Source organism: Oryzias latipes, chromosome 23 (assembly GCF_053564925.1).
Source record: "Oryzias latipes strain Hd-rR chromosome 23, Olatipes_Hd-rR_3.1".
Classification (NCBI taxonomy): domain Eukaryota; kingdom Metazoa; phylum Chordata; class Actinopteri; order Beloniformes; family Adrianichthyidae; genus Oryzias; species Oryzias latipes.
In genome coordinates this window covers 15,840,653-16,046,602 of record NC_136259.1, presented here as the reverse complement: position 1 = coordinate 16,046,602, position 205,950 = coordinate 15,840,653, and the positions used below count along the sequence as shown (strand labels likewise).

Genomic DNA, 205,950 nt, shown 5'->3' with positions numbered 1-205,950 from the left:
ATAATAACCATTTTAAAATCAATGTTTCAAAGGAGCTAGTGGCAGCACAAATCCACACATGCCAGATGAACCTAAGGTAAAGAGGAAGTTGATAACATCTGTGTGCACATGCTGAAAATGTTTGTCCTTTGATAGGCTTTCACTGAAAGATCTGTCATGTGTTCGTAATATGATCTCAGAAAGAGGAGCAAGAGTTTGTAGTTGAGTTGATCAGGACTTGTATGAGAACTGAAAGATGGTGGTGAGATCTACAGTAGGAGTTTGAGGTGGGGGTGGGACTGCAACAAGGATCAGCTTTAATCCCCTTCTTGTCTGATGTGGTGATGGACAGGCTGACAGATGAGGTAAGACAAAAATCTCTGTGGATCATCATGTTTGCAGATGACATTGTGATCTGTAGTGAGAGTAGGGAGCAGGAGAAGAAACATCTAGAGAGGTGACGTTTTGCTCTAGAAAGAAGAGGAACGAAGGTTACCAATTCAGAGTATCTGTGTGTAAATGAGAGAAACAGTGAGGTTACCAAAATGGGCAAACCTGTATACGGGACTTGCAGGTGGCCCTTTAACGCTGTTTCAAGTGATAAGTGCGGGCTCCTTGCATGGCCCTTGTGCAAAGCTTGACTGTTCAAAATGAGGAAATTAGACAATCAGTGTAGTTTGTGTTGACATTCCACAGAAGCTTGCATATCATGTGCACACTGGTCCCTGCACGGTCAGTAAGGGTCAAGAACGCGCACCTTACTAACGAAATATAGCATTAGGGTACTGTAGGACAGCATCACCCGTGCATCATTTTTGTGTGTAACTTACATTATCCTTACAAATACGTCAACATAATCTTACTTCACAACAATCTTGCATTCCATTTTTCATGACGTCCCTCAATGGGGCCGCATAATCCACAAGGAAAATGCAGGACTTGTGCTTCCCTTTAAGATGAGGCCAGACCTGCCTCGTCAAAGCACCCAGAGACCCACAGCTGGTCAACCATCCATACAGGGGCATGTGACTAAGGCATTAGAGTCTGTGAGAAAGAGACGGGAGATACATTTTATAGATCCAGTGGAGGAGACGATGAGGATGGATGTTGTGAATATGGAAGATTCAGATGATGATGTTTGATGGAAACGGACGACTCGCTGTGGTGACTCATAGAGAGCTCTGCCAAAAGTGAGAGACTCTAACAATCTGCTGAGTAAAACAATGTCCTGTGAAAACATTGTGGCTCAGTTAGTGCAAACAGAAGCCGCAGACAGGAAGCTGCAGTTATAACATTACATTTTGTATTTTTTTTAACAGAAGTTGGTGCCTTGTAGATCAAACTCATTTTAGCTTCAGGAAACAGTAATTCTTAACTATGTGCTAAAACTACAGCCATGTTTGGTGCAACTATTCCAAGTGAATGACCATAGATGGGAGCAGTTGTGTTAGTGGCTAAATTTAAAGGACCACATTTCCTTCTCAGCTGTTTGTTTTAGCTGAAGCTCTGAATTTGAGGATGTGAGTCTGTGAGCTGAGTTTGCAAAATCTACCAAATGAAAGAATCTTTGGACTAGTGAGACTGCTGCAAGTTCAAATATGTGTCTGCAGTTTCTTTGTGTCTGCATGTGCATGTTGTGTGTGTGTGTGTGTGTGTTTGCCCGGGCCTGGCCAGTGTCGTATGCTTTTGTAGGTGCACTTCAAAATAATCTGAGGTGATCTTGATTTTTTTTTGGGTCCAAGGAAAGTCCCAGCTTGTTTCTAGAGTCTCAAAATCCCTTTTTGAATCTCTAGGTACACTGGACAGTGAACTCTGATAGACCTTGAATGGTATGCTAACATGATTGTTCTTTCTTGTTATTTTCTCACTCTCCTGCACTTACATTTGGTTTACAATTTGCTTGAGAGGCCTGACGTTAACCCCTTCATGCCATATGTCGCAGCTAACAACATGCCTTTTAATCCAAGACTTATTGTAGCATCAGCTTGAACAGGGAAAACACTGAAGGATTTCTTTTTATAAAATTGGAAATAAATTTCCCCTAGGTGTGCATGTAAGTGTGCGTGTGAGTGTGTGGTCCTGCATCAGACTGGCGACCTGTGTATGGTGTACTCTGCCTTGAAACAGCAGTAGCTGGGATAGGCTCCAGCAACCCCGTGACCCCAAAAGGGATTCAGCGCGGTCTGACAATGGATGGAAATGCATTCTGAGGATGACAGGGGTGCAAATTAGCCACATATGGCATAGAGGGGTTAAATGTTTGCACAGAAAAACAAGTTTTTAATCTTTTGACGAGGTCATTGTGATTTTGAGTTCTTTTTTTTTGTGACTCATGCCACAAAAGTCGTGGAGTCATTGTAAGGAAGCTTACACAAGACATGTGGTTCCTAGAAGGTTCCCCATCAGAAACAGACCAACGAAACTTCTGACTGTGAGCTTACCTTTAGTTTTTTTTTAGTTTTTTTTGTATTACCAACAGCTTGTCAAATTGTTTGTTGTCTTTTTTTTTAAATCTTCGTGCATTTTTGTACAATATGCCAAATGGGGAGAATTTGACAGACATAATGACATTGTTGTTTTGACTTCAAAACTCAAATGAATTATTTTTCTTCAAATATGAGAAAATTAGGAAAGTGGGTGATTTAAAAAAAAGCTTTTGTAACAAATAAAAAGATATTTTCACCCATAAACTGCAGCATATTTTATTTACATTCATCTGATTCTTTCAGCTCTATCCAAATACATGCATTCCTCTGGTGCGGCATGCTGGTAGATGAAACTGAACAGTCACTCGGCTCCACATAATTTGAGACAACATGATAGACTTAGGGATGAAACAGCACCGGTATTTCTCTTTGTATGTGCAGTGCTATAAATTATTTAGTTTATTTTAAGTGTAAGAATGCTGGCTTTCTATGCATGACATGCTTGATTTGAAGTTCTCCCGCTTTGAAGTGCCAGTTTGAGAAAGTGAAAAAAAGAAAACAAAAACCTAAGAGAATAAGAGGAAAAAGGATGTTTTGTTCTGGTTTAGACATTTTACTGGGCCTTTCATCATCCTATATACAAAGCACTGCATTCATGAAATATGCAGTATAAAAAAAACAGAAGAGATTTATTCTGTTTTTTTATGGCAGCATGTGGAAAGAGGAAAAGTTTAGCAAAACTTTGTTTGCGTTGTGCTGCAGTTGATTTGATTATTATGAAGAAATATGTGGAATGAAAATGAATGTGACCATGAAGGAGCCAAAATGCAGGGACGGGAGGCACACGGTTCCAGGGCAAGGGTTTTGTTATAATAACAAACAGCGCTGCAGAGCAGGGAAACAAAACTAAACATACTGTGGACTAAACATGAAAACAGGGCAGAAGACAGTCAGGGAAGGAGGAGCGGTTATGGACCAGCACAAGAGGAAGGCAGAGGCAAGACTTAAATACAAAACAGGACTGACAAGACACAGGTGAACATGATCAGGAGAGATTGGGACCAGGGAAGTAAAAACTCAAAAGCATGATAAAACAGGAAACCATCCAAAATAAGACAGGAAACAGAACTCAATAATGACAGAAACAAAAGGAAGCAAAAATAAGGCAAAGACACCCAAACCATGACACACAGTCCATCACCATGACATGTTTTTAAAAAAAAGAAGTACATTGAAACAAAAGAAAGTAACATTGATGTAATTATAGGAATGATCGCTTCAGCTTTTGTCACTTTTTAAATGGAAATTAGTCATCTTTAATAACCCCAAATTATAAAAAAGAAAAAAAGAAAAACAAAATCCAACAGAGCAAAAAAAAAAAACTACTTTGCAGGATTTTGAGGGTCCTGATGCTGAACAGATGTCAAAGAGCATAAAAAAAGGTTGAATACAGTTCCCCCTTAGCTGTTGTCACATTCATGTTGATCGGATCTTTGCCATGATCCATTTGGACTTATCTGGGCCAAAGCTACTGAAACAAACCCCTGGGATGTAGTGAGCAGACTGATTTTGATCTGTTGGTTTCATAAAACTAAAATGATTCTCATGAATGTGTTGGAATTGAATAGTCTCAGACATCTCTGTGATTATGTTTGCCATTTTTAAAATCTTTTTAATTGAAGCTGGTAAGTTTTGAGATAAAAAGGTTTATAAAAAGTCTACTAGAAAAAATTACATTTTGTTTTTAAATTCCCCCCCCCAAAACAAAAATTCTCTATGATGCATTTGTCTTTTCAAACTAAATTAAAATTGTTCCCTTTTTTTGATCACATCCTGCTATATATATTTACTGTTTAATATTTATAGTTAACTTTTTAGAAAAACAACACAATAAAATCACCTTTTTATGCATATTATTAGGACAAATGTCAATGTCGAGACCAAAAGTGTAAAAATAAATGACACAATGTCCGCTAGATGGCAGCAGTGTGATACCGCCTTGGCATGGGTGGGCCTCTCCACCAGAATTGTGTTTATTTCCACAAAAACAAGTCAAACATGATTTTTATTTAACGAGTTGACAGAACTGAAAAGATATTGGGTTATGCAGTAGTAAAGATGGCTAATATTTCCAACAATGCACTGATCAAACATCAATAATTGACACAGCTTGCTCTCAAATAGGAGTTCTGTCAAACCCTGGGATGCGTTAAGTTGCACAGGGACTCAGCCTTGTACAAAATAGACACGTCAAGTGCTTCACTGCATCACTAAAATTGCATTCAGAAACCTTGTCTCATCAGATATGTGCCGCTCCGCTCATTACACGCAGAGCGGCGCCGGATCTGATTGATGTGCTGCCTGACCGGGTCACACAGGAAATGACTGGGAGTCAATCTGCAGCCATGTACTTCAAAACAAGAACCTCCCAAAATGTAATTTTAGAAGCCATTTCCTTCAGTTTAGCCGTTATTGAATGAAGTGTTGTCCCGTCTCCCCCCACCACACTCGCAGGATCAACTTAAGAAGGTCAGTGTGTACGTCTGCTTATGTGGGCTTGTCTTTTTAATTTTTTATCAGCTTGTAGACTGTTTGTTTTCATTTAATACACTTTTGATGTTCAGATATTCCCGACAGAGGAGGGCTCCTGGTGCGCATCAAAAAGTCTGAATCTGTGCCCCCCTGTAGAGGTAGGAGGGTAAAAAAAGGGCGAGGCTGAGGAGAAGATGAAGAGGCAAATCTACAAAGGCTTTGCACCGTTTCTGGAGGCAGTTCAGTTTTTTGTTAAAAGAGATCTGTTCATTAGGAATTCAGTACTTCCTCAGACCTGACTTCCCATCCTGGCTTACCTTCATCCCACCTCTCCTCTCCCCATCTCTGCTGTCCACCGCTCCTCTCTTTTGTAACACATTTGTTTGTGATTTTACCATGCTGTGCTCACATACTGGCCCTCCTCTTCTGATGTATTGAATAAACTATTTAATTTAACTCAAGTTTTCCTTTCAGAGGAAAGCTGCCTTTTCTTTAACTAAGCATACATTAAATCACTTTAAATCCTCTTTATTTGTTTTCTTGCTCTTAGATCTCATTATTTGCAATTCTTGACTTCTGGATTGAAGCTCATTTAAAAAGGGAATTCATCCGAAGCCAAGTGCAGTTCACAATAACCTCGTGGGGCTAACAAATAATCCAACACAATTAATACTCGTAATCTGAATTAACATTTGTTCTCTGATACTAATTGGGTTGAGCCCTGTTAATTGATGATTTGATTTCAAATGTCAGCTCTAAAAGGATCTTATGAGTAATGCTCCAACAATTGTCAAGCTTGTTTGGACTCCCAACTCAACTTAATCTTAAATTTAAAATAAAGCTAATCAAAATTTGTCATTGATCAAGTCTAGAAACAAAAAAGAAAGTTTTCGAAAAAATGGAGGGACCTGACAGTGTAAAAAGCCACCTGGTGGTTGTTTTGGTGAAGTGACTTTTTAAAATGTGCTTTCATACGGAAGTCAAAACATTTCATTAAGAAACGTGTGAAGATACCACATAGTGCCATGTCAGAAAATGTATTTGAAAACTTAATTAATTTAACAATTTTTTTTTCTTTTTGAACAGAAAAGTTGTTTTTTTAGCACTGGTTAGCAATGTTTTCAGAACAGTGATCAATGAATACCATTTTTTAATTTCTAGAAGCTGATAGCATATAACTTAATGTATTAGATGTGAGTTAAAAGCCACTCCCAGGTTCCTAACAGAAGCACTGCATCAGAAATATGCTTCTGATAAGCGACATGGCTATTAAACGTGTGCCGCAATTTAAAATAGGTAGAACTTCGACCAATCAGGGACTCTGATTTAGTTGTGACATGTGGATGGCGTCCCTTGTAATTCATGAAAGTGCTTGAAAAGTGTTTGTAAATTGATCATGTTTGAGACAATAATGATTGTGGTTTTTGGCCCAAATTAATTTTTTGGAAACAAAGTTTTTCATATAAGAATAGAGCTGTGAAAGGAAAAGCCTGAAGCAAGATTGGCGAGATTTGCACCGCTTAGACATTTTGCACCAAGCCTCTTCCAACTGCAGGTGATGGATATGCGCTAATAAACAATAAAAACAGAAGCCCCTCCCTGTTTGTCCAGTGTGAACACCATGGCCTAAATATGTGTTCAATAATCTGCGTTTTTTTTCTATTACTGTCTTATCTCCAACATGTCATCTCCTAATGATTATATAAACCACATTTCACCTTTCGACCTCTCCTATTTTATCATATGGCTATGCAATCTCAGTCCTTCACCCCATATGACCCTCTGTTCTATCCTTCATTACTTGGTTGTCATTTCAGTGACAGTTCGTGAGACATCTGTTTACCCCTTTGACCTTTGCTGTGCTAAACCTCCTCCTGCTGTTTTGTCCTTGAAACTCCTTTCTTCCTCCTCTTCTTCTTTCCCCTACACGACTTAACTCAGTCCAGCACTCGGTGTACCTGTTGCAGCAAAGTCCTTTGCCTGCCTTTGGCTTTATATATTGACCTGTCTGCCTCCCTCCATTCCTTTTTCTGCCTCGGTCTAGACAATCAGGTCAGGAGCACCAGCGGATGTCTTGATTAGATTTTGCTCGCCTGGGGATTAAACTGCGGCCGGGCAGGGTGTCTGTTTTTTTGGCCGGGCAATCGCCGGATGCAATATTTGTTGAAAAAACAAAGAAAGGAGGATAATTAGACAGGGAGATTGATCGTGAAACAAACAGACCATGCCATTTTGTTTTTTATCTGCCTCTGTGAGTTCTGCTTATTTTGTTTACCACCTTCATTTGTGCCTTGAGGGAGACCTGGAATGTTGTAGCCATGGAGGCTGGAAGTCGCTGGGCTCTGATTGGCCGAGCCACCGCCAGCTGGGACATGTTATAGACCTGTAGTGATATGGATATGGATGACTGATGATGCTGCCTTTGTCTCACTCTGTGGTGTCTTTCGTGTCTTTTATCTTCTCTGTGATTTTATAAGGAGTAGAGTTCTTGTTTTAGAGAAACAAGTCTTAGATGAATAGAAAAAGAAATGAATAGATAGAAAATAAATAAATGAGGAGAATACAGAGTAGGATTTTAATGTGGGATAAGGCATGCTTCATTAGCGACCTGAGCTAAACTCTGGTTAATGAACCGTTAACTGCAGATTTTTGGAACTGGAACTTAGATATATTTTGAAAATCTCCCTGTGTCTTAATCCATAAAAGTATTTATTCCTCCATCTTCTATACCTTCTTATTCCGGTGGGGATACTGGGGCCTAATGAAGGGCGGCAAATGGCAATTTAGTCACCAATCAACCTATGAAGCATATTGTTGGACTGTGGGAGGACGCCGGAGTGCCCAACATAGGCATTTCATAAATGACTCAGTTTCCAGTCATTGCACCATAAACACAGCTCGACTTTACAACAACTGTAAGAGAATAACAGCCTATTTTAATATTTTTGTCTAAATGTATTATTCACAATTTTATTCAAATGGATTTATAGGTCATTTTTAATAGTCAGAGTCAATATCTCATCTGTAGAAAGGTCTTCAATACAATAAAAATGGTCTTTTTGGTGTTTTAAAATGGTCTTGTGGCATTTTTCTGATACTGAAGGATATTTAATAAGAAAATGATGCTTAAAATTGCATGTCTAACTATTTTTTTCAAACTAAATTGTGGTGAATAAGGAGCAAACGGAAAAAAAGGTTTGAAGAAGAGCTTATTTGTGGTGTAGAAAATACTAAAAGGGAGGGGAAGGGGGGGCGGGACACAAACGAACGTGCCTACAACACAGAGGCAACACAAGTTTTCTTTAGACTGGCTAAAAACAGCATAATCATAATTAAAAAAACCACTGACAACACTTTTACAATAGATCAAAAGATGATTGGGACTTTAACTGTTTTAGCTGAACTTAACCCAGTGAGTCACATGACCTTGTCTTTCATTCTCCTCCTTCACAATTACTGCGTAGACAGCTGCAATCAATCCATCATTACTTACCTAAAAAAAAAAAAAGATCCCCTCACTGGGATTCATATAATTGCCGTCTGATTGATTTTGCACTTAAGTAATTACAATGCCAAGTCCTTTGTTAAATAATCTTTGTACTTTTACCCACACTGGGTTTTGTATTCCAGCCTTTTATGCCTGAATATTGACTACAGATAGTGGCAAAAATATGTAGATTTTAAGACAGTTATTTTTTCCCAACATTAATTTTACACGTTTCAGATGCAGCCCACCCCACCTGTTTAAAAAACACTTGACAAATTCCTGTTCACCGCTTCACTCTGCTCTGTTTATTTGGAATTAAATCTATTTTTAATGCCAAGTTTTCATGCTGCACAGTTTCACAAATTACAAATCCTGTTTTTTAATGTCAGTAGTAGAAAATATTCCTAAAAAAGTCTCAAATGTAATTTGTTACTTAACATAATGGTGGGGTTGATCTTTTTTTTCTGCAAATGGTTTAAAAGGTCTCAATGCTTGCAAAACCATGTATGTAAAATAGGAAAATCAGTTCCCATTCCCACCTTTTGACGAAAAGATTACTCATATTTTTGCTTTCTAATCTCATTAGTCTATATAAAAACACTTGTGCAATATAAAAATGTTTTTGTTTACTAAAAATAAAGTTGCATTGAAAGTAGGTTGGAAAAACACCTTCACTTAATGAGGTCCCGTGATGCCTGTACAGATTAATAAAAAATATCATCTATCACATTACAAAAAGGGAATAATAATGTGTGCATACTGTACATTATTCCTGCTTTAAAGGTGCTTTATATAGAATCTTAGTTGAATATTGATCACATTTGCATCCCTTGTGACATTTTGAAGCATGATTTCGAGTAGATATTTAATGTGCTCTTTTCATTCGTCATAATGGACTTCTTGTCTGATTTAAAGGGACAAGGGACCACAGGCAAGACTGCAGCAGCAGCTGACTGTAAAGTCATCAATCACAATTGACATGGCAACTTATTTAACCTTTTTGCAGCTGAATTTTTAGGGCCCAGACACTTGGAAAGCAGAATTGTTGAACGAATCGCCTTAGAATAGATGCAAACCCTGCTCTGATGTTCCTCCTTACATGAGACTTGCTTCTGAAGTCTATCACTCCACAAATAATCAGTGTGACATCTCTCATGTTACCTTCCCTGAGGAATTGTAAGTTTACACCCAGCGATTCTGTTTCCCTTCTTCTCTAGTCAGCCATCAGCTTTTCCTTCTCCCGTCTTTGCCTGCCTCTTTTATGCGTCTTTTCTTTGTGTCTAGGTAAGGTAATCGCATGATGCTAGTAGAGCATTTTCAATACATGACTATAACGATGACTATCATTTATATATATATATATATATATATATATATATATATATATATATATATATATATATATATATATATATATAGTTTATTTGCCAAAAGGTAATTTCTGAGAAAAGATTGATACACGATGCCTGTTTCTGAATTATTGCAATGAGATAAAATGAAAATACTTTTTCTGTCACTCAAAATTGTCATTTTAGACATTATTCTGAACACAGATTATAGGTATTTTGCCAATCTGACTATATCAAAAAGGTTTGAAAATTTGAACTGCTACCCAAGTGCTTGTTTAATCGAAACTTCGATGTGCGACTGCATGCAAAATTACTTCAATATGATTTTTAGACCAGAAGAAAACGTGCTAACATCTGAAAACCTTCTTTTTAGGAGGTTAAATTCACAAACAAATTTTTTTTTGTTTGTTTTGTCACTGCTTCTTTGATCAATTCACCATTTTTTATGTTTATCACTTTTACCCTGACAATATTCATTGACTTTTACTTTATTGCTAATAAGCACCTTCAAACTTATTTTGCTGGCCTTTGTGCTTTTAAACTAACATTTCTGCCTCATGATTTGCAGAGGTTGGATGGAATGACGTGCATGAACAGACACAGCCACATGCATGAATGCAGGATAGTCACTATATGGCTTCACTGAGTGACTTGAGTATAAAAGACATTTTTTTCATGTTATTACTGACCCGTATAGGTCTAGGTTACAACCGCTTCCCTTGAGAGAAGATCCAATATTCTGTATCACCAGAAAAAGAATGATGGGAAGAGGAGGGGGGATGGAGGAGGAGGAAAGATGGAGAAGGAGAAATGTCACAAAAAAGGGGAAAGGGAGTAAACTGTAATAGAAGGAAAGAAAAATGTTTGGGGTTTGACAGGAAAAAGAGGTGAAGAAAGTACAAAGTGACAGCTGAGACAGGAAATGTCAGCAAATTGTACAAGAGAGCGATGGGAAACTTGAAAGTTTGTTTCTGAAGGTTTCCTGTCAGATGTTTTTATTGAATATCTGACAATAGGGTAAATTTGGGGAAAAAAATTAAAATGTCAAAATAAAAGCTTGTTTAAACAAAGCTATAAGTGGAATTGAAATATTTTAGACATGGATCACATTTCAGTGTTGGTTGCTAAAGCCTTTTATTCATAGATTGAATAAAAGATTGATCTTTCTTCTTTTAGTCAACTGTGGGTGAATTTGCAACCCAGTCTCATCCTAAAATGTGTAGTAGCTACATTTGTCCACATGGAAATGCGTGAGAGTTTTACAAAAACGCCCCCTAAACTGTGAGGGGGATACGTTTCATTTTTCTATTCATTTTCTACGAGCCTTCTCAGGATCACGTGACTTTGGAGGTTTGGCCTGCCTTGAGCAAAAAACATGGCGGATGCACGTTCATTTTTTCGGTGGAATATCCCATAAAACAAGATATTTTGAGGACTAATTTTTATTTTGACAACATTTCTAGTGAGAAATATACCATTTTCTTTTAAAATATGCTTTCATTTAGGACATACAGTTTGTAGTTTGCTTGTTTCGTTCAACTTTTTCTCCCAAAAGCTCTCTGTTACGTTGGAGAAACACGTTAACTTTCATTCATATCTGCAGACGTGCGCGTGGGTCACGTGACTAATATGTTTCTCTTTTTTTCCGCAGAAAATGCCATAAAATAGGAGTGATTGTGGACTAATTTATTTTTGAAAACATTTCTAGCAGTATATATCCCCTTTATTTTCATAATATCCATTCATTGCAGACATGCAGTTCGTAGTTTGTTTGTTTCGTTCAACTTTTCCTCAAAGGATCTGAATGCGTTTGATCTTGTCCATAAATATATGCAGCCTGACGTGGGTCACGTGACGTGACGTGAGTTTCTCTTTTTTCATATAGAAGATCTCGTGAAAAGGTACGTTGCTATTTATTAATTATTTTTATTTACATTTCTACGGACCCGTGTATAGGTTTCATGCTGTGTTGTTGCGACTTTGAAGGACATTTAAACAAACCGGAAGAATGTTGTTCAGGAACGGACTGGAGAGTTCTCTAAATTTACTTAGCGATTTTTTTATTCAATATTCTTTTACATGTTAAAGTATTCACACTACAAGTCTAAATGCTGTGTACAATGTCTGATCTTTTCCATCATATCTGTGGGCTGACGCGGGGTCATGTGACGCGAGTTTCTTTTTTTTCCTGTGGAAAAATCTCGTAAAATAAGATCGTCTGAGGTTTAATATTTAGGTTTAATAACATTTCTAGGGACCGATGTACTCTGTCGTAAAGTCCATGCAAGCGTATTTTTTCAACATCAACTAGTTGAGTTTAGAAATACATTATATTTATGAATAATTACAATATTACATTGATTTTTAACGCATAGCACAAAAGCATCAAATAATCAATATCTAACAACTTGTAGAACATGAATAATAAAACTTGGACATGCATCCATCATCTACCCCTTTTGTCCTTTTATTGACAAAGAAAATTAGAAAATATTAATATAATTTTAAATAAACAAAAAAACAAATTAGGCTGATTATTATTTGGACTTATTTATTTGCGACCAAGCAAAAAAACTGATGGAAATTCATGTTGAAGAGGCACGTTGCTGGATTGTCCGTACGTATTTTAACCATAACCCCGCCTTCTTTACTTGCAAATAGGCACTTCAAAATAAATAAATAAATTCATTAATAATATATACAGCATAAAACATGACGAGCACTCCATTAACTCCATCTGGGTTTCATAAATAAAATAAAAACGTTTACCACTCAAAACAATCATCAGAACTCTAACACAGTAAATATGCCAAACAAATTAATAAAAAAGCATTTATATACATTAGAGTTCTACTTTAAAATAGTAATAATGTAAAATAAAAACTGCTCCTTTTTTCTTTAAATGTCCTCATTGCATATTAATCTTTTCCTCCAATCACACGGCTGCATTCTGAAAGATGAAAAGTGTAAACTTGTTTAAGAGATGTTTAAGAGGACTACTGTAAACTAAGATAAATGTGTTAGTTAAAATAAAGTAATAATGCATAGTTATTTTATAATAAAAGACTAAAAAAGGCAAATTAATAATACAAAATCCAAATCTTTACAAATTCTGCAAGTATTTTGTCGTATTACTTTTTACTGGTGGAAATGCAAAGAAAAGCGACAAATTAGAAGAACTGGTTTGAACATGAATTATTGCACAAAGACGGAAAGGTGGGCGTGTCTCCAGGAAAGAGATCCTCATGACAACCAAGATGATTTTTGATACGGAGGCTGATGCTTCAAGGAGAAAAGAAACGTCAACAGCCAGTGCTGATCAGAACACAATCCAATATTCTCATCATTTGAATAAATCCTGAAATGTTCATCTGCTGGTGTTTGTCTGCATTTCTTGATGAAATTTTGCTGCAAAATAAACCCATTAACCATCACTGTTCTGTCTGTGATGGAATAAACGCCAGGGCTACTATTGTAAGATATACGGTAGTCAACATTTTCTTGGAAAGGAATCCTTTTTTATTTAAATAATATTTTATAGAATCTTTTAATAGTGTGTAAAATGTTTTTAACTACAAAACATTTTAATTGCATGTTATATGTTTTATATCAACTGTAATGCCCATTAAAAAGAGAAGCACAAGTAAACTTGAACTGAATTATTTTTTTCTTATTAAAGATTTGAGGAAAAGAGTAAAAATAACCACCAGATGAATTATTCTGTATTTTCATATTTCTTTGGAGAAACATTTGTTGAGGATAAAAAACACAGGAATATCTAAAAAACATATCATTTTTGCTAACTGTGCAGAAAAATAAGATTGTACCAGGATAGTAAAATGTCCGAAGTTGGCACACTGGTGGACGGCTGTGGGGCTGAAGTGGTGGGAGGATGGATGTCTGAAACGGTTGATGGTTGGACGGCTGAAGCACTGGAAGGCTGCTGGTTTTTCCAACCTTAATGGATGAAAATGATAAAATGATTAGTGTGGTTGTTTTGGTGAGACATGACCAGATCTGCTGACGGTTCACAAATGAAAGTTTCTAATCAAACTAGAGTTCATGCAGATTGAAGATGTGGTGTCATCAAGCTTCCATGAATAATGAGGAACAACAACAGACTGAGGTGAATGTAAAATTATTATTACCAGTATACCTGATACAAGGCCTTCATCCAGTCAAAGCACGTTTCTGCTTGATCAGGGAACTTAGGGCACCTTAGGGGGCACAACATGTGTGTGGTAAGAGGCGGGACTTTTTGGCAGGTTTGGCAGCAATTTTTGTATCGTCATCGTCAAAATTTAAATTATCATACAACACTGTGAACAGATCGACAATTGGTTAATGACTCTGAGTCACAGATGGTAAATACATACCAATACAGACACTTCATCACATGTGAGGCGTTCTCTTTTGGCCTGAAATCTTTGTAGCCCGCCTGACATTTGGATGTTTTGGCGGCCACAGCAATCACCGCTTTGCAGTTGATGGAAGACGTTGTCGAGCCTCGTGGCAGATTCAGCTGAAAATAGGAAAAGCAGAATTTTTATGTCTCCAGTTCCACATTCTGATAAGATTTGGGGAAAATATTGCCATATCAATGACAATGGTTGTTAGTTTTACAATTAAATTAAGGTAGCAATTGAAGTCTAACAGTTTTGTAAGAATGTGCAGGTTATTAGTTCTGAATTTTAAAAAGAAAAGTTATAAAAAAAAAAGGTCATGAAGACTTGGTTTTGAGCTGAAGATGTCTTTCCTCTTATCCAAAATGATTTCTGGAATAAAACTGGTAAAAAAGCAGTTTGACTGGATCAGAGAAAAGGTCTGAGCGAGTGTGACGTCACCCATTTACTTCCAGATCCATCATAACAAATTCAATTCTGTCGTCGTTTCTCTGTGATAAAGACGTCACCACGTTGGAGCCAGTTGACAGTGATTGATCTGAGTCAACATTTCTATGGCAACTACTGTCGCCAATCAGGAGTAAGCTTGTTGAAAGTCCACACTGCTTCCACTGAAAGTGAGCTTGGTGGAATTTGTCAAACAAACATTCAAGGTGGCACATGCTATTACTGAGGCATCTGTTGGTCAGTCTATAATTTGAATAACTTGTGATAAAGAAACAGTTTTGTAAAACAAATAACTGGAATTAGCAAAAACATGTTTAAAAGGGTATCACAACAAGAATGGTTAATCTGACCCATAGAATGACTGACTAACAGCTGTTTGTTTCTCTTTAGAAGTCTATAGGATTTTGGCTCCTTGGAGCCAGCGGGTACTTCCTGTTTGGAACGTGAGGGGGAGGAGTCAGTCAGTCCAGGGGCCTGTTTCAGAAAGGAGGTTAAGTGTAAACTCTGAGTGCATTAACCCTGAAATCAGGGAAACCCTGGGTTTTCCGTTTCAGAATGGGAGGTTTGTTAAACCAGAGAAAGCAGAGTAAGTCAAACCCGTTTCTGAAAGAGAGGTAACTTATACTCGGAGTCAGTATCCATGGTTACTTATGCTGTGAACCTAACCTGGTCGGGAGCAGGTTCTATTCTCCAAACTCAAGGTTTCTGCCGGTCCCCTCCCCTTTTTAAAGATGAAGCGGTATGTTTCGCTTTAACCTTCATTGCCCAAATGTCCGTCACACAGAGACGGTATAAGTGACAAGAATGGCTTGTCCTTTTTTGGAGGACCCAATAGACGAGGAGGCTGCATTAATTCATAGAGAATTATATTTACCTCGTACGAGGATTTTGAGAAGACTCGATATTTTGTCATTGCTCCATACGTTTTTGTTTGAGCGTTACCGTTTTTCGTTGCAGTCAATTACATATACAATGAAAACAACATTAGATATGTATTACTATGTAGATGTTTCATATGTCAAATATTGTCAACAAAGCCTACATCCATGACATGCTCACATTTGACCTGATTGAATTATGTTTTTATACTTCATTTTTAGCTGCTGCCATGTTCTTTTAATTCCTGCAGGATTGCATCTACATGAAAATGACATCAGGGACATTGAATTAGATTAATGTAACAATTACTTTTTGGAAACACAATTTGCTAGCACTGCTTACTTTCTTAATCCCATATAAACCTATACCACTTGATCAATACAAGGGTAGTGTTGCAGAGTGTGTGTGCTGAGCGGGGTGCGAGTGCAGGTGCAGATGGGGGGGGGGGGGGGGGTGAGCACGGAGCGGAGGTGTGTGCGTGGTATGTATTGTGTGTTCGGAGGACGGAGCACTTAGTTAAATAAAGAGAAGGTGTCATTCCCAGAATAACTGTTTTGGAGTCATTCTTTATCCGCTCTGGAGGTTGAGGGTTTCCAATGGGAAGTGAACCCCGAAGGAGAATTCCCTTCGGCCCTGAAGGAAATCTCCCCTGCGCCTCTGACCACGGTCGGAAAGACGAGAGAAAAGAAAGGAGAAGTCTTCGCGCAGCGAAAGGTTCAACAGTAGACAAAAGTTCACTTTTAAAAACACAATTGCATGTATTAATATTAAACTGACCAACGTTTGCAAGAGGGGAAGGTTAACAAAAAAGTCCTCTAAACATTACCGACGTTAAAGGCATTCCCCCCCCCACCCAGATTGGTTCTGTACACTATGCAGCATTTCATGCAATTACACCAGGAATAACACTTCAAAAGTACACCGAAATATCGCCATTTTTTTATTTCACACCTTACGCTATTTAAAAAGTTATTACAGTCAATATTTTATAACAATGATTTAAATGCAAACTTACGCATTAACTTGAGCAGCTATGTTTTCCCACGCTAACTGTCTCTGTTTTGCAGATGCAGCGGTGTTGCTTTTCTTCTGGAATATGTGCTCATATTCACTGTAACTCTGCAGCAGCACGTCAAGTTCAGCTGGAGAAAAATACGCAGACCTCTTTTTTTCACGGTTGCCATGGTGACTCGTGATATCTGCGCTCCATTGATAATGGCTTCTTATAGTCGCGGTGCGCACGCTCACCTCCGAATCAGTCCACTCAGAGTTGATTGACCCAACTCGGATCAGCTTCTCTGAAACAGAAAACTCAGAGTTGTTAATCTCCCGATTGACCAACTCAGAGTTCAAGTTTAACCTCAGAGTTGGTTGAACCTCCTTTCTGAAACAGGCCCCTGGTCTCTGAGACAGAGACTGTTTTAAAATATTTACAAAACCAAGTCCAGATGATCGTTGTTACAACGTTTTTTGTGTAAATTTGGAGAAAAACCCTAAATAGGTCAATCATAACACTTTAATATATCAGTAAATTACTGTTCCTTTTTTTTGCCGGGAAACCGGCGGTGGCGCGAGCGCTGCCATAATCATTAGCTAATGTAACCCCGATTCTCACAAACCTCCCTTCCTCTGCTCCACCACAATAACTATACAGTCGAAACAAATAATTAATACATTTTTCTATGATGATCATAGTAACCTGCAGTCGTGTTACGTTCAGTCTCTCGATGGAGGCCGTATTTTTCAGCCCCGCTCTACAGTGATAACAACAGCGGCATTCATCTGTCAGATGAAAATACTTTTAGATGATCATAAAGTATTTTCATTAATGCCTCGTGTGTTCACATTTCTTACCTTTGAGACTTCTTTAGCTCGTGCAGAGATGCAGAACGCGCGACAACCAGATTACCTTTATTGACGCCCAGCACCCACCGACCGGCGCGCGGATACGTGGGGGTGGGGTGGCTTTATGTGCACGGCGCGCACGCATGCGTATTTGCACTAAAATTTTCACATGGCATATCTTTGGCATATAAACCTAACATTTCTATCATTTGTGTCTAAATTACGAGCATTAAATAACACAACTTGATGTGTGTGTGTCAAAAAATATTTCATGTTGGGTCTAAATCAGATAAGCATTGTTCATCACATCAAATATTTACATATTTGCTGTATTATACTGTTTTCATTTATTTGTTACTTTTATCATCTAAATTGTCCTAAGATTTATGAAAAAATGAAAATCACACACTGAAAAATAGGGTTTGCTTTATCAGTTTATTCTGCATAATGGAATGTTTGGCTCAGAACTGAGCTCTTTGGCATCAACTCAACCATTGGGTTTGGAGGAAGAGAATTGCTACCTATGACCCCAAGAACAGCTTCCCCACTGTCAAACATGGAGGTGGAAGCATTATGCTTTGTGGCTATTTTTCTGCACAGAGCTACGTCACCACGTTGATGGAGCCATTAATGGAAAATCCTGAGTGAGAACTTCCTACCCTCCTTAAGCCAGGACCCTTCAAATCAGTCATGAATGGGTCTTCCAACAGGTTAGTGACCTAGAACCTACAGCCAAGGCAACCAAGGAATGGCTGAAGAACAATCATATCAAGGTCATGGAGAGGCCCAGCCCATGTCAATCCTATGGAGAGATCTCACAGTCGCCAAGCAACAGCCACCAAATATTCATGATGTAGAAGGGTCAAAAGAAGGGCAAATACATTTATATAAATTCTTTCAACTTGATTTCTTTCTAGGTTTGCAATTCTGCACAACAAACAAAGGACAAAAACTTTTTTTCCTCCAAATAAAGGCAAAAACCTTGAAACTTCATGTGAGTTCTTGGCAACTGCCATTTCCCAAATCCTGCTCATACTGGACCCACATCTCCATGTCTTGGATATAAGTAATTAACTTGCCAATAACAAAGACTTATTAAAGGTCACTGAGGTGAACTTTGTAGACAAGTGCGGAAACTGTATAGTGTAAGGCTGATCGGCAAATAAAAGACCATGAAAGTCATCTTGGACTTTAGTAGGCATAGAGGAGGGTTCACAGCTTCCCTTTCCTGGGCATCCCCATCTCAGCTGATCTAACTTGGTTTCCTAACATCCAGGACGTTATCAACAAGGCACATCAGCACGTCTGAAGCTGCTGGCAACCTACCGCTCAGCCAGTCCAACTGTATCATGGTCTGGCTCTCAGATCAAACTGAAGAAGAGCAGTAGAAGCTTCTGTGCTGAAGATACTGGAGCAGATCATCGGCTACCCCCTTCCCTACCTGTCATCCTGTCTGAGTAAAGGAACGTGTCAAGGACAGCACCCTTCCTGCAGCTAACATACTGATAAATACACGTATCACTCCACACTTCTAATATTCTTAATTTCTCATGTCATTTACCCCTAATTTAAGATAACTCATTGTCATTTTGCTACATTTTACTTCAGTCTTGCTACAATTAAAATGTAGTCTGTACCCTGACAAAGGATTTGGAGATGCATAGCACATTTATTATATGAGTTTAATAGGTCAGTGTTTCATTCTAAGGTGTTGGACATACAAATCAAAGGCCAAACGTTTGAGTTAAAATGAGAAGTGTCTTCAGCACAGGTGTGAGCACTGAAATGTTTAGCTAGTGTTGTAGAAACTTGAACGGAGGTAAAAAACAATGTAATTGTTGAAATTTAGGTTGAAAAACCCTTCATTGGTGCGGTGCAGAAAAAAATCTCTCATTTCAATTAAAAGTCATTTATTGGTACAAAAATGAAATGAGGTTTTCCTTCATATAAGCCTTTTTTTAGGGGTGGAGCTGGGGCTTGAACTGCAGAAAGTCTCCTCCTCAGCAGACAATTAGTCCTTCACGTCCTCTCTCCATCAATGCCTCTGTGCTGCCTGAGAATGAAATGAAGAGGAAAACACATAAATGCCACAAGCCCTGGACATCCATGCAGATCACAAAGAGAAACCTCCTGGCTTTGCGGGGCAGAACCTTCCAAAAGCTGGAGGAGAGCTCTTCAACCACACTTCAAGGACCCGCAGTGCTGCTGGACTTCACCAACCACAGTCTGGTCAGCAGCATGACATCATAGAGCCTTTAGTTCTTTACCATGGCACCATAACCTGCAATCCATCACATCATGCTTGATCAGTTATGCAACAACTTTAGAAAGTGTAACAAATGATTTTTACCATATGCTGATTCTTGTTTTCCTGATGCTCAGACAAAGCCCTTCAGTGTTTTTCTCTGGGTCATTTTGATTGGTCCTTGTGGGAAGAGATTAATGTATTAATAATACTGAAAAAATCATGAGATATTCCACATCAACAGCATGAGAGTAACATGAAAGAAACAAGCCAACATTTATCTACAACATTACCACAGTCTTTACCTGGAGGTATCATTCTGGTAACGTCTGCTCCAGCTTTTCTGACTTCTGCTTGTTCCAGCCACCGGCCTGAACGGCGAGGATGTCTGTGCAGAATGAAAGGATCAAAATGTATTAAACTGAGAAAACAAACTACACAAAAAGGATGCATCTTCAATGAGTATTTACCAATATTTGACACATATGTACACATGTGTCTGCTGAAGAGAGGAAGCTGTTCAGTCGGTTCAGTCCCTTTCCCTGATGTTGTCCCTTCTTGATTTCATCCTCGGATCCTCATCATTTCAACCAAAATGTATGTTTGCAAACTTTTGAAACATAAGGGATTAGAAAAAAAACTCCAACAGGAATAATGAGAAATAAGCCGTTGATAATTATTACCTCACACATCCAAGAGTGAACTTGAAAAGGACACATGTTCAACAGGTCCTGCATCTCAGGACACAGAACCACAACCTTCTCCAAATGCGATCAGAACTCGTAGACTACATCAGAGCAGAAGAACTGCACGGTCTGTGGAGAAAGCCGTTTCTGCAAATAGAAGGGGTTCATGAAAATATCTCAACGGAACAGGTTCAGGAAGCTCGCTCACCTGGAGAGAGCTCTGAGTGGAGCCACTTCCTCTCTACATCCAGAGGAGGACGCCTCCCGGGGGGGGGGTTTCCATGCATGTCTCACTGGGCAGAGGCCCTAAGGGAGACCCAGGACACGCTGGGGAGACTACGTCTCTCAGCTGGCCCCGGGGTCCCCCAAGAGGAGCTGGAGGAGAGGGAAGTGTGGGCATCTTTGCTAAGACTGCTGCCCTCACAACCTGGTTCTGAATGAATGGAAGAAGATGGATGGATGGATGGAACATGTTCAGTCCTTTCAGCAAAACTCCACGACGGTAGACTGCGATCCTTCCTCATTTACTTTGCCAGAAGACTTTTTGGAGGACTCTGGTGCTGCCACAAACTTTCCTGCTCCACATCTCCCATCTCCAGGATTCTATCAAAACAAATGAATGTCGTATATTAACATGATGATATGACACAAAATACAATAAAACATATATGCAGGCGTGTTCCTTTTCTTGAGGAAGAAGACATGAAAATAGCTTTACATTTTCTATTTCCCCATGAATGCAGTTCACAAAGGAGGTCTCCACAGTGTTTTTGGTCAGAAACGCATCTTCAAAATAACCACTGAGCCTAAAAGAACAGAAAAGTTTACATAAGAAAAACATTTATACCATCAAAAATGTAGGTGGAAAAAAAATTTACACACCCCAGTTGGCTCTCAAAACAGTACATTTTGCAAGTTCCATCCACTGCTACGGCAAACATGGAGGGAGAGCATGCAGGACCCTGAAACAGATGAACCTGACAGCCTCTCCACCTCAAAGTTAGCAGAAGATCAGTCCAGGAACTATTTGTACATGTTGTCTCCAAATAACTGACCAGTCTGAGAGAGGAAAGGGAAAAAAACATGAGGTTCTTTTATGTATATACATACACACACAAAAGAATCAGGAATCAGACATTCTAACAGAATTTTTAACTATTATAAAATCGTTCCCAGTGTTTTTTTTAATTACGATCATTTTGTTTTTAAAGACATTTTTCTGCAGCACAGCAGCTCATAAGAATTTCACCTCAGAGCTGTGGTGCAGATGTTTGCCTCTGCTAATTTCCCATAAACCGTTTGTTGATTCTCTCTCCCGCTAGCTTATAGCACCTCACAAGCCCTAGCCGACATTAGCATAGCAAAAAAAAAAATCAATGAGCAACATTGGAGCTATCCATGTGTACACTTTTGAGCCAGATACCAGCTCAGACAAGGGAACTCAGGACATTAATGGATCTACTGGTTTTTGTCTGCAAGTGGATGCATCAGAATTGGAGTGGAGCAGAGACTTTGGCCCATTCATGGCAGTTAGAGCGTCACAAATAAGAGCTTTTTGAGACAATGAGTTTCATCTTCTCCTGATCCATCGAGATTTGAATAAATACTCAGAAACAGTTTTAATCTTATATCATTGTGTATCTGTTTATATTTTTGTTAATGTTCTCAATAATGAGAAAAATGTTTGATCTTAAAAACATGACTTCCATTGGAGCGGCTCTTTAACTTTGTTGACAACGCTAGGATAAATAAATGTGGTCAGCCAAATCAGCCATAATTGTTTAGACCAGGGGTCTACAGCCTGAGGCTCCACAGCCACAAGTGGCTCCTTGACCCCTCCTTTGCGGTTCTCTGACAAAAAATAAAAATGTTTTTAATTCAAACAAATATCCTATTTTTCAGACGACACAGCGCATCACGCAAAACAAAACAGTCAGATAAGTCAAACTTTACTCAACTTGGTGATCTACTCAACAGTTGAAGCAAAGTATTACTATGCCAGGCTCCTGACTACAGTACCCATAATGCTTCAATAATCTATCAAGCGGTGATGCACAATATTTTAAGAAATTCCAGCATTTATGACAAATTTTTTTAAACCTGACAACGTACCACAAAAAATAAATTTGAGGTCAATACGCACAATTTAGAGGGCCTATACCATGCTAGCCATTTAGAATAAACTATTTCCTTGATCTCTGAGGCTCCGCCTTTCGTTTCTTGTGGGTGTCGCCTATTTCATGACATCAACCTAGAGTCGGCGTCGGCAGCGTTTCTGCGTTTCTTCCATCCAAACTTTTGCAAAGATGGATGTGAATATTGTGCAATGAAAGCATTTTGCTGATCACCGCTAGCTCCATTGAGAAAGTGGGCGTGTCTGTTAGCCTGGAGGCGGTTTAGCTGCACAGGCTCTTCCTAGAAGAGGCTGCTCCTCACTTATGATGACGTCACAATGTGAGGACCCTCTTATTGTGATTTGGGAGGGGCTGGTGCTCAGAGGGTTTCAGAGGAATGCTGAGAGATTCGTGAATGGATCAAAATACTACTGTGGATTTGTTTTTGTGAGGAATTAACATTACAATACACTTAAAATTTTAAAACGTTGATATTGCATGATATAGGCCCTTAAAGAAATACTGGCTGAGATGTACTAACAACATAAAATCTACAATGTGTAAAAAAGAAAAAGCCTTTGTAAACCCCAGTAGTTATCAAGTTTCCAAAATAACATAAATGCAAATGAGTGTTTGATTTTCTAAAAGCTGAAGAGACACCTTGTGTGTCCTACTGAGTTCTGGACAGTGAGACATTACAAAGGCTCTTAGCTGTTTAAAGGGCTGCAGACCCCCGTTTCTGGCTAAATGACCCAAAAGGAAACTTACCTCTGCGGAGACCACGTGACGTTTCCGCCCCCGTCCTCTATACAGAAGAGGCCTTCACCGTGATCCTGCGGCCTTTTCAATTTAAGATGGAAAAACGCCTCGTCATTCAACGTTAATCCTAAACAGCCAACACGTTTTTACTAAAAACCATCTCTGGTTTCCCAAATCTAAACATTACATTTCTACAGAGAAAAGTTCAAATCATCGCCCACCTTCCAGCTGTCCAAGAGTTCTTCAGCCGCGCGCCTTCCTGCGGGTTCATCCGGGGGGGTTTCCGGTGGATTGGGGTGGGGGTGCCCGTATGACGCTGCGTTCACTGGCTTTTCGAAATGCGCACTTCATGTCAATTGGGGCAAATTGAAGGCTTAAAAGCCTGTTTACTTTAGATAATATATCCTATTTAATATATCCTATTTAAAATTTTATTGAGAATTACTACAGGAAACAGTGATGAAACCTTTTTTAACAGATAAATTAGAGCACTTCATTGTAATACTATAATATATGAGATACGTCAAAAAAATTGACAGTTAAAGAAAAAAGAATATAATAGATCCTAATATTTTATAAACTCCATCAAAATAATTGTTTCATCTCATTTATCATAATATTTATAGTTTTTTTTAATCACACACCATTAGACTCGTAGTGTAAATAAATTAAAATGCAGAAAAATCAATTTAAAGAACTCTTTGGTCCGTCCCTGAACTCAACATTTTTCCGGTTTGTTGTCACATGTCAATCAAAGCCTGATCGCCGCAACAGCAACACGGAAAGAGAAAACCTATACACGGGTCCCTAGATATGTAAATAAATGAAATTAATAAATCGCAACGTACCTTTTTACGAGATTTTCCACAGGAAAAAAAAGAGAAAGGCACGTCACGTGACCCACGTCAGCCCGCATATATGAATGGAAAAGATCAGACGCTTTCAGATCCTTTGAGGAAAAGTTGAACGTAACAAACTAACAACTTTATGTCTGCAATATTACGAAAATAAAGGGGATATATACTGCTAGAAATGTTTTCAAAAAAAAATCAGTCCATATTCACTCATATTTTACAATTTTCTGCGGAAAAAAAGAGAAACATATTAGTCACGTGACCCACGCGCACGTCTGCAGATATGAATGAAAGTTAACGTGTTTCTCCAACGTAACAGAGAGCTTTTGGGAGAAAAAGTTGAACGAAACAAGCAAACTACAAACTGTATGTCCTAAATGAAAGCATATTTTAAAAGAAAATGGTATATTTCTCACTAGAAATGTTGTCAAAATAAAAATTAGTCCTCAAAATATCTTGTTTTATGGGATATTCCACCGAAAAAATGAACGTGCATCCGCCATGTTTTTTGCTCACGGCAGGCCAAACCTCCAAAGTCACGTGATCCTGAGAAGGCTCGTAGAAAATGAATAGAAAAATGAAACGTATCCCCCTCACAGTTTAGGGGGCGTTTTTGTAAAACTCTCACGCATTTCCATGTGGACAAATGTAGCTACTACACATTTTAGGATGAGACTGGGTTGGAATTTGGGTTAACAAGCTTAGTAGCATTTCAATTTGAAAGCATCTAAACATTCTCTGAACAGGAAGTGTCATGCGTTGACCTAATGTTGAAGAACCACACCAGAATAAGATTATGTGGTTGGAGCTGATCTCACATAATCCAGGTTGAGATTATCAATCAGTGGTGACCCTAAAGTGCAAATCAAATTGAAAAATCGCTTAATGGAAAAACAAGTTGAAGATCATAACAACAATAAAAAAGCAAAGCAAATAAAAATGAAAACAACATTCGATTTTAGAAGACAAGGTTCCCGAATTCCCCCAAAAATAAAATGAAATAAAAATGACAGATTTCAGGAATATTTTGATTTTGATTCATGGAAATAAATCTAAATGAAATGTTAAAAAATGAAATAAAAGAAGAAACTGGAAAAAGTAGGTATTTATGGGACATGGCTGCTCGGATAATGATGTTTGTCCATCATTTAGACCGAAGGTTATTTAGAATGAAGTGATACTGGATAGGGTTAGGGCTGCATGGTTAGTGGTTGGGGCTCTTGCCTCCCTGATTCAAATCCTGGCTGGAATCTTTCTGTGTGGAGTTTGTACTCTCTCCCTGAGTATGTGTTTGTTCATTGGTTCATTGATACCTCTAAAGTGTCCCTTAGTGTGACTGTGAGTGTGTGCGTGGGAGTGATTGTGTGCCCTGCGACAGACTGGCGACCTGTCCAGCGTGTAGCCCACCTTCGCCCAACCGTAACTGGGATGGGCTCCGGAAGCCCTGTGACCCCAAAAAGAAATATAGCAGGTTAAGACAATGGATGAATGATTGATACTGGATATTCTCCCTAAATATAAAACTTGTATGCAGTCAGTGAAGACTCATTTGATAAAACTCAAACTAGCAAAATTCAAAAACCATCATAATCAGCGATATCCCATAGGACTTCCTTTTTCCAGTTTTTTTTTAAATGTTTTGTTTTTAAGCTTTAAGTGAAGCTGCTTCAGTGGTCAGAAGATCTCTTGGAGGACGCATCTTAATCTAAACTTTTCCTCTCGATCGGAAATGTCTTGTGGAATTTCAGTTAACTGTTTTCTCTCTCCTCCTTTCGTTTCCCCCACAGTCACTTTCCCTCAATGCTCTTTCCTCCCCCACTTGCCACCCTAAGCCATCAGTCCTTGCAGATCTGTGAGGGCCCTAAATGCACTCCCACTCTCATGCACACTTTGACATGCTTCACATTTAGCAGCTGAAGCTCTTTGCCAGTGAAATGTCAGGGGAATACCTAGCTAAAGATAACCATTAGATTTAAAACCCGGCGGAGTGAACGGGTACACATGAACTCTAATATGAGGCTGAAATGACTGTATGTCCACAAAAAACAAAAAAAAAACTAATTTTCTTTACATCTTAATTCAGACAAAAGTGTTTTTTTAGTAGAAATTACCTAGTTATTTTCAGAATAAAATAAAACTACTGTGAAATAATCAAAATAAGATCTGAAGCTGTAAGTGAGATAATCACTCCACCCCACTTACTGGGATTCCACTCCTGTAGTTTGGGCATCATTTTCACAGTTGTAGAATAAATCGAGTTGAAAGTTAACACTAAATATAGGTTTAACGTTATTTGAAAAAACATATTTCCATCACATTTACATCAAGTACAATAAAATAAGTTACATTTTTTAGAGAGTGTATAAAATTTCACTGAGTGAAGAAGTAAAATAACACTTTACAAAACAGCAGTTTGGAGTTCTTTTGTAGTGTCTCTTTGTGAGAAGAAAAAATACAAGTCACAATTCTAGGAGTAATATAGAAGAAAAGAAGGAAAAATAAAAAAGATTTTGTTTTTTCATGGAAAAATAACATCAGTCACAGAAATGAATGAATGAAAATTCAGTCCAATGAGCTTTTAAACAAAATACACTTAAAAACGTCTGTCAGTTTAATCCACACATAACTTGCAATTAAACAACTACATGATTTACAAAAATAAATAAATAAACCCCTGAGTGTTAAAGAAGAAGTGATCGTAAACTCCTACTCAGATCATCTATTTTTAAATTGTTTTGATTATGACTATGGAATGTTTTGCCAAAATAAAAAAAATTGGCTCTTTTTTAAGGACATAGTTACTGCAGACTGGCAGTAGTAGTACATAAGAAATACATCTCTGAGTTGTGGACAGGACTGTTAGCAAATTTCTTTTTTTTTCCTTGTCTTGAGATTAAATTATGATCATACTTTTTGTGCCTTTTCGAAACAATGCACCTGCACATACCGCATCTAGATAGTCCTTCGTATTAGTTAGGCCTGTGGTAAACGTTTTCACAAAGAACTGCAGCACATATTTGTCTAAGAACAGCAGGTTTTTAGCATTTTGCAGACGGAGCAGCACTCATGCGGTAAAAGGCGAACTCGACAGCCACTGTAAAGAAACCAAATGGCCTCTGCGTGCATCTGTGCTTGTGTGTGGTAATTTGTGACCCAGTTCTAATGACCAAATTATAATTCAGATCATGCACGCAGCCTGGAGAGCCACATGGACTTACAAGTGAACACAACACACACATGCTTGTATTCTCTCACAGAGAGAAAGGAAAAGCGGCGATTTGCAGCTCTGTTGCTGAGTGATCTCATTTTTTTGTGTTTTTGAACAGCCACTGAGCATGTGCGTGCTTGATGCCAATCCGGCTTCCGCACGAGGCGACGGGGTCACTGGGCCGAGCCTCTTAACTTCACAGTTCAATTTGGCTTTGCATAATCTGCAGGCGTTAATTTTCCGTGGGGGGCAATCATCCGGCATTTCCTGACAGGTGACGGTTTCGACAGCCATCCCATGTTCAACTGAAGCCAAGCAAAGCAAGCAAACGTGCAAAGGAAACAATGAAAGGAACAAGGGATGAAGTTCAGCTGCACACTTACATTTAGAAAATTCCACAATGGGAAAATGAGAATGCAGAGCTGATTCTGCATTTTTTTTTAATCGCAAGCAGCCTGCAAACTAAAATGCTAAACGCAAAAACATCCTTTGAGATCCATGTTAACCTTTTTACTACCCCAACTCTTCAACCGTTTATACAATTTGGAAAGCGTTCCCAGTTGTCTTTGAACTATATATATGCAATTTTTAGCCAAAATCAAAATAACTATGTTGTTTTCTATGACATAGTTTCTGCAGAGCGGAAGTAGTTCATTAGAAATTTGTCTCTAAGATGTGGAGGGGACTGTTGGTATGAAGCAACACCGCCCCCTTTCCCCTTCCTGTTGGATTGTGGAGTGGAGAAGGGAGTTTGTGGCCCGCCCTGCATATTTCATATTTCATATTTCATGAGTAAGCTTTTTCTTTCACACACCTTTTTTTGTCTCCTCCTAATTCACAATGAATTTGAATAAGGAAATACTCAGAAATTGAATTTTAAGCTTAATTTTCCTAACATATGTCCTCCATGATTAACAAAAAGGCCACTAGAACATGTTAAAAAACTCTTTTCATTGGAGACGTAATTCCAGCGGCTTCAGGAGTGGAGAAAAGCAGCATTGTGCAGATATGCAACACTATGGAGAAGCGCTTATGCGGTCAATGTAAATGAGCTGAATCTGTTGTTTTTTGGAAAAGGGCTTCAGAACCTTTTAGAGATTGGGAATGACTCCAGATGAGTTTTTGATCACATATAAGAGGATCTTCAAGAATATTTTGCCTTTAGATTTCTGCTTGCTAGCAGATGAAGAAGGGCTGATCAGGAGCTTTTGGATTTTTCATTGTATTTTTTGGGGGGGTTGATGTGTTGCCAAAAAGAAAGACAGACAGGTAGTGAGACATGTGGATGCACCTGGTGTGCGCACTGCAGTGCTGAAACGCTGCTGTCCCTGTTTTTAGCCTCCGCCAAGCAATGCTGTCTGAGCAAAAACAGACGGGCCAAAGCCACCCAGGGGAATCAGCTACCCTTCTGATTAGCAGAGAAAAATGCTCACGCATAACAGGCAGGTGAAATTCAATTATTATTTGATGAAAATGAAAATGAGCTGGTTTAACATGACCATCTAGTGACAGACAGCAAAGTAGATCAGCTTCTATTTTCATTTCAGTATAAACAAGATCCAGATAGCGTATCCATTGATGAAAGGAAATCTGGAGCAACAAATAATGGACCAGAATAAGATGAAGCCACTTAAAAATATCAAATCTGACAGACTTTTCAAGTAATCCTGGTTTTGTTTATCATTTTTGTTGCTCAGTTTGGATGCTAGTTAAAAAAAAAACTCGTTTTAATGTAAAACCCTCTCTGACAGAACATCCTTGTGTTTCTCACAACAGTTAGGAACACATTTTGGATGAAGAATGAGTAAGCTTGAGTCTTCATTCATCTTCTTTACCGTTTATTCCCTTTTGGGGTCACGGGGTTGCCGGAGCCAATCCCGGCCACTTGGGCGTAGGCAAGGGATGCCCTGGACTGGTCGCCAGTCTGTCGCAGGGTAGAATATCCTCAATCACACATCCATTCACTCTCACACTCACACCAATGGACAATTTAGAGTTGCCAATCAACCTGTGAAGCATGTTTTTGGAGATTGAGTCTTCAACACTGTAAAACTGCCGCCACACCGAGCATGTGACATGTGTTTTCAAATGGTTGCTACTTCCGTGAATTAAAGAGACCCCATCCATATGCTACTACATTCTGAGTCCCTGATTGGTATAAAGTTTGACCTCATTTAACTTTTAACGCACACGTTTAAATACTTTTTGCACGAAGAGCCTGAAAATAAGTCCTAAAAACTTGAGTAGAAACACATGAACGCGACAGTTTTGAACACAGTAGCCTTAAATACCCCAATATGCACGTTTACATAGGCCTTTTTCATTTGAACGTGCAATGCCGAGGGCTGATCAATCCTGGTCTTCTGCATCTACCCCCTTCCCTGTTTTCTAGCACTCCCTCCTTGGTGCTGATTAGCTGTCAAAGATGTTTCCAATCACTGATTGACTGAGCCCACCTGATCCAGGTAATGAGAAGCAAGAAGGACAGGAAGATGCAGGATGGTAGATGTGGAAGACCAGGAGCATCCCTGATATAGAAAAACAAGTAAGAAAAAATACAATTATTTTTGTCTGGATTTTATTTATTCTCTATGCAAAAATCCCCAAACTCACACTTTCACTATTTTTCCAGTAGTTACTGGAAATTGTTTGGATCAGATGTGACTTAGAATGTTTGGATTAAGATTTTTTTTTCCAGAATACAAGAGTCATTCTAAATATTTTAAGCACAGACCTAATACCACAGCACAGGTGGCTTTGCTTTTAAGACATTTTATAAAAGTGAAAAGCCTTCAAATACGAAGGCTTCATATGTTAAGAACTTTATCGCAAGCTTTTTAATAAAGGTTTTTCATGTTTTAGCTCATCCATAAACTAAATAAATGACACACCCGGTGAGGATATTTTTAGCTGGCCAAAAGTAAGAAAAAAACATTCTGATTTGTTTGCTTGTCATTTCTTTAGATAGGACAGAAAGAGGATTAAAATGTTCTCAAAATAAATGCAACTTTGACTTTTTTTGTCATTGATCAAATAATTGGCAACAAAGAGAGACAACATGGGGTGAAACTAACCCCCCCCACCATAAGAAATCTGACTTTTGAATAAGGCCAGTGTTATTTGATCATATTTGCCAAGCACAGCAACTAGCTTACTGCACATATTATAACCCTAACTGAAACCCTAACCCCACCGTAATTATGTACAAATGGTCACTTCCTTTGATTAAATCACATCTTTTCGAAAAACTTACTGTTTTTACTTTACTATTTTACGTTTTGCAGATTGTCAAGTTTTTGCAGAAAACTTTTTATTTATTTTTTTTGAGTTTGACCTTGTGACACATTTTTAGTCCCATCTGTGTGTGGGCCCCAGAGGAGGTGAGTGTTTCCCCAAACACCACCACATAGGAGGGTGTGTGTGTCGGCACGTCTATGTTGACTTGGTGTTTACTCAACGAGCCGCAGCTTGTTGCTGAATATTTCAGCCATTTTTGTGAGCATGCACACATGGGTGCTGTCAGCCCCTGCTGTTAATTTGTACCAGATGAATCCTAATCTCTTTGCTGCCCTTTTCTTCCCCCCGTGTTATGATCTCTCATCTTCACTCCCTGCTGCCTCTTTGACCCCATTTTCTTCCTCTCTTCGTATCTCCATACTTTATCTTCCCCGGCCTGGGCTCCATCAGATTCTATTTTTCTCTCATGCATAGAGAAATGAGAAAAGGGGGAACTCTTCACTGTCTTAGTTCTGCCAATGAACACATAATGAAGTGGTCTTGAAATGATGCAAAGAATAAAAATGTGGAGAGTCCTGCAATTCTGTGAGGCTTAGAATAGTTTCACACTTCCTACATAACCAAACAGTTTCTCTGCTTGCAATTTATACAACTCTTATCAAGCCGTCTGAAAGCAAACAAACAAAAAAAGTTGGGAGATGCTTCTGCCCTATTTTATAACATTTTGATTAAAACGGATAGTTTTTTTTGAGCTACATCTGCTAGGTCCTGTCTCCTCACAGGCTGTAAACGTGGGTTTATGGGCATTTACATAGACTTTTCATTGAAATTGGTCATTGAATGTGCGTTGCTGAGGGCAAAGTGAATTTAGTTTTGGAGGGGAAGTCCATAAACTGGTCCTGGGTCTCAATCCAGAAAGGTTCAGAGTTGATGCTGAAGTACAGATGAGAAATAATCCAAGATGCAGTCAGAGATGAAATAAAGTCCAAAAACCATAAAAACAAGACAGTTACAAAGACGAGAAGTATGGAACTCAAGCAATTTGCTGGCAGAATAAGTGAGTGGAGCAGCAGAGCATAAAGGGATGTAGTGGAAAAGGTGAGAGCTTCACGGCAGGCAGAGATTGAGGTAGAGGAGGAGGAAAGGAGAGAACCTGACACTTTGATTCATCAGAGGGTTTCAATCTTCAAATCAATCCAGATGTTCTAATTTTTAAACCTCTGATGTTAGATTTTAAAGTGTCAGCGTTTGAGAATGTTTGAAGGAGGCTAACCAGGTTATGCCGTTACAGCTAGTAAAATAATATTTTGGTAACTATCATTTATTTTTCATTTGTAGCCATAAAGGTTGATTTTTTTGCAGTCTATGAAATGTTTTTAAAGTTAGTTTTGTGGGTAAAATTACCCTCATGGAGCCGATTAGGCCTTTTTGTCAAGTGGCTAAACATCTACATTAAACAATATCTTGAAATAAAACAATCATCATGCATTGTTTGATCTTTTGATCACTGACTTAAAAAAAAAAAGGAAATTCGAGCACATAAATAATTAATTCATCTTCAAATCATACTTTATTGAACTCGAATTTGCTTCCACGGTGCCAGAGCTTCAAAGCCTTTTTATTCTGCCTTGAACAGATGATGGAGAGGAGAAGGAAGACAGAGGAAAAGAAGAAACATACAAGGATGGGATGTGGAACTGATGAGGGGAAAAAAGCTGGCACACAAAGTGAGAAGACCAACACTCTCTTTGACAGCAGTACGATCTGTTATCTCGAGCTGGTCAAGAAGAAAAATCCTTTTGGACAAATGAAACATGGAGGCTTTAGTCCAAGTGCACATGTGTGCACTCTCCATCCACTCCCTTCTCCTTCCTTGTGTGGCATTATAGGACCAAATGCTTCATCTGCACCCTCTTTTCTCCATTCACTCGGCTTTATTTCTGCCCTGCAACAGAGAAACTTAGCATTTGAGCAGCCCTCCTGAATTTTTACTGCATCACCCCTGGGATCTATTTTTAGCATCGCTTACTGTACAGTAAAACTGGGTGCAAACAAGCACACATGCACCCTACTTTATCATGCCAGAAAAGACATCACATATAATGACTCATTTATTCGTCTTGGTTTAAATACGAATAATTGATTTAATGGTCATTATACGATGTTCTGTGGGTTTACATGTGAGGAGATCAGCCGCTTAGCTCTGTGTGGCTCGCGTGTTCTTGTCTAACGGAGAACATGATCTTTTTAAATGCGAGTCTGAGGGTGTGGCAGCTTTGTGATCAATGTGCGCTTGTGTGTGCAGACACTCAAACTGATGTATTTCTGCCCAATTAGCCGTTGACCCACTTCCCTGTGGCTGTCTCACAGTCATTGTGTGCTTGTTATGGCTCCCCTCTTTCATCATCATATCCAGACTCTGCGTCTGCATCCCTGGGAAACACCTAGCAGTTTTTCCACGCACGTTTTTTTATGTTCCTCTTATCAAGGACACTTGGATCAATACCCGTGAACCATTACACGCAAAAACAATCTGTGCAAATACAGAACTATATTTGTCCGAGATTCAGTGAAATGGATAGGTTTGTGGCTTTAAGGTTCTTGAAAAATCCATATGCAGATATATCAAATTTATTTCTGACAGGTGATCAATAACCTCTTGAAAAGATTGTGTTGCATTCCCCTTTTGCGTGTGTGCAAGCCTTTTTCCTTGTACGCTCCGTTCAGACCGTTTTTGTTCTGGGTTTATGCCTTTTGGATCTTTGGCTTGCTCCCCTGTAACCAGCCATTAAGGTGACAAATGTCCTCAGGTGCCCCTTATCCAATCTTCAGACTGCCATTTTGCCACCTATTTTTTTTTCTTTTCCTTTTTTTTGGTTCCGTATCTGCTCCTTCTCAATCCTTCACCCTCCACTGTGAATCTACACGTTTTCTTCCTCACCCTGGCAGAACCTTGTTACTTTGTTTGAGTATTTAAAACTAGATTTGGTGAGGTTTTGTGTCCTATCTCTTTATAAAAACAGCATGTCTGGGTTTGTCTTTCTGCTAAGGAATGTACGGTGGCCCTGAAGTGCAAATCATTCAACAAATCACTCGACATGAAAATATTGTTGTTTGGATGATATAATCCAGCATTGCTTCATTTAAAACACTTTTCAGTTCAAATGATTGACAAACATCATCATCCAATCAGCGTTGTCTCATACTACCTACCTCTTCTGGTTTGGAAATGTTTTTCATTTTTGAACAATTCATTTTGTTTTTTGGAAATTGATTCTGTCTTCTGAATTTTTGTTTTTGATTTTTTTTTTAATATTTCATTTTTGTTTTCTGGAAATTAATTTTGTTTTCTGAGATGTTTTTTCATTTTTTGTTTTTTTAAGTTTTGGTTTCTGAAATTTTTCTTTTCTAAAATGCATTTCTACTTTCCAACAACGTTTTTTAATTATTTTTTTTTATTGTCGTTGTGATCTTAAAAATGTGTTTGAATCGAGTGATTTGTTGAATGATTTGCACTTCAGGGCCACCGTAGAGGAACGTCTAGAGCAGCACCAAAACCCCCACGTCAGACTGCTTTGAAGTGTTCTATAGTATTGATTCTCCTTTCTTAGTTTTATTTACCTACATTTCTAGCTATATTTCATCTTATCTGTTCAATGATCTTCATTTCCCTTCTGCAATAAATATGACTCAGTTATAGAAGGCGCTGAGCATGAGGAAAGCCCTTTTAAACAAAGTTGTACTGAAGTAAAGTTGCCTAAATACTTGCTAAATACAAGAGTTCATCAGAACTTCTATAATATAATTTAGCCTTTTTGGAATAATCTAAACTAAACTGGACAAAGAACATCTGGACTCATACTGCATTAGTGCAAAAATGTAGCTGTTGACGCTATGTTCACACTGGGCATGTGATTCGTGTGAACACGCGTTCTTGAACATGCTTTTAGTATATGGTGTTCACACTGGGCTGTTGCTACCCCATAGTCCATGTACCCACAGCTGGAGGCGAGATGTTGGGAAAAGTCAAAGCGGTGAAAATCTCACAAATTCAGCTTTTTCTTTCTCAGCTCTTTTTTGATAAATAAAAATCACAGTTCCCGATATGTCAAAGCTCAACTGGTTTACCTTTCGAAGCGCCTACCGTCTGTATTTCTGCCACTCCCTTTTATCTGGACTTCCTTACAAAGCTATTCGCAAACATCAGCTACTCCAAAATTCTGCTGCACGGGTGAAAACACAAACTCCCTCCACTCTTCACATCAGACCCGTCCTCCAACAGTGCCTTATTGGTTGACCTACAAAAAGCCCTCCACAACCTTGCCCCTCCATATCTCTCTGACCTTATCCATGTTGCCACTCCGGCCCACTCCCTCAGGTCTTCCTCCTCCCTCCAGCTGGCTGTACCCACCGTTCGTCTCATCTATGGAACGTTTTAAGATTTCAGTTCTCTAAAAATCTTAAAACCTCCCTCTGTTGTTCCTAATTTATAATTTAACTGTCTTTTAAAAAAAAAAATAATTTCATAAATTTAAAACTGTTTTATTCTTGTGATTCTGTGCTGTGATTTGTTCCTTACCTGTAAGGCGACCTTGGGTTACCAGAAAGGTGTCATATAAACATTTATTATTATTATTGTTTGGAACTCTGAGCTCGAAAATGCGCATATACGCACGTTTAGACTTTTCATTGGAAGTGACCACTTCAGCGCATGTTGCCGAGCCTGGTGTAAACATGAAAGACGACCTTTAATGCACTTTAACATGAAACTGTTTTGACTTCAAAGTGAGGTCTTTCTGTTCATCCCAGATACATAAAATGTGTATTTCCTGTTCAATAAACTTAAAAAATTGATTCAGGCTAAATGTCATTATTTGCTCTTTATTTAGCTTTAAGATGTAAATCATAAAAAAAGAGGATTTTGTGCATTCATAAATTGAGATTCATAAATGGAAGGTTTTGAGTGCGTAATGGGGGGAAAAGCATGTAATGCTTGTCTAAGAAGTATTCCTGGGATAAAAAGCTGGGCTTCAAACCCTGTTTTGCTGCTCTTTTATCAGGTGACAGCTAAGAATTTTAGTGAACAAAGAGGAAAGGCTGCAGGGCAGACAATTCTCTCTGCATGTCCGAGACACCGAGACACCTTAACATCCACGTCGACCATTAAAGCGATTTCTCAGAGTTCCTGTTTTTTTTTTTTTTTTCATGTTTTGTCTTTAGGGTAAGAAGTCTGAGTGTTTTGGTTCTACACCCCTACGCACACACAGAAAGAGAGGCCTACTTTCACCATCCCTCTGTGAGCTGATGCTGCAGTCAGTTTACTCGTCTGCATGTGTCTATGCACGTGCAAGGATGATCTGTTTGCACACCTGTGGCAGATGGACACTGCATAGTGCTTGCTGGTGCCCCTGTTGCCATGGTGAACTACCTTTGGTCCACAGAAAGTGCATAGGTGTGTGTTTAACTTCCTGTTGTGGTTTATTTTTAAACGTGTGTGCGTCCAAAGGTCTCCATGAACATGAGATAGGAAGTCTCATCCCGTCACGTGCATGTTTTGCATGCATCTGTGTACGCCGCAAAGGTTTTTCTTGGATGAACACGTCCTCTGAGATCAAGCGCTGAGATGAATGTGGGAGGAGTGGTGTGATGACTCAGACGGTGGGAGGAAGTTATTGTTCCTCTTCCTTCAACCTCTCCATCTTCCATGGCTTCTCTTTGACGCTCTTCACTCAGAAGTTCCTGAAACTCACAAATTTCATGCTGGTGGTTTTGTGCAACGATTCACTGATTTGTCTTTGTAGTTTTATTCTGTTCTTTCTCCTGAAATAGTAACAAAGGAAATGAATGATCTAGTTTTGCTTAGACATTTTGTAAATCAGTAAGGTAAATTAGGTTTTTAAACAGTTTAGAAACACGAGTTTTAATTTTCTGTATGTATGAACTCCTTTAGGAAAATCCCAAAGTTAGTTTGGAAACTTTTATGTGATGAAAAGAAACAAAAATAACTGTAAGGTCAGTGGTTTTTCAACATTTTACAAAAAAAAAATGAGACTACAGTGCTTAAAAAAATGTACCTGGATAGAATTAAGTCACATAAAACATTAGAGTCTCGAATAATAAAGGTTACAGCTGCTGGGGCATGATGTAAACCTATATAACCATTTGAATTTTATTTCTTAGACTCCTATCTCATTAGCATGATCCAAACTTTGCTAAAAACAAATAAACATATTACTTGGTCCATGTTTTTTGCATGTAGTTCATCCTCATGCCACACTGACCCTGACAGTAGATCCTTCCCTGATTTAGGATAGCCATTAACCTGCACTCTTAAACACTTTTCTCTTTAACCCAATTCTTGGGTTATTCATGTTAGGATATATTTTTGGGTAACTTTTTGAAACAATGACAATTTTGGGGTTATGATGTTTTATTTTGAACCAGTTTACAGTATTTTTTTTATTTTTTGTTTTTGCTCAGTAACTGGCTTTTAAAAACAGGAAAAAAAACAAGCTAAATTGAATCAAACCAAGCACACTTGCTTCACAGCAAGAAGGCTCTGGTTCGAATCCCAGGTGGGAACTTTCTATGGGGAGTTTGCACGTTGCATGTCGGTTGTGTTTTCTCTTGGCACTTCCACCCACAGCCCAAAAGCATGCTTCACAGGTTAATTAAGTGAGTATGTGTGATTCTCTGTTTCTGTGTGGGCCTGTGATTGTCAAACTCTTTAGGATTTACCCTTCCTTCGCCCAAAAGTAGCTGGGATAAGCTCCAGCAACCCCATAACAGTGAAAAGGATTCAGCGGGTTCAGAAGATAGATGGATAGAGTTTCCTAACATGTCTAACTGGAAGACAGAATTGGGGGAAACAAACTTTGGTCTTAACCAAAAGCTCTGGTATGGATTCAGTGAAAACTCGCTCATTTTCTTCCATTCTCTTGATTGGACAACATTTGCAATGCTTTAAATAAAGACCAACTCCAATGAAAATGTTTTTGGGGCTTTTAACATGCTCTTGTGGGATTTTTCTCATGACAAAAGACGTGTATATAGAAAATGAAAATTAAATTGCATCGAGTATTTCTTAATTCACATTGTTGTGAATCAGGAGCAGATGAAAAAGTGCAGTTTTGAAAAAGCGTGAATCAGTGACGTAGATGCTACAATTTTCTTCGTCTGAGCTGGCATCTGGCTCCAAACTGTACGGCTGGATAGCTCCAATATTACTTGCCATTTTTTTTGCACTGGTAATGTTAGGTTAGGGGTGTGAGGGGCTGTTAGCTAGAAGGAAATAATGTAAAAGAAAGGGACGATGAGAAATGGGAGCAGGCTTACTCCACGCTAACCGTTCCGCCAACAACTCAGAGGTGAATTTCCTGACTCTCTGCAGAAAGTATGTCCCAGAAAAAGACAGGTATTTTGATTAATGCCTAAAAATTGCATAATCATAATTAATAGATCACTGGGAATGCTTTTACAATAGACCAAAAGGTGATTGGAGTGGGACTTTAAGTAAATAAATAAACCTAATTGAATTGTTGTTTGAATTTTTTTTTTACTTTCTCTTAACACTTTGCATACTTTTACTCTGAGAGCACCTAATGTTCCAACAATGTTTTTTTTTTTTTTAGCTTATATCAAGAGCTGCTTAACTGAGCATGGGCATTGCTCTCATTCTCTTCCCTCTTTACCAAGTGCATGTTATGTCTACACAATACAGTAATTTTGCAGCGAGTCTTGTTTACAAATCTCTTGCATCCCTACTCCACCCGGCAACAGCCTGCACTCTGGCACATTGATCCCCTTCATTCCTCGCTTTCACTCCCTTTCAACTCCACCTCCATGCTGAGGCTGGGAATACTGGAGATTAATTTATCCTCCTCTGTGCAGGTAGACCGGCATGCACTCTGTCACACACAAGCCTCTGTTCTCTGATGGCTTCTTAAGCATATCTGATGACGTCGGTTCTTGGCTGCTTGCAAGCTTCAAAAGGACCCTTTTTTTTCCCAAAAAAAAGACCTTTTGGTTACCATGGCAATAACAAAGATAAATGTGACAGATTCCTCATGAATTGCAGGCAGATTGAGCCCATCCCTGAGTAAATATTCAGTACCTGAGCTGAGAGCTCACTTCAGGGTCCGTGCACAAACGTGCACCTGCTCTGTTTTTGTGTGTTTGCATGATGCTTTGCACACACATCCACACAGTGCATGTGTGACTAAAGGAAATTGCAGGCAGCTCCAGAAAATGGGGTTAAAGACCTTCAATATTAATGTTAGAAATAAAACCTTTACTTCCTCACATCAGATGTGCAGAATCTGAAAGGATCAGGATGTTCAAAATACATTTTAACATAAATATTGACACTTTTTTGGGATACATTTTTTAAAATTTGTTTCTGCATTTAATTAAGTACATTTACTTAATTAACCTGAACAATCGGGTGACAATTATAACAATTAAGAACACTGTGTTGGGGAAAAAGAGGGTAAATTCTTAAATAAAAAAGGAAATTAAATTTATTTTTTCTAACAAAAACCTGACAATTTATAATTTGGCTGATTTTATTCATGATAGAAGCTCACTGCTTTTTCAGACAATTTTAATCTCATAGGGTTCACACCATTTCCATGTATTAGAATTCATTTAAAATCAACTGATTATAAACTCTTCCTGTTTTAGTGAAATATCAATCCCATTGACAGAAGCAGTTAATGTGAAAATGCCCATCAGCAATTTAGTTGAGCAAGTAAATTACATTTTGATGCATCTCCTCACACAAGTTAAATAATTTGGGGTTACGATAGAAATGGAACCAACTAACATTCAAATGTAAAGAACTCTGAGCAGCAGGTCCTGGAAGCATCACTAATAGATGAACTGATTTAAATTAATGCAGACTTTTAATCAGACTTTTAATCCCATTAGTGGAATCTGTAGTTTGATTAACTGCAGAGTTACCAAGGTTATTAATATATTTATTTTTATATTTCTGTTTTTGCTTTCACTGAAAATCACCAAAAAGGTAATGTACAAAAAAATAAAGTCTGGATTTATTAAGTAAAAGATTTCTGATATAAATTTTAGCTTTTTTTTAATTATCATTTTCTTTTGTATTGTAGGGTTTTGTAATCATCTACTTTGGGAAGTTATTCCAAATTGTAAGAATTCCAAATTTTCAGATACAATGGAAAATAATTAATTTTGCTATCTGGGCTTCCAGAACAGTCTCATGCATCCTTTTCCAATGTGAAAGCTGCATAGAAATTCCTCCATCAAGGTGACATTTGTCATCCTGTGAGAGCATGCTGTGCTCTGACATTCTGAAGATGAGTCAGGTTTGGTGTCCGAATGGGATACAACACAAGCAGGTCATGGGCCGGTGAGCAGAGCTTTTACACACAGGCTTCTGTGACATGGGAGGCTGACACTAGGTGATGCAGGGCTGAGAAAATATCTCCATCGATGATGGACTCCATCCCATTTTGTCAATTTGTAAGTCAATAATTATTTTCTGACTATTACTTGACTGTGTCAAAATGTGTGTGTGTGATGAGGGACTTAAATACAGACAGGCTTATGAATACTTAAGAGATAATCATGTTGACCATAAGCTCATCAGTTCAACAAGTACCAATCCTATAGTGCGGATGAGCCACTAACCAGTGTCACAACCCTTGCTTCAACAACAGCGAATTCACATGACCGCTGTCAGCGAGATGTAGACACGTCACATGATAAGATGGGGCATTTGTGCAGATCTATCTATTTCAAACAAATTCCTTTTATTGAAAAAATTATGCATTTAAATATAGTAAAGACCCAGTTATTTAGTCTGCCATTGATAGTTCAATATTTATTAAAGAGAGGAAAGATCGACTCACTCAAAATGCAGTGGTGCCACTGTCATTCTCAAAGACCACCAGCAGATGGCACTATTTCCAATGAGTCAAGGGCTTATTTCAAAACCAATAAATGTTGCAGTTACACAAATAACCACTAGAGGTAGGTTGCAAAAGAGAGCAGATTCCCATTGACTCCCACACCGAACAAAAATCTGAATGCAACACTTTTGTTTTAGCCCCCATTTTTAATGAGATGGACTCGAAGATTTGAAGCATTTTCCCCCCACACACAAAATAATCATTTCTGATGGTCACACGAGATACTGATCAGATGTCTGAGTGCCCAGACCCACCCGATAAAACAAACCGTGGCCTTTTATTGTGGCCACGTTTATCGTGGAACACCTTGTCCATTCAGCACCTTGATGAGGCACACCTGTGAGGTGGCATGGATTTTCTCAGCAAAGGAGAGGTGCTCACTGTCACAGATTTAGAGATTTCTGAACAATAATTGAGAGAAGCTGTTATTTTGTGTTTGCAGAATTTTTTTTAAATCTTTGAGTTCATCTTATGACAAATGGGAGCAAAAACAAAAATGTTGCATTTATATTTTGCTCAGTGTATGATAAAAAGATTTTAAAATCGTATGAAATGTTTTGCTTAATGTCCTATTAGTGAAAATCATAGAGGTGAATTATTTTTTTCCAGTCATCTTGAAAAAATTGTAGGTCATTCTTGCAAAAAATTAAGTGGCGTGTGTGTTTTTTTTTTTCTCTCTATTGTGGACCCATATATGGACTGAACACCGCTTCTTTTTAACTCTCCCACTAATAGCTGAGCTGGTAAATAACATTTTCGTATATTTTGTGGTATAAGTACCAAATTTGGCATGAAAGTACCTTAGGGATCCCCTCTTTCAGAAAAAAACATGTTAGCCATGAGAGAGATTTTAATATGTAAACAATATACATATGATAGTAATCTGTAGGTACCCCTCAAGCTTAAAGATTGTATTTTGTGGATAAACAGCCCATATTTTTGAGACTTAATAGACATTAAATGTTTTTTTAACAATTGAGTGAATGGCCGCCATCTTCACAAATGGCTGCCATTTTGGATTTTTCTCCTGGCTAACATGCTTTTCTCAGAGAGGGGATCCTAAATTCATGCCAGATTTGGTGCTTTCACCACAAAATGAACAATTTGCATAAGATATCAACCTAACCGGCTCTGCCACGAGTTATGAATGTTGTCAGGTTGGAAACTCCGGTCAACGTTCACGCTGTACTTCAAGCTTCATGTGTAGAATTCAAAAATTGATGTCAGAGACCATGCAACAAGTACCGGTACTACTGAATGTCCTGGGCTTTAATGCACTTTATCAGCTTCCAACCAATTGTGTCAGATTGCTTTGTGTGTTGTGATATTTAGTTTTCAACATTGCGGCTATGAGGTCAAAGGATCCACAAGCATATGTAAAGCAAAACAACCCACCAACAAAAAAAAAGGAAATTAAAATTGAAATTACTCCCCAAAATAGGAGAGATTTTTTAAAGCAAAACAAAACCTGTCATATTTTTATACAGACGAAATGATTAATTAGGAACAGCTTTGCTAATTAACTAACTTAAACCAGGTGCGACCGAAAAATCAACAACAAAACAAAACAAGGAAAGATATCAAACCCAATCAATTAAAAGTACTTTTCAGCTAACATAATCTGTAAAACTTCACACGCAAAAGTAAGTGACTCATCTGCAAAAATCCACATTACTGCACGCTAAATTAAACTCATAATTTACATGAAAAAAGATCCCAAACAAAGACAGCACGCCATGCTGGAGTTCACCTTCCTGTGCTCCCGTTCCAAAAAAACCTTCACTCCGGCATTTGCTGCAGATATATTTAGATAATTATTCATCTCTGTGTGAAACTAGAAGCTAAAACAAACCTCACACAGTCCCCTGCAATGGGCTTTTGTGTCTGTCTGCTGCTGGCGCTTGTTTGCTTCAGGCACCTCTTTGGATGACTGGTGCTCTGGAACAGACTTCGGCCATTTGTCGTCCCGGTGGGAGTGAAAATCCTTTCTGAAGCAGTATTTTTACTGGGCTTTCAGCGAAAATACAAAGGACAGAAATTAAAAATAGAAAAGAGAACAAGATTAAGAGGGGAAATAGAGACACAAAAGATGAGGAGGCAGATACAATAATGGAAAAGTGAGAGGCGGAGAGGGAGAAACACATTTTTGTGTGTCTAAGGCCGCCTGCTTGGACCCTTTGACACCTCCTCCATTTATCCATTCACACAGACCTACAAGAAGGAAATAAAACCTCACATACCAACATCCACACACACACCCAAACACACACAAAGCAATGCATGCTGCAGCTGAAAGCTAATAAAAAGAAACTGTTGTCGAGCATCCAAGCTTTAACTAAAACAGTCCTGATTTCCTTCCGGAATAAGACAGACTCTGATTCACAGATTTGTGCTTTTCCTCTTGTTGTGCGAGTCTTTTTGTGAGTAGGTGGGTGAGTTCGCGTTCTGACGCAGAGCCGACTTGTCCACTCTCCCCCATCACGCCAGTGAGGCCACACGCACACTCACGCACACTCACGCACACACAGCGACTTTTGTTTTTCCAACTTGTCTGTGTGACTGCAGAAATAACGCGCTGCCCCCCCCTTCCCTGTCCACCTTAAGGAGCTGCTCCTGCTGAGTGTGAATTCACACCGACAGCCTCATAAAGCAGTCTTCAGCAGGGTTTTTGGTAAACGTGCGAAACGAGTTTATTTTTGTGTTTTTGTGCAGCAATAACACCTGATTCTGCTGGGAAATATAGCGTGGCACAGTCTCAACCAATGTGCAAGTAAAAATGTCTTCTTTTTTTTATCTGACAGTGCTTTTTAAAGGAATGGACAGCCCCAAAGAATAAGGCATGATGTGCATCTACTTGTTAACAATCCTCAAAAAATAAAGAAAACATGGATTCTTTTGAGGCTTTGGTAAACTTGAGGTTGTCAGGATGTGTGTAAAGTTCAACAACACATGCACTTGTGAGTAAAAGCATCTTATTAAAGTCACAGATGTGAATATCCTTCAGTCAGTGGGATCTCATGTTGTCTTGAATGGGAGTCAAGGAATCAGTGCCAACCTCCAGCCTTACGCCTGCATTTACGCAATGAAAAGAACAGTGTGATAGGCTTCCATGTCATATAGCAGCACATCACACATGACTGTACAGGGCTGGGGGCAGAATTATTACTGATGCGCTGACAAATGCCAGGCAGACAAGGAATCGTTGATAGTTATACAAGCCATCATTGAAATTCAGGGCAGAAGTTGGAGGATGTCCTTCATGTATGAGGTTCAGTGAACTCAATGTGACTACCTGACAGGAAGCAGAACAAGTAGAGCATGAGGAACATTGGTGTGTTTATCAAACTTTCTTTTAAATAAGTTGTATCATGCATTTCATTTTTTAAAGCAATTGATTCACAACCCAACACATTTAAACCAGTATTACCTTAATTAAAAATGATTTGTACCATAAATCATTTTTGTGCTTCCATTCCATCTACTTTTTTCAGTTATGGATGGACTCAACCAAACTAGCAGAACCAAACTATCTGTCCATGTTAGCTGTCTTTTGATTGGTTGATGGTTCAGACTTTGGACCCACCGTCTTTGTCATGCACAGAAACACATCAATTAAATTGCAAGCTAATTAAAGTCCTGGTGATAAAAAAGGCAAAAATGTCTTATTTGTCTTGGTACAGTTTCAGTTATGATATCAGGGGCGGAGCTAAAAGGGGCCAAGGGGTGGCAGCTGATGCCCCAGCATAAAGCTTTGCCCTACCACTTCCCTCTCCATTTTTGAGTCAATATTAGTATCCTTATCCTTGTGTTTTTTTTACATTAGTTATATCGCCTCAGCCGGAAAAAAACAGCCTTTTTAATATTAAAAGCAATATTAAAAACGGTTTGACATATGTATTTTTAAACCCTTGTACATGTCAGAACCGCCCAATGTTTCAAAGCTTTATCTCTGTTCAGGTAACATTTGAATAAGGCGATTTTATATGTTTTTATAAAACTCCAAAGGACATTAACCGTGTGTTAAACCACATTGTAATGTGATTTGATTGAAAATGGATGCCATCCATAACAATTCCTAGTCTTCGAAAGTTTGACCTGGTTCAAATGCGCTCAATGGATGCACGTTTCGTACGTACACCCTAAACGGTCTTAAAAAGATGCTTGGTTAGGCGTGAACCAGAGAGTTTTGAGCACGAAGTCTGCAACGCACATTTACGTGAGTTTACCTAGACTTTTCATTGGAAGTGGCTACTTGAATGCACTTTGCCAAGGGGGGGTGTGAGCTTCAGATTTTACATTGAGAATTTACAGTCAACTCCTTTGGCTGTACTCAGTGTGAACAAAAGACAAAACAAACTAAGCTCTTTAAATGTAATTTTTGAAAATGTAAACTTATTATAAAAACTGTAAGGTGGCCCCAGTCTGCTGGACTGTCATTTTTCCCCCTTATGCCCATTCACAAATGGCTGTGCACTCTGCTTAGTGGAAACAGCAGGGATGTGATGGTGAGTAGAGACACTCTTTTTTTTTTTTTTCACACAAATACCCCACTCAGAGCTGTACAATGAGCAGGCTGTAAAGAGGGAAGCCTGTGCTAGCATTGTCCAACAAAGAGCTTTGTTTCTGACCATCCTTGCATATCTTTCTCCCACTCCATTCTGCTACTGCATCTCCTGCTCCTATGGGGCCTGCATCCACAAACTCAAGATGCTAGAATTCGATAAAAACTGCACAAAATACAAAAATATCGTATAGGCAAATGTTTAAGAAAAATCTCTGCAAAGAAAAAAACATGGAACAAGGTTGTGTTCTTTTTTGCCCTTGTTCTCTCTGCCTCCTCATTTCATTCCTTTGTCATCCCCTGCTTACAATGAACTCTTTCTGCTCCGGAGTTGTCGTTCTTCTTCTCCCACTCTCGATTCAGATCAAATCAAATGGCTGCTCTCCATGGCCTCCCTTTCACTGGCCGTCTGTGTTTTTCCAAGTGATGTGAATAAGAAAATAACAGCTTTTTTCCCCCACCGTTTTGTAAGGTGCCAAACGTTTTACAACAGCCATGCCCAATTTGATTAATTTTATTGCAGTTGTAAGATAATTACATCTTCCTTTTTTCAAAATGGATTATTACAGACCTTTTACTCCTTGTCAAAAATTAGAAAGCTCTAATAAAGAAGATTAAGTGCAGATTTTGTCTAAAGTGCAGACTGAGGAACCTAGTACATTAGAGGGTTAACATGTCTTTTTTACATATTTAATTGCAGTCAGCTCTGCAGGGTTCATATGCATGTTTATAAAAACTGAAAAGCACAAAATAGAAGGGGAAAAAAAGCAGCTATTTCTGTGCGTATTATCCTCTCGCTGACAGTCAAGCTCAGAGTGTGCACGCTTGAGCGACTGAATATTCCTTCCTGTAAAATCCCTTTTTATTTATTTCCATTTGTGCACCTAACTGGAGCTGCAAAAATATACATACAGGTGCAGCAATTTCTTCACCACACCTGATTGGAGATGCATGTGCACGTCTGGCTTTGTTTTGCATGCGTCAGTAAATCCCTCCAGCCTCACTCTCCTGATCTCCCCATGACAACAGTGAGTCATTTTTTTTTGGTCCACAGATTCAAACACACAAAAACCCCTTGCATAAAGATGATTTTTGTGTGGCATGCTACACAAATAAGCTTATGTTACGACACACAAAATCAATGCATCATTTTTTGATTTTTAAGTTGAGATCATAAATAAATATGTGAATGTTTGTTGAGAGCATTCGGGGTTTTGTGCCCTTTTTTGTGTCACATTTAAACATGTTCTCCCTGAAGAACTAGTCATTTGGTAAAACTCATGAATTAAGTCCTAAATGAACTGTTTTCTTTCAGCGAATGTTTGCTATCTTGAAAATAATGGTGAAAAACAAAATTCTATTCCAAAATTCAATCTTAGACCAGAGTACAGGTCACAGAAAAGGAAACTCAGCATGCAATAAAGGATTTTCAAAAAAAAAAGCTTTAAGCTAAAATGCAAAATGAATTGACGGAAAAAGAAAAAGAAACTTCTGTCATTTTCTTGCAACTTTAACTTTTACAAAAAGCTTAAAATGACAGATATTTTCTCTTCTTTTTTTTAATGAACTCCAATGGAAATTTTGTTATTGGGGTTTTTAGGATGCTTTTGGGTCATTTCTTTTAAATAATGAAAGACATGTATAAATTGCATTTCAATATTTTTATTGTGAATCAGGAGCAGATGAAAAAATGCAGTTTGTGGCAATTGTTTCGCCTACAATTCAGAGGCAAAATTTTACTACCACTCTGCAGAAACCATGTCCTGAAAAAAAACACAGGCTTTTTTTGATTCTGCCTAAAAAAATGGCATAATCATAATTAAAAGACCAATGGGAACATTTTTACAGCAGATCATAAAATGATTGGAGTGAGACCTAAAACTGGTGGTCCTCAGTTTCTGGCTTCCTCATTTTTTATATTTTGTCAGTTTTGCACCATGACACATAAAACAAACAACATTTTCTAAAATTAGTTTTCCTGTTATTTCAAAACACCATCAAGGCATAATCCTTAACTTAAATAATTACACAAGTCATGGACTTTTTTTGGGAGCAGCTCTATGTTTAGAGTTTGCTTTGAACTGGAGAAGCTGGCATGGATTTGGACTTTGGAGAATCCCTAATGCAATTGAGGACAGGTACGAGTGAAGGGTGCATGCATGAATAAATAATGCCTGAATGACCTGCATTTGGGAATGTTAAAAACAGGTTCCTGTCTTGCTAACATACCAGATAAAGGAAGATGTAATACAAAATAAAATAAAGTCAGACGTCCTTCAGGTTTTTATAACATAATAACAATTGATTTCATAACTGGAGTTATTTGGAGTGAAATTTCTAGATGTTGGAACAATCAACACTTTACAGGATCACATTCTTGCACGGCTGCCTCTCTTTGCTATAAGAGAGCCTAGCATTACTAGGTCAAGCTGACCATGTTATTAAAAATAGATAGCTATTTGACTCTCGTGTGAATGGCTAGGAAATGTTCTTCAAATGTCTGTCACTAAAGAAATAACACTCTCTCAGTCCCTCATCCATATTTTTGAGCTGACAGCAGGTATAACATGAGATTTTTTGTGTGTGTGCGCAAAGTGGCTAAGAGTGTGTGGTCGCGCTCCGACATTGGCTCTTAAAGCGAGACCAGTTAAAGAAACGAAGCAGAGATAAACCGAGATGGAGGACGATCAGGTTTATGGAGTTCTTACAAAGGGGAGCCTAAAGTTGAAAAGTAGAACGCAGAGAGAATAAAGGTGGGCAGCGGAGATGAGTTATCTGATCAAAAGCGTGGATTTGAAAAGCTTAACTATGGCTGACTTATGAAAGTGTCCCCTCCGTACTCCCCCCTCAGCCTTTTGTTATCTTTACCATCAAGGATTTAAGACTGAAGAGAGGCAACTCTCATAATGAGCTTGGTTACAAAAGCAGCTCCTGGTGGATGGGGTAACAGCTGCTCACAGAAATACCTTGTCTCCTAAAGTTGAAATTCACGTTGCATAAATACAGAGAGTGTTAGACAGGAGTCATCTTTTTGTATATATATTTTCAGACTTTCACTTTGCTGCTTTAGTTTGTTCTTAACTTGAATAAGTGCTGGATTTCAGTTAAATGGGTCTCTGAAGTCTACCCAAAGGTTTTTAGGTCTTGTTTGACTCATCTACGGTGGCCCTGAGGCCACAAAAAAAAAATCACTTAACTCAAAAACATTCTAGAGATGACAATTAAAAAAGGCAAAACAAAAAATAAGAAAAAACATGACTTTTTAGAAATCAAAGCAAAATTCCAGAAAACAAAACACAATAATATGACATAAAAATGAAATGTTTCAGAAAACAGAAGTAATCTTCAAAATGAAATGTTAAAGAATGAAGATAGGAAACCGGAACAGTAGGTATCAGGGGACAACGCTGATTGGATAATGTTTGAATTCAGGAATTTGAGTTTTTTCAATATTGTAGACAATTGTTGTTTTTTCAGTATTCTTATATAAAAGTTTTATGATTAGTACATTACATCTCAAGTATAACTTCATGCCAAATTTGAGTTGAAATGACGGACAAACATCATCATTCAATCAGCAATCTCCCACCATTTCTGCTTCCTTATAGTGTTTTTTTTAATATATTTCACTTTGATTTATGAACATTTCTTTTGTTTTCTGAAATGTTTCTATTTTATTTTTATTTCATCTTATTTTTTTTATTTTGTTGCGACTTCTAGGATGTACTGTTGTTACTATTTGTTTCCCTTTTCAAATTGTAATCTTAAATATGTATTTTTGAGACATTTGTTGGTGTGATGTACACTTCAGGGCCATGGGACTCGTCTACTCATTTACATGACAGCATCTTTGGCAGCCGCATTCATTGTGAGTGCGCTGAATCCTCCAATTCATGAAAGTATCACTGCAACTTGGCACTGCACACCTCTCTAAGGTTTTAAAGTGGGTCGACTTGCAGAATCGGTGACAAATGCTTTTTTTTTTCTTCACAACACTTGAGGTTTTGCAAATTACAAATGTTAGTCATTGCAATTATAATGCAGCAGTCCAACGCACCTGTCCTCATTTATCACACTGAAGCTGCTCTTTGACCCCCAGCGTGTGAAATGTCAGGCCATGACAGCGGAGTTATAAAGGAGCAGACAGCATGAAAGCCAGACAAGCTCTGTCCAAGGTGCTGACATTTTGGGGAGAAAATGTGAAAAATTGGCTGGCATTTGTGGTTAGTGGGTGTGTGTTTGTGTGTAGAAAAGCCTGGGAGCAATCATAAGAATATAGCAGAAAAGAGTTGAGTTCAAGCTGTCCGATTTTATTACACAATCAATGTACCATCACACCACACAGCTTAGAATGATACTGCAGATGTAAAGTCAATATAAAAAGATGTAATAAGTCTCTACTGTATTTCTGGATGAAACCATGAGTTTATTGATGGATCACAGCTCTAAGTCTGTATTTGGTTAAAGCTGAAATGTTTAATCATGTTGGGCTCTGACCAAGTTTAAGACTAAATCAATTTTAGGCCTCCAATGTATTTTGTCAGTAAAGTGTTTTTTTTTGTTGTTTTTTTTTACTGTTGTCAAGATTCAATACCATACCGACTACATAAAATATTTGATATTAATTACTGATACCAATTCCTGGTTATTTCTTATTGTTGTATTTTTTTAATATCTTAAAAAAATATATATATATATATATATATTTATATATATAAATATTTTTTAATATCTTTAAAAATATATATATTTATATTGTTAGCAACTGATCAGGTAACAACTTTAATCTGCAAAACAGTTCTTTCAGAAATCACCTACTCATGCTGTGCCGTGTTGCAAAAAGTAACACGCACAACTCATGGCTCCTCTGGTCACGTGACTGATGGGGGGGGGGGGTGTTTTGGCACAAAACATGGGAATAGCTCACCTACTAACCAAATATAAGCGACCTTGGGAGCCTTTCAGGCAGAAAACTCTAGCAGTGTTTTACTCGGTTACTCCCCTAGGGCGGTTCAGTTAATCAACTCACCTATTCAGTGTCCTATTTAAGTCCAGGTGGGCAGTTGTTCATTCTTTTCCTTTACCGTAAGCGCTGCGTCGTCCCCCCACCCTCCAACCTGGCTTCCACCTGTGAGCTCCGTTAGGGGTAGTTATTACCCAAAGGTTTTATGGAAATCTTGTCTCATGGAATTATACGGAGCCTTATGCCAAGCGAAAAGAATGTGAAAACAAATATTTTACTGCGTGAGTTGTCTGACTGAAATATTTAAAAATTACATATGCACTTGTATTTTTCCATTTATAAATGAGTAATCAATACTTTAATAAAGTAGTCTACACCAAAATTGGTGATGTACGGGTCTATTGTTCTATATTGTACGGTATCTATAGCTCTTGAAAGTGCGTCACATGCTCGGAAGGTCCGTGGCTTCAGATGTCCAAGTTTCTGAAGCATCAAGAAAGTTAACCCTAAACATTTTCCATTACATTTTGTATTTCAATGCCATAGACATTAATCATCTCACAAAATATCTTTTTTCCTTTTAATTATTAAAACCATGTTTCTGACTTCTGTGGATTCTGCTCATATATTCCAAACTAATATGAAATGTATTTACTACTTTGCCAGAAAAAACGTCAATGAAATTGAGCTAGACTGAAAGAAAATATTGATGTCCATGTTTTGCTTTTCCATCATTGTTTGATGTTTTAAGACAGTTTATTAGTTTTTCTTTGTGAATGAAAAATTGAATTAGACTCATATTTGAGCTGTTCCAGACAAAACAAAACTCATCACGCTATTACTTTGGTCATGCTGACAGCAAATCTCCAGAAACCCGGACAATAGAAGGCAGAGAACAGCAATTTTAGTCTGTGTGAATTATTTTATAAAAATGACAAATAGATTAAAAATGAATAAAAGAAGATAACGCACTTTGCTAATAAAAAGAAAACATTCAGCTCTGGTAATGGAAAAACATGCAAACAAAAGATGACTAAAGTCACATGGACAGTTATAAAAAAAAAAAAAATCAAGTTATATGAGACTGTCTTACGTTTTAGTGGATTGAAGAGCACTTTCCCAAATTAAGGTCACATTAAGGTGAGTGCTCTGTGATGCATGACTCTGCGTGCGTTGTTCTGCAGAGGAGCTGCAAGGCATTGTGGGATCTGAGCAAGAGAGGTTTGTTCTCAAACACCTACAGTCTGCGAACCCTTCAGGAAACAATGACGAGTAACCCTGACCAATTCTATTACAACACAGCAGGAGAAAAGTGGATTGAATCGGACAACGATCAGACCAGATGAGTTCAAATTAAAAACCAAAGCGGCTAAATCAGCTGATTTCAATTTGTTGAAAGGCCTGTGGGAGGCTGAAACAGGGCAAGTCAAGAGCAGTCCAGTGTTACCCTCCCATCACACACGATACACAAACTGACACCAAAAAAAAAGCAGTGAAAAGCAGCAACCGTGACATTTGTATCACCGCCGCTTTGGGATTTTATTTTTCTTATGCATTTTGCCGTTGTAGCTTTTCTTGTAGAGATGCTTTCTTTTAAAATAAAATAAAAAATCAACAGAAGAATGGAAGTTGGAGGGGAACGCAGGAAAATGGAGCAAGAAAATACCAGAGAAGGAATCCCAGGGGGAAGAGGATGAGAGAGCGGATTGGAGTGGAGAGGAGAGGATACAGAGGTGCCTTGCAGCTCAATGATATTTCCTACTTTTTGGGTTTACTTTTGGCACCAACATTTACACACAGGGATGCACACAGTCAAAGCCTTGAACAGTGGTTTTCCCTCAGAGCTGCAGCAGAAACATCAATTATTGACTTAAACTAGTACAATGTTGCACGCTATATCGAATTAAAGATTGGCCAGAGCCATTGATTGGATATAAGAACTGGACTGAATGGCCCCTCCAACCTCGCGTTCCAAACAGGAAGTACCTGCTGGCTCCCAGAAGCCAAAATCCCTTAGACTTCTATCTGGAAATTAACAGCTATTTCTCCGTCAGTTCATTTGTCAGAATGGCCATTCTTGTTCAGATACCTTTTTTAAAACAGGTTTTTGCAAATTTTTTCTGTAGTGGAATTTATTCAAGTTATAAACTCACCAATCAGATGCCTCAATAAAAGTATGTGGCCTCACATCACATTGACTGATTGTCTCCTGTCGCTCTGCAGAAACTATGTCCTAGAAAACGACGACAGATTTTAAAAAAAATATTTGGCAAAAAATGGCAAAATGATAATTAAAAAGGCCACTGGGAACACTTTTATAAAATATCAAAAAAGATCTGAGTGAGTCTTTAAGCAGAGGTGGGCTTTCAGTGTACTCTTTTAGGAAAAACCATATAAAGTCAATGAGAAGTCTTTAGTCCTTTGGAAAATCTTTAGAGCAGGGGTGTTCATTACGTTGATCGCGATCGACCGGTCTATCTTTAAGGACATGAGGGTAGATCGCAGGCCAGCAAAGATAAATAACCAAAAAAATAAAAACATATTTCTAAAAAATCCGTTAGCAAATCAAAATCTTCAGAGAAGTACTTGATTGGCATGCAGAAGTGGCCATTTGGACATCCTCTGATACGTACGTCACTGCACGTGTGTTTAAATACACTGAGCACAAATTCTGTCCGTCATCAGAAATTCGCTACTTGCCCCGCGGCACGTCAATTCCCTGGCAGAAGACCATTCTGACCCACTGGAGAGTTTATTGAGGCCCGGATCGCCCCGCGTGCCTCCGCAGTTTCGGCCCAATGGATCCGAGCCCACTAAGCCAGCAGTGTTTTCCTGTGGCACGTGCTTCTGGAGCGCCGCCCACGGAGCCAGCAGCTCTGCAGGAAGGACATGCTCACCCCAGCGGAGAATGAAATACGATAGTCACTGCATTCTGATTTTGTAATAAAACGCATCATCTGTTAATACAACAGTAACTCCTCACACAGATTTGTGTACTCTTAGTGCCTGGTTTTTGAATTATTAGTACATAAACAATGCTATGTAGTAGTTCATAATACTATGTTTATTAAACAGTATTTTAGTCTCAAAATACTATATAGATAGATAGATAGATAGAGGTAGATCTTTAAGACATTGTCGTCTCAAAAGTAGCATACATGTCAAAAAAGTGAGAGCATTTGTCGGTTTTAATAAAGGTCTAGCCTAGTTTGTGTTAAACATCTGGATCTTATTAAAAAAAGAGTTTTTTGTTGAATTAGTACTTTAATTTATCTATTGTTACTGCACTAAACGGTTCTTTTATGTGCAATTTGGTTTCATAATGCATTCTTGTGGTGCTCGTGTTTTTCTCACCCTTTGGAGGCAGAAAAAGGCTATTAAGACGCAGCTTAAGGGATGCACATCCCAAATTCATTAAAGCAATAAAAACATAGTTTTTCCAACTTGGCATGATTTTCAGCCCATTGCAACAGCTCTCTCCATCCCTGCATCAGCTGCAGCCTCCCCAGGAGGAATCTGTACGGCCCAGCTTGCAGCCGACTGGAACAATCATGCAGTCACACCTCCTTAACAGAAGGGGCCCCCTCACTCTGTTACAAACTCATCCTTTCAGGGAGAGGCGTCCTTGTGGCGCAGCGGGTTGCAGCACTGAATGGATTTTCACAAGCCGAGGATTAGAATTTGGCCTTGTCTTGTTTGATTCCTCATCTCTTTTATACCATCAAAACTCCATTAAAGTGGGCCTTGTACTTTAATACAAACAGATGGCTAAGACTCTATGTTTATCCAGACAGCTAAATATTACATCTTAATTCTTTAAGACTTGTTTTTTATAGATTTTTTAAGACAAAATTTCTATATCTACTCTTCTGACTCCTTCCTGTTTATCAATTGTTTTTTTTTATTTTGCCCCCTTTCGTTCTTTTCAATCAGCCATTCCAATCCGAACCACCATCCCTTATATAATTCAGAGGTCACCCTTTGGTCACAGCTAATTTGGTTTTTTATCCATCATTTCCTCTTCCCCCCTGTAATTATTTGTGTTAATGCATTTTTGCAAGTCTGGAGAGATTCAGTGACGAGTCCAATCTTCCAGCTCGTCTAAAGCTAATCGTTGCAGGCTTATCTGAGAGGACTGCTGCTGTCGGCAGCTCCAGCCAGAGGCGGGTCGGACTGAGCCGGGTTTATCCGACTGGATTCAGCCGCAGATGAATGAGAGAGGCTCAACAGGCGAGTGTGTATGTGTGTGTGTGTGTGTGTGCGTGTGTGTGTGTCCTTTGCAGAAGCCTCCACCACACCACCTGACTTCACCTCCTGCAGGAGATGATTGCGCCCTCCTTCCCTCCTCCAATCACCAGGCTGGGCGGGAAGCATAAAAGCCTCAAGCAACCCCTGTTCCAGTGGCAGCTGAATTCCTGGGAGGACTCTGTTTCATTAGCTTGCCCCTGCTTTTGGACTTGGCATTAGAAGCCTGTGGAAATGGCCTGGTTTTCCCTCTGTGTGTGATCTTTGTTTTCGGTTATTAAGTGTCTTGGTTTAGTGTCTTGGTGACATCCCTCTGGTTTAAGTCCCACTTTGGTTTTGTTATTTTTTGCCTAAGTGCCTGAGCATTTAAGTTTGTTACCTTCTTTCACCTTTGCAGCTGTCAATCAAATAAACGGCTGCACTGACAGTCTTTAAACCTTACCCCTCATCCCACCCCTCCCTTGGGGTGGGATGTAACAGCATGAAAACTAAACCTACAGTCACATGTTGGTACACAGCACCCTTATTCCCCTCAGTTCACCCTCACAGCATCTAATACTTTCTTATCCTTTTGTGGTATTAATGCATTAGCACACTGTAAACCCGAACGTTCAAAGTTATTAAATATGACGAGTAGCTAATACCAAAAATAAAAAAGCTCTACTAACTCAAACATATAAAGTTTGCGTAACACATTCCCTGTTTTAAATATATGTAACTAATCATTTTTAGTTTAAAATAAAATATGTTTAAGTTAAGTAAATTAAACAAAAGACATAATTTAGGTGTAATTTCTAGAATTAAGTATTGCATTCTGGATTTCTTATTTCTGTTTTTTCAAACAGGTGGATTAAAAAGTTCGCTGCCCCGCTTACTCGCAGATTTTGCTCGAAAATGTTAATTTTTTTTAAATATAATGTATTTGAATATGTGGTAGCCCTGGAATTTTCCAAAGCATACTTTAGCATTTTGCAACCCAGTTTAAAAAACCTTTGAAAAGAAACATTTAAAAATTTAAATAATAAATATATAAAATAGAAAAAGACAACAGAAAAAATAGATACATTGTTAGAAATTGTTAAAAATGTCATTTCATATTATTGTTGTTTTTGTTTTTGGAGAAAAATGCTTAAGAAAAAACAAACTAGTAAACATTTTGTTTGGTTTCCTTATTTTTTCTTTTATTTTGAAAAGGTATGCAGTCTCTAGCTGACATGATCCATGTGACCCGCAACAGCCAATCGGGTTGTTGCAGATTTGAGAGCTCTCATGTACGTTAGCGGAGCGACGTTTCCCAAACAAGGCAGAAGACAAGACGAGAAATTATCAGAGTTCGGGTTGTGTTTTTATTTGCCACCTGTTTTGCTAGGAAGAAGAAAAAACAAGACAATTTTCCTTTACCGAACAGGACTCAGTGAGTGTTAAAAAAAGCAGACTCAGGCAGTGAATTTGTGTTGTATCATATTTGTCAAGTTTGTAAACGTTTTGGCGCGTTATGGTAGGCTTCGCCCGGACATTCCACCCGACACTACTAGTACAGTAGTTGCTGCGTAGCTTCAAATAGTTCTGTTGGGGGGAAAAACGTATTTTTTAAATTATTTTACGGATTGTCAGGTATTTTGTTTCGCGCATTAAAGTGTACTTTATCATATTGGAATAATAGAATAGTAAGGTTAGGCCGAAGAAAGAGAGAGAACGGATTCATTTCCTAGATCCATGTGCGGAATGAAACAAGATGGCGAGGCATCGCTCAACTCTGAACTTGTTAAGTTACCCTAAGGAGCAAGCGCCCCCTGCTGGACATTGGACAAGCCCTTTCTAATTAATATTAGCGTTTTACGACGACTGTTTATGAATCCACTTTGTTCTGAAGATTTTTAAAAAATGGTGGTTTATTTAAAAAATACATTTAAATACATCTTTTGGCAAAAATTGTTCAGACGCAATGCATTGTGGTCTATATTTGTAAATCTAGTGAGCCATGATGCGCACTGTTTTTTTTTGCAGAGACTTCTGGGAAATTTCTAAGGCACTCGGATTTTGGAATTGTAGATTTGGAAGGCACTGCAAAATGACGAACGCACTATATAGTGATAAGGGTGGTAATATGGACGCAACCTGGGTTTCAAAAGCATTTATTTTTTTCAGTTTCCAGCAACGTTCTCTCTGCTTTTCCTCCTGCCTGCAGTGTCCTGTCCAACGGTTATTGAGCTTCTGGACCTGTGGCCTGCCCTGAAAATGGAGTCGGGGGGTAATACTATGGATCAGCTCTCCACTTAAAATGAAAATTATGATTCTTACTCATTTGGCATCCATGTGCTGCTTTATAAATTTGTGAGATATTTTTATTTTTAATTGAAGTCTGTTGTTGCGTTTTTCTTCTCCTGCTGTTATTTTTATTCAGGTGTATGCAGAGTTTCAGCGGATTACAAGTCGGAACCTGCCCAACGCTTTTTATGCTAAACTTGACCATCATCTTCCTCGACTTATGACTATATTCAGACAAAAGGCATCAAAAACTGGAGGGACTGCAGGTGCTCTGGCAGAAATATTAAAAAATTATGATCAGCAGGTAAATCAATTATTTGATATCTCAAGTTTATCCAGTAGTGATGAGTGTTTTACTGTTTATTTTTAGGGTTTTTTTTCTTCTTCTTTTGACAAATTAGCTTGAGTTTTTACCCCTAATATTGCATTTGGTCCTTTTTGTATTTTCCATTTTTCTGATTGCATTGACGATGTGAACAAATTGACAAAAGCTTTAAGTAAATAGACTTCTGCATCTGTACCTTTTTGTTTTTTTATGTAAGCTGGAAATCCAGGACATTCACACCAAGCGCACTACTGTTCTTCACGCCCTGCTGGTTTATCTGCATGAGGATGTCTCTGAAGTTTTTAAAACTTGCACAGTGAGTTTCTTTAAGTAACCAAAAGATACTACTGTTTATTTTGTAAATGGTTTATAAAAATGCCAATGTAATTTTGTTTAGTCTATACAGTTTTCATAAATGGTCTGTTTTCTTTGGTGTCGCTACATAGGAACTGAATTGGCATATTGTTTCCTGTGATAAGATCTTCAGTAAGACAAACTTGAACAGGATTAGTTCATCAGCTTAATATGTATTTGTCACTGCATTTAGATTCTCTGGTAAGTTGATTGATTTGTGTGTAGAACAGGTGGTTTCTGTTTATCACTATAGAGGTATTGGGTTTTAACAGGACTCTCTTAAATAAAGATACACCATATTTTCTGTTGATTTGATTATGATTGGCATCTCTCTTTTTCTTTTTTTAGAAAATTAATTCAGAATGAGTCTGATGAGCCAGAGCTTGATGGTGTTGCAGTGGAGCTTCTTATTGTCATCAATGACCATCAGTGCACTATGAGCCTGTAAAAATCTCTGTTGTGATGAAGTGTCAGCTTCCCCAGATTCGGTGATGCCTTCATGGTAATGTTTGGACTCATCTATGCAATGCATCTCAAATATCCCAAAGCACTGACCAACACGGTTGAATTTACTCAAAAGATTTGACTTGGTGTAGAACGGAAGTTCTACACCAGAGGCGCGTGCCGCGTGGAGGCAAGAGTGTGTCAACAGTGACACACTCTTGCACCAACAGTGCTGGTTCAGAAAACAAGAACGTAAAGTCACTGAAAGCTTTCTTTGTCTTCCTCCTGTGTACTAAAGCCATGAAAGTCTTCCTCCTTAGTGTCGGATTGGAATAGCATTAGCTATTGTTCGCTGCACCCTCTCAGTCTCTCCGTTGTCGCTGTCAGTGTCACTTGGCAAATTCACAGCGCCGCTTGTGCTGTCCTCTCCGTCACACAGTAGACCGGCTTTTCTAAATCCATTGGTGATTGTTGATTTTTTTTCCACACTGCTCCATGCTGTCAGGATCCACTGGCAGACTTGTGCAAAAGTTGCTCTTTGCATGCGGCCGGTTTTGGTAAACGATTTCTCGCCGCTGGTCATCCAAGCCTCCCATTCAACTCGGAGGGCCACTTTAAATGCACGATTCACACTTATGTCAAGTGGCTGCAAAAACTTAGTTGTGCCCCCAGGAATCACAGCTGGAATGGAGTTTGTCCTCTTGATGGCTGCTTTCACAGAATCTGTAATATGGGCCCTCATGCTGTCCAAAACGAGTAACCCTTTTTTTCTATGAAAAAATCCTCCTGGTCGCTTGCCACAACACTCGGTCAACCACTCTTTCATTAGGCTCTCTACCATCCAGCCTTTCGTGTTAACTTTCACGACAATGTCTTTCGGGAGTTTTTCTTTTGGCATAGTAATCTGTTAAAAAATAACCATTGGCGGGAGCTTCAGTCCGGATGCAGTGCAGCCCAAAACACAGGTGAAATGCATCTTCTCATGGCCGGTTGTTTTCAGTGTTATAGATGCTTCACCTTTCTTGTTGACGGTCCTGTTGAGGGGCAGGTCAAACGTCAGCGGCACCTCATCCATATTTATGATGTCTGGTCCGATGGAATTCTGTTATATTTTTTTTTTGAATAAATCTGTGAAAATGTGCGTCTTTTTCCTCGTAGTCAGGAGGGAGTTGCTGACACAGAGTTGTCCGTGTCCTGATGGACAGACCTTTTCGTCTCATAGATCTAAGACACAATGACGGTCCTCCTTTGAAATCCTGAATTCTCTTTTCGGTGGCGATTGTTTTTGCTTTCAGTCTGATCTGCACAGTGGAAACACCTCGACCATCTGCTCTCTGTGTGTTCACCCAGTCTTCAAGAATGTTCTCCAGTTCGGGCCACCTGCTTTTATTACCTCTGAAAGCTTTTTTCGTCCTTTTACATTGCTCCAGTTCTTCCCGCTGCCGTTTCCAGCGTCTCACCATTGATTCATTTATGCCATGTTTTGCGTGCAGCAGCTCTATTTCCTTCTTTATCCGCCAGCTCGATTGCACTTGACTTGAAAGCTGCGTCATATGAATTTCTTCTTGAATTTTCCATGTTGAGTGTTCGTGCAATTCCTTCACAAAGCGGGAATTTACACAAAACTTGCGTCTTCCTCTACACAAATACCGTATTCCCCCTGTCTCACGCTTACCTTTTCTGCTCGCCCCCCTAGCAGCCGTTAGAAAAAATGCATAAATTAGCTGCATTATTGAATAAGACGCAGGGTTGAAAGCGTGTGACAAAAGTAGCGGCTTATAATCCGGAAATTACGGTACACTATTCTGCATTTGTTCAGGCAGTAGCCTCAAAGTTCACACTGTATGTACGTTTTTATTAAGTGTAATTTTCTTTAATTTCAACATTGCACAGGAGAGAATGAGCAAATATTATTGTTAGGAAGATCTTTATAACATTGCACTTTATTTAGGTAACTATTGCTCATTGTTTTTTTAGGCAATCATTTGCCTAAAAATATAGAAGTTTTGAAATGCGTGGTTTTGAGTTTACTGACTCAAAAAATATGATTACGCCTGTACAAGAAGGTAACTAATAAAGATTAAGTTCTGTTAAGGTAAAATTATGCTGTTGTGTTATTTTCTTTTATCAGACTTTTAAGTTTATCAACTTAAAATAATTGTGGCAAATGAGTTTTGGTAACTTGTTCGGGTTTACACTGCAGCATCACAGCCACAGGAACACATTTCTCACCAATGTTGTGGATTCAAAGCTGAAAACGTGGATTTCAGCTGCGCTACAACTCACAAAATGACCGCAGAGAAGTTAATTGCTAAAGCTAAAGATAGTGATGCCTCTCTGGTCTTCCACAGCTTGCTCTGCTAGAACAGCAAGAGCTCTCCTGTCTTCCGTGGTTAAAGTGAAAAGACTCGTGGTAAAAACGTGCTCAGAAACTGATCTGAGAGCTGCTGGGCCTAGCGGAACAGCCACGACCTCTGATTGGCTGTTAAAAGCAGTTCCCCTTTATGAGGGGTTTGGTGGACTCGGTGATGCATTCAAGCATTCTAGGACATTTAAAACTTTGCATCTGGAAATAATTGAAAGTATTTAATGGATTCATTTTAAAAGAAAAAAAATATACAATTAAAACTCAGTTCACAAGAAAATCTTCCTATCAACCAGTCTGACCAATCCCCTGCCGTTTAGTTCCTCTAGGCATTATGGGTAGTGTAGTCGAATCAAGTTCATGACAGCTTTTATGCTTTATGCACAATATAATTTGTTGGACCTCTGGGTCTGGAAAATAAAGTACATGTGTTGTAAAATCAAAATTTGCACAAATGTTTTAGTATTTTTCTGATTGTATCGATTCATACACCAAAAAGTAAACTAATGCTAAAGTCACATGCCGTGTAACTTAGCAACAGACTGTGACATCACTGATATCAGAGAGCCCCATTTTATAAGTTGCTTAGCTACACGGTTAAACCACAACATTCTTCGACCTCTAAAGTGAAGCACACATTTTGAGACGAGGGAAAGTTTTTCCGATTTACTCAAGTTTTTGTGTAATAGACAGCGAACGATCACAGACAAAGATGGACCATCCAAAATATACTGGTAAATGAGAGTCCCGACAAAACTCAGTTGCATGTTTGCTTCGTAAAGATGCCAAAGTTTGGTTTTTGTGTTGCTATGATAATATTTTAACTCATCCTGCTTTTCCAAAGAAGTTGAGAGGAAGACCCGTCCTGAAAAGAAGAAAAAAGTGACATTCCCTGGGCCAATTGAGACTCCTGAATCTGAGCCTACAAAACCATCTACCAGCACCCAAGACAACACCCCAGTGAGAAAACTAAAGAAAAACAGACGGGAAGACAAAGAGGAAGAAGAAATAATAAAGCCAAAGAAGATGAAAACTCCTCTAAAAGGTAAATAAGCTGACACAGACCCCAAACAACACGACAACCTGTAGGCTGAACAGAATAGGTCTAATTCTAATTTATTTTTAAAGGACATGTCTGTAATAATTTACGGTACAGTGCAACAAAAAGAAATTAAAAGTCAGAAAATTAAAAGAATAAAACTAGCACGACAAATTTCTTTCAGACCATCTCAAAAGTGGAGTTGCTGGTATTTTTAAGTTTTTGTGGGCCTCAAAGCTCATTCTAGCTGTCAACTGTTGTCCAAACCTTTAACGTACATTTCACAACATTACATGTGTAATAAACATTTTTTCGAGAATGTTTCATACTGAAGTGTTTTTCAGAATTTATCAATTTAAACATAAACACTAAAAAGTAGCCAAAGTCACGTGCTGTGTAACTTAGCAACAGACTGTGACATCACTGATATCAGAGAGCCCGGTTTTCAGAGTCGCTTAGCAACACTCTCCGACAACAAAAAGAGAAAAAGTAAGGCGCATACATTAAAACTAAGTAAACATTTTTTGTTAATCAAGTTTTTCTGTAATAAACAATGAATGATCATGAACAAAGGTTTTGCCAAGGACAAACCAAAATATAGTGCAGTGATGAAAGTCTTCCGGGAATTCCCGGAAATCCGGGTTTTTGAGCAAACCGAACGTACTTTCCGGGAAATAAAGACCTGATCTCTACGGACAAATCGCTTTCCGGATTAAAAAATGGTCTGAAATCAGCTAATTTTAGCTTTATTTTCTATATTTCTCCGCAGATCGCTTCCTCTATGGTCGTGGCCATCTCTCGTCTTCCCGGCCTAATTGACCAATGACGGGACGTTTTAGTTGCTTTCGGATGCGTCGACGGGTCTGATTGGCTCTGTCTGCACCACGTGGTCAGCGTGACTCGCTTCCCTAGAGACCAAAACTGGCGGACCCACGCTAAACTTTCACAAACACATCTGAAGAGTTTGCGATCAAATTTGTGTTAAAATAATGGCAGGCATCGTCATTATTGAGCGTGGTCACGACCTCAGTTGTGAGAAAACGATAAAAAACAAATTGAAGTGGTCTTGGCTGGAAAAAAAAGATTTTTAAGGTAGTGTAGGTCAAATACTTTTTTGTGTAAAATAATCTCAAAACCACATTTTGAAATAATTTCAATTTTAGTTTTGAGTTTCAGTTTTTATTTGAATACATTTCTTTATCTAATTTATTTGTATTTCCTAATTACCATGATTTAGTTCAGTATAGTTGACATTACTTACAAGTATTTGATGGTTTGGACCCGCACTCCCTTAAAAAATAATGTTTACAATGTTTAGCTTAGTTTGTATGTTTGTTTTGATATTTCCCAGATTACTTAGTATTGGTGTTAAAGAATTGATGTATTATGTTATAGAATTATAGTTTAAAGCAGATCCCATATTTTGATGTAATTATAGTTTGAGAAAACAGTGCAAGTGGATGTTGTACATCAGTCATTTCTAAAGCAGAAATAATGTATAAATAACTGAGGTATTTTCATAGAATATCATAGTTACTGGTGTTCTTTTTGCCATTTGGGGCTTTGATGTTACTATATTTTAGCAATTGTATGTTTTGCAGCTTTAAGGAAAAGCGTAGATTGTAGGATTGTGTTACTTTGAACAATTTTCCAAATTCTTTTTTGGGACCAGCAAGTCCTTAATGGAGAGTCAAACTAGGGGTTTGAATGACAAATCATGATGCTCCAATTAGTCTTAGTTTCTTGATAAAGAAGTGAATAACTAGCTGCCAGAATGCACCAGAATGCATCTAAGACCACGTATTTTTCCAAAATTTCGCTCTGTGCCCGCCATATCGCTCAAAGAAAAGTTCAGGGATTTTTTCCTTACCTGACTTTCATCACTGATAGTGGTAAATGAGAGTCCCCGAAAACCTTTAGTTACACATTTGCTTCGTAACGATGACAAACTTTGTGTTTTTGTGATAACATCTCAACTTATTCAGCTTTTCAAATAAAAGCCCCCAACACATTGAAATACTTGATGTGAACCCGAGCTGTAAACTGTGAAGATATAAAGAAATGATCTCTTTTTTTTCCCCCCTCCATTTTCAGAGTGTGGTATTAGCATGGCACAACAAGATGAGACATTTTCAGATGTTGGACAAACCAAAACGTTGAGAAGAAGGCTTCACCTAGAAAGAAGAAACAGAAGCAGAAGCATGTGTTCCATGAAGCAATTGAGTCTTCTGAATCTGAGCCTTCACAACCATCTACCAGCACCCTAAAGAGAAAAAGACAGGAAGACAAAGAGGAAGAAGAAACAATAGAGTCGAAGAAGATGAAAACTACTCTGAAAGGTAAAAAAGCTGACACAGACCCCATGGTTTTTTCGAAGGACAAGAAAAGAAAAATCAACAATAAGAGTCATAACAAATTACGGACCTCTAAAGAATCATACTCCTCTCATATTAAAACATTAAAATGAGTTGTCTTTCTTTTTAACTCTGCTTTAACTGCAAACACTGCAACCAAATGAATGTCTCTATTTTTCATCAACATATTTTACATTTCCTGAGCACTAATCTAAACTGTACTGAACCTTAAAATGGTTTGGTTGTTACAATCAAAGCAACCGTCTGTAGTTCGACTTTCCTAAGGTTGCTTCTTAAAATGCTCAGCTCATTTAAAAAAAATACATACTTAAAACACACTTAAATACAGTTTTGCCTCTAAGCTTTAGCACAAAGGGGGAGTAGAGGTGTACAAAATAAAAAGTTCTGCAATAAGAAAACCCTTTTTTTTGTCATTTTCAGATTCCAGTTCCAGTGACGCCAAACAAATTCCAACATCCTCAGAGATAACTAAGAGGGACGACTTGATTACTGATAAAGGTCTGATGATTTAATAAAATGTTCCTTTTGATTCTACTGTTACTTTATGTTTCATAATATAATTTTCAATAATAAATGAACTAATATTGCATTTCTGTTTTTTTTTTGTGTTCAGATAAATTTGAAGCCAAATATGTGGAAGAATATTACTTTGCTGCATGAGGTTATGGATCCATATATAGTGGCTTTCGCAAATCTGACGACCTACCAGTAAGTGTTGCGTATGCAGCTCCAGTAAATGAGCTACAGAGTTTTTATAAAACTATGTACTTGGATGCATTAATTTATAATCGGACTGTTGATGTTTGTGGTCTGAATGGTCTAAATTAAAATAGATTTTGATGAAGGGGTAATCTAAATGATCCCATTTAGTCTCCTGTCAGTCATCTCACAGTCAGAAATGCTCTTGTTTTTGTCTTGCAGGTAGCCATCAAGCACATTTTCAAACGAAAAATCCCAAATAACAGAATGGTAAGATGCTTGAGCCAAATTCTTCTGCTTATCTCTGCTCTAAATGGGTTTCTGTTCTTCTCTTCCTCATGATCTCTTTGTTTTGATTCTTCAGGATGATGGCAATGGAAAAATGATTCCTTCTGAAGTGGCCATAATGTTAAAGTTACAAGATGAGTCCATTCATTCAGACGGAAAAGCAGCGCCAGTAGCCCTGTTGGACTGGTATGAGATAGCTGGAGAAATCCTCCTGGTCATGGAGAGACCACTCCCTTGTGAGGACCTACGTCATTACATTAATAGCCATGGAGGCAAACTGCAAGAAAAAGAAGCCAAGGTAGGCCCGTGTACAGTCTGTGTTGGTTTGAAACGTTTATTCAATGCAGCCTTGTTTCATAAAGTAGTTAAGTGTTCAATGAATACAGGGGAGTACTTCTAAAGCTACATACACACTGGGCATGTGATGCGTGGTCAAGAACGTGCTAAACGCAGCTTCTTGAACACGAATCTAGCCCATGGTTTTCACACTGGACAAGCAGGGGCGGGCTTCTTCGCCTTTATCTACTATTTCCAAGCTCACGTCTGCCACCTACAGTTGGGAGGCCTGGTGCAAGATGTTAATTAAGGCAGTGCAAATCTCTCGATTTGGACACAAAATGTAAACTTTTGTGAATTGGAGGGGATGTCATCCATACTTCACAACTAAATGCGAGCTCCCGATTGATCAAAATTCAACCTGGTTTGACTTGCAACACAAGCATATTACTCAGCTTATTACTTCTTTTTTATGTCTTTCAGATCATAATGAAGCAGATCATTCGCACAGCCATAGACCTTGAGGACAGAAATATCTTCCATCAAGATATCAAAACTGATAACATCCTCATTCAAACCCAGAAAAATACACCACAAGCTCGTCTGATAGACTTTGGAGTGAGCTGCATGGCAGAAAAGGATTCCATCCTCAGAGGATTTTCAGGTAGAAGATCTGCATCCACAAATAAAAACATGGAAAATGAGCATGAATATGAATAATGTTTATTTTTTTTCCAGGAACTCCCATAAATGGCCCCCCAGAAGCATTTAGAGGCTTTTGTAGCCCTGGATCAACCACAGTGTGGCAGCTTGGAGTAGTTCTGTATGAAACTCTCCATTACTGCAACGATTTCTCAACAATACATTTTCTCAAAGGGGATCAGATGATTGACAATGAACTGTCAGAAGGTAAGAAATAATCTTTCTCTGCATGGATGCTTGGGCTCTGACCTTCATCTTTACTTCACTTTACTTTACTTTACTTTACTTTCTCCAGAGTGCCAAGACTTTTTCCAAGCATGTTTAAATACTTCCGAAGAACAGCGCCCCTTCCTCCAATATCTCCTCCACCATCCATGGCTCAGATCAATCTAGGACAATACGGATGAGACCTTCAAGATGCTAAAACAAAGAAAAAGAAAACACACTCACACCCACACACACACAGGGACAGAGAACTCAAATGTCTGAAATTTGAGAAAGTTTAGAAATGTTAGCAAAAATCATAAACCTAAATTGACCTTAGAATATATATGTAGAGTGTAAAGGAAAATGATAAATACTAAAGTTTAGCTGCAAGTAGGGGCAAATGATGGCAATGTTCTAAGATGAAAGTTGGCTCAGTTTTTACTCTTAGTACTACGTAGGTAACTGTGCCAAATTTCAAATTGGAATTGGTTTCAAAAGTGGCATTTTCCATGATTACTAGTGTTTACCAACACTTTTGTTAAAGTACCCCAGACTTGCACGATACCCTGCTTTTTTTTCAGTCTTCCTTTGCTTTGATGTTTGGAAACACGGCACTAGGCAGCGTTAAAACCAGAATGTTGTTAAAAGAAACATAGTATAGTAGAATTGAAAATTCAGATGGGGTAGCGATCCAACTAGTTAAAGGAAAACTGGACACATCTCCTCACTGGCGTTAAATGCCTTCTGGGTTCTCTGTCTCCACTGATTGTGCTAATGCTGACTCTCCCGGAAAGAACTGCCTCGTTTTCCTCGTTCCAGTGACCGGGACCCGTCTGTGTTGCTGGGACCTTCGTCGATGCCGTGTGGGGATCTCCTCCAGAGAGAGTTGGCAGGACCTTCTGAGTGTCAAATTTCGGTGAGTTGTTATCCTAGACAATCACTACAGTATGTAAAAATAAAGTAAATGTCCCCAAAATCAAGCTGTAGATGTTACAGCAGTGTCATTCCCTAACATGCTGTTCTTCTCTTTTCAACAGGACTCCTTGGCGTGGTGGTGCAGCTCCTTTGACCCCCCTGCCGTCGTCTTCATAGAGAGCTTGGGCAGAAGAGGAGCGTGCTCCACCCAAACCGGGTGGATTTAATTGGCAGAAAGAAAAACCTAAAAACTAGGAGGGGACGTGCAAACACCAGACGAGGCTTTTTAATTCATCTGTAAAAACGTAAAATTAGAAGCTCAGAAATCATTTTAATTAGAAGCGTAGTTAAGTCTAACAAGGTTGCATAGTGTTTAGGGAATCAAAAGATGTTGTTTATTGCGGATCTGACTATTTTCCGAAAACAAGCAAATAGAGGGAGAGGGAAAGCATGCGCCAAATGTATAAAGGGAAGAATGCATTAGGAAGGGGCTACCAACACAAACTGAATACAGGGGGGAAAGAAACTTAGGGACAATCAATATTTCTGTAGTTAAAAAGACAGATGTGGTCCCGTTACACGTGTATGGGTTTTCCCTGGGCCCTTTGGCCTTCTCCCACATCTTAAAGACGTGTCTCAAAGTTTATTTGTTGCATACCGAAACCTAGCTTTTCTTGATAAATTGGGATTTAAAATTCTTGAAAAGAATCGGTAAAAGTAGGACGGTCCAAACCTCAAACGGCTTCCTACATGAACTTTTGCAAAAGCAAAAATAAACTTAAGAGCCTGCACAAAACCGTACTAGGTCTTCAAAAGCAAAAACAGTCAATTAAAAAGCACTGTTTTTTTTTTAATTTGGCATTGATGAAATAAAGAAGGCAAAATTGGAAGACTTGTCATGTTTTTTGTTGTTTTATGTTTTTTTGTTGGTTAAACACAGAAACTTAAAAACAAGGTCTAATAATCTACCAACAATAAATAAAAAGATTATGTTTTTTTCTCTCGAAATGAAGTTAACAGTATTTTAAAGCTTCTTTTCTTAAATTACCAGCAATTGTGTTTGAAATAAACTTGAATGAGTTTATTGGTAGTGACAAATGGCAGTAAGAATATATATTATACTTTGTTGAAAAAAACTAGATATATGTATTTATATTTTTAACTGAAAATAAATTCTTTATAGGATTCTAAACAGTGAAGAAGAGCCCTAAGTGGTGTGACCACATCCTGATTGGAAGAAACATTGGCTTTTAGAAACTGAACAAAACGAAGCTTAGAGTTTGATAACTGTCTTTACATCCACCCACCTGCTAATCAAAACAACAAAATAACTTAATCCTGTGAATTTGAGATTTGAAAAAATAAAATCAAATTAGGAAGTACCACAGTAATTGTCAGTTTTTAAACATTCTCCAATATTTTGTAAAAACAATTGCATTATCTCTTCGATTAAATTATTTCTGTAGCAGTGAGGAACTAGTGCAACCAAAACTGAACAGAAAAACTTACGGAGAACATTGCTGCAATGCAAGACAATATGTTGGAAGAATGTTCCTGCACATTTTAGCATTTGGTGAGGTTGTAGAAAATAATGACGAATATTAGGTTTTTCACCACAGACAACTGAAATGTTGGTTTGACGAGATCAGGTAATGCAGGAAAACTAGTTTTGCATAAAAAATGAGGTCTCAGTCACTTGTTTTGAAACTGGACTTTTTTTGGGTCAAGAGTGGACAAAAACTTTCCAGATGAACAGCAGGCTGAGCTGCTGACAGTATAAATGATTTAATATTTATGTTTTGAAACATTTGAAAAAATGTCTCCTGATTTGGTCCCAACTTTCCTTTGAACTGAAGTCCAACATGAAGAAGGTTAAAAGTCTTCAACCACAAAGATCCTCCTGCTTCAAACTGAGGGAATGAGGGCAAAGTTAACCACTTAAATAAAAAAGGAGGGGAATGAACTCCAAACGTAGCACTGATTCACTGGAAATAAAAGTGCCTTTCCTAAAAGACAAGGTAAGTTTAAGTGTGCCAAGCACGAAGGAGACGCAGAACCGAATGCGGAAGACGTTGAACCGAATGGAGGAGACGTTGAACCAAATGCAGAGGACGTGCCTCATGGATGGGAACATTTCAACTGAAACACAGGAACCTCAGAGATGATAAAACACTTGAAATTAGAAAAGAAAAAAAAAGGATTAAGCTGCGAGGAGCTGAAAATATTCCAAATATGAATACTATTTCAATCACTAATACAAATTACAATGTAACCTAACCAAAATATTATTTTTAAGAATATAATTTTAAATTAAGACAATCGATCTCATTTTAATGTATCTTACCCAAATTTATTGATACCTTTAATGTAACCAAATTATGTCATGAAGATAACGCACACACCTAACTCGCAGTCTTTTGAATGGATGACACCTGCATACTAGGAGGGGGCACACAATCAGGAGTGGAAAGAGGGGTGTGCTGGGGGGGGGGGGGGGGGACTGGGAGGGACTGAGTCCATAAATAGGATTGTGTGGGAAGCAGGGTGCACTAAATAGGATTGTAATGTACAGGAAGGGATGTATAAATAGGATATGAGAGTCAGAGTTGTGTTCTCACAAGGTTTGCATCCTGTGGTTGTAAGACTTCAGTCTCCAGTGACTGTGTGTGTGTGTGTGTGTGTAGGTGTGTATGTGGGTGGGTGTGTGTGTGTGTGTGTGAAATGAAGCAACATTCTTCAGCTAACATTCTATTCAATTCAATTTTATTTGTATAGCCCAAATTCACAGCAACAGCCGGAGTTGGGGGGACAGTCGGGGGCGCGTGTCGAGCCGGAGACAGGATCCACAGCCAGGTGTAGGAGCAGGAGTAGAGGCGAGCCAGAGACGAGGTACACGGTCAGGTACAGGAGCACGGATGAGCCAACTGGAATCTGGAAGCACAGTACATGAATCACACTGCACCAAACAGAGGCACTGAGAACTATATGATGAATAATAATCAAGAATAGAGAAGAGAAGGAGGGTAGAAGTAGATGAGAAAAGAGGACAGAACCCCAGTGCACCATGGTTACCCCAGCTCCAACTTCTAGCAGCCTACTAAAAACTAATTGTTATTGTTATTAAGTTTAATTTAAACACATTAACATTAAATAATCTCTAAATAATAACTATTCTGACAATAAGCCTGTCCAAAGAGGGATGTATTCAGTCTAACTTTGAATGTAGAAACTGTGTCGGCCTCTCTTATATAAGCTGGGAGTTTATTCCATAAAACAGGAGCTTGGTGGCTAAAGGCCCTACCTCCGACTGTACTGAATCAACAGGGAGCCAGTGAAGTGAAACTAACACAGGAGTGATGTGATCTCTTCTGCTAGTTCCTGCTAACAATCTAGCTGCTGTGTTCTGAACAATCTGGAGACTTCTTAAGGAACACTTAGGACACGCTGGTAACAAAGAGTTACAGTGATCCAGCCTAGGCGTAACAAACGCATTTTTTTTTCTCACAAGCAAATAAAAACAAAGCTGAGTCACTCCTGAGTTTCACCTTAACTTGTTGTCCCACAGCTTCAAAACATTTTATGAAAATAAGTGAAATAACAGTCTAGAAAAAACTCCAACAATGCAGAAAAATCAATACACATAAATACAGAGCAATGCAAGTTCTTGATTTCAAAACCAAACTGCGCTGCAAGTTGCGTTCAAACCAGAACACTCATTCAAGCATCCACTTCAAATGAAAGGCTATAAAGATGATACAAATATGAAATTTGAAAAGTTACAGGTGTAGCCACCTTAACTTTTGCTCACTAAAATTAGTCTGTTTTACATTTTCTGTACAAATTAAAAAATGCACTAAAAAGCAACTCATTTTAACCAGATTCAGATTTTAAAGGAGTAAACGAATAAAATGAAATTTTCTTTAAAAGGTACTTTTCATTATTTACCATTTTTTTAAGCTGGACTGCATTTTTGAAGTTTTATTAGTAAAATTATTCGCCTGAAATCACAAAAAGCTAATGGATTACTAAATGATGTGTGTCAGAGTCGGCAAACAAACCATAACTTCAGACCACTGTGGAGTCCATTAGGCTTTCAGTGTCTGTGTTTGTGCGTACACTTATGTAAGAATCACATAAAGACACAATTTTTTCCTCTTATCTCCATGGTAATCAGCAGGGAAACAGCATAGGTTAATGCTTATTTCTTGTTTTTGTCTTGCCCATAGGCCACAGCGTCCTGATGTTAACCTTCACAACAGACTGAGGGAGAGTGCTTGAGGCGACTATAATGTGATAATAAGGAGAGCTCCTTGTCTGCAGTTTTGATTTTCTATCTGATTGGAAGTAAAAGTAATCATTTCAGAAAATTTCGCACTTGATATCTGATTTTCAGCAGAATAATGACTCCACGCTGATGAGCAGACGATCATAATTGGGGTTTCAATTAGGTCCCTGTCACACCAAAAGGCTCCTCCTCTCTGAAATTTAAACCTCCAACTGGGTTGTAATTGGAAGACCTGACGGAGAGAAAAAAGGGGGTTGATGAACAGAAGAATCAAATGAAGGGATAAATGAGAAGAGAAAAACGATGAGGAGAGCAGATGCAGCAGAAATGAGGGAAATGATTAAAGGGAAAAATGAGAAATTATGAAAAAAGGAACATTTTTTATAGAATAAACAGAGGTGGAATGACCGTTATGCACAAATGGAGAGCAGATATTTGGGGGAAAAGAATGAGACAGTGTTGGGGGGGGGGTTGTTGAGAGTGAGAACGTGATAAAGGAGAGGGGTGCAATTTGCAGCCGACTCAAAGGAAGGGTAATGGGGACAGAAGGGGGACACAGAAAAGATCACAGACTAATGATGAGTGTGCAGCCTTCACTGAGGGCTGCATGTGTGAGAGCTGGAGTGTTGCCATGGTGATAATTGGCCCTCGTAAAAGACAGTCCATCAAGTAGTCAGCAGCAGGTGTCCATCTGTCGCCAGCCCACTTGATTTGTGTTACCTGAGCATGACTTCTTCCTGGAGACCAAAAAAGAGTAACAGAGCCCGCTTGGTTTTCCTTCTTCCTCTCCAAACACAGAAAAGGGTTTTAAAAAAAACAGTGTTCTGCCGTGTTCCATCCCATATAACACATTATAGGACAGTTGTAGGTTTGTTGTGAGTTTAGGTGGGCTATCCAATTACACTGGTGCTATCATTTATTGTAAAAGAAAAGAAATTAAAAGAAAGAAAACTGCTTATTTGGAAATAATATCAAAAAGACTTTTCTCTGAAGTGAAAATCTTTGGTCAAGATGCACAATGACCCCTTTATTTCACCTTTATCGTGGCCAAATAGAAGGTTTATGTAAAACTGCAAGGGGTATCCTACTACTTGATGTTTGTAGGACTCCAGAGACGCCAGCTGATATGTATGCTTGCTGCTTTGTAATGGTGTTTTACCAGCCTTAAATCAGGTGAACAATTCGCACCAAGCCTTTTCCAACTTTGACTACATGTTCTAGCATCAAGTAACGACAGACTTCTTATGCTGAAAGCAAGAACCCAGGTTTAGCATGTTCTTGAACGTGTCACACATGCCCAGTGAGTATGTAGCTTTAAAGCTTCATTTCCTTGCCCACTTTAGATAAACGTTGTGCTTTGCGGGTTTCCCGTGGCACCTGCTTTCATTAGTTAATCATCCACAGCTGTTTCTGTTTTAGCCACAGTACATTAAGGCTCTAGTTTGCTGTTGGCCTTTGCAGGTCTTCTGTTTTATCACACCTTTGGTTTTCTGTCATGGCTAAAGTTGAGTTGTTCCCAAACACCTTCCCTGGATACACCATTTGGTGTTGCTTTCCTCAGTTTTAACATTAGCTAGGGGAAGAAAATTAAGAAAATAAGAAACATGTTTGACCAAAATAAAAGTTGCTACTTTGGTATTTGAATCACTTTTTCTCTAAGAAGCAACCTTAAAGATATGAGAACTCTTGAAATCGGGTTTTGATTTAATCTAAAAACAACCTATTTTTTACATTTGGAGGGAGAAATAGTCTTGGTAACAACTAAGCCATTTGTTATTAGTCAACATTTTTGGGTTAAGTAGAACAATATGTGATAATGGTACTAATCTGTCTTTACTTTGGAACAATGGAATCTTGTGCGACACTGTCACTGTAAGTGTTACACTAGCCTCTGAACTAACACAGCCCATGCAAAAACTAGCAAACCTGCAATCCAGTATCTCTTACATTAACCCTTGTGCTATCCTATGACCCCACCCTTACATTGACGTGTTCTCCCAACCATGACAAAGGTGGATAAAGGTGGAAAGATTTCATGTAATCCATGGACACCAGTGAAGATCACAAATCATTAAAGAAAAAAGGTTCAGAGCACTGTCTAGTGGGTCTACATGACCCAACTCCCAATGGTAAAGTGCCTAGGATAGCACAAGGGTTAAACACAGCGTGACCTGTTCTTGTGTGTTAGTCTTACCTCCTTTAAAAAAAAGAAAAGTAGGTATGCGTGTGGATGAATCACCAGCCAGCTTTTGTCAAGCTTTCATGGACAACAAATTCACTTGTTGTTTGACAAATATAAAAAGTTGGTAAAAGATTCAAAGAAAATCTAAACCCAATGCGTGCAATATTTGTAGAAGTAAGTAAAAAAAGTAACTCTAGCAAATCTTCAATAAAGAGTACAGCTTTTTTCCTGACTTTGACATTATTCGTGTGAGCATTTATGATAAGTTTTACGACCTCAAAGAAATTTCTTCTTACCATAATTGTAATTTTAATCCTTTATAACCTTCTGCTTTCACTTATCCCGTTGTTGTTGTGAATCCCTTTTGTTCGAGGTTGCAGCTAGAAGACTGTCAGACAAAAACACCCACATCATACCTTTCATTGTTAAAATGAAACCATTTACAGGGGTTGAACCCACTTTTGTTGACCGTTTTTATGCACCGACCCTTCTATTTTTGCCTGCAATCCTCAGAATGCCTTTTATTTATCTTTATGTGCTGTAATGAGTTCTTTGATTTCCTCTGAGAATTCGTGCAGCAAAGACTTTTGCAGAATACAAATCCTACAAAGATAATGAGGTAAACACTTGGCTTTTCTAACCACACTTTTGACAGCAGCGTGACATTTATAGTTTAGTTTATTAAGCCACTTAATATTTGGCTCTGAAGTTCATTGTTGAATAGGAAACTAGTTGCCTTAATATGCATTAAAGAGAAGGTTTGTTCTCTTTACTTTTTACCTCAGGAAGAGGCCGCCGTCTAGAATTAAAAATTATTTAAAAATAAATAAATATAACGCCTTTAGCACATTCTGCTAATTTAAACTTCTAAGGATTTGGTTCTGTCACCTCCTAACTCATTAAGCATAGTTAGGAAGCTATTTGGAAAAAATTTTGGTCTTAAAGTTGGTAGATTTCTGAACGGCATTCGCCTGGTGAACTCGCAAAATTGGTGTTTCCCCTGTTGTCGCACATTTTTTGTCGTGAATATTTAAGAAAGGAATTTCTGGCTCAAGCTGATTAAAACAATCAACTTAGGAATATTTTAGGAATATAAGCGTGGTTAACATAAAACTTCAGTGGCCAAGGAAATCCAAAAATTTACTTTTACTTCTAAAAATGACATCAAACTGGCAACCAAAAAATCCAACGGTTGCTGCCAACAGAAAAGTCGCCATTTTTTCTTAATGAATTTGTCACATGAAGCTTTGAGGGTTGCAGAGGAGATGGGGAGTGGGGGGCAGGGAGGTGAGGGAGGGTGCAGGTAGCGCCTGCGGGCCATACAACGCCGCTCACGGCTTTAATTTAATCTTTTTATCTGTTCGATTAAATGATTGTCGGCTTAAAAACGGTAAGATTCTCTGCTTATCATGTGAAGTCATCATTGCAGGATTTGTTGCAGGAGGTCAAAGCAGCAAAAAAAGGATTAGCATTTCATAAATCCAGGTTCAGCTTGAGGTTTGCCAAATTTTCAAGACTAAAATGAAAGTATGAGAACCTTCTAATCGTTCCTGTAAGTGAAACTGTTTTTATTTCTTTTTTTGTCTTGAGAAGTTTAAATATACAACCTTGAAAACTTCTGACAAAAAAAACCAAAAAACCTGAGGAGCCTTGGGGAGCTTTTTCCTCTGATCTTTTAAGCTGCATTAGTCGTCCTAATTGGAGATAAAACTCAAAGAGCAAACATGTTCTTACAATCTGAGTGAACAAAACACAGAAAAATGGCATTTCAAAGTAGTTGAGCTTGGTAAACCTCTGAAAATATTACTAGAACTATTTTTTTTCTGTTTGTTTTTGCAAATAATAAAGTTCAAGCATCAAGTTTTGTTTTTCTTTTTGTCTTCACATTCTATGAAATTGTATTTTTAATGTCAGAAGAAGGTAGTCTTTTTTTAACTGAATTGATCTGCAATGTTTTTTTTTTTTTAATTTGCCATTCATCATCTTAATGGATTGTTTTGCATTCAACACATAAATCATTTCGAATTATGTTGTTTTTTCTTGTAGTAAACAATATGTCAGAGATCCGTAGAATTTGGACTGAGGATAACTTTGAGTTCAAGCAAAATATAGCATGTTGTAGATTACGACAATCAATTACAAGGTTTTAAAGTAACAATTAGGATGCAATTGAATCAGTGGCACAGTGACATGTCTCACTTAGCAATAGAATGACTAACAACCCTTACGCCGTCTGTACCATGAAATAATAGAAAAACATGCAAAGCACTGATCAGAGTCTGGCATCCCTGTGCTTTTTTATGCTTTGTTTTAACAAGTGTTTTCAAAAATGCACATTATGCGTGCTGGCAGAAAGTAGAAATAAAAAAGACATTCATGTTCTCAAAGCAAAGGTGGGAAGAGAGGAAACTCTGAGCCTTGGACCAAAAAAAACCTTTGAGTTTTGAAGAGGGCTGTCTGAATTGCAGAATAAAGAAACTTTTTTTTACAAACACTGGGTTTTTCTCAGCAGCGAAAAAATAAATCACTCGGAAATAAGAGGGCCAAGCCAGCAAACTCAAAATTTCAAAAATGGGATTTTATTGATCCCCAAAGAAATAATCAGACAACAAATTCAGCTGATTTCAGGAGAGCCTGTTGCCACCACTGCAACCAAGACTGCTCTCTCTCAACTGGGAAAAGTTCACCCCTTATAAAGGCTTAGCCCCTCCCACAGGCCAATTATCCTAACAATTCCTTAAAACAAATTACTGGAAGAATCAACATAACTCCAAACTTACAGATATTTAACAGAAAAAAACAACAACAACTGAAATACAGAAATAGGTTTGAAACAAAATCAATTAAACAAAAAGGGGAACAAAGCCAAAAAAAAAACAATTCTGACGTGAAGTCACTTCCTGTGGATGTAAATGCTGATGTGTCCATTGCTCTGGTTTGGCTGTTGGTGGAGGAAAACTTTGATGGTGAGTGCGATTCTGTTTAAAACCAAGTGTGCACCCTTAGAATTAAACAAAACATGAAATGTGAATGATTTGTGTCCCACAAAACTAGAAACTGTGAGAAAAGAGAAAAACATTTAAGGCTCATGTTCAGGCGCTGTCCTGCAACCTGTGACGCTACTTCATCACACACTGAAACAAGCATGTGTGAGAACTTGCATCACTAAATAATCATTATTATACTTATTACGTTACTTTAAGATCCATTCCAGCCAAAATTTGGTGTTTTTAACAATTTCTTGTGGCATTTAATGCATGATGGAGGGCATTAAAGAACCTTTCAGATGCTCTTTAGCAGGAAAAGTGCCGTGTAAATAAAGTCGAATTTGAATGTGAAGACATATAGACAGGAAATTATATTTCTGAGTATTTCTTTATACAAATCAGGATCAGATGAAAAAAAAGGCTTTTTGAAAAAGATGATATTTGTAACATAGAAAATACAGATGGCGGGCCACAAGCTCCTTGCTTCCTGCTCTGCTCCGCTCCATTCTGATGCACCCACTTGTAAAACACTGAATGTACGTCTTTGTTTTCCTCGTCTGAGCTGGCATCTGGCTCAAAACTGTCCGGCTGTCTGGCTCAAAACAAAAATGTACTGCTCACTATTTTTGTTGCTCCAGTAATTCTAGGTTGGGGTTGTGACCTGAGCTAGCGGGAGAGAGTGTAAACAGATGGATGACGGGAAATGGGGGCGCCAACAGACTCGCTTAGGACCCACAGGCGATATTCTAATGAACTCCCGAGATTCTTCAGAAACTAGGTCCTTAAAAAAACACAGTTTTTTATTTCTTATTTTGGCTAAAAAAACATAATCATAATTCAAATACCACTGAGAACAATTTTAAAATAGATTAAAAAAATGACTGGAGTTGATCTTTAAGAGTAATAAAGGCATAAGATTAAACTTTATGTCCCAATCTGTTTGAGTTTGTTCAAGATTAGCACAAACAATAAAGTTTAGCTGACACTTGGGTTCATCAACCCTTGTCACACCAGACATGTTGCCAGCGACACCTAAAAAACACACTCTCTTTGACGTACTGTAACTCTTACGTGCAGTAACAAACATTTACTTGATCAACATAATTCAGCTGATTCTGATGTGGTGTAAAGCAGTTTTTCATATCCGTTTTGCACGGATATCCAACTTTTACCAATGTAGTGTGTTGCATAAAGGCTCTGGCTGATTTACAGCGACTGCATTTAAGAACTTCACAGAGTGTTGCATAAGTGGGTAAATTTTAAAAAAAGCAATTTTTTCCGGTATTTAAAAATTTGATTAATGCACAGATTAAATGTTTTATTATTAAAAACTTTTTAATCCAGGTCAGAGTCGCAGTAGTTTGACTTTGACTTCGATGCATTAAATCAGCTGAACAAATATTCATCAATTCCAAAGTAAGTGAGCGCTTTAAGCATTGATTTTGATGTGTTTATTCGTCAACTTGAACATTATACCTGAAGTGTAAATGCTGGCCTGGGAAAAACACTCTTTTTATATACTCTTGAAATGCTGACAAGATGTTTAATATATCTTGTGAAAGTTGCTATGGTTTCACATAGTAGCAGCCTAAAGACACCGCATGATGAAAGATTACTTCTAAATTTCTCTCCTGACAGCATCAGCAGAATAAAAAAAATGGCTGGAGCATTAGGCTGGAAAAAATAAGGCCAAGTGTGCATCAAAGATTTGTCTGAGAGTGTGTGCCTTTTGGGCTTTGTGGTTTGTGCACATACGGATGCATGCACGTACGCCTGAATACATACACATGAAAAAAAAACAAAAAACTATCGATGCAGGGATGTGGAGATCTTTTACTGTGCTTGTCTCAGTTTTAGTCAAGCATTCACTTCTTCCAGTGACCTAGAAATGAGTGACAGGGCAAACAAAGGGGGACATAGCCCTCTGCTCTCTGTATGGTTCACGGATTTATCAGCTTGCAGGAAGTGTGGCATCTGCAAAAGCACATTTTTTCCATAAAGCAGATATACACATTCAACTTGGTAGTTGGGATGATGAGACTAAATGTATAAAAAGTCACTGAGGGTGGCTTTAACCCTTGTGCTATCCTTCATCCACCTTTGTCATGGTAGGAATAACACGTCAAAGTAAGGGTGGGGTCATCTAAGATAGCACAAGGGTTAAAAACACTGATATGGTTTTCATAGTCTTGTAAAACAATCAAAGACAGTAAAGATATTCACAAATCTGACTGGATATAATAGCTACCCTGTAACATAAATGAAAGTCACACATTTTAAGTTGATTGTACTAATACAACTGTACCCATACATTCAAAGTAAAGGTTAAAATACAAAGAAAAAGCCATCCTGTTATGTCATGGAGTAAAAAATCTCCTTTGTTCGATCAAAATTTGTCGTCATAAAATATTTAAATTGAGGCAAACTATGTCATTTTTTAAATTATTGTTTTAGTTATACACTAGAAGTCTGCAACTTTTCACAATAAAAGAGCCATTGGGTCCAGTTTCTTACAGACCAAAACACAGCAAGTCTCACTTCATGTTTAGAAAAAAATATACCTTTTTTTAAATATTTATTTGGCAATTAAGCCAATCATTTCTAAAATATACTTTTTGAATATTTACAATAATTGAGTTATAACAGGGTTATATTTTTATACTTTGACATTTCTCTTTTGCTAACAGCAAATACAAGTTCTTTCAAAATAAAATATGATCTTACTGCAGCAGCAGATTTACTTGAATTAAAAAAAAAATGACACCACTTAACAACAAGAACTATCACAGAACTAAAAAACCTATTAGTTTTTCAACTTTTGTGCATGTTTCATTAAATCCAAGAAGCAGAATGGAGGCATAAAAGAGTCGTGGGTTGCCAGCACCACAACTTCCTAAAATTCAACATAGTATAAAGTCTCTTTTTGCCTGAGGTTTATTAAATATATAGTTGTTGGATAAATGCTAATTTATCCAACAAATGTCTGTCTACATTTAAAGATTGCAAGAAAGTTGTATTTCCTTATTTTTAAGATCTAATTCACTAAATGTGCATGTAGTTTAAAGTAAACTTAGTTAATAATCCGCAATTTTCTAAAGAAAGTTCCACTGATTACAAATATCAGAAAGGTCAATGGATAAATGGGGTATGAATATATTGGAAACCCACTCAACATGTCTGTTCATCTGGAAGGGGAAAGCTTTGGGATTTTCCAGAAGGAGATGGAGGACACGGCAAGGAGAAGGATGAAACATGTCTGGGCCAATCTGTTTTCCGTGTCAAGTTATTTCTCGACACCATTTAAAACAACATTTACAGTAGTGACATTACTGCCAGATGGCATTTATTAACCACTTTTTAGTCTGATTTATATTTGACTTACAAACATTCCTACTGGCATTTAAATAGAAAAACTAACAAGCCTCCAAAATTGCAGACTTCCTCCTAAATTGAAGTTGGAACCTTGACACTATCCAGCATCTTGTCTCGGGCTAAACCCCATTCCAGCCAGTGCTCAGAATCCGAAAAATGTATCTCGTCTTTTCCACAACGCTGAGCAACAGTCGAGTCGTGCTGCTAAAGTATGCATGTATTAAACACGAGCAGATGCAGTGGAGCTGGATCAAACTGCTGCCATTAAAATGTATGAGAAAGGAAGAGCAGTGCTCTGAAAAGGTGTGCAGAAAGAGGAAGAAAAAGAGGACAAGAAAATTAAGAGGATATCACTCGGTAGCTTCCAAAGGAAAAACTCACTGTACTGCATGCTTCAGTTATGCCTTGTTGAGAGGGGCCCTTCTTTTATTGGAGAGGAAAGAGTATAAGTGCAGTACTCCAGTTGCTAAGCTGCATGCAAATGCACACAAGGACAGATTTTGGCAGTTCTACTGCATGATGGTTTATGTGATTGTCAGGCTTTCATACGCTTCCCATTGCGTGCATAAAAATAGAAAATGGTTTGCACTCAAAAGGAGCAAATTTTTTTTCCGTTATTTATGCACAAGCTTTAGGTGCATGAACCTGGAGCTGTTGTGAAAACTGTCCCTTGTAAGATTTATAGGAAAATCAATAGCAGCAGTGCAGCAAAACAACCAAACTAAACAGTATATCAAATAGAAAGAATTAAATAAAGCAGAAACCGGAATAGACTGGATCTACAAAGACGTGTCCAAAGCACCTACAGGAATATAGTGCATGTATAATAAGTCTGTGGATAATTAAAAGTTGACACAGCTTTGGTGATGAAATAAAGCAGGAGGAAATGATTCTGAACAGCATGAGGGCCAGAACTTAATATTTGGATAGTTTATTTTCCACTCATGCTGTTTGATTTCATTAAAGCTCGAAATTGCACATAGCAGGTGGGTGGGACCTTGGATAGAAAATTTTGTAAGTTGTTCCATTGACTGTATATGCAAACTGGACCAAGTGAGTGTGATGTCATCCATAGAAAATGGTTTACTTCTGGCTTCAACGAAATGAAATCACTTCAGTCGATATTATTTTTAGCAATATGGACATCACCATGTTGGAGCCAGACAACGTGAGTAGGCAGAAGATTAGTCCGAGTTGGTCTGAGTCAACATTTCTATGGTGACCACTCTTGCCAGTCAGGAGTCAGCTTGTTGGAAGACCACACTCCTACCACTTAAAAGCAGGGTCTGGATAATCTGTCCATCAAACTCTTTGAACGTTCAAACGTAAGACCACACACTTTTATTGAAACATCTAATTGGCCAGTTTTTAAATTGAGTATTGTGAACTGCAGAAAAAAAACATAATTAAAATAAATTAGATTTAACAAGAACATGTTAAAAAAAGGTTACAGAGTAAAAATGATATAAAATTAAATAACTTTTTAATAAGTGTTTGTTTCTCAATAGAAGTCTACGGGATTTTGGCTTTTTGGAACCAATGGGTACTTCCTGTTTGGAAGGGGAGGGGGGAGGAGTCTCTCAGTCCAACTCTCCTAACCAGTCAATGTGTTGTTTCTCAAACTTTTTAAATGTTGTTGACAGGGGCTGAGTTTATTTTCACCTCTCAGAACCCTATAAGCGATGTCAGAGACATTTATCTCTATGTCTATGGTATTTTAATAAAGTGAGGTTTTAAGGTAACCATCATAACCTCATAGTAAAAGCAGCAAATCAAAGTGCTTTTTCAGTGCTGTTAAGCAAAGAGATTGATTTCAAACTGGAGGTGGAAAATTGGCATCAAACTTTAAGTTTCTGATTGATCATCCTGGTGGCATTTTTTTCTAATTCAGACAATATGACAAGGAAAGAATTCTAGACTCCCTCAAACAGGGATGCAGACATTTTAGCAAGTGCGTTGCTGATTTAGCAAAAGCTGGCACCTTGGCAAGAGACCAAGGTATGAAAAAAGAATAAAGAATAAAAACAGATGAGAAAGCAACACCAGTATCAGCAATTCAGAAAAAAAGATCCCCATAACATGCAGACATATTGCTCTCACACAAGCACAGGCAACATTTGATCTGTTCCAATCTAGAGCCAGTATACTGACACCATACTGTAAAACACTGAAATGTTTCCCTTTTTTTAGCAAATAGTGAATAATTGGGCTTTTACATATTTGTTCTTAAGAGAGAAATGCCAGACAACTGGAATTCTTCTAACTGTAAAAATGGATGCAAGGCTAATTGAAAAGTCATTAAAAATAAGACGAAAATCTATTTTTTTTGTTTTTGACATGTATGTGTGCCATTTTTCTCATAAAGGAAACAAATATAAAAAAAATAATTTCATTTTGCATTTCTGAATATTTCTCCTTTTAAATTGCTGTCAATCAAACTTTTGGAAAGACGCTTGGTTTGAATTAATGAGCTGTTGTAATGTCACAATGGTCCTTATGCGCATTGCGCAAGCTCCCTGATCTACCCTCTCCAGCATGCACAAGCTCAGGTGCAGAAGAAGAGAAGATGGCACATTGCTTCGTTCACCGCATTCATTTTAAGTGCGTCCAAGGCTGGGTTTTGTTGTTGGCTGCACGTATTTACACTTAAAGTTAAAGTCCCAAATGTGTTTTCCATATTTGTGTTCTCTCTCTGACTGATTTTGAAGGCTTGGTGTCCCACATTAATCAAAAGGATAAAAATAAAAGAATAAAATCAATGGACCTTTTTTTTTATTACTGCCTCCATAAAAATAAGAAAAATGTCATAAAGTTTAGGAAGCCTGAGCAGACTGGCTCCCCATTCTGCAGCAGGTCTCTGTCGGGCCGCCAGCTCGACTCCTGGGAGCACAAGAAAAAACGTCAGCACTGGCCGCACGTAATTTTCGAAATACACGCCACCAGTGCTGAACTTTATGGCATTTCATTTTATTTGCTGTACAAGCTAATTCAACAGCCTGCATGTGCTAGCATCAAATCAATTCTGAGCCACAGTCAGCCCTGCTTTCTGGTGCAATGTAGCCTAAATTATAATGAAAGTAAAAATTTCATGGGCTTGTTTAAGTTTTTTTTCATGTGTAATTTTAAGAAACAGCAGAGTCGGCTACACACATTTGTTTTTCATTCCACACATTGTTCCAAAAGTGTAATCTTGGAACCAAAAATACTGTAAAGTTTCTTTACCGCTAAAGATGACCTTTTGAATGGTTGAATTTGGAATGAATAAAGTTTGGCTTAGATTACAAAAGGGGTTTACTCAGACATACCTCTGGTTTGTCAGAAGATTCATAACCCCTGTTGTTAAAATAAAATATGTCCAACACAAAAGGCATTCAGCTTTCATCTGTCTGCCCTGCTGTTGAACATGATATGTGGCTTTTTAAGACATTTAGGTTGTGGGATTTTGGTAAAAAAAAATATAAATCATATATAAAACACCACTGGGAACATTTTTATTTGAATTTAAATGTTATAGGGGACTTTAAAGAAATTCAGAAGATTCTTATGTGCGCCATATTTTCAGAACATTATAAATCTGAGCTTTAAGTACATATCTCACCTGTTTTTTTTTTCCTTCTTTGTTTTGATAAAATGCTATTTTCAAATCAAGAGATCAGAGAGAAGATCTTAGGTGATTATGCAAGATCCCTGGTTTCCGCTATGTTGAAGCTCAAAGGGTTCCGTTTTTATCACATATAGACTCACAGCGTCAGTTGCCATCCCTCTTGCTGTGCACTTGTTGGATCCAAAAGACAAAAGAAGGCAGGAGAGTGCAGCTAGGCAGGATGTGTAGGATGGTTTGAAAGATAACACACTAATGAATGGTATAAATAGTCCTTTTTACTCAAAATGCATAAAATTATAGCCATATTTTTTAATGCAAGCAGAAAAAACTGCCATATTGTTCGCAAATGAGTTAGGAGTGGATGTTTTCAAATATTTGCAGACTTTTGCCCTGCAGATAAGCTTCTGCACTTATCTACCCTTGTGCACTGGTGCGTAAAAATGACTTGGCTTTCCCATTATTCTGCACATATTAATTATTTCTGTCTTCCTTTTTGTCTCTTTACAATTTTAGCTTCACTTCCTTTTTTCTGATAGTTTGTTACGTATAAAGAGGAGCTTCATTATTTTTATGTTGGTTAATATTAGTTATAGAAATCAACCCAATCAAAATGTATCAATATCAATGATACAAGTTATAACATTTTTTAAAGTGATCTACATTTATATCTAACATCCTTTCAAGTTTTCATTCTTCAATTAACCTGATAGAAGAGAAAATAGAGTATTTATTTTTCTTCCTTGTGTATGAGGTGTGAGTGGAGAAATCACTTACTGCTAACAGGAAGACATTTGTAACTAAACCCATTTTGGAAGTGTGACCATCTGCCATCTGGTGATCTCAACTAGTTTGAGTGTATGAAGACAATGAAAAGCAAAACAGTTGCAATATTTTACCAAGAGACATAGTACACACACAAGACACAAACAAAACATTTACTGAGAGTAGAGCCAGAAAGGAAAAGAGATTATGTCTATCTATAACATTAAAATAGTTGGTCTAGTAGGTTCCATGAGGGAAGAACATGAGAAGTAAAGCTTTTGACTCCTACTTTGCTTTTGGAGTCACTATAAAGGCCCGTACACACCGGGACGAATATTCGCCAGGCGTTATTCGCCAGCGTTTTTCGCCACGTTTTTTGTGTTCACACCCAGGCGATTTCCGCTGACGATGAGCCGTGTGAACATGCAATTTCATTCCCTGACATTAGATGGCGCTTAATGTAAAACAGAAATACTCCTGTACACAAGGTTGCGCTGCGCAACTTTACGCTTCTTAAAGTCGCCTCACTCAGAAGAAGAGAGCAAGTATTTACGCGCTTGTCAGAATCATACAAAGAAAACATGAATATTTCAAGCACCAGTTGCTCCAGTTGGTTCGGGGATATTTTAGAATGTCCGTCATTATTTCTTCGCGGCTGTGTAGATGCAACTTGGCGTCTATCTTCTTCGCTGGTATGTTTGCTTAGCAAGGCAATTTTGTGTTTGAGCGCCCCCAAGTTGTGTTTTACTGTAACTTCAGAAGCTCCAGACACGTGTGCAAAAGCGCCGTTCTCATTGGTCGAATAGATTTCGACGCGAGGCGTCAAAAAAAAAAAAAAACGAACCCGAGGCGTTTTTTTTTTTGACGCTTTGATGCGTGGCGTTTTTTCGCGTCGGTGTGCACACTCTCATTGGTGCCCTTTGTTTTGTCACGAGGCGTTAAACGTCGGCGAAAATCGCGCGCGAAATTCGTCCCGGTGTGTACGGGCCTTAAGAAGCGAGTATGGTCCAAGTGTGCATTAAACTTTGTCTATCTAGTTTAGCTACAAAAAATCCTTGAGATTATTTTGGTTTAAAAATAAAACAAAGAACCAAAGTCTTACATTTCTAACTATTTGTCCTCTAAGGGATTTTCCTTCCTTACCATCAGTTCCACCAGGAAAAATGGGCAAATCCAAGTGACTTACTCAAGGAGCACTTGGGAATAAGGTATCTTGTTTAAAAGCACTTAAGCCATGATAGATGTGCCAGTCCATGGGAACCAGTAAATCCCTGGATGTTTTTAAAACAGGGTTACAGCCAGGTGTAGTTACAGACTACCAGTTTCAATGGATCAATATAGGAAAGTATCATCAGCATAGTAATGGAAATGTGTGCTGCCCTGCATAATGATATTTAACAGAACTTTCCAAGATCAAAAATACAAAAAAAATAAAATAAAATACATGCACAGAGCCACGTGGACACCTCAACTCTTGATTTTAGGATAGAAAAACCATTTATAGAATCCAGCATTGAATCAGGGCAGGCGCAGTTGACTATTTGTCAGGGTAAGAGTAGGTTCGGTTTGCACCTTGTCCACGTGTTGAAGTGTCTCTTGGCAAGACATTGAACCCCACATTGCCTTTGCTGGTTAAGGTTGTCACCAGTGTTGGGCAGAGGAGCCACCATCAGTGTGTGAATGTGTGTGTGCATGGGTGAATAGGACTGTAAAGCGTTCTTGGCCTTATTAAAAAGGGAAGGTGCTTTATAAATATATGTTATTTACATTTATCCTTAATAATTCAGTTTATTTTTCTTTCAGACAATTAATTCTATTAGTTTTATTGTTGAAAACCACCTTTGACATCTCCATTACACGCTGAATCACTGGGTAATTACAGAACCGACACACTGTTGGGGCTTTTCCAGAACTTTAAGGCATCTCTTGACATATTGTTACCTTGTAAGCAGTATAAGTGCTTCAGGGAAGCTCCAGTAAAGCTTACCAATTTTAAGAAAATGTCAAATATTTGAACAACTATGAACTGTGAACATCAGGGTATGGAATCTTTTTTAGTTTGTATCAGTATAATGTGCTGTGATGCACACATCCCACTTTTCCAATGACACTCATAGCAGATGTGCCATGGTCATTCTCTGCTCATTATCTGTCTCATTAGCCAGAGTAGGGCATTCTCCCTGCATTTATGGAGACTATGCTTCTAAAGGCCTTCTGTATGGATCAGACAGTATGCTGGAAAATTAAAGACGGAAATATTTTGTGTCAACCCTTGTGTTTTCAATTGTTCCAGCAACCCAGCAAATCATTCAAAAGCACAGATATAGTGCCGCATTTGTGTGTATGGCCTCTAATGGGTATGTTTTGCTGGCCACAAATGGCACCTGGATTGATGATAGCCTGGAGGGCAACCTTATTGTGCTCTATTGCCTGCTGGTGTGAAAAAATAAAGTGGCTCTAGCCTGAAAAAAAAAACTGGAATGTGAGAAACTTTGCACTTCGGATCACATCAATCTCCAAGCGCATTTGCTGTCGTTCAGATGAGCAAATAATGCATGGTCACCATAAGGTTAGCACCAAAAGCTTCACATTACTCCTATAAATCACCTAAATAGAGCGATCCAATGTCTAAAGGCTTCAAGCTCAACTTCTTACACTTTGTTGAGTTTATTAGCTTCCATCCTGACAGTGTGAGAATTGCAAACTGTTGTATGTTGCTAAAACATTAATCTCCCGGGCTTGGATACACTTTCATCAAATATTATTAGTGTTAGGTCACTGTGCAAAGTGAGTGGATCCTTCACATTTGGTTAGGTGCCTCTGTCACTGCAGATCCAGATCCAGATCCAGATCCAAATTGTTTTCGAAATGATCCCCAACTTTTGTATACATTGTGGTGGTTGTAGAAACGGACTAGAAATTGATCAACTTATCACACTTTAAGTGCACATTTAAGATTTTAATTTACAATTTTCAAGATAAACATCTTTGATAAACAAATGGACGGTTTTTGGCTATATAAAAAAAGCTATTTAGAAACCAGTGACTAGACTTGGAGACAATAGTGGTTCTGTGCTTACATTTCCAGGATTCAAATACAGACACATTAAGCTCAGAGTGAAGAGAATACTCACAAACTTCAAAATATACATCTCATCGACTAACAAGAATTACTCCATCAAAAAGTTTGAACTGTACTACAAACTGAGCCATTCATGGACTATATTTTTCAGAAATATGCAGAAAAAAAGAGAATCAGCTTTAGAGACAAGTTTACATTAAAGTTCCAGCAGCAAAACATGGTAGATGGAAATTTTCATTTGACAAACTGCATGCAAAGACACCGTCAGTGTTAGTAGGCAATATTAAATGTAAAAAAACATCTTTTTGTGCAGGTTTGGCCTGAAATAGTGAATGTAATGAAAAGAATTGCTAAGCAGTCTGCAGTGCCGTGTAATATATCTGCTCCGTTATGTCAATTTAGACTTTTAACTTGATGAACCACCTCGAGTGCCAACCTGAGGCAGATCGCCATGAACTAATTACAAGTTTGTAAAAGCCAACAGATGGCAGGAGATTTGTTCTCTAAGAAGCATTCCTTTTCCTGCAGTGATGGAACTAAAAGTAAACACGACTTTTAACTGAGACACCTGGTGATAGAGTACTACTAGCATATAAGCACAATAAACAGATAAAAGGTGTTTGGCAGTGCAAATATTTTGTGAAAAAAGACTCATTGCCATTATACAGATGAATGTTAAACCAGAGTCACAGAGTTTACTGTTGTTAGTTTAAAAAATTATCAAATCAAAACATTGAAAAAAAAAAAACTCTGTTTCACGTTCACCAAAACCACCACATACACGTCCTGTAAACAACCCATTTATTAAATGTTCTGTTATTCCTAAATTCCTAAACAGTGGTTTAACCCTTGTTTTGTCCCAGGGATGAGTGGTAGTCTTTCAGTGGATTTACAGTACAGTATTGTTTACACTGTATAGAAACACGTCATTGGTTCTTCATAGAAGCTCAAGTAACAAACTGAAAAGGATTTTTGATGGGAAAAGTTTTTGGTGCTAATTTTTGCCTCTTAACTAAACCAATCCTTTTACCGTTTAACACGAAAGCTTTAGCTGCAATGTTGATGTTCATGTTACTCTTCTACAGTTTACGCAATTAGCGTAATTCCAGGGCATTGTACAAGATGTTACAAAGTGTTTATGAAGTCAGTGTTATTTTAACAAAATCTTAAGCTGAGAAAAAAGTAGGTTTGCGCTGATATGCAACGCTTTACAACACAAAAGTGTTTACGCAAATGATGTAAATCCAATGAATTCTGCAGATAGGAATAGCAGCTTTGTGGTGATCCATAACCTCTACATCGGTAAAGTGTAAATTGTTTACACACTTGAAGTAAATTTGAGTCTGAGGTGGAGAAAAGCAGCTTTCCATAAAGTATTTGCACTTTACTATTGTAAAGAGTTGCATTTCGGCATAAAGGTGCAAAGAATTATGGTAGTTTGAAGAGCATGTGTATTTCCTGTTTACTGGCAACAGCTTTGGTATTGAAGGGTTAATAGTTCTTGTTGCTGTGCTAGTCTTATAAAAGACTTTTATGCTTTGACGCTAGTCTGGTATTACAAAAACACAAACAGAAACTGTCTTTATTGGCCAAGTGAGTCTTTGACTTGAGCCAGAGGTAGAAAAAGGATGTTAAAATTAACTACCAGACAACACTTTTATCTGATGACCTGATTATCTGATGAAGCTTAAAAACTTGGGTAGGGATGCTTGAATGCGAGAGTTTTGGACGCAGAAAATATACTTGCATTTACATCTTTTACGTCTTTTGATGATTGTTTGAACGTGTGTTGCTGCGGCAGCTGTAAACGTAGCTTTAGTCACTAGAAGCACCTGTTGTCTTACTGATCAAAAACTGTAAACAAAATCCTCTAAGCAACAAAGTGACAACTCTCAATGACAATCCATGATACTCTTTCCTCCATGTAATATCAATGGTAGAAATTACCTTGACAATGGACCACATCTTTAGCCCTTGTGCTATCCTGGGCACTTTACCATTGGGAGTTGGGTCATCTAGACCCACTAGACAGTGCGCTGAACCTTTTTTCTTCAATGATTTGTGAACCTCACCGGTCTCCATGGATTACATGAAATCTTTCCACCTTTGTCATGGTAGGGAGAACACATCAGTGTAAGGGTGGGGTCATTTAAGATAGCACAAGGGTTAAAATGATTCCAAACTTTGTTCTGGGATACTAGTGATGACATCTCAGCTACACTCATTTTAGGTGGTCACAACAAAATGAATTTTATTACAATTTGATGTAAATTCCAATAAAGATATTATTCCTGACATATCTAGATTGTATTATAACAATAAATAGATTAATAAATAAACCACACCTGCTGATTCTGATTACAAATCCAGTGCTCATGTTTAGCTTAGGCGGTAGAGCAGGTTGTCCAACAACCGAAGGGATGGCGGATTGATCCCCGCTCTTCCCAGCCAGCTGTCGCCCCCAGAGCGCGGCTAGCCTGCAGCTCACCGCTCCCTGGGTCAAATGCGGAGAAAAAATGTCCCCATTGTGGGATAAATAAATTAATTAATTTTATTATTTATTATTACTTTATTATTTACAACTTGTAAAAAGGTTGAAGAAACCGTATTGTAGTTAAAGAAAGGCAGTGTCCAAACTCCATGTGAGTCAAGAACATTAGGAGCTACAGATAATCACAATGTCTAACCGTCAGTTGGGTTACTTTTGATTTTCTAAGTTGAACCAATGAGTTTTCTTACAATACTTTCACTCAAGGAGCACCAAAGAAAGTGTAAAGTATATATATATTGTGTATATATATATATATTGTGTATATATATATATATATATATATATATATATATATATATATATATATATATATATATATATATATATATATATATATATATGTATATATATGTGTATATATATACATATATATGTATATATATGTATATATATATATATATATATATATATATATATATATATATATATATATATATATATATGTATATATATATGTATATATGTATATATATATATATATATATATATATGTATATATATGTATATATATATACATATATATATATATATATATGTATATATATGTATATATATATACAGCCCAAAGGTGTACGGCGCAATACGATCCATTGTAGTGAGACATACTGTATATATTGTCTTTATGCAGTTGTCCAAAGTGGTTTCTTTTCCATTATTCTCCTATGCTTACCATTCCATCAAACATTCACTCCATTCAGTTCATTTCATTGTGTTGGTTGATTTTAATCCGTTTCTGATGTCCCTCTCAAAATTCCACTCATCTATATGTTGATGCACTCTGAGACCAGCCCAGTTGTGTCTGAATCGACCGGATAGTTCTTGATATAAAGTATTTAGTGATCCTGTTTTAAGGGGGAATCCTGTAGTAGAATCTCCTTTGCGTAGCGTAATCATTGTGAGTGTTGTTACCATATGTACACCATATACACATTTAAATGTGCACTTGCATCCAGTAAACAAGGTTGAGTCCTTTCAAAGGCAGTGTGAGTTTAGATGTTTAGTTAGACAAAGAGTTCTTTCACAAAAGGACAAAATATGTTATCAGTCAATTCTCCCTATTGTGATTGGCACTGATTATCTCCAAAGGTATAACTGCCAAATGTGTCTTTATTGTAAACTCTTGAAAATTATTTTTTCTTGTTTTGTCTGGTCCTTGAACTGCATAAAAACAATTTCCTTCATATTTTCTGATTTAGTTAACTCTGAGGACCTAGATTTTGAAACCCCCAGGATTTGGTTTTTAAACTAAAGACCTACCAGAGAAATTGGAAGTTGGAAAACTTTTAGGCAAGATTGGTAAGTATAATTATACACAGTTCAACTTTGATCAGCACCCGAAACCATTTAAAAAACTACTTTTTTAATATTCTTTTTTTGTTTATACTAGAAAATTAGGGCTTTAGCACGAACTTAGTAAGACTTTTGGCTCAATGACATGTTTTGGTCCAATCTCAATTGCCCACATTTCAGAGTATGTGTTAGCTAGGTAAAGCTCTTCTAGTTGAATATGGGAAATGTAGGTCAGTCACTGATGAGAAATGCCAGCTTAGCAGTTGGATCCGGCAGGTGTGTAGTTACTTAGCTCCCTTCTGATAGTGCTGAATGGCGACAGTTCCAGCTCTGTCGTACATTCATGTTCGTTATCGTCACTGCCCGTCGCCGAGGATGGAGCGCGGTTGCAACAGCAGCAGCAACAGCAGCAGTCCAGAAAAGCCCTGCCCAGTGGGCGGCACAGAAGCAGCAGCAGTGCTGGAGTCACAGCGGCCCGACAAAACAATAGCAGCTGGGAAAGAAGATGCAGAATGGACATAGTGTGCTCCGGAACGCCCGCAGCCATGTATGCAGAAACTATGTTACAGATGTTCTCAGGCACCACGCATGCTCCGTAGACGATAGCCAATGCCACAACTGTGCAATTCATTTGGCTCTCAAGCCGGATTTGCTTCTTGTTGCTGCGCACACTGGCCTGCTCTGCATGCCGGATTTTGCGGGCTGTCACCAAAGAGCATCCGATGGTGAAGAGGGTCGGCAGACAAAAGTAGCAGCCAAAGCACCACCACAGCCGAGCGCCCTCATAGGTGAGACCCAGCACGTAGAGGATGTCAGGAAGTGAGGTGGATATCCTGATGATGCAGCGCTCAACTGGAGGCTCATCTGGGAGTGCGGCGTCCTCTGTTACAAGCTGCCGAATGAGAAGCTCTGGGAGGGCCAAAAGGAGGGCACCAATCCAGATGACTGCTAGCTTGGCAGTGGTAGAAGTGCAGTTCTCGATCATTTCGTAGTACATCTGAACATTGGTGGCTGCACGAAAGCGGTCAATGCAGAGCGCACAGAGAGTGAAGGTTGTTACGCCAAGGGAGGCCACCTAAAAACAAACAGAAAAAGAAATGTCCTTAAGGTGTCATAACCTAACTTCACATAAGTCATTAAATGCACATTAAATGTTGTCACAATTAGTCTCAGAAGTCTTGTAGAGTTCATAAAATTGACTTGATTGAGTCCCATTGCCTCAACAGTTATGTTTATTAAAGCACTTAGAGCTTCAGCAAGAGAATAATAACCCATAATTACATCAACAGGCAGGTGGGCTGTTGTGCAAACAATTCAAGTGCCGTGGTGACACTGTTCATAGTCAAGGTTGTCATTCTGTCTAGAATAAAATGTAATTACTTAATTATATTTGATGGAAAGCATTTGCTTTTCAAATGACAAAGAATGGCTGCTGGTAAAGCATCATGCTTATATTGTGTGGCCCAAAGGTGCACATTGAAGTGTTATTGCAAAAAATGAACAATGGAGGTCTTCTTATCTCTTTGTGTTGTCCTTCAAACTGTGTAAAAAGAAAAATAATAAATTAGGCCAGATAGCAACATGTCTGAACGGGGTGGATTAATATCCAATGAAAGTACTAACATCGGTTTAATAAAAATTAAATGTATATTTCCTCTGAGTGTAAAAGCATCTGCCAGATTACACACCCCTTTGGCAAAGAAACCCTCCAAAGGATTTTTTCCACGGTTGCATTTGAATTTTTGTCCTTATATGAACCACATCTTAACAAACCTCTGCTGTTCATCATTTTAGTCTACCTCCTCTTTGATTTCCACTAATCTCTCCTTTGATTTCCTTCATACTGAATGTATTACAATAGCCAACTGGTCTTCCAGTCTTCCTGGACGGATATAGATGTTATAGTGTGTGTCAGAAGCCCCCATGACTGCAGACATTCATTGTGACACAAAAGGGCCCTAACCAGGCTAATGAAGGGCAACCAGATGGAACAACAAGGAGTAAGTGGGGTAGAAAAGCTCCACAGCCTGCAGCACAGTGAGCAGTGACTCCTATCAAGTGACTGTTGGACCATAAAGGGTTATTACTTGTCATCATGCCAACATCATTTAACTGTAATTAGTATTTGCATCAGTTCCAAATATCTTGTCCTGACTGTAAATGTAAAATATTTTCAAGAATGAAGACCAATCTGATTTTGCATCATAAATTGACGAGGTAAAACAATCACCAACCTGTACAACCCTTGCATTTGTGTGTTTTGAGTGATTCTTCTGGAAAGCGTGTTGTTTTTCAATAGGCATCACTGAAGACTGTGCTATAGCTATCCTGTGCACAGGTGTTTGCACATGGTAAATATTTTATTGCTTGAACAACAGGTTTGGAATGACTTTAAAAAGCAGCCAGTGGAGTGAAGCCCCTTTGATCAGCGTGTCAGGGCGTAGAGCAAGGGCAGGACGAACAAGCATGGCTTTGTAGTGGTAAGATGAGATGGTCAAAGAGACATGGGCAATGGGGGGGGGGACTATTCATTTGTGGAAGGCACATGCAAATGGGTGCAGTCAGACGCTGCAGTAAAAGAACCAAAAGAGAAGTAAGGTGGAGTTGGGGCAAAGCGATAGGAAGAGGTAAATAAGCTCCGACACACTGAGAATGAGTAACAATGTTAATGTGGCATTTGGTCCCAGCAGAAGCCTTGACCCTGCCATGTTCGCTTTACCTGGAGCGGAGCAAACAGGCCTGACAGCTTCAGGCCTGGAGGGCTTACTAATTATTTCAAACAGTAATGAAATAATAGGTGTTGGAAAAGTAATTACCTTCATTAATTCAAGTACTGCACTACAGCAGAATATGAGGCGAGTGCATATTTTAGCTTAGCCACTTCTCTACTTATTTTATTTTTAATGAAATGCATTGTGGTTTTTCATTTCTGACATTTAAAAACTGCAATTATTCACTTTTAAAATGAGGGGGGAAAAAAAGCATTCGAAGGAAATAAATGAAAGAAACTCCTTAGTTATTAACAACCTAAAGACGACAAAAACAGCAAATTTAACCCTAGTTTTAATTCTGTGTTTCAACTCTTCACTTCTATTACTACTTAATTTGTAAAGAAAGCATTTATTTTGGCATTTGAAATAATATAGACGAGCGTAGGTAAAGCAAACACACAAAGCTGACTATAAAAACCTAGCATGTTTTAGCAAAAAAAACAAACAGGGTAATCAGCTAAAAAGCTTTACACAGCAATTACCAAAATAACCAACAAGCAATTTCAATTCATGAGCCAAGAAAAATGAATAAAATGCCCCTCTGTTATTGTTTTGTAGGTTATCAATGCAAACCAGTTGCTTCTTATGCAAAGAAACAGAATTAATTGCAGTTAGGTTAATTGCGAATCTTGGTAGTTCAAGAGCGTGTTATTCTGCTGTCATCGGCGACAGCTTAAGTGTTAAAGGGTTAAAAGTGGCTAGTGCTAGCGACCTACTTCACAAGTGTTCAGCTTCAGAATCCATTGGAATAACGCTAACTGTGTAAACGAAAAGTTATAAAAAGAACGACAACTTCTGTGTTAAAGGGTTAACGGTGCAGCTAGCATGAATAGGCAATTATTAATGACCCAATGTGAAGCTTTGACTTTAAGCTCTTTGAGTTTTTAATCCAAATTTATAAAAACCAATTATTCATGAACTTCTCCACCTTTGACTACAGTTGATCTGAAAAAGAAATGAAGCTTAAAAAAGCTTTTAATCAAGAGCTCATTTTGCTTTGTGCACAGTAGGTGAAAAAGACATTTTCTTCAAGTTCAATTTTTAATAGAGGCCTGTTGACATCTTGTTTAAGCATCTGAGAAAGAAATGGTGGCATAAAAGCTTTTGCCTTAGCAAAAGGTCTGTGGAGGATGTGCAGCCACGTGTGGCCAACTAGCCGCTATTGGGGTTACTTGACGTTAACAGCTGATTAATGAGCTCGTGTTGAAACACAACACTATGAAAGGTGAAAGTAATGACGTCTGGGTGGATGGGGTTATTCCTGCTGTGATATTTATTCCAGGTTGATTATGTGACCCAGTGCAGGCTCCAGCTGACCATAACTCTTATCAGCTGGATTCTGCCTCTGACTGCAACCATCAATCAGCTGGCTGCTTGGCCAGATGAGGAATGTGGTGAGGAAGACTGCAAACTGCAGTCTGCAAACCTACTTCCTCGAAGGCACTTTACAGCCACAGCCCCACTATCACACGGATAGTGGCTCCACTGCCAAAACACAGGCAAGGTGGGGTTCAGTGTCCTGCACAGGGACACATCGACATATGCACCATGGTTGCCCCATTCAGAGTTATTGAAATTCCTTATATTTTGTTCTACATTATGACCTTAACTTGATTGTTTTGGTATTGTAAGAAAACCCAAGGCTTCACATACGATACCTAAAACGTATTATTCTTTAAAGTAACACAACAGGATTGGGTTTGTAGTAAGTGTATCTATTACACATTCTGAATTTTTCTTTGCTTTGTTGGAAAGGAGCTATACTTGAAAGCTGAGAAAGAAATCCATCCTATTCTTCCCTCTCTACATGTCTGAACATCTATGGACTTGCCGTATAAGCACCACAAGAACTACTGTCCTTTCCTTCACTGAACCGCAAGTAATAATGCTTAGTCTTATTGTTTCTCTCAGGCTGCTACAGTGAGATGTGGACTTTTTCTTCCACACAATCTATTTCTCTTCCTTCCTAACCTGTGGCAGATTTCTTTGGGGCATTGGAAGAAAGCAGTCCGTGCTCTTTGTGCACAGTACATGCTAGAAGAATCCAGTTTCAGCTCAAAATTCTTGTCATGCGATTGTTAAACTGTAAGCAATTAAAGCATTTGAAGGCTTTCATTTTTTTTTGTATCGTGCCCAAGTCTCAGAAGACAGGTCTTGCAGATCTGTGCCAGATTAATCTGAAACTCATACTTGTTTTCCCTCCAATGCATGAAATTTCTGTTCTTTTTTAGCTTCTGACACGTATCATTTTGGTTAACCAAACTCAAATCTTGTTTCAGTACTGGAAAACATGGCATCTATTCATCCGTGGACAGCGAGCTGGCTCCACAGACCAACCCACATGCATAATGTAGAGCTGCTAATTAGATACACTGAATAATTGAATTGACGTGATCATTGTAGATGACCAAGAGTAGTATTTGTAACTCTATAGCTAACGCTAAGCACATTAGAGAAATGTATGAATGAGGGCTACCATGTGCTTCTGAGTTGTGTGTGTGTAAATTTGTGTTTGTGTGTGCACTCCCCCTGGGGCTTGTTTCTAATCACAGATAGCTGATGCAAAGAGAAGGAGGGGTTGAGGGGAAAACAGCCGCAGGCAGTGATCAGGAAAGGCAAGGCCATCCCACCCATCTGGAAGATCAGCACATTGCTGACTCTGTGTGTGTCTGTGTGTGTATTATGAAAAATTAACATCACAGCAATGGATGGACCTTAATTTGTAATCAACTTTAGAAAAAAAAAATCTTAATGTATCTATTATTATCTATAAACTAATGGAGGTTTCACTGTGATTCATGGGGTTGTTAATATTTCATAACATATAGACGCTGTAAAGACAGAAGAAACTTCATCTGGGCTTGAATTGAACTATAATATCACATTTCATAACCATATAAAGGAACCAAAACTGCAACAGTGATGTAGTTTCTTGAGTGTGGGTGTCAGTGCACGGGAGTGTTGGGATAATGAAAGTATCAAGCTGATATATGTCCTTCCATTACCACGAGTTTCAACACTATACCTGCATCACCTTCAATTCCTTTGTGGCTCTATAAAGCTCCTGTCGTGCCCTCCTCTTTTCTTTAGTCCATCCACCAATCTGTGTTTTTCTGCTATCCATTTATCTCTTTTCCTGCTTTTCTTCAGTCGCCTTTTGCTCAATCTTCCCTCTTAAATCCACTGTGCCATCTGCCATGGTTCAGAGGATTTCAGCAGGAAACTGTGTGTAACTCTCGTCTTAAAGGGTAACATTTTATCCTCTATACCACCATTTTAATGGGTGCGTATATTGTTCCAAGACCTGTTGAGAAGGTTACTATCCAGTGTTGAAATATGAATTTCAAACTGCGCTGGGTACTAACGTAATATTTTTATCAGTGTATAATTTGTTAATTCGTTTTTCAATTAAAAAGATAAGATATGTTTTTTCGTTTCTGTTTTGGAAATAAAAAATTAAAAACTAGTCTTTTTTCAATTTTTTTTTCCTGTTTTTAATTGAAAAGCAAATGACTGAATGAAACACAGATAGAAGGACTCATTTGACCCACAAAAAGGACGACATTGCTTTTAAATTAAGCCTTTAACACCGCAGACCTACGCTATGTCAAAGTGTTATTTAGGTGTCGCCGGCGACATCTAAAGTGTTAAAGGGTTAAAGTGATCACAAAATGACAGAGTTTTAACGATTCTTAATCATACTAAGAATCTAACTCAACACATTTGCTCACAGCATAACCTTGATTTATTTTTCCTCTTTTAAAAAACTCCACTGAACTCTGGATAAAACGAGACAGCACCTAAACACTCATGCATTATATATTCAATCCTTTCATTTTGCATCTGCTGTGTTTGTACGCGATTGAGCCTCTTTAGTCTGAGCATTAGTTTCCTGTCCATCTGTTTGGTGTCAGTCAAGAAGTTACTCCAAATTTTGTGTGTGTGCACGCTTAATCAAATGCTCCTGAGGGAGGATGTTGGCCTCAGGGAGCATTACGCATGGCTTTTTGGCCTGATGGATGACGTTAAAAAAAGGAATTGGAGGAGCATCGATTCTCTATAGACATGCACATTTAGCTACAAAAAGGTTATGCAGATTTCGGATTTATATTACCTAGAAAGAGTAAGGCAAATCCCAAAAAACACTGACACATGCATGCTTGTAATAAGATACCACACTGACACACAAGGCAACTAGGGGATGGAAGCTAATGATGAAAAGAAAGCTCCTCATAATGCATGCTGAGTTTCAAGACCATCACACCAAGATGGGACACTGAGTGGATGGAGCACTTGTGAAATATATAATTGGCATTCAAAGCCACCATCAAAGATAAAAGAATGGCCATAAAGGAAGCATACAAACAAAAAAAAACCCAAGATGTATGAAGAGGAGCCCCACCAAGGAAAGAGAACCCCATGCATGGTACATATCATTAGATTTCAGGAGGTTGTGATATCTACAAGTCTTGATGACTGTTCCGACAGAGTAGAGGTGATGATCATTAAAAGATGGTAACAGACCTGAGTACTAGAGCAATAGAGGCTGAGTTGAACGTAGCCAAGGAAGATCTAAGGAGCAGACAAGGCAAAAGACGCCCCCCGGGACACCTCATGGTTGAAATGGATTAATGGACGATAGCAAAAAATAATCTATTGCTGAACATTAGAACAAGGACCAATGCATCTAAGACAGAGAACCAGTAAAATGGTTGTAGACAAGTTTATGGTAGTAGTTTGTTTTCTCAAAACTCTTTGTTTAGTAGACATGAAAGCTCATGCAAACTCAATCCCTAAAAATAAAGATATTAATGTTGACCTCATGTGAATGCAAACTGTTCAGTGAACCAAAAATAGGAAGTAAGAAAAAAAAAAGGTGAAGAACTCTAATTGACATTTGCGAGGGCAGCCATGGTGCAGAGATTGAGCGATCGACTTCTGATTGGAAGAATGCAAGTTTGGTTCCCACCTTGCCTGCTCATGTGTCGTAGTGTCCTTGGGCAAGACACTGAAGCCCACATTGCTCCTGGTGGTTATACGTTGGTGCCAATGTTCAGCAGCAGCAGTGTGTAAATGTGTTTGCATGGGTAAATGGGACTGTGAAAGATGGTAGTAAAGCACTATATACCAGTAAGTATGTGCCATTTACCATTTGATAATCAGAGCAAAATTAGTGTTAGTTTTGTCATTTTTCGACATTTTTAACTAATTGCACTAATTAATCTAGATCAGTGGTGTCAGAATTCAGGCCTCGAGGGCTGGTGTCCAACATGTTTTCAAACCAACCTGCCAATAAAGCTCCTGATAGACTAAACACACCTGATCCAGGTAATCAGCAGCAGCTAGGGCAGGATTTCTGGAAAACCAGGAGGAGGCTCCAGGTCCTTGAGGCCTGGAGTTGGACACCCCTGCTCTCGATTATATAGCAGGAAAGCCCCCCAAATTTCTGCTAAGGAGACCCCTTAAGCTCCCATAGACCTGGTGGAGAATTTCAAAGCTGAAAAAGCGACAGAGCATGGCAGGCAAGGGGGAAAATGCTATTTTAATTTCTGAACTTCTTTCAAATGATCATTTTTTTACTCATCAATCCCTCTGGCTTTTTAAGCCTGGAGTCAAACTTTCCAGGGTGAATCTGATGCTGTTATGGAAGAGACAAAAGAAAAGTATTTGTGTTTTACAACGAGCTAACCTAATATCTCTTGACATTAAAAAACAACGACTTAAATTTCCAGTAAAGCAAGGCTGAAGGCAAGAGAACTATTGCTAAATATGACAGGCTGTAATTGGGCTGGTGTGTCTTATGGCCTCAAGGGTAAGAGAACTGTGCACCAGCGGGTTTTACAAGACGCAAAACATCATTATAATAAATCACATCCAAAGCCTGTTGAGAAACTAAAAAGATTTCAGAGATGTCTGAAATCTTCCATTAAAATAAATTTCCACATAAACAAACGTCCAGTAGAGTTGTCTTTTCACTTCAAAGGTGTGATCAAGATCTGACATGGTGCAAAAACGACACTAATTGCAAGAGGCCCAGTTGAAAACTATTTCAAACCTGCAGAAACATGAAATAATTGTCCTTGAAACCTAAAAAGCAGATTGAGCAATCAGAGAAAGACAGATTTACCTCCACATAGGGAACCACCTTGCAGGTAAATTCCCCCAGCAACCAGGACTTTGTCAGTTCATGGAAAACAACCATGGGCAAGCAGAAGAAAATGAGCACGAAATCCCAAACTGCCAAATTGGCCAGCAAGGAGTTGGAGATGCTCTTCATGTAATAGTTCTGGCACACAATGCACAGGATGGCAATGTTGCCTGCTATCCCCACCAGGAAAATGACCCCTGACACACAGGTGATGGCATATGCACCAAAAGTCTCACTTGTCACTGGGTAGAAGGGATTTTTAATTTCCTCCCCAAAATCTTGCGACCCGGGAGGGGTGATTGGAGTGGCGTCCCAGGGATTCTCCTCCCTGAAAGTGAAAAGCTCAGCTCTCCTGGTGAATAGGTCAAAGGGCAGGTCGGTGGAGGTGAGGGCAACTGGTTTAGGAATGGGTTCCCAAGGCGACGAGTGAGGTTGAGCCACAACTCCGGAGTTTTTGTTCAGTCTGTTTCTCCCCCTCCTCAGGGTTTTCTTCAACTCGTCTTTTGTGCCCCTGGTGTGTTCCTCACCCTCCTCTTGCCCCCCTCCTACTATAGATGCCTTAGCTGCATTGTAGTGTCCACCTGCTGGCGTCTCCGTGATACTTAGTGCGCCATTCAACTTTATCCTCCTATTGTGGTGGCGCGTCGCGTCCCAGTGTGAGGCGCTGCTGGGATCCTCCGGGGGCGTCACGGTCCTGTTGAAGTCCCGCCTGGTGTGCCCGGCTCGCCTTACTTCCTCTGCAGCGACCCTCATCCAGGGATGAGTGGCGTTTAGCTTCGCTCTGATAACTGCCCCCTGCGCCGGCTGCTCCGCCGACGACGCACCTGTGGCGTGCGCCGGCAGGTACGCGCGCTCCCGGGCTTTGTTTTGATGACTTTCCCAGGGCCAGCCGTGGAAAGTCCTGCTGCTGTTGCTTTCCACTCTGCCGTGAGCCTCTCCATTATATTTCAAGGATGACAACACGTGTGCGTGGGCAAGTAAGAGGAAGAACGTCCCGGGCGGGAGAATCTGCATGATCCAGCGATTACTGAGCGGAGTTCCACAGTCCTCACAAGTGCCTCCTCATACTCACTTGGCAGCTGGTAAATCTCTGTCTTTTAGTCAACGCCCATGGTGAAAAAAAAAACACACCTAAGTACGGCTGCATCCGCGATGGAAGCCTTTCAAACTTGTACTATCCAAGCGCACGGACATGCGCCAGAGCCGCACTATTTCCTCCAGGAGCGTCACTGCCGCGTGCAAAGTCTGAGCATTTTCGAGCAGTGCAGCAACTCGGGATGCAGACACAGCAGCGATGCCACAGAGCAACAAAACACCTGCATCTCCAGGCACGCGGCTTCAGCCTCTGTGCGTTCTGGGTTGGGTCAGCGGCAATGCGGGTGCAGTCCGTGGAAAGCCCGCTAGGCTGTGGTGCACAGCGAGGGGGGAAGCGAGAGTTAAAGGGAAGAAAGGGAGGCACCTTGCCTCTTCCTCTTCTGCTGCCGATCTCTCTCCTCCTCCTCCTCCTCCTCCTCCTCTCTGCGCTCGGGTAGGACCGTGTGCTGGAGGAAAATGGACTCCCCTGGCGGCTAACCCCGATCTGTCATTCCTCATCCATCATGGAGCATCCAACAGCCCGGGAGCAGAGTAGCGTCGTGTGTTTCTCCCCCCCCCCCCCCCCCCCACCACCACCACCAACAGGCGAGCCTGCCACGCCCGATATGAGACGTGCTAATACATTAATACATTTATTACAGGCTTTACAGTGATTTTTACGCACAGGCGGCACTGTAATTTCTGCGGACTTGGGGCTGACAGCTCTGATTTGTGCCAAAGATGCATAACCAACCATTTAATAGTGGATGAAAGAGTAATGCAATAACCTGTAAAACCTGAATGAATTTATTTTGTTTGTTAAAATAAGAAAAAATTGCTGCTTTAATTTACTTGAGACAATTTTAAAGCTATGACTGAAAATTTGATTTCAAAAAGGGAAAAAAAACAACAACATAAAAATAAATGTGTGAGACCTAAGCCTTCCAAATAATATACACATTTTTAGGATTTTCAAAGGATTCTGACACAATTTTGCTAAACAATTATATAAAAAAAATTTAAACGAATCTTTAACAAAGATAACTGTGAAATGTATAAACCAAGATCTGTTCCATGGTGGCAAAGTGCTGCCAAAGTGTAAGATGAATCTTAAAAGAAGTAAGCATTTTCATCTTGATGTTTTGATTTATGCACATGGAGTACAAATGTGGTCTGACTCCCACATGGCATCTGCTGCTCCACCAACGCTGAAATTCTAAGAGAGATTTTTTTTTTTTAAACACAGAACAGCTTTTAAACGGGCCCATGCTGACCCCTAAAAACTGCTGAAAGAGTTTGTGAGGGGCAGCATGGAGCAGCAGAAGGAATGGGGAGGTCAGTCGGATCGATCATGAAATGGACAGCCAGGCTCTGGAGGGTTATTATGACAGAACCCTGGAGGACAGGAAGCTGGAGTCTTTGTGTTCTACCTGAACGTGCTGTTTCCTTTGACCTCCACCACCTGCTGAAGAACATGGGAGATCAATGGAAGTCAATGTTGAAGACTTAACCTTTGAAAACTAACAAGCTATGCTTTCCTCTGGGCCCTGGATGAACTTTATCAGGGAAAATTTCAGCCTTCTTACATTACAAAGAATTCTGTATGAAAAAAAGTAGATCAAAATGAAAAGGCGGAATACTGAAAAATTTGTGCAGCCAAAAACAAAAAACCTGTGTTGTTTTCTAGGACATAGTTTCTGCAGAGCGAGACTATTTACGCAGAAAAATGCCACAAAAACACTAAAATGCACCTTTTTCATCAGAGTGGATCTTTAAATAGTAAAAAGTAAACCAAATCAGACAAGTCCAAGTCTAACAGGTCTTTCTGAGAGCACAGACATGAAGTGATTAAACATACAGTCAGAAAAACCCCTATCTGTGACTGAGAGCGATCAATAATTCAACGCACTCTCAGGACTAAATGAAGTGGGAACATTATGTCTTCTTTGAGTGCTGTACATGGTCTTGGACCACGTGCAACGACTCATTGAAGACGCACAAGTAGGAGAACAATTTTGTATATAAAGAAAACTATGCAAAAAATAGTATTTCTGAGTGTTTCTTTGTTGAAATAATTATGAAATCAGAAGCAGATGAAAAAAATTAAATTTGAAAAAGATAATATTTGTGGCATAGAAAATACACCCAGCAAGTTCCCTGCTCCGCTCTATTCTGATGCATCCACTTGCAGACAAATAGATCCATGTACGTCTTTGTTTTCCTCGTCGGAGCTGGTCTCTGGATCAAAACTGTGCGGCTGGATAGCTCCAATATTTCTTGATGTTTTTGTTGCACCAGTAAGGTTAGGTTGGGGCTGTGAGGGGCTGTAAACTAGCGGGAGAGCATGGAAACAGAGACCTCTCAGAACCAGGGAGGCCAACGATCCTACCAACAACTCAGAGATACATTTCCAATGAACTACTTCCACTCTGTGGAAACAATATCCTAGAAAACCACTGTTTTTGTTTTGTTTTTTAAAATTTTGGCTAATGGTGGCATAATCATAATGAAAAGACCACTGGGAACACTTTTAAGATTGCTCAAAAGATGATTAGGGTGGGTCTTTAAAGGCCATGTCAGCTGTGAAAAAGAGAAAGGCCCAAAAACAGACGTGTAGCGAGTGAGCTTCCACATAAAATGTGATGTTGGAGCCAATTCCAGCCAGTAGGGGTGCACATAAAACCATGGACTTGGAAACTGAGCCAAGTTTAACCATAGAACCTAACATGCCAGCACCTGTAGCTGACTTCAATTTGACCATTAAGTAAAACTTGACTCTCTTTTGTGGCCTAAAGGCATTCTTTACCTGCTGTGAATGTGAAAATTCAAAACATTTCAAATAGACAATAAAAAAAAAAAATCTTTGCATTATTAATTAGTGGTGCTGTAAAATTTTCTGCATGAGTGAAGGTTTACAAGTTAAGCACTCCACACACGACCTTGAATGCCACAACTGGCACAGGCATTTTTTAATCAGCCGGAAGGAGCGAGGCAACACTTCGCATGTAATTATCATGTCTATTGTAAACGTGGACCTCAGAGACCTTGTGAGTTGGCCTGTGCGGGTGCAGATAAAAAGGGAGGGGAGCTCATGCGTGGATGAACCCGGTGGTTGAAGCGCAGAGGGACGTTGAAGGGCACACACCATGTGTGTAAACACGCAACTTTAGTGAGCGCACACATGGACGGCGGGATACCGGGAGACAATGCAGCAGGAGTGTTGAGTTTAGTAGGGCATGAAGTCTGCAAGAAGTTTGGGTCATCAAGATTTCATGGAGTTTTCTGCATGTGTGCTGAATAAATTACATGCATGCACGCATATGTCTGATACATTTTTTTTAACCCAAGCACTTTCTTCTGCATTAATGCAGGCTGAAATACAATTCTAAACGAAGTGTGAAATCTTTATTGTAATCCTAATTCAAGTGGAAAGCTGCTTACTTTCCTCCAAATCTGCTTAGTTTGATATTTCGCTATACTTAAAGGCAATGAAAAAAAGAAAAATTTGCAGTTAATGGGAAAATATTTTATTTGTCATCTTTCCAAAAATCCAAATGCAGACATTTTCTACATTCCCCTGTGGTTTTTAATGACCAACCGACCAAATGTATGCCTTTTTTGCCTTTTTTTAAATATTTGAACTACCAAATGTTTGCAATAATATTAGAGCTTTATAACCAGATTTGTTTGTATCTAGTTAACAAAATTAAGGGAATTTCCAACACTTATAAAGCTTCAAAACATGGTTATATCCTGACATATTTACTTGTATCACTGTTTTGTTTGTTTGTTTCTCCCTCAGGGATTTTTCCAAAGTAATTTGTGGCTAAATTGAACTTTTCCTTTGAGTCCACGCTAAACCTGGAAAAAAGAGTAGAAAACCTTTTTAGAGAAAGAGTCTTAATCATTGTTTTCTATCTGAGCTGTAAGGCAAACACTGGAACTTTAATAGTGATTCTGCGGAAGCTGCTTATGCTGTCATTTCCCCCCTTATTTCTAAATATTTACTACAGTTTTCTTTTTAGGTCTCTTCAGACTTTTTTAATGCTTCGGTAACAAAGACAATGCTGCCATCTGGTGGATTTTATTAAAATTACACAAACCTTTTTTTTAATATCATTGCAATTCCTTCATCTGAAATCTTCTTCAATTAAAAAAGATACTGTCAAAGAAGAATGTGATAAAATGTGGCAATATACAGACTTCAAAACTCTAATGTACTGACTGAAGTTCAGTCTTGTCTGAATATTTCTCTGCACGTTAGTTGTTGCCTTTTCTGTTTTCTTTTAATTTTTTTCCTTACGCACAATCTAAGAAGCATCAGCGTCTTGTCAAATATTTAATGTTATTGTTTCTTTTTTTTGTTTTTCTTAAAAGGCAGAATGGCATTTTTACCTTACTGTTATGGGCTACCAATTCATTGTTTTATTTATTTATTTACTTACTTACATAGTTACTTATGTACTTATTTATTTACTCATTTATTCATTCATTCTTTCATTTCTTTATTCATTCATTCATCTATCTCTGCTTGTACCTTTATGAACTTTCTCTCTAGATTTTGTCAACCTCAGTGGTGTTCTCGGGTGTGTGTGTGTGTTTGGGGGGGGCTCTCCACACAGTGAACCGCCCCCTCTCATGGAATGGGGTCATTGTAATGGGACTTCCTGGGTCGGTCTGCTTAGTTTGATCCGTTGGTCTCCCATGACATCCTCTTTGATCATGACTGGGTCGCTTGTACTTTTGAGTTTTATTCATGAGTCATTTTTTGTTTAGGTTTCATTTTATTAGGTTAGGGTGCGTGTGGGGGGTTGGCCATTTTGTGTATTTATTTATTTATTTATTTGAAGCGTGTAAAGCACTAACCCTAGTCAGTCCTTCATAAAAAAAAGTTGGATTTGATCAAAAGTTTGTCTGTTGGTTCTGTCTCCTTTCCTCCCCTTCAACCTCATGCTCTGTCTGCCATCAAGCTTCATTCCTCTCACCTGTTCTCTTCTATATTCAGCAGCCTTACTGCCTGATTCAGTCAGAAGGTTGCTAAATTTTCCCGCCTCAAATCTCTGCAAATATCTTGTTTTTGGACTTGGTTTCTTCCCTGACTAGGTTTTAGATTATCCGTTAACCTTTTTGGAGTAAAACCTTGGTGGACTCCCCCTCTTATGTCCTCTCTCCTGGAATTGGATCCTCACCCTGGACTTATCTCCCCCTGGACATCTCCAACCTTTACAGAAGTCTCTCCATACCACCTTATCACAGTTTCTCAAGTCGCTGCTCACAAGATCATCTGAGAAGTGAGTATTGTTTTACAATCATAGAATCCTCCTCCAGTTTTGTAACTGTTGTCCTAAACCAATCCCCGCCTCTGCCACCAAGTTCCTGCTCAGCTCTGCCTTCACTCCCTGCTGTCCTGACAGTCAGACAAATTCCAAAACATTATATGACACAATGTCCTAAATATTTTCCAGCTAACATCACATCGTCCTCAGCAACATGTGATCAATGAAAACGCTTCTGAGTTCAAAACTCTCACCTTTTTTCACGACCATTTTCAGGCTCTACATACAAAACATGCGGCTGCTGAACGCATGTTAAAAGTCAAACCAGGTTTAACTTTGACCAATCAGGGATTTGGATTTGTTAGTGAGGTATGGATGGCGTTCCTTTTTAATGTACGGAAGTGCAGACCATTTGGAAATTGATCGTAGAGGAGAAATGAATAATTTTGATTTGTGCCCAGGCAGAATTCTATGACACCAAGTCTTTCATATGTCAGAATAGAGCTGTGAAAGAATAAGCCTGGAAAAAGATTTGCACTCTATTTTTATTTTATTTTATTTATTTTTTTGTGGGTGCACAAAAGACCAAAAATGAGAAAAATCAAGAAATAAACTCTTAGTGTCTTTAAACATAAAATGTCATCTTATTATTTTAATCTCTGAAATCAAACTTTTTTTTTTATACTGAACATTTACCCCAAAAAATAAAGAGAATTAGGCCATGATTGACAATGGGCGGAGCCATGAGAACAGAGCCTTTGAGTAGGAACATCAGGTTCTAAAAAGCTGCACTGCAGGAGGGAAAAAAGCGACTGAAATAGAATATTGCCACCTTTTGTGAAGTTGGATATCGACCGTTGGCAGGTGATGCAGAATTTGAAGAATGAGGACAATAAGAGTCAGTGTGCTGGAAGTTTCCTTTTTTTTCCCTCCATTTTCTTTCTTTGTAATGGATAATAAAAGGGGTGGGGAAAAAAAACTAAGCAAGGTAATAACTATGGCTTTGGTGGCTGACGGCGCTTTAGCAACGTTTAAAGAATGCTAAAGCCAAGTGGTGAGAAATGCTTTAAAAATCCTAATCTGTTTTTGACACTGAGAGTAGAGGAGATCAGTGATTAGTTGGCGAGTAAGCAGACTTTAGTTGCCATTGTTCAGAAGGGAGTTGATGAGAAGGTTTGTTGACAGATGTTCCGATGTAAGTCATTGCCATGACTGATTGTTATTCCTCCAGGGATTTTTCAAAATCTCATCTTTAAACAGGATGTCAGCATGCAAACGGTGGAAACTGAAGACGAGAGCTGTCATGTTGGGTATTAGTCACCATGTTCCGTTCTGGCTGAATTCCCCTGAACACAACATTGTCTGTAACAAGGACTTCTGACCTCATGAATATGCGATCCACATAACGAACACTTCAAATCCGCAGGATTTTTTCCTATGTCTTCCTCACACTGATGTTAGTAGAATGCAATCCTGCTTGGATTCGAGAATTTTTCACAACCTTTAAGTTGTAAATTTCTAACAGTAGGGCACCAAACCACACATCTGCTGGTCTTCCACACTTTCTTCTTCTTTGCTGCAGCGTCACCTGCAGGCCGCTAACTGCGCTAACTCGGTTTTCTTTATTAGTTTGGATTCTCTCAGTTGCAAGGGTTTTATTCTGAAAAATACTAATATTTTGCCAATAAAAGTGGATGCATCAGAAATTTAGCAGAGCAGGGAGCTTGTGGCTCCTGCTTCATACTTACAAGCTTTTTCCAAAACAACCTTTTATAGTCTTCCCCCTGATTCACTACAATTTGAACAAAATGCATACTTGCAAAATGCAAAATGCATATTTGTCCTCCATTATGAGAAAACTGCCACAAGAACATACTTAAAACAGTTAAAAGTGAGTCTTTAGCACACTCCAGTGGTTCCACCTATAGCTCATCTGCTTGCTCTTGAGTGTACTGATTTCCTTGGGATTTTAGAGACAGTCTTGCAAAACAATCAGTTAGTTGCTCCTTTGATACCATCAGACATCCATTCGGTGTTACCTGTGTCTGCAAACAGTAGATCTGAGCAACTGCTGCTGCTGAACATCTTTGTCCGTACTGCCTTCATTTACTTTTTATGAATCCATTTCTACAGTTAGTTACTATGAGATATGAACCAACACAATAAATGAATTCCTTAAGAAACACATGCTGTGTAAAAACGTTAAACAAATTAACTGGAAGATACTAAAGTAATGACATTGTCAATGTTTTGACACTTTCATGACTTTCTTCTTGAATAAATATTTTCCTAGTTTTAAAGTTGTTGTTGTTGCCCTTCCGCTGCGGCCATGGTGCAGCGGAAGGGCGGTCGACCGAAGATCGTAAGATTGAAGTTTAGATTCCCGGCTTGCACGCCCATGAGTCGATGTGTCCTTGGGCAAGACACTGGACCCCACCTTGCCTCTGCCAGTGTTCGGCAGCGGAGCTGGCACCAGTGTGTGAATGTGTGTGTGACTGTTAAGCGCTTTGGGCCTTCGAGTAAGGTAGAAAAGCGCTATATAATTTACTATTTTTTTTACATCCTGTATGTTTTTATTTATGTCTAAAGTCATTCTAGGCAATATGGTTTTTAAGATCACCAATAAAACCTTGAAGGTTTGATGTAAAGACAGAATACTGTATGCACTTTCAGTCATATCCACCAGGTGTCCCCGTTTCACCGAAAGTGGAAAACAGACGCAGGTAAAACACAAATTATATGCCTGAATTATCTGTTTCAAACACAATATTTCAGTGTTCCTTTTTCACATCTATACACTGAAAACACTGTTCATATCTAAGTCTGTTATGAATATGACTCCACTGTTTGTTGTATTCAAGACTATAAGCACGGAGATGGATGGAAGCTCCTTATGCATTTGCTTTAGGTGTAGAACATTCACGAGTGTCCTTGTGCAGCTCACATATGTAGATGCTTCCCTCTGGTGTGTCGTCTTCACCTTCATCTTCTCACTGGAAGAACTGTGTGTTTGCCTTGGACAAGTCAATAACAGACTGCCTGAGAGGAACCTTTTATGAATTCTTTACTTGGGGAAATCACAACAGTTTTTCTTCACATGTCAATCAGGCCAGGATCAAGCCAGCCCAACTATGGGATGTAAGTAAAAACACCAGGGTAGGTATTCTATCTACATCCCAAAGTGTCTTGAAAAGTTTTATGTTGAATGCTCTGCCTCATATTACCCTCTGCATTTACCAGACTTGGAACAGGCACAAGCAGGACACTGGTTTGTGCATTGTTTAGGCTGCATTTACTTTTTGTGTTTATGTTTGTATATTTGCGTCTGTCCATCCCTGGATATTTTTTGCCTTTTATTTGCAAAATTTGTTTTTTTTTGTGATTCGTTTTTTTTTTTTTAATGTATTTCTTCACCCCCAAATAAATCTAGGTACAGGCCATCACATTTTGAGAATCAGTCACAGCCTTTTGGGGGGCTTTGTCCCCCTTTGCCCATGCCCATCATGTCAATGAGAAATAGAGTCTTTAAAAGCTGCTTTACCTATGACGTTTATGTCGACTAAGATACTCAACTAAAAGCAGATTTCACAAACTGTTTTTTATAACAATAAAAATTAAAAAAATGGCACACATCTGTTGCAAAACATGTGAAACATCTGACTGAAATAATTACAGAAAAAAACTGGCTAATGAAAGTGCAGGTACGTTTCCTCACACTTTTTAAGAGGATTAAAAAATTGAAATGAGAGAACATCCACGATAATTCAAAATCTAATCTTAAAAAGCCAAATTAGAATACTTTTGCTGCAACCTTGATGCAAATATGCAATAAGATGAATACAAAATGCCAGTAACACTTTATAATAACATGCCCTTTATTAACGTTGGTAAATGCATAATTTAGCATTGTTTATCTGTTATGTTTAAGAAGCATTTTTATGAATTACCTTGGATCAAGTGCATTATTTAATGTATTAGTTAACAGTTAACTAATGTTTATTATTCAACCTTACTCAAAGCATAAGAAAGTATTAATAAAAGTTTCAGTCTTTTGGAGTTTGCCAATGTTTTTTGTTTTTTTTTAACCAAAGAATTTAAAGTAGTGAATAAAGTAAAAATAATCCTAAGTAATCAACAAAATACAGACATAACATGTACATAAATCAACAACTAAAATAGTCAGTAGTTTCATCCCCACACTTTTATATGCACCTCTTCCTGCGTCTGTCTTTGCTGACGCTGCAGCTCTAGCATTTCACTTGCTCTTTGTGTTCACAGAGCACAGGCCTTCAGGGCAGGATATCCTCTATATTACCCCATGACTACATGGAGTAAAAGCTGTTGATGGAACTTTTCTGAGTTTAGTTTAAAATGTTACACAGATATGACTAAATTGAATTCTGTGTGACTTTGTGGAAAGTTAAAGAGGTAAGAAATATATTTGGTCAGTGATCTTGTTTGAATAGAAATAATTCCAGTAATGTAAGATGAGCTAAAATGTTTAAGCATGTATTTATTTTTATAAGTTTTTCTTTTGTAGTTTCATAAATTCCCAGGAATAACGTCCCATTTTTTTATATATGACTGTGCTGCAGTGGCACCTCCAGAAAACATTCTAGGGGTGTCCAGATAACTTCAGTAACAATTGAATGTGACAAAAATGGGTGGCTGAGTGTCCGCTCTGGAACTTGAAGGTTGTGGGTTCAAATCTAGTGTCAAGTCAGTCACTGCATTAAGAGGTTGGATTTTTGGGTTAAACCATTGACTTGTATAAGAGAACTGGACTGAGGGACCCCTCCTCCTTTACGTTACAAACATGAAGTATCAGCTGGTTCCAAGGAGCCAAAACCCCATAGAATTCTATTGAGCAATAAACAGCTATTACTCATTCTATTTGACAGAATAACCATTCTGGCTCTAATACCTTTGCTAACATGTTTTTGCTAATGCTAATCTTATTTTTTTCACATGTTTTCTGTAGTGCAAGTTATTGAAGTTAAAAACTGACCAATCAGATTTCTCAATAAAATTGTGGCCTCACATCCAACATTCAAAAATGTTTGACAGATCCTCTAGAGCAGGGGTGCCCAAATCCAGGCCTCCAGGGCCAGCCTCCTGCTCGTTTGCCAGAAACCCTGCCTCGTCTGCAGTTGATTACCTAGATCAAGTGTGTTTAGCCAATAAGAAGCTTCAGTGGCTGGTTGGTTGGAAAAGATGTAGGACACCGGCCCTCGAGGCCTGGATTGGGCACCTCTGCTCTGGAGCTCACTTTCAAGTGGTAGGGGTGTGGCATTCCAACAAGCCCTCTCCTGATTGGCGAGAGTGGTTGCCATAGAAATATTGACTCAGGCCAAGTCAGATCGATCACTGCTTCCTTGTCATTCCTTCTTAGGTTTATTCCTTTTTCGGGGTCACAGGGCTGCCGGAGCCTATCCCGCCACTTGTGGGCGAAGGCAGGGTTTCACCCTGAACAGTTCGGCTGTCTGTCGCAGGGCGCTGCTTCCTTGTATTCAAAACATTCTGATTATTAAAAGTCCTGTTTTGCTTACACATCCTCCTGCCCCTTTGCTTAAAGACTATTGTACTAGTTCCTGGGCAAATGCTAATGTATTTTTTTCTGTCATGGTTTAGTTAAATTAAATATTTTTGGCCAGTGTAGCAAATTGTTACATGCTCTGAGTTTTCTACATCCACTTCTCTTGCATTTGTGCCCTCCATCAATCCTTCATTTAAAAAAATAAAGTGAAGAAACAACCAGCAAAGTCAAAACACTCGAGAGCCTCTCCGCCCAGCCGCAAAACCAGTGGAAAGCTGCTGTAAGTCCTTTTCGCTCCTTGTAAAGCACATTGCCTCGTACATCCACCCCTTTAACATCTGAGATGTCTGAGGTTTGCTTTCACCTCGGGCTACATTTCACTGAAAGCTTGACAGTTATCACTCTGACAAGCTTTTAGAGTCAGAATGGGAGTCAGAGCAGCTGTGAGGAGCAAAGGATGTGTGGGGAGAGCCAGATCCAGCAAAAGGAGTTTATTTGAAAGGAGGCAAGAGCCAGAAATAAATTCAGTTTAAAACTCGATTTTCAAATCTGCAAGTCGGAGCAGAAGAATTTAGCTTGTTGGGGAAGAAAACAATGTGTGTTACCGTAGGATGTGGGGGGGAGTAGCACGTCTTTATTTTTAAAGCCCATTTGTTTTCACACGTCCTACAAACATGAAATTCCGTTTTGGTTTTTGCACCGGTGTTGCCGGAAGCCAAAACTTTAAGCATATGCGCCGATTATGTAGCAAGCAACAATAATAATGGGAAAAAATGAAACATTTATCAGGGTTTTCTTTTAGCCTGAGGAAACCTGAGGGTGATAATAACAAACAATTTGGAAAAAAGCTTGTAAGCCTTCAAGCAACTTAAAAAAAAAAAAGAAAAACTAGGTGGAACAAGCAAATGATGTGCAAAGGCACATTTGTGACAAGTTTCACAGTTGAACTGGTTTGCATCTGCAGTGAATTAGCCACTTGACAGCCTTATATGTCACACGGAAAGCAATGACGATGATGGCGAAAAGACACGACCCAAAGATAAAAAAAAAAAAGAAACTCTCTTGCAAAATAAGCCTCTGACCATGCAGCGACTGGATGTCAGCTTGAACTGCGGCGAGATCACGCGCAGCACAGCCAAAAGGTTTTAGTCACGGTGAGCTGCGAGCCCCACAGCGCTCATCATCTCTGCAGCCAGAGACAGAGAAGCAACATAACACTCTAAAACCCTTTATTATTTAGACAGAGACATCTGCTTCTGTAATGAAAGCAGCAAACAAATATGCATAATTCAACCAACCAGCCTCTCTAGCCGGAGTGAGTAGAAGAAAAAAAAGCCGAAGTACAATAATTATTGCCGCAGAAAATGATGAAGTGCCGCAGTTCCACCTAAACAGCCTTATCTACACTCATTTGTTACAAGCTATTGAGATGGCGGAGCATTCGGCGGTGCTTGTCTAATACGTCCATGTACAGTACCGCCGCCGCTTCTTCCAATGAAAAAGGGCTCATGTAATATTTTACGACAAAGCCAAACATTACAGTTTGCAATAAACAGTGCGGCTTGAAATTGGGATACTAAAAGCGGCTTGGAGTTATGATGCTGCTGCAGAGAGAACAGGGGATAAATCAGCTGGCAGACCCCGCCAATAGGAGATAAGAAAGTTTACATCCCGTGCCAGCAGGTCATTTGAGCAACAAGTCCTATCAGAGGCAACCACACTCGCAGCTTGTCCCTGACATCAGATAGGACTTTAATGTATGAAGGTTTTGTGAATGTACAATAAGGAGCGCTTCAAACAGCCACATCGCTTATGAAGGCAGTATTCGGGGGGGTGAGGAGATCAATGGGATCAACCAGAAGTGATCAAGTTAATAAGAAGTTTTGGAACTTCAATGACGTTTATTTTAAAGACCCACACTGACAAATATTGTGCTTTTGGAGTTCATAACATGTTCTTATGGCATTTTTCTGATGATGGAGGCCATGTATAAATAAAATTTAATATCAAAATTGCATTTGAGTATTTTCTGTATTCAAATCATTAAAAATCAAGAGGAGTCAAAAATATTGAGTTTGAAAAAGGTTGTATTTGTCATGTAAAAAAAATGACACTGGGCCACATCCTTCTGATGCATCCACTTTTGGACAACTAGATCCATACGTCTTCGTTTTCCTCGTCTGACCTGGATCAGAACTGTACGGCTGGATAGCTTCAAACGCACCGTTTTTGTTGCACTGGTAATGTTGGGTAGGAGGTGTGCGGGGCTGGAAACTTCTGGCAGAGCTTGTAAACTAAGAAGTCTTAGCAACGGGGAGGGGAAAAGGGGCCGGGCTGCCACTTTGCAGAAACGATGTTCTAGAAAAACAACACAAGTTTTTGAAATTTAGGCTAAAATGGCATAATCATATTAAAAGACCACAGGAAACAGTTTTAATACTCATTCCACTACTGGCTTTTGATGTGTGATCCACTGCAGTCTTCAGCTACGTTTACACTAAGCATGTGTGGAGCGTTCAAGAACTCGCTGAACGTTGATTTTAGTATTTGGTCTTCAAGTATTCACAGTAGAAGAGGCCTGGTGCGAAATACTGGAGTGTTTGTAAATATTGTGAGTTATGTTACAGTTTTTTCTTTCACAGCTCCATTGCGATACATGAAAGACTTGGTGTCATATAATGCTGACTGGGCACAAACTGAAATGATTAATTTCTCCTCCATAATCATTTGTCAACAGGCACTTCTGTGTTTAGAGAAGGATGCTCCTATACATCACTACCAAATCCAAGTGCCTAGTTGGTCACAGTTCGACTGGTTTAACTTGCCACATGATGTAATTGCAGCGTGTTTTGTACTTAGAACCCAAGAACAGACTTGCATGGCGACGCAATAACAAGAGTTTTCAACGCAGAAGCCTGAAACGTGTATTTATGTAGACCTTTCATTGGAAGCGGTCGCTCGACGGTGCATTTCCGAGCCTCGTGTGAATGTAGCATCAGAAGTTCTCTGGAAAAACCGTTTCACATCGTCAAACGCTTGCTGCAGAGTCATACTTGGTTACAAAAGGGTTTGACCTGTAGACCACATTTATAGCATACTATATAGCATAACAAAACTTTTAGTTCTTTTTCAAATATTGGTATCACCTGAACGTGCATCCAATTTACAATAGTTTTCATCTTTTCAAATTGTTTAAAAAGAAAGCTAAACAAAGTCAAAGACATGTAATGCGTGAAGATCTGGTTAGCTTTCAGAAAATCACAGTGAGCGTTGCATTCATCAGCACTTTGTCACATAACCAAACCAATCGGCAACACAAACAAAAGACAATCGAACACACACAGCAAACACTGATCTTATAGCATCGCCTAAAATTTTGTGTAAATGAACAAAAAAAGTTAAACCAAAAATCGACAAACCTAAATAAAACAGAAGTAATTAAACCCTATTTATGATCGAGCCGCCTTTGAGGTAAGAATAGAAGCTGGTTACTAGAGTAAACACTTGTGACGTCTGTTGTCTCTAACTTTGTGTTTAGGAGATCATTATGTAAACACTTATATAATCCAAGCACAGATGCTGTTTTGAGATGATTTGCATGATAATTATTTTCTGGGTGATGCTGCAGATTTCAAAATGCTTTCTGCTTTTTTTTTTCCTTAAATCTTTTTCCAAGAAGGAGAGCAAACTAACATAAAAAGGCAGAACAAAGCAGAATACCTCAAAATGATTAATAACCCATTGCTCTTACTTTTATTTTTCAGGTACACCAAGTTTTTTTCTTTTCAGTAATATAGGCCTACATTACTATGGGATCACAGTGGTAGTAATTTAATGTTATTTTTTTTCCAGAAATGTATTGCACATCCCAAATTTTGACAAAATAAAATAAAATTTCAGTTGGTAAATGAGACAGCCTACTAAAAGCAGCTCACCTCACTCAATGACTCAGACTCTGTACGTTTGTCGAAAATTTGACTTTTTACTAGTTACTGTAAAGATAAAAAATGATTCTCATTATGAAAATTTAATGGTTTTCTCGTTATTTTTTCTTTCTTTTTTTTTTTTTTTAGAGGTAGTTGACTTCAGCTTTTTCTGTAAGCAGTAATGTCACAATTGTCAAGGGGGGAAAAGCAACATTACCCCCCAACAGGAAAAAAAAAAAACAATTTATCATTTGCTCATTTAATGTGTCATTAATTTTCCATAAAAATGTACTGAATGGTAAAATAATGTCATGACTTGGATTTTTTTTTTTTTTTTTTTTTTTTAATTTATGCCAATAAATGGAAAAAACAAGTTTTCATCACTGTAGTGGGTTAGAATACCAACATTTTCTGGCTAAAACAAAAATAAAAGTAATGTGGAATATCATCATTGTAGATGCTGGTGTGAAGCATTGATAACACGACGAACAAGAGAGTTAGGATTATTGTAGCTATTATTAGTAGAACAGTAGAAGTGTATCGTTGTGGCGATGAGATAAGATAAAGGACACAAATAGATGCAGAGAGGAAAAATGCTAAAGAGGGATGAAAGCAAACAAAAAATAGTCTGATACTGATGAACAAAAAAAAAAAACAATTAAAAAAACATGAAGCCATGAATAATGCATTTGTTCGAATGGAGGGAACAGGATGCCAAACTGATGGAAGCCGAATGGTGACCTTCTTCCTGCTCTCCTGCTCGCAAGGTTTGCTCAAGAGAGGAAGACACTGATGGGAACAGGCAGAGGAAGACGAATGGAAATAAAAAAGATCGGAATGTAGTGGAAAGTAGTGTTGCAGAACCAGAGAAATGATGAATAATTTCAAAAGTTTTTGGATGAGGGCAGACTGAGATGAAGGGAGGGAACATGTGATGAACTGCAATGACTCACTGCAGGCGAGGGAAGAAAATAATAATAATGACCGTCTTTTTGATCATTTAATGCTGATGCTTTTTCTTTTTTGACCTTTGTAAGCAAATACGCACAACAAAAATGATACATCCAGTCTTTAACTTGTTACCAAAATGCAACCACTGGATTTCTAGTTTTCAGTCTGTGCTTTTACTTTGACATCGTTAACCCCTTGACACTTGAATGTTATCCAGCCATTAAAAAAAAAATCACTCATGCTTTTGTTTTCTTGTTCTTTCCTATTATACTTACTTAAAGAAGGAAGGATGATTTTGGAGCTATCCATGGTGCTGAAAACCTTCAACCCCTCGAGCAAATTTCAACAGTTAAGGATTTCTGTTCTTTTTTAGTTTTAATAACTTGAAATATTCAATAAAAGTACAAAAACACAAAATAAAATGTGAACCAAACAGTTTTACTTTCGTCACATTTTTTCTACAGTCAAATTTTGTCATCATGAAAGGAAAACCAAAAAAATAAACTCATTAAACAAAATAAAATATTAAAAACACATCTGTTGGATGGAAACTTTGATTTTGGTCAATGATAACAATTTGATCTGAAAGTCTTTGTGAAAATGAAAACTAACAGCTGCTAATGAAAAAAGTGAAGATGACCAGTTTTTGCTTGTTTTTCTTGCTCGAAAGACAAACATTGAGATGTGAAATCATATACTAACTCTTTTTTCATTTCAGTTTAATTACATTTAATAGGTCATGCATAAGTTCAATCGTTATGTACAGTTTTATACTTAAACAGAACATCCTCTCTGAATCAGAGTTCCACCGATGGCACTGAAGCACAAAGCAGACAAAAGAAAGAAGGAAGATGAGTAAAATGACAAAATGAAAAAAAAAAGTTTACAAGCAGGTTTACAAGCCAGAAAAAAAGACACAAACTCATTGTTAGTTTGTTCTGTATTACTATATTGTGTGTGTGTGCTTTTGTTTTCTTGTTCCCAGAATGATTGAAGATTTTTATTTTTCTCAGATGCTACTTTACATGTCAATTTGATTGCTAAATTAAGGTGATTTTGGAGTCAAAGTGGTTCGATTTACATCAATAGGCTTACAATTTTGGCTAGGTATTTGATCAATTTTTTTCCTGCAGTCCTGCTGTTTAAGGCCAACATCTAACAATATACACTTTTATATGTCTTTTTTATGATTTCTTCCAAACATGCTTTTCGTAAATTTCAGTTAAAAAATACGTTTTTTTTATTTGTTTTTATGATATTTTGCTTGATCCACCTCCCTGCCAATCAAAGAAACCTAACCCTAGTAATGTACACAATTGAACAGTCATATCAGAAGTGAAGAGCAAAGAAAATAAATTGTAAAGCAACATTGCTCAAAAATATGTCTGGAACAAAATTATGAATACATTTATTTTTTGTGTAAAGTGAGTAAATGGGAAGTTACTCTCTTTTGAAATCAGCCCCCAGTGGCGATTAAAGGAACTGCTACATTTAAATGTTCTTTTAATGCTTCAAATTTGAAAATAGCTTGGCCTTGCTGACGCCATTCATTGAATGTTACAGCTAAAGCAGACTGCTGTAAATTATTTGCCTGTTAGAACAGTTTAGCATCTGGTAAACATCAATTTTCAAGCCGAAACAATTGGGTCATAGAGGTACAGCTGAGTGCAACTCCTTAACAACTCATTCTGTCAGATAGTCAATGACTCAGACCCACAAACCGATACCATCCAGTCAATCACCCGTACAAATACATTTAATCAGTCTGTCATCCTGTATGACTGGACGGTCATTCAGCTGTCCTGCAAATCAGTCACCCAGAGAAATGACAAAAGGCAGGCAGTGAGCGAACCACTCGCACGTTCAGACAGCCTGTCAGAACAGTCACAACACAGCTAAACGGTAACGGGGCAATTTTTGCAGAGGCCAAACACATCAACATGTCCGCGCTGAAGAATGGCTCCAATTTGTCAACATTTCTGAATGTAATGAGGGAGAAAGCGAGAACGGCCTCATAAAAGAGACAAAGCGCCACTTCTGTTTGACATGGAACAGACAAAAGAATACGAGCCGCGACGTAAAGGTTGGGACACACATCTGTGAATCAGATCTGGGTAAACAAGTAGTTGAAAATGTCTATTTTCTCATGAGCACAAAGGTCATGTGAAAAAAAAACACAGGATAATAAAAACAAACAAGGTTGAATACAATTTGGATCCAGTGAAATAGAAATAAAAAAACTCCCCCAAGAATTAATTTGCCTCCAAAAAAAAGATCACATTAACTGATGTTACTGATTTAAGCCGAACGTCAACTATGTGTCTGAACATGTATGAGCAGATATCTTTTTTTAACTTGCAAATCTTTTCTTTTCTGCTTTAACTGTGTTTTTCTTTCCATTTTTTTTTTCATTTTTTTGTGACATTCACTTTCTGTTTAGCTGGAGATATTTTTCTTATTTTGAACAAACAACCACAAATACAGCCAGCAAGCGTTTTCCAAAATCTAACTCAGAATCTGTTTATCTTGGCCCATCTCTTTTGGCTGCAGCCCTGTTTGGCCTTCCCTTTCTTTCCTTCAGAGACCGCTGATCTCTGTGCTGAAGCCTGAGGAAATCGGCAGATGGTGAAGCTGCTTCCTCTCAGAGGCAAACATCAATTCTAAAGACATGTCAGCATACACTGACCATAAACCACGACATTTTTGGATGAATGAATGCAGCTTTAGGGAGTGCAGGGCATCAGATGGTTACACTTCTTACGAAATAAAAAAAACTGTTTTTTACTCTGTAGTGCTGTAACTAGAAACTGAAAAAAACTAAAAAGAATAAAAACATGTTTTCATATTCATTAGGAATAAATGTTTCTGTTTAGTAACACCTGAGATGCAGAAATACTCAAAAACTCAACAATTTGGTTGACCATCATAAGATGATGGATTCTGTCTCGTCTGAAAAAAGTTGAAAGTATAAAACAATAATGGACCAAAACTTTAAAAATAGCTGGATGCTCTAAAAACATTTCTACAGTCTGCTAGTTCTGCATGCAGACATGTCTATAAATCTTTGTAACACTAATTTACAATGTAAAATTAAATAAAAAAAAATTAAATAAAACATTTATCAGCATTTAAGATATTTTCATTCAACTATTAAATGCAGTTAGTTTAAGCTTTTGAAATGCTGGAAATGTTAAATCAATTAAAGAAATGCCGTATTTCTTTCCTATTATACTTACTTAAAGAAGGAAGGATGATTTTGGAGCTATCCATGGTGCTGAAAACCTTCAACCCCTCGAGCAAATTTCAACAGTTAAGGATTTCTGTTCTTTTTTAGTTTTAATAACTTGAAATATTCAATAAAAGTACAAAAACACAAAATAAAATGTGAACCAAACAGTTTTACTTTCGTCACATTTTTTCTACAGTCAAATTTTGTCATCATGAAAGGAAAACCAAAAAAATAAACTCATTAAACAAAATAAAATATTAAAAACACATCTGTTGGATGGAAACTTTGATTTTGGTCAATGATAACAATTTGATCTGAAAGTCTTTGTGAAAATGAAAACTAACAGCTGCTAATGAAAAAAGTGAAGATGACCAGTTTTTGCTTGTTTTTCTTGCTCGAAAGACAAACATTGAGATGTGAAATCATATACTAACTCTTTTTTCATTTCAGTTTAATTACATTTAATAGGTCATGCATAAGTTCAATCGTTATGTACAGTTTTATACTTAAACAGAACATCCTCTCTGAATCAGAGTTCCACCGATGGCACTGAAGCACAAAGCAGACAAAAGAAAGAAGGAAGATGAGTAAAATGACAAAATGAAAAAAAAAAGTTTACAAGCAGGTTTACAAGCCAGAAAAAAAGACACAAACTCATTGTTAGTTTGTTCTGTATTACTATATTGTGTGTGTGCGAAAGTGATGTGATTTAAAATTTTTTATTTTCTTTAAAGCACATGATCTGTAACTATGATTATTGATGGCAAGTTACTCATTTCTATCAGTTCATGTTGAGTTTAAGTGAATTGGGACAAATATTTTCGAGCGTTCCAACCTAAATGTACGCCCGATGTGTCCATCCATGCCACACTAATCCAAGTTCTCCTTTGACAGCTACTTCAGCAAAGATGCCTGAACCACCCACCTCCAAGACAGCACTTCCTGAGAGAGATCGAGGTATCCCACAGAGATCTGAAAATTTATCTCCACCTTGTTCAGGATCTGCAACAGGGGCTCCTCCTGGGTCGATATACGCCCCATAGAGTTATTGTTCAGGTGAGATTCTGGAAGATCTACTGTAGCAGTCTTTACTAAAGTTAAACCAGAAAAGCGCACTGCAAAGGAAGGGTAAAGCACAGTATTGATAAATAACAAAAGTAAGTAAATAGGGCAAAGAATAATAAACCCTTATATGGATTACAAGGAAAATTAAATGTCAAAAATACAATCTTTCTATGGTTGAAAGGTTACACAAAAAAGGATCAGAACAGTAACATTGATGGAAAAAAGTAATACTTTTGTTCTTATCGACAAATGTAGATGTTTATTTCAAAATAAATGGCACCTTTTTAAATTCATGAAAGTTTAAAGCTCTGTTACAAGTGAAATATGGTGCAGCTCAAATAGGGCAAGGATGTCTCGAGAAAGGGTGAATGTAAGCTTGAAATAAACAATTTTTTAAAAGAAGTTCTCAGGTGATTTTACAATAAAATAACACAAATAAAAGGTATGTAAAGTAAGTCCTCTTAGTATGGAGGTGAGGCAAGCTCGTCCCAGGTACCTGAAATTGAAAGGAAGACCCTTGTCAGCCTAATGTGTGCATGAATGTCCACTGCATAAAATAAAAATGCTCCAATTACAAGTTGTAAAACAGATAAAAACAGATATTTTGAAACAGGGGACCTTACTGTTTCATGACTCTAAAACTGGTAAACAGCCAAAGCCATTAGCTTCGGGCAAAGGAGTTTTACTTCGATGAAGAGGACAAGCATTACAATTGTGATCAAACTAGACAAAGTGTTGAACTAAGATTCACTACCATCTCTTTTGACATGAATGTAAAAAATAATATACAAAAAGTCATAGAATGCTTGAAAAAATATAAAAATGAATGATAATACATGCAATTTCAGACCCATCCGGCAGTTACAAAAGTGACCAAATGAATTATAAAATAAATAAAGGGAAGAGAACCCACAAAGTAAGTGAGTAAATATGACAACAGGTGGGACACCATCACCATCATCTGTATCATTTCAGACTGTGAGATGCTCTCCCTAAAACATTCATGTTAAAACAGCTGAGGAACTCGTGTCTTTTCCTCTCAGAGATGTTTCTGTCATCCAATATATAATCATGGCTTCCACGGAGACCATGGAGTGATGACAACAAATGATTGTTTGACTTTTAGAACACATTCGTCATTCCAAGCAAAGCCCCCAGCGAGGATGCGACGAGCCAAACGACAGTGCGAGCTGATGGTGAGTCACCCAGAGCCCTCCTGAGAGCATGTCCACGTGAGCGTGCCGTGTTTACAAAGTCAACATGTCTCTGCAACTCCACCGCTCACCTTTCATATTTTTATTTATAAAGAGTCATCCAGTGATAACCTGCAGAAGGCCGTACCTGTGGTCTGCATGTTTATCATCATGATGATTACACGCCAATGCTACCGTCTGTTTGCAGCAGCTGTGCGATAATTAAAAGAATAATCATGCTGCCTGTCTTTCACCAACTTTATCTCCATGTAGATCTGTGACTGAGCTCAATTCACAAATGAGAACTTGTAAACCTCTGAAGGAATTGCACTGATAACACAATCTCTCCTTTGGAGTGGAAATTGCCCTCACACACAAACTGGGACAGCAGACGGTGACATTTTGTGAGAATGTTGCGCTTTGATTGACTTTAAACCTCCAACAATATAAGTGCATTTTTGTTCTGTAATGGAAAAGTGGGTCTTAAGGTGATTTAATGTTGATCCACACGACAGTTTGTAACTGAGCGTGCTTGATTATGCAAGTGTGAACACTCACCTTAGTTTGGTTGTGGACCAAAAAAAGAAACTCTTCTCCAGCATTAAAACGAGGGTCTCATTTCACTTGCAAGTGAACCCTGGTACGTTTCTTTTACAGTGTGAATACAGATGATTCAATAAATTAAAGAGTAGCTACTCCTGTAAATGCAGGTAAAGAAATATAGTTAAAGAAGCACATTTCATAAAAACTTTAAGGATTTGTAAGTATGTATATAAAGTGTGTGTGTGATAAAGTGTGTAGATAAAGCTACTTGGCGATGTCTAATATCTATCATGACTAACCAGTTGTTTTTTTTCCCCCCTTCATTTTATGCATTAAAAAAAAAGACTGCAAACTGCAAGACTTTCCAGGGGGTTGGGTCTGCATGGTAAACCAAATGAAAGGGCAGATTTTGGGGGCTTCCCCAACCCAGCTGGACCGGCTCCACAGGAGTGTCCAGTATAAAAATCCCCCTTAAAAAATCAAAGCCCTTTGTGTCAGCAAGCGTGGTCTTAGCTTCCGCCTGATTGCCTGTATTAACCAAATTCCTGGCTTGGTTGTGTGCTTGTCTCTAGCTTTTATAAAGGCATTATGCATTGTTAAATGAGATATACAAATTTCCACTAAGTTTATACTTTCCATGCAACAGGGAAAAATCCTTTCACAATAAGAGCTGCAGTTTTTTTATTTCGCTGTGGGCTTTGGATGATGAATATTAGAGGCTGTTTAGATTGATTCATTACGCGCTTGTTAATCTAACAGAGCTGGGGGACAAACTCTAATCACAATCATGTCTTCAGTCTTTGTTGACTTTGACCACACACACCTGAAAGGTAACAGATTAATTAATCCCTTAATTTCTGGAACGGCACAAATGAAAGAATTTTTTTTAGGACCTTTAACTTCTGCTATCTATTCTGGTGAACTGGGATTAATGATTAACATATTGTTTTTCTTACAAATTGGAGATTCATTATTCTGAAGAAATTGAAAATGACACAGCTGTGTTGGTTTAGACTACAAACTGCAGTTTTATGTTTTTTTTGTGTTGTTTTTTTATTTACTAAGGCATCAGTTCCATAAACGATCTCTATAAATTGTATTCAAATAACCTTCAAGTTAAAACATGATGTATCTAGAAGTGGCTGAACCATAACTTTAACACTAAACAGTATGTTATATCTATTTTTAAGAGACTGGAAATGTGACGTGAGTACAAGAATGTGCTAAACTCACATTTTTGAAAGCACATTTAGTCTATGGTGTTCACACTGGACATAAAGGAAGGGGCTTCTTCTTCTTTTGTAACTGTTTACTAGCGCATGTCCACCTCCAACATGGCACAGCAGTGCCAATTTTCTCAGCCTTGCTCCTGGCTTTTTCATTCATAGCTCCATTCCGATATATGAAAGAGTTGCTGTCATATGAATCCAAAAACCACAATCATTAATTTCTCCTTCATTAACATTTTCCAAATGATTTGTACGTCTGAAAATTCAAAAGAGTGCCATACATAGGTCACTACCAAATCCAAGTCTCCGACTAGCCAAACTTTGATCTGGTTTACATTTCAACATGCTTTCAACGTTTTGTATGTGGAGCCCAAAATTGGGCATAGAAACTTGCAAAGTAATGCATCAACCCAAGAGTTTTGAACACGAAATCCCGAAACACGGATAGAAATGTGTGAACTTCTCATTGTAAGTGGTCGCTTATATGCACATTTCCGAGGGCGGTGTGAACATAGCTTTCCATTATCTCTGTGTAAAATATTCCCTCCCATCACAGTGATGGTTTGAAATAACTTTTAGTAACGTAATAGTCAGAACTCAATAAAGTGTAAAACAGAAGGCGTTTCACTGAGAACAGGCATCTCTCCAAAGGCTTTTATGTAATTTTTCTAGTTTTGTCTTTTATTTTTATTTCTAATCACTCACCAGAGATGAAATTCAAAGAATTAAAGTAGCAGTCAGAATGTCAGGAGTACTGTGGAGTAGGAAATTATATAATTCCTCACAACTCCACAGCATTTTCAGTTAATTTACAGACTAACGGAAGAACTAACATGTTTAGTCAAAAAGGAAAACATTTGAGGCTTTTTATAGATTTTTTTTTTTAATCAGGAAGTAGTTTTAACTTTTCTCATTACATTCTGGATCTTCCTATTATGCTTCAGCCTTTTTAAAAGATGAAACATTCTTTCTTCCTGTTAGGCTGCAGAGTTGAAAAGCCTTACCATTTTCCAGGGCGCAGAAATCCAGAAATACTCATAACTTTGAAGGCAAGAGTCATCTCATCCACATTAGAAGTCAGATGAAAGTGATCTGGCATAATGCCATGTTTGTGTCATCGTTTCCAATGCAGCGAGAAAGAAGTTTCTTACATTTTCAGTTGCTTCTGTTAAATGCTGTGCATAAATTTGGAGGTTTTGGGCAGTTTCTGCACTTTTTCCAATAAATAGCACAATTTTCTATAATCACTTGGTAAAACTCTAAAAAATGTTTTACAGTTTGTTTGATTTAAAAACTTTTTTACGCCTAATGCTACATTCACACCGCTTATGTGATGTGTATTTAGTCCATGATGTTCACACTGGACTAGCAGAGAGGAGCTTCTTTTCTGTTTTTTGTTTTTTTGTCAGATGGATGTCCTTCATGTCAGTACCAAATCTGAGTTTTTGATTGATCAAAGTTCAACCTGGTGAAACTTTCAATGCATGTTCAATGGCCATGTGTTTTGTACATAGAGCCCAAAATTGTTTTAAAAATATTCGTAGCTACGTGTGAACACCAGAGTTTTGAAAACAGGAGACGGAGACGAGCATTTACATAGATCTTCATTGGAAGTTTTTTGATTTGATTTGATTTGAAATGGTTTATTTCAAGCAATTAAGTAGAAATAATACACAACAGCAATATAAACATCAGTTATACATTCATACAGTAAGTAATCAAACTTAGGATAATTAGACATATTAAAAAATATTGCTTGAAAGGGAGTGGGAGGAAGCGAATTTATATAATCCCACCCCGATTATACTGTAACCATTTTATTACATGATTTATCAATATCCGGTTCCCAGTTTTTATCAGACAGAATTAAAAATCATAAGATATCGATAAAGCACATGACAAAGATGAATTACTTAAATATTACGTCAAAAATAACTATTTTAGAAATCAACATGGCAAGTGCAGATTAGTCATCTGAACTATATGCAGATTATGTTACTTCTAAAAGCCACTCATATGAATAAAACATAATACTATATCAGTAAAGCAGACAACACTGTTTCAGGAATTTTCATAGCAAAAATTTCATCAAGTATCAAAAGTTAAAAACATGTGCAAAATTATGCTACATTAGGAAAGATTTTTGAATCAATTTATCAAGTTTTGGAGAAAGTGAAGTAATATCATTTAAAGTCAATCAATTTAACAATTTTCAATAAGTGATTAATCATTTGTTTTACTTTTTAAATATTTTTTTGTATTTTTTATTTTTATTTTTTTCATAATAAAGTAATGCTGTAGGGGAAGAGTAAAAAGGGTCCATAACTGTCGATTGTCCAAGGTTGGTATTTCTTCTTTTAATAACAGCTGATCTCCTGGGTTCAAAACAGAGTTTATAGTTCTCTTCGATGTTATGTCTGCAGACATTAGATTCAGGTCCATATCCTTCTTCAGCTGATATCAGCTGCGGTGAAAGTTGAGGTCAAGTTGTCTGCAGGTCAGAACTCTGCTGTTATTCAGGTTACGTAAAGTGATGAATCCACGTGTCATATTTCTTGAAATTATTTGGCTCTTTGGTTTATTACTCCATGTTGTTTCAGAGGACCGTGATCAAACACTTTTCAAAGTCTTTCATGGTGCTCACAACCACAACCACAAGTGAAGTGTGAATGTTGAGGGCGGTGTGAACATGGCTTAATACATGATGAATACTGTATTTTTCGCACTATAAGGTGCACTTAAAAGGCTTTTTTTTTTAAACAAAACAAAAGAGCACCTTATATCTGGATTAATTCTGGTTGTGCTTACTGACGTCAAAGCGATTTTAAGAGGTAGAAGGGGGTTTTGTCGAAATGTTTAGTTGGGTAGTACGCTGACACATCTAGTGTGTAGCAGTGCGTTGTCAGAGTGTGTTTTATTATTATTATTTTTTTCTAGTGTTTCCAAACAATGTTGGGATCTACAGTTATTGTGAACACGCTAATGCAGCTAGCGCATTATGAACAAGTTCAACGGAAAGCCGTTGTGGTGGATGTGGCAGTGCCAAGTGATGGAAACATCAGGAAGAAAGAACATGAGAGACTAGATAAATACCAGGGACTTGGAGAAGAACTGGAAAAAGCCTGGAAAGTGAAGGTGACAGTGGTGCCTGTGGTGATTGGAGCACTTGGGGCAGTAACCCCCAAGCTGGAGGAGTGGCTACAACATATACCTGGAAAGACTTCAGACCTCTCAGTCCAGAAAAGCGCAGTGGTAGGAACAGCTAAGATACTGCGCAGGACCCTCAAGCTCCCAGGCCTCTGGTAGGAAAAACTGATCTTTTTATGTTTTTTTTTTGTTTTATTAATTGTAAACCCTTTTCACCATATTGGAACTTTCTATATAGAGCCTTTGTTGGTTCTACTTGTCTATTATTTAAAAAAAATGCATAGACAAAATATGGTGCAGCTAGAGACTTGAATTGCTTCTTTGTGCTTACATAGAGAATATGGACTGAGGAACGGACAAACATTTACAGGTGTGAAAAGGCATTTCAAAAAACAAGATTATAGAGTGGATAAGCTGCAGTGCAGAGGCTTTTAATGTGAGCAAGCAGTTAATAGCCTGAACTTTAATAGTCGTCGCCTCAGGCCATATTTTTTTTCAATATACGGAAAAGAAAACAGAAAAAGGGTTGAATGTTGGTAATAAATACTGTAAGCTGAATAATAAAACTGTAATGTTTACCCTTTGGCTTAAGCAGTAAACCAAAGCAATATTAGCAACATTTTAATTCGTATCAAGCAGTTTTGACACAAGTTGGTGATAAGATTGCTTGATTTGCATTTAAGGAAAGATTAAATGGTACATTTAACCACAAAATATGGTGGTTATTATAGAAGACACATACAAGTGTGTGGAAAAAGAGTACAAAGTTGTACTTTTAACCCTAATGGATCCACATGCCCTTGTAAAGCAGTCTCACTTATAATTTTCTGACTGAAGAGCCCCCAGGCTATGAGCACAACTGCAAACTGTCAAAACAGCTGCAAATTCAGCCGCAGCTGCCAGCTGGCTTTTGTTGTCAGGCTGATTTGGAGCAGCTGTTCCTGTGGCAAAGACCGTAAGACGGCAAAGGCACTTGTTAGCGAAAAAGGTCAAACAATATTGCTCAATTATGTCTGCACACTTGCGTTCATCACTTCAGGGTGGAAGGTGAAAAACAGTGCTGTGAAATACCGCTTGCACTTTTTACACTTGTATAAAAAAGCTGCTCCATCCAAGCCACACATATCATGCAAAGCGTCAGATGCAATTGACGAAAGCATGCAACCACTGGACTCTATAGCAGTGGAGATGCGTCCTCTGGAGTGATGAATCACGCTCTTCCATCTGGTAATCTGATGGACGAGCCTAGGTTGTAGAGGTTGCCAGGATAACAGTACATTTCGGACTGCATTGTTCCGAGTATAAAATTTGACTGAGAGCTTCAGGATACCAAAACATTTTGAACAATTTCATGCTTTCAACCTTGTGGTAACGGGTTGGAACGGGCCCCTTCCATGACTGTGCACCTGTGCACAAAGCAAAGTCCATAAAAACATGGAGGACAGTCTGGTGTGGATGAACTTGACTGGCCTGCAAAAAGTCCTGACTTGAACCCAGTAGAACACCTTTGGGATGAATTAGAGCAGAGACTGAGAGCCAGGCCTTCTCCACCAACATGAGTGTGTGACCTCACCTATGCACTTTTGGAAGAATGGTCAAAAATTCCTACAAACACACTCCTCAACCTTATGGACAGCCTTCCCAGAAGAGTTGAAGCTGAAATAGAAGCAAAAGGTGGACCAAAATTTTTTGATTTTTGATTTGATTTAAATGATTTATTTCAAGAATTGTAGTCAAAGCAATAAAGAATTTACACATATTTATCAAAGTCATTAAAGAAATGATGAAATGCATAGATTAAAAAGACAGAAAATAAAACAAAACAAAAACTTCACTTAAATCACATTTGCTTAATTAAATACAGTGATTATTAACTAAAGTACAATAAAGTACAAGTAGATCTTGATTTATTGATTGAAAAGGAGTAGGAAGAAGCAAGCTTATATAATCCCACCCCTACTGAGTTAATTCATTTTATAGTTTTACAGTTTTTAAAATCCGGTTCTGATCAGATAGATTCTCTTCAAGTAACAAAATCCAGTGCCTAGTAATGATTATCTTCAGAAAACATTCATTCATGATTTAAGTAAACAGTGACGGTAACCAGTATGTAATAATAATTGATTATTATTAGAACACATGATCACATTAAACCAGTAATTATTGCTACACATTGCAGATCAAGTAAACAAAATGAATAGCTTATTAGTTTTAATACAAACCTTTCAGTAATCATTTTTGCACATTACAATATAATACTCATTGGTTGTAATTAAAGAAGCTTTGATTATGTTACCACAATCAAGTTCACACATGTATTTGTATTGGAATTATTCAAACGCCTGTCGATCTTTAAATCATCTTATCTTCATATCCTGAAATAAGAATTTCTTTATACATTTCTTTATACCTTTTCTTTGTGGTTCTTATCAGTTTGATCTTGAAGTTCCTACATCCTCTCAGTTTGGACTCTACAAGTTAGGAATGGGATGGGACTTAAGTTCATAGGTGGAGGCAAGGCAGGTGAGCCATTACTTTTGGTAATATTGTGTAATTTTATACATTTTCTGCCCTGTAGTTCATCATCATTCCACTAGGGGCAATAAAAGGCCATTTCATGCTCATTTCAAAATGGCTGCTTCCATTACATCTCAGACGCTTTTGGGTGGAATTTTCTTTGCTAATTTTCATGACTTTACGGTGAGAATAACCAATCAGTTATCAATAATTTGTTAAATGACAATTTTCCGTATTGGAAAAATGCAAAACTTGTTGATAATTGTTCTTTAAAACACAGTTACACCATGCTAAAAATGTGTGGATAATATTTGAGACAGTGGGTAGATAGGGTGATTTTTTTTTTTTTCTGAAGATTTATGTAAGTCTTTTGCATCTTAAACTAACATTGTTGCAAACAAAACTTACCAAATCAACCAAAAAATCATCATTGATATTATCTTTATCTCAATTAAAATTTTTATTGCAAAAATCTTGTGAAGTTTTGTGTCAATTTTTTATTAGGTGCAAATTTGTTTTATATAAACCTGCATTATGACACATAATTGTGTTAAAGAGGCCCCACTTTATTTAAATATGAAGCAGGTTGCCCTCTGTGAACAAGCCCAGAGTACATATGGGAGAAGAAAAGAAACGTGCAGAGCAAATTCGAGAAGCAGTCCTATTCCCAGCGGAGCCTTGGTACTCCTCTGCAGCTCCTGAGAAGGAAAGAAATCGAAAGTTTGGAGGGAAGCTCTTATTAAGTGTCAAAGACAAAAGAAGCTTCTTTCTCTGGCTTTAGTTTTGGAGCTGCTTTCAGTTCCCTTTAAAGAAAACCAAAAAAAAAAAAAATCTCAGTGGTCTACTGAATGTAGTTATTCTGTTACAACTTGATGGGAGTCATCAGGGTGCATTTGAATCTGCAGTGTTTCTGCATCAGTTACTGAACATTTATTCTTCTGTTCATTTAATGTTACGTGCTCATGATTTCCCACCGTTCTCAGAAAGTGTTCAAACCTATCTGTGGCGGCTTCCCCTTCTCCATCACACGTTGCTAAAATGAGTTCTACCTTTGTTTCTGCCTCATTTGTTGTGACCTTTATGATTTTGAATAAGTCTGTTTCTTAGAATCTAGAATAAGAGCGAAAAAATGAAGGAATGTGAAGTCATTCTATATTCCACTTACTGAGTGGAAGAGGGTTTATAGAAAACCCTCACATTGTCTGATGTGCTGCGAGATGCAATCATAGAAAAAATGCCAGGAAGTTGGGAAAAAAAAAAAGAATTGGATTGATTCCCTTTATCTGCATTTGTATTAAAAAGAAGAATTAAAAAAGCAAAGCAGTATTTCTTTTTGGAAGCAACTGTTTAAAAAAGTCAAGAAACAATTTGGAGTTTTTCCAAAAACTAAAAGTTACTTTGTGGATAGTTACTATGTGGTTTTAAAAAACCGGCACAAGCAAACATGTGTGACGTGCAGCAGGTGTGACCGCCTTCCTGCATGAGGAAAAATGCAGCAATGTTTAAAGTGTTTTTGTGTGTGATCCGGTGGGTAAAATAACCATTGATTTCTTTCCGGCTTCAGAGCAGCCTTCCCTGTCAGGTCTTTTTGTCTGATCGATAATCCCAGCACATTACCACGCTCACACTGTAACTGACCGGGGAGCGAATGAGTCACTCCTTCTGCAATCAGCCTGTGTAGTTCAGTGCACGTACCTTAAGAGCCTCATTTTCAAATATGCCTTCATACAACAGGCAATCGAAAAAAACACATTGGGACTTTTTAGAAGAATCAATGCTTTTTTTCGAAATGCTACAAAATGCACAGTGCCTGTGTGACTGTCTTTTTTTCCTTTTGAACAGGAGGAAACGATCAACTTGTGTTTTCTTGTTGAAATGACTAAGGCTTTAATATTCAAACAGGAGGATTTCTTCTTGAGTCCCACTTCAATTCGCCGTTTTTAGCCAAAATAAAAAAAAACTTGTCATTTTCTAGGACATAGTTTCTACAAAGCATCAGTAGTTCATTAAAAATTCTCCTCGGAGTTGTGGGCGGGACTTTAGGCACGCAAGTCTTCCTCCCCTTCCCATCATCCATCTTTTTACATGTTCCCCCTGCTAGCTTACAGCCCCTCACACCCCCAACCTAACATTAGCAGTCCAACAAAAATTGGCGAGGAATATCAGAGCTATCCAGTCATACCGTTTTGAGCCAGATGCCAGCTCAGACGAGGAAAAGAAGATGTACATGGATGTAGTTGTCTAAAAGTGGATTCATCAAAATGTGGCTTGGCGTAGTAGTTTCCGCTTCAAGCTCACTTTCTCCAGCGGCCTTTTTCACAGCAATTTCAATAAAGAAAAACTCAGAAAATTCAATTTTAAGCTTAATTTTCCTAAATATTTGTCCTCCATCGTCAGAAAAATGCCAAAAGATCAAGTTAAAAATACCAAATAGATGATTTTCATCATAGTGGGTTGTTAAACATCTGCTGCAGATTGATGATGCCAATCACATCCAGTTCTGCATGGGACCAACTCCAATTTACAGAACAAAGCCATTCTGGAATATGTGGTTCCAGAATGGCTAAATTCTGTAAGTTGATCCGACTTCCAGAATTGGGCTGACTTCCAGAATGAAGCCATTTTTAATAGAAGAGTAATAACATCAAGTCAGTTTAAATAGCAACCACAAGGTGGCTTTTTGCAAATCAGTGCCTATTTGTTTCAAGGTAAAACAATTCCACTTTACAACAACCTTATTTGCCTCAAACTTATAGCAATTTTGAGCTTTTGGAAAAAAAAATTATCTTTGAAAGTAAACACCAAAAACTATGTTTTTGAATTAACATATGAGTACACACAGCTTGAAAGTGGTTCTATGCAGCCTTTTTACCAATTAGCTGGCTTTTTTTAACCAATTACCCTCCTTTTTTCATGCAAGCGTTAGTTACAATTCAGTAAAGCCTTATGGGACATGTGACACATTTGTATCTTCTCGTCATAAATGATCGTAAACCCTGTCCTGTCTCCACTGTTTATTTTTATTTTATCCGAAAATAATTAGGCACTTTTTGACTTGATTTATTTCAAGCATTGTGGCCAAAGCAATAAAGAATTTACACATATTTATCAAACTCATTACAGAAATTATGAAATGTATAGATAAAAAAACAGGAAAAAAAGCAAACAAAAAAAAGACACTTAAATCACATATGCTTAATTAAAAACAGTGATCATTAAATCAAGTCAAGTAGATCTTGGTTTATTGCTTGAAAAGGAGTGGGAAGAAGCAATCTTATATAATCCTAATCTAATTATCCAAAGTTTGATTAGTTATTGTTTGAATGTATAATTGATGATTGTATTGTTTTTGTGTATTATTTCTATTTGATTGCTTGAAATAAACCATTTCAAATCAAAAAATCCCACCCCTACTGAGTCAATTAATTTTATCGTTTTAAATAGTTTTTGTAATGGGTCTGATCAGATAGATTCTTTTCAAGTAACAAAATCCAGTGCCTATTAATGATTGTTTATCTTCAAATTATCTTTTTTAAATGCTTCAAACCTTCTTCTCTCAATGGAAGCGTGCCTTCAGATGTGTTAAATTGGACTCTGTGATAAAACTCCATTGTTGCAGTTTTGGATCTCATCACTCGCCTTTCCATCTTAATCTAGAACATTTACGATGTAAACAGACCTGATCTTCGGAATACATTACATCAATTTTGTTTTCTTTCAGGAGGAAAGCTGTTTGGATTGAATCCTTAAACTGTTCTGGGCTCGTGCATTAAAAAATAAAAACAACAAGTCGAAGTATCTGAAAATGAATCCCAAAAAAACAGGTTTGTGGTGTTTTGACTCATTTAAAGGTTAAACGATTAGGAAAAAAAAAGGAGAATAATCAACTTTGCTTTTTAATCCAGTCTGGCTAATGCTTAGGGAGGTGCATTTGCCCGGTTGAACAGATGCAGCCTTTATTTAGATGCTATCTTTATATTCATGAACTCTCTTTGTACATATGCCAGGTTAAATGGCCGTTAATATATCCACAGCTGGACAGAGTCAGAAGCAGAAACCATGGAGTGCAGGATTTCAAGTTAATGGCAGATAGGGGATCAATAACAAACATTAAATGTGTGCAACTTCTGATCAAAGCTCTTGTTTTGCAATTTATAGCTGTTAGATATGTACTGACTTATCGTCGTGAAGTCTGAGTAAGACTACTAAGCATGTTTCTGGATGAGCATGCTTATCCTCACAGACTGTCTGCTGATAAATAATCCATGCTGTCAGCGCCTACAGGAAGCTGAGCATGAGACGAAAAGATAAATGATGGAAAGACAAAGATTAGAAGGATAGAGTCGGCGAGAAAAACACAGGAAATGAGATTATGTTAATAGATTTTGGGTTTTGAGGTAGGGACTCTTCATATTATTGGGTTTCTAACGGCAGGAGCTTAGAGCTGATTTAAAGCTTCAACTTAAAAAGTTTCCTACAATAATAAATAGTCTGGCATATTACTTCACGATAAATAATTAAACCTATTTATACAACCTTATGTATAAGAGATGATTTGAGAAGGTGAGCAAATTCTGCTGTGTTACCTGTTCTAACCAACAGATGGTGCTGTGATTCTATAGTTGCTTGACCTCTTTGGTGGTGCTGGTGGTGGGGCATCAGATGTTGGAGAACAATTCATCTGATTGACTTTACAAGGGGAGAAAAGCACATGTAAACGGATTGTGCAACTGAGAGTGGATTGTATAACAAAGACGGCACCGCTTACCTTTAGCTGTCATGTCGAGGAGGGAGAGTTTGTGGGTGTGAGGGAAAAAAAAGTGAAGCCTTAGTGTCTCTCTTTTATTTTTACTTAAATTCAAGACAGACATGTTTGCAAACTCCACAATTCCTACCTTTTCTCTCATTTCCATTTTCAAATTGTCTGCTTCCTTTTCTCTCTTCACTGCTCTCCTGCAGTCTCTGCCTTTTTCCCCTCAATAATCATATTTCTTCCAAGAAATGCTTGCAGTTTAAACAGACTTCTGGCATTTTCCTCTTATTTTAAAGTGTAAAATAAAGTCCCAAAATGTTATGTATGCGCTTAACATGAGTGTAAGCTTCATGCAAACACATGCAGTAAGGAGATTGGTGCATTTATTTCCAATATAGTTGCATTTATACAAAAGAAACAAATAAGGAAGGTGTCAAATATAGTAATAAACATTTTTTGTCGCTACCACTATTTCAGTTTAACTGGGCTTTGTTTTTTTTAAAGATCTAATGTTTTTAAACGACATAAATCCAGCAACATACATTCAATGACTATGTAGCTAGATTTAACAATTTAAAAAGTCATTAACATTGCTTTGTAAATGTCACATAGCTATAGAAGACTTGAAAATGATTTCTAGTCGTATATGTGAATGTATATGATGCATAACCTTCAAGGTAAAAAACTGTTCATATATTTTCTTTGCTGCTAAAATGTCAATGTCAACTTTTTTCTTTTTTTTTTTTTAATTTTGCAACTTTCATCTCAGAGGTAAATCATCAGCTTGAGCCAGCCTTGGTCTTGGCACACCAAGATTACCCTCAGTTAACCGGAATCTCATTAAAAAGGAGGTAGATACCTTGGATTTTACCAAGGTCATACCTGTATTTTATGACCAACCAATGATATCCTGACGATTAAGACACAGCTGGAAACTAGGACCCAATGTTCTATTTTTACTTTTTTAGAGAAATCTTTTGTTACCCTGCACTTGCAGTAATTGGGACTTTTTCTATCCCGTTGAGGCAGCCCACTAGCAGTACTATGTTGTGCCACTGACAAATAGTGAATTTCCCTGTGAAGGATGGCAGTTGCAGGACTTTTTTTGAGAAAGAGGAAGAAAAGACGACTGGAGAGCAAATAATCTGTTAAATTTTTCAAATTAACTCCATGATAGGAATCCGTTATTCTTTTCTATCATGTCTGGTGGAGCTGGCAGATCATGCCATGTCTGGGCCTTTACCTGTAATTCCATCCATCTACCTTCTTCCGCTCATCCAGGACCAGGTTGCTTAGACAGCAGCCTAAGCAAAGATGCCCAGACTTCCCCGGCGATTTCCTCCAGCTTCTCTGGAGGGACCCTGAGACGTTTCAAGGCCAGCTGAGAGACGTAGACTTCTCTAGTGTGTCCTGGTTCTTTCCCGGGGCATCCGCCCAGTGGAACATGCAGAACACCGCCCCAAGGGGGCGCCCAGGAGGCATCTGACCATGTCCATCCCTTTATGACCACAGTGTTATCATCTTCTGATCATCTGCTCGAGCCACCTCAACTGGTTCCTCTCAATGTATAGGAAGAGCAGCAGCTCTTCTTAGAGCTCTCTGTGCGTGACTGAGCTTCTCACCCTATCTCTAAGGGAGCACCCTGCCACCCGATGGAGGAAGCTCATTTCAGCCGCATGTACTCGAGAACTCGTTCTTTCGGTCGGACTCAGAGTTCATGACCATAGGCGAGTTTTGGAGTGAAGATTGACCAGTAAATTGAGAGTCTTGCTTTCTGGCTCAGCTCTCTCCACCACAACAGACCAGTACAGCAACTGCATAATGGCAGACGCTGCTACCTGTAATTAGTGGTTGTAAACTTTTTATTTAAGGATGTTGATTACTTACTCACAAAAAAAGAAAATCTGTGGCTTGTTATCCAAATATTAATAATAGGCTGACATCTGGCTCAAAACTATATGGCTGGATAGCTCCAATATTGCTCGCCATTTTTTATTGCACCGCTAATGTTAGGTTAATTCAATTCAATTTTATTTTTATGGCCCAATATTGCTACAATAGTCGTCTCTGTGAGCTTCATACCGGAAGTTGTATAACAAACATGAAAGAGTTAGAGTTAGAGTTGTGAGGGGCTGTGGACAACAGCATGTAAACAGAGAGCTCTCCGCAATGGGGAGGGGAAGGGGGGCAGGGTTCTCCTCACCAAGGTCTCGCCCACACTCAGAGGTGCATTTCTGATGAACTGCTGCCACTCAGCAGAAACTATGTCCTACGACAGATTTTTTTATTATGGCTAAAAACTGATAACTTATAATTAAAGACTACTGGGAACACTTTTCTAATATATCAAAAGATTATTGGAGTGGGACTTGAGTATGTTAAGGGCCTACTCATAACTTGTTTTTGTCTTCGCTTTACTCTTAAATTCTAAATAAACTTTACGGATGCCAAGAGACCTCCTACTCGTCTGAATGGCTTTGCAGAGATTACCAACAGCAACGCTACCGTACAGCTCCAACGGCCACTACTTCCTTACTACAAATTGGAAGCTACTGACTTCAATATTAAAAGCACAAATCCTTTTTAATGTTTCCTACTTTCTATAAAATGCCATATATGTGAACACGTCACATCTATGGCACTTACAGGAGGACAGGGGAAAACAGAAAATGGCAGAAACTATTCATATCACATGATTTTATTTCATGTAGGCTAGATTAGTGTAATGTTTTTCTTCTCTGGCAGTCTATTAGCAGGGACTTGATTACTCCCATAACTCCTCTTTTAAGATCTTTGCTCTGGTGGCCTGTCAGCTTTAGAATTGATTTCCAGATTACTTTATTAGTCTTTAAATATGGCAGTGGTTTCTGCCCTTTGTGACTTCCAGATCATCTTTTACCTTACAGACTACGCAGAACCCTCAGGTCCACAGGGGCTGGTTTGCTAACAATTCCCACTACAGGAATCGAAACTCATAGCGAGGCTGTATTTCACTATTTTCCTCGCCAGGGGAAGAGTCACCTTGAGGACCAAAAAACTTCTGCTTTTGTGGAGATTTTAAAAAGCTAAGAACCTCTCCTTTTAAAAAAGCTCTTGACTAATAGTGGTTTTTTTTCTGAATTACTTATTTGACTTTCCAACCTTTCTGTAATGTTTTTAATATTAAATTCTATACTCTAATACTTCCTTTTTTTACTTATACTTTATACTTCAATTGTAATCATTATCATCTGATATATTTTATGTACACAGACATGAACACGTGTTTATAAATAATATGTTGCATCTTTATTTATTTTTTCAATTGCTTCTTTTAAATTTTGTTTCTTTGCTCTGCAGTGTTCTCAATGAATAAAACATGCCAGCATTTACATTTATTACATTTATCTCTCATGGTTTGTCTCATTGTTATTGTTTGATTGATTGATCAAACTGCAATGTGAAAACATCCAGTGATATTTTATTAATTCACTCAAATTACAACAGTGAGTAACAGATTTTTTTACATGAATAATTAACTGCAGTCCTAATGCTTTGAAAATATATGAAAAACCCATTTATAGTCATTTCATCACTTTGATAACCGTTCATCCCTCACATTGGTAGGGGTGCACATACAAAGGTGGACAGAACTGAAAAAGAAAACCTCAAAAAGGTGAAGAAAGGTATTCTGTACATGTTCTGTCGAACAATGACAACAGACAACAGCCTCAAAATTCTTTGTGCAATTTTGAAGGGAAACTGATTGCAGCAGCAGACAGATTGTACCGTGTTTAAATAAAAATGTAGCGTCTTTCATGAGGGCTGAGGCTCATTGAACATGACCATTGGTGATCCAAACCCTCAGGGGGCTTTATGTTACATGTGTGGTATAATCAGAAGAGAGTGTGCATACAGTTCATGTATATAAATACAGCCATATCCAAGTTTTTGAATTTATTATGAAAACACCACAGGCCTTGTTCGAGTTTGATGCCTTTGCACAATGTTATCATGCCAGTAATAGCACAGAGACACTTCCCAATCTCAGCCAAAACTCCAGACAAGAAAAAATCCCCAGTTTTGCAGGTATTAAAAAAAAACCAATAAAATAATACTTATCCCGGACAAGCCCCCATTTGATCACAGTCAGACTCAAGGTAGTGACAAAGGAGGGAAGCCACTTAACAAAGGTATATAGATTATTTTTAACTTTAGCTAGCCAGGTTTCGAAGTTCCTTTAAGAGTGACTTCACATGCTGGTAAGCAATCAGCCCAAGTGTTGTGCGTTGGTCAACTTGGCTCCTACCCCACTGTCCTGAATGGAAAAAAATAGACTACATAAAATACTACAATGAAGCAACAAAACAGACAGCTCTAGGTTGTCACATGGGTTGAACTGTTAATATAAATATACATTATGCTAATTAAAATTTGCTTAATATTAATTTTACCACAAAGTAAAATGTTTTTTCAACAAGCAAAGTTTTGCTTAAAAAAAACCCCTCTTGACTTTGTTAGGCTTTGACACGCTTCTCATTAACTGTATGAGCGTGAAACTCAGCAGTGGCAAAATGAAAATAACAAGAATCACCGCAACAAATGAAAATGAACTTGATTGCTGTGCAATCAACGAAGCTAAATGATAGCTCTGGGGGACATTGTAAATCAAGCCCTAATTTGGCCCTCTACTTAATATTACCGCAAAGTTCGCAGCTTTTACATTTTATGTACAATTAAATCAGCCGCACAATCATTTCACCCTAAGAAAAATGCCGATGTAGCCTTTTCACGTCACATAGTTTTGGGGCAGTTTTAAATACAATCATTGCTGACAGGGAAATTATGTTTGTGCCAAGTTAAATAGAAGGACAAGAAAGGCAAGATGATGACATTCTGTAAATGATAGAAAGATAATTTTGCTTTTTTCCCCTCTAAATTCGCAATAGAAAAAAAAGAGCACAATCCGGGTTCTACAAATCAGTTTTATTGTACAAAATAGGTTAATCATTTTTTGGATTGTACTGGTATTATAAAAGTAATTTTCTGTGTAGAGAAACCTCACCAGATAGGCAATACATTTTGCAGCATTTGTACCCACAAAAACTGCCTATCAGCTCTTAACAAACTCTTTACCCAAAGGTAAATGGGTGAAGACTTTGTGTACTGATGACAACAAAGGGATAAGTTCCCATTGCTTGAAGGAGGAAGGAGCTGTTTTCTGTGGAGTTTATTCTGACCCAACAAGGTTTTATTTTTTGTTTTATGGTCATAATAGTTGCAGTTTTATTCCGTAATAAAAATATAATGCAAAAGTTTAACCACATTTATCTGTCAAGTCTAAATTTGGAGGAAAAAGGGGTCAAGTGCTGTGCTGAAAAGAAAACTGGACTTTTTCTTTGTCAAGCTTCTTTACCTGTGAGGAATGCAGAAATATCTAAAAGTTAAACCCAGAAATTCCCACAATGATGAAGAACATGTGCATTGCTAAGCTCCTTAGAGCCCTGGCCCAATTTAACTGCTTAGAAATGAAAAAAGCAACCAGGAAGTGCTGCAGTAAGAGCTGGCTGGTTGCTCCTTGTGCTTCCTGTGCTGTCTGTTTCAGCATAGCAAACATGTGCTACTATGAAGCCGAGCATTGGCTGCTCCAAGTGGCTCATAAAGCTTCATTCTGATAAAGGTCATAGTCATGTTAAAAAAACAATTCAAGTAATCAGAAGATGGTAACACTGTGGTCATAAAGGGATGGACATGGTCAGTAGCAATACTGTGGCATTGTAACCGTGCTAAATTGGTACCAAGGGATCCAAAGAGAGCCAAGAAAATATCCACACCATAACACCACCATTGAACCGTTGATCTGAGGCAGGATGAATCCATGCTTTCATGTTGTTGATGCCAAAAACTGACCCTACAATCCGAATGTCGCAGTAGAAAATGAGGCTAATCATACCAGCCAAAGTTTTTCCAATCTTCTATTGTCCAGTTTTAGTGAGTCTGTGTGTATTGTAGCTTCAGTTTCCTGTTCTCAGCTAACAGGAGTGGCACTCTGCTGCTGTAGCCCATCTGCCTCAAGGTTGGACGTGTTGTTCCTTCAGAGATGCACTTCTGCAGACCTCGGTTGTAACCAGTGGTTGTTTGAGTTACTGTTGCCTTACTTTTAGCTGGAACCAGTCTGCCCAATCTCCTCTTACCTTTGGCATCAACAAGGCATTTCCACCCACCGAACTGCCGCTGAATGGATATCTTCTCTATTTCGGACCATTATCTGTAAACCCTAGAGATGCTTGTGGGTGAAAATCCCAGTAAATCAGCAATTTCTGAAATCCTCAGACCAGCCTGTCTGGCAACAACAACCATGCCACGTTCAAAGTCACTTTCCCATTCTGATGCCCAGTTTGAACAGCAGCAGATCCTCTTGACCTCTTGAGTTGCTACCATGTTATTGGGTGATGAGAAATTGGCATTAACAAGCAATTTGATGCATCAGCTTCACCAAATGTTTGTAGTTCAACATTTTCTGCCATGTACCAATGTGTTCACATTTACTCAAACCTTGATCTAATTTTACCAAAACGCTTCACTCAAAAATTACCATGAAAATGTTCTTTTTTTGAGGAGAAAATAAAAAAACTGTGTTTTTTTTTTTTAAACTTTGAGCATTTGGCATGTTAACTTATTAAGGCAGAAATGTAGCACCCTATTTTTGTTTGACAATCAGGTAAAGGTCATTCATGTTCTACAAAATAAAATCTTGCTCTGACTGTTGAAACCACTATCAATAAAAATGTTCTCCTCTGCTGAAGTTCAACAACTGAAGGAGGAAGTTTGAAATCAGCCCCTCACATCGTTTCTAAATCTGCACTCCTTTGTTTTTGCCTGAAGCTTTTGAAGCACTTTTCTCCGCTTTACACCAAATTCTCTCATTCCGAAACTTTCTAGATCTCCATCTAAGTGGGGAGATTTTAGCACGATTATAAATCTGAGATAACTACTCTGTAATTCATCACAGAGGGAGAATGTACGCCTAATCATAAGCATAATTACAGAGTATTAGGAGGTCCCCCCCAGGAAAGACAGGGAACAAAGGAGAGAAAGGAGAAGATCAATTGAAGATAAGAACTGGAGAGACAAAAAGATGAGAGGTGACAAGAGGAAGACGAGACACAAAGAGGGACCATAACCTAAAGAACGGCAGTCATTCTCCGGGGCCACATAGATGCCCTCAGTTGAGCTGGAAGATGTGATCTACTGCACGCTCCACCTGCAGAAGCAATCGTTCTCAGAGACAGCGATCTTGCTCCTGTCTGCACGTTCAAATGCTTCCTCTGCTGCTTTTCTTTGGAGCGAAGCTGTGAAAAGGTTGTCTGACGTGTGCTGTGGCGGATCGTTTGCCATGAAGGCGCCCGTTGCTCATGTTTGCGCTCGATTGTTATCATCTCCTCTTCCTCTCTTTTTATACTTACCCAGGGTTGACCTGCTACTCTATCTTTTGCTGCTGCTTATATAGATTTTCCACCCTTAACTGCAGCAGTGACTCTCTTCAAACACCCAAAAGGATAAAATTCATCATATATCATATATTTAATTGTCCGTTTCTTACATCAAAGCTTCCCCATAATCTTTCAAGACCTTATCTGATGAAAATTGTGTTTTTTCTCATTATTTTTCTGATGATTGAGGACATTAGGCTCCAAATGGCATTTCTGAGTATTTTTTCCAATTGTTGTAAACTAGGAGCAGACAAAAAATGCAGAGCTTATTTATGACCAGGCAACAGCGCTGGCCACAACTCAGAGGTGATGTTCTGACGAACTACTGTTCTCTGCAGAAACGATAACCTAGAAAACGACACAGGTTTTTTATTATGGCTAAAACGTCATAATCATAATCAGAAGACCACTGGGAATGATGTGATATTTTTAAAGAAATTGTTATCACATTAAAGTGTTTATATATTGTTAAAAGCACATTTTTTCCATCCACATTACTAGAAAAAGACACTTGTGTGTTTAAACCGTATATGTGCATCGTGACACCATTCTTTGTGAGAATCCTTTTGTCTTCCAATAGCGGTCTTTGAAAATGAGTGGGATGCAAGAGGCTCTAATTTGGGGCTACGAAGCCTCATTTGTATTTCATTGCAGAGAAACAGAATGAACAAAAGGGAAAAAGCAGAGAGCTTGTTCAAACCTATTTGCACTGTGAGTTGTTGTTTCTGACAAGCCAGCCTTTAAAAAAACTGAATTATTTTTCTTTATCTGGCCCTGTCCTACCCTTCACCTCTTTCCCCCTCTCTGCGTTGCTCTAGATGCTTGACCCCTAAGTTCTAAATTGAAAAACTAAATTAAGTGCAAAATATGAAACATATGTTTAGAAAGATATTTTTAATTTGCACGTTTTCCTTAACGTTCCACACGATCATCTTTTGATCTATTTTCAAAGTGTTCCCACTGTTTTTTAAATAATGTTTATGCCATTTTTAGAAAACAAATTTAAGATAAAACAGTCGTTTTCCAGGACAGTTTTTGCAGAGCGGCACTAGTTCCTTAGAAATTCCTCTCTGAGTTGCCGTGGAGTAAGCCTGTCCCCATTTCCCCTCATCCATCTGTTTACGCTCTCACCCGCTAGCTTACAGCTCCCAACAATCTCAGCACGGTGCAACAAAAATGGCGAGTAATCTCAAAGCTGTCCAACCGTACAGTTTTAAACTAGATTTCAGCTTAGACAGTGGAAACAAAGACTTACATGGACCTAGAGGTGGATGAATCTGTGGCCTGCCCAGCACATTAGAAACATTACAAATACGCTCTTTTTTAAAACAGCATTCACAACAATTCAAACAAAAACATTCTCAGAAATGTAATTTTAATCCTAATTTTCTTTTATATGTCTTCCATCATGAGAAAAATGCCACAAGAACATGATAAGAATACCAAAAAGACAATTTTTATTGGAGTGGGTCTTTAATGTAAGTATTAATATAAAAAATAAAAATAAAACTAATGAGTAAAGTAAAAAAAAAAAAGATTTCTTGAACAACCTCTAAAATTAACACATATTTTTTATACATTATAAGTATGAAGACATAAACAGTAAAACACCTCACCATCTATACAATAGGCTGCTAAACATTACCCAAGTCTTTAAAGTTTTTTTTGTTTTTTTTTTGTAGTGCTCATATTTAGCTCAAGAAGGGCAGCACAAAGATCCTTTAAGATAATTGTAGCTTGTGTTTAGATTTAATTAAGAGGACCAATTTGATGTAGTCTCTGAGTTCCTTAGGTAAACAGTACTGGAAGTCTGAGCTTGAGGTCGGTGTTTGTCCATAGACAAAATCAGCCAACACGAATAATCTTTGTCACCCACAATATCACTGTAGGAAAAATTCACCCACATATTTGTTATGACTTCAAAGAATAAGCCATCAACATAAAATAGTCAGTTCTGATGTTTTGACTTGTTTTTGTGGCGGACAATGGGAAGTTTTGCCGTTGTGATGCTAGCCTCTAGTTGGTTAAGAATTGCAACATTTCGGTGGGGACCCAAATAAATCCCAATAACTTCAGAATTCTTTTGAGTGAAGAAAAAAAGATCACTTCAGAACAAAACTTGTTTCTGCAGAAACTTTTTGTTTTTCATTTCCTCGCGCCTCCATCAAACATCTGGCCCCTTGAGCAATTGCTTTGTATGTCTGCTGTTTGTGTTGTTGGACAACTATCCTGTCCCTCATTTTTCTATCTGATGGACTCCACAGAGAACAAGTTATTTTTCTTATTCAGACAGTTCACGCGTCTTTTTATTTCTGGTTTTACTCTGATGTGGTGGAGCCACGTGGCAAGAGAAAAAGAAGTCATGTTGCTCTCTGAAAACTGCTGTTGTGGATTGTTGTTCAGAAAGTTGTTTTGTGTACTCCATGTGCAAAGCAGTGTTTGTATCCATTCATAGAATGAAAATTACTTCATGTTTTTCTGTAGCTTTGGCTTTGTCAACAAGCAAACATCCATGAAAACTGAACAGGACTGTGTGCTGTCATGGTTTTGATTATTTGCTTTTGCTTTTATTAATCTTTACAATTGTCTTATTCTAACAAATGGAATGCCTGGGTAAAAGGTGTTTATAGAAGTCTCTATAGAAGTGGATGGGATTTTGTCCTCTTGGAGCCCGCGGCTGCATCCTATTTGGAACGCGAGGGGTTTCTTGCAAATGTGACATGAGATAATTAGGTCTGGGCATCAATCGACAGATGTGCGGTCCTGCTCTCCGTCGTTTGATACCCGCGCTGCTAACATCAGAATGAGGAGAGCTGCAGACATCTCCCAGGGCTACAGGCTCCCACTCTGAAATTCCAGCAGAAGAAGAGCCAGCCGTGGCGTCAAGACAGACTACTGAGGGCAAACGTCACGTGTAAGAGATTGCAGGCGCGCAATTAAGTGACCCGCCTGGGAAGGCAAGAGACTTTGTCAGCAGAAAGGGGAGAAGCAACACCAATAATTAAGATCATCAAATGGGTTTCTAGCCTGCTCTTGGAGCCAAAGGTGGATCCCGGGAGACGGCTTATCTTCCCAGACACCGCTGAAAATGTCATGGGGAGGTCAAACAGGCAAGGACACCAAACAAAAAACTGACTCCAACAACATCTCCACGATTAAAATAGTAGTTTTGAGCATCCACAGTCAAACTTGACCCATTTCTGCAGATTTTTCTGTTATTGTCACAAGCTTTTTGGCTGTCAGCTTGTCTTTGCTCCCTGGCTGTCTCTGCAGTTTGCTGCAGTGAGTCTCAGTGGGCTAATAATGACAAACCGACTCAGTCAATAGAATGTGGCACAACCAACAAGTGGGGATTTTCAGCTGTTCATTTTCCTCAGTAAGTGTAACACATTTTTTGTGTCACTCTTTATTTTCATCGTCTGCAACATGAAGCAGCGGGGCTCAAACCAAAAAAATAAAAAAATAAATAAAAAAATACAGCTCCAAAGATGGAAAAAAACAATTTAGTGTAAGTGTTGTCAGCAGCTGTCACCTGATTGGTTGTGCTGGTCTCCCTCTGGTGTGCACATCTGCAGATGGACGCTGTCATCGGCTGCCATCTATTCTCATTATCTTCTTGTCTGCCGGTTCAAGCTGACTCCATCCCTCCACTGCAACACCCTCCCTTGATACAGGTTCTGAGCGCACTCATTCTTGCATTTCTCTCTTGTCTCGTCTCTCGTCTAGAGTGTGAGACCCAGCAGAGAAACCGGGGGGGTAAAAAAGAAAGAAAAGCTTCTCACTCCAGTTGCTCCTTGTCATTGACGTGAGCTTAGAAAGGGGATGGTGAAACTAAATCCCAACACATTTCAGTGACAGATTTCAACCCAAAAGACGGCCTTTGTCTTAGTTCAACTAGGAAGAAAAGAAAGAAGAATTGGGGGGGTGAAAAAGGGAGAGCAGGACAGGCTTGTGCAGTCTGATTGTGCCTCCTGTCGTTCCCTGTGCCGTGTCATTATCAAGACACGTGGCGGCGATGTGGTTGCCTTCTATGTTGCTGTCAGACAGACGGGGCTTTAGCCATCACAGCTGACAAGGACGTCCATCCTCTGTTGTGGGGAGAGCCCAGAGGCAGACAGCAGGACCTGTCCACATACACCAGGTTAACATGTAACACCACACTGACATGGAAACTCACAGGCTTGTAGTGTGACACCAAACTCCCATGTATTGTCTTCTTGTAAACTGAGAGCTTTCATTGCTGCCCAGCTCTGGCTGTCGATGCTCCCATTAACAACCTGAGCTGTCCTGAACGGACCGAGCAGGAAAGCTGGGGTGAAGCTGTTTTTTTCTCTTAAACCAGATACCCCTAAAGTTTAGAAATCCAAGTTTGACAACACAAAAACATGGGAAATTGTTTGGATTGTTTTGTGGGCAGGAAAGTGACATTTAAAGAACATTTAAGAAATAGGAAAAACAAATGATACGTTTGTGTTTTTCTGCTGTGCTTTGTTTGTCAGGAGGTGTTTTAGTGAAATGTCACTGTTTCTCATTTGTTGTATTTTTCTACAACTTCTGTTTAGTTTAATTTTTTGAGTTTTGGCAAGACCCGCAAAGTCCCACTTTACTGTTTAGGAAAAAGAAAAGCTTATTTATATTTTTGTGGCCACTAAACCTTTCATTTATAAAATGTAGCTTACAGATATTTACAATGATTTATTAAAAAAAGTATTATAGTTTCATTATATAACTTTTGACCACAGCACATACAAGTTCCTTTTAGAAAGAAAAAAAGTACATCCTGATTTTCAGATGGGATCCTTCTGCTGCAGCAGATTTACTTTCAATTATACTTTGAGAACTTTAGCCATCGCAGCTGACAAAGACGTCCAATGTCTCTCTTAAGGAGCAGAAACATACTGGGCCAGAATGACAAAAATCTATCCTCATAATAAACCACTCAGGCAATGTTTCACACCTTTTAGTTGGCTCTGCTGATCTCAAAATTATCCTAAAAAATAACACATCTGGAACAAATAGTATATTTGTTGCTAACCAATAAAAAAACAAACAAACAAACAATGAATTTGGTGATGGTTCTAAGTCATTAAAATGATGAAGCATGTCCAAAAAATAGTTTTTTGACACAGGTGTGTCATTTCTTTTATTGGCTTCCAGGTACCTCCCGGATGCTTCCCTGGAGAGGAATTCTGGGCATGTCCCATTGGGAGGAGGTACTATGTCTATTAGCTGATCTGGGAGCGCCTTGGGGATCCCCTGGAAGAACAGGAGGAAGTTTCTATTTGAGAGAGAGGGTCTGGGCTTACTCAGGATAACCAGAAAAAGAGAGAAGGAGTCTTTTTTCTGTCATTTTTGTGGTGATATTTAGTGAAGTTACAAACTGAGAAAATGTTCACTCTTAACACAGATCCAAAAATACGAGTTAGTACTGAAAGTTAGGTCAAATAACGGGCCGACCTGTTTAAATAAACCAGAACATCATGTTTTAGTCTGACTACTGAGAGGCAGGACTCTGCTCATCAGGCAACAGGAAGCAGGTCCTGATGGGTCGCTCAACTGAGACACATTGAAGTCAAAAATGAAAAGTCGGAACTTGACAGGTCAGTTCTTACCATCAATTGCGTTTATACCTGCAAAAAAAAAAAGAGAAGAGGTTTTTAATCACTGTTGCTGCGCATTTGTCTGTGAAAAGTTTGTGTGTGGACTCTGGTCGAGCCTTCTGAAAACATTATTGTGGAAGCGCACAGTCACACACACACGATAATGCCAGGGACAGCAGAACACCCACGCAGCCACATACTGTACAGCTAACAGAATCGTGAGTGACAGGCAGAGAAAAGACTGTCAGTGTTGGAAGGGAAGGCCCTGCAGGAGTCAGGATCTAATGGTGTTGACTTGAGCACTGTTGTTCCAGGAGACACTGGCTGATTGTCTGCGGACCAAAATAATGAGATAAATCTAGCGGACAAACCAAACTGTCGCTGCAACGGAAATAAATGTAAAGAGACAGATTTATTTAAGTGTTTATTTTACGTAATGCAGACCCGATCAGTTCAAACACATGGAATATTGAATTGCAGTGACAGGCAGTTTAATATGATGTCACACAGTAGAGTGCGTTCTATGTTAGGAAAATGAGAAACGCGTCAGCACCTAAGCAGGCATGAGCTGCACGGAGAAACTAACATAATGACTCTGACAGTCTTGTTCCCCTCAAGAGCCGGTGTTCTCCACTACGTGCACTTAAAGCGAAGTCGACCGGACTGCGGTTAATCGCTGGAAAATCTTGGGGCTTTTGAGGAAATCCAAGGCGGAAGCATAAGACAGACAGAGATCCAGGAGGATTTTGTCAGGAGAGATCTGGATTTGGGTCAAAATATGGCTTCCTATTGTTGCTGCAGCCCAACAGCAGCAAAGCAAAATGTTGAAGAAGAAATAAAAAAACAACAAAAAAAAAACAGAGGAGAACTTTTTCCGTTTCAGCTGGAGAGGTCAGAGAGGGAAATGAGTGGGATGAAAACAGATTTCTATATTAGTACCTCTTAAAGACCCACTCTGAAGAAAATTGTGTGTTTAACAAGTTCTGGTGTTTTTTCTCTCACATGTATAAAGAAAATTTGGCCTAAAATTGCATTTCTGAGTATTTCTTTATTCAAATCATTGTGAATTCCCTCATCTGAGCTGCTCTAAACTGTTTGGCTGGATAGCTCTGGTATTGCTCACCATTTTTGTCGCACTGGTAACGTTAGGTGAGGGTTGTGACGGGCTTTAAGCTTAGTGGGAGAGCATGTAAACAGATGGCTCTCAGTTGTGGGTGTCGGGAAGGAGGCAGAGTTGCTCCACACCAGAGGTGGACTTTTACTGAACGTCTGCCACGCTGCAGAAACAATGTCCAAGAAAACTGCAGTTTTTTTTTAATTTTAGCTGAAAACGGCATTATCATAAATAAGAAAAACTACTAGGAACACTTTTACCACAACTCAAAAAATGATCAGATTGGGAGTTTTAATGTCACTTCAACTTGTTTCTTACCTTTATATATATTTCTAGAACTCTTTTACGTTTGACTACATCCGTAATTTTTAGCAGACATGCAAAACCTTTAAATCTGTGCCTTATTTGATATATGAGGCCTCAAAATTTGAAAAATGTAGGTTCACATAGCAGAAAAAAAAAACACAACTTAACTTCAGAGACGCAAGTTTTCAGCACATATAATTTAAAAAATATATATTTTTTAAAGGACGAAGTAAGAAAAGCTGACACTTTTGCTAAAAAGTACTGTGGGGAATTATCTACTGTATCTTAGCCAGCTGATCTGACCCACTTAGCAGTCAGCAGCTGTATGGGAACCAGCAGATGCAGTACAGTTCATGCAGGTTATTAAAATGATTCCATACAATCCAGCCTTTTTTTTTTTTTTTTTTTTACTAAATTCACAACCCCACACGACAATTTGATTCATGTTTCCTGGAACATTCCGTTTATCTTGCCAAATGTCAAACACATTAGACACTTACACTGAAAACCTCACTAAATTTAGACATATTTTAGGTTTAAAAAAATTAAAGCTTTGCTTTGCAGCATGAGATTGCAGAATTTGTCCTCTCAGATAAAAAGATGTTACAAAGCAAATCTGTATTTGTATCTATTTTTCAGTTTAGGATGTTTTATTGTTTTACTTTTTCTTTGCATCAATTGAGACAAATGTGCTTCAAAACTCTTCATTAATCTAAACTACTTCTCACACTCACTTGTGTAGTAGCACACAGAACGGTGTCAAAGCAGGAGCTGAATGCAAAATTTAAGGCGAAGGTCTTTTATATACTATATATATATATATATATATATATATATATATATATATATATATATATATATATATATATATAAGATAAGAAAAGGCTGAGTAAATTTGTTATGGTTTTTATAAATCTATTTAAGGAGGTATGAAAGGGCCTTTAAATAATTTTAAGATTAACTGCTTAAGATGAATGCGAGATCAAAAAGTTACCTTGGAGACCATTCCTGGGGCCATTTCCTGGGGAACTGTTGTCTCCTTGGAAGCTTAAAAATATAGTCGATGTGAAATAAAAAAAACAACTTTACACCTAAATATAAAAGTAGAACTTGTTCTTGCTGTGCTGTTAATTGTCCTCACAGTCACTGTGAAAAATCCCCTTGCGTTCACAGTAGTTTTAATTTTAGATTTCTTCCGGTTCAATTATTATTGTAAAACTAGGATCTGTATTTTGGCTGCAAAAGAATCTCCAGCAGTCAAATTGACTTAGCTTCAAACATTGAACATAATTTTTAAAGATTTTGCATCCTTAGGTGTAGAACAGCTGCTTTACTTTGGTGGTCAAATAATTAAAACAAAAATATTATTTTAACATATTTAGCTTCATGTCTACTTTAAACCGATTTATCACATTTTGGGCTGCATTAATGAAAATGATTAAAAAAATCTCTAAAATTTTAGTGTTTATGCTAAAAGATCTTTTTTTTAGCATTAACTCATTTGCCAATTTTGCCTCTAAAAAACTTTTTTTTGCATACAAGTGTCTGTATATCCGTTTTTAGTGATACACAAATTACTTTGTTTATTTGAAGCAACTAATTATTTTTTTATTGCTATTCATTTTTAATATTTAAACATAAAGTGAAATTATTGGTATTAACTTATAAAAAACACTAAGTGATCTGTCTTATATGATGATCTTTTACTGATAGGGTGATGGAGTGTGACAGATCTTCAGTCCCTTTTCATTGGTTGCTGTACCTTCAGTTGCTTTATATAAACTGGACAAAGTACCTTAGTATTTTAAAGCATGTTTCTGTAATTATTTCCAACAAAGAAAATTGTATTGATTATTAAAGATGAAAAAACTCAAAACGTGGCTGCCAATCTGTTGTCGGTTTTAAATAAAATAAGACCACTGACCTCACTTTTATTCTTCTTTGGTTGGCAATCAACTGGTAGGTGGATATATCACCAGATGTTTCTTCTTAATTCACTTTAATAGCTAAAATTCTTTTAAAATTCTATAAATATATATGTAGAATAAAAGAACATAGAAGAAATGTGCCTCAGGGTATGAAGTCACATTAAGCAGCTGTCCAGTGCTTATCCACTGAGCAGACAGTTGGATAAATTGTTTCATGCTGTGAGAAAATGAAGACATAGGTTTTCCTGATAAAAACACACAAAAACTTAAATTCACACATTACATAAACACACAGCTGGTGACTGAGCTCAGTGAAACACAGTGCAGCTCTGGTTCTTGAGATTTTCCCTGTATCTGCACACACATGTATCAGCATGAGGAAGATCAAAAATGCTTTGTATGCATGCAGGTAGCAATTTATCTCAGCCAGAACAAGCTGCGTAATGTCTTTATGCATGAGCAGCACAGATCCAGCTGAGCCAGTGATACAGAGCAGATGCATTGGGATTTATCTTTTACTGTTCATGTGTCAGAAGTTGCCGAAACGGAGGACAGAGAGCGCACAAACGGGACGGTGGATACACAATCTCATGAGAAAGACTCCGCTTTCATGTTTTAGGTGAGAAGGTAGCCAATTCTGCTAGAACTAGATGAAATGTGAAGCAACTAGTAAGGATGCTTAAGAATATTTATTTTTGTTACAGAAATAAATATTCTGCTCAGTTGGCTGCGGGTGGGATTGGCACACGGGAAATCAGATTCATTTCAGAGATTCATCCAGTGTGGGTCCTTGGGCAAGACCTTAAATGCAGTTCAAATTCTGTGGGTTATCAAACCTGTTTCTTGCATAAAAAATTAAAGTAGACAACACTTCAGTAGTTTGATATGCCTCAATGCTTTTTCTAAGTCAGAAAAGGTCAAATGTCTCCTCAAAGAAAAGCCCTCCACTCTGAAACAGGCACATTTAAAAGCACAGGGCCTAATTCAAGCCTAACTAAAGAGAGTGTTAAAAGTGTCAAAAGACACGACAGACCTTGAGCTTCCGCCATGAAAAGATTCTTACTCTGAGCGATAAGGCTTGTTCCGTGACAGCAAAAAGCTCCAAAATATCTGAGTGACAGCATAATCCTGTTGATTAACTCATGCAGTGATGCCGTATGAGGGCCACAAGGTGAACGCGTTCTACCTAAATGAAAAATCCTTGTAATTATTAACTTGGCAGAAGCATTAGTGCTGCAATGTGAATAGACCCTTATTAACCTCGTCTGGACTGCATACAGAAGTGTTGCCGTAGCCTGGTGGTACATCCATTACCAAAGAATGGCTTCTGAAACGCGTACCTCTCATTTTTCCAATTTGGACGGCGTATGGCTATCGACCTTGCGCCCCCTTGTGTTGTGATCAGTGAGGCTGATTTTGACTCGATTGAACTGTTGACTCCGAAGTTTGTTGAGAAGGTAAAAGATGGCGGAACAAAGAGGCGAGGAAGAGCGACGTAAGGAACTCCCGATAAGAGCTGCATCCCCTTGTGGTGTCCTCTGCGTTAGCAGCTTGCATTAAAGCGTCTGAGGAGGAAGAGATTTGTAAAACATGGACATTACAACAATGGCTGGAACGTAAGCTGCCCAATCCCATTACGAGCTGGAACCATCCAAAGACACACAAACATAGATGAAAGGAGGTAATCTGTCACTGTTGTGTTTGTGCGTGCGCGAGATAGAGATAGAAATGTGGGAGGCAGCAAGGAGAGGAGGAAGGACGCCATGTGGAGTAAAGGAATTCTAGCAGGAGAAAGTGACAGATTCACACAAGGGGTTTGATGTGTGTTTGTGTGCAACCTCCACCTCAGGCAGCGTCGTAACATGTCTTTAACATAAGTAGGAGTGGCAGTTTAGCATTGGGTACAATTTGGAGGAATCATCCTAGGAAAGCAGTAAGTTATTGAGGTCTTCAAGTATTAATCCTCTGGGCGAGAGGCTTTGCAGCGATGCGGCGTGTGTTAGTATTGTCACTGCATTATAGTTGCCAGCCATGTTCCTAACAAAATCAATGGCTGCAAAAAACATGCCTTTTAAAGCCAGGTTATTCTAAAAGAGAAGATGAATAAATATATTTTGAGTCATAATCCTGTGACATGATAACTGCGTTATGGGTTGGTAAGTCTTTTTTTGTGTAAAAAAAAGTCTCAATTAGTCCCAAATGAGCTTCCAGAGAATTTTGCCCTTATTAGGCACCATTAAGATTTTACCATGTAAACAGGCTAATGTCCTTTTTTTGTTTCCTTACCTGAAGCGCGCTGCATTGCTTTCTGTTTTCGGCGTTCCAAAGTAAAGCCCATTTCATTTCTTAAATCCTCCTTCGCATGGCTTCCAGGGATTTATTAAAAGCAGCTAAGTCTAAAGCACCTGCACTACCTCTGACACACTGTAAAGAACTCACAATCGGACAGGTTTAAAAGGGATTATGGGTACTGCTTCAGGTGATGCTACTGTGAGCTGGCTCACCTTTCAAAGTAATCTGCGGCTGTCCTGTGGTCAGGTTTACGAAATAATAAGCAGTTCAAAAAGGAAGGAAATTACATGAGTAGGAAACTCAGACCAGTGAAGAATTACATTCACTCTTGCAGTGTTGATCCAATCATCAAAAACCCATTTTGAATATAACACGGTTTGCCTGTTACAGCCATGGTCTTTGGGGAAAAATACTGCAAACATTCTGGAAAATGGTCTACTAAGCAAGGCTTAACATGGATGGATGGAAAAGTTGAAAAATTCAGGGACAAATTCCAAAGCTTTGCAATGGAAGGGTCCACCAGCACACAATGGTGGCTAAGTTTTGCACAATATCCAACATCAAATCCAGGTTTTTGTTGTGTTCAGTTTCAGTCAAGGCAACTCAACAGATGTACACAATTTGTTTTATTTAGATAATTTAGCACAGCAGCATTACCGTTGTGCAGCTGTCGGGCGGTCGACCAATGATCATAACATTGCAGGTTCGATTCCCGCCTTGCATTGCCCATGAGTCGATGCGTCCTTGGGCAAGACACTGAACCCCACCTTGCCTCTGGTGGTAGGCGCTGCCTGTGTTCGGCAGCGGAGCCGCCACCAGTGTGTGAATGTGTGTGTGACTTGGGTGAACGGGTCTGTGGCTGTAAATTGCTTTGGGCCTTGTAGGTAGAAAAGCGCTATGTAAGTAAACGCCATTTACCTTTATACACTTGTAGCATACCAATGGAGTTTTACCTCCTGGAATTTATATGGAGGGGTTCTTGGTTTTTTGAGAGAAACCGGGTTGCTGCGGAGAATAGTTTTTTTAATTTATTTTTTTCCCCTCTGGCCCGGATAGGTTGACTCACACTCCTACACAATAGGTGGCGGCATTGCAACTCGACATTGGTGCCTCCCACCATTTAAACTACAGAAAGAAGAACAACATTTGATGCTTGTCACTTCCCAATCTGTAACGGCTAACAAGGATCAAACAGAGAGGATGACCCCAAGCCGTGTGGGTGCCATTCTGTCGCGTAACATTGAGATTTCCGTTGTCTGTGATGACAACAATTTAAGATCATACAGTGCTACATTTGGGCGATGTTCTTTTATTTTGCGACGTTGTAATTCAGTCGCAAAAAAACTTGCCTATTTAACAAATTACATGTTCAGTTTTGCTAAGAGGCAAAATAAACCAAAACAATCAGAGACATTTAAGTGCACGCTGGAGATGCTGCTAATATTGAACGTGTGGCAAATCTGCAGATAGTGCTCATTATTTGTGTAATTCATGTTCCCTGGTCAATGTATTTAACAGCAAGTTCTGGCTGGTGGACCTAATAGACACTAGTAAACGCACATTGTATTGAAAATAATAATAATAAGGTAATATTCAAAATCAACTAAAGGCCTTTTGTTTACATCGGCGTATTGAACCGTGAAGGATGTACCATACGGTTCAGCTTTATATTGAGTATTGTTGCAACTCTAGAGGACACCATAGCTGTCCCTAGTTAAACAGTTACCAGTTTGTCTGCTTGCATCAGGAATAACCCAAAGAATCTTGACTTAATCATTTGTGACCACCCTTGGAGATCTGTTCCACTTTTGAGCTCACACTCAGCTCTGATGTTGATGCACACAACACTTGTCATTTGGCTGTGCTTTTAAAAATGCATTTACTAGTATTGCTCAAATCTTTCTTCCTGCTGTTATGTGTTCTGCTTTATGTGGATCCTAACTTCTACGGGTCGCTTCCTGAACAAGTCTGGACGGACTTACTGCCATCTGAAAACCACAACCTCTGTTTAGTTAAATTTTCATTCATGTCAAAATGTTATTTTTTAATCTCAATAACACATTCTTTCAAATAGTATTATACAAATTAAATTTAACAACTAATTAAGTAGACAAAAGACCGATTGAGGTCGAGATCTTTCGTTGGGGCCGACCTGCCATGAGGTCAGCAGCACTTATCCCACAAGAGTTTAACCGTGGAATAATATATAAATAATACAATTAAATAGAAAAGTCAACAAAAATAAAAATAAAAAAATGTACTTTATCAGAAGTCATAACGGTTTTACTTTTGCAGAATTTCCACTCTAAGTATAATTCATAATAAATGTTACCTTTCTAAATGTAACTATATAACTTGTTACTACTAACCTCTGCTCTACTTTTCATATTTTTCAACTGTTTTCATGCAGAATCAAACATCTTTTCTTTTTAAATCTCAGTTTGTTGCAAAAAACTGAACAAACATGTCATGTAAGTATAGTTTCCTTTGAGTCGCTGTTTTTTTCCTATACATCTGCCCCCCCCCCTCCCCCGTCAACTCACCTGAAAGATGGACGCCATCGCTCCTACATTCTCCCAGTCAACAGCAGCTATTTGCTCCTTACAGAGATTTCTGTCTGCGATCTTTGGTAGCTGTCATGCTACTTCCAGCTGCTGAAACCTGGATGGTACAGTCAGTGGTTTCAGCTGTTATCTGCCAGACTCCAGAACAGTGCAGACGATATTCTTATACCTTCTCTTGCTGTTGTGAATTGCTCGTCAGCTGACACAAGCAAATATCGCTCTCACCTCTGCTAACTGTGTGTAGTTTTTGCAATTACCTCTGAAGAAACTGCATAAAAATAGGAATAAAATAAGGCAAAGTATCATTTACTTTGACAATGACATCACTTGTGGTCTGAGACTATACGGAAAATTAAAACAGTTTCAGTTGTTCCTGAGCTACAATACAGCCTAATAATATATTTATGTATTACACTATATAACTGTATTTATTAGTTGTATAGAATGCTGTTATGATGCAGATTGGGTTACAAAATCTATCAAAGGATGAACTACTCCTTTTTTTTTAAATGTCTTTTCGATTTCATGTAATTTTGGTCATATTTAGATAAACTGCACTATTTAATTAACCTTTTTTCATTTGTTTTATCCTGGCCTAACCTAAAAATGTTCTATAAAAATAATCCTGAATGAATTTAGGAAAAAAAAGAAAGAATAAAAAACCTGCGTTCAAAGTGATTCAGTAGACAACAGACAACAGTTCTTTAAATGCACAGTACTTGCACAGCATCAGCAAATGTGTGGGAATGGAGCATTTCCTGAATAATTGTATCATTTATCTTTTAATATTTGCATGAAAATAATTCAACTTTGTTGTTGTTTTTACATGATGTTTCAATGAATCTTCAAAATTTTCTGAACTCCCAGCATGCAACACTGGTGACACCGGCTTGTCCCCATTGGTGCATCATTCAGGTGCAAAATATAGGCATAAATACAATGGATGGAAAAAAAATACAATTACAAATTAATTTGTAAAAACTTTTCCGTTATTTTAGGTAAATCGGCAGATATTAGTTTTTCCCCCAATTTCTATAACTATGACTGTAGTTAAGTGTTACTTTGAATTTACTGGCTGTTTTCAAATAGTTTTTATATTTTAAAAATGTAGCTATATGAACACAAATATGATTTTTACATTGAATCATGTGAAACACAAAAACCACTGGAATATAAAAGAAGCTGCATTCAACAAATATAACCCTAATTTCTCTATTGAGTGTAAGCTGCGAATTGTTTATTTTTTCATGTTTTTTTGCTTACTCAAGCCCTCCCAGCCACCATACTTTTTGACTTTTATATTTATGCTTTTATATAATACATAATATAAGATAATGACAAAACTGAAAGACTTAAATGTTGCAATATTTTAAGGACAATGACAAAACGTTTCTCCTTTCAAGATCTTTTTGCATATTAAAATTGATTGCATGTTATACCTTTCGAAGGTGGCAATCATGCTGCTGCACATCAGTTGTAAATATCAAAATCATTTTTTAGCGATCATAATAGCGGTTGTATTCTCTATGCCTCTGTGTGCTAAATCCATTACAATGTGTTCATTTTCTCATTAATATTTGCCGTTAAGATAAAGTACGTGACACAGAAAACTCTCTTGTGAATCTGGGTAATTCTGCGGAGCAGCAGTATTTTTCACTTTGTGTATTTTTCATAACGATTATCTTCTTTAGATCTCATTTATGTTTTTTCCCCCCATTCAAATCATTGAATAATTACTTCATGTCAAATATATATGTCCTTCCTCTGCGTCCCTTTACATTCAGCTTAATCTACCCTTATTCTGTTTCCTTTTCTCCTCTTTCACTGACATCTTCTTTAATCGACCAAAGCTGAATAAAAAGAAAAAAATGCCATCACACGTTGAAAGACTTCCTGAAAAATGAAGAGCTTAGATGAAAATGTCAAATCCAGAGTTGTATGTAATTTGCATCACGCCGTCCTACGTGCCATTACAAGATGACTCATCTTCGTCAAAACAAAAGTTCAAATAGTTAAGTTGTTTTGCCAATCCTCAAAGAGCCATTAAGACAACTGATGACCTTCAAATGGGAATAAAAGGGAGGACATATTTCCTCATAAAAAAGTCTTTAAAAAAAAACCAAAAACATCAAATGTTGCTTTTCACAAATTTGACTTTAACAACACAAAAGGTCAGAAACAATTAAAATACTACCTTGTGGCCTGTGAAGGCGTGTTGTCCAAACTATTATACCACAGGACTTCAACCTTCAAAACCCAAAGTCTTAATCACAACTGCCTTTGCGGGTGGATACGAGTTGTCTGCGGGCGAAAAATGGGCAAACCTGTACGAGGGACGCCGGTGTCCTACACGAAATATCCAAGTCTTGGATTGCTCTGTGAGCCCATAAAACAGAAAAGGTTCATGCTATTTTTAGCAACGTAGCAAACTAAGTAAGGGTAAAGTGGGTGAGATGCAGGCCCATATTAGGGATTTTTCTTTGTTTATTTCAATTTTCAAATACTGTGGACTGCTCAAAAAGCCATTTAGTAGTATTAAAGTGATACCTGCTCACTCCTTAGACCAGGCTCCTTACACCAGTATGTTTTCCAACATACTGGTTTTAATTGTCCTGACACAGCTGAACCAGGTAATCAGTCATGAGCAGGGCTTGGATATCTGGAAATCATGAAGACACTCTAGCCATCTGGGTTGTTCATCCCTGCCTTAGAATTTAGGAAATTAGACAGTCAGAGCCTTGTGGGTCTTGCATATCACCCCTTGCATGCAGCATGTGTGCAGGTCCAGGAAGGGGCTATTAGGTGCACCTTACTAATGACTAGAGTGTGTGATCCATGACGTCCTTTGAGGTTGCTGCCCAAGCCTCAAGGTAACCGCATAACACGTGTTCCTTTGAGATTTTGCCGCACTTGTCTACGACCCTCCACGGCCTGGGCTGCATAAAAAGTGACAGCACTTATACAGGTCAACCCCCACACGGGTGCAGGGGACTAAGGCATAAGTAGCCATTTGGACTGACCAAAGACCGGCAGGGGCCACAGAGATCCAGGTCTCTCTACCGCAGTGTGTAAATGAACCACAGTTTTTGCATTTATTTTAAAATGAAATGAACAATAAAAGACACTTTTTAAACAAGATTTTTTTAAATTAACTATGTCCTAAATAAGATAAATTGAATCAGCATCTTTATTTTAACTGACGTGTCATTTAAACAGGTCTTTGGAAATTACCAGGGCTGACCGTAGACTGAAGCCTTTTACTGTAGATTTTCGCAAAATCCAAAGTTGGTGCATTTTCAGAAATGATAGAGAACACAATGCCTCAAGCATCAATTTTTAAAATAAATCTAAATGAATGCTAACTAAAGCTATAAATAAATACATCCTTTTATTTTTTTTTTCTCTAACACCATGACTCAGCACAAAAAGCCTCCTGCAACTCCAAAGCCTAATGTTGGAGATGTTGCCTTAAACAAATAACGAAATCTATATTTAAGCAGACTATTTTGGTTTTAACAATGTTTTACTGGATATCTGCAGTCAAATTATAGTAATACATGAATGATTAACTCAAGGTTTTCAGGCAAAAAAGGATTCAGAATAAATTGTGGGGGCTCAGACAGTTACCACGCTCATTCTTTTTTTTTTTACCTCAGTGGACACTCATTTTAATCCGTATAATATTTGTACTTCTTTAGGATCATTTTGGTCCAGGTTATTAGATTAAATTGCAAGAAAACATATCACAAATGCTAAATGGTGCACCGGATTGGAAAGCGCACCATCAGTATGTCAGAAGTCAGAGCTCTGTCTCCCCCTCTTTGGCCGGAACTGTCTCCTGAGTTCAAACCAGACTGCAGCTCCCAGCATCAGCACACACTTCCTGAATGCCGCACATGCGCCTGACTCTCATTCACTCTCAAACACAGCATACTTAAGCTCTGCACTGAGCTGTGTAGTGTGAAGAAATGTTTATGCCACTCTGCCTTCCTTACGGAGCATTATATTTGGACCTGATCTTCTGGGTTTTAACCCTGCATTTGGATCCAGCCGTCTGCCTGTTCTTGTGTCACAATAAATGATCTATTTTTGAATTTATGTCATATTCAATTCAATTTTATTTATATAGCTCAAAATCACAACAACAGTCGCCTCAATGGGCTTAGCACCATTGAGACGACTGTTATAAGGCACACCAAATTATAAGGCACATTAGGTGAAACAAGAGTCAGAAATAAGTTTGTCAGTCAGAAAGACTTCATTAAGTGTGTTCACAGTAGATCTAGATCATATTTGTAATACGCTACACATTAACTGCGTTACCTGTAGCTCCCAACCTTGTTTGCAACACTTAAAAAAAAGAGGCTAAAACTTCTAACGCAAACATTACTGCAACTATGCCCACACTTAGGTCACACATACCAAAATGCCACTGTGCAGCGAACTGAAGATAGGTTTTTCAGCAAACTCGTCAGGTGGTCGCATGGCTTCATTTGTAATTAGGAGGCGGCAGTCGCATTTAAACATGCAGCGCGTGGAAAGATCTGCTGATCCCAGCGACCATTGGTCCTGCATATAAATCCTGCTGTGGTTGGACCGCTTGGATCTTCATTCTGGGGGCTGGGGCTTTGCTGGGTTACTTGGGAGACGTATTATCTAAAAGTTACCACGTGTGCCACTTAATATGTACATCTGAGGCCACCCTGCCGCCGTTACCACTTGGTAAGGACGGCCGGGGTGTGGAGACATCTACACACAGTCTGTTCAGAGCTGCTGCAGGCCGGCGATCCGGCTGCCATCGCCCTGTGGCCGCCCAGTTTCGTAATGACGTGCCTGACTGACAGTTGCCGTCTACATGCATGCCAACAATTTTTTTCTTAAATCAAGCTATGCCAGCTAATCTTAAAGATTCTGCCGACGCCTCTCCATCCCGTGCTGGCAGTTGTATATGTGATTATGGCGTAACTTCTATCCTTTTTAGCAACATGTAAAAAAAACAGACTGGTACTGCTAAAACAAACATTACAATGACCATGATAACCCCCAACTTTGTTTGCAACTCATACAAAAAAGAGATTTTGACAGAGCGCCGTGTACCACTTAAAATCATAAATTCATGATGATATAAATAAGCACAAACAGAATTAATCAATATATATATAAAAGCTGTTTGCCTTTGTGAGGCGCTGTGTCATTTTTTTTAAAGAATAAGACATTTGAGTGCGCCTTAGAGAGTGGAAAATACAGTAAATGACTCTGAAATTATAGTAGTTTCTGCTAAATCAGTTAGCCTGATTTTCTTGTTGCTCAAACCTGCAGTAACAACCATAGGAAGCGAGATTAATTACATTTGACATAATTATGACAGACAGAACTAGTTTTATCAGCTTCTGAGCCAAGCCTCTGGACATCAATCCAATAAGGACTTGAGGCCTCTTTTCAAAGATTGGGCTCTTTTCAATAAAACCTTTATTGGTGACTTTGCAGACACTATAGAGGCCTGGACCCCCTCCAGGGCATCGTGCTTCCGGAATGTACCAAGCATTAATAAATCAGGCACAGATGTGCAGAGTGATGTTGGAGCATTTGTCACAAAACACCTTTCCTGCTTACTCCTGTGCTCTTCTCAGGTGTCAGCACTCGCCTGCGTCTCTTTCTGCTCCTTTTCTTGTTCGGGCCTTCTCTCCTATAGCAACACACCTATCTTTCTCATATTCTCCTGTTGTGTCCTTTTATTTTTGTTGAAGATTTTTCCCTCTGCCCTTCTCTTATCTCAGCCCTTCTCGGTTGTGCCGCTGCCCCCAGCTCGTCTTGAGATTATTATTTCCTTGAGCATTGCATGGCATTAGCCGTCCATTTGCCTCAGCAACAATATGCAATATGTTGGCACATGACAAGATTGTGCCCCCCCCCCGTGAGCTGCGGAGAAGAAGAGTAGGCGAGCTTCAATACTTCACAGCAGCCGACCGTGACAGGCTGCAATCCCGTGTGTGATAACCACACTGGTTTCTGTTCACACTCCAGCGCAGATGAGGTGTTCTTTTTTTGTGTGTGTGTGTATGTGTGTGCATATTTTCAACGTTGCTTATATCAACTTTGTGTGACCAGAAAGCGCGATAACCAAACGTGTTTTCCTGATCATTTTAAACATGGAGAGTCTCGAAAGAATCTACCTCCTGCTTGGATTTTCTCTTGAGGACCCTTTACTTTAGATTTGCTCATCCTCTTTGTCATTCTTTTACTGATTTATAGCTACACTCTCTGTTGTCATTCAGCTTTAGTTTCCACAGCCCCTCTTACTTACTTACCTCCTCTCTTTATTACTTCTGTTTTTTAAATCCTCATATATTTTTTTTTCAATGTTTTCCTGTTACCATGACTTTCCCATTGCCATTATAGGAGTATGTCTTGTGTTTTTATTAAATATATTTTATAATAATTAATTCCTCAGAGCTTGGGCGCTACATAGTTTCTGCAGGGCGGCAATATACTTAGACATTTACCTCTGAGTTGTAGGCAGGGCTGTTGCTGTGGAGTAAGCCCGCCCCCTTCCCATTATTCATGTATCTAGCGGATTAAGCGGATGGAGCTGAGCAGGGAGTTGGCTTGCTGTAGTAGCTTCTACTGTACATCACAACTACAAGCTTTGTCCAACTGCTTTTCTTCATTTGCTCCTAATTCACAATGATTTGAATAAAGAAAAACTTAGAAATGCAATTTTTCTTGCATAATTTTCTTCAGAAAAATGCCACAAAAACATGTTCAAATCAACAAAAACACAATTTTCACCCTGATGGTTCTTTAAATGGACCAAAAAGCACATCTACCATAATTTTTGTACCTTACCTTTATGTACAATAAAAAAGAAAAAAAAAATACTGCAATGCAACGGGCAAGCAAGACGCTTTAAAAATATTGCAAAAACCTTTGTTTGATTTGAGCAAAAATAGAAATGATTTTAAAATATTTCAGGGCAATTTTTGGGCTCTAAAGCGTACAAAATTTCTTCCAGACAGCTTCAGAATTGAACATGTTGTTAAATTTTACTATAATAAACCTTTAAACACCCTTTAATTCTATTCTTTTGATTTCAGAACAACTGAATATAAGATAGATGGAATGCAATTTTCCATTTTTATTCCTTGTCCTCAGCTGGTTTCTTGCATGACTTACTTTCTTTTTCACCATGCTCCATTCGTTTTCAATTTTTGCACTTTCCTTTCGCACTTACCCTTCTTGTGTCCTGCTTTCTCCCTCTCTCATGAAAGAAAAAAATACAGGTAAAGATTTAAACACTAAAAACAGAAAAAAGATGAGCCGTATCTTGTCCTCGGACAATTAGCAGTGACATGCAGAAGTGTCACTCTCAATGAATTTTACACTTAATGTGTCTAAAATTGATGTTCATGTATTCTTGTTATAACCCATTAGTGTTCAAAACATTATTAAGACATGTCAGTTGCTTCACAAATACCTATTTTCTCATAACATCCACTAAGGAACTTATATGAACCATAAACACCCCAAAAATAACTATAATTGTTAGAGAAAAGCTATTCTCATTTGTTTGTGGTCCTGGTCATGAAGTCAGTGGATGAATTTGGTTAATTGTTTTTTTTTTTTGTTTTTGTTTAATCAAGAAGCTTTGAAAAATGATGTAAGTGGCAAAGTGCCATTTTCTGTTAACAAACACGTTTAAAGAGTTAAAAATAAACTCCTCCATGGACTCTATAGAAGTGCAGTCATGTAAACCCCTTTTGGTTAAATTGTATTTATTCAGGTTTATGCTTTACGACAGCTTAAATAACAAAACAAAAAAAGGAACAAATATAACAATTAAAACTTCAATGTTACACACAGCTGATGAACCGATACATCCAGATTAAATCTAACATCATAAAATAAACATGATTAGAATCTGGTCATCAAATTCTTTAACTATTGAGGATAAACAACATCCCAAATAGCTGATATTTCTTTTAGTTTTAATTATATTGCTATTATTAATTGCTATTGCTATTATTCTATTGCTAATATTAATGCATTCTACTTTTATTGACCGTCTCCGATCATCTTTTGAGCTATTTTAAAGCATTCCAAGTGGTCTTTTATTTATTATGCCATTAATTATTTTCTGTCTTTAGCCAAAATCCAAAAACCTGTGTTGTTTTCTATGACATCATTTCTGCAGAGCAGCAGAAATTCATTAGAACTTCGCCTCTGAGTTGTGGGACAGGACAGTTGGAGAAGAACTATCACACCCTCCCTTCCTGTTGCTGAGAGCTCTCTGTTCACACTCCCTCCTGCTAGCTTACAGCCCCTCATGATCTATGTGTCTATAAGTGGATGCATCCAAATGGAGCGGAGCAGCAAGCTTGTAGCAGGCCGTAGTAGCTTATACATCACACTTTTCTTCGTCTACTCCTGATTTAAGAAAGAAGAGATACTCAGAAACTTTATTTTAAGCTAAATTTTCTCTATAAATAAATTCTCTCTCGCTCTCTCTCTCTATATATATTTATACACACACACACACACACAATTTAATAACTATTTCACTGGGTGTATTTTTTTTGGGTTTATTTTGGTTATTTCAAATATTCTATTTGATCTCAATTCAGCAGCTGATAGTCAAATTTTGATACATCCTGAATCCATGTAGTGATCATGTAAAATGAACACATGAAGGTATGATAACATTTTCCAGGTGATTTATTATTATTATCTCTATGGTGATAGTCTGCTTAGCTGCACATCGTTGGAGTGTTAGATGGCCAAGCCTGACAGAAGAAAAAGGAGAGACATAATTTCATAAAACACAACCACATGCCCATGTTCTTGCAAATGGGGCCAAGATTGAATGGAAAAATTAATTCCTCCATACACTCGTCAGTGCTGCGTGAAGCCGGAGGGACATGACTGACCTTTGCGTACACACATCCAGACAGATGCTGGCATACCTTACACACACACACACACACACACACATACACACATGCATGAGCAACGCCTGCAGCTCTGGACGAGCACTGACTCATATCCCCTTGGAGCTCCACGAGAGCCATTCACTACAGAGGGAGCACTACAGAGAGGACAGGAGAGAGATGGAAACTAAAAAGTGTTTATAGACAGACAGAAATGAGGTGAGGGAAACGAGGAAAAAAAAAAGGAGAAGCAGGAAACTACGGGAAAGAATACAACCCTGCACAAACGATGAAGGAAAAATGTGGGTGAAGGCATTGGACACAAAACATCAGAGACATCAATGGGGGGGGGTGGCTGTAAGAGGTGTTGTAAAGGCGAATGGCTCGTTGGCTGAATAATGATCACATGAGAATACTGATGAGGTCGTGATGGCAACAGGGACCTGAACACACTGAATACTAACAAAGACCCGCACCGCACTCACACAAACACACACACCAGTGAAGGACTGAAACCTGGGCGACATCTCGATACATCCTATTGTGCTCCTAAACTTAGATCAGTGAAACATTTTAATGGTCATACAAGCTTGTGATGAAAGTGTTTTAAAGTCTGAAAATTAGCCGATCAACAATTATTTCGGTTTGCTCTTTGACCTTTTTTTTTGGAACTGGAACAGCACTGGAAATCCTGTTGAACACATACATAAATTCATATGCTGTCAGAAGTTGCAAAGGGCAATTCATTGCTCCTGGCAGACAGCGTAAACAGCCTCGGCAGACAATAACTCATGTGATTAATTGAATTCTGCTACCGTTTTGTAACCACAAGAGCAAGGACTGTCGCGCACAGGTCACTTCAACAGTTGGTCAATAGTCCACTGTGAGTTTTTTTACAGAAATACCTTCCTGTTTTTCATTTAAGCTAGGCTTTTCTTGATTTGTTTAAATAATTTGATTTGTTTCTGATAATCTTGATGCAATCTGGAACAAGTTTTTTTTTTGGCACCTTGAGATCCACAATGTGTCAGGTTTGGTTTTACAAGATTCATCTAGTGCAGAAGTGTATTTGCTCTGCTGTTTGGACGATACAATTTTTAAAATTTGAATAATTCATATGTTTGAAAAGCATATTTTGCCAGTGCAAAAAGACAGACCTGTCTTCAGAGATTTCTACTAGTGACAGTGGATGCAGTTTCTTTTTCAATGACATAGACATGTTTTTTTTAAGATACTCACACGGGAAAATTATAGAATATATGCATAAAGCTTACAAAAATGCTAAGTAATGGTACAGTTTGCTATTTAATTCATGGTTTACATAAAGTCCAATCAGTTTTTACTCACATGGGTTTGTGAAATATGCTGGATTTGACCCTTCCTCTGAGGGAGCAGTGAGCTGCAGTCACATTTGCTGGTTTAACCCCCAAATTTGAACCCATTAATGCTGAGTATCAAGCAGGGAGGAATTAGGTCCAGTTTTTAGACCTGATTGTGGGTTTGAACCCACAACATCCCAGTTTCCAAGGGTCGACACTCTACATTGGGCCACTGATGCCTAAATGAAATTAAACAGAATTAGCTTCAGTGTTTAAAAATGAAATTAAATTGGAAAAATAGAATTAAAAAAAAAATATTGAAAAATAAATAATGTTCTTCCCTTTTTGAAGTTAATCAAATAATTGGAAAATTAAACTTTCAGAGAGAGGTCACCGTAACTTAATTTTTTTCCCCAAAGGAGTCTGAATGTATATCCAGCTGTTAAATCGTAGTAAAAAGAGCTCCTGTAGCTTTAAAAACGACAAAAATGGGAATGTGGAGATGCAAAGCTGAAAGAACTCAAACTGTTTTCGGGTCACTTTATGGTGGAGAGCTGTCCTCTCAAATCCTCTTCTCATCTGTCAGAGCATCAGTAGGACAGACACATTTAGAGGCACCAAATTCAGGCAACATATGGACTAGAACAACATCGGTCACCCATTTTAGGGATTAGTATCCAGCAAAAATGCATTAAATTAGTTTTCGATGCAAATTTTCCATGCTTCAACCGGACTAACAAGCCAGCAGGAAATTAACAAAACTGGTGTGTGCAGTGTCAAGATGTTCTGCAGTGCAGCAGAGGGCCACAGTTTGAGGCAGCCATCCTTTTGGTAGGTCTTTAATTAACTCTGGTAAATGAGCTTACGGTGACATTTTGTCAGCTGGGATCAGATGCAAAATATTTGCTCAAGCTAGATTAGTTAAGTTTACCTTCTGCTTCCCACCCATAAGACTATACTGCATGCATGTGATGTTTCAACCTCAGCATTTATCACCTTTTTCAATAAAAAAGAGGGTTGTCCACAGAGGGTTCTTGTTTTATGTGTCTTGTTCTTATTTAAAAAACGATTTGTTTTTACATATTTTTGTTTTTTTTCCTGTTTCATTGTCTCTTTGCTTTATAAAGCCCTTTGTAAATGTGTCTAAAATGATAGTTTTTAAATATCTGCATACATATGCCTTTCTTTTCTAAATCACAGTACTTGTGAATGCTTAAGGTAAATGTTTTTTGCGCCGTTAAAGACTCTCCCTACAACAAAACACAAGCGTGTGCCATAGTTACTGCAGACAGATTTATGTCGCATCCTGTCATTTAACACGATGAGGGTGATGAAGTCAAAACTGACAAGTTTAGTGGCTGATGTAGTGCTTCATTTTGCAGGGTTTATGAGACCATCGCCTCTGTTCCCCAAGACAGCAGTGGACCAGCACTGAAGGATCAGTGAACTGTTGCTCCTCTTGCTCTATCATTTAAAAGTCTGTAATTCTGTCTTGATTGACCAGAATTCTGTAGGTCATAGTATTTTGGCGTAAAAAGCATTTTTCCTCATATCTTGTCATTATAAAGATAAGTTCATGCGCTTTGCAGCGACCACTTCAAATGAAAAGTCTACATAAATGTGTGTTCTGGGCTTCTGCGTTAAAAAATCGTGTTTTTTTTACGACCGTTTTCAAGCTCTGCGTAAAAAATGCACTGAATTCAAATTGAAAGTCAAACCAGGTCAAACTTTGACTATTTAGGTACTCTGATTTGGAAGTGACGTATGGATGACATCTCTTTTAATCCTTGTGCTATCTTAGGCACTTTAACATTGGGAGTTGGGTCATCTAGACCCACTAGACAGTGCGCTGAACCTTTTTTCTTCAATGATTTGTGAACCTCACTGGTGTCCATAGATTACATGAAATCTTTCCACCTTTATCCACCTTTGTCATGGTAGGAATGACACGTGAATGTAAGGGTGGGGTCATAGGATAGCACAAGGGTTAATTCACTACAGTGCCAACCGTTTGAAGATTGATCATGGAGGAGAAATGAATATTTTCTGGAATTATATGATATCAAGTCTTTTGCATACCGAGACATCTGCAAGTATCAGGGAGCGCCAGTCAAGTGTGAACACCATGGACTAAATGCGTGTTTAGTGAGTTCATGAACGCGTAGTTTAAGAATAATTTAGCCTGACGTGTGGCAATTTTCTAAGTTTTAACCCAGTTAGTGCATTTGTTATACAGTGATCCCTTGCTATAACGCGGTTTACTTTTCACGGTTTCGCTACTTCACGGATTTGCATCGTGCATTGTGATCTGCATTCTGATTGGCTAAAAAGTCACTCCGCTTCTTCTCTACCTGTGTGTCAATAACGTTGCAGTTTAATATGTACACGTACGTAAAACAGCTTGCCAAATTTACAACACGTACGAGGAAATTCTCTTGCAATTTTGAGTTTCTCTAAAACCCATAGTAAAAAGAGTGACAACAACTGCCTATCACTATGTACTTCTCCCGAACAAACACTACTGCAAAAAAAGAAAACACTGCAGAGCGGAGTCAGGATGCAGCGTCAGTCTGAAGAGCAGTGAAATACACCTGAGTCACTATTTGTCCGACTGTACTTTGTATTTTATTCATGATCATTTTACATTTTCTCCCGTTTAATCCAATTACTCGGTCGCGGTGGGCGGGGCTAATCTCCACGATTTGAAGCCGTCTGTTCACATTAATGATTAAAATGATTATTTGACAGTACAGTACAGAAGTTATTTGTTGAAAAAAAACATTTCTAAAGTACTTTGATTTGTGAAACAAATGCTTGAGCCTGTAAAATGGTTTGTTCTTTCTTTTCAATGTATAATATAGTATTTAATTGTATAATAATTGTAAAAAAAATAAAGGTTTCTACTTCACGGATTTTGCCTATCACGGGTTTTTTTTGGAACGTAACCTCTGCGAAAAACAAGAGTTTACTGTTCTGTCTTCTTTACCCTAATATAACAAAGATATTTTTTTATTTATTCCCCACCAGTTTGTCATCATTGCAGACATGAAAGTTCCATTAAAATCTTTTTTTTCTTGCCTGTGTTTCTGTGAAAATGTGAGAAATGTTTTAGCTGTATGGTTTCATACTGAGTTTACAGCCTGTGACATTGTCACGTTGATGACTTATTCATAAAGCCTGTCTGAGACGGGATCTGTTTTTAACAAACACAAGAATGCAGCAGCACCGCTGAGTTTTTTTTATGAATGTAGATAATGCAACCAAAAAGGGAAAATATGGATTAAAAACAAGACATTAAAAGGAGAAACAACATGACTTTTTTCTCTTTCAGTAATGAATCAAAGAAGTGATCCTGGTTTTCAGTCTTTTCCTTTCCTTTCTCTCTCATGTACGTTCTCAGCGTTTGTTTTCGTCTTCCCTTCAGCCAATCTCACCTTCCTGTTTAAATCCATCCCCCATCACCTCTCAGAGCCACAGAGAAAATGGGAAAACTGTCCTTGCTTTTCCATGATCCACTTTCAAAGTCACCTGAAGCTTAAACTTTCACTACAATCAAGTTTCAGATTGAGGAAAATAATATACCCGATATAATGTACAAGAAGGCTGGCTCAGAGCATTGACATCTATTTACATGGAAATATTCAACATGGACTTGAATCTGAAATACCAAATATTACTAAACTGTATTTCTGCTTTTTCAAGATGCAAATTTGCAAAAAAATAGGCTGTTTCTGTTTTGACCTCTAACCCCAGCAAAACATTGCCTTCACCTAAAGAGATGTGTGCGTTTGGCAGATTGCTACCACAACCAGGTGAGACACAAAATAATACACTAAAGAAATGGAGGTGAGAGTTCATATGAATAAAGTTGAACCACTTGTCTGATGTCTCTCTGCTGTTCAGAAATCCTTGCCAAAGATCTCAAACAACATAACGAGTCTTTAGAACAAACGTTTGTTAAATATAAATCTATCACCGGATATTTTGGCTTATAAGGCGCTGGAGTGTACGTTGCAGCAGCAAAATGAAATGAAAATAAGCAAAATAAGGAAGAATAAACCATACACAAGTAGCACTTTTGGAAGAAAGGTGCAATGCTTCTGAACAAATCCGCCTAGCCGGCGTGGTGTTGTATTCACACCAAATGCGATTAAGCGTCAAATTTTGACGTGCATCAAATCTGCTGCTCAATGCTTGTGGAAGAATGTGTTCATAAACCAAATGCTCCCGATGCAAGTGGGAAAAGCTACAATCACGTTCTGAGCCTCACTGGAAGCATTTATCCTATTTATAAAGCACAGATGACACAAATGACGTTGAGGGATCAGGTTTTTTTTTTACTTTAAAGAGCTCTACAAAAAACATCGGTAATCATGTTGTTATGTCTGGATTCATTAGATCATTTAGAGGTTTTTAAGGCGATTGTTACTTTCTGTACTGCAGGGGCTGCATCTGAATGAGACCGCTATTAGCTGAACTTCCGTGTCTCTGTAACCCAGTTTGATGTATTGTTGTCCTGCATTATTCCAATAATAATAATAATAACGTTCAAACCGCTTACACTGTGACCACTATTGATTTACTCCTCATGGATACTTGGTGATGGTAGAGGCGTGGCTGCCAGTTCACGCCTATGGTCCCTCTGACCATCACCAGGATAGTCATGCACATTCACACACTATTGCAGCCACACTGGAGGCCGCCCCTAATATAACAGTGTCTCAATGCCAATAAGAAAAGTATCATAAAATTCAGGTGGAAAATTAAATTCTCCTCCATGTTTGTTTTGGGGCAGTGCTTCTTCTTCTGTGTTGGTGTCACTGATACCTACAGTGCACCCTAGCGGTTGTTAGTGGGAAAGGACAACCAGTTAGGGAATATGTTCCCTAATATGTTCAATTTAATTCAATTTAATTCAATTTTATTTGTATAGCCCAAATTCACAACAACAGATGGGCTTTATTCATGGGCTTTGTAAAAAAAAAAAAAAAAAACGGATTCCGGAAAAACGGAGAAACCTCAGGGGTGCCCACATGAAGGAGTGATCCTCCCCCAGGATGGACAGGCTATTTACCAGAACTCTTAGACAATAATTAACTTATCTAACTCTACAACTACATATTTAAAGTCCAGCAGCCAGAGTTGGGGGGGCAGTCAGGGGCGCAAGTCGAGCCGGAGACAGGATCCACAGCCAGGTGTGGGAGCAGGAGCAGAGACGAGGTACACGGCCAGATACAGAGCAGAGACGAGCCAGAGACAGGATCCACAGCCAGGTGTAGAAGCAGTAGTAGACGCGAGCCAGAGATGAGGTACACGGTCAGGAACAGGAGCACGGTATATGTGTCAATATTTATGTTTTAAATATCACAAATAAGTTGCTCCGGAGTATAAGTCGCACCAAAAAACCCATTATACCCGAAACATACGGTAATCCTGTCAATTAACACAAAAACTTTTATTTTTTGATGACTTTTTTGTAATTCTTGGATGAGCCTCATGTCCTCTAAATTCCTCTACAATGTCTTTATGTATAAGATGCAGAAGACACAGGCAATTCCATGTCACATACCAAATTTTAGCTAAACAAAAGATGCCAACGCTCTCATCTTCCTAAAGTTTTTTGAGGCGTGATGTGTCGTAGGTCTGCACCCATGCATTTTTATTCTTGTTTTATATATCTGTCCTATTTGCTGCTTTTATCTGGATCCACAAACAGGCTTAAACAAGATGAAACCAGGTGTAAGTGTTGGGCTTTCCATTATAGTTGATGAGCTAAAAACACGTTTCAGTGTAATCATGCAGAAACAGAGGCATTCAGTGACACGTCAATCTGCAGTCACCTAGAAGCATCGGGGGTTAACTTTACCCCACCTCCTTAATAAGCTTTCTTTCTGTATGCATCTGTTTGTGTCTGTTTGGGGGGGTGCGTTTCAGAAACGCAGTAGTATGTGGGTGCTGCCAAGCAAATGTAATTGATTAATTGATCATCAGTGTCCGCCTCTGTGTATATTTGGCCAGTTAGCTAGTCTAAGACTTTAGCCAAGTAGCATCTGTATTGATATTAAATATGGATGTTTTTTTTCTAGTGAAACATGACCTGACCTTTTTCAAACTAAATAGAAATCATCAGTAAAATTGATTAGTGCAAAGTAGATAGAAGATGAGATAGATATTTTATAAGTTACAAAACTTCTACAAAAAAAAAGGAAATGAACACGACTCTACTCTACTGTTTTAAGAAAAGTGACTCAAAACAGAGCAATGAAGGAAAATTCTCACACCAATTCTCAAAGATGCAATGTATAAATTCTTTAGTTAATTTGCTTTGACATAATTTATTAAATGACCTATTTAAATGACCTATTTGTTAAGAAAGAAATATTTAATTTATCTAGTCTTGGTTATTGTTGGCTAAAACTGTTTCTGAAAATCCAAATTACAATTGGAATGGACAAGTGACAAATAAAATCGATAGAGTCAAACAAGATCAAATGATAACCAGATATGAATCAATTCTGGAACTGGGCAGTGATACTTAGCCTTGGCAAGGGTAAACCATGTTAGTTGATGAGTGATAATTAGGCCAAATTTCTTTCTTGGAAATTTCCCAGGTCCTTTGAAGTATTTGAATCTCATGTGATGCCTTGTTCACATAAACACATGGGGGAGGACTCATATATGTGGTGATGGGTGATGCAGTTGCATATTACACATTGTGCACTTTAGTCATCAGCAAGGAGCGAGTACCAAATCTTTGCCAGATTGTTTAATTCGTGGTACAGAAAAAAATAATGAAAACAGATTAATGTGGCGTAGTTTATGTTGTGAAGTGTAAGGTACCAAATACTGTTTTAACCCTTGTGCTATCTTAGATGACCCCACCCTTACATTGACGTGTTATTCCTACCATGACAAAGGTGGATAAAGGTGGAGAGGATTTCATGTAATCCATGGAGACCAGTGAAGATCACAAATCATTGAAGAAAAAAGGTTCAGCGCACTGTCTATTGGGTCTAGATGGCCACATTCCCAATGTTAAAGTGCCTAGGATAGCACAACGTTTAAATAAGGAGGGAAATCGAAAAAGGTCTATGAAAGGTCTAAGAAAATTTTCCTTGTGCACATATTATTGTAGAAGTTAGAAAAAAAGTCATTGGCGATAACAAACTAAGATGGAAGCTGGACACATACACAGAAAAGTCTCAAAATAAATTTCGACAGTTGATTAAAAATAATTGATTCAAAAACAGAACTGGGTCAGTAATTATTTAAGTTTTGCCTATGATCCACCTTTGTATAGCATGATAACTGGCACATTTCCACGTGAAAGGAACAACACAAGTAGAGAAGGAAAGATTAAAAGTGAAGCTAAAGGAGAGGATACAATGGGAGAAGCTAATCTGAGAAATTTGGCATCAATGTCGTCTGGACCAGGTCCACTGCTAGAAGACAGCTTACTTAAAGCCTTGGACACATCAGCTGAACTTACTGGTAAAAATAGAAAGAACTGTTGTGTGGTAAAGGGTTGCAAGTCAATTCAGAGAAGGAAACCGTAATCTAACAGGACAGGAGGCCTGTTTACACCAACAGAAAACCAAACACAAAAAGGGTAACTCTCTGACCTACACTTAGTAGATCCTAGCAATGTGGGTAGCATCCTGCAGGGAGCCTTAAAGAGTCTATCTCTTATTACTTGATGCACAGTTTTGTATTGCCAGTCTTTTCTATTACTTTTGTTTGATGTGGTGACTGATATGAAAGTGAACCAAATGCAATCTGCAGGAGTGCTTTTCCTATAGTTAATGAAATGAGCACACACACACACACAAACACACACACGCGTGCAAGGACAAGAGAGGGGGAAAAAACAACATTATCAAGAAGAACAGCGTGACCATGACTGTACTGCCGTTCAGTAAAGCAGTCTTAATTAGTCTATATGGGAGAGTGAGGCTCTTTTTCAGCTTTGAAATGTCATTTCTAATGGGTAGTGTTACTGAGGTGCTGTGTGACCGTGCACAAGCATGCTTTTAGGCGGTGTATGACTAGCTAATAAAGCCATAAAGCTGCAATTATTATGAACAGTGGCAGGAAGTGTGATATAAAAGAAACAGTGGGAGCTTGGGTTGTCTTTGGAGGATTTGCCCCTCTTTCTGTATCTTCAAATCTAACAGTTTTCCAGAACTGAAAAATTGAAATTAAACTTTAGAGTTATATTTCCTAATGTTCTTTAAAAAAAACCCACAAAACCAAGTTATGGTACAATATGGCCAGTGAAAAAGGAAATTGACAGCAAATTGTACTGACAATGAAAAAGTGAGTAACTCGAATTCTATGACACATCCCCAAACAAATTCTAATATCTTTAAAGGGAAACCAAAAAATGCATGCAGAGTTGTGGCCTTCACTCCTGATTGGATGGAGTGGTTGCTATAGAAATGTTGACTCAGACTGACTTGGACCAATCACTGCTTACTAACGACATCTGGTTCCAACATGGCCATATCACGGTCAAATGGCGACTAAATTGACTTCATTTCATCGGAATTTGAAGTTAGTCATTTTCTTTGGGTGACATCACACCCACTCGGTCCAGGTATCATATACAGTCAATGGCACAAATCCGTCCATACTTTTGCTGAAGTTTTGCATCCTACTAAAAGTGGGTTTTGCTGCCTGATGCAAAAATCTAACTTTTATCAAACGCTAGCAGCTGTCAGCATCATGGACTCTGCATTAACACACACACTTGTTCATTTTGTCAACAGTTTTGTCCTTCCCCGCTCCTCAGTTTGTATTTTTTGGTGCCGTTTTGAAGCCAGTTTTCTCTTTTTATTTTTATTTGCTTCTCAAAAAGAAAACTAGCCTACATCTTTTTCTCTCATAACCGTTACTGTAGGCGTTCCAATTTGTGTTTAAATGTGCTTTGACATCCTCTCTTGGTTTTTATTTATTTATTTACGCGCACTGGAGCACAAACACCAAAGAACACACGCCGTAGGCTACACTTATCCCTGCTTCCGAGCCCTGCCAATAAGGATGTAGCCTCTATACAGAAACAAGGAGCGTGCATTTGCTTTTTTCCCCCCCAAAAAATGCTACGTGAGCATGCCAGCTCTCGAGCTTTAGAGGATGTGAAAGCTGTGGAGTCGCCTAAAAACAAGAGGATTGAAAATAGAGTGGCAATATTTGGGGGAAAGAGAACAAATCAAAGTGGAACGTATAGTCCAGAATCAGAGAATCAAGCGAGGAGGGAAGTTTCATTTTTAAAAAGTTCCCTGAAGTTACAGCACAGCCTAGAAAAGGAGACTTGATACATTGCTGCTCACCACTGACAATGGATGGTCAGTTTTCCAAGAGTGACATTTTCCACATTCTACATTCCTTGCAGGCTCTCTGTTGCAAGTTAACTGTGTTGCGTGCTCTTGAAAGCTGCAGGATGTGGTCGTATAGATGACTCCTTACCAGAAGCCTCTAATCTCTCTATCGCCGCACTTTTTAAAGGCCTTCCCCATACTGCTCTTTGTTGACTGAAGACTCACACCCTGACCCTCATAAACACAATGAATCTAAATCCAAGTATCAGACCTTTGGCTTCTGGGTAGAAACCTCTCAAATAAAGGAAAAGTTCATCCAGTAACCCTGCCAAAAAGGTCGAAAAATGTAACACAGTATGCCTTCGCTATATTGCAGTCCACATTTCGTGGTCTAGCAAATTTTCTTCTGTGAAATTTTGCACACCTTTCTTTTTTCTTCTACCTTTTATATCACACTGTGTTCAGAGAAAATAAACTATTATTTCAGTAGAATTTTGTTTTATTATTTTAGTTAGTGTCCATTCATCACCTTATTTTTGTTTTTAAATTAGTTATTTCTCTTAACACAGAAGTCTGAACTTGATTTAGTCACGATAGTAAAACTTGAGAGCTAATGACCAAAGTCGAACATTGCGACTTTCAAAGAGGGACTCAAATGAAATGACGATTTATCGTATTTCGGGCAGATACTCGCTGCAGTGTTTTACAGGTAAATACCCTAGGGCGGTTCAGTCAATTAACTCACCTGCTCAGCGTCCTATTTAAGCCCAGGTGCGCAGTTGTTCATTCTCTTTCTTACCTTCAGCGCTCATTCTTCGCCCCACCCTCCTCCCCGGCTTCCACCTGTGGGCTCCGTAAAGGGTTTTTTTTTTTACCCGAAAGTGTTATGGAAATTTCTCATGGAATTGAACGGAGCCTTATGCCAAACGAAAATATGTGAATGCCAACTTAAAGAATGTGGAAAATGTCAAATAAATATTTCTTACTGCAAGAGTTGTCTGACTGAAATATTGAAAACTATTTCAAAACTAACTAAAAATTTACAAAAATGTCCCTAAATAAACAAAAAACTTTTTTATAGATTATTTACACTTTATTTCTTTTTCTTCCGATCACGCAACTGAAGAGCTCTATGTGATGGGTTTCATAAGAGAGAATTTCTCGTTTTAAAGTAAAACAAGCTATCAAAGAGCATGCAGGAATGCACAGATGAATCCTTTTTGGAGAGATGTTTTACAGACCTCCTTTGCTCTGATACACAAATAAATAACCCCTGTTTTCAGAAATACTTTTTTTCAAATACATGGAACACAAATATTCAGATAAAATATTGTGTCAAACTACCAAAATAAGAGTAATTTATTGGAGAATAGCTAATGTCCGGTTTTGTTAAAGCAGTAAAAGGAAAAATTGTTGAGTGAAACACCATGTGGTGATCAAAAGAATTAGAATTAGACAGCTACAGGGAGTAATATTTACAAGAAATAAAGACTTGTTAAAGTGGCACCACATCTTTTCTGCTGTAGTGGATTATAAAAAATAAACAGTTCTTATTTATTCTAATCACTCATTTGAACACCTCTTTGTGTTAAAAAATGAATTAAAAAAATCAAACGTTTAGCTCCAAAATTTGGTCTCCCAGCAGGTTCTTGATTGGATTAGGTTTAGTTGGGCTATGCAACTAATTTTTATAAAAAAAAATAAAACAAAAAAAAAGTACGAGTTAATGAGTTATTGTCCAAAGACTCCTTCTTTCTCTTTCGGCTTTTCCCATCAGGGGTCGCCACAGCGAATCATCCTTTTCCACCTCACTCTATCATGAACATCTTCTACCCTAACGTTAGCCAACTTCATGTCCTCTGTTAAGACATCCATATATCTCCTCTTTGGCCGTCCTCTTGCCCTCCGGCCAGGCAGCTCCATCTCCAACATCCTTCTACCAATATATCCACTATCCCTCCTCTGAACATGTCCAAACCATCTCAGTCTGGCTTCTCTGACTTTGTCGCTAACACAGGCAACATGAGCCGTCCCTCTGATGCATGGCCGGCCCTCCCTATACGCGAATTACGCAGCCGCGTAGGGCCCCCGTCACCACCAGGGCCCCGAAGTGGAGAAAAAATAAAATTAAAAAAAGACCCAAATCTGGCAACCTATTTCATAGCTGTGAATGTTGTGCAAAAGAATGTTGCCTGCACTTTTGTTATCCCCCCGTCAACACACCTGAACCAATCTGGCAACCCAAATAATGACGTTACGCCACTCTCAGCAACGATTGGTCAACATCACTGCATCTGAGCCTGGCACAGTGTGCATTTACGAGAGCATTTTGTTTCAATAAAGTTGAGGAAAGAAAAAAAACGAGCACATTGTGTCACACTGATCAAAGCGACAACAAGAGCACTTCATGCCACATAGACTTTAACCATCAGGAACTGAAAAAAGATGAACAACTTCAGCATCAATCACAAGGTAAGTTTGGAGGATGATGGGGCCATATTTTTTACATTATCCAGTATTTCTGTGCATTCGCGATTTAAAATACTAATTGATCCGAAGTTCGGTAAAGTTAGAAAGACAGGTGAAGTTTGCACATAAACGACCCCGTTTCGTAATTTCCAATGGAAAACTCTAAAATAATTCTGATACCCAAGTTTCCTGGATAAGGTCAGACAGGACCTTCCAAAACGGCGAAGAGAAGATTAAATAACGACAATGGTGATGGCTGATAAATGTTTAACTCACGTTATCGTATTGTTTCATTATTTTGCTAACACATATTTAGTGCGTTCTGCATTTTCCGGTTTATGTCAGTAAAAAAACTCCTGTTTATCTGTTATAGACAGTCAGGTAGTCTGACTTTTTCAACAATGTGTCTTAAAATCTTGCATTGGCATGAAATATGGAGAATCAAAACTGCCAAATACATAGGAAATAAAGGTTCTAATTTATTAATGACAAAAAAAATGTACTCATTGTAAAATTATGAACATACAAAATAATAGAATAAGAAGTGTATAAATGCTTATATTTCCATTTATACTCAAATATACTCCATTATTCACATTTATTATTTACAAATAGGTACAGTTCTTTCTTATTTGTATTTTGCAGTTTTGGTTTTACATAATGAGGATGTTTTGCACAGTTCCGTGTCAGCCAACATTTTCTTCTGCTCTCAAAAAGTATCAAAAAGTATTGGAGGAGGTGCAGCATCCACATCCCTTCATGTGGCATGTATAGTAATTTAAAAAACAGTGTCTGCATAACCCCTTTTTTCCATAAACAGCGGCTGAAGAGTATGGAGCCCCAAACTGTTCATAATTAAATAAATAAATATGATCTTGTGCAAATATATAATCCAACAATCTATTTCTCATAAATATATAAAAAGATCATGACATTTTGAAAAACCTGCACACAGATTTTAACTGAACCACTAAACTATTAGTAGTATTCTGCTATAGTTATTTTATTAACTTCATCATTAATTATTGTATAATAATTCTTGTTTTTTAGCTGCAGAAGAAACTCCTGTCACCACATCTTCTGTTGAAAGGGAAAACGTTGATGCTGCTGCTGGTAAGTTCAAATCTACCCAATATGGAACCCAAATCAAACTTATTGTTTCATTATTACTTAAAAGACAGTTATACATTTGTGCACACACGCACAACAGTGAAGGCACTTCTTTCCAACATTCTGCACTAGATATATCTCATTTATATTACAACAACAGTTGCGTTTTGTTGGTGCTGCTGATCAGTTAGAGGGCCCACAAATTAAATTTCGCTTAGGGCCCCCGGAAGACCAGGGCCGGCCCTGCTCTGATGTACTCGTTCCTTATCCTGTCTAACCTGGTCACTCCTAAGGAGAACCTCAACATCTTCATCTCTGCTACCTCCATCTCAGCCTCTTGTCTCTGTCTCACTGCTACCGTCTCTAACCCATAGAGCAGAGCTGGTCTCACCACTGTCTTGTACACCTTTCCTTTGAGTCTTGCTGGCACTCTTCTGTCACACATCACTCCTGACACTTTCCTCCAACCGCTCCAACCTGCCTGCATTGTCCAAAGACTGTATTTTATATATATTTGAAAATTTTGCAAAGTGAAAATTGGCAAATTTGATAAAGTAATGAGAAGATGAGCTTCATTTTCCACAAAATCGGGGCTAGCCAGAAAAGAGACTAAAAATACCTGAATGGTGGACTAAAAAGAAAAGAGAAATAACTACTTCTGGTTCAAATGAAACAAAAATCTTTTTTTAGGATTTTTTGTATTTTAAATACCTCTTCATTTGAACAAATTCATGTTTCGAGGGCAAAAATTACATTTTCCGTGAGACTGAACTACTATTGTGTGGGAACAAATTATTATTTCCTAGGAACAAAATACTTAATCCTAATTAATCCTTAATTTTTGTTACCCATGTCAAGTCACAGGCTCAATAAGATGCAACTTTGGTGTAAGTGGAAGAAACAGAATCTTTTCTAACTAGTTTTATATTTGTGTTGTCTTAAAAGTACTTCCTGATGTTTGTCATTTTTATAACTTTTTTTAACACCAAAATGTAATATTTAGTGCCTTATCTATACATTGACAGTATTTTGCACAGAAACACAGATGGACGGGAGCAATTTGTCTACACAAAAAAACTAAAATGTGTCATATTTCTGCAATCTAGCTCTGTAAACCCTGCAAGGATGAATACAAAACATAATAAAAAAAAGCATATATGGTTACAAAAAAAGGTTGAAAAAAGTCTTGTCTGTGGATCTTCTTCCGTATTGAGAGGTGTGCAAAAATTATGGCTGTAAATCACATGACTTTAGAATAAAAAAAGGAAAGGTTTGGTAGTTTAAACAAGGTTTTTACACAAATTCGAATTTCATTTAGTATATTTTAGTTTAAAATTAGGAATTTTATTAGAAAAATGCCAAATTATTGCCAAAAATGTATTTTTATTATTACTGCTCACTGTCAACAGTCAAAACAGAGTATGGGTTATTGGTTTATAAGCAAAGGCATCATTTATTTTAAAAAAGGGCTTCATATTCTTCTGTTAAGCTACTAGCACATATCCACAAGCAAATGTAACAAATTTTGCTCCAGGCTTGGCGTCATATAATTGGAGCTGGCAACAAAGCGCAATTATTAATTTCTGGTTAGTACTTCTCTGATTTAAACGGGATGCCATGCATACATCACTACTAAATCCAAATCCAAGTTCAACCTGGGTTAACTTGCAACCTGCGTTCAATGACCGTCGTTTTCTGTGCAGAACCTGGAAACAATTGTAGACTTTTCATTGAAGGCGGTCGCGTTTCCGAGCGCGTTGTGAACGTAGCATTACTCTGAGTAGATCTACGACAAACAAATTCATTATCTTTAACTATTGATAGAACAACAATCCAGAGGAGGCCTTTTTTGCTTTTACTTCACCTTCTGTAGACTATTGTAAAAGTGTAGTTTCTCTTTAAACCTTTAACGCCTGAGCTGTCGCCAGCGACATCTAAAAAAACCTCTTTGACAAACTGTAAATCTATGACTTTTTACATGATCAACGTCAATCCGCTGATTTTGATGCAGAAAAAAGCTACTTTTTATATCGGCTTTAGACTGATATGCAAGACTTTATGTAAATTAAATAAAATGCAACAAAAGTAGTAGAGTAACTGTTAATAGTATAGAAACAATTATTTATACTGCTTTGACATTTTACCCTAACTTGGCTGGTGTTGCAACAGGTGCTAAAAAAGTGGTTTTATACCAATAAATCTTATTGCTTTAAAACAATAACTTGAGGTCCAAACCCATGTTCTTTTCAAATCCGTGCCTCATTATGAGCATTAATAAAAGAATAAATTGCATAATTTAATGACTGTAATTACTTTGCTCTCTTTGTTTCTCTCCTACATGAGATAGGAAGCAAATCTGAAATATTTGAAGCTCCAAGAAATTATTTTATTATTTTCATGTTTTTGTTTCTTTTTATTTTCCAGGGCCATTCAGGTATTATTTCCTCCTAACCAATGGGAGCATCTCAGCATGGTTTAAAACACCAGTAGTTTCTTTTCTTTTAAACTGAAACCATGCAGGCTGGCTCCATTTTTAATTAAAGCCAGAAAGAAAGATGAATGGACAAAGTCACAAAGGTTCTTTTTTTGAGCGCCTTTTCATTGCTAATGGCAAGAGAGGGTTTGTTGTACCCCCTGGTTATCCTTTCTCTTTCTTTAAGCCTTTATTGCTGCATTCTAATAAACCTCACTCGCAGGAACCAAAATCCAAAGAAAGTAAAAACATTTTGTTGTTGTTGTAGATGTCATTTCATGATACATTAATACATATAGATATTTTATAAGCTTTTTGTGTTAAATATATCTGTTTTCCAAAAGAAAAAAAGGTTGTAAAAACCTACAATCTTAGAATTTGCCTTTTTTATCTAATTTTACTGTGATGATCTCCAACTGTTTTAAACAACTTTCTAGTCATTTTGATGGACTCCAAAGCTACGGACACACCGATAACGTGATGTTCAAGAATGTTCCTCAACGTGCATTTATCCCATGGTGTTTCCTCTGGACAAGCAATGAGGGGCTTCTTTGGTTTTCCTACTGTTTCCTAGCGCATGTCCACTGACAGTTGGAAGGGACTTGGTGCAAAATGTGGAAGCAGTGCAAATCTTCCAAATCTTTTTCTTTCACAGCTCTATTATGAAAGACACTACGTTCACACTGCAGGGCTTTATGCTCAATTCCAATTTTTTGAAAAAATTCAATTTTTTTTGCAAGGCCGTTCCCATTTCCAATTAAATGCGAACTTTTGGGATCTCCTGTGTGACCGTGAAATGACCCAGAAGTGACCCGCATGCGCAGAATAGTACTCAACTCAACGACGTCACTGTTGTTTGCTGAAGTAGCTAACATTAACAATGGATGTCAACAACAGTGTTGTCAAAACGGAGCTCTTTTTGTATTATCACGTCTATTTTCACAAAGGAGCCAGCACAATTACAATGTTAATGGTAATTCATCATTGCTTTAGAATTGCATTTACAGATTTTTTTTTACCTGATTTGACTTGTGTTGATGGGACACAATTTATTACTTTCACACTTTGTGTATTTTCTCCTTATGTAATAAAAAATCCCAAGTTTGACTGAGGTTTGTTTGCTTTTTGTTCTGACTTCAGTTAGGATTTCCTTAAGTTCTGTCTTGAAATCAATAGTACTAATTGCCAAGATTCTGAACCTGCCCTATGCTGTACACAGTCTACTACGTATCTACAGCATCGATCCACTTTTCCCAGTAGCAGAATAAGACAGAAGTCAAATGTAAGTCAAGTTTTTATGTTTATTGTGGTCTAATGAAAAAAGTTGCAGAACCCTTTAGGGGCAGTTAACAGCATAAAAGACTAACCAGTTAGAAAATAATACATTACTAGGAAGAGGTATGTTGGATTTGCTCAAATATTCAACAGCCTGATGTAGGTCAAATCACCACATCAGAGTGATGGCTCACATCAATGAGCCATCATCTGTTGGCTTGAAGTGTAGAGCTTGAAGGGAAATTTCCCCTTCACCAGTGTGGCCCTCCGTTGCACCTTTCACATGGTGCAACATTGAACTGTCAGATCTGCACTAGAGTTCATTTCAGATGGTCATTTGGTCTAAGACAAACAAGTGTTGTGATGTTTTGTTAACACAACTGAGTGTGAAAGCAAAGTAAACCAAATAAAGATGTAAAACTCTTTCCTTTTTCCACCGGTGTAAGGTGTCAAGACAGTAGAGATGTATTACTGTAACTAATAAGTCTTGAGCCCTAAGTTACATTTGCCCTTAAGGGTGGATATGGACTGTCTGAGGGCAAAATAATGGGAATACCTCTATGGGACTCTGAAGTGGAAATAATAGTCAGGTTGATGACTACTCTGTGATTTTTATATATTTATATTTAAGTACTTAAATAAACAGATGTATTATGAAAAACACATTTTTAAATAAATTAAACAGATATCTTAGGTTAAAATTATACATTTTAATACATGTTTTATATTGCAACATACCGGTAATCAAACTTTTGTGGCTTTTGTCACTTTTCCTTTAACAGCTTTTTCAACTAGACGTGTCTTTGTAGTTGTGTTGATAACGGAAACATTCCACATGCTTTCTGTTTGAGTTTGTAAAAGAGTGTCTGATGTTGGGCCAGTCAGGAAAAAAGTAAGACATGTCCAATGCTGAACGCTCACACCTTTCTGAAGGTAAGGACGAGGAAAAACGCCATTTGAGCTAGCGGAGAAAGTGCTCAGTGTAGTCGAACACGCATGTACAGTGACAAATGTATCAAGATATTTGATTGGCCACTCTGCACGTCAACCAAGTGACGTACTTCACGGCTGACAGCAAGTTTTTAAAATACATTTTTATTTATTTTGATGGCCCCCGATCTACCCAAATGCCAGTGGCAATCGACTGAATGGTTACATACAAAAACAAATAACGTGTAATGCGTAAAGCTACGTTCGTTCACACCGCCAAACGCGTTCATGCGACCACTTCCAATGAACACTCAATGTAAACATGCATAAATGCGCATTTTGAGCGTCTACATTCAAACTGTTATGCTCACGTGCCGCTACGCAAGTTTCTACAACTGGGCTCTATGCACAAAACATGCAGCCATTGAACGCGCATTGAAATTTAAACAAGGTTGAACTTTGACCTATCAGGGACTCAGATTGAGATAGTTATCCTAGAAATTATTAGGGTTTGTGCCCGGCCAAGATTATATGACACCAAGTCTTTGATATGTTGGAACAGAGCTCTAGAAAAAATTCTGGAGCAACATTTGCACCTTGTCAACATTTCAGCAAACTTCTTTCAGTTGTAGGTGGCGGACATGCGCTATAAACAGTAGAACAAAAAGAAGAAGCCCCTCCCTTCTTGTCCAGTGTTAACACCATAGGCTAAATGCACTAAACGCTGGTTGTGAACGCGCTTCACATTCCTGGTGTGAACGTAGCTTAACAGCTTAAAAGTAACTTGCAGCTCCCACCATTTTAAATAAAGTCTTTCAGACTTTCTTTTTCAGGAGACATCCAAAACCACAAATGAGACACACCTACACATAAATCCAAGTCCTGTTAAAAAGCTGCTCAAGTTTAAATTAAACACAAAACAAAATATTTTTTTCAGGGTGTCTTTGAATCCCTTTCAGAATTGTCAATTTTACCATGCTTTGGGTGAAATGCAACATTTTCATTACTTGATTGTTTATCCTCTCACATCCCAACACTTGAAACGGAGCCACAATGAGGAACCGTCCACATGAGGCTAAAGAAGGCTAACCAGCTCGTAAAACACCCACACAGACGCACACCCAAGTTCACAAAGAAAGGCAGACACTTAACCACCAACGCACTCCAGCCTCTGACTCCATAAAAACCACAAAAGAAGCTGATTCTCAGGGCCGCTTTCTTGTCAGCCTCCACAATGGAACTGATGAGGCGGAGACGAGTGCTCACCTCCACAGACGCAAACGCCGCTCCGGACAATTGTCCTGATGAGCTGACAACACCGTTAACTGACCTGCAGGTGGAGTGGTTCCGACAGGCGCGTTATGAAATCGAGAGTTCATTACAGACCCGTGTTGTTCGTAGTGGCAGAAGGGATTAAAGGATGAGTGGATCTCGAGAAGAAAGAAGTCAAAAGAAAAACAGAGACAGAGTCGGCGGTGCGCTGTGTGTGGGAGTGAAAGACATTCAGAAGGCAGCCTTGTGAATTAAGAAAAAGGAATCAAGACGAGACGAATATGACTGAAAGTTAGTCCATGAGAACTGAATGTGTCAGCAATTAAAAGGAGGTATAAAAAAAGGATTTTGGATATGGTGAGCATTGCACCAAGAGGCTGGGAGAAAGAGATGGAAACAAAAAGGAGAAGAGAGTACAAGACAGCTTTTATTACACAACATGTGCTCTGGACAGATGGCGGTGAATTATGTATTAAGGCTTTTACACTGTTCTTGTGTTGTGCACTGAGGAGGAAAAGGGAATCCATATGTGAAGCAAAATGTTTAAACTAACACATTATTTTACTTCTTTGCAGAATCGGGATCAGAATAATGTATTTAGCTCAAAGGGAAATTACATTTTTAGCAGAGCTCTGATCAACAAAGTCCCCCAGTTACAAATTTCGACATGCAACGGACAAAGAAAAAGCGGGGGGAAAAAAGCATTACGCCTAATTCTCTGATAAGCATTCTAGTTAATGTTTGGGTTGATTGTGTTTAGACAGTTAGAAATTGTGTAAGGAAGCAGCCACAGGTGTCTCAGGTGTTGCCTCGACAGATTGGATTCCTACACGCACACAAAAAAAAAAAACACATATTAGTCTGCAGCAAAAAGCCCCCAAACCAAAGCCATTTGGAAGAAATACGGGTGGAGGGAGAAAAGAAAAGAGCAGAGATGACATTTGCTTCACACCCAAGTGAGTCTGTAACCTCGCTGTCGATTCTGTTCACCACCAACCCCCCACCCCCTTTCATTGATGGACTTGGAGCAGCCCACCCAGCGTAATGCCAGTCATAGAGGCCTTCTGGCTGAACTAGCTGTCAGAGGTCCTGCCAAAGCCGGGAACACGCTAAGCCTCAGGCCAAGGAGACACATGCTAGTAAGAGAATTTGGCAGTAATGGCGGGTTAAACAAGACGTGGAAAAAAACAGGATGAGGTGGAGGGACGGAAACGAGGGAGGAGAGGACAGAAGAGGACAGAAGGCAACGGAGGATGAAAAACAGAAAAATGGGTTCAGACTTTCCTTTTCTCTTTTTCCTCTTAGCAAAGCAAAAATGGTGTTGTAATAATTAAAAAGAGTTATTAAAAGTCATACTATTTCAAGTCAGCTCTCCCCGACTGTCATCAGTAAACAACGCCGCTAATAAGGCAGTCTTACTCGGAGACACAAACGCTCAAATCTGCAATCTCTCAGAAACATTCCCTTCCTCACTCATCACACACAAACCTAATGGGACTTCAGTGTTTACCCAGCGAAGACTGATGGAGGTTATTAAGTCTGGAGATGCCTTGCTCTGTGAGATAAGTTTATTTTGTTTACACGAAGGGCATTTGATTGCAATTGTGGCACCTCACAGTTACTTTGTGGGGCGGCCGTGGTGTAGTAGTAGGGCGGTCGACCATCGATCGGAAGATTGCTGGTTTCGATTCCCATTCACCAGTGTGTGAATGGGTCTGTGACTGTAAAGCGCCTTGGGCCTTCGAGGAAGGTAGAAAAGCGCTATATAAGTAAACGCCATTTACCATTTACCTTCTGTGGAGTAGAAAAAGCGCAGGATTATGGAAATACAATTATATCAGTGAAAAGGAGCCTAATCTCCCACAGATGAGGAACAACAATCACTAACTATTCAACAAGTTGGTGATTTTGTTCTAATCGTGGACAAAAATCAATGTTCCTTCAGTTCAATCAAGGTGGAAAAAAATATTTAAACAGCAGATTTTTTTTTACACATTTTTATACTTCCTCCTTTAACGCATTTTTAACGCATTTTTGCAAAATGGTATACCACATGGACAGGTTGAATTAATCAGTGATGAACTTATGATGAAAAAAGGTCATGTTTTTTTCAGTATCCGCGGTTACATGCGCAAAATATCTTGATTGGATCAATGGTCGGATTAAAATTCAACCGTGTACATTGCCCAGAAAAACTTTTTCCGATTAGAACAAACGTTCACATCGTCACACTTTCGGTGGGAATAAATCATTTGGACATGCGCAGTAGTGTTGAAACTCTCGGAAATGAGTCCCACTGTACACAAAGTGAGCTGCCATATACATTTATGCAGCAGCTTGGTAATATACGAGATGATCTTCCAGATGTGCTTTTGTTAATGTTATAGTTATTATATGTTACGGGAACCAAGGGAGGAACCCAGGTGCAGGAACGACAACAAGTCGGCGTAACGTGGAAACAGGCTTTTAATGCCAAGAGCACACTCGAACATGGAGCATGAACGAAAACGCTACGACAACCACAGAACAAACAGAGCAGCTTAAGAAGGGAACCTAATCAGAGAGAACATGAGCACCAGCTGTGAAAACACCGGGGACAGGTGAGGGGGGAGGAGCCAGCAGGAGGGTTGCGGCTGAGCAGCAGGGCCATCCATGACATTATAAAGCGCCTGTTCGCTCATCATTTTATTTTTAATCTGTGTGGTTGGTGCTTTTTTTGTGGCAGAACGAAGCCGGAAGAAGAGTTAGGAGAAGGCTAACATGCGCTAACAACAACATTTAGCCTTTGATGAACAAAAATCGATGCGGGGGAAATGCCGCAATCTGCATTCTGGCTGCACGTAAACATGTGGAAAATAAATCAGCTTTTATTTTGTCGGGAAACGACTGGAAACACAAATCCACGTGATTGTTTGAACGCTTTCTAAGGACTGAGCGGCAATTCTGCTTTGAAAAGCTCACACACCGCCCCAAAGCCGCTGTGTCAGCTGGCGGCCCGAGCTCTGCTCGGAGACGAGAGACATGGTTGTCTTGAATTCGGCTGCTCGTTCACATTGAGCTGCGGTCCGAAACCTCCTACATGTAACAAAGCATCCTCCCCTCAAACACAAAGCTATAAGTCCAGCTGCTCTGCTCAGAGACACGGTTCCATCCGTCTACCGGCAGCCGCGCAGGGTCCGGACGTCAGGGGGCACGAAGCGCTCCTCTCCGGCACCCCCCTCGCGAAGGACGTCAGAGAAGATAGGAAGGGAGAGGCAAGGAGCCCGCGGGGCGAGGGCGGAGCGCAGAGGCGTCCGCACTTCGCTCGGGCGTCCGCGGAGCAGCCGGTCGGTCCTGTTTGAGCTCCAAAGCCTTCTCTTGCGTCTATGCATGACGTTAAACAAGAACAGTAGTGACACACGATTGGAAGGAACTGTTTACATGCACAACGATCGGATCAACAATTGGCAAAACCCACCTATCTCGATCGGAAAGAAATTTTTATCCGAACGAGTCTGATCGGGCAGACTATTCCGAACGGCGTGTTTACACAATGCATTTTTCTTCCGATCAGGCGTTCTTTCCGATTACCATTGTCCATGTAAACGCAGCTAGTGAAAGTTAAGATTCATTGAATAAGTTTAAATTTAATAAGTGATTAATCATTATTATTTTGTTAAATTAGATTTTGTTAGATTTGTGATCCACTGCAAACATAGTGATTAACTGTAAACAAGTGATCCACTTTTTTTTTAATTATATATAAATAAATAAGTAAAAAAGTACACCCCAAAAAAACAACACATTAAGGAACAAAAACAACTGAAAAAAACAACTGCAACAAAAGTAAATGAATAAATGAGTGAATGAAAAACACCCGTGGGACTGTGGCACTTTAACGCGGTGTTGTACAGCCTGATGGCTGTGGGGAGGAATGACCTGCGGTCGCTCCTTCTTGCACTGTGGGTGCAACAGTCTGGTGCTGAAGGAGCTGGTCAGCGCATCTTTTGTAAGGACTATTTAAAAATTATTCTCTTTTTTCTTCTTCCGTATATTAAAGGTATTGCCTTGTTTCTTTTTTCTATTTCTGGGAAAAAAATAAAAAATAAATAAAGATAAGTTGAAATTCCAGCTTATTTAAAAAAAAGTTTTATTTTACTACACCTCGAATTAGTAGTTTGTCTAAAATTCTCTAACTAATCTCAATGTTGCAATGATTTTATTACCAAGAAATAAAGATCCTATTAACAAATGGAAATATAATGCTTGATACATGTTTTTCCAAATAAATTGTTGATTGTATGCAGAGTAGAGTCAGTAACGTTTCTGCATTTGTGTTAAAAGCGATTTTTCGATCACCACTAGCTCTGCGAAAGAAGTGGGTGTGTAGCCTGGGGAGGGGGGGGGGGTCCTGGAAGGTGGTGTTCCTCACTTTGTGAAGTCATAATGTAAGGGACCTACTCGTTTTCGTGGAGTGGGAGGGGCTGGTGCTCAGGGAGCAGGGTTTTAGACAATTTGCCTGAATGAGGCAAAATACCGCTTTGGGATTATTTGTATAACATACAGTTTGCATGATATAGGCCCTTTAAGCGACTACTTCCAATAAAAAGTCTGTACAAACATGCATGTGGCCATTTCAGGATGCCTCATTCAAAGATCTTGCCTCCAGGTGTAGCTACGCCTGTTTCTACAACTGTTTTCAGGCTCTACGCTCAAAATGTGCATCTATTGCACATGCGTTCTAAATTAAACCAGGTCGAATTTTCACCACTGAGCGTGTGTTTAAAGTTAAACCAGATTGACTGATCAGAGACTCCGATTTACAGAGGTGTTTAAAAAAATTGATCGTGAAAGGGGAAATGAAAAATTGCAGTTTGCATTAATTGACACCAAGTCTTTCATTTTTTTGGAATCGAGCCTGGAGGAAGATTCACGAGATTGTACCGCTTCTAAATTTTGCACCAACCCTCTTCCAACTGTAGGTGGTGGACATGCACTAAACAGTAGTAAAAGATAAAGAAGACGAAGTCCCTCCTTGCCCGTCCAATAAGAACACCATGGGCTAAATGTGCATTCAAAAATGTGAGTCATATGTCTGGTGTGAACGTAGCATTAGAGTTGGATTACGAATGCTTGTATGAATGTAAAGACAATTTTAGGGCAAATGTGTGTCATCGTGGAACTGGAGGGCAAACCATGTAAATTAAAGGGAAAAAAACAGCAGCACAGATGGCATTATAGGGCTGCACATGATCCTTTTTAGATAGACATTATGAAACTGCTATGATGTTGAAACGTTTCTTTTTGGGAGTTTTTCTGTTTTATTAGTTGTCCTGATAATTTTGTTGGTACTTTCAGATCGCCAACTTTTGTCTGCCTCTGAGCTTTTGCATGTGGATCTTTGACCAAAATATGGCCAGAGTTAAGTACACGCCAAGTTTTGCACAGTTCCCATCCACTGGTATCTCTGAAATTGGTTAAGGGCTTTATTGCTCTGTTGGGAAGACTGGAAATTCTTTTGGATCAAGGAGGGTTTCTTAAATATAAACTCCTTTTAATCCGGGCCTGATCATAGATGCAAATGAGATGCTAAAAAAGCAGAAAAAGCTTTTTTTGTTGTTGTCATATATTCCAATCACTGGCTCCAAGTTTGTCCAGAAACAGCCTTAGGGATGAGCAGCTGAATTAAAGAACTACAACAGAACGTGCAAGGGTTGCTGTGAATATAGAGTAATGTCCACAGGTAAAAATGTGGTTATAAAATGAACTAGCACTTGCAATACAGACAATAAAAAAGGGGAAAAGAAAATTCTAAATTTATTAAATTATACAACAAAGTAGAAACGAGCAAAAACAAAGTTTGTCAAAAATGATACACTCAGCAGCCACATAATTAGGTCCACCATACTAATACTGAGTTGGAACCTCCCTTTGCCTTCAGAACTGCTTTAATCCTTGGTTTTATAAATTAAACAAGGTCCTGGAAACATTCCTCAGAGAGTTTGGTCCATATTGACATGATAGCATCACATGCTGCGAATTTGTCGGCTGCGTGTCTATGATGCCAATCTCCCGTTCCACCACATCCCAAAGCTGCTCTATTGGGTTGAGATCTGGTGACTGTGGAGCAAGGTTATTATAGTTAACGAAAACGAACGAAAAAAATAAAAAAAAACATTTTCGTTAACTGAAATAAAAATAAAAACGAGAGTTTTTAAAAAAACGAAAACTAACTAAAACTGTTTGTTGTGTGTTTAAAACGAACTGAAACTAACTAATATAAACCCCCAAAAATACTTCGTTTTCGTCTTTGTTAATACATAAGTCTTTTGGGTTGAAATAAAATCTATTTACTTCACGCTGCTAGTTTTACTGTGTATTTGACCCCTACGGCATCACGTTGTCTGTGACGTCACATGATGTCTGTCAGACACTGCTGGCTAGTGTGATCATAGACATTTACATGAGCGTGATGGCTGCATTAAAAGTTGGGAAAAAGCGGGAGAGTCCTATTTGGGACTTTTTTGAATATAACAGCGTCGAAAACAAAAGTAAGTGCCTTGTAGTCGAAGCAGGAGACAAAATTTGTGGAACGCTCCTCAAAGGGAAAAACCCTACGAATCTAAAAGTACATTTAAAAAGCGCACACAAAAACGCAAATCAACACTACCTACAAGCTAGCCTCTCGCCCGCCCTGCCCCGAAAAAGAGCCGAGAGCAGGTAACGTAATGCTGTTATCGGCTGTTGTATTTTAATTTAAGGATGGTTGTCCTTGTGTCCTCTGAATAATGTTTCAAAATGTATCTTTGATTGAGTTTTATCATACAATACTTATTCTGGTGATTTTGAATCATGCACCTGACAAATATCCTAATTTACAAAAAAAAAGAAAAAACTAAAACTAACACTAAAACTAATAAAAACTAAACTAAAACGAAGCAATTAAAAAAAACTAATAAAAATTAGTAAAGCTGCCTCTAAAAACTGATTAAAACTAAATAAATTTAAAAACAAATATTCAAAACGAAATAAATACTAAAAATAATAAAAAATCCGAAACTACTATAACCTTGCTGTGGAGGCCATTTAAATCTAGTGAACTTGTTGTCATGTTCAACAAACCAGTCTGAGTTGATTTCAGATTTATGACATGGCGGCTGATCCTGCTGGATAGCTGACAGGAGTGACACCCGGTGTGGTCTTTGCTGCTGTAGCCCATCTGCCTCAGAGGCTGGATGTGGTGCACCTTCAGAGATGCTCTTCTGCAGACCTCGGTTGTAACCAGTGGTTTTTACCACCATCAGCTGGAACCAGTCTGGCCATTCTCCTCTGACTTCTGACATCAACAAGACATTTCCGTCCACAGATCTGCCACTCACTGGATATTTTCTCTTTTGTAAATTCTAGAGATGGTTGTGGGTGAAAATCCCAGTAGATCAACAGTTTCTAAAAAACACAGACTGTCTGGCGCCATACCACATTCAAAGTCACTTTAATCACCTTTATTCTCCATTCTGATGCTCAGTTTGAACTTCAGGACACATCATCTTGACCATGTTGTCTACATCCCTATTTGCATTGAGTTGTTGACGTGTGATTGGCTGACTAGACTTTTATGAGTAGACCTTCAGGCCGGTGAGTTTATGTTGAAAGTCAAATAAAACATGAGATGAAAAAAAGCAAAAATTGTCAAAAATCTTGTGATGCTTACATAAACGGAGACACTTTATGTAACTTGCTTTTGTTCCCTTGGTTGATTCTTTGATAGCCTTGTGTTACTAAAACAACATCAAATCGTTTTCTTGTTCAGACCGCTGACATGTGCTCACAAATGAAAAGACAAAAGTGTGATTTTTGACCCTACATACGGCTGATTTTGCAGCCACTGATTGAAGCAACATAAGGAGCGCCTATTACGTTCAGTGCTTTCAAATGTACAAGGTCGAAACATAAAAGAGAACTTCAGAGTCACTGAAATGACTTTCATCCATTACTTACTGAAGGAGCATTGCAGCACTTTGAAGAAAAAGAAAGTAAAGAAAAACTAATTTTAAATTGATTTTCGTGAAGGTTAAAAGTATGCAACAACGTGCTGACTCATCAAAACACGGAGGACTCAAACTAAATGTTTTTTCTTTAACCCTTGTGCTATCCAAGGCATGTTGGGATCATGTAGACCCCACAAGACAGTGCGCTGAACTTTTTTCTTCAATAATTTGTGATCTTCATTGGTGTCCATGGATTACATGAAATCCTCTTCACCTTTATCCACCTTTGTCATGATCGGGGGAACACGTCAATGGTCATCTTGACCCCATAGGATGGCACAAGGGTTAAAGAAGTGGAGAGAAATATAGAGCTGTTAAGACAACACTTCTACTGGGTTAAACAGACAGAGAGGGAAAATTAACATTGATTCAACTGTCTGTCACAACTACTTGTAAAAGGTCTTTTGGGGTTGATGTTTGGCGTTGCCGTCTTCTAAAATTTGAAACATCTGAAGGGAGAAGAGGTGTTCTTACTTGTTGCCTAGCAACAAGTTGTGATTTGTCTGGGGAGAGTTAGGGAACGGTTTGGATGTCTTTATTGATGTGATGGATCGTTTCTGCAACCATTTGCTTGTTAGGACCTTAAAGGAATCGGTGTTTGTCAGTTGCAGAAGACGCGGATAGGTTTTGATTTTAAAATGTATCAATTTAAGTGTGGTGGGCATGTTGTCAGATTTGACTCATTAGATAGATTGGGCCATAAGCCATGTTTACAGCTGCAGTATGTTTTCTACATTACTTTGCAAAAACACAAGTCATAAAATTCTTCATTTCCAGATACTTTTATTGGTCTAACTTGTGAGTGAGTCCTAACTGATTTGAGTTTGCCGTCAGTAGTTGAGAACTCTATTATTCATTCAGACGCTGCAGTGACCACAGAAGGTTTGGAGAAAAAGACTTGGTTTTCTTGTTTTGTAGAAAATACGCTGGGTGGGCTACAAACTCCCTGTTCCGTTCCATTCCTTTTTCATAGTGGACTGTGTTCTGCGCCCTGATTGGCTGGAGATCTTATTTATCGAACTGCTCTGTGTCGCATCTCCTGTACAGAATGTGCTCAGTATAACAAATTTACATACATCTTCAATTGTGATCACATCCTTGTTTTCATTTAATAATACTGGAGTTATTATCCTTGAAGGTTTAAACTTTGAGAGTTTAAAACAAGAGAGAAAAATGTGAAAATGTCTTTGTCTGTCTAAAAAAAGGGGTATAAAGTGTGTAGTGAGGAGTCCCGCACAGAATTTTTACCTATCCCGGGCTATTTTTAGAATAAAACTCCCTCAATTAACGTGGGAACAATGTAAACATATTATGTATAAGTAAGCTTTTATGAACTTTAATCAATTTTTTTACTTTAATTGTTTTTCTTAGCACATTGTATTTTAAAAAGAACCTTTCAAGGTGTGTTGGAGCAAAACCTAATTTTCATTATGTATTAATAGACTAAATCTAATACGATTTCATCTTGACCCGCGTTCTCAAATATGTTTTTGCCTCTTTGGCAAGATTTAACATCCATGGTGAGTTTACTTTGTAGTGAATTTTATTTTACTGAATAATTCAAACTAGGCACAAATGGGAAGGTGGTGTTTTTATTGACAGGGGATCTTCAAATCTATTCCACAACACCACTGATGGTCACCTTTCAGGCTTGTTGGTTTTTCCCTGTTTCCCTGCTTCCTAACCTTTAAGAATCCATGGCATAAATGATCATTTAACCCTTGTGCTATCTTAGATGACCCCACCCTTACATTGATGACCCAACTCCCAATGTTAAAGTGCCTAGGATAGCACAAGGGTTACAGATGGAAAATGGCTTCAAATTAACCTGAGACCCAGTTGAAAATGATTATTCCATTTTTTTAAATTTTGATTTTACTTTGACAGGGAAACTGCAGCACAAAACCTATTTTTTTCTCATTTTTTTTCTATTTTTTATGTCACAGATTTGTGAATGAGTTTCAAATCACCGAACAGTGACAAAACAATTTTAGCCAAGCTTCTGTTTGTCTGATTACAGGGCACAACAAATCCAAACCATTTTTCTCCTACTTCAAAGTGGTTACGACAATAAAGGGCATATCCTGGCCAAACATTCTTCTTTTAAAAACAAGGTCTCAAATAAAAAATAGAAATCCAGAACCTTTGAGGTGCATGTTTCCTGCAGTCGTGCTGATCAGTATAACTTTGTAGTCAACATGAAGCCACATCAACCACTGAGAAGATTGGCAGCTGTTTCCTTCCTCTCAATGGAGGTTTTAGTCCTTTAAAGCAGTGTTTTTCAACCTTTTCTGAGCCACGGCACACTTTAACCTTAAAAAAAATCCCGCGGCACACCAGCATCCAAAAATTTAAAAAAAAGGAGAAACTCATAGTCTGTATTGATCTACAGCCCCTCCACAATCTCACATGCATTTTTGAGATAATTGTTGCAGAAAAAGCTGGAAACTGCAGCTGTTTTTTTCTAAAAGATATAATAAAAGTTAAGTTAGAAGATTTAAAAATAGTTTGATGTGTGTTCGTTGGTTTCAAGACGTTTAACGACAGATCTCCTTGTGCGCTGTCACTCTCACAACCCAATGCATCATGGGAGCTGTAGTGCATAAAACGGCCGGAGATCGGTTTTCGGAGCTTCATTGTTTTGTTCACTTGTTCCACGGTCTGATACTGGATTCTGTGGATAGCTACACCGCTAAAGACGAGCTTTAGCTGGTATTTTTGTTAGAACTGAGCGACTTTACGAGCTAAATCGGGACAAGGAAGTTAAGACTGTAACCACTTCTCATTGGTCAGACTGATGACATGTGATTAAGCCCCTCAAGAATGATTGGTGGAGACAGTCAAAGGGACGGGACTTTTCCCAAATACAGCCGAAGGTGCAGCTGAATCGCGGTACGGCCTTTACACTGCAAGGTTCAAGTGACCCAATTCCGATTTTTTCCTCTCACGTGGCACAGATCAGATATGACCGGTGAATGTGTAAGCAGGACAAAAGCGCATGGATTCCGTTTTTCTCAGATCGGATACAGGCCTCTCTCGTATGTGGAAATAAATCGGAAACGAATCGGATACGTGCATCTGCGTGTGCCATGTAAGCAGACACATCGGATATTCCCCAGTAAATGCGAGTCGTACCTCAGTGACGTCAATTCAGGACACCACCAACTGAGATCACATGACTTATTAAGGTGCTTTTTGAGCGCTGATTTTGCTGTCAGCGTGTTACCTTTCAGCCTCAGGCTTCAGACCGTAGTCGGAAACCGCTGCTATGTCCGGTCCGGACGCAAACGGTAACTAATGAAGCGGGACACCGTTCCTATGGACCAGGCTAGAAGCAGTTTATTTCTTTGGGGGGGCATGTATGATGGGGACCGTGTGTGTGTGAGCGCGCACGCGCGCGCGTGCTTGCGTGTGTGTGTAATGAGAGAGGGGGTGTGAGTGCGGAGCGGGGGACTGTCTGAGAACCGTAAATTAAAAATAAGGTGTCTCGCCCAAAAGTTTTGGAGTCTTTCTGGAGGCTGAGGGTTCAGAACGGAAAAGAGAACCCCGAGGAAATCTCCCGTGCGTTTCTGACCACGGTCGGAAAAGAGAAGTCATCGAGCAGGAAAGGTTCAACACTTGGATCAAACTGTTAGTACAGCACGTCTGCAAACACTTCCTCATTCAAAACTCAGAGAAAGCACATAAGACGGCCGACCAGCCCTCCCTTTTCCTCCCCCGCGCATCATCTCAGGAGCCCCCAAGGCAACGCCTCCTTCGTCGCTGCGTTGCCTCCATGACAACCGCAGTCACAACAGTCCGAAAGAGGTCCGCGGAAGGCGGAAATACTGCTACGTAGTCCTCAGAACGTCTATGTTTGATAGTTTCAGCATTGTATAGTGTAAATGCAAAAATCAGATATGGGTCACTTTTAAAAGATGATGTAAGCGGGTCGTCAAAAAAATCGGATATAGTCAGAAAATCGGATATGAGCATCAAGACCTGCAGTGTAAAGCCGGCCAAAATGTCTTTAATAAAATAAAAAAAGCGCAAAGAAAAAGTATTTTATGATCTTTTATATTCCTAACTCCTCATTGTTTCATCAGGGCCTGTTTGGATGAACACAGAGCTGAAATCCTGGAGATTGGAAATGTTTTTAGATCAGTTAATGAGGGCAATTTTCCACGGCACACTTGACCATCTCCCACGGCACGTGTGCCGCGGCACACTGGTTGAAAAACACTGCTTTAAAGAGTGTAAAAAAAATATTTTTCTAAGTTACTCTAATGGGAAAACCTCAAAGCAAAGTTAAAGATCCTAATATATAAATTTGAAAGCTCTTTAAAAACTGATGAGCAACCAAGGAATATTAGCTTTTACTCTTCACAGCACAGTCTTTCACATATTATGCAAATGCACTCAAAGAAAAACCATTACTCTACCCCCCACCCAAAAAAAAAAAGCTTCAACAATGCCAGAGGAAACTCACTGAATTTCAGTTTTACTCTTTTTTTATACCTCTGAGTTTCACACGACGCTGTCACCTCCACCTACGAAAGATGTTGACACAAACAGTTCTACATTGCTATTGACCTTGTGTGATATGGAGAGTAAATCTAATACGCAAAAACAGAAACACTCTTTATATTGTCATTTAATCTGCAACAAGTGTAACTTGCTCAGGCTGCAGTAATGTCAATGCACAATGCAGGTGTCTCAATGCATAATTCATGGGAACTGAGGTAGAACAATCCTTACATTTGTACATGAATTTTGAAAATGCAGTTCAGCCTTCTCACTGGCCTAACATCTTAGCAGTTATAGAAAAATGAAAAGGAGAAAAATGATAAATGACATCAAATTAAAAACTACGTAATCTAAAAGTTACACAACATGCAATAATTAAAAAAAATAGCTTGTAGTTTTACTACACAAATGTATAGTTTAGATTTTCTACATTGACATGATGAAGAGAATAGAATTTTAAAAAGGTTTGGGTAAAGAGAAGATGTGCAAATAATGTGTTTTATTTGATGCCATTGTCTATTTAGAGTCTTTTGTTACCAAGTCTGTTCTTCAAATCACTGGTTGCTTTAGTAGGAAGTGGATAGGGATATAGTCCAGATATGTATTGTAGTTTAAATAATTAATCTTCAATGCTCATAAACTTAAGAATTGTGACCCTAAAGGCCCGTACACACCGGGACGAATTTCGCGCGCGATATTCGCCGACGTTTAACGCCTGGTGACTAAACAAAGGGCACCAATGTGAGTGTGCACACCAACGCGAAAAAACGCCATGCATCAAAGCGCACTTTTTAAAAAACGCCTCGGGTTCATTTTTTTAGTTTGACACGCCGCATCGAAAACTATACGACCAATGAGAATGGCACTTTTGCACACGTGTCTGGAGCTTCTGAAGTTACAGTAAAACACAACTTGGGGGCGCTCAAACACAAAACTGCCTTTCTGAGCACATATACCGGCGAAGAAGATAGATGCCAAGTAGCGTCTACACTGCCGCGTAGAAATAATGACGGACATTCTTAAATATCCCCGAACCAAGCACCAGTTGGGGCTACTGGTGCTTGAAATATTCATGTTTTCTTTTGTATGATTCTGGCAAGCGCGTAAATACTTGCTCTCTTCTTCTGAGTGAAAAGCGACTTTAAGAAGCGTAAAGTTGCGCAGCGCCACCTTGTGTACAGGAGTATTTCTGTTTACATTAAGCGCCATCTAATGTCAGGGAATGAAATTGCATGTTCGCACGGCTCATCGTCAGCGAAAATCCCCTGGGTGTGAACACAAAAAACGTGGCGCAAAACGCTGGCGAATAACGCCTGGCGAATATTCGTCCTGGTGTGTACGGGCCTTAACTCTACCAGAGGTAAGATAACCCTTTTGTCTTGCAGTGTCAAAATTTCCCCATGAAGGAAAATACATACACATGTTTGTGTGAACCCATTTAAATGCCAAAACAAAGACAAATAGAGGAAACAGTTTCATACGTTAATACCACTTAGAACCAGTGTTTTATTTTCATGTGATCCAAATCTAAAAAAAAAAGAAAGAAAACAATGTATTTGGTTTGACAATAATACAATGTTTGACCAGCTGCCATAAATTTTTGCAAATATCAATCAAACCACTTTGGCTGCAATATTATTTTAACGTAGCATTTACTGTACATGAAAGCAACAATATATATTTTTTCAAATCTGAAAATAAATCCAGGCATTTGAGGATTAAAAAGTCTTAATAATTACAATTCCTCAAATATTAAAAGAAGGAAAAAAGAGAGAGCATTGTTTGTCCTAATCCATATTTCTTTGCTTTAAACTATAAAAGTATTTATTTATTTTTAAAATTCCTCTCACAGCATTTTTAGCCAAAAAAATCAAAATAAAATAGATAGAATTTGATTTAAAAAAGAGGAACTTTTTAATCTGTACTAAAACATTAAAGTACACACTGAAAAAAATTGGAATAAAGGTGAAAATGATTTACCCTCTTAAGCATAGGACAATCATTTCCCCCAAATATTTACCTAAAAAAACACATTTTTTATTATTTGTCTAGGTAACAGACTGCCTTTCCCCAAAGAGAGCTGAAAAAGACTTCTTGTCTTTATATAAAAAAAGACCTGCAATCATGAGTAAAAGCAAGCTTATAGATAGAAGGACAGAACGCTTAACTTTATTTGTTGTTACCATCCCAGAGGGAGCTATCATACATTTCAGTTGGTTCTTATCATTTATATCACTATTTGTTTTATTTTGAAAACAGTAAGTGTACAATTTTTAGAAAACTAAGCATGGCCAGGTTAACTACACCATTTACTCAAGGGCCACCCAGGGACATGACCGAAGAGACCTCCGCAGGAGCCCCCACTGCCAGAGAAAAGGAGGGCCTAGGAGCCCCAGAGGACGAGCCCTCAGACTCCAAGGCCCTGCATGCCTGAAGTCAAATAAAAGGCCTGCTCCTGCCCGAGAGACCTAAGCCTTCCCCACCACCGCCCCAGAGGTGATTTAGGAGGAGTGCAGTTTCCCTCCACTTTAAAAGCCTCCATTTAACACAGCCTATGTGACAAAATGGACCATTTGGGATACAAAAGGAATCCTGGAAAAATAAGAACCCTCAACAACAGAATTAAAAGAGCTTAAACTTCCTTTGACTCAAAATAACGTGACTTATCTCTCAAAGTTTCCAACGTACAAATGTATGACTCAGACTTTCCTTTATTATTATCATTGTATGCAGTATGAAATTATGGTTTCAGGTATTTAAAAGAACATATAAAAATCGGAGTTAGAAATAGAAATAAATTCCAAATATAAACTATAAAACCACAGAGAGATGGAATATGGCACTTGGTAACAATAACTAACTTATATTTGCGTCTATGTAACTACATTAAATAATGTACATGTGTAGTTAATTTGAATAAATGAAGGTTGGATATTCCTCTTTAAATAAAGTTGTAGAAAAAAAATGAGCAGATTTGAACTAAGTGGCTTTAAATGGAATTCTTCTGAAACTGATGGTGAGAAGGAAATTAACTAATGCAGTTTCTGCATGATCATTTTATCCGCTTCTTTTACCAAAAACAAAATGCATTTTTGGTATAAAAAAAAAGTTAAGATCTCAGTGACAAGAAAACTGTGATCAAAAGACTAAACAAAAACTAAACATCCTTTAATAAATGCAGCTCTCTCTGATTGGTTAAAGAAAGAAGACTCAACCCTCATACCCATGAACGCTGGTCTGTGATTGGTTAGATGGTTTACTGTCCTGCCTATACCAAGATAAGAACAAAATTAGAGGACTTTTTTTTATTATTGTCACTATACAAAATATATAAAACATAAATCATAAAGTTCAGGAGGAGAATGATCAGATTGTCCTCCATGTTTGGTCTCCACCTGCTGATTGCATCATCAACACACCACAGGCCAAAACGGAGTCCCTAATTGGTTGACGCAACACGTCTTCCTTACCAAAGTTCAGATTTTAAGAATGCCACATGACCCCTGATCACATCTGAACACTGACTTAATGTTCAAACTGGACGCCCCTAACCCATGAATTGCATTCAGTGTTAACGCAAAATAAGAATTTTGAAATGTTTCAGATTTTTTAAGTATATTTAATAGTTGGCCTGAATTGACTTTACACACATGTAGCCTTTGCATGTAAAATAAGTGAACCATATCTTAAATCTGACTGCAGGATAGATTTTCTAGTTGTGAAATCGTTTTTATAAGTAAAAAGCCTTTAATGTGAAATAGACACATTTGTTTGAACTTCAAACATTTTCTCTTTTGAGAAATATCCAAAGGCATAATTATAATATCTACAAAAGCCAATACATAGCATAATCTAAGCTACATAGTGTAATATCCTATTATTTCCTTTTCAGCTTTAATTCCTCAGACCTAATATCGTCACTCGACCTAAAGAAACTAGTCCGGATCCAATATGGGCTTTTGTAAATAATAGATAAGAATGAAATTAAGTGAAAGTATAAATATTTAACAAATCCTAAAAGATTATGAACTGTGCCTGCCTTTTTAAACCCTTTCCATCCAGTTATTACTAATTACAACTAATAATATATGAATAACTCTGTTTTTAACCTAAGTAGGAAGGAAAAAAGATAAGAAGGAAAAGCAAAGAAGGAAAAGCATGTGAGATTGGATCAAACACTGCCTTCCGTGTTTTTCTTCCAGGTCGTGACACAGAGGGACAAATGGGGACATGCTAGTGCCAAAATGCTGCCAGCAGGTAAAAAGAGGATGTTGAAGAGTCTTCCCTCCTCATCCTCCTATCATCCCATTCAGCCTGCCAGGCCCAGGCAGAAAAGACCTCGTTATCTCATTGGAAGTCATTAGAAGTCGTCACTCTGTCACTCGCGACTCCGTTCTCCACAGAAACTCTACAGAGGAAGAAGGAATGAGGCTCAGAAATGGACAACAAGACCTGTGGCCAAATGTTTCCAGGAGAGGAAGTGCATAGAGGCGTGTGTGTGTATCTCAGTGTTTACTTGAGCTGTTGCAGCTCTGAGTGTGTGCTTTTTACACCTTGCGTATGACTGTAACCGAATCAATTTAGAGGCAAGAGAGGTGCAGCGTTGTTACCAAACCGAAGCAAACAGTCCATGTTGGAAGCAGCAGTTAGGGTAGCGATTCTGAAGAAAACAGCTCTTATTTTGCTCTCTGAAACAGAACTCTCCTGCAGTCTGCTCCTCACTCTCCCCTTCACAAATTCATCCTACATTAATGCACAAACCCACAGCATGTGGACGTTTTCTTCACCAGCATTTTTTCTCTGCTGACAAAATAATAAACCTAATTTTACTTGTTTTTTTTCTCATTAAAGTTTATTTTTTTTATTTTCAACAGGAAAAGTTGTTTTTTTATCAGTTGAATTTCTACAAAATTCTGCATCAAAACTTAATTTTATGTTCAGTTTGACACGCCTAAACGGTAGCGCCTCCATGACAAAGATGGACAAATTAGAAGTTTCAAATTGCATTTTGCTCATCAACACTTTTTTGTCAAACTGAATCAATTCCAACAGTTGCAGCTCAATTCATACGTTTTTAAAGATTTAACACAATAAAAACATTTTTTTTTGTCAAAATGAACTTTACTTATTATCAAGCTGAAACTACTTTGGGGGTTTATTTTCCTCGAGTCTTCCAGGACTCTGCTGACATTTCGTTAGAGGGATTTAGAACACAATACAGAAGAATAACATTACAAGTGGCAGCCAACAAAAATGTCTCTTGACGTCTCTGCTGAGTAAATAATGAATTTTTTTCCACTTGTTTCTGAAAACATGAAGTTGTACTCATGGCTTTTGTATTAGTAATGAACCATTTATGCTGCACCATAAGATGTATTCTCAAATGGACTGAACCCACGGTTTCTAAAGCTGAGAACAGAGTCGACGTTTAAAAAAAATTATCTGTCTTCCAACGTTGTTTTATGTTTTTGTAATTTATCCTGGGGGGGGGGTTAAATGCTAACATACCGGACATACTCAACGCCTGTGTGTCCTCAGCTTCACCCCACTGTTGCAGATCCCCTACACCCACAGACAGTGGGCGCTAGAGAGTCTTTTCAGGTTTCTGGTGGATCAGCAATACTAAAGCGCTTTTTCACCAGCTCACAATTTATTACTGACAGTAAGAATCCTCACAGAAGGAGGAATTTGATTGTAATAAGGTTGATAGTGGAGCCGGTTATTATAATAATTGTGCCTTTTTTGGTACAAACACCAAATTTGGCATGGATGTCCATTAGAATGTCCTCTTTCACAGAAGCACAGAAAAATTCAAGATTTTAAATATATATAAATTACATATAATAGTTTTCTGTTTACCATATATAATTCTTTTAAGCAGTTGATTTATGCACCAAGGGTATTCTTGAAATGTATATATATAGACAAGACCCAAGGTGTAAGCTGTGCAAAAAGGCGCTTGAAAAAATCTAGCACATAACTGCAGGGTATAAGACAGAGTAAAGATCCTGTGGGACTTCCAGATCCAGACTGATAGGATGGTAATGGTGAACCAACCAGACATTGTAGTGGTGGATAAAGAACAGAGGAAAGACGTTGTGGTGGATGTGGCAGAACTAAACGATTGAAAATTCAGAAAGCAGGAACATGAGAAACTTGAGAAATACCAGGGACTCAGAGAAGAACTAGAAAAATCATGGGAAGCGAAGGTGACAGTATATATATATATATATATATATATATATATATATATATAATTTTCTTAATGTTTTGACAGAAATGTTAGAGAAGAAATTTACAAATACAAATGACTTGCTCGTATATCAGCTTTAGCTGCTCCCAAAAGATGAAGGGAAAACTAGAGTAAATCCAATAACCTTTCATCAGTAGTTTTTAGTTCAATGTTTCTGAACCCCTGCTGAGAGCTATAGTAATGGCCACAGCATGAACAAATGCTTTCCTCCTGTAAACTGTAATAATGTGCTGAACGTTATGAAGTGTTTTCAAAAGTAAGGGAAACGGGCTGCTGAAACAGCAGCCAATAAATCATGGCATGAATAAAACTCAAAGAAATGAATCAAAAGAGTCTCCACGGAAAATCACTGCTTTGAAATCAGGGGTGTTCCATACTACCATACTAGAATGCCAGTGTGTGATTAGCATTGGCAATGCGGGCAAACCTATTAACCCTTGTGCTATCCTAGGCACTTTAACAGTGGGAGTTGGGTCATCTAGACCCACTAGACAGTGCGCTGAATCTTTTTTTTCAATTCAATTTTATTTGTATATGGCCCAAATTCACAACAACAGTCGTCTCAATGGACTTTCGCGTAGGTAATTGAAAAAGTTAAACATAAAATCAAAAGGATCATGAATACATAGAATTCAATAGGAAAATATTAAATTGAACTAGAAGGAGCTGCATTTCCAGAAGAAAATGCAGGGTTGAATGCTGTACTGCTGAATGAAAGCTGAATTAGCTGAAGAAATGACTGAACTGTACTGGAAGAACCATGAAAAGTTAAAGATGCAAAAGTCCTAGCAGGAATAAGCTGAAAAAGTTGAACATTGTAATAGTAGAATGGCTGAAATAGGTCAAAATTTGTAGGACTTAAGCATGAAAGCTGAAATTGTTGAAAAAATGGCTGAATTGTTGAAAATTTGAAGATGTTGCTAAAATGGCTAAAAGTACTAGCATTGGAATCAGCATCATCAACTGACTCCAAAAAACACGTTGTTTGAGAATATTATATTGGTAAAAGCTACATGTTCTAAGTTGATAGAAAATCCACTCTTTTCAAAATGGCGGCTTTTCTATTGATTTTATCTCCATAGCAACCATTTTATGTTTGGGTCGCCTGGAGATGAGGAACAAATCAACGTCGGTTTCAGATGAATCGGAAAAAGTAAACTTTTGGACGTCCTTAGCAACGAGCTTTGTTTGCTAACCACTCCCACATTCCTTATATGTCCAGATCCAGTGAATTTCAATATGTTCAGTTCCAGCCATGGATGAAGTTTATTGCAACATTTGCTTCAGATTTTGTCAAAAAATGCCCACCAAACAGTAGGTTGTGTTGCCATCCCATAATAATTTCAAAACGTATGTTGAAGTCCAAAGCCTTGTGAGCATTTCAATGTTTGAACGGTGCCTCTAGCTGAAAGCTTGTTAAAGTTATAATGCTTGAAAGCAACAAAGGTTTTCAAGGATTCTCCATGTATTTAAATGAAGCAAAAATCTTGGAAAATCCTGGAAAATCTTGGAATATCTTGAAAAGTTCAAAGATTTGAAAGACTAAAAGTCGTAGCTGAAAGGAATAAGCTGAAAGGGTTGAACATTGTAATAGTAGAAGGATTAAAATACGTGAAAGTTTGAAGAAGTTTAAAATTGCCTCACATTTTGGCACAAAATGGCCGCCAAACTGTAGGTGGTGTTGCCATCCCATAATAATTTTGAACTTTATGTTGAAGTCCAAAACTTTGTGAACATTTCAATATTTGAACGGTGTCTCTAGCCAAAAGAATGTTAAAGTTACAATTGTTTAAAGAAGCAAAGGTGTGGCCAATGGAGCAAAAAGATTGGAAAATCTGGGAATATCCGGGACTATCTGGAAAAGTTCAAAGATTTGAAGGACCAAAAGTCATAGCTGAAAGGAATAAGCTGAAAGGGTTGAACATTGTAATAGTAGAATGGTAAAAATAGGTGAAAGTTTGAAGAAGTTTAAAATTGCCTCACATTTTGGCACAAAATGGCCGCCAAACTGTAGGTGGTGTTGCCATCCCATAATAATTTTGAGCCTTATGTTGAAGTCCAAAACCTTGTGAACATTTCAATATTTGAACGGTGTCTCTAGCCAAAAGAATGTTAAAGTTACAATTGTTTAAAGAAGCAAAGGTGTGGCCAATGGAGCAAAAAGATTGGAAAATCTGGGAATATCCGGGAATATCTGGAAAAGTTCAAAGATTTGAAGGACCAAAAGTCATAGCTGAAAGGAATAAGATGAAAGGGTTGAACATTGTAATAGTAGAATGGTAAAAATAGGTGAAAGTTTGAAGAAGTTTAAAATTGCCTCACATTTTGGCACAAAATGGCCGCCAAACTGTAGGTGGTGTTGCCAGCCCATAATAATTTTTAAACCTTATGTTGAAGTCCAAAGCCTTGTGAACATTTCAATATTTGAACGGTGTCTCTAGCCAAAAGAATGTTAAAGTTACAATTGTTTAAAGAAGCAAAGGTGTGGCCAATGGAGCAAAAAGATTGGAAAATCTGGGAATATCCGGGAATATCTGGAAAAGTTCAAGGATTTGAAGGACCAAAAGTCATAGCTGAAAGGAATAAGCTGAAAGGTTTGAACATTTTAATAGTAGAATGGTAAAAATAGGTGAAAGTTTGAAGAAGTTTAAAATTGCCTCACATTTTGGCAGAAATTGGCCGCCAAACTGTAGGTGGTGTTGCCATCCCATAATAATTTTGAGCCTTATGTTGAAGTCCAAAACCTTGTGAACATTTCAATATTTGAACGGTGTCTCTAGCCAAAAGAATGTTAAAGTTACAATTGCTTAAAGAAGCAAAGGTGTGTCCAATGGAGCAAAAACATTGGAAAATCTGGGAATATCCGGGAATATCTGGAAAAGTTCAAAGATTTGAAGGACCAAAAT

The 205,950-nt window shown here is 38.3% G+C and overlaps 4 protein-coding genes and 2 long non-coding RNA genes across 22 annotated transcripts; 3 read left to right on the top strand and 3 right to left on the bottom strand.

Moving 5' to 3' along the window:
• Window positions 1–13,599: 13,599 nt before the first annotated feature.
• Window positions 13,600–17,463, bottom strand: LOC144989545 (uncharacterized). 2 transcript variants are annotated; one of them, XR_013653793.1, is made up of 5 exons: window positions 17,357–17,463; window positions 17,202–17,284; window positions 14,150–14,295; window positions 13,930–13,990; window positions 13,600–13,730 (listed from the first exon to the last, which is right to left on the bottom strand). It is a non-coding gene; the product is annotated as an uncharacterized LOC144989545 (long non-coding RNA). The 2 variants fall into 2 exon arrangements; XR_013653792.1 differs by lacking the exon at window positions 13,600–13,730 and having other exon boundaries at window positions 13,866–13,990.
• Window positions 17,464–19,240: 1,777 nt separating this feature from the next.
• LOC105353657 (uncharacterized) lies at window positions 19,241–24,534 on the bottom strand. 9 transcript variants are annotated; one of them, XR_002872789.2, is made up of 11 exons: window positions 24,000–24,534; window positions 23,373–23,480; window positions 23,161–23,232; window positions 21,161–21,337; window positions 20,997–21,084; window positions 20,276–20,881; window positions 20,063–20,202; window positions 19,898–19,980; window positions 19,698–19,772; window positions 19,498–19,628; window positions 19,241–19,400 (listed from the first exon to the last, which is right to left on the bottom strand). XR_002872789.2 is itself a non-coding variant. In XM_078942181.1 (7 exons), exons 1-6 carry the CDS (start codon window positions 23,420–23,422, stop codon window positions 20,520–20,522), a joined length of 654 nt encoding a protein of 217 aa, XP_078798307.1. In that variant the 5' UTR covers window positions 23,423–24,282; the 3' UTR covers window positions 19,241–19,400; window positions 20,487–20,519. The 9 variants fall into 9 exon arrangements, 1 of the variants encoding a protein (XP_078798307.1); XR_002872791.2 differs by having other exon boundaries at window positions 20,276–20,425; window positions 20,487–20,881; window positions 23,373–24,282; XR_002872793.2 differs by having other exon boundaries at window positions 20,276–20,711; window positions 20,807–20,881; window positions 23,373–24,282.
• Window positions 24,535–29,621: 5,087 nt separating this feature from the next.
• On the top strand, window positions 29,622–35,304 carry LOC144989546 (uncharacterized). Its single transcript, XR_013653794.1, has 2 exons — window positions 29,622–29,758; window positions 32,087–35,304. It is a non-coding gene; the product is annotated as an uncharacterized LOC144989546 (long non-coding RNA).
• A 17,714-nt stretch (window positions 35,305–53,018) lies between these two features.
• Window positions 53,019–67,310, top strand: LOC105357081 (serine/threonine-protein kinase pim-1-like). Of its 6 annotated transcripts, XM_078942178.1 has the most exons (16): window positions 53,019–55,577; window positions 56,171–56,262; window positions 56,352–56,414; window positions 56,568–56,735; window positions 56,974–57,072; window positions 57,459–57,612; window positions 60,764–60,964; window positions 63,053–63,297; window positions 63,754–63,831; window positions 63,947–64,041; window positions 64,255–64,302; window positions 64,397–64,618; window positions 65,080–65,260; window positions 65,335–65,505; window positions 65,594–66,421; window positions 66,543–67,310. In XM_078942178.1, the coding sequence occupies exons 11-15, from the start codon at window positions 64,300–64,302 to the stop codon at window positions 65,689–65,691; spliced, it is 675 nt and encodes a 224-aa protein (XP_078798304.1). In that variant the 5' UTR covers window positions 53,019–55,577; window positions 56,171–56,262; window positions 56,352–56,414; window positions 56,568–56,735; window positions 56,974–57,072; window positions 57,459–57,612; window positions 60,764–60,964; window positions 63,053–63,297; window positions 63,754–63,831; window positions 63,947–64,041; window positions 64,255–64,299; the 3' UTR covers window positions 65,692–66,421; window positions 66,543–67,310. The 6 variants fall into 6 exon arrangements, with proteins under 6 accessions (XP_078798304.1, XP_078798305.1, XP_078798303.1 ...); XM_078942179.1 differs by lacking the exon at window positions 56,171–56,262; XM_078942177.1 differs by having other exon boundaries at window positions 56,171–56,414.
• An 8,468-nt stretch (window positions 67,311–75,778) lies between these two features.
• Window positions 75,779–202,206, top strand: LOC105357079 (uncharacterized). 3 transcript variants are annotated; one of them, XM_078942175.1, is made up of 4 exons: window positions 75,779–75,853; window positions 120,341–120,502; window positions 121,638–121,707; window positions 200,994–202,206. In XM_078942175.1, the coding sequence occupies exons 1-4, from the start codon at window positions 75,800–75,802 to the stop codon at window positions 201,026–201,028; spliced, it is 321 nt and encodes a 106-aa protein (XP_078798301.1). In that variant the 5' UTR covers window positions 75,779–75,799; the 3' UTR covers window positions 201,029–202,206. The 3 variants fall into 3 exon arrangements, 2 of the variants coding, with proteins under 2 accessions (XP_078798301.1, XP_078798300.1); XM_078942174.1 differs by lacking the exon at window positions 200,994–202,206 and adding an exon at window positions 146,523–147,711; XR_911098.4 differs by lacking the exon at window positions 75,779–75,853 and adding an exon at window positions 101,239–105,819 and having other exon boundaries at window positions 200,994–202,205.
• gpr37b (G protein-coupled receptor 37b) lies at window positions 90,666–101,116 on the bottom strand. Its single transcript, XM_004083134.5, has 2 exons — window positions 99,434–101,116; window positions 90,666–91,610 (listed from the first exon to the last, which is right to left on the bottom strand). Exons 1-2 carry the CDS (start codon window positions 100,466–100,468, stop codon window positions 90,792–90,794), a joined length of 1,854 nt encoding a protein of 617 aa, XP_004083182.1. The 5' UTR covers window positions 100,469–101,116; the 3' UTR covers window positions 90,666–90,791.
• Window positions 202,207–205,950: the final 3,744 nt, after the last annotated feature.

Excerpts from the sequence above, each read along its gene's own strand:
- LOC105357081 (XM_078942179.1), top strand. Across the intron at positions 65,261-65,334 it reads CATCCTCAGAGGATTTTCAG|GAACTCCCATAAATGGCCCC; the intron begins GTAGAAGATCTG and ends TTTTTTTTCCAG. Across the intron at positions 65,506-65,593 it reads TGACAATGAACTGTCAGAAG|AGTGCCAAGACTTTTTCCAA; the intron begins GTAAGAAATAAT and ends TACTTTCTCCAG.
- gpr37b (XM_004083134.5), bottom strand. The coding sequence starts at position 100,468 with ATGCAGATTCTCCCGCCCGGGACGTTCTTCCTCTTACTTGCCCACGCA. Across the intron at positions 91,611-99,433 it reads AGGTGGTTCCCTATGTGGAG|GTGGCCTCCCTTGGCGTAAC; the intron begins GTAAATCTGTCT and ends GTTTGTTTTTAG.
- LOC105357079 (XM_078942174.1), top strand. The coding sequence starts at position 75,800 with ATGCTGATGTGTCCATTGCTCTGGTTTGGCTGTTGGTGGAGGAAAACT. Across the intron at positions 75,854-120,340 it reads GGTGGAGGAAAACTTTGATG|CTACTTCAGCAAAGATGCCT; the intron begins GTGAGTGCGATT and ends CTCCTTTGACAG. Across the intron at positions 121,708-146,522 it reads AACGACAGTGCGAGCTGATG|GTACCTCCCGGATGCTTCCC; the intron begins GTGAGTCACCCA and ends ATTGGCTTCCAG.
- LOC105353657 (XM_078942181.1), bottom strand. The coding sequence starts at position 23,422 with ATGAACCCGCAGGAAGGCGCGCGGCTGAAGAACTCTTGGACAGCTGGA. Across the intron at positions 23,233-23,372 it reads AACTCTTGGACAGCTGGAAG|GCCGCAGGATCACGGTGAAG; the intron begins GTGGGCGATGAT and ends TAAATTGAAAAG. Across the intron at positions 20,882-20,996 it reads TTCATGGGGAAATAGAAAAT|AATCCTGGAGATGGGAGATG; the intron begins GTAAAGCTATTT and ends TTGTTTTGATAG.